The 288,358-nt window shown below is 47.9% G+C and overlaps 4 protein-coding genes across 6 annotated transcripts in view; 1 reads left to right on the plus strand and 3 right to left on the minus strand.

The window, feature by feature from the left end:
* Nucleotides 1–3,202, minus strand: part of C8H1orf52 (chromosome 8 C1orf52 homolog) — a 6,103-nt gene extending 2,901 nt beyond the window's left edge. The window contains exon 1 of the mRNA XM_075321192.1: nt 2,866–3,202. Coding sequence (XP_075177307.1) covers nt 2,866–3,114 — 249 coding nt within the window. The 5' untranslated portion in view covers nt 3,115–3,202. The remainder of the gene's footprint in view (nt 1–2,865) is intronic.
* A 13,488-nt stretch (nt 3,203–16,690) lies between these two features.
* BCL10 (BCL10 immune signaling adaptor) lies at nt 16,691–34,438 on the minus strand. Its single transcript, XM_075321193.1, has 3 exons — nt 34,178–34,438; nt 24,267–24,555; nt 16,691–20,058 (listed from the first exon to the last, which is right to left on the minus strand). The coding sequence occupies exons 1-3, from the start codon at nt 34,223–34,225 to the stop codon at nt 19,709–19,711; spliced, it is 687 nt and encodes a 228-aa protein (XP_075177308.1). The 5' UTR covers nt 34,226–34,438; the 3' UTR covers nt 16,691–19,708.
* A 13,515-nt stretch (nt 34,439–47,953) lies between these two features.
* On the minus strand, nt 47,954–242,355 carry DDAH1 (dimethylarginine dimethylaminohydrolase 1). 3 transcript variants are annotated; one of them, XM_075320521.1, is made up of 9 exons: nt 242,161–242,355; nt 240,928–241,103; nt 167,502–167,608; nt 163,220–163,544; nt 73,835–73,934; nt 72,138–72,211; nt 71,467–71,586; nt 61,542–61,685; nt 47,954–54,886 (listed from the first exon to the last, which is right to left on the minus strand). In XM_075320521.1, the coding sequence occupies exons 4-9, from the start codon at nt 163,517–163,519 to the stop codon at nt 54,770–54,772; spliced, it is 855 nt and encodes a 284-aa protein (XP_075176636.1). In that variant the 5' UTR covers nt 163,520–163,544; nt 167,502–167,608; nt 240,928–241,103; nt 242,161–242,355; the 3' UTR covers nt 47,954–54,769. The 3 variants fall into 3 exon arrangements, with proteins under 3 accessions (XP_075176636.1, XP_075176635.1, XP_075176637.1); XM_075320520.1 differs by lacking the exons at nt 167,502–167,608; nt 240,928–241,103; nt 242,161–242,355 and having other exon boundaries at nt 163,220–163,652; XM_075320522.1 differs by lacking the exons at nt 163,220–163,544; nt 167,502–167,608; nt 240,928–241,103; nt 242,161–242,355 and adding an exon at nt 156,896–157,457.
* A 4,546-nt stretch (nt 242,356–246,901) lies between these two features.
* On the plus strand, nt 246,902–249,535 carry CCN1 (cellular communication network factor 1). The gene is made up of 5 exons (XM_075320519.1): nt 246,902–247,168; nt 247,275–247,488; nt 247,796–248,131; nt 248,246–248,448; nt 248,558–249,535. Exons 1-5 carry the CDS (start codon nt 247,106–247,108, stop codon nt 248,855–248,857), a joined length of 1,116 nt encoding a protein of 371 aa, XP_075176634.1. The 5' UTR covers nt 246,902–247,105; the 3' UTR covers nt 248,858–249,535.
* The last annotated feature ends 38,823 nt before the right edge of the window (nt 249,536–288,358 follow it).

Consider the following 288,358-nt stretch of genomic DNA (forward strand, 5'->3'; position numbering starts at 1 on the left):
CCCCTCCGCTCCCAGCAGCGCCCCCCGCCGTCCCCTCCGCTCCCAGCAGCGCCCCCCGCCGTCCCCTCCGCTCCCAGCAGCGCCCCCCGCCGTCCCCTCCGCTCCCAGCAGCGCCCCCCGCCGTCCCCTCCGCTCCCAGCAGCGCCCCCCGCCGTCCCCTCCGCTCCCAGCAGCGCCCCCCGCCGTCCCCTCCGCTCCCAGCAGCGCCCCCGCCGTCCCCTCCGCTCCCAGCAGCGCCCCCCGCCGTCCCCTCCGCTCCCAGCAGCGCCCCCCCGCCGTCCCCTCCGCTCCCAGCAGCGCCCCCCGCCGTCCCCTCCGCTCCCAGCAGCGCCCCCCGCCGTCCCCTCCGCTCCAGCAGCGCCCCCGCCGTCCCCTCCGCTCCCAACAGCGCCCCCGCCGTCCCCTCCGCTCTCCACAGCGCCCCCCGCCGTCCCCTCCGCTCTCCACAGCGCCCCCCGCCGTCCCCTCCGCTCTCCACAGCGCCCCCCGCCGTCCCCTCCGCTCTCCACAGCGCCCCCCGCCGTCCCCTCCGCTCTCCACAGCGCCCCCCGCCGTCCCCTCCGCTCTCCACAGCGCCCCCCGCCGTCCCCTCCGCTCTCCACAGCGCCCCCCGCCGTCCCCTCCGCTCTCCACAGCGCCCCCCGCCGTCCCCTCCGCTCTCCACAGCGCCCCCCGCCGTCCCCTCCGCTCTCCACAGCGCCCCCCGCCGTCCCCTCCGCTCTCCACAGCGCCCCCCGCCGTCCCCTCCGCTCTCCACAGCGCCCCCCGCCGTCCCCTCCGCTCTCCACAGCGCCCCCCGCCGTCCCCTCCGCTCTCCACAGCGCCCCCCGCCGTCCCCTCCGCTCTCCACAGCGCCCCCCGCCGTCCCCTCCGCTCTCCACAGCGCCCCCCGCCGTCCCCTCCGCTCTCCACAGCGCCCCCCGCCGTCCCCTCCGCTCTCCACAGCGCCCCCCGCCGTCCCCTCCGCTCTCCACAGCGCCCCCCGCCGTCCCCTCCGCTCTCCACAGCGTCCTCTGCCGTCCCCTCCGCTCTCCACAGCGCCCCCTGCCGTCCCCTCCGCTCTCCACAGCGCCCCCTGCCGTCCCCTCCGCTCTCCACAGCGCCCCCTGCCGTCCCCTCCGCTCGCCACAGCGCCCCTGCCGTCCCCTCCGCTCGCCACAGCGCCCCCTGCCGTCCCCTCCGCTCGCCACAGCGCCCCCTGCCGTCCCCTCCGCTCGCCACAGCGCCCCCTGCCGTCCCCTCCGCTCGCCACAGCGCCCCCTGCCGTCCCCTCCGCTCGCCACAGCGCCCCCTGCCGTCCCCTCCGCTCGCCACAGCGCCCCCTGCCGTCCCCTCCGCTCGCCACAGCGCCCCCTGCCGTCCCCTCCGCTCGCCACAGCGCCCCCTGCCGTCCCCTCCGCTCGCCACAGCGCCCCCTGCCGTCCCCTCCGCTCTCCACAGCGCCCCCTGCCGTCCCTCCGCTCTCCACAGCGCCCCCTGCCGTCCCCTCCGCTCGCCACAGCGCCCCCTGCCGTCCCCTCCGCTCGCCACAGCGCCCCCTGCCGGCCCCTCCGCTCGCCACAGCGCCCCCTGCCGGCCCCTCCGCTCGCCACAGCGCCCCCTGCCGTCCCCTCCGCTCGCCACAGCGCCCCCTGCCGTCCCCTCCGCTCGCCACAGCGCCCCCTGCCGTCCCCTCCGCTCGCCACAGCGCCCCCTGCCGTCCCCTCCGCTCGCCACAGCGCCCCCTGCCGTCCCCTCCGCTCGCCACAGCGCCCCCTGCCGTCCCCTCCGCTCGCCACAGCGCCCCCTGCCGTCCCCTCCGCTCGCCACAGCGCCCCCTGCCGTCCCCTCCGCTCGCCACAGCGCCCCCTGCCGTCCCCTCCGCTCGCCACAGCGCCCCCTGCCGTCCCCTCCGCTCGCCACAGCGCCCCCTGCCGTCCCCTCCGCTCGCCACAGCGCCCCCTGCCGTCCCCTCCGCTCTCCACAGCGCCCCCTGCCGTCCCCTCCGCTCTCCACAGCGCCCCCTGCCGTCCCCCTCCGCTCGCCACAGCGCCCCCTGCCGTCCCCTCCGCTCGCCACAGCGCCCCCTGCCGTCCCCTCCGCTCGCCACAGCGCCCCCTGCCGTCCCCTCCGCTCGCCACAGCGCCCCCTGCCGTCCCCTCCGCTCGCCACAGCGCCCCCTGCCGTCCCCTCCGCTCTCCACAGCGCCCCCTGCCGTCCCCTCCGCTCGCCACAGCGCCCCCTGCCGTCCCCTCCGCTCGCCACAGCGCCCCCTGCCGTCCCCTCCGCTCGCCACAGCGCCCCCTGCCGTCCCCTCCGCTCTCCACAGCGCCCCCTGCCGTCCCCTCCGCTCGCCACAGCGCCCCCTGCCGTCCCCTCCGCTCTCCACAGCGCCCCCTGCCGTCCCCTCCGCTCGCCACAGCGCCCCCTGCCGTCCCCTCCGCTCTCCACAGCGCCCCCTGCCGTCCCCTCCGCTCGCCACAGCGCCCCCTGCCGTCCCCTCCGCTCGCCACAGCGCCCCCTGCCGTCCCCTCCGCTCGCCACAGCGCCCCCTGCCGTCCCCTCCGCTCGCCACAGCGCCCCTGCCGTCCCCTCCGCTCGCCACAGCGCCCCCTGCCGTCCCCTCCGCTCTCCACAGTGCCCCCTGCCGTCCCCTCCGCTCGCCACAGCGCCCCCTGCCGGCCCCTCCGCTCGCCACAGCGCCCCCTGCCGTCCCCTCCGCTCTCCACAGCGCCCCCTGCCGTCCCCTCCGCTCCCAGCAGCGCCCCCTGCCGTCCCCTCCGCTCCCCACAGCGCCCCCTGCCGTCCCCTCCGCTCTCCACAGCGCCCACCTGCCGTCCCCTCCGCTCTCCACAGCGCCCCCCTGCCGTCCCCTCCGCTCATTACCTCCTCCGGGGGCCGCACCAGGCGCTTCTCCCAGTTGATGGCGGCGGTGCTGGGGGCGCTGAGGAAGGACGGGCGGGACACGGTCTGGAACAGCTCGTCCGGGCCCGGCAGCTTCTTGGAGGTGAGCGGCCTCTTCTGCGCCGTCCGCGCCTTCTCCTCCTCGGCGTCGTCCTCGCTGCTGTCAGAGCTCGAGCTGCCATAAGCGGCGAAATAACTGAGAGGATCCTTCTCCTCCTCCGGAGCCGCCATGGTGCAGCCTCCAACCCCGTCACTTCCGGGGAGGACGGAGAAGAACTGTGAGGTGACAGATGGAGGGGAGGGGAAGAGATGAGAGGAGGGGAAGAGATGAGAGGAAGAGAGGAGAGGAGGGGAAGAGAGGAGAGGAGGGGAAGAGATGAGAGGAGGGGAAGAGAGGAGAGGAGGGGAAGAGAGGAGAGGAGGGGAAGAGAGGAGAGAGGAGGGGAAGAGAGGAGAGGAAGAGAGGAGAGGAGGGGAAGAGAGGAGAGGAGGGGAAGAGATGAGAGGAGGGGAAGAGAGGAGAGGAGGGGAAGAGAGGAGAGGAGGGGAAGAGAGGAGAGGAGGGGAAGAGAGGAGAGGAGGGAAGAGATGAGAGGAGGGGAAGGGAGGAGAGGAGGGGAAGGGAGGAGAGGAGGGGAAGAGAGGAGAAGAGAAGGAGAGAGGAGAGGAGAAGGAGAGAGGAGGGAAGAGAGGAGAGGAGGGGAAGAGAGGAGAGGAGGGGAAGAGAGGAGGGGAGGGGAAGAGAGGAGAAGAGGGGAAGAGAGGAGAGGAGGGGAAGAGAGGAGAAGAGAAGGAGAGAGGAGAGGAGAAGGAGAGAGGAGGGGAAGAGAGGAGAGGAGGGGAAGAGAGGAGAGGAGGGGAAGAGAGGAGAGGAGGGGAAGAGAGGAGAGGAAGAGAGGAGAGGAGAAGGAGAGAGGAGGGGAAGAGAGGAGAGGAGGGGAAGAGAGGAGAGGAGGGGAAGAGAGGAGAGGAAGAGAGGAGGGGAAGAGAGGAGAGGAGGGGAAGAGAGGAGAGGAGGGGAAGGGAGGAGAAGAGGACAGGAGAGGAGAAGGAGAGAGGAGAAGAGGACAGGAGAGGAGAAGGAGAGAGGAGAAGAGGACAGGAGAGGAGGGGAAGAGAGGAGAATAGGAGGACACAAGTCTGCACAGTGCTCACTGCCAGCCAGAGTGCACCCCTATAATGGTTGCAGCCAGAGAGCACCCCCATAATGGTGCCAGCCATAGTGCTCCCCCATAATGGTGCCAGCCAGAGTGCACCCCCATAATGGTGCCAGCCAGAGTGCTCCCCATAATGGTGCCAGCCAGAGTGCTCCCCCATAATGGTGCCAGCCAGAGTGCTCCCCCATAATGGTGCCAGCCAGAGTGCTCCCCCATAATGGTGCCAGCCAAAGTGCTCCCCCATAATGGTGCCAGCCAGAGAGCACCCCCATAATGGTTGCAGCCAGAGAGCACCCCCATAATGGTGCCAGCCATAGTGCTCCCCCATAATGGTGCCAGCCAGAGTGCACCCCCATAATGGTGCCAGCCAGAGTGCACCCCCATAATGGTGCCAGCCAGAGTGCTCCCCCATAATGGTGCCAGCCAGAGTGCTCCCCCATAATGGTGCCAGCCAGAGTGCTCCCCCATAATGGTGCCAGCCAGAGTGCTCCCCCATAATGGTGCCAGCCAGAGTGCTCCCCCATAATGGTGCCAGCCAGAGTGCTCCCCCATAATGGTGCCAGCCAGAGTGCACCATGATGGTGCTAGAAGAGAGTGCTGTACAAACTGTCAGTTTCCCCAGAATAGTGTCAGAGAACCTTTAAACACTGCCATACAGAATTCACTGCTTCTACAGCCAGGGCCATATAGAACGTGCCCCCAAACCGTGTCAGGGTCTGCCCCTATAAGCAGCCTGAGCCATAGGTCTGCTATAAACAGCGCTAGCCAGGGAGCGGCCCATAAACAACGCAAGAGTTAGAGTGCGCCAATCTGTGCCAAAGGGAATGGGTAAAGAATGTCCCTATAATCAGTTTTATGGTGCCTCATCATCAGTGTCAGGGTACACCAACTATTGGTGACAGAGGCCCCCACCGAGCTGTCAGAGTAACCACATAAATATCGTCAGATAGTGACCCCATAACAAGCACCAGACTAATATTTTGAACAGTGCCAGGCAGTGCCCAGTGCAGAGTGCCAGGCAGCGTCCAGTGCAGAGTGCCAGGCAGCGTCCAGTGCAGAGTGCCAGGCAGCGCCCGGTGCAGAGTGCCAGGCAGCGTCCAGTGCAGAGTGCCAGGCAGCGCCCGGTGCAGAGTGCCAGGCAGCGTCCAGTGCAGAGTGCCAGGCAGCGCCCGGTGCAGAGTGCCAGGCAGCATCCAGTGCAGAGTGCCAGGCAGCGTCCGGTGCAGAGTGCCAGGCAGCGCCCGCTGCAGAGTGCCAGGCAGCATCCGGTGCAGAGTGCAAGGCAGCGCCCGATGCAGAGTGCCAGGCAGCGCCCGCTGCAGAGTGCCAGGCAGCATCCGGTGCAGAGTGCCAGGCAGCGTCCGGTGCAGAGTGCCAGGCAGCATCCAGTGCAGAGTGCCAGGCAGCGTACGGTGCAGAGTGCCAGGCAGCGTCCAGTGCAGAGTGTCAGGCAGCGTCCAGTGCAGAGTGCCAGGCAGCGTCCAGTGCAGAGTGCCAGGCAGCATCCAGTGCAGAGTGCCAGGCAGCGTCCAGTGCAGAGTGCCAGGCAGCGTCCGGTGCAGAGTGCCAGGCAGCATCCAGTGCAGAGTGCCAGGCAGCGTCCAGTGCAGAGTGCCAGGCAGCGTCCAGTGCAGAGTGCCAGGCAGCGTCCAGTGCAGAGTGCCAGGCAGCATCCAGTGCAGAGTGCCAGGCAGCGTCCAGTGCAGAGTGCCAGGCAGCGTCCAGTGCAGAGTGCCAGGCAGCGTCCAGTGCAGAGTGCCAGGCAGCATCCAGTGCAGAGTGCCAGGCAGCGTCCAGTGCAGAGTGCCAGGCAGCGCCCGGTGCAGAGTGCCAGGCATCGCGGATCCATGTACAGGGCATAGTGCTTGCTGTGGAGATCGGCAGCATTTCTGCATCTTGTATGAACTGTAGAATTCTGTGTTACAGCAGAATATAATAATGATATATATACAGTATAATAATGCTATTTATTATAAACTAGAAGGTGGCCGGATTCTACGCATCGGGTATTCTAGAATTTACGTATTGTGTAGTTCATGTATGATTTTTGTTATATATATAGATGTTGTTGTGTGTAGTTGCCAAGTGTTTGTGTAGGGCGCTGTACATGTTCTGGGTGTTGTCTGGGTGTTGCGGGGGGTGAGAGCGGTGTTGTATGTGTGTTGCGTGTGTTGCGTTGTTTGTGGAGCGCTGTGTGTCTGTAGCTGTGAGGCAAATCCCGGGATATGAAGATGAATTGTGACTCCAGTCATAATCCCTCATCACTCCCTGGCAGTGCCCCCTCCCTTCTTGTTCTCAGTGTTCCACTTACACCTCCATGGCCATGTCCTGTGATATGGAGATGAGGTGGTGTGGGAACAATGGACACAGGATGACTCCCTGCCGTCACCCTGTAACAAGAGTTGTATCTCATTAGCAATGCTATGGAGCTAGCTAGACAGAACGACTCCAGTAAAAAATGGTTCATATCTCGCAAGCCATATTTCCGATAAATATGGCAACCATAAAAATGGTGTCTCCGCATGCGGACGATGCCGGCACACCCTTTTTATGGGAGCAGGACATTGGGAAATGCCCCAGGCGTGATATCAGCCAATGGGGAACTGGCAGACAGGTCATGAGTCCCCTCGTTCTGTAGCTAAATTCATAGCTGTCACAATGAGAGCATTGGCGTCCGCCTACGACGCTCCCAGGCAAAGTTATGGCCCATATTCCATGTTGGGATATTGCCCATAACTCAAGCCAGGGGTGGAGCAGTGCTCCCTGTGAGGTCACGAAGGTAGGAGGGGACCTGGATTTGGCCAGGTTGATAACCCTACTTCGGCCATTTTCCAGTGTTCTTTTCGCTGGGGGCACGTGTAGGAAACATCTGTGGGAAGGATCCTAGAAACCTGGGTACAGCGCCCCCCTGTGGCCAGACGCAACAAGGTAACTGCTGGAACTGTGTATGCCTGTTTGTAACCCATGCTTTGATTGTAACTGTACTCTGACATATGTATATTCTGTAGATTCCCTATTGTATATATTGTAGTTTCTAGTGTGCTTTAGGCTGATTAAATTATATAATTAATCTTGGGCTGTTCTGTTATCTCGATCTTGAATCCCACGTCTGTGTGTTCGGCTAATAGTTACCGTAAATCGGTTGGTGGCAGCGAATTGTGCCAAGGATTATTGTGGGGAGGCCAGTGAGATTCGGGGAGATTTTATATATTCCGCCCGCGGAGGTCGGGGGAATATATACCTTACTCTCACCGGGGACCCTTCAATAATCGGCATAAGTAGTATAGCGGCCTCCTTGCTTATTGTCGGGCAATTCCATAATTGGCCTGACTATAAGAGGGGCGCTAGAGAGCGCGTCACGTGCTCTGTCTGTCGGTCGGGAGGTATAAAGGAGGGGTGACCCCCACTTGTTACCCCCCGATTGTGACGTACTGGTAGCCAGCGCGGGGGATTTCTGAGTGACCCCCCCGGTGGTTTGTGACATATTGGTGGCATAGCGGTGGGATCGAGATAATAGTGTGTGTGAGTGTGAGACCCATACTCCCAGACACTAAAGACTGCCTGCAGCAGCTGTGGCTGCTGGGGTCTTCAGACCAGCTCAACACTAGAGTGTCAGAGTGCAGATACTGTAAGGTGTGTGGAGGCATCAGGTGTCAGTTCTGTGTCAGTGACCAAAAGTCTGCAAGAATGGCTGATGGCACCAGGAGCAGAGCTATGCAACTGGCCAATGCTAAGGCAGGAGCCGAAGAGAGGGAGGACGGTGCTGTGGACAGTAATGAGGAGGTTGCCCACGAGTCCTCCAGGAGCTCGACGCCAGAAAACAGCTCTGCAGAGGACATTGCACAACCTAGCAATTATGGACAAGATGAGGAGCAGCTCACCCAAGGGTCCTCAACGAGCCAGATGCCAGCCCTCCGCTCTGCAATGGACAGTGAAGCACCAGGCTCCGCAGCGGGCCGCAGATCACCACGTGCCATTCCACCGAGCCTGGGAGGCTCGGATAGCCTTCTTCAAATGGCTATGGCCCTTCTCCAGGCTGGAGACCAGAAGGGCTACAAGGAACTCCTGGCAGAGCGCAGGGCAGAGCGGCAGGCAGCGCGTGATGCTGAGGCTGCGGAGCGGCAAGCAGCGCGTGAAGAGCGCCAGGCAGAGCGTGAGGCTGCGGAGCGACAGGCAGACCGTGACTACCAGCTGCATCTAGCCAAGCTCCAGCCCTCATCAGCCACACGTGACCTTCAAGACACCAAACTTCCAAAGGTCCGTGTTGAGGACTTCCCAGTGCTGGAGAAGGATGGAGACTTGGACTCTTTCCTGACTGCTTTTGAACGGACTTGCTTGCAGCACCATCTGGACAAGGACCAGTGGGCCAAATACCTGACCCCCCGTTTAAGGGGTAAGGCCCTAGATGTCCTTGGGGACTTGCCTGCTGAGGCAGATCAGGGCTACGACACCATCAAGCGGGCCCTGATCCAACAGTACAACCTCACTCCAGAGTCCTACCGCAAGAAGTTCCGGAGCCTACAGAAGGGACCAAAGGACTCCTGGGCTGACCACCGGCGGGCACTTGCCCGAGCTGCCGACCACTGGACCCAAGGCCTGCAGCTTTCCACCGGACCGGAGATCCTGGACTTGTTCATCACGGAGCAACTCTTGTGGAACTGCCCTGAGGATCTCCGCCAGTTCATCCGAGACCAGAAGCCAAAGGGGTCCACGGCTACAGCTGCCCTTGCCGATGACTACACCAACAACCGGGCCCCTGAGGCCAGGAGAGCGGCCACCAGCAGCACCTGGAGAGGGGGTAAGATGAATTCTGCGACTGCCCCACCTGCCCCTAGACTGCAGGGGGTGTCCCCCTCAACTCCCCTCTCCAGGCCCGTGGCGGAACCAAGACGGTGCCACCAGTGCAACCTACCTGGACACTTCAAGGCCATGTGCCCTCAGCGTCCCAAGGCCCCGGCTCCGTCCCCGTCCCAAGGGCCGCCCAGGGTGTATTGTGTGGGTGGGGGTGGTGGTGGGTCCCTGGACAGCTTCCAACCTGTCACCGTCGGCCGGTCTGTGACCATAGGACTGCGAGACAGCGCCTCGGAGGTGACTCTGGTGCGGCCTGAGATGGTGTCCCCCCAAGACTTGATCCCTGGAAAAACCCTCGCTGTCTCCGGGATTGGAGGCATTGACCCGGCGCTGCCTGTTGCTGACATTTATGTGGACTGGGGCGCAGGGCGAGGGGTGAGGGAGGTGGGGGTAACTGATCGGATCCCCGCAAACGTGCTACTTGGGACAGATTTGGGGCAGATAACCTCCCAGTTTGGGCCCCCCCCAAGGGCTGAACCTTCAGCCCGTACTGACATGACTCCTAACAATGTTAATGTGTTATCTATGAATGATGTAAGGGAGGAGGGAGTGAACTCTGATATTTCTGCTTGCATAGACACCATAGACACACACTCAGCTGCAGCTGTGACAGGGGAGGGGGTCAGAGAAAGGTGTGACAATGCCTCTACAAGTAATCAGCCTGTGAGCTGGGATCTGTTGCCCTCTGCAGGGATAAGCAGAGAGCAGGGTGCTGCAGGGGGAGGACCAGTGTGTGGGGTGGGGGCTACCACAGCAAATGTGGGGTCCCCAGAGATTTCACAGCGGGGTTCTGTTGCTGCAGGAGGGGAACAGGCAGGTGAGATTGGGGCCGGTCCAGGAGCGGAAGTGCTCCCAGGTAAGATCTCGGTGCATGGTTCCCCCACAACCGGGGTGTCAGGAAGCCAGGTAGGTCTGCCTGAACCGGCGACTTGGTCAGGAACGGAGGAGGAGCAGGCACGACCCACGGTCGCAGCGGCTGTGGCCGCTGTCACCCGCAGTGGGAGTGCTGGAAGCCAAGGGGCCTCCCGGAGGTCCGATAGCTCTTCCCCTTCTGACCAAGTGGCAGCCGAGTCAGGTGGAGGCCAGGACACAGGTCCCGGGGTACTGACTGAAGATGTGACAGTCTCGTCGATTCTGGCCACATCTAGTCAGGGGTTTCAGGCAGCGTTAGAAGCTGACGACAGCCTGAAAGCTCTTAAGGAGCAGGCGGCACAGCCTCCCTCGGACCCGGAGCGAGTGGTCTGGGACCAAGGACGGCTGTACCGGGCCACGGTCCAGCAGGGTTCACCGGAGGCGTGGCCCAGGGACCAACAGTTGGTGGTACCCTATCCGTTCCGGACGGAGTTGTTGCGGATCGCACATGAGATTCCGATGGCCGGACACCTAGGGATCGCTAAGACCAAGGCCAGGTTAAACCAGCATTTCTACTGGCCAAAAATGGGGGCCGATGTGGCTGCCTACTGCCGTTCGTGTGAAACCTGTCAGAGAGTGGGGAAGGCGGGGCCACGCCCCAAAGCCCCACTGGTATCTCTGCCCATCATCGATGAGCCTTTCAGGAGGGTGGCTGTGGATCTGGTCGGCCCGCTGGCCATCCCCAGCAGCTCCGGGAAACGCTTCATACTGACGGTAGTGGACTATGCCACCCGGTACCCAGAAGCAGTGGCCTTGTCGTCCATTCGGGCTGACAAGGTGGCCACCGCATTGCTGGAGATTTTCTCCCGAGTGGGTTTTCCCCAGGAAATGCTCACTGACCGGGGGACCCAATTCATGTCCCAGCTGATGGAGGCCCTCTGTAAGCAAGTCCAGGTGCGACATCTGGTGGCCAGCCCGTACCATCCACAGACTAATGGCCTGTGCGAGCGGTTCAATGGCACCTTAAAGCAGATGCTTAAGATGTTGGTCGACTCCCATGGGCGTGACTGGGAGCGGTATCTCCCACACCTGTTATTTGCTTACCGGGAGGTTCCACAGGCCTCAACAGGATTCTCACCGTTTGAGCTCCTGTACGGGCGACGTGTGCGGGGCCCCCTGGCTCTGGTGAAAGAGGCTTGGGAAGGGGATTTGGCCACCCCTGGAGTGTCGGTTATCGAGTATGTCATGCGCTTCCGGGACAAAATGCAGGCCTTGACGCAACTGGTACACGACAATATGGCTCAAGCCCAGGCCGATCAGAAGCGTTGGTACGACCAGGGCGCTTGTGAGAGGACCTACCAAGTGGGTCAAAAGGTGTGGGTGCTGGTCCCCGTGCCACAGGACAAGCTTCAGGCAGCCTGGGAAGGCCCATGCCTCGTGTGCCAGCAGCTCAACCCTGTAACGTACCTGGTCACCCTGGACCCTGCCCGTGGAAGGCGGAGGCCCTTCCATGTGAACATGATGGGGGCACATCATGAGCGGGAGGCATGTGCGCTCCCCGTGTGCAGCCTGCCCGAGGAGGGAGAAGCGGAAACCCTCTTGGATATGCTAGCCCAGGTTAGGGCAGGCGGATCCATTGAGGATGTGGAGGTTGGCCACCAGCTCTTGGAAGACCAACGGTCCCAGCTGTGGGCCACCCTCCTCCCCTTCCGGGGGTTGTTTACCAACCAGCCCGGAAGGACTGACTTGGCTGTCCATCACGTGGACACTGGGGATCATCCCCCGATCCGGCGTTCAGCATATCGGGTCTCCCTGGAGGTGCAGCAACACATGCGCCAGGAGATTGACGAGATGCTGAAGCTGGGGGTGATCCAGGCATCCAACAGCGCTTGGGCCTCGCCTGTAGTCCTCGTCCCTAAGAAGGACCGAACCACTCGGTTCTGCGTGGACTACAGGGGGCTCAATGCGGTCACGGTCGCCGATGCGTACCCAATGCCACGCATCGATGACCTGCTCGATCAGTTGGCCGGGGCTCAGTACCTGACCATCATGGATCTGAGCCGGGGATATTGGCAGATCCCCCTGACTCGCACGGCCAGGGAACGCTCTGCCTTTATTACCCCATTTGGACTGTGCGAGTCCACGGTGATGCCATTCGGGATGAGGAATGCCCCTGCCACTTTCCAGCGGATGGTCAACGCCCTGCTCAAGGGACTTGAAGGGTACGCGGCCGCGTACCTAGATGACATTGCCGTCTTCAGTCCCACCTGGGAGGACCACCTAGAGCATCTAGCACAGGTGCTCAGGCGGATCCACCGGGCAGGTTTGACCATCAAGCCGGGAAAGTGTCAGCTGGCCATGAGCGAGGTCCAGTACCTCGGTCACCGGGTAGGCGGGAGAACACTGAAGCCCGAGCCTGAGAAAGTGGAGGCCCTCGCATCCTGGCCCACCCCCAGGACCAAGAAGCAGGTGATGTCCTTCTTGGGGACCGCTGGGTACTATAGGAGGTTTGTTCCATGCTATAGTAGCCTGGCAAAGCCCTTGACGGACCTCACCAAGAAGAAGCTGCCCTCTGCAGTCGATTGGACAATGGACTGCGAGACAGCCTTCCGGGCCCTAAAGGACGCCCTGTCCAGCCCGCCCGTGCTACAGGCAGCCGACTTCACGCGGCCGTTTGTAGTACAGACCGACGCCAGTGACTTCGGCCTCGGTGCGGTGCTCAGCCAGGTGGACTCTGCGAGCCAAGAGCACCCAGTCTTGTACCTGAGCAGGAAGCTGTTACCAAGGGAAGTTGCCTATTCCACGATGGAGAAGGAGTGCCTGGCCATAGTGTGGGCCCTGCAGCGTCTGCAACCCTATCTATACGGGCGCCACTTCATCGTGGAGACGGACCACAATCCCCTCAGCTGGTTGCACACCGTCTCTGGGACGAATGGGCGATTGTTGCGATGGAGCCTTGCGCTCCAGCAATACAACTTCACCATTCGCCACAAAAGGGGCCGTGACCACGGTAACGCAGACGGGCTGTCCCGACAAGGAGAGGTCGCGGACGGGCGCACGGGGGAACACCGGAGTGTGCTGCCCCCTAGCGCCCTCAAAAGGGGGGAGGTGTGAGGCAAATCCCGGGATATGAAGATGAATTGTGACTCCAGTCATAATCCCTCATCACTCCCTGGCAGTGCCCCCTCCCTTCTTGTTCTCAGTGTTCCACTTACACCTCCATGGCCATGTCCTGTGATATGGAAATGAGGTGGTGTGGGAACAATGGACACAGGATGACTCCCTGCCGTCACCCTGTAACAAGAGTTGTATCTCATTAGCAATGCTATGGAGCTAGCTAGACAGAACGACTCCAGTAAAAAATGGTTCATATCTCGCAAGCCATATTTCCGATAAATATGGCAACCATAAAAATGGTGTCTCCGCATGCGGACGATGCCGGCACACCCTTTTTATGGGAGCAGGACATTGGGAAATGCCCCAGGCGTGATATCAGCCAATGGGGAACTGGCAGACAGGTCATGAGTCCCCTCGTTCTGTAGCTAAATTCATAGCTGTCACAATGAGAGCATTGGCGTCCGCCTACGACGCTCCCAGGCAAAGTTATGGCCCATATTCCATGTTGGGATATTGCCCATAACTCCAGCCAGGGGTGGAGCAGTGCTCCCTGTGAGGTCACGAAGGTAGGAGGGGACCTGGATTTGGCCAGGTTGATAACCCTACTTCGGCCATTTTCCAGTGTTCTTTTCGCTGGGGGCACGTGTAGGAAACATCTGTGGGAAGGATCCTAGAAACCTGGGTACAGCGCCCCCCTGTGGCCAGACGCAACAAGGTAACTGCTGGAACTGTGTATGCCTGTTTGTAACCCATGCTTTGATTGTAACTGTACTCTGACATATGTATATTCTGTAGATTCCCTATTGTATATATTGTAGTTCTAGTGTGCTTTAGGCTGATTAAATTATATAATTAATCTTGGGCTGTTCTGTTATCTCGATCTTGAATCCCACGTCTGTGTGTTCGGCTAATAGTTACCGTAAATCGGTTGGTGGCAGCGAATTGTGCCAAGGATTATTGTGGGGAGGCCAGTGAGATTCGGGGAGATTTTATATATTCCGCCCGCGGAGGTCGGGGGAATATATACCTTACTCTCACCGGGGACCCTTCAATAATCGGCATAAGTAGTATAGCGGCCTCCTTGCTTATTGTCGGGCAATTCCATAATTGGCCTGACTATAAGAGGGGCGCTAGAGAGCGCGTCACGTGCTCTGTCTGTCGGTCGGGAGGTATAAAGGAGGGGTGACCCCCACTTGTTACCCCCCGATTGTGACGTACTGGTAGCCAGCGCGGGGGATTTCTGAGTGACCCCCCCGGTGGTTTGTGACAGTAGCGTTGTGTGTGTGTTGCGCGGTTTGTGTGTGTGTGTGTGTGGTGTGTTTTGGGGGGAGGTATGTTTTGTTCAATGTGTGTGTTGTGCGGTATGTGCGTATATTTGTGTGTGCCGCGGTGTTTGTGTGTTGGGTGTTGTGTGTGTGCAGCGTTGTCTGTGTGTGTGGGTGTCTGTGTAGGGCAGTTGTTTGTGGTTCCCAGTGTGTGTGTGTGTGTGTGTGGTGTGTTGTGCAGTGCGTGCGCGTGTGTGTGTGTGTGTGTTGGGGGGAGGTGTGCACTTCCCATCGTGCTCCATCCCCCATGCAGCGCACTCCCCATCGTGCTCCATCCCCCACGCAAATGGCAAAAACAATTGACATGTCAATTGTTTTTGCCATTTGAGTTTTGCACTGCAAAGCTGAGTTTTTGCCCAAATTTCTGCCAGAAAAAGGCTGCAGTTTGAACTGCATAGTGCGGACAAGAAACCCAAATTCCCATAGACTTTGCTTGAAAAGCAGAACACATCCATTTCGGCATTAAACGCTGCACTTGAAAAAGCAGCAAAAAAGCAAGTAAAAAGCAGGTAAAAAGCAACGTGCGGACACATAGCCTAACAGTTTATTTTGTTCCTATAGCAACCACTGACAGTTGCTATTAATAACCTATAGCTCCCACCTCCATTCAGTTTAATGGAGGCAGGATTTTAGAGACTAACTGTAAAGCACGGGGTTACATTTTTCTGTGAAAACATAGTCTACGACGCTCCCTGGGTCACATGGAGTGTCTGTGCAAAATTTCGAGATTGTAAATGCGACGGTGCGGATTCCTTTAGCGGACATACACACATACATACACACACACATACACACATACATACACACATACATACATACACTCAGCTTTATATATTAGATGTAGACACTTTACCCCACATCACAAATCCTCCGGCATCGGGCAGAAAAGTGTAAGAAATGTAATCAAGGAAACTACAGCAACGAGGTGTGTCCGCAGGATCAGCTGAAATGACATTTCACTAATTAGGTTTATTCTCTCTGAATAATTTGTTGTGCTCACTGTCGCCCCCTGCTGGGCAATGCCTGTCTGCAAGGGTGGAGAGGTGATGGGGCATATTTTTGAATCTGAGAAGTGGTTGTCAGGTGTTAAAGGGAACCTGTCACCTCATTTTTTGATATTAAACTATATAGAAAGTGTTTTTAGTGATGCTATGTGCAAAGGGTTAAAAACACAACAACCATGTAGTTATCTAAAAAAAAAAAGCCTTTGTATATGGTTAGGTGAATGTATCTCACAGCTTGGATTTCAGTTATAGGGTTGTGCTATTGATGTCTTCAGTCATTGTCACTCAGCATCACTCATGCTATTTTTTATAATTAAATCACACCCCCCTTTCATTAACAATGCTTCGGTGGCTGCCCCCCACATCACGGCAATCTCCCCTGTAATCCTGCGCTTGCTCACTAAATGTCTTCTGCCTGAGCATGCGCTCTGAATCTGGGTGTACGTCCCCAGATTCATTATGTGATGTGCGCATGCTCCGGGCTGCTGACGTCACTTCGGAAGCGCACACGCTTAGTGCGTCCCTATTACCAACGTCCCTAGCTTCTGTCTCCTCTCTGCGTCGGTAATATGGACGCGCTTAGCATGCGCGCTCCCGAAGTGTCTCAAATCTTTTTCAGCCTCTAACAGGTTTTCCTCCAGAGTTGCCCTGTATTCAGCTCCATCCATCTTCCCATCACTTCTCAGCAGCTTTCTGGCCCCTGCTGAAGAAAAGGCTTCCCACAGCAAGATGTTGCCTCCACCATGTGTCACGGTGGGGATGGTGTTTTCAGGGTGATGTGCAGTGTTAGTTTTCCACCACATATAATGTTGTGCATTTAACCCCAAAAGTTCTACTTTGGTCCCATCTGACCAGAGCACCTTCTCCCACATTCTCGCTGTGTCCCCATATGGATTTTAGCAAATTGCACACAGAACCTCTTCTGACTTACTTTAAAAATTGTCTATTTTCTTCCCATTTTTCCCCTAAGGCCAGATTTGTGGAGTGTATGACTAATAGTTGTTCTGTGGACAGCTTCTCTCCCCTGATCTCTGCGGCTCCTCTAGTGACCATGAGCCTCTTGGTTGCTTCTCTAATTAGTGCTCTCCTTGCTTGGGATGTATGCTTAGGTGGACCGCCATGTCCTCGTAGGTTGACTCCTATTTTTGGATGATGGATTGAACAGTGCTCCATGAGATGCTCGGACCTTGGGCTATATTTTTTATAACCTCACCCTGCTTTACTCTTCTCCACCACCTGATCCCTGACCTGTCTGGTGTGCTCCTTGGTTTTCATGACGCTGTTTGATCCATAATTTCTCTAACAAACCTCTGAGGCTTCACGGAACAGCTGTAGTTATACGGAGAATAAATTACTCACAGGTGGACTCAATTTACTAATTATGTGACTTCTGGAGGCGAGTGGTCACTCGTGATTTTTTTAGGGGTATCAGACACCAGGAGGCTGAATAACAAATGCTCGTCACAATTTTCAGATTTATGTTTATAACATATAGAAAAACGTTTCCTTCACAAATTTTTACTACTTTGTGTTGGATTATCACATAAAATACATTTACGTTTGTAGCTGTATCGTAAAAAATGTGGAAAAGTTCAGAGGGTATGAATACATTTTAAAGGCACCGTATGTCACCCTGTGCTGCCTTTTTGTCCTGGGTCAGACAGTTTTTGTTCTAGAACCTCCTTAAGGCTACTTTCACACATCCGGTTTGAGCAGTGCGGCTCAATCCGGCTGTGAAACCTATGCAACGGTTGCGGCGAAAACACCGCATTCTTTGCATAAGTTTTTACATGCGGCCCGTCCATTTTTTTCCGGTTGCGGCACGCTACTGAGCATGCGCAGTGGAAGAAACCGCATGCGGCGGCCGGATGCGTTTTTCCGCATCGTGCCGCATCCGGCGTCCATAGGCATGCATTGAAAAATGCGCCGCAGCGGCGCGATGCGGTTTTTTTTGCCGGAGCAAAAAACGTTCCAGGCAACGTTCCATCCGGCCGCAGCATCGGCTAAATCTGCCGCATGCGGCAAAAACCGGACCGAACGCAAGCCCCTGCGGCACAATACAGCACTAATGTAAGTCTATGCAAAAAAAACCGCAACCGGCGGCAAAAAAAAACGGTTGCGTTTTTTCTGCAGAGCGCCGTATTGTGCCGCAGAGCAAAAACCGGAGGTGTGAAAGTAGCCTTAGGTTGACCATAGGCAAAAAATAATTACCACCTGGAGGAGACATGTAATTTCTAGGTAGTGATGGAGATAAGCAGCTGCACCGATATCGAGAGATGAGTAGAGTTCTTACCAGATGGATTCTCCCTGCTCGCGGTAATCGCTCCTCATTTACTGTTTGCATTGATTTATTTTATTGCTGAATTAAAAAATGTTGCAGAAGTTTTACCAAAGTGCTGGATTGTGGGGATTAATTGCTATGAAACTCTAGTGAGTGATGGAGAATATCAGACGGGTGAATCCAATCCCTGTTTCTTGTTATGAATACACTAGAAATTGGAGAAATTGTTTTTGGATTTGGCAAAAATTATCAGGATCCCTCCGAAAAATGTAATCTTAGGCTGCTTTCACACATCCGTTTTTAGCAGTGCGGCTCAGTCCGGCTCAAAAACCTATGCAACGGATGCGGCGGAAAAAACGGATCCGTTGCATACGTTTTTCCATGCGGCCCGTCCGTTTTTTGACGGATGCGGCTTGATACTGAGCATGCGCAGTGCAAAAAACCGCATCCCGTGGCCGGATGCGTTTTTTGCCGCAGGACGCCGTATCCGGCGTCCATAGGCTTGTATTGTAATTCGCGCACATTCGCACAATTTGCCGCACAAAACAAAACGTGCCAGGCAACGTTCCATCCGGCCGCCGCATGGGCTAAATATGCCGCATCCGGCAAAAAAACGGACGCAACGCAAGGCCATGCGGCACAATACGGCGCTAATTCAAGTCTATGCAGAAAAAAACGCAACCGGTGGCAAAAAAAAGGTTGCGTTTTTTCTGCAAAGTGCCGTATTGTGCCACTCAGCAAAAACCGGATGTGTGAAAGCAGCCTTAGGCTGCGTGCTCACGATCAGTGTTCATGGCATTTTGGATGTAGCATGCTTCATCTGCGTCCAAAACACTGCGATGTACAGTACAAGCACAGTGGATGGATTTCTAGAAATCCCGTGCCCACTCTGCTTGTTTTTCTCGCTGCAAACACTGACCTGCGGTGCAACGTTCCCAGTCGCTGCATGTCAATTGTTTGCTGTGGATTTGCAAGTATCCGCTATAGGCAGAACAGAAGCGAGAGACCGCAGTGCACTGAACCCTGATCGTGGGTAGGAGCAGCTGCGGTCTCCTGCGGAGGAGTCTCGCGGCCTCGCAGGTCAGGACCCACCATGTCCAGGACACAGCGGGTCCTGATCGTGTGCACGTACCCATAGGCCCTGTGCCCACGGGAGAAAATATCTGCGGAATTTTCTGCAGGTATTTCCGCAGGTTCATGCAGCAGCTCCCCGGAATCCGCAGCCAACCATCGCTGTGGATTTCATGTGGAATATTTGCAGAAAACCTGCGAAATTCGAGCGTTATTCCTGCGGATTTCCCCCCATATTAGGAAGGCAGGAGATCCGCAGGAATAATTGACATGCAGTTATTTGTGGCTGCAGGAAATCCGCAGCATATTCCGCAGGTGCAAAATCCGCATCATTGAAACAGCACTCCCCAAATCCCATAGGATAACATTAGGAGTGTCTGCGCAAACCTGCGGATTTATCTGGAAAATCTAGAAAATCCGCAGGTTTCCCATATCAAAATCCACAGGTATTTTCTCCCGTGGGCACAGGGCCTTACAGATATCACAGCATATTGTCTGGGTGCTCTGCCTATAGGGGTGCGGTGCTAGTAGCTATACCGCTAAGGTCTCATTCACACATCCAAATTTTGCATATGTTCTCTGTCCATTGAACAAGCGTTCACATTATAATCCATGTTCTTTTTCACCAGCCCATTATTTATTTTTTATTTTTTCAGACTTGCCTGATTTTGATCCAATTTGCAAATCAAAAATAAAAATTTGCCTTTTTGGTGTGAACGGATCTGCAAAAGAAACTAAGAATGCGCGCGGATGACATCGATGGTGTGAACAGGTGCTTTCTGTTTTTCATTTTCCAGAAGTTTAGGGAACCTCAATCCACTTTAATCCTCATAAGAGAAGAATGAATGATGGTAAAAACGGACAAAAGGATCAAAAACGGATAAAACGTGATCCAGGACACTGATGAAATTCGGTCCGTTTTTTCACATATGGCTCATGTAGTAAATGAGTATCCACCCCTACAACACCCCTTTGGCAAACCGATCATATTTAATCCTACACTATATATTCGGGAAAAGAGTGCTATCTCGTGTATTAGGAAAAAGGAGGATATGTCCTTCATGTATTTTTCCTGCAAATTCCAAAAATTGAGCATTTAGTGGCCAGATTCTACAAAACACCAATCCAATACATGATAACACAGAGGCAGGGTATTTATTTGTGGACTCATGAATGAAAAGGAGAACTGGACCTCAAAGACTGAAACTGGTTATCCATGGCGGAGCATGCGCACGATTCCTCAGACTCCGCCGGAGGCACGGTCGGAAGCGGTGGAGCCCCCAGTTCTCCTGGTTTGGGGAACTTGTTGGAGAAGTTAGAACTCTGTCTGCTGCTCTTGGATTTCATCTCCAGAGTTGATGGACTTCTCAGCGTTAGAGAAGAGCTAAAATAATTCGGGAGACTGGGCTCTCCTTCCGGGTGAAAAAGAACCGTGGATTCCATTTGGGGGGACACCAGTTTTTCATCGGTGGAACTGAACCCATTGCACGTTGTCAGCGACGAGTCCGAGGAGCAACCTGGAGAACAGAAGAAATTGATGCATCTGTAGTGCTGAGGGATTAAAATTCCATTTTATAAATCACTTTATGCATAAAACTACCAGAAGTTTAACCCTGATGTGGAGTTAAAAAATGCTGCAGCCAAATGTTAACACAGAGTAAAATACTGGAATTTCCACCTTGTTTTGGTGCTCAGGGCTTTTGGGGTTTATGACAAATACTTAAAGGCGTGGTTCCGGGACTTTATTTTTCTATGTGCTTAAAAATTAACAGGTATTGTATTTTTTGTATTATAAAACACACTTTTCCTCCCAAAAATTTGGGAGGAAAATGAGGGGTGCGTCTTAAAATCTGAGTATAGCATACCGGGGGGCTGTCTGTGCGGCAACCGGGTGCGTTCAGGGGGCTGGGTGCCTGTGGCTGCGTGCCGGCAGCCGGGTGCCTGTGGCTGTGTGCCGGGTGCCTGTGGCTGCGTGCGGGCAGCCGAGTGCCTGTGGCTGCGTGCGGGCAGCCGAGTGCCCGTGGTTGCGTACCGGCAGCCGGGTGCCTGTGGCTGTGTGCCGGGTGCCTGTGGCTGTGTGCCGGGTGCCTGTGGCTGTGTGCCGGGTGCCTGTGGCTGCGTGCGGGCAGCCGAGTGCCTGTGGCTGCGTGCGAGCAGCCGAGTGCCTGTGGCTGCGTGTGGGCAGCCGAGTGTCTGTGGCTGCGTGCCGGCAGCCAAGTGCCCGTGGCTGCGTGCCGGGTGCCTGTGGCTGTGTGCCGGGTGCCTGTGGCTGTGTGCCGGCAGCCGGGTGCTTGCCGGTGCCGGCTGCCTCTCTGTCCTGGAGGCCGACTGTCTCTCTGTACGGCAGGTGTCCCAGTGTGTCCGCGGTCCCAGTTTGAAATGATGGCGCCGGGAGTCAGTGCGTGCACATATGGAGCTCTTGGATGAGGGCTCCATCTGTGCATGCGCCACTCCAGTCGCCATCATTGGGACCGTGGACACACTGGGACACTCACTGCACCGGCCTGCTCCACCACTCACCCGCTGCCATGGACCCACCGAGGCTGCCGCCACGAACTCGCTGCGGCTGCCAATACTGACTGCCGCTGCAATCACGGACCCGCTGCGGCTGACGCCACTGACCGCTACTGCCACCACAGATCTGCCGCGGCTGCCAGCACAACCTCTGCCTCCTGTGACCCTGCTTCACCACCACTGCTGCCCCCCGCCGTAAGACAACACCGGATTATAAGACTGCCCCCATTTTTTTTTTTACCTTTTTTATCTCTAAATTTGGAGTGCGTCTTATAAAACGAAAAATACGGTAGTTCTTAACAGAGGTAACTACCTGCCTGTTGTACCCTGTCCGGCACAGTTCCGTCATTGGCCGCTCCTTCCAGCGGTTCAGCTGCTCAACGCTAACAGAGCAGCTCTTCCTCTTCCGCTCTGCTCTGTTGACAAGTAGAAATGAGCGAAACCTTGAAAATTCGGTTCGGCGGGATCAGCCAGACTTTAGATAAAGTTTGGTTTGGGACCCGGACTTGACCTGAACCCCAATGGAAGTCACTGATTGGGCAGTTTGGGTTTCCAGCGATAAACAGATCACGTCCGTAGGTGGGTGTGCAGAGTTTGTCCAGTTTTTGTTTGGCGCACACTACATCCGATCACGCTGTTGTTACCCCCAGTGCGAGCCGATCAAACACTGCACTGGGCTGACCACCAAGCGTACCCGAGCACAGCGATGCTCACATGAGTGGTTTGCAGACGCAAAGCACCCGAACGCTGTTTTTTTTTGTAAAGTCTGTGTTTGGTCTGAACACCAAGCCTCGAGTTCACTCATCTGTATTGACAGGGTGTCACTGCCGACATCATTCTTATTGACAGCCGGCTTCCCCCAGGTAGGCAACTGGGAGACGGCTGTCAATCAGGATGACATTGGCATTCACGGCCTGTCAGCAGAGTGGAAAAGAAGCCGTCACTTTGACCGTGAGCTGTCTGTGACCGCTGTGTGCCAGCAGAGATCTGTGCCGGCAGAATAGGCAAGCGGTTAGCAACTACCTGCCTGTTCTTACACACGGTGTGAAAATAAAAAAGTACCGAATCACCTCTTTAAAGGAATATTCCAGTTTACATAAATTGATAGGTAATAGTCTAGATCAGTCAGTGCAGGTCCCATCCCCACCATTTGCCAGAACGTGGGACTAAAGGCCGCTTTACACGCTGCGATATCGTGACCGATATCGCTAGCGTGGGTACCCGCCCCCATCGGTTGTGCGACATGGGCAAATCGCTGCCCGTGTCGCACAACATCGCCCGGACCCGTCACACATACTTACCTGCCCTGCGACGTCACTGTGACCGGCGAACCACCTCCTTTCTAAGGGGGCGGTCCGTGCGGCGTCACAGCGGCGTCACAGCTGCGTCACCGAACCGCCGCCCAATAGAAGCGGAGGGGCGGAGATGAGCGGGACGAACATCCCGCCCACCTACTTCCTTCTGCATTGCGGGTGGGAGGCAGGTAAGGAGAGGTTCCTCGTTCCTGTGGTGTCACACGGAGCGATGTGTGCTGCCGCAGGAACGAGGAACAACTTCGTTACTGCTGCAGCAGCGATATTTGAGAATGGACCCCCATGTCACCGATGAGCGATTTTGCACGTTTTTGCAACAATGCAAAATCGCTCAAAGGTGTCACACGCAACGGCATCGCTAATGCGGCCGGATGTGCGTCACAAAATCCGTGACCCCAATGAGATCGCTTGAGCGATGTCGTAGCGTGTAAAGCGGCCTTTAGACGATCCCTCATTGTCTGATCACTAATGCCAAATCCTATCTATGGCACTGGCTGCACTTGGCACTATCGTCACTCATACAGTGACTGGAGCAGCAAGCCGCCTACGCAGCAGTGGAACGCACAACAATACAAAAATGATCACGTCATGAGGTGCTTTTTTTGTAGACTGGAATACCCGGCCCTGTGCGCATGCTGCAGATTTACCATGGATTTGCTGCAGAAAATGTGTCTAAGGGTATGTGCGCACGTTGCTTTTTACCTGCTTTTTACCTGCTTTTTTGCTGCTTTTTCTTCTGCGCTGTTTAATGCCAAAATGGATGTGTTCTTCTATTCAAGCAAAGTCTATGGGAATTTGGGTTTCTTGTTCACACTATGTTGTTCAAAATGCTGCCTTTTTGAGGCAGAACTTTGGTCAAAAACTCAGCTTTTCAAAGAAGCAACATGTCAATTGTTTTTGCCATTTGGGTTTTGCATTGCAAAGCTGAGTTTTTGACCAAAGTTCTGCCACAAAAAGGCAGCATTTTGAACAACAATAGTGTGAACAAGAAACCCAAATTCCCATAGACTTTGCTTGAATAGAAGAACACATCCATTTTGGCATTAAACAGCGCAGAAGAAAAAGCAGCAAAAAAGCAGGTAAAAAGCAGTTAAAAAGCAACGTGCGCACATACCCTTACATTGCACTGCAGTCATTCCCCAGCAAAACCTATGGGTATAAAAAAATGCTCTGCGCACACTGCATTTTTTTTATACCTGCTGATTTACCCACGGATTTTCCGCTACGGAATTAATGTGCAGGTCACTTCTTTTCTGCAGGTTCCTGCAGTTTGTGCCATAGATAATGGTAAAAAAAACCGCAGGGATCAACCTGTGGAAAATCTGTGGCAAATCCGCACCAAACCGCGGTAAATCCGCATGCTGATTTCGTTGCAGTATTGGTGCGTTTTTTTACCGCAGGTGCGGGATTCTTTCACAGGGTTCGGAATTTTCTAAAGAAAATTCCATTTTCTAGTGCGTACATGGCCTAAATCGGATGTGTTCATTGCAGAATTTTAACCATTAGCTGCATCATCACAGCATGGAGGAACTACAAACACATAAACATGGCACCATCCGCTGTCTACACAAGATAGTCCCTGCACAGTATAAGCCTGCAGTTGTTGTACACTTCATATGTCTCATATAGAATGGGGTCCTATATTTGGGAACCGAGCTGCAGCTACTGGTTGTGCACTTGCCATTGGGTCTGCAATTAGAAAAGGGATTTTCCTGGCTAATATTCTAATCAATGAAACATAATATCTGCCATAAGGATGCAGTAAATGGACCCGGCACTAATCCGATTCTTCTGGGTTCAGCCGGCAGCAGACGCGGACACTTGGCAGCGGCTCAATCATCTTCTCCATGTTTTCCGCTATAGAGATGCTTATTATTATTGATCTGGGACAGAATTACCTTTGTAGGAATCGATCCAGGAGTTTTTCACCCGCAGAACCTCATCCGTTATCTTTTCTATAAGAAAGTCCTGTGTTCTCTGTTGTCTGATGGATTCGATCAGCTCGTCGAGTCCCTTTGGGTTTTTGGCCAGGCGATCCAGCATTTCTCCGGCTTTTTTCCGGCTCGTTGTTTGGCACATAATTTCTTCGGTATCGTCTTTGTTCAGGATCGTTTTTGAGCGCAGGTAATCGAAGTGTCTTTCCGCAATCAGCTTTTCACATAAATACGGTCGTAAATGTTCAATTGCCTGCAAGAGACGAACGATAAAATTACAGGAACATTGTTATGGTAGAACTGGTATCCTCTCCACGGGCGGCCATAAATCTTACACAGTTGTTGGATGAACTCAGTTATTTTTTCCAACAAATACATGGTTTGGCCAAAAGTGTTGTCAGTAGGGAGAGCAGAATAAGCCAGTGCCAAGGACCTCTGGCGTCAACTTTTCTCCCTTAGTGTCAAGCGAGCGGCAAAAGGTAAGGGAAGAGGCTGCATCTAGGGAAGGGGAAGATGGTGACCCCTGACCGAACCTGCTGCTGATCCCTGTGGTCCCTCTCCACCCTAGGTAGATTCCGCACCTATGCGCCGTGCTGGATACCTGACCCTAGGTATCCCTAGTGCTGGGCCCTAAATATGGAACGGATGGGATGAGTTCTTCATCAATCCCACCATATGCTAAAGGAAGAGACAAGCGTGATGCACTAGAAGCATGAATTACTCATCCACAGATGACTCAGCAACGATACTACAGATGAGTACAAGCCACCTGCTTGCAACCAGAGCTAGAATGACCTGAATAATATCACCAGCACCAATCCTGGGAAGAAGGGAGTATTTAAGCACCAAGAGAATATTGATGATCAGCAGCTGGGTGGAAGGCGAGCTCCTGCTGGGTCCACAAGGGGGAGAGATGAATCCAACAGTAAAGCTATCTGTAAGGGCTCGTGCGTACGTTGCGTACTCACATGCATTTACGCTGCGTATTGCACTGCAGTGTAAACGCATGCGTCCTGCGTCCTCAGCACAATCTATGTAGATTGTGCATGACACATGCGCACGTTGCTTTTATGAACGCAGCGATTTGGGTGCTTAAATTTTTACCCAAATCCGTGCGTTCATAAAAGCAGCATGTCAATTATTCCGTGCGCTATGGATGCAGCTCCTGCTCTGTCTATGGTGGGTGCAGCAGCCAGAGCGCATGAAATTGTTTCTTTTTAAACAAAAAAACTGCATTCATTATGCAGTCTTTCTGCAGCGATTTGACACGCACATGTGCTGTCAAATCGCTGCAGAATATTCTGCAGCTGCGTGCGCATGAGCCCTTACAATGAATACTGACAGCAGGAACAATATAAAGTCAGGGAGCGTTTTGCACAGCCAAATACTGCGACCTTCTATAGCCAGAAACCACATGACTGTGACCCGTGTCACTTAGGAGCAAAGGATCGGGCATAAAGAAACCTAATGTCATGATTCATGCATGGCTCTGTGTTCCCTGAGCCGGTGCATGTATCCTGCCTTTGGGGTTTAGGTCTCTGCGGAGGGGCCTGTTCGTTCTGGCCTCGTTCCGGGGATCACACCACCATATCTTGGTGCTGATATCTCCGGGACTCCATCGGTAATATTTCTGTCTCTGCTGCGTGTACTGTTCCTGAGAGAAGTTCTCTGTCTCTTGTCCTGCTACCCGGTACTGTTCGTATTGACCTCCATCCCTTCTGCCCGTCCTGACCTGACCTCCGTCCCTCCTGACCTGACCTCCGTCCCTCCTGACCTGACCTCCGTCCCTCCTGCCCATGCTGACCTGAACTCCGTCCCTCCTGACCTGACCTCCGTCCCTCCTGACCTGACCTCCGTCCCTCCTGACCTGACCTCCGTCCCTCCTGCCCATCCTGACCTGACCTCCGTCCCTCCTGCCCGTCCTTACCTCTGTTCTCCCTGTCCTCCAGATTCCGGTCCTGTTCCGTGTCCTCCACTCCCTCCCCTGTGCTGACTTGCTCTCCCGGTATCCAACCTCGGCTCTGTCCTTTGACTTTGGCTTGTTTTCTCCTCAGTACAGACGTGACACCCCATCATAGACCCTGACTGATCGACTATCCCCGCGCTTGTGTTAGCCACCTCTTGTGGGCTTCTGTCTCACTGCACTCAGGAATTCTCTTTCTACCTGAGTCCTAGCGCCCCTTAGCGGTAGCTTGACACATAACAGCCTGATCCTTGTTTTCTCCAAATGAAAATGCTCTGCATATGCAGTAACAGCGCATGAGCAAGGTTTCAGCTTCCCGCAGGGATGACATAACGGAGGCCAGAGCTGTCAATCAGGGGGATGGGGGTGGCACCAAGTGTGGCGTAATGAAGAGGGAAGAACCTTTCTGAGTGCACTGACACGCCCCAATGCACTTCCAGCTTGATTTGCATATGGCTTCTAGATATCTCATGAGTGGCACATCAAATTTCTACAAAAAAAGTCATTTTTGAAGGGGTACAATCCCCTCTACAGCAATATCAATACTTATATATGTGAAAAATAATTGATGTGTCCCCTTTAGGGCTCATGCGCACATTGCAGGGTTTTTTTGCGTTTCTGCAGCGTTTTAAGCTGCAGCGTCACATTGTTAAAATGCATGTGTTCTGATTCCCCAGCAAAGTCTATGAGAATCATGGAAAATCCGTGCACACAATGCTTTTTTAAACGCAGCGTTTTGATTGTCAAAAATTAGACAAAATCTCTGCGTTTAGAAAAGCAGCATGTCAATTCTTTTGTCCGTTTTGGCAGCGTTCTGCACCCATTGAAATCAATGAGTTGTAGAAAAACGCTACCAAAATGTTAAGCAGTGCGCTTGCATTGCATTTTTGTTGCGATCCGCATGTTTTTTTGACATAACAAACGCAGGTCTTTTGGTCTCTCTCTCTGTCGGTCGGTCTGTCGGTCGGTCTCTCTCTCTCTGTCGGTGTCTTCCTCTCAGTCTCTATTCTCTCTCTGTCAGTCGGTCTCTCTCTATGTCTCTGTCCCTCACTCTCTGTCCATGTCGGTCTCTTCCTCCCACCCCCTCCCTCACACTCACCGATCCCCGATCTCCAGCGCGGCGCTGCACGGCGTTCACACTGTGGCGGCTTCTCTTTTGAAAAAGCCGGCCGCTCATTAATCCATCTCGTATTCCCTGCTTTCCCCGCCCACCGGCGCCTATGATTGGTTGCAGTCAGACACGCCCCCCACGCTGAGTGACAGCTGTCTTACTGCAACCAATCACAGCCGCAGGTGGGCGTGTCTATATCGAGCAGTAAAAAAACTAAATAAATAATTAAAAAAAAAACAACGTGCGGTCCCCTGCAATTTTGATACCAGCCAAGGTAAAGCCACACGGCTGAAGGCTGGTATTCTCAGGATGGGGAGCTCCACGTTATGGGGAGCCCCCCAGCCTAATAATATCAGCCAGCAGCCGCCCGGAATTGCCGCATCCATTAGATGTGACAGTCCCGGGACTCTACCCGGCTCATCCTGAATTGCCCTGATGCGGTGGCAAACGGGGTAATAAGGAGTTATTGGCAGCTGCCACTAAAGGCCGCTTTACACACGAGATGTCGTTGGGATCACGGAATGCCATGTGACGTCGCTGTGACGCCGTACGAACCGCCCCCTTAGAACGGAGGCGGTTCGCCAGCCACAGCGACGTCGCAGAGAAGGTAAGTCGTGTGACGGGTGTTAACGATGTTGTGCGCCACGGGCAGCGATTTGCCCATGATGCACAACCGACGGGGGCGGGTGCATTCACCAGTGACATCGCTATCGATGTCGCTGTGTGTAAAGTGCCCTGAAGTCCTAGGTTAATCATGGCAGGCGACTCCCCGAGATACCTTCCATGATTAACCTGTAAGTTAAAAAAAATAAACAAACACATCCAACAAATCCTTTATTTGTAATGAAAGTCAAAAAAACACCCTCTTTCACCACTTTATTAACCCCTCAAAAACACCTCCAGGTCTGACGTAATCCACGCAAGGACACACGACGCATCCAGCTCTGCTACATTGGAAGCTGACAGGAGCGGCAGTAGAACACCGCGGCTCCTGTGAGCTCCATGCAGCAACTGAAGTGAGTTGCGCGATCAGCTGTGCTGTCAATGTGGTTACTCGCGGCCACCGCTCTCAGGTGGAGGACTGCTGCTGTGGCCGCGAGTAACCTGAGTGAAAGCACAGCTGATTGCGCGGCTCACTGCAGTCACTCAGGGGATTTGCGACCACAGGTGAGTCCTTCACGTGTGACCGCAAATCAAGCCACGGCACACGCACACAGCCGCGCGATCAAATGAACTCCGGTGAAGTTCATCCGAGTTCATTCTGATCGCGCGGCTCTGTCTCGCAGCTAGCCATGCTCTTTTTGACAGTGCGGTCCCACTCGGCTCTGCTGCAAGTCTATGGGGATGCTGCAGAGCTAAGTGGGACCGCACTGTCAAAAATATGCGTTCTGGAAGCATCCAGAACGTATGAATTCAGCAGGAATTCTCCAGTAACAATGTGTCTCAGAACGCAGCTTTTCGGCTGCGTTCTGAGACGGACATGCAGTGCGGAATAGAACGCAACGTGCGCACATAGCCTTAAAGGGGTTCTCTCATTTACGCAACTGTTTTCAATATGTTCAGTGGGAACCAGAGCCCCTTATCAGTAGAATTTAACTTACAACATAAACTTCCCATGGGAAAATCAAGTATATTGAGCGCACTGGGAGCCGGAACCGTCTGCCCTTATATAATGAAGATATAAGACATTGTTCAACACATGGAGATATTGAGATAATCCTGTATCTATCGCTTATGATTTTTGGTAAAAAGATGAATATCACCCCAAAATATGGGCTCCCATCCCATAAGAATGAACTATAGATTGTGAAGATAAAAGTCCACCATAGAGAGGACCTGTCATAAATATGGACTTGTTTATCTGGTGTAAATGCCGCTGTTCTCCTGAATCCGGCGATGTTTCTCTTTTGTTCCTGCGCCTCTCCATTCCTGAGATATGGCCCCTTCTTTTCCGTATATAAATCTAGTCTTGTTAGACAAGTGGGCGGGGTCTGCAACTCTTCTTTGAGGACCATGCCCAATTGGCTAAAAATACTAGATTTACATTCAGGGAAAAATAGGGCCATACAGTTAGGTCCAGAAATATTTGGACAGTGACCCAATTTTGGCGAGTTGGGCTCTGCATGCCACCACATTGGATTTGAAATGAAACCTCTACAACAGAATTCAAGTGCAGATTGTAACGTTTAATTTGAAGGTTTGAACAAAAATATCTGATAGAAATTGTAGGAATTGTCACATTTCTTTACAAACACTCCACATTTTAGGAGGTCAAAAGTAATTGGACAAATAAACCAAACCCAAACAAAATATTTTTATTTTCAATATTTTGTTGCGAATCCTTTGGAGGCAATCACTGCCTTAAGTCTGGAACCCATGGACATCACCAAACGCTGGGTTTCCTCCTTCTTAATGCTTTGCCAGGCCTTTACAGCCGCAGCCTTCAGGTCTTGCTTGTTTGTGGGTCTTTCCGTCTTAAGTCTGGATTTGAGCAAGTGAAATGCATGCTCAATTGGGTTAAGATCTGGTGATTGACTTGGCCATTGCAGAATGTTCCACTTTTTTGCACTCATGAACTTCTGGGTAGCTTTGGCTGTATGCTTGGGGTCATTGTCCATCTGTACTATGAAGCGCCGTCCGATCAACTTTGCGGCATTTGGCTGAATCTGGGCTGAAAGTATATCCCGGTACACTTCAGAATTCATCCGGCTACTCTTGTCTGCTGTTATGTCATCAATAAACACAAGTGACCCAGTGCCATTGAAAGCCATGCATGCCCATGCCATCACGTTGCCTCCACCATGTTTTACAGAGGATGTGGTGTGCGTTGGATCATGTGCCGTTCCCTTTCTTCTCCAAACTTTTTTCTTCCCATCATTCTGGTACAGGTTGATCTTTGTCTCATCTGTCCATAGAATACTTTTCCAGAACTGAGCTGGCTTCATGAGGTGTTTTTCAGCAAATGTAACTCTGGCCTGTCTATTTTTGGAATTGATGAATGGTTTGCATCTAGATGTGAACCCTTTGTATTTACTTTCATGGAGTCTTCTCTTTACTGTTGACTTAGAGACAGATACACCTACTTCACTGAGAGTGTTCTGGACTTCAGTTGATGTTGTGAACGGGTTCTTCTTCACCAAAGAAAGTATGCGGCGATCATCCACCACTGTTGTCATCCGTGGACGCCCAGGCCTTTTTGAGTTCCCAAGCTCACCAGTCAATTCCTTTTTTCTCAGAATGTACCCGACTGTTGATTTTGCTACTCCAAGCATGTCTGCTATCTCTCTGATGGATTTTTTCTTTTTTTTTCAGCCTCAGGATGTTCTGCTTCACCTCAATTGAGAGTTCCTTAGACCGCATGTTGTCTGGTCACAGCAACAGCTTCCAAATGCAAAACCACACACCTGTAATCAACCCCAGACCTTTTCACTACTTCATTAATTACAGGTTAACGAGGGAGACGCCTTCAGAGTTAATTGCAGCCCTTAGAGTCCCTTGTCCAATTACTTTTGGTCCCTTGAAAAAGAGGAGGCTATGCATTACAGAGCTATGATTCCTAAACCCTTTCTCCGATTTGGATGTGAAAACTCTCATATTGCAGCTGGGAGTGTGCACTTTCAGCCCATATTATATATAGAATTGTATTTCTGAACATGATTTTGTAAACAGCTAAAATAACAAAACTTGTGTCACTGTCCAAATATTTCTGGACCTAACTATCTCAGGAATGGAGAGGCACAGGAATAAAAGAAAAACAGCGCCGGATTCAGGAGAACAGCGGCATTTACACAAGGTAATTAAATTGTATATTTATCGCACGTGACAGGTCCTCTGGGAGTTTTCCCAGTGATAAAATGATTGTATATTGCTATTATGTTCTATCGCTTTATAATTGGAGGGTACAGGACATACGGACCTGATCCCACTAATCCGGAGAATGAAAGTGATGCATCACTACTTTACTACTGCACCCCTTTAGGCCCTGTGCATATGCTGCGGTTTTTGCTGCGGTTATTGCCGCGGTTTTGCTGCATGAATTGCTGCAGAAAATGTTCAGAACCTTTCTGCAGTCATTCCCCAGCAAAATCTATGGTAAAAAAAATGCTGTGCGCACACCGCGGTTTCTTCCCCTACAGGTTTTGCTGCAGAATTTCTGCAGCAAAAGAATGTGCATGTCACTTCTTTTCCGCAGGCACCTGCGGTTTTTGCCATAGATAATGGTAAAAAAAACTGCAGGGAACAACCTGCGGAAAATTTGCAGCAAAACCGCCATAAACCGCGGTAAAACCTCACGTGGTTTTCGGGTGGGTTTGCTGCGTTTTTTTACCGCAGGTGCTGTAGTCTTTCAGAAAGTGCGGAATTTTCTTAATAAAATTCAATTTTCTAGTGTGCACAGGGCCTTAATTTTATTTGCATTTTAGGCTATGTGCACACAGTGGTATTTTTTGATGCATTTTAGGCCATGTGCACACAGTGCGGGTTTTTTTATGCATTTTAGGCCATGTGCACACAGTGCGGTTTTTTATACATTTTAGGCCATGTGCACACAGTGTGTTTTTTTATGCATTTTAGGCCATGTGCACACAGTGTGGTTTTTTTTATGCATTTTAGGCCATGTGCACACAGTGCGGTTTTTGATGCATTTTAGGCCATGTGCACACAGTGCGGTTTTTGATGCATTTTAGGCCATGTGCACACAGTGCGGTTTTTGATGCATTTTAGGCCATGTGCACACAGTGTGTTTTTTGATACATTTTAGGCCATGTGCACACAGTGCGTTTTTGGATACATTTTAGGCCATGTGCACACAGTGCGGTTTTTGATGCATTTTGGGCCATGTGCACACAGTGCGGTTTTTGATGCATTTTAGGCTATGTGCACACAGTGCGGTTTTTGATGCATTTTAGGCCATGTGCACACAGTGCGGTTTTTGATGCATTTTAGGCTATGTGCACACAGTGCGGTTTCTGATGCAGTTTAGGCCATGTGCACACAGTGCAGTTTTTGATGCATTTTAGGCCATGTGCACACAGTGCGGTTTTTGATGCATTTTAGGCTATGTGCACACACTGCGGTTTCTGATGCAGTTTAGGCCATGTGCACACTGCGGTTTCTGATGCAGTTTAGGCCATGTGCACACAGTGCGGTTTCTGATGCAGTTTAGGCCATGTGCACACAGTGCGGTTTTTGATGCATTTTAGGCTATGTGCACACACTGCGGTTTCTGATGCAGTTTAGGCCATGTGCACACAGTGCGGTTTTTGATGCAGTTTAGGCCATGTGCACACAGTGCGGTTTCTGATGCAGTTTAGGCCATGTGCACACAGTGTGGTTTTTGGTGCATTTTAGGCCTTGTGCACACAGTGCGGTTTTTGGTGCATTTTAGGCCTTGTGCACACAGTGTGGTTTTTGATGCAGTTTAGGCCATGTGCACACAGTGCGGTTTCTGATGCAGTTTAGGCCATGTGCACACTGCGGTCTCTGATGCAGTTTAGGCTATGTGCACACAGTGCGGTTTTTGATGCATATGTTTTTAGTGTAGTTTTGTCACAAAACTGCAAGCAAATCCTGACACCAGCAATGTCAATGAGAATCCTGACGTTTTGTGCACACGCTGAGTATTTTCTCCTTGCAGATTTTAGTGCAGAAAATAATCTGCAGCGTTATTTTCCTGTATTTTTCACCCATTGAATTCAATTGAAGAACACTGCAAAACCCGCATATTTTTACGCTGTTTTTTCCTGCTAAGAGATGCAGAAATGGTGCAGAAATTTCTGCAGCCAAATACTCAGTGTGCACAGACCCTTACCGTTTTTCCCTTCCACTGTATACCGTGTACCAGCTGTGCAGGGAACTTTCTCTATGCAATGAATGGGGTTGTGCTGCGGTTCCCTGCACAGTGGCTCTGCTGCGCAGGGAACAAAGCAGCTCTAAAGGCCGCTTTACACGCTGCGATATCGCTAGCGTGGGTACCCGCCTCCGTCGTTTGTGCGTCACGGGCAAATCGCTGCCTGTGGCGCACAGCAGCACAATATCGCTCGGACCCGTCACACGGACTTACCTGCCTAGCGACGTCGCTGTGATCGGCGATCCGCCTCTTTTCTAAGGGGTGGTTCGTTCGGCGTCACAGCGGCGTCACTAAGCGGCCGCCCAATAGAAGCGGAGGGGCGGAGATGAGTGGGACATAACATCCCGCCCATTTCCTTCCTTCCGCATTGCCGGTGGAGGCAGGTAGGGGATGTTCCTCGTTCCTGCGGTGTCACACAGAGCGATGTGCACTGCCTCGGGAACGGCGAACAACCTGCGTCCTGCAACAGCAACGATATTTGGATATGGACGACGTGTCAGCGAGCTACGATTTGGTAAGTATTTGGCATCGTTAGCGGTCGCTCGTACATTTCACACGCAACGACGTCGCTAACGAGGCCGGATGTGCGTCACGAATTCCGTGACCCCAACGACATCGCGTTAGCAATGTCGTTGCGTGTAAAGCGGCCTTAAAACTGAAGCCCCTTCCTCTGGATCACCGATATTTAATCCTTTCCTGCCAGTATACCATTACTGTATAAGATGCTGCTGTGTTCGGGGCATATTCACACCTGGACTAGGTCCGTGTAGAGCAGGGACATATAAGATCATATTGAGAGGTGACTGATTTCTACAGTTTCCTGCTCCTCCTGCGCTGCCCCAAACCCTCCGCCTTAGATCAGCCAAGACGAATCCACCCATCGCTGATCAGATCCCCTCTCGTCAGTGATCCATTCATCCCCATCATTGCCCATCCAGCCTCCTGCTACTTACGTCTTTCTTTATATCTGCCATTATGTCTTCATTCAGTTGGGGAGTCATCTTGGGTGCACCTCGAGGCCACCACCCCCAGCTTGTGACGTGGTAACGTGATATCCCACGCGCCGGGCAATTATTTTTTTTTTTGTCGCTTGCACAGACTCGCCCGGTTTCGTTTGCAAACTTCTATCTAGAAAGTTGCGTTCTTCCTGTTACGGGGGCACGGGTTTCTGCGACACGTCTTCCTGCCAGTAGATTGTACACAGCGACTTCTCCAGTCCTTCCTCATTGCTCTGTTGTGACTTGCTTCACTTTCATTTCCTGAATTCCTCGGGCACTTTTCTGACTGGCTGCTGCGTTTTACCTAAGCCGAGGCCTGAACAACAGGTGTCATCGATCCCTGCGAGAAGCCCAAGAGCCGTGTAAAGTCCGACACTTAGGGCACGCTCACACGAGCGTGAAAAACGGACGAGTGCAATGTGAGAAAATCTGGCATTGCACTCGGACCTATGTTAGTCAATGAGGGCGAGCAGTTGGGCAGCTTTTATCGCATCCAGATTCTGGATAAGGCTACTTTCACACTTGCGTTGAACGCTATCCGTTGCATTGCGTTGTGTGACGGATGCAACGGATGTGTTGCATATAGTGGCACAACGGATGCAACGGATGCTGCAAAACAACGCATTCCGTTTTGTTTTTTTTTTTTACAGTTTTACCGTCAGCAGACTATTGTGAACGATCAGCTGATCACTCACAGTAGCCGGCCGCCGGGTGATCAGCCGATCACTCACAGTAGCCGGCCGCCGGATGATCAGCTGATCATTCACAGTAGCCGGCCGCCAAGTGATCAGCTGATCGTTCGGTCGCCGACAATGTGTGCGGGGGGCGGGAGCGGGGGGCGGAGTGTGAAGTGGGTGGAGCTGAGCGGGGCCATGACTGAGGACGTCAGTGCCGCGGGGACTCCATCGCTGGGGGACAGGTGAGTGTGCGTGTGTGCGCGCGATTGTGTGTGTGTATACATACAGAGTGTGGGAGGGGGCGGAGCCGAGCGGGGAAGTGTCGGGCTCCCGGCACACGTAACCAGGGTTCCTTGGTTACCCGATGTGTACCCTGGTTACGGGTGGAGGGAGCCAGAGAGAGCATGCGCAGTGAAATCCAAAGGATTCCGCTGCTCAAAAAAAGTTACATGCTGCGTTCCTTCCGCCCGACGCAGCGTCAAAATAACGATGCTGCATCATCCGGCGGATGCAACGCTGACACTTGCGTTACAGTGCGTCGTCCATACAAGTCTATGGAGAATAGCGCAGTGCGTTAACGGACTGCGCTATTCTCCATAGTGACGGACTGCGCTGAACGCAAGTGTGAAAGTTTCCTAAGAGAAAAGTCACAACATGCTGTGATTTTCTGCGAGAGCCGTACCCTCGCACCCATTCAAGAGCATGGGTGCAAAATAAACATCGGACTGCACTCGGATGTTATCCCAGTGCAGTGCGATATACGCACAGGCTGACAATGGAGGAGATGGGGGGGATTAACCCCTCCCTCTCCTCCGCAGTGCCCGTCCTCGCTTCACAGCTGTGACCCGATCGCAGAGCCTGAGCCGGGGGGGTCATTGGCATATCGCATCCGATGCCATACGCTAGTGTGACTCCAGCCTTATGAAAAGATCGACACTGTAAGGCTATGTGCGCACGCTGCATCTTTCTGGTGAACACAAAGATGCACATTTTTGGTCCCAAAAAAACCGCACCCTCGGCATGTATTTTTTGCCACGTTTTACTGCGTTTTTTTTAAGTCAAATCTATTGACTGGAAGAGCTCAAAAACGCTGGCAAAGCCGTAGAAAGAATTGACATGCTGCAGTGGTCACCGCAAAGACGCAGCCAAACAAAAAAGCTGCAACGTGCGCACAGAAACTGTGCGGGGGAAGGAAAAGCATGCAGTTTGAGACCAAAACTGCACCCAAAAAAAATGCACAAAAACGCAGCGTGCGCTCAATGCCTTAAAGGGAACCTGTCACCAGGAGGGGGGACAGGAGCAGAAAATAAGCCTGCCCATCTGGCCAACACAGGTAATTAGCATACCTAACGGTCAGGTTTTATAAAGTTATTTTTGGGGTCTAGAAGGGGAGTCAGGGCCAAGGTGCTCCTTCATAGTAACCAGCCCAGGAGCTGCAGGAGGTGATACTTTTAGTTTAAGGCCAGAATCACACTTGCTAGTGCCTTGCGTGTAACTCGCGCGAGTCTCTCATGGTAGAACCCGGCATGGCCGCACACTCCCCTGACAGGAGCGGGTCGGTTGCATGTATGTCTATGCAGCTCAGACGCTCCTGTATGCATAGTGTGTGGCCATGCCGGGTGATTCAATGAGAGACTCGCACGAGAAACACGCAAGGCACTAGCAAGTGTGATTCTGGCCTTAGGCTATGTGCGCACGTCAATGCTGACATTTCTGCAGCAATTTGGCAGCTCATGTGCGCTGCAAATCGCTGCAGAAACACTGCGTAATGGATGGATGCAGTGTTTCAGCAAATTAAATGCCGATTTCCTGCGCTCGGGATGCTGCCCCCACCATAGACAGAGCGGGAGCAGCATCCAAAGCACACAAATTAATTGACATGCTGCTTTATTGAATGCACGGATTTGGGTCAAAATTTTGTCATCCAAATCGCAGCGTTCAAAAAAGCAACGTGCGCACGTCTCATTCACAATATACATAGATTGTGCAGGGGACGCAGGACGCATGCATTTACGCTGCAGTGCAATACGCACACGTGTGCACGAGCCCTAATAGGGAAAAATCTGGTGACAGGTTCCTTTTTAGGCTATGTGCGCACGTTGCGTCGGAGTACCGGCAGTTTATTCTGCACGTTTTCCTTCCCTTGGTTTTTGACCAAAAGGCTTTTGGCCATTTTTTAGCACTAAAAACGCATGCGTATTTACCGCGTTTTTAGTGCGTTTTCAGCGCTTTTTACCTGCGTTTTTAGTGCGTTTTCAGCGCTTTTTACCTGCGTTTTCACCTGCGTTTCCGCAGATGCGTTTTGTAGATCAAGACACTGAGAAATAAAGTTGAAATAGTCAAAAAGAATGAAAAAAGAGAAAAAAAGTATAAAATTAACTTTTAATAAAACTATATGGAAAATTATCAATTTTAATGTAATAATAGTGGTTATGCACATTTTAACTGAAAAATAGGTAAAGTTTATTATTTTATAGCATTTAAATTTTCGGTTATTGTGTGTGTGTAAAGGAACATTAGAACCCTTTAATTTTTTGGCCAGAAAAGCATGCGTTTTTGGAGCCAAAAACGCAGTGGAAAAGCAGGTAAAAAGCATGGAAAACGCAGGAATTGTGCTTTTGGTTGCATTTTGCCATTTCTCATTGACTCCAATGTTAAGGAAACGCTGCAGAAATGGCAAAAACAACTGACACGCTGCTTCTTTTTCAGCATGGTTTTTGACCCAAAATATGCAAATTAAACGCTGCAGAAAAAAAAGCAAAGTGCGGACAGGATTTCTGCTTTTCCCATAGACTTTGCTGGAAAACAAAAACGCATGCGTTTTAGCGCAAAAACGCTGCCGCTAAAAACGCGGCCGAAACGCGGTAAAAAACGCAACGTGCGAAAATAGCCTTAGGATTTTTTTGATTTTGGAAAATTCCTGTCCTCCGGCTAAACAAACGGTTCTTTTTTCACCCTTCTCGGATCTAGCGCTGAGTCTCCGCCGCTGCTCCCAGGGTCTGTTAGTCTCTGTGCACAGAGTGTATTTTTTATGCAGATTTGGTGCAGATTTTCTGCGTATTGGTTGCATATTGTGGCACAAATCTGCATGTCTCTCCTTATGCCATCAAAGTCTATGACAATTCTGACAGATTCTTAGAATCTGGAAGCTTTTTTCTTTCATGACAATGTATTGGAAACACCACTACCAAAAAGGAAGAAAAAAAGCACCTAAAACGCAAAGAAAACTTACTCAAAGCGCATGCGTTTTTCAAGCGTTTTTGTGGTCAAAACCAAATTTGACATTGTCAAATTCTGCCAGAGGATGCGATTATTTCTGCAACGTACAGAACGCAACGTGCGCACAATGCCCTTAAAGCCAAACGGTGACATTTTTTTTTTTTTAATAAAACCCAATTACAAAAATTATGTTAGCCCCAAATTCATGAATTTAAGTAAAAAAAATATATAAATTGCAAAACAAAACAGGTTTTCTCTATTAAATAAAGGATGTGTACTGGGGCAATGGTTTGCTCTTCTGTAGAATTTTCCCAGAATTTGGTTTTCCATTGTAAAAATGATGCCCCTTTAGGCCCGCAACACACATCCGTGCCTCCGTGTTTGGTATGTTTTTGCACGTACCGGAGACACGGAGACCAATGTTACTCTATGGTAGATGGCACACACACGTAAAATCACACGGAACGTGTGTCCGTGTCTTAAGTACGTGTGTGCAGTTTTCTACATGGACGACATGTCCGTTTTTGGCCGGCAGCACGCAGGCACGGACCCGCTATAGTCTATGGGTCCGTGCCTGCACGTACCGCACACGGAGTATGTCCGTGTTCAGCACGTTTCATCCGTGTGCGTTTTTAAACGAGCAATCTATTTATTTTTTTTTTATTAAATTCAGTATACTTACCTTTTTTTCTGCTGTTCTCAGTCATACTTACATTGGCGCTCGGTCTTTTTTTTCCCCCAGCTCATACCGCTCCCCGATCACCAGCGCCGCGAGGAACAGCTGTGCAGAGAATACGCGGCAACAATTACTATGAATATGCCGGAAGCTCATTAATCAATCTACTATTCTCTGCTTCCCCCGCCCACAGGCGCCTATGATTGGTTGCAGTGAGACACGCCCACACGCTGAGTAACAGCTGTCTCACTGCAACCAATCACAGCAGCCGGTGGGCGTGTCTATACTGTGCAGTAAAATAAATAAATTATTAAAAAAAACGGTGTTCGGTTCCCCCCCTATTTTAATACCAGCCAGATAAAGCCATACGGCTGCACCTCCGTGGATTACGCCGGAAATGGAGGGGTTTTTCGGGCTTAATAAAGTGGTGAACGAGGGTATTTGTTAGTGGATTTTATTGCAAATATAGGATTTTTTCAGGTGTGTGTGTTTATTTACTGTCACTTACAGATTAATCATGGAAGGTATCTCGGGGAGACGCCTGACATGATTAATCTAGGATTTAGTGGCAGCTATGGGCTGCCATTAACTCCTTATTACCCCAATTGCCAACGCACCAGGGCAAATCGGGAAGAGCTGGGTACAGTCCCAGAACTGTCGCATATAATGTATGCGGCAATTCTGGGCGGCTGATGACTGATATTGTTAGGCTGGGGGGCTCCCCATAACGTGGGGCTCCCCATCCTGAGAATACCAGCCTTCAGCTGTATGGCTTTATCTGGCTGGTATTAAAATGGGGGGGAACCGCACGCCGGTTTTTTAAATTATTTATTTATTTATTTCACTGCACAGTATAGACACGCCCACCGGCTGCTGTGATTGGGTGCAGTGAGACAGCTGTCACTCAGCGTGGGGGGCGTGTCTGACTGCAACCAATCATAGGTGTCGGTGGGCGGGGAAAGCAGGGAATACAAGATTGTTTAATGAGCGGCCGGCTTTTTCAAAATAGTAAAAGCCGCCGGAGTTTTTATAACAGCTGTGCAGCACCGCGCTGGAGATCGGGGAACGGTAAGTATAAGAGAGGGCTGCTCAATTCAGTCACTCAGGGGATTAGCGGTCACCGGTGAGTCCTTCACGGGTGACCGCTAATCAGTACGCGACACAGACAGAGCCGCAACATGACAATGAAGTCGGGTGAAGTTCACCCGAGTTCATTCTCATCGCGCAATTCTGTCTGCTGTCAGCCGACATGTATAAACGACATTGTGCATCACACATGGACATTCCACGTACACATACACGGGCATTCCACACGCACACACGGCTCGCATACGCCATCACACGGATGCCATACGTACCAGAGAAACGCCCAAAAAAAACGGAACACGGACCCGAAAAACGGACCGTGTCACACTTACGTTTTTTATGCGGAAGTGTGTTTTCGGCCTTAGGCTGTGTGCAAACAGTGTGTGTTGGTTTTTTTTTATACAGTTTTTTAGAAATCTGCATCAAAATCTGCATGTGTCTCCTTATCCCAGATTTGATGCAGTTTATCATGCAAATTGTTGCCCAAATCTGCATATCTCTCCTTATCCCAGCAGTTTATGAGATTTCTGAAGTGCTGTGCGCATGTTGTTTTTTTTCCTTGCAGATTTGGTGCAGAAAATAATCTGCACCATGTCAATTTTTGGTGCATTTTTGCTTGAGTTTTTTTTAGCCCTTCCCGCCATTAACTTCACTAAAAAAAAACATATGGCATAAAAACGCACCAAAAAGATGCTTTTTTGGTGTGTTTTTCTGCCATAAGCTGCATATTTATGCAGAAATTTTCTACACAAAATCTGAGGCTGCACATATAGCCTTAGGACTTGTGCACACGCTGCAATTTTTGATACATTTTTTTCAAAATCGGCATGTCTCTCCTGGAGCCAGCAAAGTCTATGAGATTTCTGAACCGCTTGGACGACGTTGCGGGGTTTTTTTCTTGCAGATTTGGGGCAGATTTTGATGCAGAAAACATCTGCAGCTTGTCGATTATTGGTCTGGATTTGCAGTGTTTTTTCACCCATTGACTTCAATGCTGTGATGAAAAAAAATGCATCAAATCTGCTGTTCACACAGTGAGTTTTTGGTGGGGTTTTGCCGCATTTTTGCAGCTTTTTTTTTTTTAACACAAAACACACCAGGCTTAAACAGGATGTGACGTCATCAGGAGCAGGAAGAATGGTTGTAAATTGCATCAAGAAAAACTTTTGTTTTACTTTTTTATTAACTTAGCTTACTGTAGGCAGGACACACTCGTCATTGCACTGCTTCCTTGTTGCCACCACAGACGCTGACACCATCTGAACCAAATAAGTTTACCTTGGTCTCATCGGACCACAGGACGGTTCCAGTAATCCATGTACGTAGTCTGCTTGTCTTCAGAAAACTGTGTGTGGCTTTCTCGTGCATCATCAAAAGGCTTCCTTCTGGGACAACAGCCATACAGATCAGCGATGCAGCGCGTTGTATGGTCTGAGCACTGACAGGCGGACTGAAAATTTGCACACAAGCGTTACCTATGTAAATAGGCCTGTGTATACCCAAGTGTTCCCAAAATAGGGAAATCAGACTGCGGGCTACAGGCAATAGGAAGAGAGCGCATGCTGTGTACTGTTCGGAAAATTGGTTAATGCCATATTAATTCTGGTGCAATGAAGATTTTCCTACTAAATTCAATACCAGTATTCTCATGTGTGTCCACCAGAGGGCGCACTGGTCCACCTTTTCATCTGCTGACATTGAGAATTGTGTCTGATCGCTGATTCAGATTGTTGTAACAGAGCAGACACATAAACTAAACTTTGGTTACATATTTTACTCAGTATGTAACTCCATCTGCCTGCCTGGGAGGTACTGGTGCATTTACCATGTATTCTAGTGCACCAACAGAAGGTGTACGGGGAATTGTCCTTTGTGTATTTTATCAAATTGCAAACGTGTGTCCAATTGTTATTTCAGCAAAGATTCCTGTAAGTGTATATATGTATATTATATTTTTTATATATATATATATATATATATATATATATATATATACACACACATACATATATACAGTGTGTCCACCGCCATTAACTTGAGAGCGGCAGCAGCTATAGGCATAGAAGTGGTGTCTAGGTATAGTAAAGTAGCCATGCGCTACGCAATGAAACCACCTATAGCGCCACCTGGTGGAAAACAACGGAGTTAGCATTTTTATCTCGAAAACGGAACGAGATAGAGAAAAAAAGTGAATTACAAAGTTGTAGGGCATCATCAATTCAATACGGATCGACACCTTGCACAGAAATGCTATGATAAGAACGTGTAAAACTCACAAGGCTGCGGACGTGAAGCGATACCTCATGGAGACCTTCCTACAAGTCATTGGGTCTGGTGGCTGTGTGGAGTGGCCTCCGCTCACCTGACCTGACCCCATTGGACTTCTTTCTGTGAGGTCACATCAAACAGCCGGTGTATGCGACCCCTCCACCAACATTGCAGGACCTACGACGACGTATCACAGATGCTTGTGCAAATGTGTCACCTACCATATTGCATAACGTGCAGCAAGATACAGTATGCTGTGCAGAGGCCAGATGTGCATTGCAGCAAGATACAGTATGCTGTGCAGAGCCCAGATGTGCATTGCAGCTGACGGGGGACACTTTGAGCATCAAAGTTAAATGAGTGCCATATGTGTGACCAGCATTCAATGTTTTGGGGGGTCATCATAGATTTCTGTATGCAAGGTGTTGATTCGTATTGAATTGATGATGCCCTACAATTTTTTTATTCACTTTCTTTCTCTATCTCGTTCCGTTTTCGAGATAAAAATGCTAACTCCGTTGTTTTCCACCAGGTGGCGCTATAGGTGGTTTCATTGTGTAGCGCATGGCTACTTTACTATACCTAGACACCACTTCTATGCCTATAGCTGCCGCCGTTCTCAAGTTAATGGCGGTGGACAGCATATGGGTGGACACACTGTATATCGTCATTCATAAGTCTCCAGATCTTAATCCAATCCAGCGTTAGTGAGAATTCTAGAACAACAAGCCCGATCCATGAGAGGCCGTGCCAAGTAATTTTGGACCTTTTAGGGGTTTTCCAATCTTATATAGTAATGTCCCCAGAATATGCCCTGTTCCCTGAGCAGAGGATGGGCTGGGGGCTCAGTCCTGCGTCCCTTTCTTTCTTATGATTAGAGCGGTTCTGATCTCAGATTTGCCATCAGTTTATAAGATGAGAAATCTCCTCTAAGTGCTGCTGACATCTTGTACCCGATCCTTTAGGACACTTTCAGAAGTCCCATCCATACCTTGTTGGGTCGGTGCTGGTTTGGTTGCACAAGGAAAGGGAGGAAGAGAGGGATACAATATTCGTTAGGGGTAGAGTTGAGCGGACTGGGAATAATCCGGGTCCGGCAGATCCGCGGCGGGTTGATATAGAAGTCCGGATCCGATCCGGAATCCGGCACCATATAGGTCAATGGGGAGTGGGAGTGGGAGAGAGAAAAAAAAACAGATCCAGATCGTGCACCCGGAATCCCGCGACCGGATCGGTCTCGGATCTGCCGCTCAAAACGTGCGGATCCGGATTTTGCCGATCCGGGTCCGCTCAACACTAGTTAGGGGCTTTGAGTGTTTTATGAGTGTATATTGTTCATAGGGCGACATCTACTGCCTGATTCATTGCACATGGGCTCCAGTCTAGATCTATACATAATGTAATGTGGCAACACAGACAATGGACTATGATGGACAAGTGAAGGCTGCAGCAGAGGCCACTGATCGCCTGCAGCGCCACATAACGTCAGCAATGGGGGGAGACAGCACCTGGTGAGGAGGAGCACTGCCCGTCCGGAAGGTAAAGGATATATTTTTATTATTTTATTCAGCCCATTGGGGGATATTCAAAAGGGACCATCATGGGACAAACCCTTTAATAACGTGTGCAGTTTCTATTGTCTGTCCGTAGCCTCACCCCTGCTAAGCCATCTATATGGAATTGACTAAAATGATACCTTGATATCTGCGCTTCAATCTTTTATTCCAAAGAAATCCACGTTTATCTTAATACATCAATGAGCTGTTAATATGTATGGGCCGGACATAGATCTCCCATGCACATATAGACGGTTTAGCAGGGATGATCCTACTGACACATTCCCTATAAATCTGATGCCTGATCCGCTTTATTGGCTTTGCACCAAGTTTTGAAGTGATCAGCGATCCATAGGATTGGTGATATGTGACTGATTGCTACCACTGGGATCCACTCCGATTCTGCGACTGGTCCAGCATGCGCAGCTCTGCTCCAGCTATTGTCTATGGGAGTGCCAGAGATGGTGTAGTGCAGTCTCTGCTTTATTGGGGGTCCTGACGATCAGTAAGTTATCACTAATCCTATAGATAAGGTGGTACTGGTAAGAATAAACGTGGCACAATTCCTTTAAGGTGCAGGGTGACACATGAAATCCCTTCATGCGCTGTATATAGGTAGTGGATTGACACATGAGGGTATATTACAGCACTTTACACATATAAGCTAGGTTAGGACTGTATACAGGCTGTGCTGTGCAGCAGACGGTCCAGGTGTAGCACAGCCGACACATCACAAGTCACAGGGCGGCACGGTGGCTCAGTGGTTAGCACTGCAGTCTTGTGGTGGCTCACTGGTTAGCACTACTGTCTTGTGGCTCAGTGGTTAGCACTGCAGTCTTGTGGTGGCTCAGTGGTTAGCACTGCAGTCTTGTGGTGGCTCAGTGGTTAGCACTGTAGTCTTGTGGTGGCTCAGTGTTTAGCACTGCAGTCTTGTGTTGGCTCAGTGGTTAGCACTGCAGTCTTGTGGTGGCTCAGTGGTTAGCACTGCAGTCTTGTGGTGGCTCAGTGGTTAGCACTGCAGTCTTGTGGTGGCTCAGTGGTTAGCACTGCTGTCTTGCAGTGCTGGGATCCTGGCTTCAAATCCCACCAAGGACACCATCTGCAAGGAGTTTGTATGTTTCCCCGTGTCTGCGTGGGTTTCCTCCGGGTTCTCCGGTTTCCTCCCACAATACAAAAACATACAAATAGGGACCTTAGATTGTGAGCCCCAATGGGGACAGTGTTCCTGATGTATGTAAAGTGCTGTGGAATTAACAACACTATATAAATGAGTAAATATATTATTATTTGAAGAATGAGTCAGGATCACGGGATCTGCTCACAGGTCTGTTCTGGCATTCTGGTTGTGAGCTACATTAGTTATGCAATATAGAAGCAAGCGGATCCCATTGATTCTAATGGGATCTGTCCGAGATACATCTTTTACGGTAGAAGAAAAAAAGTTCTGCATTGAAAACCTTTCTTCTATTCCAAAAATATAAAAAAAAAATAGAAACCAAATTGACTCTATAATGATTAAAGGGCCCCTCTGCTTGTGTTTGCAAAACTGATGAAATAAAAGACTTCTTCCCATTGTCTGTTCCTAAAATGGAAGAGAAATGGAAAGTCTGAGTGGACGTGTGATCAGAGGCTAAGTGGGCCCTGTGCAGGGTCTGAGGGTCATACCTCGGATCTCATATAGCCATGTTGTTACGTGAGGACCGGCAATGACTGAACCGACCAGGACTGGGATGTGGATCCACTGGAGTACAGATCACCGGCTCACCCTGGAGGGGCATGAATAAGTGTCTGCCGGGTATTCATCAGAGTCTCTGATGGCGAGGTTGGCATTGGCTGCCGACAGACACTAGGTACCACTACAAGGCAGACCCCGGATCCACAGAAGCTGACACTGAACGGAAATATTCAAAACAAGAAAGCCGCGGAGACACCATCACAAGTTTCTCAACGCTGGCAGGAAACTAGCCAGGTCTTTCACCGGGAAGGAACAACCACGGGAAGGGCGGTCTCCAGTCAAGGAGACCACCTATACCAAACATGGTATCCATCCACAGACAGCCGTTTCGGGGTATTTGCCCCTCATCAGTGTGGAGTAGGATGTTGATCTCCCTAAGGTCAACCATCCTTGCTTATGTACTCTTCTACTAGGCATTGCTCCCACTAGCCAGATTCCTACTCCACACTGATGAGGGGCAAATACCCCGAAACAGCTGTCTGTGGATGGATACCATGTTTTGGCATAGGTGGTCTCCTTGACTGGAGACTGCCCTTCCCGTGGTTGTTCCTTCCCGGTGAAAGACCTGGCTAGTTTCCTGCCAGCGTTGAGAAACATGTGATGGTGTCTCCGCGGGCTTTCTTGTTTTGAATATTTCCCAGGGGGCATTGCTCTAGAATCACTGCGTTGAGAAACACGTGATGGTGACTCCGGGGTGTTGGATGTTGATCTCCCTAAGGTCAACCATCCTTACTGAACGGAAATAGGCTGGACGGAGTAGACCCTCTCCCAGAACAGGATCAGGATAACCGGCAGGGTGGTATTTGGTACAGATGGGTCCCGCAGTTCAGGATCACTGGCAGGGAATACAGGGATGGATACAGGAATGTAGGAGGATGCCGGGAGACACAGTCACAAATTCAGGACACAGGAATACAGGCTGGCACCAGGACACGGGCATGGGTTCAGGAACACAATTCTGGCACCAAGACATGGACACGGATTCAGGATCACAGACTTCGAACCGAAACCAGGAATGGAATCAGAACTCAGGAGTCAGGCTGGACCCAGGAGAGAACGGATCAGGAACTCAGGCTGGACCCAGGAGAGAACGGATCAGGAACTCAGGCTGGAACCAGGAGAGAATGGATCAGAAACTCAGGCTGGAACCAGGAGAGAACGGATCACGAACTCAGGCTGGACCCAGGAGACAACGGATCAGGAACTCAGGCTGGACCCAGGAGAGAACAGATCAGGAACTCAGGCTGGAACCAGGAGAGAACGGATCAGGAACTCAGGCTGGAACCAGGAGAGAACGGATCAGGAACTCAGGCTGGAACCAGGAGAGAACGGATCAGGAACTCAGGCTGGAACCAGGAGAGAACGGATCAGAAACTCAGGCTGGAACCAGGAGAGAACGGATCACGAACTCAGGCTGGACCCAGGAGAGAATGGATCAGGAACTCAGGCTGGACCCAGGAGAGAACGGATCAGAAACTCAGGCTGGAACCAGGAGAGAACAGATCAGAAACTCAGGCTGGAACCAGGAGAGAACGGATCAGGAACTCAGGCTGGAACCAGGAGAGAACGGATCAGGAACTCAGGCTGGAACCAGGAGAGAATGGATCAGGAACTCAGGCTGGAACCAGGAGAGAATGGATCAGGAACTCAGGCTGGAACCAGGAGAGAACGGATCAGGAACTGAGGCTGGAACCAGGAGAGAACGGATCAGGAACTGAGGCTGGAACCAGGAGAGAACGGATCAGGATCTCAGGCTGGAACCAGGAGAGAACGGATCAGGAACTCAGGCTGGAACCAGGAGAGAACGGATCAGGAACTCAGGCTGGAACCAGGAGAGAACGGATCAGGAACTCAGGCTGGAACCAAAAACAGAATTGGGAACCGACTCGGAACTCAGGCATTGGGCTGGAACCAGGAACGGGGACTCAGGAAGGGACCGGGATACTGGAGCAGATACAAGCACTTAGAATAGGCTCAGGTGTGGTATTAGGAACGGATCGGGCAAGCAGCAAACCTGGAACAGGATCCAGGGAGAAGTTGGCGACACCGGGGAGGAGAGCGGTGCGGTGAGAACGTCCCTGCCGATTAGTGCGTGGAACGCTGGTGTTACACATTACAGGATAATGAAAGACGCATTTTAGCACTGTACATGTACTGTATATGAATATATATGATGGAATTAGTGTGAAGAACATTGGTTATTCCCGGTTACCCACAGCCATATATGCTGAGGTCATTTTGATGCTTCTAAGGCTGTGTTTTGGTTAAGAAGCTTGACAATGTTTGGATACAGTCCTAGGAGACCTCGGAGTGTTACACGTGTTTTTGAGACAATTCGGCCCTGCTGAACTTGTGATATCTGGATAATCAATTTGCAATCATTTTAATTTTCTGGGAAAATTCAGCAAATCTTTCGGATCCAAAATCTGTGAAGTTCCGCTGATCTCTACCAGCGCAGCACGGACAATAATGAGGTGACATCTGCAGCCCACAGAGAATAGCACAGCACACACATTACAAGAAATTCAGGGAGACTTTTATTAATCAACAGGAAAATCCAAACATAAAACAGAAGACAATTCAGAATAAATCCAGAACATCACAGTAATCCGGGTCATACGTGATCCTGACAACGACACACCGGACAGAAACACGTCACTGGTGCCAAGACGGTGACCGCAGGGCTCTCAGACGGGAATAGTACTGGTATACTGGGAGTCTGTGCACACGGACCAGACACACGGACATATCCAGGGTCACTTACATTAGTGAGAGCAGCAGAGACACGGGAACATTACATGTGACCGGAGACCAACGTACAGAGAGCAAGTGGCAGACAAGAGGCCGGATACATTACAACAGCATCACGTCAGCAACAGCAATGGGCCCTCTTCTTTGGACCTCCATTTTTTACTTTTATTTCTGGCAGCAATCAGTTCACAGCAATAAACAAGTGTTTAAAAGGGGGTTGTCCACTACTTTCACATTGATGGCCTATACTTTTGCAATCTGTCAGCAGCAGATGACTGTTCAAACCCAAGTCAGGTGCTCATTGTGCTTTTGTCGTGGCCAAACAGTCCAGCGCACCTTCCCAACCACTTGCTTTGCATCCATCTCTGCCCCCAGTTCCTTGATTGATAGTTTTTACCTTATTGGCTTGAGAGGAGGAAAGGTCCACTGAGCAGTTCGGCCGCACCAAGGGTGCACCCAGCGCCTGTGCTTGGTTTGAGCAGTCATTGTCTGCTGACAGTCCCTTTAAATTCTTCTAGCATCACAGATTAATCAATGCAATACTCATGTAATGCGCAGATATGCCGTATCCTCCAGAGAAAAGGGTGTGGTCTATACCTGGTACTGGTGGTGCAACAAGCAGGAGTAGTCAGTGCCGTTACGGGTTTTATATACAGCTTACACGTCACATTAATTGTGCATCTCAATATATTATAGGACACGTCTTACAGATCTTTCTGCGTCTTCCGTGATGGCACGGACGGCCTGCTCACTAGCCACACTGCGTCATCCACCTTTACCACAATGGTTTAATACTTCTACTTGATGTGTATTAAATTCCTGAGATTACGTAATTCACAGCATAAAACGTTCCAGCAGTTCACACATGAGACAATACAGAAGGAAGGTAGAGGAGAAGTCATACATTATTAAAGGGGTTTTCGACCTCAAAAAACGCCCCTCTAAAGTGGCAGATCCGGGTGATGATGTATTCTGCACGGGAAACAATTTTCTGCATCAATCTGCACCAAAACACATACGCTTTTGGTGCATTATTTTTCCAAGCGTTTTGTTAGTGAAGTCAATGGCTGGAAGGGCTAAAAAAAAAAAAAACCACTGGGAAAAACGCACCAACAATTGACATGCTGCAGATTATTTACTGCACCAAATCTGCAAGGAAAAAAGAAGCAACGTGCGCCCAGCACTGCAGACATCTCAGACTTTCCTGGCCTCAGGAGAGGCATGCTGCAGATTTCTCAAAAAAACGCTCCATGTGCACATAGAAAAATGATGCCCCTTTAGGCTAACAGAAAACCAAATTAATTAATTCTACAGAAGAGCAATTATTACCCCCGTACACATCCTTTAATTAGTGGCGAAAACCTATATTAATTTTTTTAAACATAAATTCATGAATTTGGGGCTAAAATAATTTTTGCAATTGGGTTGCATTAAAAAAATGGCACCATTTGGCTTTAACAGTCTCTTTATTCCCTAGCTCGTTGCTGGCTGGACAACTGAATGATCTGTCAGTGAGTTCATCCTGATAGAGACTAACTTCTTTTTACTTTCTGTGTTTTTCAGCTGATTTATGAGCACATCAAAGCTCAACTCAACTTTGATGTGGTCTGTGATTCAGTAAGAGACAGGTAAAAAAAAGAATCCCAGTCAGAGGGAGCTCACTGTGGGCTCCTCCGTTAACTCACTGTGGGCTCCTCCGTTAACTCACTGTGGGATCCTCCGTTAACTCACTGTGGGATCCTCAGTTAAATCACTGTGTGCTCCTCAGTTAAATCACTGTGGGATCCTCAGTTAAATCACTGTGGGATCCTCAGTTAATGTACCGTGGGATCCTCAGTTAACGCACCGTGGGATCCTCAGTTAACGCAGCGTGGGATCCTCAGTTAAATCACCGTGGGATCCTCAGTTAACGCACCGTGGGATCCTCAGTCAAATCACCGTGGGATCCTCCATTTACTCACCGTGGGATCCTCAGTTAACGCACCGTGGGATCCTCAGTTAAATCACCGTGGGATCCTCAGTTAACGCACCGTGGGATCCTCAGTTAACGCACCGTGGGATCCTCAGTTAAATCACCGTGGGATCCTCAGTTAAATCACCGTGGGATCCTCAGTTAAATCACCGTGGGATCCTCAGTTAACGCACCGTGGGATCCTCAGTTAACGCACCGTGGGATCCTCCGTTTACTCACCGTGGGATCCTCCGTTAACGCACCGTGGGATCCTCAGTTAACGCACCGCGGGATCCTCAGTTAACGCACCGTGGGATCCTCAGTTCACTCACTGTCTGCTAGATTTGGAGGTTATATTAACACTAGTTAGTGGAGCAGAGAAGAATCATGTGATCCTCACTTTTAACCCACAACTCCCTTTTTGATCATATAAAGGGGCGCTGCACGTCTTTGGGGTGCAATCAATGGCTGCATTTGTGCCTAAACCTTTTGATGAATTATGGAAATGTTTTTGCGGCCTCGTTAGGTTTTGTGCGCACAGTTTTTAGGAGCAGGTCCAAATTCTCCAAATCTCACAACTCCTCAAAAACGTTGAGACTCTGCTCAGTTTCTGCTCTGTGCGCACAAGCCCCTAAACAGAACTGCGGTTTTCTTCCAGAAATCGCACCAGTGACTGTGTCTGACATTGCAGCTTTGCCCAATTCCTGCAGTCTGAAGGAAACCGCCACGGTTCCAATGGAACACAACCCGTTTCAGTTTAAAATACACTTTACAATGGTAACAGTTGTCGCCTCCGATCCACCACTGCCCCCAATCAGTTCCCGGTTTCCCCGCCAGTCTCTGTATTACCTGCCTGGGTCTGGATAGACATGAAACTGCTGCTGCCAATCACTGGCTGCAGAGGTCAATTGTCATTCAGAACCGAGCAGAAAGTGGAAAGACTGACGAGGGAACCAAAACAGGATAGGAGCGGTGGTGGATCGGAGAGGCGGTGGATCGGAGAGGCGATTATTTTAAATTTTATTTTAGAGGGGCTTTCCTAAATATTCGGATCCCTATGAAATCATTATGGCGCACCTTTTCCTATAACACTGCACCGGGATAATCCGCTCTTATTTCTACTGCAAAAGGATTAAACAGTAACAATTCCTCTTGTCACTTAGGGTACGTCCCTGCACAGTGTGACACTGGATCACTGATTGCACAAAAGACACACCCTGTTGACAAACAGACTGGTGATGCCCAGCAGGTGTCAATGTGTTCATACATTTCCAGGAGGAATAACAGAGGAACGGCATAGTTCAGAGTTTTAAAAGATTCTCCTGAATGGTTATGTGATGAGTGATACAAGCACGTACTAAACCAGACCTTACAGGAGGCACAACATGAGGGTGCGAAAAGACAAGCAGGTGTCAATTTGTACATACTTTTCCAGGAGGAATAAAAGAGGAATGGCATCGTTCAGAGTTTTAGAAGAATGATGCAAGTATGTACTAAAACTGACGTAACAGGAGGCACAATACTAGGGTGCGAAAAGACAAACACAATGGTGATACCCAGCAGGTGTCATTTTGTTCATACATTTCCAGGAGGAATAACATAGGAATGCCACAGTTCAGAGTTTTAGAAGAGTGGTGCAAGTATGTACTAAAACAGACCAAATAGGAGGCACAACGTGAGGGTACAAAAACACAAGCGGAATGGGGATGCCCAGCAGGTGTCAATGTGTTCATACATTTCCAGGAGGAATAACAGAGGAACAGCATAATTCAGAGTTTTATATGATTCTCCTGAATGGTTATGTTATGGGTGATACAAGTGTGTACTAACACAGACCTAAAAGGAGGCACAACACGAGGGTGCGAAAAGACAAGTGGAATGGTGATGCCCAGCAGGTGTCAATTTTTTCACACATTTCCAGGAGAAATAACAGAGTAACGGCACAGTTCAGAGTTTTAGAAGAGTGATACAAATATGCACTTAAATAGATCTAACAGGGGGCACAACGCGAGGGTGTGAAAAGAAAGTGGAATGGTTATGCCCAGTAGGGGGCATTGTGTTTACACATTTCCAGGAGGAATAACAGAGGAACTGCACAGTTCTGAGTTTTAGAAGAGTGATGCAAGTATGTACTAAAAGAGACCTAAGAGGAGGCACAACGCGAGGTTGTGAAAAGACAAGAGGAATGGTGATGCCCAGCAGCTGTCAATGTGTTCATACATTTTCAGGAGGAATAACAGAGGAACGGCATAATTCAGAGTTTTAAAAGATTCTCCTGAATGGTTATGTTATGAGTGATACAAGTGTGTACTAACAGACCTAAAAGGAGGCACAAAGCGAGGTTGCAAAAAGACAAGAGGAATGGTGATGCCCAGCAGGTGTCAATTTGTTCATACATTTCCAGGAGGAATAACCGAGGAACAGCATAATTCAGAGTATTAAAAGATTCTCCTGAATAGTTATGTTATGAGTGATACAAGTGTATAGTAACAGACCTAAAAGTAGGCACAACGCGAGGTTGCAAAAAGACAAGAGGAATGGCGATGCCCAGCAGGTGTCAATTTGTTCATACATTTTCAGGAAGAATAACAGAGGAACGGCACAGTTTAGCGTTTTAGTAGAGCAATGCAAGTATGCACTAACACAGACCTATAACAGGAGAGGAGACGCATGCACCATAAAGGGGTAGTCGCCACGTCATACACTTATGCAATATGCCCACACTGGAGACCTCCTCCACTCCCCTGTATGGGAGTGCCAACGTTCCGTGGCTATGGTGGGTTTAACCCTTTAAGCGCATACTGGAGCCCAAGTGCCCAATGAATGAGTGAATAAGTCCAAAAATTATCACTACTGTTAAAAACTAAAAACATCACGATATTGGACTGCCAACCTTTCTTCAATCATAGAAAGAAGAAAAAAATAACGGCACCCTTTAACTGTCACTCCACCCCCAAAAAAAAGTGCAGTTTGAGAAACTCCTTCCCAGGCCCCTTCTGATAAGATTTTTATTTCCGATCACACGGTGTCAGATTTTCACATGTGCACAATTATTGAACAGTAATCTACCATTTTCTACAGTCCTAGTTGGCGGAGAACACATTTGATAACATTTGATAACGTCACATGTATTCAATAAGACTAAAAAAAAAAACAAAAAAAAAACAAACCCCTTTTACCTATATATGATACACTATAAAGTCACCAAGCACTCAGGCACAGGGGCGGTGGCCATTTCTGAGCTAATGTAAGCTATGAGTTATTTGGCATCCCTGCTATACCGGTATATTGATTTCTCCAGGATAGTTGTGTTGGGGTGAATCCTTGTCCCCTCATGGTCCTTATATAGTAGAACTGTCCCTTCTTCCCATCAGGATTGCTTTCCCCACCCCCCCTGAGTAACAGCGCCACTCTTGTCCATGGGCTAAATCTGGTACTGCAGCTCTGTCCTAATAATTCAAATGTGTAGGTGTAATACCAGACACAACCTGTGGACCAGAGTGGCGCTGTCTCACAAAACAGCAGACCCTTTTTTCTATTTCTTTAAGTGCACTAAAAACCATGAAAACTGAGCTTGCTACAGTTAACAAAAAGTTTTTTTTTAAGGGTTTTTTTTTTATACACAAGATCCGTGGGGGGGGGGGAATTAAAGGTGTATTGTGACTTTTTCTACATCACACACATCTGCTGCCTCTCGTGTGTGTCGCCAGCCCCACTCATCTACCAATAACTCCTTTAACACTAGAAGTCCCAGGAATTTCGAGCTCCATAGGGTTCCATTGGTAGAAATGTCAAATGACCCCTCTCTGGGACTTCTAGTGTTAAACGAGTTGTCCACTTTTGGGGACAGTTGTTTTTACTTAAATCCATATATTTGGGGCAAAAAATCATTTTTACAATTGGATCTCATCAAAAATTTGGAACACTTTGCCTTTTATAGCCTCTGTGTTGCGTTTTCTATTTCTGGCTGCAGAATGAGTTAACTGAGAATCAGTCAGTGAGTTCATTCAGATTAAATGACGGGAGAGTTTTTAACTCTTATCTCTCTTTTTTTCTAAGCTCCATTCACCAGATATATGACCAAAGTTGAAAATGACAAGGCAATTTTTAATCAAACGCAATTGTAAAAAATACATTTTTAGCCCCAAAATATATGCAAAAGGTAGACCACCCCAACCAGCACCCCTCCCCCCTCACATCTTCATGACTATTGGTAAATATGGAGGATGCATTGTTCATAATAACTTTTAAAGTGTCAGACTTTCATCAATTGTGATGGGTGTTGGTGAAAGGGGCTGAAATTGCACCCAAAAAAACCCAAAACCATTTAATGTGAAAATTGAACCCCTCCCCTCTGCAAATTGTGCATAAATCTTAGCAAATTCACACTGATTGTTAAAATATTCATAAATGATGTCATCCCGGAGATGGATCAGGCTCTGTGTGAGAATTTAAGGCGTTTCTCGGATGAATATTGTGATTGAATGCGATTATTTCACTATCTGTGAGTTAAGGTTTAGCCCTCGGTGCTAGGACCGGATCTCTGGTGGTATTAGCTCAGTGCCGGATTGTCAGAAGTGGCCGCGGTGTGCACTTATTGCCGGGTACACAGGGCTGAGTCCGCACTCTCAGACCTCGGGAGACTTGTTGATCAGCAGCGAGCAGCAGGTCAGGCATCCATCCACTTTGGACAGCTCGGAATTGGCCACAGGAATCAGCATGTGCTCCTTCAGCTTCTCAAACACCTAGAAAAAAAAAAAAGGCGAAAATCCCCAAATTTAGCCAAAAAATGAAGTAGTCACCCTGGGATTATGTAAGGTGCAGACTCGCCTACACTCCCACCATGTACGTCTAACCCAGGGGTCTCAAACACGCGGCCCGCGGGCCGCATGCGGCCCTTCAGGTGGCTTCTTGCGGCCCGCAGGCCCGTGGACCTGGTAAAGATGGCGACCGGTGCAGGGGCCGCAGCTGTCAGTTATTTATTTCAGCCTACAGTTTTGTGTTTGCCGCGCACAGTGAAGTTCTCGCTGCAGAACGCAGACAGCCGCCTGCCAATCAGAGGCAAGCACCTGCTGCATATGACCTCAGATGCTTGCCTGTGATTGGCCAGTGGCTGTTGTGCAGTGAGAACTGCTCTGCACGCGCCGGCCGAACGTTCAGCGATGACAGCAGCTGTGATCATTACCTGGTCCACGTGCCTGCGTGCCGCTGACAGCAGGTGAGAAGAATGTTTTCGTGTGTGTTAGCTGAGGCTGCACAGGGTGGGGGGGATGTGTATTGGCTGAGGCTGCACAGGGTGGGGGGGATGTGTATTGGCTGAGGCTGCACAGGGTGGGGGGGATGTGTATTGGCTGAGGCTGCACAGGGTGGGGGGGATGTGTATTGGCTGAGGCTGCACAGGGTGGGGGGGATGTGTATTGGCTGAGGCTGCACAGGGTGGGGGGGATGTGTATTGGCTGAGGCTGCACAGGGTGGGGGGGATGTGTATTGGCTGAGGCTGCACAGGGTGGGGGGAGGGGATGTGTATTGGCTGAGGCTGCACAGGGTGGGGGGAGGGGATGTGTATTGGCTGAGGCTGCACAGGGTGGGGGGAGGGGATGTGTATTGGCTGAGGCTGCACAGGGTGGGGGGAGGGGATGTGTATTGGCTGAGGCTGCACAGGGTGGGGGGAGGGGATGTGTATTGGCTGAGGCTGCACAGGGTGGGGGGAGGGGATGTGTATTGGCTGAGGCTGCACAGGGTGGGGGGGAGGGGATGTGTATTGGCTGAGGCTGCACAGGGTGGGGGGGAGGGGATGTGTATTGGCTGAGGCTGCACAGGGTGGGGGGAGGGGATGTGTATTGGCTGAGGCTGCACAGGGTGGGGGGAGGGGATGTGTATTGGCTGAGGCTGCACAGGGTGGGGGGAGGGGATGTGTATTGGCTGAGGCTGCACAGGGTGGGGGGAGGGGATGTGTATTGGCTGAGGCTGCACAGGGTGGGGGGAGGGGATGTGTATTGGCTGAGGCTGCACAGGGTGGGGGGAGGGGATGTGTATTGGCTGAGGCTGCACAGGGTGGGGGGAGGGGATGTGTATTGGCTGAGGCTGCACAGGGTGGGGGGAGGGGATGTGTATTGGCTGAGGCTGCACAGGGTGGGGGGAGGGGATGTGTATTGGCTGAGGCTGCACAGGGTGGGGGGAGGGGATGTGTATTGGCTGAGGCTGCACAGGGTGGGGGGAGGGGATGTGTATTGGCTGAGGCTGCACAGGGTGGGGGGAGGGGATGTGTATTGGCTGAGGCTGCACAGGGTGGGGGGAGGGGATGTGTATTGGCTGAGGCTGCACAGGGTGGGGGGAGGGGATGTGTATTGGCTGAGGCTGCACAGGGTGGGGGGAGGGGATGTGTATTGGCTGAGGCTGCACAGGGTGGGGGGAGGGGATGTGTATTGGCTGAGGCTGCACAGGGTGGGGGGAGGGGATGTGTATTGGCTGAGGCTGCACAGGGTGGGGGGAGGGGATGTGTATTGGCTGAGGCTGCACAGGGTGGGGGGAGGGGATGTGTATTGGCTGAGGCTGCACAGGGTGGGGGGAGGGGATGTGTATTGGCTGAGGCTGCACAGGGTGGGGGGAGGGGATGTGTATTGGCTGAGGCTGCACAGGGTGGGGGGAGGGGATGTGTATTGGCTGAGGCTGCACAGGGTGGGGGGGAGGGGATGTGTATTGGCTGAGGCTGCACAGGGTGGGGGGAGGGGATGTGTATTGGCTGAGGCTGCACAGGGTGGGGGGAGGGGATGTGTATTGGCTGAGGCTGCACAGGGTGGGGGGAGGGGATGTGTATTGGCTGAGGCTGCACAGGGTGGGGGGAGGGGATGTGTATTGGCTGAGGCTGCACAGGGTGGGGGGAGGGGATGTGTATTGGCTGAGGCTGCACAGGGTGGGGGGAGGGGATGTGTATTGGCTGAGGCTGCACAGGGTGGGGGGAGGGGATGTGTATTGGCTGAGGCTGCACAGGGTGGGGGGAGGGGATGTGTATTGGCTGAGGCTGCACAGGGTGGGGGGAGGGGATGTGTATTGGCTGAGGCTGCACAGGGTGGGGGGAGGGGATGTGTATTGGCTGAGGCTGCACAGGGTGGGGGGGATGTGTATTGGCTGAGGCTGCACAGGGTGGGGGGGATGTGTATTGGCTGAGGCTGCACAGGGTGGGGGGGGATGTGTATTGGCTGAGGCTGCACAGGGTGGGGGGGATGTGTATTGGCTGAGGCTGCACAGGGTGGGGGGGATGTGTATTGGCTGAGGCTGCACAGGGTGGGGGGGATGTGTATTGGCTGAGGCTGCACAGGGTGGGGGGGATGTGTATTGGCTGAGGCTGCACAGGGTGGGGGGGATGTGTATTGGCTGAGGCTGCACAGGGTGGGGGGGATGTGTATTGGCTGAGGCTGCACAGGGTGGGGGGGATGTGTATTGGCTGAGGCTGCACAGGGTGGGGGGGATGTGTATTGGCTGAGGCTGCACAGGGTGGGGGGGATGTGTATTGGCTGAGGCTGCACAGGGTGGGGGGGATGTGTATTGGCTGAGGCTGCACAGGGTGGGGGGATGTGTATTGGCTGAGGCTGCACAGGGTGGGGGGGATGTGTATTGGCTGAGGCTGCACAGGGTGGGGGGGATGTGTATTGGCTGAGGCTGCACAGGGTGGGGGGGATGTGTATTGGCTGAGGCTGCACAGGGTGGGGGGGGATGTGTATTGGCTGAGGCTGCACAGGGTGGGGGGGATGTGTATTGGCTGAGGCTGCACAGGGTGGGGGGGATGTGTATTGGCTGAGGCTGCACAGGGTGGGGGGGATGTGTATTGGCTGAGGCTGCACAGGGTGGGGGGGATGTGTATTGGCTGAGGCTGCACAGGGTGGGGGGGATGTGTATTGGCTGAGGCTGCACAGGGTGGGGGGGATGTGTATTGGCTGAGGCTGCACAGGGTGGGGGGGATGTGTATTGGCTGAGGCTGCACAGGGTGGGGGGGATGTGTATTGGCTGAGGCTGCACAGGGTGGAGGGGATGTGTATTGGCTGAGGCTGCACAGGGTGGGGGGAGGGGATGTGTATTGGCTGAGGCTGCACAGGGTGGGGGGAGGGGATGTGTATTGGCTGAGGCTGCACAGGGTGGGGGGAGGGGATGTGTATTGGCTGAGGCTGCACAGGGTGGGGGGAGGGGATGTGTATTGGCTGAGGCTGCACAGGGTGGGGGGAGGGGATGTGTATTGGCTGAGGCTGCACAGGGTGGGGGGAGGGGATGTGTATTGGCTGAGGCTGCACAGGGTGGGGGGAGGGGATGTGTATTGGCTGAGGCTGCACAGGGTGGGGGGAGGGGATGTGTATTGGCTGAGGCTGCACAGGGTGGGGGGAGGGGATGTGTATTGGCTGAGGCTGCACAGGGTGGGGGGAGGGGATGTGTATTGGCTGAGGCTGCACAGGGTGGGGGGAGGGGATGTGTATTGGCTGAGGCTGCACAGGGTGGGGGGAGGGGATGTGTATTGGCTGAGGCTGCACAGGGTGGGGGGAGGGGATGTGTATTGGCTGAGGCTGCACAGGGTGGGGGGAGGGGATGTGTATTGGCTGAGGCTGCACAGGGTGGGGGGAGGGGATGTGTATTGGCTGAGGCTGCACAGGGTGGGGGGAGGGGATGTGTATTGGCTGAGGCTGCACAGGGTGGGGGGAGGGGATGTGTATTGGCTGAGGCTGCACAGGGTGGGGGGAGGGGATGTGTATTGGCTGAGGCTGCACAGGGTGGGGGGAGGGGATGTGTATTGGCTGAGGCTGCACAGGGTGGGGGGAGGGGATGTGTATTGGCTGAGGCTGCACAGGGTGGGGGGAGGGGATGTGTATTGGCTGAGGCTGCACAGGGTGGGGGGAGGGGATGTGTATTGGCTGAGGCTGCACAGGGTGGGGGGAGGGGATGTGTATTGGCTGAGGCTGCACAGGGTGGGGGGAGGGGATGTGTATTGGCTGAGGCTGCACAGGGTGGGGGGAGGGGATGTGTATTGGCTGAGGCTGCACAGGGTGGGGGGAGGGGATGTGTATTGGCTGAGGCTGCACAGGGTGGGGGGAGGGGATGTGTATTGGCTGAGGCTGCACAGGGTGGGGGGGGGGGATGTGTATTGGCTGAGGCTGCACAGGGTGGGGGGGGGGGATGTGTATTGGCTGAGGCTGCACAGGGTGGGGGGAGGGGATGTGTATTGGCTGAGGCTGCACAGGGTGGGGGGAGGGGATGTGTATTGGCTGAGGCTGCACAGGGTGGGGGGGGGGGGATGTGTATTGGCTGAGGCTGCACAGGGTGGGGGGGGGGGATGTGTATTGGCTGAGGCTGCACAGGGTGGGGGGGGGTGATGTGTGTGTGTGTGTGTGTGTGTGTGTTAGCTGAGGCACATTGCTACAAGGGGACAAGGATGCACACATTTTTACAGAATGGGAAACAAGATGGGGCACATTACTACAAGATGTTGGCCAAAATTACTATGCGGTGGTTATTGTAAAACTGTATTACTTACAAAAAGGGGAAAAAATGTAAAAAAAAGTGTGTGTGTATGTATGTATGTATGTATGTATATATATACATACATATTCACACACTACACCTTTGTTATAATGGACAAATGAAAAATGTTCAAAAACAGTGATTCAAGGTTGTATAGAAAGAAAAAATGGTACCACTACCAATGTCACTTTGTCCTGAAAGGAATGCGGCCCCTCAAATTATTTTTTTCCTGTGTGCGGCCCATACACCCAGCCGAGTTTGAGACCCCTGGTCTAACCCTTCCTGATATTAAAAAACGATCATTTTAGGATTCCATCTAAAACTTTCATAAAGTGCTATGCAACCATTTTAATATGGGTTTTCACAATAAGTCCACCAGCCTCATCAGGGCAATGTTACTAATTTATGCAGTTTGCATTTTGAAATTTAGTGACCAATCAGAGGAAACCGTTGCTGTCAAAATGTATCACAGTGGCTCATGCAGTCTTATACATAGGTGCATTTTTAAAGAGATTTTGGCCTTTTTTCTAGAGTTGAATGGACCAGAGGATGTTCAGGTTCTCCAGATTAGGCTGGACTTTAGTTAAAAGTTCGGTTCGGTAGCCGGACGCGACCCCAGATCCCATATAAGTGAATGGGGAGCTGAACTTTGGTGCTGTAAAATGGTCGTAGTAAGGGCTAGGGGGCTGCTAAAAGAAGCAAAATGAGGGTAAAAGCAGGACAATTGCCCGGCAAACAAATTTGGATAGGGAATAATAGAACAGGAAAAAAAAAAAGTGACGGGAGTCGTGAGAAATTAAGGGCTGCTGCTGACCGGCACTGACCTACGGAGCCTCGTTCTGAGAACGAGGCTCCATAGGAATCGATGGACGTCTTGGGACATTACACCATTGCATTACGTCGGAACGTCTAGGATAAGTTTTTAATTGAATAAATTGGTGAATGACGCAATATGGGGAGAGTCTTTATTCAAATAAACAATTTTATTGCCTGTGAGGTTTTTTTTCTTTTAAGTGTACACTTACCGGGTTAGTAATGGGGGGTGTCTAATAGACACCTCTCCATTACTAACCCCTGTCAATTCACAGCTGACATCAGCCCCAAACGTATTACCCCAATTGCCACCGCACCAGGGCAATCAGGACGAGCCAGGCAAAGCACCAGAATTGGAGCATCTAATGGATTCTCCACTTCTGAGGTGGCTGCAGGCTGATATTTTTAGGCTGGGAAGGGCCAAGTAACCATGGACCTTCCCAGCTTGATAATACCAGCCCCCAGCTGTCTGTTTTATCTTGTCTAGTAATCAAAAATAAGGGGGGGGGGGGACCCCACGCCGTTTTTTAAAATGATTTAAATAAATATAAAAAAATGGTGTGGGATCCCCATGATTTTTGATAAACAGTGCAAATAAAACAGACAGCTGAGGGTTGCAGCCTGCAGCTGTCTGCTTTACCTGCACTGGTAATGAAAAATAGGGGGGACCCCACGTAATTTAGAAAAAAGAAATAAAATTGTTCCCAGCAGCGTACAGGCATCACCCCCATGCCGAAAAGCTTTATTCAGCATCTGAATAGCATCCGAACTCAGACACAGATTGCAGAGTTTGAGCCCCGGATACTATGTATGCAAACTGAACCCTGAACTTTACACTTTGAACTCGCTCATCCCCACTTTTCTCCTCTTTAAATTACTTCTTGGTTGTTTCACTTTCAGAGTCCCTGTCGCTTAATGCAGGACTGCCTGGGATGGATACATTTGTAGCAGTACTGACTGTTTTGGAAAGGATTTGGCCTCTGTCCATAAATAAAGGGGTTACGTTCAGGCCTTGTGCACACCGCCATATCATGTACCTGTAGTATGGCGCTTGTATGGTCAGTCCAGATTCAGCACACTTACTTTTACACTCTCCGGGAACTCCTCGGGTGCTCGGTGAAGCAGGACGTGACCTTTTCCCGGGATGTTTAGATACACGCAGTTGGCAGCCGCATCATCGGGGACTGTCAGCTTGTCGTAGCGGTGGTCACTCATCTGCTGCATGGTCTTCAGAAGAAAAAAAAACAAAACGAAACTTTCGTCAGGGTCCTCTACATCAGTATCTGGTGCAAGTCATTAGGCAGTGGATATATATGGCTCTAAATCAACTACACTGGCTCCAAAACTACCACTCCCAACAGGCCAGGAGTTGTAGTTTTGCAGCCGTTGGGGAAGAGAATGGAGAACCCAAAGTTTAGCGGAGCTCGTACTCCTCATTATTTCTTCCCTTTGACCTTCTTCGTGATGCACATGGTTTCACTCTGGAGATAAATCTTCCTGGATAATGTCCTCCACGTCTGTAACGAGACTTGTCTGGCGGATCGTACTCCCTCTGGTGGAGGAAAGTGCAGACTGCGAAGCTCCATCACCTGTCCAATGTCAGCGTCATACAGGACACTGTGCAGACCTGCAACCACGGACGGCTGACAGACAGGCATGATCTATGGGTCATCAACAGGTCCAGACGTGAGAGACGGAGTTCAATTAGGTCTCCTACAAAAGGGTTTTACCATCTTAAAAGATATTCCATCACTAATACATCATGTGGATCTGATTTTCTAAAATAAAGGGGTCGCGGAGCTGTTCGGACCCCCATAATTATAAAAAAAAGTCCCTTTAAAAAACCATATGCCCTCACTTAGTATGTAATATAGATTAAAAATAGTTTTCGCAATTGGGTTTCATTAAAAATGTTGCAAAGGGGGCGTGGCCTGGCAATGGAGGAGTGAGGACGCTAAAAAACCTTGCTCCCGCGCCTGAACTGCCCCTGAGCCCTATTAATCATACCCACCCAGCATTATAGACGTAAATGCCGGCTAAAAAGAAGGGGACCGGCGGGGGGACGCTGACAGACTCTCCTGTGCCTCCCTCAGAAAGCATTGCAAGGTTCCTAAGGAGCTCAGCGGGACAGGGCCTGACGCAGACTGACCCCTTCATGGCGGCCGCTGAAGTGTCTGGGGGTTCTTCCATGCCCCATCACTGTCAGATGGAACGTGCCCAGGGAACCTCCTGGAGAGATGGGAGCCCCCACAAGCCGAACGGAACACAGCGAGCAGAGGAAGGAGCAGACGGGGGACTGCTGCATCAGGGTGCCCCCTCCTTACCTGGCATGGCGGCGGTCGCTCGTGGAAAGCATGCTCCCCACAGCAGCAGAGAGACGGAGGACATCGCAGACACGGCAGCTACTGAACCAGGAATGCAGGCAGAGGGTAAGAAGTGTCAGACATCCCCACAGCCGCAGCAGAGATTATCGGTAACAGCAGCGCCTGTAGCCCTCTCAGAAAATAGGCGGGAATTTCAACACCTCAGCCCCACTGATAACACACTCTCATATGCTGCTGTGTGTGCGCTCCCTAACAACCTGAACGCTGCTGGTCAACATGAGGCTGCAGACACTGTGACTCTTATGCCTGCTCCTGATAACTCCTCATTGTCCCTGAATAATCAGCTCCTCGGGCAGTCAGAGATAAGATCCCCCTCAGTACATATGTCAGTGTCAACATCAAAAAGCAGTGCACTGACAGTGGAGACTCCTTCCTCCCCAGAAAAAGGCTTGACCCCTGCTGTATTTAGATCTTCACCATCTGTCTCAGGGGATGGGGATATACAGGAGGGAACGCAAGAGGACTGTGTGTGGGATGACCTTAAAGCCAGAATAAGGACCATCCCCACTAGAGAGGAAATGGAAAACTACATCTCCAGACTAGAAGCCTCTTACAGAGCAGAATCGGCTTCAATCAGGGGGGAGGTGCAACAACTGTCAGAACGGGTGACGGCGTCTGAATCCTGCACTACATCTATCTCAATGCAACTGAAGGCACAGGCAACAGCATTATTTACACAAGCCCAACAGATAGAACATTTAACAGATCTGCTTGATGAGTTGGAAAACAGAGGAAGGCGAAATAACATTAGGGTAAGGGGCATCCCAGAAACCCTCGCCCCCCAAGATATAGATGAGTCACTGCGGCATCTTTTTAATTCTATATTGGGCCTTCCACGGGACTCCCGTTTGGAATTAGACAGGGCACACAGATCTCTGGGCCCTAAACCAGTTGAAGGTTCTAGTCCACGGGACATAATATGCAAAGTTCATAAATACAAGATAAAAGATGAAATCCTGAGAAAGGCACGGCAGAAAGATCCCATTTTATTCAAGAACACGCCGATTCATTTGCTGCAGGACCTATCTCGGCACACATTACAAAAGCGCAGGGTTCTAAGGCCTTTATTAGATGCCCTGAGACAGAGAAACATCCTCTACTCATGGGGTTTCCCCTTTAAATTGCAAGTCCGACATGGCGGTTCCTCACATGCGATACAGTCTCCAAGGGATATCCCGGATTTCTGTGTGGCCCTTGGGATACCCGTGGTGCATATCAATGCTTCAGAATGGCCATACGTCCACGGAGTTCCAGGAGTGGAGGCACAGGCTCCTCGGTCGCAGCGGGTCCGTAAGAGAGATCGGGGCCCGCGGCGGCGGAGTGGAGTAAAGACTGGAGCACCATCACCAAGTGGAGACTGAGAGTCCCTGGACTGCCTCAAATGGGATCCACTGAAATGTGGGGAGAGAATGATGGTTTTGCCATTTAGGGCACTTTGGTCTGTGCAGGCGTTGTCACCATTATTTCTAATGATGGGATTGATAATTTTGACTCCATATCTATATAGAGTTTATGGTGTTTTAGGATTGATGGGTTGGGTACATTAAAGTTCACATATATAATTGAGTTGGGCCGGGGGCCGGTCCGGCGGGGAGCATGCCTCCCTTGAAAGTTCACGTTCCCTTGGGGCTCTACACGCTGCAGGCAGGTGTAGAACACATTGGCCCCCAATTGTTCATGGTTAACCTTTGCTCACTCTAAGAGTAAAATTTCATAGACAAGTTATTTGTATAACTAGTCCTTTGTTTGGTATTGTGATTCCTCGAATCTTCTACATCTTCCCTTTTTCTCTTGTATTCCTGAAGTAACCCTTCCCCCTCTCTCACCCCCCCTTTTTTTTTTTTTTTTTTTTTTTTTTTTTTCTCTCTCTTCTTTCTCTCTTCTTTTTCTTTTTCTTTTCCTCTCCTTCTTCTCTCTCCCCGTTCTCTCCTTCCCCTTTTTTATCTTTGCCCACTTCTCTCTGTCTCCCTTCCCCTATCTTTCCCGGATCCCGTCACGCTCTCTAAAGCCCCTGGACCAACATGACCACCCTCAACTTTAGCTCTATTAACATAAGGGGGTTTAATACCCCTCAAAAGCGTTCACAGGTCCTGTATTCTATGCACAAAAAAAAGGTTCAGATTCTTCTATTACAGGAGACGCATTTCAAGAAGGATCATGTACCCATACTACGAGATAGATTTTATCCAGTATGGTTTCACAGCGTTAACCCAGAGGCCAGATCTAAAGGAGTATCGATTGCACTTCATAAACACTTAGTGCACACCATAGTCGACTCCTGTATAGACGAGCAGGGTCGCTATATATTTCTTAAACTGAAGGTCGCAAATTCGATGTTTACAATCGCAAACTGGTACCTACCTAACACTAATCAGATTTCTACCTGTAGGGCCCTTCTGACGCAGCTATCTGATTTTGCAGAGGGGACATTGGTGGTTGGCGGTGACTTCAATTTTACTCTAGACCCAGCCATGGACTCCTCCTCTGGACGCAGCAGTGTCCGCACTAAGGAACTTAGTGCCCTAAAGCGGACTTTTCACGCCCTCCGACTGATTGATGTATGGAGAATCCTAAATCCCCAAGGTAAGGACTACACATATTATTCCCCACCACACAACTCATACAGCAGGATAGACCTTTTTCTGGTAAGCCACGGAGCGTTGGCTTGGCATCCCATTACAGAGATAGGGGAAATTTTTTGGTCCGACCATGCCCCAGTCTACCTCTCCCTTCAGGTACCCTCCCTCCCCCAGCGCTCATGGACCTGGAAGTTAAACAACAATTTACTTAAAGACAATCTCTGCCTAACGGAGTTGAGAGATTCAATTGACTCCTTCACGCAAGTCCATAGTTCTGACCCAACTTCTCAGCCTACCCAATGGGAGACCTTGAAGTGTGTCTTACGTGGAATACTGATTAAGCACGGCTCTAGGATCAAGAGGGAAAGAGCTGAAGAGATTGATAACTTGTTAACACAGATCCATGAGCTGGAAAATACACATAAACTGACACGTACCCCCACAGTTCTGGCTGACCTCGTCCTTAAACGAACTAACCTAAAAACCCTATTGGACCAGAAATTTCTCTATCATAGAGAGAGAGTCAAAAATTTTTATTATAATTCATCTGACAAATGTGGTCGTCCTTTGGCACGACTGCTGCACCCCCGGGCCAACACCTCATACATTCCATGTATCAACACCAAAGGAGACAAAACATATGATCCAACAGAGATCCTGGAGGTCTTTCGGTCCTACTACAAAGACCTATATAATATTAAAGGGCAATATGCGGAGCTCCCACCTGCTGACCTGGCAGATAGAATCGGGAGATATATACAAGAGACAGCCTTGCCTTCCCTAGATAGCAATGTTATAGAGATCCTGGAGGAGGATATATCAGAATCCGAAATCTGTAACGCAATTCAAATTACTCCCTCAGGTAAATCCCCTGGCCCCGATGGGTTCACCCCGGCTTTTTACAAATTGCTTAAGGATCAATTAGCCCCGATAATGGCCAAAACATTTAATTCTATTGATGAAGACACAAGGCTAACCCCTCAGTCTCTGGAAGCACACATTAGCGTGATCCCCAAACCGGGGAAAGACCCATTATTAGCTGCAAGCTATCGCCCTATCTCATTATTAAACGTGGACCTAAAACTCTACTCTAAGATTTTGGCTGATAGATTGTCCCCTTTCCTGCCCTCCGTTATTAACACAGACCAGGTGGGGTTTGTCAAAGGCCGTGAAGCAAGAGACAATACAATTAAAACCTTGTCTCTTATTGCTAAAGCTAAAAACAACTCGATCCCGCTGGGTCTCCTAGCCATCGATGCTGAGAAAGCCTTTGACAGAGTCCATTGGGGATTTCTGAGGGCAGCATTGGGTCAGTTGGGACTGGGACCCCGATTTATACAGAAAATTGGCGCTTTATATGACAACCCAACCGCTAAGGTCAGGGTTAACGGGGCTTTATCCTCCTCCTTTGCTGTACGAAACGGGACCAGACAAGGCTGCCCCTTATCTCCGCTTTTGTATGTAGTCATCATGGAACACTTAGCTAACGCTCTCAGGGGGAATAGTAATATCAAAGGACTCAAGATCGGGGATGCCCATCATAAAATTGCATTATATGCAGATGATCTCCTGTTATACATCTCTCAACCTCATATATCGATCCCGTCTATAATGAAGGAATTCGAACGATTTGGCCTCCTTAGTAACTTTAAAGTTAATCTATCAAAATCAGAAGCATTAAATATCTCTTTGACCCAAACTGAAGTTTCCCGGGCAATGTCTAACTTCCCATTCAAATGGAGACCTTCGGCCATTAAATATTTGGGTATTTCAATCCCAGCGGACCTCTCCAAACTATATACACTTAATCACTTACCACTACTAGAAGGTACAATAAAGAACTTAAAGTCTTACGGGGGACTGAAATTGTCTTGGATGGGCAGGATGAATGTAATTAAAATGGATATCCTGCCACGCTTTTTGTACTACTTTCAAACCATCCCCATTTCTCCTCCCAGTAGTTTTTTTCGTACCCTTCAATCTGCTATTATCCGATTCATATGGGGTAAAATTAAACCAAGAATCAACTTACGCACTCTTACCCTTCCAAGGGAGTGTGGAGGAGCAGGCCTTCCTAACTTCAGAGTCTACATGCAGGCTGCAGCCTTGACCCGTATATTAGACTGGCATTTCAACAGTGACTCTAAGCAATGGATACGGGTAGAGCAAGAAGGACTGGAGATCCCTCTTAAACACCTCCCTTGGATACCTCCTTCAGATCTTTCTAACGTGGGGATACTTTCAAATTTTATCAAAGAAACGCTCAAAGTTAGTCACATAGTATCCAAAAAAATGTCGCCTCCACAGTCAGTTAGTCCCCTCGCTCCCTTATTCTACACTCCATCATTTCACCCTGGATATAAACAGAGAAGCTACTTCGGCTGGAGGGCGGAGGAAGACATCCGCTTGGGACACATACTGATTGATGGTAAATTACCCTCATTCCAAACCTTTCGGACACAGCTTCCGTCTAGAGGTTCACAATGGTTAGAGTTTCTCCAACTACGGGCATTTGTCTCTCCGGGGAGAACAGTGGATCGAGTCCGAGGCACTTGTAGTGCCTTTGAGGAACTGTTTACTAAAAACATCCCGCCTGAACACACAATCTCCCTTCTGTACGGTATTCTTATCAGAGTTGGGGTCTCAGGCAAACGAGGCTACCAATTAGCTTGGGAAAAGGAGCTGAAGCAACACTTCTCTCCCGATGAGTGGAAGAAATGTTTCTTATTTACTCATAAATTGTCAGTCACGTGCTCTGCAGGGGAGAAAAATTTTAAGATTTTGACACGTTGGTACCAGTTTCCGTCAAAACTACATATTATATTCCCTTCAGTATCTGCGATGTGCTGGAGATGTGGGCAAGATGTCGGTACCATGACACATATCTGGTGGGAGTGTGATGGATTGAAACAGTTTTGGGGAAAGGTTCTTGCTAATTATCAGCTTATAACTGGGAAAGCAGTGAATAACTGCCCCAAGATAGTCCTCCTCTCTATGTTACCACACTCAATCGCTTATCATAAGAGAGACATACTCCGCTTCTGCCTGGCGGCGGCGCGCTCCGTCATACCTAGGTACTGGAAGTCCTCCACGATACCTCCCATCTCAGAGTGGTACTCTGAAATGGCAAACATATGTAGGATGGAGGAGCTCTCTGCCGACATTGCGGGCACTAGGGACAAATTTTGCAGGACCTGGGGAGAATGGATCTTATTTAAGGACTCTCCAGATTTTGTTAAACTGTTTTGACGGAGCCATAACATCTTATTAGATCGGTGGAGTACAGCATGGTCAGGGATGAACCGGACAAGAATGTAGGACCACCTGATTCTCAGATGACAGTGAGCGCCTCTCCCCCACCCTGATCTAATCAAATCAAACTACCCACCATTTCCCTTTTGTGTCTGCCTTCGTCTTCCCAGCCTACTCACGCTGCTACCTACCTCTCCCCCACTTCCCCTTCTAATTCCCTCCCTTCTCCCCCCTTTCTTTCCTTTTTTTCTTCTCTCTCTCTCTTCTCTTCTCCTTCCCTTTTCCTGAGATCTCGTTGGAATCCAATTTGAAGAGGTCTATTGAGGACTATAGATGTAAAGTGTTCATTATCCGGTCAAATTGAGATCGAGACAGATTGAGAAAACATGATTTCTTTACTATGCAATTTATAAAAAGTTTGACATGTCAGTCATTCAGTTTTTCATGATGTATATGTATAATATGATATGTTTACAATAAAAATAGATTGAACATAAAAATGTTGCAAAATTCGGCTTACAAAGGCACATTTTAGGCTCCTAAATGAGTGAACTGAAAGCCCATCAGTGAACTTGTTTTCTGATGCCACATTCGTAACTTGTTTTTCTGGGGGGAGGGGGGGGTTCGGAACGTTCATGTGCTGATTTATGACCACTGAGAAAATGGAATTTAAGCTGAACTTTGATGTGGTCATAAATCCGAAAATAAAACAAACACACACACAAAAACCTCTGATCAGAAGAAGTTCACTAACAGGTTCTCAGTTAACTCATTCTGCAGCCAGCAAGATGAGGAGAATCCAAACACAAAGAAAAGTCAACAGTGCAAAAAATATTACTGAAACAGAATTGCAAAAATAATTTTTAGTCCTGTCTTACCATGTCAAAATGACAGGGCGGATACGCCCCAACAATCACACACTCATATTTGTCTCATTTGTATCACAAGTCCTAAGATAATGCATTTAGGAAATAACCATGTCTGTAAGGGCTTGGTACTGTCACTATTTGGCGCTATTTTTTGGGGGAAGGGGGATGGAAGGACACCCCCAATTAAATGCATGTGAGACGTTTGCTGGGAGCCACAGTAAGGCTATATTTAGACATCGGAGTATATTTTTTTTGGGGGGGGGGGATATACCGTACTGTATATATGTCCACAAAAATGGGACACTTACTACTAAAAGTGGAAAACTGAAAGCCGACACTGACTCGTGCATAAAGCCAAAGCGTGCCACATCAGCTAAGAGCTGGATTCTCAAGTGTTAATGGACATCAGGAGACCAAAAACCATCCAAATCATCTGGCCGGCACACAATACACAGGCAGTGTCTCTGAGGACAATGAGTCAACTGATAATCTGTCAGTGAGCTAGCTCTTAAGAAGAGTTTGTAACACGTATCTCTTTGGTTTATTTTTCCTGAGCTTCTCCCAGGTTCTATATGACCACATCAAATGTCAGTTAAACTTTGATGTGGTCATAAATCAGCAGAGATAAGTTTAGAAAAAAATAGATTAATGGTCAGCATTTCTATGGAGGATCTGCTACATACAAGACTATGAGCATTGTGCAATATGTCATCATCACCGCACTCTGGAGCGGGAGGGGGGGGACGGATGGTGGGGGCTGAAAAACAAAAATATAAAATTGGACTCAGTTTCAGCCATTTTTTTTTGTACTTGTTCAATGGGTTCTGATCTATTCTGCATCTCACCCACAGTAAGGTGAAAGTCTCGGAAACCGGACTCTCAGCGAATACTTACTTTGGCTTTGTAGGACTATAATGACGCCATATGGTTTTATTTCGTGGTTTGGGCTCTGCACCATTGTGGGATCCCACAGACAATTACAGCAGAGGATGCTGGGGGGGCGCTGAGAAGCCGAGCGACGTCACTCACATACAGAACATTGAATACTTTCTGTACGGATCTGTATTACCGCGGGTTTGTTCTTCTCCGGTGATGTAAACGTGTACTGAGAACCCCCCGAATACAATGCATTGGGGTGCAAGACGTGTGCACCGATTGGCTCTAACATACTTTAGGAATAGAACCCTTCATTTTTCCTTTATGACAATTACATTGGAAAATAAAGCGAGTGGGGGGGCTCTGTTGGCACAAAAAGTAAAGTCTGTCAGTAATCTCAACCCCACCAAACCACATATATGGATATGCAGATCTTTAAAATGTAAATTGAGTGAAACTTTTATATCTTTTATCTGTTGCTGCATTCCTGAAAAATCAGCATCTTAATTCATAGGCAAATTAGGCATTAAGTGCTCTGGGCTTTACAGAGCACTTCCCAAGCCTCCACCTCCATAGGTAGTTTCCCCGCTCAGCACCAGCCTCTTTAGCTTGATTGACATCACATAGTCCGATTTCCTTGCCTGATTCTTGACCCCAGACAGACAAAGAAATGTCAATGAAGCTAAAGAGGCTGGTGATGGGCAGCAAAACCAGGAGGCAGAGGCCACCCTGAGCACTTAACATCTAATTTACATACAAATTAAAACGTTGATTTATCAAAAATGCAGCAACAGATAGAGGACATAAAAGATGTCCATGGATTTACATTTCAAAGGCTTGCATTTTTTGAGAGGGGGGATTGATCTTACTGACAGATTCTACAGTTTAGGGAATAAGCACATTGTGTTCCCGGGATAAATGAATTTATAAGAAGATATCTGCTTGTCCCCCATATACGCCGCGGATCTGGAATAAGGTAAAGGATAGAAAAATCCGCTCCATTGTGACCTCCGAGACTTTTGCGCTTTTTAATAAACTCGCTCAATACCTTCAGAGCTTTCTGTGCCGCCTCGCTGGAGCCGATGACGATCAGGTTTGGTCCGGCCATGCTGCAGAAACTCTTCAGATGCAAACTCTCACACACAGGGACCGTGGAGACCGCGTAGTCCTGCAGGACAGAAGACGACTCGGATATTAACGTTATACTTTTATGCTATAATTTGTGCAAAAATACCGCAAAAAGGCTACTTTTATGTAAAAGGTGCTAAAAATGTCAGCGATTGCCTTCTATAGCTTTCATCTGCTTAATGAGTTAACTGAGAATCCATCAGTGAGCTGGTTCTAATGAGAGAATTTGTAATTCTTTTGTTAGTTTTTTTTTTTTTTTTTTTTTTTTTAGCTCCACTTAGCCGATTTATGAGCACAGACCATATCAAAGAGAATATCCTCGGAAACAAAGTCTGTAAAAGCCAAAATTGTGCAACATTTTTAGTTAAATCAAATTGTAAAATTTATTTCTAGCCCCAAATACGTCCATTTAGGTAAAAACAAAATTATACGTATTGTCCAAAAGAGGACAACCCCTACAGTTTACATCATGGGACCTGCTGAATGGTCAGAGGGGTCTTGCTATTGATTATTTTTTCAGTAGTACAGTTCTTACTGAAACCTTATTGTAGATCATATATTATAAAAGTGTGAACATGGCCTTATTTTTACCTTAAATGTGTCGGCCAGAATTTCGGCTCCCCTCTGATTGGTTCTTTTGGATAGACCCACAAAGAATTCTCGTCCTGAGGAAAAAAAAAAAAAATTGCTACTCAGCACCGCCACCTAGTGTACACACAGGGGTTTGCACCGCCACCTAGTGTACACACAGGGGTTTGCACCGCCACCTAGTGTACACACAGGGGTTTGCACCGCCACCTAGTGTACACACAGGGGTTTGCACCGCCACCTAGTGTACACACAGGGGTTTGCACCGCCACCTAGTGTACACACAGGGGTTTGCTGCTCGTCACTTTTAGTTTTCTATTAATAAAGTTTTGGTGTCAGATAATAAATATTAAGCTGCACAGCATCAACCTAAAGAGGGAAGCTGAGCAAATCCAGAGACTGGGGTCAAGAGAGACTCTCCTGGGCTGGAGGCGAGAAAAGGAAAAATGAAAAAAAATTCAAAAAGCTTTCATTTTATTGGACAACTCAAAAGATACGAGCTGCCAAAGCTTCTTTGAATTTATAAATTGCCTCTGGGCCCTCCATGATCACTAAAAATGGATTATAGGCTATGTGCGCACGTTGCGGTTTTTTTATGTGTTTACACTGTGTTTTTAAACTGTAGCATAAACGCATGCGTTCTGCGTCCCCAGCAAAGTCTATGAGAATTAAGCAAATTCCATGCGCACGTTGCGTTTTGGATGCCAAATTTTTGACAAACTTGATGCGTTCTAACAAGCAACATGTCACTTCTTTTGTGCGTTTTGGATGTTTTTCCCTGTATGTCTATGGTAGAGCAAAGCGTCCAGAACGCATAAATTCTGCATCCATTCCGCATTCAAAATACATCCGAAACGCAGCGTTTTCAAACGCACATGGAGTGACAAAACGCTGCAGAATATTTAACACGGCAGAACACAACGTGCGCACAGAGCCTTAGTTGGAGCAGTCAGTTGTGTTTCTGTCTACGTAATCCACAATAGAGCGCTGCGCCGGTGACCGGCTGCTCTACAACTGAGCGCTGCACTGGTGACCGGCTGCTCCACAACTGAGCGCTGCGTCGGTGACCGGCTGCTCCACAACTAAGCGCTGCACCGGTGACCGGCTGCTCCACAACTGAGCGCTGCACCGGTGACCGGCTGCTCCACAACTGAGCGCTGCACTGGTGACCGGCTGCTCCACCACTGAGTGCTGCACTGGTGACCGGCTGCTCTACAACTGAGTGCTGCACCAGTGACCGGCTGCTCCACAACTGAGCGCTGCACCGGTGACCGGCTGCTCCACAACTGAGCGCTGCACCAGTGACCGGCTGCTCCACAACTGAGCGCTGCACCAGTGACCGGCTGCTCCACAACTGAGCGCTGCACCAGTGACCGGCTGCTCCACTCACAACTCCTCCTGACTGGTGTCTTGTGGTCAGGACTGAACAGTGGAATAATAAATCCCTCTTTGTTTATCAATTAGTGGGGTCCCACGCGGGTCTAAAAATTATCAGCTATCCAGTGGTAGGTAATCATTTTTGGAAACTGGAAGAGTAGCACTGCTATAGAGGGTGCAGGGGCAGCAGTTGCACCCGTCTACTCGGGCTCAGAAGACACCAATATTATAAATGGTGACGGTTACTCAGGGGCCGGCATACAGTTACTCAGGGGCCGGGTTACAGATTTTGCATCCAGCCCAGGAGCTTCCATGTATTTTACCTGTAAACAGCACATCGCCGCCATCTAAAGTGGCACTTTCATCCGTCATCTCGACCACATTCATCTGCAGATCCTGCAGCGCTTTCCTCACAGCGTCCACCTGCAAAAACAACCGCACCCGTCATTAGCACGGACAATGCCAAAAACTATTCAGGCAGTTTTATCATCTGTCTCATGTTATTTCACTTCTTCCAACAAATCGAGAGAGAAACTGGAGAAGTGGCTACACTACAAATCCAGTTTGGCCCATAACCCTAGTCAAATATCAAAGTTTCTTAAAGAGGACTTGTCAGCAGGTCACAGGTGTCCACTTTTTGCTCTTATTTTATTCTTGTTCCCAGGAGTATGCATTTTCTTATTTTTATTTTTTTTTAAATCCACCATCAGCTCCAGGGATACAGGCTTTGGAAATTAGTTTTATGGTCTCTATCAAAGGGGTGTGGCTCACAGTATAATTATGCAGAGCAGCCTAAGGGCACACCCCCGAGGAGCATTTGAGTCATGTTCCTTAGCGAAGACCATAAAAATTAAGACCTAAATTTAAAAAAAAATAAATAAAAATAAATAAAAAGGCTCATATCTCTGGAAGCATATGGTAGATTTAAAAAAACAAAACAAACAAAACACACCCAGGGGAGCAGCAGGATAAAAGAAGTGTAAAGACTGTCCACTTTTGACCTGGTGATCTGTCCTCTTTAAAAAGGTTAGTTTCCGCTAGTAGGGACATCAGAAAGACCTTCTTTTGCCTGATGGAGAGTTCATGTACCCAGAGAGCGTTACTTGGCCTGTAAGAGGCAATGCACACTGCGTTCCGATCTACGTTCAGTGGTCCCATCGATGCTTTTGACTGAAACGCCTGCACAAACGGGTTTCGGCCGTATTGGCCAACGGGGCCATTGACTATAATGGTGCAGACACAGTCACCATGTGCTGTTGTGCAGCATTTTCGGGAGTATACGCTTATTGGAGGTGGATATCTAGATGTAGTAGACTGCGCCTGGGTGTCCGCCTCCAGTAAGCGAATACTCCCAAATATTGTGCACAACAGCACATGGTGACTGCGTCTGCACCATTATAGTCAATGGCCCCATCGGCGCATATTCCCATTTTGCAGGGGGTTCGGACGGAAGCCCCGACGGGACCACTGAACGGAGATTGGAACGCAGTGTGAAAGCGACCTAAGCCTCAATACCGGAGCCCGCAATCTTCTCCAAAAGCCGGACATTGGAACGTTCTGCAGATCACATTAAATTTAAAGAATTTTTATGCATTTTCCTGATGCCGTATTTTTAGTCCGGAGATGATGGAATATTTAGAGATTATTAGCACAATATTTGAGGACTTTTTAATGATCCTGACACAATGACCTCTGGACCCCGGAGGCGGCGGCCGCCGGTTCCTCATACCTGTACCATTAATACCGGTAAGAAGCCAGGGGATGACGTCAGTTCTTGCTTATTCATACTGACAGTGACTGCAGCGGCGGCTTCTGGAGACGCGTGCATTTCTCCGTATGGTCTGCGCCGCGCTCCCCGGGGCTGTAGGTGGCTGATGTCAGGCAGCACAATGAAGTATGCAGCGCGGTAAACACCGCCATATATCTCACACACTTGACAGAAATACGAGGATGACATTTGACAAAAAAACAAAACAAACCGTAAGACTTCTTGGGACTTCTGAGAAAATTTGCAAAAGAATCTCTGCTAAACCGAACTCAACAATGGCGCGTTACATCACCAAAATAATCTGCGGATTTCACAGAAACGCAAAACACGCATCAAATATGGAGGCGGCTCGAGTGCGAAAATAGCATCTGTGACAGGTCACCTACCTGGGAACGGTCACCACTCACGGCTTTATAGGGTTCACCTGCACCTTGCATGTCGAGCATTTTTGGCATACCTCCGAAATGAAGGCGCCAGACACCGAGCCTCAGCTATGCCCGATCCTTCTGCCTGCATAAGTCTGTACTAAGGAGTTTCCTAATATACCTTTCCATTTTCAGAGCTGCAGCTTCCTGATACAGAGATGCAAATCCCCTGTATCGCTGTAGTGTTAACGGGGGTTTCTGGTTTCTGAAAACCTTTGTCTTCCAGTTGCATTTTGTTTAAAAACAAATTTAACTTTACTCCCCCTCCCCGGGTCCAAAGTCTGTGCCTATAGTGCAGCAGCAAATCACACTGTGCTTTACTCCCCCTCCCCGGGTCCAAAGTATGTGCCTATAGTGCAGCAGCCAATCACACTGCGCTTTACTCCTCCTTCCCAGGTCCAAAGTTTGCACCTGTAGTGCAACAGCCAAAATCACACTGTGCTTCACTCCCCCTCCCTGGGTCCAAAGTCTGTGCCTGTAGTGCACCAGCCAATCACACTGTGCTTTACTCCCCCTCCCTGGGTCCAAAGTCTGTACCTGTAGTGCACTAGCCAATCACACTATGCTTTACTCCCACTCCCTGGGTCCAACGTCTGTGCCTATAGTGCTGCTGCCAATCACACTTTGCTTCACACCCCCACCCTGGGTCCAAAGTCTGTACCTCTAGTGCACCAGCCAATCACACTGTGCTTTACTCCCCCTCCCCAGGTCCAAAGTCTGTGCCTGTAGTGCAGCAGCCAATCACACAATGCTTTACTCCCCCTCCCTGGGTCCAAAGTCTGTGTCTGTAGTGCAGAAGCCAAATCACACTATGCTTCACTCCCCCTCCCTGGGTCCAAAATCTGTGCCTGTAGTGCAGCAGCCAAATCACACGGTGCCTCACTCCCCCTCCCTGGGTCCAAAGTCTGTGCCTGTAGTGCAGCATCCAAATCACACCGTGCTTCACACCCCCTCTCTGGGTCCAAAGTCTGTGCCTGTAGTGCAGCAGCCAATCACACTATCCTTTACTCCCCCTCCCTGGGTCCAAAGTCTGTGCCTGTAGTGCAGAAGCCAAATCACACTATTCTTCACTCCCCCTCCCTGGGTCCAAAGTCTGTGCCTGTAGTGCAGCAGCCAATCACACTAGCTTTACTCCCCCTCCCTGGGTCCAAAGTCTGTGTCTGTAGTGCCAAATCACACTATGCTTCACTCCCCCTCCCTGGGTCCAAAATCTGTGCCTGTAGTGCAGCAGCCAAATCACATGGTGCTTCACTCCCCCTCCCTGGGTCCAAAGTCTGTGCCTGTAGTGCAGCAGCCAATTTACTCCCCCTCGCCGGGTCCAAAGTGTGCACCTGTAGTGCAGCAGCCAATCAAACTAAGCTATACTCCCCCTCTCTGGGTCCAAAGTCTGTGATTGTAGTGCAGCAGCCAATCACACTGAGCTATACTCCCCCCTCTCTGGGCCAAATCGCTGCCCGTGGCGCACAATATCGTTAGTCCCCGTCACACATACCTGCCTAGCGACGTCGCTGTGACCGGCGAACCGCCTCCTTTCTAAGGGGGCGGTTCGTGCGGCGTCACTAAGCGGGCGCCCAATAGCAGCGGAGGGGCGGAGATGAGCGGGACGTAACATCCCGCCCACCTCCTTCCTTCCTCATTGCTGGCGGTCGCAGGTAAGGAGATGTTCGTTGTTCCCGGGGTGTCACACGTAGCGATGTATGCTGCCGCAGGAACGACGAACAACATCATACCTGCATCCTCTACAATCAACGATTTTATGAAAATGAACGACGTGTCAACGATGGACGATAAGGTGAGTATTTTCCATCGTTATTGGTCGTTCGTGCGTGTCACATGCAACGACGTCGCTAATGATGCCGGATGTGCGTCACGAATTCCGTTACCCCGACGATATATCGTTAGATCCGTCGGCTTTTGAGAGCGATCAGCTGATCTCCTGGCGGCCGGCTAAGGAGAGCGATCAGCTGATCTCCTGGCGGCCGGCTAAGGAGAGCGATCAGCTGATCTCCCGGTGGCCGGCTAAGGAGAGCGATCAGCTGATCTCCTGGCGGCCGGCTAAGGAGAGCGATCAGCTGATCTCCCGGCGGCCGGCTAAGGAGAGCGATCAGCTGATCTCCCGGCGGCCGGCTAAGGAGAGCGATCAGCTGATCTCCTGGCGGCCGGCTAAGGAGAGCGATCAGCTGATCTCCCGGCAGCCGGCTAAGGAGAGCGATCATCTGATCTCCCGGCGGCCGGCTAAGGAGAGCGATCAGCTGATCTCCCGGCGGCCGGCTAAGGAGAGCGATCAGCTGATCTCCCGGTGGCCGGCTAAGGAGAGCGATCAGCTGATCTCCCGGCCGCCGATGAGCATGCGCAGTGAAAACATACGGATTGCGCTGCTCAAAAAACGTTACAGGCTGCGTTCCTGCCGGCCGATGGTCACTCGTTCCACGACTGATCAGTCGGGCAGAGGATGCAACGCAAGGGCATCAGTCGCAATCCGCTGCTCATGCAAGTCTATGGGAAACAATGGAATCCGCCAAACGGATTCAGAGATTGTGACTGATACAAATTGACGGAAGTATGAACCTAGCCTTACTCTTTGATGATGAACTTGCTACTCCCTTAGTCCTCGGAGGCCAGGCTCCATTCTCCAGATTATTAGTCCAGCCGATATTCTTACATATTGGACAAGCTGCAACTTTATTCTGATTAATCTGGACTGGTATGAAGCTTATTTCACTTTGTGGCGCCGAAAAATAATATGAGTAATATAGAAACATCCTGAAGTTTTGAAGCAGACACATTCCTGAGTTATAAAATGTCTATGAAGGTAGATGAGCGGCGCAGAGTATCTGCCAGAGCTCCGCTATTTCTGGGAAAGAAGCAATAAATGTGTGTTAATGACATTTCTAAGAATTTCCTGTTGTCCAAGTCCGCAGTAAAATCCAGTCTGTGGCACATGAAGTCTGTTACACGTGTATCCAGCGGGTCAGGCCACCGGACCGGAAGACTCCGCTTCACGTGAAGCCTGGAAATAAACCCGGCAGCCTGGAAGGGAAGTTATACCGTAAAACAGCACGAGGCAACGCAAACCGAGCAAGGGGAGCAAGGGGGCAAAAACGAGACCGAGCAAGGGGGCGAAAACGAGACCGAGCAAGGGGGCAAAAACGAGACCGAGCAAGGGGGCAAAAACAAGACCGAGCAAGGGGGCAAAAACAAGACCGAGCAAGGGGGCAAAAACAAGACCGAGCAAGGGGGCAAAAAGGAGACCGAGCAAGGGGGCAAAAAGGAGACCGAGCAAGGGGGCAAAAAGGAGACCGAGCAAGGGGGCAAAAAGGAGACCGAGCAAGGGGGCGAAAAGGAGACCGAGCAAGGGGGCGAAAAGGAGACCGAGCAAGGGGGCGAAAAGGAGACCGAGCAAGGGGGCGAAAAGGAGACCGAGCAAGGGGGCGAAAAGGAGACCGAGCAAGGGGGCGAAAAGGAGACCGAGCAAGGGGGCGAAAAGGAGACCGAGCAAGGGGGCGAAAAGGAGACCGAGCAAGGGGGCGAAAAGGAGACCGAGCAAGGGGGCGAAAAGGAGACCGAGCAAGGGGGCGAAAAGGAGACCGAGCAAGGGGGCGAAAAGGAGACCGAGCAAGGGGGCAAAAACAAGACCGAGCAAGGGGGCAAAAACAAGACCGAGCAAGGGGGCAAAAACAAGACCGAGCAAGGGGGCAAAAACGAGACCGAGCAAGGGGGCAAAAACAAGACCGAGCAAGGGGGCAAAAACGAGAACGAGCAAGGGGGCAAAAACGAGACCGAGCAAGGGGGCAAAAACGAGACCGAGCAAGGGGGCAAAAAGGAGACCGAGCAAGGGGGCAAAAACGAGACCGAGCAAGGGGGCAAAAAGGAGACCGAGCAAGGGGGCAAAAACAAGACCGAGCAAGGGGGCAAAAAGGAGACCGAGCAAGGGGGCGAAAAGGAGACCGAGCAAGGGGGCGAAAAGGAGACCGAGCAAGGGGGCGAAAAGGAGACCGAGCAAGGGGGCGAAAAGGAGACCGAGCAAGGGGGCGAAAAGGAGACCGAGCAAGGGGGCGAAAAGGAGACCGAGCAAGGGGGCGAAAAGGAGACCGAGCAAGGGGGCGAAAAGGAGACCGAGCAAGGGGGCAAAAACAAGACCGAGCAAGGGGGCAAAAACAAGACCGAGCAAGGGGGCAAAAACGAGACCGAGCAAGGGGGCAAAAACAAGACCGAGCAAGGGGGCAAAAACGAGAACGAGCAAGGGGGCAAAAACGAGACCGAGCAAGGGGGCAAAAACGAGACCGAGCAAGGGGGCAAAAAGGAGACCGAGCAAGGGGGCAAAAACGAGACCGAGCAAGGGGGCAAAAAGGAGACCGAGCAAGGGGGCAAAAAACGAGACCGAGCAAGGGGGCAAAAAACGAGACCGAGCAAGGGGGCAAAAAGGAGACCGAGCAAGGGGGCAAAAACGAGACCGAGCAAGGGGGCGAAAAGCAGACAACCGTCCGCTTTCTACCATTGCATGTAAATGCATTAAACATTCGGGTTCGTGAAGTGCCCATTGGGGTTTGCTTCTAAAAACCTAAAGCAAAAAAAATAAAAAGAGGTCTCAAAATGCACAGACCCTAGGTTCATGCCGGTTTTTGGGTGACCCAGTCCCATTGGGTCCCTCTTTGCTTTCCAAGAGTTATAACTTTTGCATTTTCCAATCCTAAATTATTTTTTTTTGCAGTATGAGCTGTAGTCTTTTAGGGCCCACAAAACTTTCTGGCCTCTTTTTATTAGGGATTTGGGACAAAACAATTATCCCACTAAAACTGAACTTTTTGAAGGACCCCCCCTGACCTTGAGGATGGGTATCTCATGAGTGATTGTCGCAGATTTGGTAGATTTGCACCATTCACTGTCATTGGAACTGATGGAGCCAAGTTCAATGCATGCGTCTTCTCTGCTTTGTTCAAAGTGCTCTGTACTCATAACTAGTGTTGAGCGGGCACTACCATGCTCAGGTGCTCAGTACTCGTAACTAGTGATGAGCGGGCACTACCATGCTCAGGTGCTCAGTACTGGTAACTAGTGATGAGCAGGCACTACCATGCTCAGGTGCTCAGTACTCGTAACTAGTGTTGAGCGGGCACTACCATGCTCGGGTGCTCAGTACTCGTAACTAGTGTTGAGCGGGCACTACCATGCTCAGGTGCTCAGTACTCGTAACTAGTGATGAGCGGGCACTACCATGCTCGGGTGCTCAGTACTCGTAACTAGTGATGAGCGGGCACTACCATGCTCAGGTGCTCTGTACTGGTAACTAGTGATGAGCAGGCACTACCATTCTCAGGTGCTCAGTACTGGTAACTAGTGATGAGCGGGCACTACCATGCTCAGGTGCTCGGTACTCGTAACTAGTGATGAGCAGGCACTACCATGCTCATGTGCTCGGTACTCGTAACTAGTGATGAGCAGGCACTACCATGCTCTGGTGCTCGGTACTCGTAACTAGTGATGAGCGGGCACTACCATGCTCAGGTGCTCGGTACTCGTAACTAGTGATGAGCGGGCACTACCACGCTCAGGTGCTCGGTACTCGTAACTAGTGATGAGCGGGCACTACCATGCTCAGGTGCTCGGTACTCGTAACTAGTGATGAGCGGGCACTACCATGCTCAGGTGCTCGGTACTCGTAACTAGTGATGAGCGGGCACTACCATGCTCAGGTGCTCGGTACTCGTAACTAGTGATGAGCGGGCACTACCATGCTCGGGTGCTCGGTACTCGTAACTAGTGATGAGCGGGCACTACCATGCTCGGGTGCTCGGTACTCGTAACTAGTGATGAGCGGGCACTACCATGCTCGGGTGCTCGGTACTCGTAACTAGTGATGAGCGGGCACTACCATGCTCGGGTGCTCGGTACTCGTAACTAGTGATGAGCGGGCACTACCATGCTCGGGTGCTCGGTACTCGTAACTAGTGATGAGCGGGCACTACCATGCTCGGGTGCTCGGTACTCGTAACTAGTGATGAGCGGGCACTACCATGCTCGGGTGCTCGGTACTCGTAACTAGTGATGAGCGGGCACTACCATGCTCGGGTGCTCGGTACTCGTAACTAGTGATGAGCGGGCACTACCATGCTCGGGTGCTCGGTACTCGTAACTAGTGATGAGCGGGCACTACCATGCTCGGGTGCTCGGTACTCGTAACTAGTGATGAGCGGGCACTACCATACTCGGGTGCTCAGTACTGGTAACTAGTGGTGAGAAGGCACTACCATGCTCGGGTGCTCGGTACTCGTAACTAGTGATGAGCGGGCACTACCATGCTCGGGTGCTCGGTACTCGTAACTAGTGATGAGTGGGCACTACCATGCTCGGGTGCTCAGTACTGGTAACTAGTGATGAGCGGACACTACCATGCTCAGGTGTTCAGTACTGGTAACTAGTGATGAGTGGGCACTACCATGCTCGGGTGCTCAGTACTGGTAACTAGTGATGAGCGGGCACTACCATGCTCAGGTGCTCAGTACTGGTAACTAGTGATGAGCGGGCACTACCATTCTCAGGTGCTCAGTACTGGTAACTAGTGATGAGCGGGCACTACCATGCTTGGGTGCTCGGTACTCGTAACTAGTGATGAGCGGGCACTACCATGCTCGAGTGCTCAGTACTCGTAACTAGTGATGAGCGGGCACTACCATGCTCGGGTGCTCAGTACTGGTAACTAGTGATGAGCGGGCACTACCATGCTCAGGTGCTCAGTACTGGTAACTAGTGATGAGCGGGCACTACCATTCTCAGGTGCTCAGTACTGGTAACTAGTGATGAGCGGGCACTACCATGCTTGGGTGCTCGGTACTCGTAACTAGTGATGAGCGGGCACTACCATGCTTGGGTGCTCGGTACTCGTAACTAGTGATGAGCGGGCACTACCATGCTCGGGTGCTCAGTACTGGTAACTAGTGATGAGCGGGCTCTACCATGCTTGGGTGCTCGGTACTGGTAACTAGTGATGAGCGGGCACTACCATGCTCGGGTGCTCAGTACTCGTAACTAGTGATGAGCGGGCACTACCATGCTCGTGTGCTCAGTACTGGTAACTAGTGATGAGCGGGCACTACCATGCTCGGGTGCTCAGTACTCATAACTAGTGATGAGCGGGCACTACCATGCTCGGGTGCTCAGTACTGGTAACTAGTGATGAGCGGGCACTACCATGCTCGGGTGCTCAGTACTGGTAACTAGTGATGAGCGGGCACTACCATGCTCAGGTGCTCTGTACTGGTAACTAGTGATGAGCGGGCACTACCATGCTCGGGTGCTCAGTACTGGTAACTAGTGATGAGCGGGCACTATCATGCTCAGGTGCTCAGTACTGGTAACTAGTGATGAGCGGGCACTACCATGCTCGGGTGCTCAGTACTGGTAACTAGTGATGAGTGGACACTACCATGCTCGGGTGCTCAGTACTGGTAACTAGTGATGAGCAGGCACTACCATGCTCAGGTGCTCAGTACTGGTAACTAGTGATGAGCGGGCACTATCATGCTCAGGTGCTCAGTACTGGTAACTAGTGATGAGCGGGCACTACCATGCTCGGGTGCTCAGTACTGGTAACTAGTGATGAGCGAGCACTACCATGCTCGAGTGCTCAGTACTGGTAACTAGTGATGAGCGGGCACTACCATGCTCGGGTGCTCAGTACTGGTAACTAGTGATGAGTGGGCACTACCATGCTCGGGTGCTCAGTACTGGTAACTAGTGATGAGTGGACACTATCATGCTCAGGTGCTCAGTACTGGTAACTAGTGATGAGCGGGCACTACCATGCTTGGGTGCTCAGTACTGGTAACTAGTGATGAGCGGGCACTACCATGCTCGGGTGCTCAGTACTGGTAACTAGTGATGAGCGGGCACTACCATGCTCGGGTGCTCAGTACTGGTAACTAGTGATGAGTGGGCACTACCATGCTCGGGTGCTCAGTACTGGTAACTAGTGATGAGTGGACACTATCATGCTCAGGTGCTCAGTACTAGTAACTAGTGATGAGCGGGCACTACCATGCTTGGGTGCTCAGTACTGGTAACTAGTGATGAGCGGGCACTACCATGCTCAGGTGCTCAGTACTGGTAACTAGTGATGAGCGGGCACTACCATGCTCAGGTGCTCAGTACTGGTAACTAGTGATGAGCGGGCACTACCATGCTCAGGTGCTCAGTACTGGTAACTAGTGATGAGCGGGCACTACCATGCTTGGGTGCTCAGTACTGGTAACTAGTGATGAGCGGGCACTACCATGCTTGGGTGCTCAGTACTGGTAACTAGTGATGAGCGGGCACTACCATGCTCGGGTGCTCAGTACTGGTAACTAGTGATGAGCGGGCACTACCATGCTCGGGTGCTCAGTACTGGTAACTAGTGATGAGCGGGCACTACCATGCTCGGGTGCTCAGTACTGGTAACTAGTGATGAGCGGGCACTACCATGCTTGGGTGCTCAGTACTGGCAACTAGTGATGAGCGGGCACTACCATGCTCGGGTGCTCAGTACTCGTAACTAGTGATGAGCGGGCACTACCATGCTCAGGTGCTCAGTACTGGTAACTAGTGATGAGCGGGCACTACCATGCTCAGGTGCTCAGTACTGGTAACTAGTGATGAGCGGGCACTACCATGCTCAGGTGCTCAGTACTGGTAACTAGTGATGAGCGGGCACTACCATGCTTGGGTGCTCAGTACTGGTAACTAGTGATGAGCGGGCACTACCATGCTCGGGTGCTCAGTACTGGTAACTAGTGATGAGCGGGCACTACCATGCTTGGGTGCTCAGTACTGGCAACTAGTGATGAGCGGGCACTACCATGCTCGGGTGCTCAGTACTGGTAACTAGTGATGAGTGGGCACTACCATGCTCGGGTGCTCAGTACTTGAAACTATGGTAGTGTTCGCTCATGACTACTATTTTGGTTAAAAAAATTGAAGAAACCGAGAAAGGCGTTAAATTGAGCATTCAAAAAAAAATAATTGGGCAACCTTTGCCCTCACTATGTCAAAAATGTCCTATTTTGGTGCTATGTTGTAAAGAGTCTACAAGCCGTATTTCCTCCGCAGGAAGACACAGTCATGACCCAACAAAGCCCCGCCCCCGAGTAAGTTTCAAAAATACCGGTTGGAAGTGATGCATCATGGGACCCAACTAAATTGGATAAAACTATACTTTGTTAACTTATAATTTCCAAGTCCTATCATCATTGGGATCCTAAAAGGACGATGGCATCAATGTAAAAATGAGGGGACAACTGGAATTGTACTTTTAGTAACAAAATACTGGAATAAAGAATTAGATTATATTTCACTGTAAAATCCACAGTTTATAAAAAAATAAAAATAAAAAAAAAAAATAATATTCTGCAGAAATATTTAATAATAATAAATACTTCCTAAACCATGCGATGAGCGTCACCCGAGCCGGGCCGGGGCTGGAGGGATTGACGTTGGGAATTTATGGTTGCCACATATCTGTCATTCATTCGTCTCATGGTGGATGATTATGCACAGAACGCACGACCCGATGACAGCTCGGGCTGGAGCCGCTATCCCACATTGGCATTAGCCTGTCATTAGGCGAGAGCATTGCACGCACGGTCTGCCGCTTGTCTAAACGCGAGGGGTGAGCGGAGGACATCGCACACACGAATAAACTGCACCCGCACAACTGCTACAATTACCAAGCATCAGTCAGCGCGGCTTTAGGTTATTACATCAGCAGCTCTAACCCCGGGCACATACTTTCCATACAGTAGACATAACCTTGGTTGAAATGATAACATGGCCTGTCATTCAGCGCGGGACTCGGCTTCGCCGCTGTGTAACTCAAACACCCCATTGTTTAGTGCAACACATAGATCACAATGGGCCATTCCCAAAAGCCTGTGCCCAGATTGTTAAATCCTAAATCACTGACCCCTAAGACTAGAAATAAACTGGTTATGACAACCCTTGTGCATTGCACGAAAAGGAAAAAGCATCCCGGGGTCATCCCTTATCATGCACAAAGCCAAATGTACACATATAGGCAGTATACAAAAAGTTGAGCTGTTTTGAAAAAGTTTACAAACTTTGAGAGTGGTTTATGATTCAGAGTGGCAAATGTCCATGAAGTAGGAAACCACGGCATACACCATCTAAGATCCAAAAAGTGCTTTTATTCCATATAAATTATATATATATATTTTTATATATATATATATATATATATATATATAATATACACACACACACACATATATACTAGCTGTACTACCCGGCTTCGCCTGGGTTAATAACTGCTGTTACCAAAATAGAATGTATTAACAAAAATGTATTCTGCACACAAAAACCACAAAACAAATAGATAGAAATGTAATTATGTCTGTCTCCCCCTCTGTATATATCTCTCTGTCTCTCTCTATCACTTTGTCTGTCTGTCTCTTTCCCTGTCTGTCTATCTCTGTCACTTTCCCTGTGTCTCTTTCCCTCTCTCTCTTTCCCTGTGTCTGTCTCTTTGTCTGTCGCTTTCCCTGTCTTTGTCTGTCTCTTACCTTGTCTGTCTCTTTCCCTATCTTTCCCTGTCTGTTTCCCTGTGCCTGTCTCTGTCTCTTTGTCTGTGTCTGTCTCTTTACCTGTCTGTGTATGTTTCTTAACCTGTCTCTCTCTTTTTCTCTCTTTCCTTGTCTGTCTCTTTCCCTGTCAGTCTGTCTCTTTGTCTGTGTCTGTCTCTTACCCTGTCTGTGTCTGCCTCTTTCCCTGGCTGTGTCTGTCTCTTTCCCTGGCTGCATTGTGACACGCCAACATTCCATATAAGGGCGTGGCTGCGCATTCTTCTGAAGTTCTGGCTGCACTGTGGCTCCCAGCTCCATTCACTTTAATGGAGGCAGGTTTTTTTGGTGAATAACTGTAAAGCGCGGGGTTAAAATTTCCCCTCAAAACATAGCATATGACGCTCTCTGGGTCCAGACGTATGTGTGTGCAAAATGTTGTGGCTGTAGCTGCGACAGTGCAGATGCCAATCCCGGACATACACACACACATACATACACACATTCAGCTTTATATATTAGATATCAGAGTGGCACTCACTGTTTTTGGAAATAAACTTGTCAACAGGTACATCTCTAACATAATAGGAGGACTAGTGCAAAACACTACACAAAATGAAGCATCGGAGCGGGCTCAAGCTCTGAAACTTATGGCGTTGCTAGAAGATTTCAGCTCTGAAGCTCACAGTATTGTGAATGCAGCTCTGGTCTGTAATACAGGCTGTAATGCAAATAATTTACAAAGTTTATCAACGTTTAAACTTTTCATATTTTTGAAAGTTTTCAAAAAGGAAATTTGTCGATCAGATCAACTATCCTAAGCCATCTATATCGGCATGTAGGTCATAGGAACCTGAATAAAATGATATCTTGATATCGGCGATCTGACAACTTATTCCAGAGAAATCCATGTTTTCGTTAATATGTAAATGAGCTGTTAAGATCTATGGGTCGGACATAGCTCTCCCAAGAATTTGCCTCTAGAGCTTGTAAATCAGAAATGCAGAGTGTCAGTCATTACATGCCTCACAATGGTACTGCCACCGTTCATATAAAATAATCTACTGAGGCAAATTCCCGGGGAGATCTATGGGCTGGAGACTGATCTCACTGAGAATCTGCCTCCAGAGCTTGTAAAATCAGGAAAGCAGACTGTCAGTCATTACATGTCTCACACTGGTAATGTCCCCTTTCATATAAAATAACCTCTAGAGGCACATTTCCAGGGAGATCTATGTCCGTTGCAAAGCTCTTAACACCTCAGCGTTTGGATACACATTTGAAGAATGACAGGTTTAGTAGCCTGTTTACATGGAGGAAAGGAGATGGTCAGTCATTACATGTCTTACACTGGTAGCACCCCCTTTCATATAAAATAATCTCTATACACAGATTCCACGGGAGATCTATGGGCCAGACACAGATCTCCCTTAGATTCTGTCTCCAGAGCTTGTAGATCAGAAAAGCAGACAGTCAGTCATTACATGTCTCACAATAGAAGCACCCCTTTCATATATAAAAGGCTCTGAAGGCAGAACTATGGGCTAGACACTGATCTCCTTGAGATTTTGCCTCCAGAGATTGTAGATCAGGAAATCAGGCTATCAGTCATTATATGTCTCACACTGATCGTGCCCCCTTTCATATACAATAAGGTCTGAAGGAAGATTCCTGGGGAGATCCATGTCTGGCCTATAGATCTTAACAGCTCAGCAATCAGATACATATTTGCAGATCCGCTGGGGTTTAATAGCCTGTTTACATGAAGGGACCACTCTTACGAAGCACACAAAGCAATAGGTAATATACCATGCATAGGCTGCCATTGTTCTCGGCAGCACGTTTTGTTCAGAAAGGATGATTCGCTGCCAGGAACAATTATCTTTTGTGCAAACCAAAATATTTCACCTAAGCAAATTGCTTGCTCATCGGGTAATTGGTGGCCTGTTTATCTGGCATTTGCACGATTATCAGAAAAATGAGCATTCCTTGCATAATTTGTACAGTGTAATTGGACCCCAAGTATCTCAAAGGAGAAGGTGACTACACTTGGGATGAGGACATAACTATAGTGGGTGCAGTTGTTAAAGTTGCACCCAGAAGCTGGAGACTTAAGGGGTCCCATAAGGTCTCTTTGGTCAATATCAGAAGAAAAATGCTATAAAGACATACGGTAATTGTGGTCCAGTTGGAGATTTTGCATTGGAGCCCAGGAGCCTAAAGTTGCACCACTGCTTGGGCTGATGGAAGCCATGATGACCAAGAAATATTTAAGTCTTGATAACCATAAAAATTGCTGGAGACTTAAGGGGTCTCATAAGGTCCCTTTGGCTACTATCAGAAGACAAATGCTATTAAACACATAATATGGGGTCCAGTTGGAGACTTTGCATTGGAGCCCAGGAGCTTAAGGTTACACCACTGCTTGGGCTGACGGAAGCCATGATGACCCAGAAATATCTATACGTCTTGATAACCGTGAAGATTTCCGGCACCAGAAAAAATATCCTTCTGATGAAGCCTTTTCTCTCTTCCGGGACACGTCTCTTCTACGGCACGTTGGCTTCTTGGCTTACATTTTGCACACTTCCAATTGACGGTACAATTCCTGCCATGCAAGGTCATGGGTTTCTCGGCCTTCCCCTGGATCTGGCCTTGGTCATCACCCTATTTTTCCCCAGTCAGTAAAATTCTGGTATCGTCCCTCATACGTTGCTATGGCTTTTCGGCATTGTACCAAGTAGACCAAGGGTCTCCGCCATTGTGCAAGAACAATGCACATCTCCCGTTCTGCCTTGGGTTGTTTTGTTAAATTCTTTCACTTTATTTTTTTTTTCCCCCAACTTATAAATGGTGGCGTCTAGTTTAATTTTACCTCTTTCACAGGCTTTTTTTTTTTTCCTTAAATACAAACAACGCAGCTGGAAAGGAGCCCCGATGGTGAAACCTAGCCGCGGAATTCCAAGTGATTGATACCGACTTTATCTCCAAGTGGCTTTATTTGCAATTTAATGACATATCTCGTATTCAGGAGTAATAATGGCCGAGGTTGAGGCTTCTGTTTTCCCCCCACTTTCCCATACACTGTGGAATGACGAGAATGTGACAGCCGAGCTTTCAACGAGGCTCATGAATTTTAAATACTTTTCAACTAGAAAATAGGACACATGGCGTGTGGTCAGGGGCGGACGGGGAGCTGGCAGGCGCTCGGGGTAATTTGGAATATACTTGGTGCCTAAAAAGATAATGAATTCTTGGCTTGGCCAGGTGCATACTTTGCCCAGCGAGCATGTCCAGACGGAGCGGGGAAGGCTTCTTTTGCCCAATATTTAACAATTGATCATTTTGTAAAAAGTAGAGGAAAAGTATTCAGCGATGCACTTTCCCAGCGTGCTCGTACAGATCCCCATTTCATGTCATCGTCCTTATCAGACAGAATCTGCGCTGGTATTTCTAAGCCGAGTCTCGGTGCCAGTGAAACGGTTACATAACTTTTTCCCTTTTTTTTTTTTTTTTGACCGACCTGAATAAATCCTTGTGTTTTTATAACAATTCTCGGCTCCACCACATTGGATTGATTCATTGCCACTCTTGAAGGTAATGAAATCCATACATTTTTTTATCCTGTACTTTTTTTTTTTTAATGAATCTAAGTTACAAGAAAAAAAGAAAAAAAACCAAAAAAAAACAACCCTTTTTTTGAATTGAACTTTGATTGAGGTTTCAGACCCAATGCAAAATTTAGAACTTTGTCCCCCCCACCCCACTATTTGTAATGCAGTCATGTGGTTTCTGGCAATAGAAGGTCACAGCATTTGGCTGCACAAAATGCTCCCCGACTTTCTATTGTACTTGCTGTCAGTATTTCTTGCTGGGTTTTCATCTCTTCCCTTTTGTGGAAGGGGGAGGATGTACCCTCGTAACGCGTAGTGGCATATTAATCCTTAATAAATCTTCATCAATAATCTTATCACTACCTTCTTTTGAGCAGCGCGGCCGATAGCGTGTTATTTTCCCCTTTTTTTGCGCTAAACCTTTTGGACCCAGCAGAGTTCGCCTTCCACCCAGCTGCTGATCATCAGTACTCTCTTGGTGCTTAAATACTCCCATCTTCCCTGAACTGGTGCTGGTGATATTATTCAATTCATTCAAGCTCTGGCTGCAAGCAGGTGGCTTGCTATCATCTGTGGCATCATTGCTAAAGCTTTGCTGAACAACTCCCTGTGTCATCTGTGGATACATAGTTCATGCTTTTTCCCCCTTGTGGTTTTTTTTTTTTTAAGCGTTTAGTGGGGTTAATGAAGAGCTCATCCCATCCATTCCCCATTTAGGGTCCAGCATTAGGGATACCTAGGGTCATTTATCCGGTTCGGTGCATAGGTGTGGGACCAATTTAGGCTGGTGAGGGACCCCAGGGACCAACTGTAGGTATTTCCCCTTCCCTAAAATATTTCAATAAGCAGGCATTTGCAAACTTGCTCGCATTTACAAGCATTATCCAACAATTGCCATTTATGAAGATGAAAATACCCTTTAAAAAGGAAACGTGTCAGCAATTTTTTTTTCTTTCCTGATAAAAATTTTAACTTTTTTTGTAGAGCTGTGATGTGCCAGTTATTAAAAATCTAACATAGGAGGAGATAACCAATCTGGCTCACAGTGCACTGGGGCGTGTCCATGCACCTGACCGCATCCCCAAGTGCACTGACCACCCCCGTGCACGCTCAGCCTGATTTGTACATTGCATCTATTCCTTATTTCTCTTAACGGGCACATCAGATCTCTACAAATAAGGTATCATTTTTATCCAGAAATGTCTGCCTATACGGCCATGTCATTGCAAAAAAATAAATGTACTGACAGGTTTCTTTTAAACGTAAGTATGCACATCATGGCACCGTCCAAGACTGTTACGACCATGGGCAACATGATGGCATACCGGTTGGCAGAGTGGTAATTTTGAGCATAGAAGTTGCACTGGCCCCGCAGGCTCATGTCACACTGTCATCAGCCGGCCCAAATTATTATGGATTATTACTTTCGGAGAGACCCTTATATTGGAGTGTTGCATTTTCTATGCAATCAGTGCACTCAGATAATGATCACTATGGTCAATGTGATCAGAACAAAGAAATTCCTCTGCGTATACGTTCACCCAATGATCCATATATTGCATGATTTTATCCTATTTCTCTGATTCTACCGTGTTATATGGCAGCACTTGAGTGAGCGATGTATCCGATCGCCGCTTGTTTGCTCTGGAGCGAGCGATGTATCCGATCACTGCTTGTTTGCTCTGGAGCGAGCGATGTATCCGATCACTGCTTGTTTGCTCTGGAGCGAGCGATGTATCCGATCACTGCTTGTTTGCTCTGGAGCGAGCGATGTATCCGATCACTGCTTGTTTGCTCTGGAGCGAGCGATGTATCCGATCGCCACTTGTTTGCACTGGAGTGAGCGATGTATCCGATCACTGCTTGTTTGCTCTGGAGCGAGCGATATATCCGATCACCGCTTGTTTGCTCTGGAGCGAGCGATATATCCGATCACCGCTTGTTTGCTCTGGAGCGAGCGATATATCCGATCACTGCTTGTTTGCTCTGGAGCGAGCGATGTATCCGATCACTGCTTGTTTGCTCTGGAGCGAGCGATGTATCCGATCACTGCTTGTTTGCTCTGGAGCGAGCGATGTATCCGATCACTGCTTGTTTGCTCTGGAGTGAGCGATGTATCCGATTGCCGCTTGTTTGCACTGGAGTGAGCGATGTATCCGACCACCACTTGTTTGCTCTGGAGTGAGCGATGTATCCGATCGCCGCTTGTTTGCTCTGGAGCGAGTGATGTATCCGATCACTGCTTGTTTCCTCTGGAGCAAGCGATGTATCCGATCACTGCTTGTTTGCTCTGGAGCGAGCGATGTATCCGATCACTGCTTGTTTGCTCTGGAGTGAGTGATGTATCCGATCACTGCTTGTTTGCTCTGGAGTGAGCGATGTATCAGACCACCGCTTGTTTGCTCTGGAGTGAGCGATGTATCCGATCACTGCTTGTTTGCTCTGGAGCGAGCGATATATCCGATCACCGCTTGTTTGCTCTGGAGCGAGCGATGTATCCGATCACTGCTTGTTTGCACTGGAGTGAGCGATGTATCCAATCGCCGCTTGTTTGCTCTGGAGTGAGCGATGTATCCGATCGCCACTTGTTTGCTCTGGAGTGAGTGATGCATCCGATCACTGCTTGTTTGCTCTGGAGCGAGCGATGTATCCGATCACTGCTTGTTTGCTCTGGAGCGAGCGATGTATCCGACCACCGCTTGTTTGCTCTGGAGTGAGCGATGTATCCGACCACCGCTTGTTTGCTCTGGAGCGAGCGATGTATCCGATCACCGCTTGTTTGCTCTGGCGCGAGCGATGTATGCGATCGCCGCTTGTTTGCTCTGGAGCGAGCGATGTATCCGATCGCCGCTTGTTTGCTCTGGAGCGAGCGATGTATCCGATCGCCGCTTATTTGCTCTGGAGCGAGCGATGTATCCGATCGCCGCTTATTTGCTCTGGAGCGAGCGATGTATCCGATCGCCGCTTATTTGCTCTGGAGCGAGCGATGTATCCGATCGCCGCTTGTTTGCTCAGGAGCGAGCGATGTATCCGATCGCCGCTTGTTTGCTCTGGAGCTAGCGATGTATCCGATCGCCGCTTGTTTGCTCTGGAGCGAGCGATGTATCCGATCGCTGCTTGTTTGCTCTGGAGCGAGCGATGTATCCGATCGCCGCTTGTTTCCTCTGGAGCGAGCGATGTATCCGACCACCGCTTGTTGAATGCTGCAGATCACTCGGTGTAAATCCGCCTTTAGCGTGGACATGGTCTCTGCTACATGGAATTCAGATAATAGTAAGGGCAAGGTGCACGGTTTGGTTGTGTATTATGCAAGCGAAAAAAATGCATTTAGTGTAAATTCCTTGTCAAAAACCAGGGCAGACCCCTCCTGAGGCAGGGAACAGGCTGACCACTTGGGTAAAGTTTAAGCATCTATCGCTGGCAGCGGTGACTAATGAGCTCGTTTGTCCGGCCGCTTCACATTCTTTACATTATGTCACGGCTTCGGTGAATGATGTCACCAGTTTGGGCCACGGTTGGACAAACGCTAAGGAATGTGCTTCGAGAGGCCAGGAATGCCCCATTACAGAGACATTCCCCCCCAGGATGGCGAAATCAGGGACATTAGTATGTCCAGCTCTATGTGAGGGTATGTACATACATAGTGTACATATTTTGGTAACTTGGGCGGCACGGTGGCTCAGTGCTTAGCACTGCAGTCTTGTGGTGGCTCAGTGGTTAGCACTGCAGTCTTGCAGCGCTGGGGTCCTGGGTTCAAATCCCACCAAGGACAACATCAGCAAGGAGTTTGTATGTTCTCCCAGTGTTTGCGTGGGTTTCCTCCGGGTTCTCCGGTTTCCTCCCGCACTCCAAAGACTTACAGATATGGACTCTAAATTGTAAGCCCCAATGGGGACAGTGTGTCCAATGTATGTAAAGCGCTGTGGAATTAATAGCGCTATATAAATTAATAAATATTATTATTATATTAACTTTGAGTTGCCCATATGGTTGATCGGTGCTCCTTTGGACAGGTCTCTCCTGTGTGTTTTGAGTGGAGTGTGTATGAGTCTCCATTCTCCCTTGTCCGTATCATGTTGTGGGTTTTTGTCTTGGTGTTTTTTGTCCCGCTCCGAGGGTGAGGGAGAAGAGGAGTAAGATCAGGGTTTGGACAGGAGTCAGGGTCACGCTGGGGGCTCGGACCTGGCTACCATCAAGCCTACCTCCGAGGGAGAGCACATGGTCTCAAGTCTGAGGGCCAGCCTAGGGGCCCCTGTCCTGTCATCACATACCCAGTGACAGTACCATGACCAAGATCGTCCAGGGGCCCATGTCATTCCTAACCTTTGCCCAAGCAAAATACTAATGTTTTTGGAAAGCACCAGATGGACCTTACCAAAACCATAAATACTGCTTAGTGAATGTGCTCTTAGTCTGCAAATTCAAGATGCTTTCTTTAGCTCGAAATGGAAAGAATTTGCATGTCATAACGGCCATCTATTCTCTCGCACACATGTTTTTTGTAACATTAAAAAGTCACTGACTCATAAAACACGCATGATCTCAGCAGACCCTCATTTGATCTTACTCCCCAGGCCCCTTTCGTGCAGAACAAGATGACTTACGCAAATTTTCTTTAGATGCCTTTACATGGCAACAAGAAAAGGGGGGGGGAAACGGAGCAACAGGATATAAGGCCCAAACATGGACAAGGCCTTAATTTCCTGGATGACCAAATCCTAGAATAATGTATTGGAGAAGAATGGTTTGTGCACAAGAGTGATGAGGTCTGATCCGAGGACCCTGCGAAGGAAGAAAAGCCCAGGACGCTCTGAATGAAGTTTAACATTTCTCCTGCGGAGTGGAAATCTTGGCAGGATCGTGTCCTTGCAAACAAAACATTCAGTGTTCCTCCAGCTGTTTTGCAAAGAATTGGCAAAGTGACAACTGCGCAAAAGAGAGAGCGGAAAAAAAAAAAAGATGCACGAGTTTTCCATAAACTACAGCAGACTGTGTAAGCGACAACTCCTCGCGGGATAATGCTCGTTCTGTGCAATAAAAGGATAACGGCTGGTTTATCCGCCAGGTTAATTATTTGGACGGAGCCATTCCTGCGCGCCTTCTAGGTAGGCGCGATTATTTATCAATTAGGAGATTCCTTCGACAAGCCGACCTTTTCTCAAAGACTGACAAGGTGTTTATGTTGGGCGGTAAAATATTATACTAAGGCAAAAGGAGGATTACCAAGAACGGTTGAGGCATAAACAAAATCTGGAGACGATCTCATCATTCGTTTCAATGGGCAAATACAGTATTTTTCTTCTTTTCCCAGAGTGACACTCTTGATGTTTGACCATGCCGGATATTGTGGCTCATTCCCTTGACAATGAAAAGCTGCGATGCCGGATGCGGCACATCGGTAAGAGTGATGCAAGTAGACGATCCAGATCCACACCTTTAAATATGACAAACTCAAGACAGTAAAGATATCAAATACAAGGGAATGTGCATGAACGTACGGCGCGGCGGAGCGCTGACGACTTCTCAATAGGCAGAGGGGAGAAAGCTGACGCCAGTCAGCTTGAGGTCCAGTCACACATAGCGAGATCGTTACTACGTCACAGTTTCCGGATCGTTGTTGAATCGTTGGTGAGATGTCAGTCATTTTCCCAACGACTTCAGTAGCGATGCAGCGACCTGTATAACGATCTCGTTGGTCATTGGGACCCTGTCACACAGCTACTATGTAACGATTCCGACCTCGAATAGGGGCGTAGTGTTTGACGCTGTGAGCCACGTAGGCGTGCATATGCGTCGCCTTTTCCACACCCCTCCGATTGGTGGCCAATACTGCGTTCTGATTAGGCGGCCGGCCTAGAAGGCAACTTTGTATCGCTTCATCCTTTGTCCCTTTTTGAGCCTTGCTTTGAGGATAGAACCTGCGACTCCACCCGGATTCTTTCGTACTTTGTTCCCGGTTGCTTGCTTGCTTTTCGGATCGAAGCTGCATCTGCACCCGGATTCATCCCTCGTTCCTTCTATCCTCAAAGCAAGGCTCAAAAAGGAAGAAAGCATGAAGCGATACCCAATCAGAACGCAGTACTGTTCTCAGCGCCAATCAATCGGTGCAGAGGGGGCGCGGAAAAGGTGACGCAACTACACGCCTACGTGTCACACTTTAAGTTTTCATCTAGGTCGTTAAGATCGTTGGTAGGTGTCAAACATACAGCTCCATCCTACCCAGCAGGACTCCAACGAGCCAAAAATGGCCCAGGACATTCAGCAACGACCAACGATCCCACAGCAGGGGGCGGATCACTGGTACATGTCAAACATAACGAGATCGCTGGTGAAGTCGTTGTTTCGTCACAGAAAATGTGACATAGCAACGATGTCGTTAGCGATCTCGTTATGTGTGACGTGGCCTTTAGACAGCGGCTAATCTCATCCAAACAATGGAGGAAGGGGTATTCCACTGCTCACCTTCTTGGAGAAAGATATTTTGGTTCATGTGGCATTATGATAAGTGGACGATTCAGAGAAATCAATCCCAGCCAGATGATTGGCGCTGCATAGTGGTTCCATAACAAGACACAAATTAAATGCCAGCTCTCGTCCTCCAGGTTAAAAAAAATTCTGATTCTTTATTAGATTGTAGTAAAATCCAACATGATATAAAAACTGCAAACAATCCAAGTGCCAAAAAATTATAGCCACAAAAGCCTACGCGTTTCAAACCCATGAAATTGGAGGGTTCTTACCTTTGGCAAAAAGCCGGCTTCTGTCTCCGGAGTGCAGAAGGATCGGGCATGTTGAAATCTAATAGCCCTATCCTCCTTTACCTGACATCTGCTGTTTCAGGAGAGTTGGCACACCCTCATACACAAGTTTACTGGCTCGTCCTGCTGATTTAGCTGGTTTGTACAATATTAAAGGGGTTGTTCGTTACTTGGAAAACCACTTCTCCATTCCTAATGACTGCCCCAGTAATATAATACTTAGGCCGGAGTTGCACTTGCGAGTGACTCGCGCGAGTCTCACATCGGCATTACCCGGTGCGGCCTCCCGCTCTCCCGACAGGAGCACCTTAGCTGCATAGAAATACATGCAGCCGATTCGCTCCTGTCAGGAGAGTGTGCGCCGAGCCGGGTGAGGCCGATGTGAGACTCGCGCGAGTCACTCGCAAGTGTGACTCCGGCCTTATACTCAGCTTCAGCGTTGTTCCAGTCGCACCGGTAATGGTTCTCCTGGGGATCATGTCACATTAAGTCCCGTGATCCCTCCAGCCAATCAGCACTGGATTCCCATGGATAGCTGATAAGTTGTTTTCACTGGACAACCCCTTTAATCTAATGTATAAGGCTGCCTCAAGGCTTTGTTGACTGCAAGATGACGACTTCTATTGGAGATGAGCCGCAATAGATATGGAGGATGAATGTGTCACTAATGTGGCTATCAAAAGGCAATGGAAACGGGTCATAAAAGAACTCCAATCTTGTAATGTGCCATATTACGACCCAGTATATATTACAAGTTTAAATTAACGTTACTGCTCAGTTGGTGTTACGCAACCACCGGCGTCCGCTCCAGCGACTTTTGCTCCGATCGCCAGGCGATGCAGTGTTCCTGTCGTGGATGGTGCTGGTGATGGGAGAGGAGTCGATGCCAGCGGCAGCGGTGGGCGCAGGCTCCGATCATCCACTGGGCTGGGTTATCTTGGGATCTGCAGTACCGCTGGCTGACTGGGGGTGGCGTGTGTCTTCCAGCTTAGGTTGCCAGCGTTCAGCTACAGCCAATGAGAAGACACCACACCCTTCTTAGCTCCCCTCCTGTCTGATGACCTCTGGCTCCTGATCCACCCTATTCTGTTTAGTGATTCCTGTGTGCTGACTTCTGCGTGTTTCCCGACTGCCCTCCTGCCTGCTGTTTTTGTACCTCGCTGCCCGATCCGGATTTGACCTCTGCTCCGTTTTCTGATTACGTCCTTGTCTGACGATTCTGTCCCTGTTCTGCTATTCCTGGTTTGGCCCTGCCTGACGACTACTCTCATCGGACTGCAGCCTTCCACAGGTAGTGATCTCCAGGGCCCTGTGTAATTCCAAATCCCTGTATAGGGGTTAAAGGGTTTCAGGGTTCTGGGGGTCCTGCTTGGTGAGTGGCTTCCCTCTAGCCTCTCCATTACGGCCCATCTGAGTCTGTTGATCCAGGCAGGCGTTACAGTTGGCATGTGAGGCATGTACATCGGATGAAAGTCATCCAAACACCCAGATATTGACAGGATGGGCTGACCACTGGATTTGTATAGGGGACTCCCGAGAGATGATGTTGGGAGAGAGGAGAATCATGTAGTTAGAATTTCAATGGCCGATCCTTTTTATTTTTTAGGTGAGATAAGCCTCTTGTTCTCTCCAGTGTAAAACTGACCCAAGCACTCACATGTATGATGGAGATGAGAAAGATAGCCGCCTGCCGAGCAAACATTTGTCCGACAGCTCTCTAATGGGGTAATTCTAGTTTAGATGCACTTTTAGGTCATGTCAACTAATAGATGGTGGTGGTAGTCCAATTGCCACAGTCATGAGCCACATACTATATTTCAATTGGTGGCAATGTAAATCTGTACTAAAGTCTCATGTCTTCCCAAACATTTCAGTCTGCAAGTCCTTAAAGGGATGTCTCCATTAGGCTAGTTTCACACATCCGGCTTTTCACCGGTTTGTCGGATTCGGAGCACTGCAGTACAGTGTATACAGTACAATGGCAGCTCAAAAAGCTCCGGTCATATGCTATCATGTGACCGGAGCATGTGACCCGGAAGTTGCCGCGCTGCCATTGTACTGTATCACACTGTACTGGAGTCCACCGAATCCGGCAAACCGGCAAAAAGCCGGATGTGTGAAACTTGCCTTAGACATGTTGCCCAGAAAACAGAACCACTAAGGCTCCTGCTCTTGAAGGCCCAGCCTAACCATACACTTGGATGCCATGTAACGCTGTAATTTCCTCTGTCTAAGGCCTTTTTCGAACGCCCGTCAAAAACACACACGTTTTTCACGGACGTGTTGAAGGTGCGTATGGTCCTCCATGTGCCGTGATTTTAACACACGTGTATTTATCGTGTTTTATCGGTGATAGAACATGGAGATCAGGAACTTTTTAAACATCTGTCCCCGGCGCTGCTGTTCATGGTGCTGCTGTCCATGGTCCTGCTGCTTCTGGGTCCCTGGTGCAGTGAATATGCATGAGCATAATGAGCGGGCATAGAAGCAAATGACAGCACCGCCAAAGACAGCATCGCTGGAGACAGGAGAGTATAAAAAAATAATTTTATTTCAATGACATACCGTATGTTTTCTCCGGTAAGTGTCACACGGATCACACCACTGTGTATTCCGTGTGACATCAGTGCTGTCGGAGAAAAATGGACTTGTCTCCGTGCGGAATACATGGATACATAGTCCTTGTGAAAACACGGATGTGTGCGCAGACCCATTCATTTTTTTTTTTTTAACTGAATGTTTTATTAAGTTTTTAGAACAGATACAAAAAAAATACATGGATGCATGGATATGTCTCACAAGCTTGTTAATAACTGTAAACCAGAAATCCGTATCCATATTATCCACTAATACACTGAAAACAGGGAATATGACAAGACGAACAATACAATACTAGACAGGGAAACCTAAGGGAGGGGGGATGGATTGGGGAGGGTGAGCATATCAGGCTTCCATCAAGGCCGTACTTCACTGTTATTCTTTGTTGGCCCAATAAGTATCCCAAAGTGACCAAACACTCTCAAAAAGATCTACTGTGTTATTTGACAGGGCAGATAAATACTCCATCCTTCTCACATCTTGGATCCGAGATTGGAGATCGGTAAGTGAGGGTGGATGGGCCAACCTCCAGTTACGGGCAATTAGACATCTAGCTGCTGTGGTCATGTGTAATAGTAACCGCTTCACTCTTTTCCCTAGCTGAGCAAGTGGTATATTTAATAAATAGAATTTAGGGTCCAGGGGAATCTGAAGGTTAGTTACTTTATAAATAAGAGATTGCACCAACCTCCAGAAACGCTGGATATTGGGGCATACCCAGAATATGTGTGGTATGTCTCCTCCTGTGGCTCCACACCTCCAACAGTTGTCAGGTATAGCTGGGTTTAGTTTATGTAGTAGTGATGGGGTGTGATACCAATACATAAGTAATTTATACTGATTTTCCTTATAGACATAGCACGAAGATGTCTTAGAGGCCGTATCCCAGATCCGCTTCCACATACACAAGGGAATGGACTCACCAAGGAAATCTTCCCATTTCCTCATATATGTATGATTTGGCTTGTCTTCCGGGCACGGAGCCATTAAAATACGATATATATTGGAGATGAGGCCTTTAGTAGAGGCCCCAGCTCTGCACAATCTCTCAAAAAGTGTAGGGATAGAGACTTCTAATGAGGTAAAAAGGGAGTGCATCAGGTGTCTAACTTGTAAATACCGATATTGGGAATTGCCTGGGAGATTAAATTTATCAGCTATGGTGGCGTATGGGAGAAGGACTCTGGAGTGTGCGTCTACTATGTCAGCAAAGCAAAAGAGTTTCCTGTCAAACCACGTTTTAGTCGCTGTACCCTGCATACCGTCCGGCATTCTGGGATTAAAAAGAAAAGAAGTCAATGGAGAGTGTTCAGATTTAAGTGGAAACTTCTTGACACAACAGTCCCATATCCTCTTCGTAAAGGCTATAGGGCCCAGAATATGTGGGTCAGGCTTATTAGATGAGGTGCCCCAAAGGTAAGAGTTAGGGTGTATTGGGGCAAGCCATAACTTCTCTATTTCCATCCATCTAGAGAAGGCACTGCGATTAGACCATGCAGGGATGTGGCGTAAGTGTGCTGCCCAATAGTACTTAGTAATATCAGGGACCCCCAGGCCTCCTCTCAGTTTACTGTCAAATAATGTTGTTTTCTTGATTCTATGTCTCTTATGGGCCCAAACAAATTGAAGTATACTAGACTGAATGTTGCGCAATTCTTTGTATGGTACACACACCGGAAGGGTCTCAAACAGGTAAAGGAGCTTTGGCAGAACAGACATTTTGACTGCAGAGATTCTTCCAAACAGAGACAATGGGAGCTTATTCCAATTGAGCAGGAGCCTTTTTATCTCAGTAAATAAACTAGGATAGTTCTGCTGGTACAAAAGCTTATACTTAGATGTTAGTTGTATCCCCAGGTATGTCAAGGATATATTTTTCCATTTATAGTTGTAGTTTTCCTGTAAGGAGGAGACCCCCACCTGTGGAATATTAAGAGGCAGAGCTTCCGTTTTGTTCTGATTGACCTTATACCCTGACAACCTTCCAAATTGTAGCAACAAGGAATGCAAATTCGGGAGGGTGATATGTGGTTGGGACAAGATCAATAGGACATCATCCGCATATAGAGATAGCTTAAACTCCTTATCTCGTACCATTACTCCATGTATATTAGGGTCATTGCGAATAGCAGCAGCCAATGGTTCAATACACATGACAAAGAGAAGGGGGGACAAAGGGCATCCCTGACTAATGCCGTTGTGTATTTGAAAGGGTTGGGATGTGGCATAAGGAAGCTTGACCGAAGCTGAGGGGCGTGAATATAGACTTTTCAGGGCAGTAATAAATGGACCTGAAATTCCAAATTGATGCAATGTTTCGAACATGAATGGCCACCCCAGACGGTCAAACGCCTTCTCCGCATCCAAACTAAGAAGGAGTGCTTCACTCTCTGTCTTATTAACAACCTCTACTAAGTCAATGATCTTCCTAGTATTGTCCCCTCCCTGTCTACAAGGGACAAAACCCACCTGGTCTTTGTGTATTAGGTGAGGAAGTAGAACTGAAAGGCGTAGAGCTAGTAGTTTAGTGAAGATTTTCAAATCAGCATTAAGGAGTGCTATGGGCCTATAATTGGCACATTCCATAGCATCCTTCCCAGGTTAGACCCATTCATTTTAATGGGTCTGTGTATGTCCGTGTTTCTGGTACATATGAAAAAGGATGTCATGTACCGGAATCACTGACGTGTGAAGAGGGCCTAAGGCAAAGTTTCTCCAACCCAAAAGTTAATTAAATGGGACAAAGCAGGACCTCCTTATTCCCTCCATGATACATACTCACACATGGGTGTCTATATGTGGATAATTGTCCCCTATGATTAGTAAGACACGTGTTCTGCGTCACGCCTCTGCCATCGGAGTGACGGCTTTGGCGCAGACGTACGGCTGAACCCGTCCTTGCCTAGAGATTTATGAAAACACTTTGCTAGAAAACAGACTTGGCAGCCTGATTAGCCCTTAGTCATTGTGGATTACTTCCCATATTACTGTGACACATAGCAGGAATGGTGGAGATTAATCACAGCCCATCGTCCTCATCACCGCTACGACTCCGCACATTCTCCTGTCTGGACCTGTCTCGCTTCACCTGCCAAAATAACGAAACTTCCTAACAATCTCCTCTCATTACGGCATGATGCAAGACTCCAGGTTCTCCCTCAGTAACATCTGATGACGATCACTTACGTCTGAAATCAAAGGTCCAGCGGCAGAAGACTAATCCGGAGAGCTCAGACGTGCCTTCTCAGGACAACGCAATATTATACATAAATGCATGTGTCTGAACTGGGTGGACGCGCAGACTTCGCCGCCCCATCTATTGTAACACAGGGTTATGGTGGAAAATTGTAAACTATTAGTCCAGATGTTCTCATGCAATATCATCACATAATGGAACGCAGCTTTACGAACGATCAAGGAAAAAAAATGTACATTTCTGAGCACATTCCCATATTAACTAGTTCTACTACATTGGTCACAATAGAAAATCAGTGGCAACAATACGAGGGAATCACAAATTAATCTAAAATTTATTTTTGTATTTTGGGGATTCTATGGACCCCAATTCATTATTTGCAATTTACTGGAATCACTTTTCTTTTTCTGTCTTGTGGAATTTGTTGACTTTTTTTGTGATATTTAGCATACAAAAATGGCCATTTCTATATCTGCCCAGTAGCCACGTCAAGGCAATCTCATATTACTGGGAAACCCCCCCCAAAAAAACCACACAACACAGAACAGATGCCTCTCTCTGGGTTAAAAATCTCCATGTGAGAATAAAGTCACCTGGAGATAATGGGGAGGGGTGCACAGTCAGAAGGCATGACCCCATAATCTAGACTGATGGCACTCCCAAATTGAAGTGTGAACAGGTGCATAACTGAATATGGCATTTAATTCCCAGAATATGAGATTGCCTTGACATGGCTACTGGGCAGATATAGAAATGGCCATATCTCAATTTTTCTTAGATTTACTTTAGCAGTAATGCATGTCTTACATTCATGGTTTGCATGCTTTAGCATTTCAGAGTGCAGCTGTCTTTTTTTTTTTTTGTCATTATATGTCATGTTCAGTTATACACCTGTTCACACTGCAAATTTGGAAGTGCCGTCAGTCTTTTTGTCTAGATTATGGGGTCATGACTTTTTTTGTGCCAAATTCTTCAATATGGCAGATGTGGTCCATGAATTTTGGCGCAAAAATCAAAAACATTCTATTTTTGTCTTTAACTGGTTTTTGACACTTCAGCATTAAAGTTTGCAAAGCCTTTAAAAAGTCGCATAAAAATGCGCCAAATGGAAAAATCCTCCAGAAACCTTACTCCAAGGGGACATTTAGAGTCAGATGTGGCCCCAAAAAATGCAGCATTTGGTTAAACACACATCGAGAAATATCTGGATGTGCAAAATTGTGGAGGAGAAATAAAAAAAAACAGACAGATAAGTCAAACTGTATAGAGAATAAGGGGCAAATACTAAAGCAACTAAAGAAAAGATAAAAAAAAAGAGAAAATTACTCTGGAAAAATTGAGACAACCATGATAAATTGGGGGCCTATGAAATGCAATGTAAAACATTCTTGACGCCAGGTTCTGGGTACACAAAGTCAATGGCATGAGTTTAGTGAAAGTGGAGAAAAAGAAATGATAAATGTATAACAAGGAGAACGGCTACAAAACGTTTCATGTCGATTTGTTCAAAAGTCAAAAAACATCAATTAAGTTCTCATAGATGGAAGAGGTCAAAAAGAAAAATCGTTGGGAAGAAGTATCTGCTTCTGGGACCACAGCTGCCGGATGGTGCTTTTGGCTGCCACTCATCGTCCTGATAGGTCAAGTCTATGGATGGCATATATTGATTCTGTCAGCTGTTGGGCTCCTAGTAGATGTCACGATGTGACTGTAGGATAGCGAGGGATAGGGGGTTCTATGTTGTCCCTCACACTAGGGGTCCCTAGGTTATCACTAACCTCACAGTTACCCCTAATGGTGGCGATGCCCGAGTTTTGTGCCTGGCTATGCTCCTGACCAGAACTAATCCAATTCCCCTCTACCATCAGGGAAGGAATGGGGAGGAGTGAGATGGAAACACAGATAAAGACATACAGGGGAAAACCAAAACTCTGACACTCTTATCGGATGCATCTTCCACCCACAGTAATCAAGGCTAGAAAACGGCGATTCTGCTGACAGAGGAGGCACAAACTAGAGATGCCCATCAAATTGATTATTATACTCATGGGAGACTTATTAAAAAGGGGAACGTACAGGACGAGTTAGTGGCTTAAATACATATTGATGGACTGCGCTACTAGAGTAGTAAAAGATTCGGGCTTTTGTTTAAAATTGGGAAAACCTGGGAGACAGGTTTCCTTTAAGGTTGGCAATGCACGAATGCATGGGATGTTGGACAATTGTGATGATTTTGTTGGCAGCGGTTGATTATTTTTTGTGTATAAAGACCATCCAACTCTTCCCGGACAAGGACGGATTGGGTGTGTTGACTTTTAACACTTGAGGTGAAGCCACCACCATAGATGTCTGCTACCTGCCCCGAGCAGTGGTGATGAGCAGCGGTTAAGCCAAAAGCTACTCAAGGTGTATGGGCACACTAAGAAGGCTTGTGCCACATGATACCAAACTGAGAAGAATCGCATGTATGCAGTCCTATGAAGCCACTTGACTACATACAGTTCAGGTCTTCTTCCTTGCTCTTCACCATGATTCTTCGTGAACACTCTCGAAGATAAAGGTTATAAAATCACTATGATCTTCTAGAGAGTATTGACCAAGAATAATGTTGAAGACCACAGTGATCTGGCCTCACTGGTATGGCACAATTAACGCTTAGTTGTGGGTTATATCACCATTTTGGTATCTTCTAAAGTCTTTCCATAAGAACAAAAGTTAATGAAGATGATCTTTCCACGTGTGTTGGTCTCCCCAGAGGTCATCGTTGGTACACACAGAAAAAACATTTCCTCTTCATTCCTTTCTAGTGAGTTTTCAGGGAAAAAAAAAGAAAAAAAAAAAAAAGGTCCACCTGTCGGACAGTCGAATCGGCCTCAAAACATATTTCTTTGCAATGGTTCAAATATTACGAGGTTGATAGGAAAAGCAGACAGAACGTATGAGAACATTACCAGACTCACCGGGGAATACAGAATACACGATGCTATCACCATCTTCCATGTTGAGTCTTCCCCCTACTTTCTAATCGCTTTTCCATTCTGTAATGCCTAAACCATGTCCTTTGCTTGCTATGCAGTAAAGATGTCTAGTCTTTTGAGAGAAACTAGCGAGAGGGGTACATACCTCATCCTGCAACATAAATAGCTCTTCGCTAAAAAGGCCTCACATGGACTGGGACCACTGAGGCCACAGGACTGAGAGAATGGAAACATTTGGAAGAAGAGGAATGTAGTAATGCAAGGTCCAAACCAGATGGCCGGTCTGAATTGTAATAGCAGACATAGCAATAATCAACAAAAACATCAAGAATCAAAGGGGAATTTAACTTCTGGGGGAAAAAAAAATAAAGTGATCCAAGACGTCCAAGATTGTGGTCAACACAGAGGAGGTCAAACTAGATGGTGCCCCAAGATTTAGTTCTAACGTTTTACACGACAGGTTGGTTCAGACGACCACACACCAGAAGGCTGCAGTCAGCATCGGTCCAATCTTCCCAATAGCAATATAACCGAAGGCTTTTACGAAGACCAGAAGGCCACACATAGCATAAACATCCCCTTACAGAGTAACGCAAATTCTTCATTTTTTTCCCAAACCTGGATGACCTGTACAACTCATCTTTGGTTATTTCAAGCCTAGAAGAAAGGAAGGACACATCCTTAAGTCTAAACCTGGCCATATGCATACAATACATGTCGGATTAATGTTTGCTTGGCAGACGGCTAGCTTTCTGGCTCCCTTATACACAGGAGCAGTCAGCAAGACCAAGCATTCATGTATTTTCAATGGGAACAGAGCGAAAAAAAAAAAAAAGGGTCAGATGTTGAAAATCCAACTTCCCGACTTTCCTGACATCATCTGTCGAACGCAGTCAAGAGGTCTCTAAACACAGTATCATCTATAACTTGCTCCAGAATGGACTAATATCAATCAAATCTTGTGCCTAGGGCTCAGTAATGGCACATATTCTAAGTCATCTTTATCAGCAGCTTCTTTCTATTACAGAGCTTCTCAAACTCTTTCTACTTGTGCCTCACCAGACAGACCAAGGTGATGCCTGAGCCTCATCAGATAGACCAATAGACCAAGATGACGCCTGGGCCTCACCAAACCCACCATGACCACGCCTGGGCCTCACTAGAAAGACCAACGTGAAGCCTGAGCCTCACCAGAAAGACCAAAATGACGCCTGGGCCTCACCAGACAGACCAAGATGACGCCTGGGCCTCACCAGAGAGACCAACACGAAGCCTGAGCCTCACCAGACAGACCAAGATGACGCTTGGTCCTCACCAGACAGACCAAGATGACGCCTGGGCCTCACCAGACAGACCAAGATGACGCCTGGGCCTCACCAGACAGACCACGATGATGCCTGGGCCTCACCAGACAGACCACGATGACGCCTGGGCCTCACCAGACAGACCACGATGACGCCTGGGCCTCACAAGACAGACCAAGATGACGCCTGGGCCTCACCAGACAGACCAAGATGATGCCTGGGCCTCACCAGACAGACCAAGATGACACCTGGGCCTCACCAGAGAGACCAACACGAAGCCTGAGCCTCACCAGACAGACCAAGATGACGCCTGGGCCTCACCAGAGAGACCAACACAAAGCCTGAGCCTCACCACAAAGACCAAAATGACGCCTGGTCCTCACCAGACAGACCAAGATGACGCCTGGTCCTCACCAGACAGACCAAGATGACGCCTGGGCCTCACTAGACAGACCAAGATGACGCCTGGGCCTCACCAGACAGACCAAGATGATGCCTGGGCCTCACCAGACAGACCAAGATGATGCCTGGGCCTCACCAGACAAACCAAGATAACGCCTGGGCCTCACCAGACAAACCAAGATAACGCCTGGGCCTCACCAGAGAAACCAAGATAACGCCTGGGCCTCACCAGACAAACCAAGATAACGCCTGGGCCTCACCAGAGAAACCAAGATGACGCCTGGGCCTCACCAGACAGACCAAGATGATGCCTGGACCTCACTAGACAGACCAAGATGAAGCTTGTGCCACACCAAAAAGACCAAGAATGTGTCTGGGCTTCACCATCTGGAGTAGATGTCCATCCTCAAATTTAAGATATTTCTCAATTTTAGTGTTTTTTGCCTTCTGAAATCAACATTAAAATAAGTCCTAATTTTGTTGTTCAACTAGAGCTTTCTGCAGACATAGAAAGGATTGTACAGATCATAATCACGTCGAATGAAAACTGCACCCCACAGCTGAGCCTCACCAACCACCAGAGGGCACCTCACTTTCCAGGCCAGCTTTACAATTTGACAAGCGCTGGTCTATTAGAAGAGCGAAGAACTATTGGGAATCAATGACTTATGCGTGGTTCCACCACGTCAGCCAATTTTTTTTTTTATTTTCAAATAAACTACAGGGAAACTTGTGGCTGGACGCAACGTCCCCTCTTGATAACAGCTGGTGGTTTCAGAAGCCTGACCGAACTATGAGCTGGCTTCATTTTCAGAAGCGGCTGTCATGATAAGATAATCCCTTTAAGTCTGGTCTGTATTGTCTTCAGGAAAGTTTCCTAGAAATTGAGATTAATCATAAACCACGAAAAAGGAGAAATTCTTCTTAATATAACACGTCTATGACTTTAATCATTCCTCCATGATGTGTTTCTGTATCGGGCACCTAGAAGAATTATGTAATCTTCCCACCACAAATGGTTTAAAGATTCCTTGTGGTTTTAAGCACAAATGCAACACCCAACAGTCCTGATGGGTGGGTGGAGGGAGGATGCACTTAGTATACTTTCCCTTTGGAAATCTGCCGGAACGTCCTGGGGAACCCTAAAGCAACCCACAACGCAATATCTTGTAGAGCCACCAACATTACAGCGGCCTTATTACGTGTGAGTCTAGATGGCGCGAGTGTCCCAATGACACGGGGACGAGAAGAATGCACTCACTATTTTACCTTATAAGGGCCGACGCTGCTCATCGGAAAAGGTTTCTCTGCACAGATTTCGTGCAGCTGTTACAATGATCCGCCGCCAGAAAGTGGCTTTGAAACTTCAGATTCCTGTGTGTTGTGATAATCAGCTGGGTTTGGAAAATCCTTCAGTAATCTACTCTGTTGGCAGTCTAACGAGGCTTCCGAAAAAACAACAGTTCAACATCTGGAAATAAAATATGCGCTGGCCATAGACAGACTGGGGAGAACACGGATCCTTATTCTCTTATAAAGTCAAACACAAAATTTGTCTTTTCCTTACAACCAATCAAGTCAACAACGTGGGTGGAAAGAGTGAAAAACTGGAGGCCATGATCATCATCATTGAGGAATTCTCTAAAATAGAAGTTACGGGAATATTTTCGGTACATTCCTAGACATCACTCCCCACTTCCCCATCACGGGTCTTTTCAATAGAACAAAAAGTAAAATCCTTCCTAAAAAAAAAACCAACCTTGCACTATGAAGATGACAACCAATCAACCAACCATTCTTGAGGCCACAAAATGACACCCAAATAAGTTGTCATTTTTGTCATGGTTCTGCTGTGCCGAGTATTTTGCATTTGAAAATGCTCTATATGTTTTGGCACTTACTGACAGGTTGTCTTTCAGCACTAGGGTCCACGCTGGTTTTAGAAGGTGCCTTCACAGATTTGCCTCGTTCCTGGTGATTGCTCTGTTTCTTTACTGGGCATGCTCTGTCTGAACTTCGCCATTCGTACTTTGTTTGCTCAGTGTGCTCTTGGCTCCTGTCTGGTGTAAGTGTTCTGAATTTGGCTTCTGACCTCGGATCTCTTCTTGACCACGTCTATCTGCTCCCTGAAGCTTATACGTTATCTCCTGGCTTCTGACCTCAGACCTCTTCTTGACCACGTCTATCTGCTCCCTGAAGCTTATACGTTATCTCCTGGCTTCTGACCTCAGACCTCTTCCTGACCATGTCTGTCTGCTCCCTGAAGCTTATACGTTACCTCCTGGCTTATGATTCCGTCTTGGAGTACCCTTCTATTCATACTGCTCGTAGTGTCTAACATCACATTTTGTATTTCTTCTACACAGTAGGGAATAGAGGGGCTTATTTTCGTGTTCTTGGTCTGGTCTTGTAAGGTCTTATTTATACATGAAAGTAGAAGATTGACATGAAGTGAATCTGTAACTTGACATAAAATATATCCCTTCTCTTACCTGATGTTCTCCCCAATCCGGCGCCATTTTTTTTTTTGTTTCGTGACTGTTCCTAAAATATGGCCCCTTCTTCCCTGTTCATAAATCTAGTCTTTTTAGCCAAATTGGTGTATTCCTCAAGAAGATGCCCAACGAGAAGTGTTGTGCAGCATGCCCACTTGGCTAAAGTGCAACATCTTCATACAGGGAAGGTGGGCAATATCTCAGGAATGGAGAGGTGCAAGATCAAGACAAAAAACACCAGATTCAGAAAATCATGAGTGTTAATTAAGAGGTTAGACACTTCAGTTAGCGGTTCACTGCCAAAGGGAACAAAGAGTTGAAATCCAATATACCCAATTTTGCTTTCCCCCAACAATTGCTGTCGAAGAGTCGGGTCACACATTGTATAGTTAGCCAGTCCCATAGTTATCGGCATCTTTACTGGAGCCATACTTGAAGTACATTATCTTCTCCTTTGAACTAATGAATCGAGTAGACGTCTTCGAGAAGAGATTTTGGAAGGTCCATTGTGTAACGGACACCTCTATGGATGGAAAAAGTTAAAAATGACCTTCTGGTAGATCACAGATTCGTGTGAGGAGGTTACACCAGTCTGGGATCTTCAGGTCCCACTGAATTTCCATAGGACAAGGCTCCATCGCTGATTGATTCAGGCCTTTTCCTTGTTACGTCAGATTTTTCAGGAATAAAATGCACAAGAACAACCAAGAGATCGGAGTGTTATAAAAACGTCCTTCTGTTCTAAAATGAGTGATGTCCAAAATCACAGACATCAATAATGAAACCTTCTCACGTGACTGACTTATCAGAAGAGCATTTTGCCTCGAATCTCCTTTATGATAGTAGTTATGAAACGATTATTTTTAATATAGTCCCAACTACAACTTTCTTCCAAGAAGTTCACCTAAGTCTACCTCTTCCATAAACACTTTGCCCAAAATGTCCACGTAAGAGGTCATCATCATTATTGGTTTCGGAATGATTACAGTAGGTTTATTCCAACTTGTGGATCTTGAGTAAAACTTGTGAAGACTCCAGATCCTTTGGGGGGTATACGGTATGCCTACGTCTTGTCTTTATAGTCTATTTACACTATTTTAATAGGCAGTATAGTTGTCACACAGAGATTTTCAAACTTCGCCAACTGTCATGGCGGCGTCTCGTTCTGTTCAGACTATGGACTCTGACTTTCCGCCTGATAACCTCTTTGAGGTCTTCTTTTAATCAGCGCAGGCAGACTAACAGATTGGTAGTTTATAAGCAGGTTAGCAAGAGTTAGGGTACAGTCACACTTTAGCGACGCTCCAGCGATCCCACCAGCGATCTGACCTGGTCAGGATCGCTGGTGCGTCGTTACATGGTCGCTGGTGAGCTGTCAATCAGGCAGATCTCACCAGTGACCAGCCCCCAGCGACGCGTGGAAGTGATGCTGCGCTTGGTACCTAAGGTAAATATCGGGTAACCAAGCGCTTGGTTACCCGATATTTACCTTGGTTACCAGCGCACACCACTTAGCGCTGGCTCCCTGCACTCGTAGCCAGAGTACACATCGGGTTAATAAGCAAACCGCTTTGCTTATTTACACGATGTGTACTCCGGCTACGTGTGCACGGAGCAGGGAGCCGGCACTGGCAGCCTGAGAGAGGCGGACGCTAGTAACCAAGGTAAATATCGGGTAACCAAGCAAAGCACTTCGCTTAATTACCCGATATTTACCTTGCCAGACGCCGGCTCCCTGCACATTCAGATCGTTGCTCTCTCGCTGTCACACACAGCGATGTGTGCTTCACAGCGGGAGAGCAACGTCAAAAAAATGAACCAGCACTGTGTGTAACGAGCAGCGATTTCACAGCAGGGGCCAGATCGCTGCCCAGTGTCACACACAGCGAGATCGCTAATGAGGTCACTGGTGCGTCACAAAAAACGTGACTCAGCGAGATCGCTGCTATGTGAGAAGTACCCCTTAATCTCTGCTGGTCTGCTTGTAAGTCATCTTTGATCACATTAGTGCCAGCTATAGTTTATCTTAGAGGTGTAGTGATCCAGACTATCTGGTGTGATACCTTTTCCTGTGTGTGGTTGTGGAGTTTATCCTTCTTGCTACCTTCCTGCTCTTGCTTTTCTCCCTAGTCTTTCTTTGTCTATTCCTGTGTGTGCGCAGTGTGTCAGAGTTTTGGTTTTCCCTTGTCTTGTCCATATCAGTTTATCATCTCACTGCCTTCCCATCCCTCACTGTGTGGGGGGAGGAGGTATTAGAGTAATATTTCACAAGAGTATAGAAAGCCACGGGACTCCGGCGTCTCCACCATTAGGAGTAATTCAGAGGTGAGGGCTAGCCTAGGTACCCCTAGCATAAGGGACAACATACGAGTCCCCTGTCCCTCACTTTCCCATAGTAACATTGTGACAACAATGGCAGTTTGGTCATTGGCACAGTGATATAATTTGTTTTAGAGGGTTCTTGGCATAGCAACATTGGGAAACCACTGCTGTAAATTAGGGTACCAGTGTTTTAGGACTTATTGATGCCACAATGAGCATAAAAAAACAAAAAACAAACAAAACATCGTCCCACCACTGTATCCTACCTAAACTGATGATCTGGTGTAAAAATAATTTGGTGAAAAATTGAAAAAAAAAAAGAGAAGTTTTAGAGTCAAATACAGCAGTGTAGCTTGAAAAAAAATGTTTAGTTGTTTTTTTTTTTCTCTTAATTCAGATCATTTTTGAAAACTGTAGAATTGGCAATGAAAAGTCCTAACATTGCCAAGTTATCAGTCAGGAGGGGCTTAGCAAGAACACGTTGTTCTATGACCGCGAAATACCGAGTGACTTATCAGCGGGGACACAATTCACCGGCTTCTCGGTAGAGAAATATTCGTTTATGGCTGCAAAATTAAATAAATTTTATCTATCTCTGCAAATACATGGAAGAGCCTTACATAACACCACTTCCAGAAACCCCGTCCAAGACCAAACTGAAATGCGTTTCCTATCATACCCCCGACCTACTTAATGAAGATTTTATGACCTAAAAAGAAAAAAAATCTTTCCTTTGGCGGAAACTCCATATGTTTTGCATTAATTTCTTGCAGAAACAAAGATTGAAATTGTTAGAGAATTTTTTTTCTAAATCCTGGAAAAATAACGGTAACCCAGCGATCATCTGAGACCTGACCGCAAGTGTTGAAATCCCCTGCAGTGCCCCTACAGGGGGAATTAAGTATTACGCCGTTCCAATTAAAATCCAATTCATGGCCAAGTTGGGTCCTCCAGAGTGAAATAAGACGTTCGGATTTTATTTTTTCTCTGGCTAAAAAAAATCTAAGTTTTCCTGAGCTGCAATATCCCTTGACCAACTGTTTCTGGCAGACATTTTTTTTTCTAATTCATGCTTTTGTCACGCTACATAAGGGGAAATACCAAGCGAACGGTGAAAAGGGAAAGGAAAGCCTGTGTCTATGGGAGGGGGAAGATGGTGACCTCTGATCAAATACTCAACTGGGCTCTGAGGTCCCTCACCATCCTTGATAGCTTCCGCACCTACGTGATCAAACCTTCCACTGGCCCCTGGATCTCCTGACCACCCTAGATAGGTTCCTCACCTATGCACCAAGCAGGATACCTGGACCTGGCTGATCCCGAATTAATACCGCGCCGGAGGTGTAGACGGATCTGGGCGGCTGCAGAATGGAAGCGTTCTGTTGGGAGGAATGCAAAAAAACTCTGACACCGCGGCCATCTGCATCATGGCTCTCGGGACAGGATTGTAGAAGGTAGTTTGCTCTAAGCCACGATGGAGATGTTATCATTCCAGTGCAAAATGAGTTAACGACTAATATGTCATCATCATAAAGGCTAACTGGGCACAAGAAAAAAGGCACAACAGTGACGGGGCTGCAAGGTTGTAATTGTAACACTTCTACACCATGAGATATAGTGTGTCATGCTAGGTATGGGGAAGTACCACACGTATGGCGACAAGGAAGGGAAAAGAAACCCTGTGTCTAGGGAAGGGGGAGATGGTGACCCCTGATCAAACCTTCCACTGGCCTCTGGTTCTCCTGACAACCATAGATAGGTTCCTCACCTATGCGCCGAGTAGGATACCAGGCCCTAGCTGACTTTGAACACGGCTTTAGGTAGGAAACGGATGGGATGAGCGCTTAGTCAACCCCACTAAGGTCTAGAGAACACAAAGGGAACACACACAGGGGAAAGTAAAAAGAACAACATCTCTCCAAGACGACTTGGAGAACGACAGCAACATACAACAAAGTTTATCCAGATGACTACACACAGACTGCTCAAGAAGTCTAGAAAGTGAACTCTATCAACAGCAAACACCAAGGGGCATTGCAGGTATTGAAGGACACAAGGGGTATTGATGAGGATTAACAGTTTGGAGATGAGGATATCCGCAGGGTCCTAAAAGTAAACGGATTAGAAGGACACGGAGCAGTTTGTGTAGCCAAACGCACAGACCTTCTACAGCCGGACACCACAGGGCTGTGTCAACCGTGAGAGCTTGTTCTTAGAAAAAAAAAAACCTCTTAAATCTCAATGCTATATAAAATATTTCCTTCTGGGAGTAAAGATTATTGTATTTAAAAGGAAAAAAAAAAAAAGGATGTAAAATGGATGCGCCCACTTCAACCACCGACGCATTTCACTGCACGATAAGAGAAGGTCACAATGGCAGGAGAGAAAACTCTTCAAACAGCTTTAAAATCCTATAAAATCTACAAAAAACCCTCGTCCTATATACATGTTATCTCTGTATATGTTCACTAGACAGACACAAATGGAAAAAGGGTGGGTGGCTTTAATAAACTCTTCTGCTGCTATCACTAAAGTGTCTCATTTCTTGGTTAAAAAGCCAGACGTTATCTCGGAATCGTGCAAATGTTTGGTTTATATAGATAATCTCCTCCGGGGGTCGAGATAGTTCTGTTTAGATTAATCATACGAGAAGAATGCTGTGGGCTAGATCTGTATTTGATTTTATAGAATGGCTGCAGAGGAAGGGAAAGAAGTCCTCTTCTCTGTGTTATCGGGCAGTGCGGTACATTCCTGGGGCTCAAATACTGCGGCTGTGGTACTGGTAAAATCAGTAAATGGATAAGATAGAAACTCTCGGAACAGAATGTTCAAGATATTCTGCAAATGAGAAATAACCCAACGGAATAGAAAAGAGCGGGCAGGAAGAGTCGAACGTAACGGCAGGAGAAGTAGTTGTGGCTTATGCCATGTTTATGGGTGGCACACTTCTGGTAGGAACAACTAATAATAAATATATTCCTGAAAATTGGCACTTAGGGGGGGCATCACCTCGATAAACAAGATAAATTCAAGAGTAGGGGACCACAGCTCCTAGACTGGCCCTAGCTATCCCTTATATCTCAGCATTACCTCTGATGGTGAGGATGTCTGAGCTGCATACCTGATCCTGCTCCTGACCAACCCTGATACTATACCCCCCCAACCCAGGGAAAGCCCAGGACAGGAGTATGATAAAACCAAAAGAGATACACAAACAGGGGAAACCAAAACTCTGTCACAGCACACTCACACAGAGGTATAAGACCATTAGAGGTAAGGAGGAAAATAAAAGCAGGGAGGGAACAACAAGACGACAAGAGAATTCCACAATAACTCAAAGCACCACACAATATAATCACCAGCAGGACTGGGACACAACAGCACACAGTCCAACACAGCAATAAACTATAGTCTGCATGGGAAGACAGATTCCACCATTTTAAAAAGGCAGGGAGTAAATGTGATCTCAGGGGTAACCAGCAGGCTAGCAGGGGTTAACTCTTGCTAGCCTGTCCATTAAGGAGCACACAGCTGGTTGACGCCCGAGCCAGTCTGTGTTACTGAGAAACATCAGAGAGGGCAGTGTCAGAATCTGTAGTATGAACAGCGTCTGATGCCGCCATGACGTTTGTTGAGTTTTCAGCAAAACTTTGTGTGACAGATTTACATGTCTCACTAATGCAAACAGCCGTATCAGAACGCTGTATTCATAATTCCACCATTTAGTCCATCTTCTGCTATAAGACCTTAGGTAGAATAGGTAATCACGTTCATATACAAGATTTTCATATTATGCAAATTTCGAAAGAGAAAAAACATATAATACATTGGGAACACTGGTTCAATGCAGTATGTGATGAATATTTTTTCATAAGAATTTGGGAAAGTTATGAAATGTCCTATAAATGTCTGTTCTATTCCTGATCTGAGGATCTTGTCTTTTAGTTGAGATGAATCTGTGCTGCACTTCAGCTACATTGTATAAGTAGTGATGTCACCATTTTACTACAGTAAATTTATCACAAATATGAGTCATGTACAATTTCCAGATACCTGAACGTGCCTTGTTCATCTGTACAGACAATTAAACGCAAGTACAAACAAGATGGGAAATTCCAGCCATCATACCGCTCAGGAAGGAGACGGGTTCTGTGTACCAGAGATGAACGCACTTTGGCCAGACATGTGCATATCAATCAAAGAACAAAAGCAAAATACATTGTGAAGATGCTGGCGGAAGCTGGTAATCTTGTGTCATTATGCAGAGTGAAACAAGTACTGTATCAACATGTGCTGAAAGGCCACTCTGCCAGGAAGAAGCCAATACTCCAAAAGAAAATAAAAAAGCCAGATTAAGGCTTACAAATGCACACAGAAACAAAGACCTTAAAATTTTGGATACATGTCCTGTGGTCTGACGAAACTAAAATTTAACTGTTTGGCCATAATGACCATCATTACATTTGGAGGAAAAAGGGAGAAGCTTTGAAGCCTAAGAACACCACCGCAACTGTGAAACACGGGCGGCAGCATCATGTTGTATGGTTGTTTTGCTGCAGGAGGGACTGGTGCACTTTATAAAATAGATGGTGTCATGAGAAAAGAAGATTATGTGCCAATACTGAAGAAACATCTCAAGACATCAGCCAGGAACTTAAAGCTTGGGTGGAAATGGATCTTCCAAATGGACAATGACCCGAAGCATCTGCCAAACTGGTTACAAAGTGACTTAAGGATATCAAAGTCATTGTTTTGGAGTGGCCATCGCAAAGCCCTGATCTCAATCCTATTGAAAATTTATGGCAAAGCTGAAAAGGCCGGTGCGAGCGGCGACCTCCAAACATGGCTCAGTTAAGGCCCCGTCACACTAAGCAACATCGCTAGCAACATCGCTGCTAACGAACAACTTTTGTGATGTTGCTAGCGATGTTGCTGTGTGTGACATCCAGCAACAACCTGGCCCCTGCTGTGAGGTCGCTGGTTGTTGCTGAATGTCCTGGGCCATTTTTTAGTTGTTGCTGTCCCGCTGTGAAGCACAGATCGCTGTGTGTGACAGCGAGACAGCAACAACTAAATGTGCAGGCAGCAGGAGCCGGCTTCTGCGGAGGCTGGTAACCAATGTAAACATCGGGTAACCAAGAAGCCCTGTCCTTGGTTACCCGATATTTACCTTTGTTATCAGCCTCCTCCGCTCTCACTGTCAGTGCCGGCTCCTGCTCTGTGCACATGTAGCTGCAGCACACATCGGGTTAATTAACCCGATGTGTGCTGTAACTAGGAGAGCAAGGAGCCAGCACTCAGTGTGCGCTGCTCCCTGCTCTCTGCACGTGTAGCTCCGTGCGGTGGTAACCAAGGTAAATATTGGGTTGGTTACCCGATATTTACCTTAGTTACCAAGCGCAGCATCTTCCACGCGGCGCTGGGGGCTGGTCACTGGTTGCTGGTGAGCTCACCAGCAACTTGTGTAGCCACGCTCCAGCGATCCTTGCCAGGTCAGGTTGCTGGTGGGATCGCTGGAGCGCCGCAGTGTGACATCTCACCAGCAACCTCCTAGCAACTTACCAGCGATCCCTATCGTTGTTGGGATCGCTGGTAAGTTGCTTAGTGTGACGGTACCTTTACACCAGCTCTGTCAGGAGGAATCAGCCCAATTCCCCCAACTATTGTGAGAACCTTGAGGAAGGATCCAAAACATTTCCTACAAGTCATGCAGTGTAAGGGCAATGCCACCAAATAGTAATGACATGGAGGGAAACGTTTCACTTTGCACCAAGTAATAAAAACGCCTGAAAACATTCTCTGTCTCTCATTATCCTGGCAATTAGAAATAGTTTTGGTTCCTAATTGACCTAAAATGGGAAAGGTTTATTCTGATTTTATGTCAGATAGTGAGAAAAACCTGCAGATGTGTCTGTATAGAGAGCGGAGGGAAAAACCTGCAGATGTGTCTGTATAGAGAGCGGAGGGAAAAACCTGCAGATGTGTCTTTATAGAGAACGGAGGGAAAAACCTGCAGATGTGTCTTTATAGAGAACGGAGGGAAAAACCTGCAGATGTGTGTGTATAGAGAACGGAGGGAAAAACCTGCAGATGTGTGTGTATAGAGAACGGAGGGAAAAACCTGCAGATGTGTGCGTATAGAGAACGGAGGGAAAAACCTGCAGATGTGTCTTTATAGAGAACGGATGGACACTTCTGGTTTGAACTGTATGAGGGTGTCGGAGTCATAGAGTTGGAGGTTTGGTTTACCGACTTCACAGCCCTGGTTGAACACAGCCTACAAAGACTACAGCGTGGTAAGTAAACTTTGCAATGAGTTTTACAGAATTGTAAATCCCTCCGCTCTTGAGAACGAGGACTTTTAATAAGAAGTGAATCCTTGTTTTTATGAGCACTTTGCACTTTTACACATTAGCGAAGATGCAACAGCTACTTTAAGTCCAATACTAAACCCAACCTCCAGTTTTGGACAGGACTCTGCACCCCATAACCTACCCCCTGAATGCGGATTTGGATGCCGTGGATGCTTTTCAGACGGCATCTTGACATCTCAACTCAAGAAACCTTCTGGAAGTTGATGCACAGAAGCTATGGATGTGCAGACTCTTGCAGGAGTCCAGGAGGACTCTCCATTTTTTTCTGGGAACTTCGTGGACATTTGGCAACAGTTGACTAGTATGAATACAACTCGTGAACGGGTGAGAGGCCATTTTTTTAAAAAAGGCAGCCAAGTTTTCCTATATCTGTACAGGATCAATAAACCCGGACAGGAGGTCCCTTTGCACAATAGGTCTTGGGACATAAGTTCAGGCTCCTAAGGGGGTAATGGAAGGGAATGTATTCGGGGTCAGGGATCTTGAAGGTCCAGCGTTTAATAGACTTATATTAAGCAAAATAGGTCTACTAGATATCTCCACACTTAAACAAAAGCGCCACTTTAAGTATCGCGGCATGGATGAAATCTAATGTTACCTGAACAAATGAGCTATGTGTTACTATGAAAAGAATTCACCCATACAAAAGGGCACATTGTAAATTGAGTCCCCCCTGAAACACCATCCCGATCCCACCTGTAACGATTGCTATCTCCAGCCCACACGTTGTGCTCAATCATCCGTCAGTGATTCACAAACATGAGGCCATGAAAGGGCTTTAGACGAAACCTCGAAGACAACCGGAAAATATACATATCAGAGCGGCGGTCTACCCGGGAGCAGCGTGGAGGCCTAATCCTAGACTAAAACAGTGCATGGTCCTCATCTCCGGCCAAGGAATTCAGCTTATAAAACACGGCCCTGACTACCGGTGAGGAGCAGAACACAACCCTCACACTCAGTTCCAGTAATAGAGGTGATTTTGGCTCCTGAAGAAGGGGAGTGGATGAAAAGAAGGGGTGGTGGGGGGGAATGAATGGTAATTTGTCCTCCCTGTATTTATTTTGGACTCGGCCGGGGTGACTGAGCCTTGAAAAGTGAAGGACGGGAAAAGACCGTTGCTTGTCCTCCATAGCTAATTAGTTCACAAGTGCAGGTTATGCTGCAGGAATCTGTTTCCAGTAAGCAAGAAGAAGCCAAAAATACCTCGTGTGGCCGATCTTGAACTATTTTCAAGAGAAATTTGGTTTAAGCCGGAATTCAGTAAAAAAATAAATAAATTCTCAAAACATATAAGATAGTCAGGGCTGGAGGGACCTGTGGTATGTCAAGCATCCCCACCAAGAGACTGGGACTTGTAGTGCCGACAAAGCTATGTAGACGTGACCTGTATGTCACCGTAATTACAGCATGTTCAGTACGCCTAATTGTAATCCATTAGTATTTTCCCATTGAGACCAGTTAGTAACCAGTTAAGGTTGGGACTACATGGCGACTGTACGGTATGCGGCTGCTATATTGCATCACACTGCAAGTGAATGGTACAAGGCAGCGCAGTCAAGATGCAAGAAGATGGATTTTTGTGACTTTCTTGCGGTACCTTGCACATTGCAACGTCGTGGGCAAAGTCGAAGGAGCCACAAACTAAAGAACACCCTTCCAAAATAGCGACTGCATTCTGTCCAATTTAGAGGAAGCTGAGTGACAACCAATGTGACCACATTATAGATGCCACCATGGTGGTCACCGACCTTCTCCATAGGCCACAATAGGAAACCTGCCTTAGTAGTGCATGCAACATTTCCACATTGTTGCATAACCAGACAGGTTTCTTGGTCCGGTCCCTCTCCTCCTTGATACTTTTATTCTCAGGAGCACACCGCTCCCCTGCGTCCTAGATTCCTACTTGCTGGGGGGATGGCAATGCTCTTGAAGACTAACAGTGCGGACCAACCGAACGGTCGAGCCACTGGCCCAAACTATACACTGTCTGTCACAAACCACCGGGGGGGTCACTCAGAAATCCCCCGCGCTGGCTACCAGTACGTCACAATCGGGGGGTAACAAGTGGGGGTCACCCCTCCTTTATACCTCCCGACCGACAGACAGAGCACGTGACGCGCTCTCTAGCGCCCCTCTTATAGTCAGGCCAATTATGGAATTGCCCGACCATAAGCCAGGAGGCCGCTATACTACTTATGCCGATTATTGAAGGGTCCCCGGTGAGAGTAAGGTATATATTCCCCCGACCTCCGCGGGCGGAATATATAAAATCTCCCCGAATCTCACTGGCCTCCCCACAATAATCCTTGGCACAATTCGCTGCCACCAACCGATTTACGGTAACTATTAGCCGAACACACAGACGTGGGATTCAAGATCGAGATAACAGAACAGCCCAAGATTAATTATATAATTTAATCAGCCTAAAGCACACTAGAAACTACAATATATACAATAGGGAATCTACAGAATATACATATGTCAGAGTACAGTTACAATCAAAGCATGGGTTACAAACAGGCATACACAGTTCCAGCAGTTACCTTGTTGCGTCTGGCCACAGGGGGGCGCTGTAGACCAGGTTTCCAGGAACTCCCTCACAGGTCTTTCCCAACCAGGCCCCCGAGCAGAAGAACACTGGAAAATGGCCGAAGTAGGGTTATCAACCTGGGCAATCCAGGTCCCCTCCTACCTTAGTGACCTCACAGGGAAGCACTGCCACTCCCCCTGCATGGATCAGAATTATCCAGCAAAGGGGATATTGGCCATAACTTTGCCTGGGAGCGTCGTAGGCGGACGCCAATGCTCTCATTGTGACAGTTATGAATTTAGCTACAGAACGAGGGGACTCATGACCTGTCTGCCAGTTCCCCATTGGCTGATATCACGCCTGGGGCATTTCCCAATGTCCTGCTCCCATAAAAAGGGTGTGCCGGCATCGTCCGCATGCGGAGACACCATTTTTATGGTTGCCATATTTATCGGAAATATGGCTTGCGAGATATGAACCATTTTTTACTGGAGTCGTTCTGTCTGGCTATTTCCATAGCCTTGCTAATGAGATACAACTCTTGTTACAGGGTGACGGCAGGGAGTCATCCTGTGTCCATTGTTCCCACACCACCTCATTTCCATATCACAGGACATGGCCATGGGATTTGTTGCTAAACCAGTTGTGTGAAGGAAAGGGGGGGTGACACCAGGAGAGGGCTTCCTGACATACTTGAATATCATGATTTATCGTCATATCTCCGGATTTACCTCACACCTCCCCCCTTTTGAGGGCGCTAGGGGGCAGCACACTCCGGTGTTCCCCCGTGCGCCCGTCCGCGACCTCTCCTTGTCGGGACAGCCCGTCTGCGTTACCGTGGTCACGGCCCCTTTTGTGGCGAATGGTGAAGTTGTATTGCTGGAGCGCAAGGCTCCATCGCAGCAATCGCCCATTCGTCCCAGAGACGGTGTGCAACCAGCTGAGGGGATTGTGGTCCGTCTCCACGATGAAGTGGCGCCCGTATAGATAGGGTTGCAGACGCTGCAGGGCCCACACTATGGCCAGGCACTCCTTCTCCATCGTGGAATAGGCAACTTCCCTTGGTAACAGCTTCCTGCTCAGGTACAAGACTGGGTGCTCTTGGCTCGCAGAGTCCACCTGGCTGAGCACCGCACCGAGGCCGAAGTCACTGGCGTCGGTCTGTACTACAAACGGCCGCGTGAAGTCGGCTGCCTGTAGCACGGGCGGGCTGGACAGGGCGTCCTTTAGGGCCCGGAAGGCTGTCTCGCAGTCCATTGTCCAATCGACTGCAGAGGGCAGCTTCTTCTTGGTGAGGTCCGTCAAGGGCTTTGCCAGGCTACTATAGCATGGAACAAACCTCCTATAGTACCCAGCGGTCCCCAAGAAGGACATCACCTGCTTCTTGGTCCTGGGGGTGGGCCAGGATGCGATGGCCTCCACTTTCTCAGGCTCGGGCTTCAGTGTTCTCCCGCCTACCCGGTGACCGAGGTACTGGACCTCGCTCATGGCCAGCTGACACTTTCCCGGCTTGATGGTCAAACCTGCCCGGTGGATCCGCCTGAGCACCTGTGCTAGATGCTCTAGGTGGTCCTCCCAGGTGGGACTGAAGACGGCAATGTCATCTAGGTACGCGGCCGCGTACCCTTCAAGTCCCTTGAGCAGGGTGTTGACCATCCGCTGGAAAGTGGCAGGGGCATTCCTCATCCCGAATGGCATCACCGTGGACTCGTACAGTCCAAATGGGGTAATAAAGGCAGAGCGTTCCCTGGCCTTGCGAGTCAGGGGGATCTGCCAATATCCCCGGCTCAGATCCATGATGGTCAGGTACTGAGCCCCGGCCAACTGATCGAGCAGGTCATCGATGCGTGGCATTGGGTACGCATCGGCGACCGTGACCGCATTGAGCCCCCTGTAGTCCACGCAGAACCGAGTGGTTCGGTCCTTCTTAGGGACGAGGACTACAGGCGAGGCCCAAGCGCTGTTGGATGCCTGGATCACCCCCAGCTTCAGCATCTCGTCAATCTCCTGGCGCATGTGTTGCTGCACCTCCAGGGAGACCCGATATGCTGAACGCCGGATCGGGGGATGATCCCCAGTGTCCACGTGATGGACAGCCAAGTCAGTCCTTCCGGGCTGGTTGGTAAACAACCCCCGGAAGGGGAGGAGGGTGGCCCACAGCTGGGACCGTTGGTCTTCCAAGAGCTGGTGGCCAACCTCCACATCCTCAATGGATCCGCCTGCCCTAACCTGGGCTAGCATATCCAAGAGGGTTTCCGCTTCTCCCTCCTCGGGCAGGTTGCACACGGGGAGCGCACATGCCTCCCGCTCATGATGTGCCTTCATCATGTTCACATGGAAGGGCTTCCGCCTTCCACGGGCAGGGTCCAGGGTGACCAGGTACGTTACAGGGTTGACCTGCTGGTACACGAGGTATGGGCCTTCCCAGGCTGCCTGAAGCTTGTCCTGTGGTACGGGGACCAGTACCCACACCTTTTGACCCACTTGGTAGGTCCTCTCACAAGCGTTCTGGTCGTACCAACGCTTCTGATCGGCCTGGGCTTGAGCCATATTGTCGTGTACCAGTTGCGTCAAGGCCTGCATTTTGTCCCGGAAGCGCATGACATACTCGATAACCGACACTCCAGGGGTGGCCAAATCCCCTTCCCAAGCCTCTTTCACCAGAGCCAGGGGGCCCCGCACACGTCGCCCGTACAGGAGCTCAAACGGTGAGAATCCTGTTGAGGCCTGTGGAACCTCCCGGTAAGCAAATAACAGGTGTGGGAGATACCGCTCCCAGTCACGCCCATGGGAGTCGACCAACATCTTAAGCATCTGCTTTAAGGTGCCATTGAACCGCTCGCACAGGCCATTAGTCTGTGGATGGTACGGGCTGGCCACCAGATGTCGCACCTGGACTTGCTTACAGAGGGCCTCCATCAGCTGGGACATGAATTGGGTCCCCCGGTCAGTGAGCATTTCCTGGGGAAAACCCACTCGGGAGAAAATCTCCAGCAATGCGGTGGCCACCTTGTCAGCCCGAATGGACGACAAGGCCACTGCTTCTGGGTACCGGGTGGCATAGTCCACTACCGTCAGTATGAAGCGTTTCCCGGAGCTGCTGGGGATGGCCAGCGGGCCGACCAGATCCACAGCCACCCTCCTGAAAGGCTCATCGATGATTGGCAGAGATACTAGTGGGGCTTTGGGGCGTGGCCCCGCCTTCCCCACTCTCTGACAGGTTTCACACGAACGGCAGTAGGCAGCCACATCGGCCCCCATTTTTGGCCAGTAGAAATGCTGGTTTAACCTGGCCTTGGTCTTAGCGATCCCTAGGTGTCCGGCCATCGGAATCTCATGTGCGATCCGCAACAACTCCGTCCGGAACGGATAGGGTACCACCAACTGTCGGTCCCTGGGCCACGCCTCCGGTGAACCCTGCTGGACCGTGGCCCGGTACAGCCGTCCTTGGTCCCAGACCACTCGCTCCGGGTCCGAGTCCGAGGGAGGCTGTGCCGCCTGCTCCTTAAGAGCTTTCAGGCTGTCGTCAGCTTCTAACGCTGCCTGAAACCCCTGACTAGATGTGGCCAGAATCGACGAGACTGTCACATCTTCAGTCAGTACCCCGGGACCTGTGTCCTGGCCTCCACCTGACTCGGCTGCCACTTGGTCAGAAGGGGAAGAGCTATCGGACCTCCGGGAGGCCCCTTGGCTTCCAGCACTCCCACTGCGGGTGACAGCGGCCACAGCCGCTGCGACCGTGGGTCGTGCCTGCTCCTCCTCCGTTCCTGACCAAGTCGCCGGTTCAGGCAGACCTACCTGGCTTCCTGACACCCCGGTTGTGGGGGAACCATGCACCGAGATCTTACCTGGGAGCACTTCCGCTCCTGGACCGGCCCCAATCTCACCTGCCTGTTCCCCTCCTGCAGCAACAGAACCCCGCTGTGAAATCTCTGGGGACCCCACATTTGCTGTGGTAGCCCCCACCCCACACACTGGTCCTCCCCCTGCAGCACCCTGCTCTCTGCTTATCCCTGCAGAGGGCAACAGATCCCAGCTCACAGGCTGATTACTTGTAGAGGCATTGTCACACCTTTCTCTGACCCCCTCCCCTGTCACAGCTGCAGCTGAGTGTGTGTCTATGGTGTCTATGCAAGCAGAAATATCAGAGTTCACTCCCTCCTCCCTTACATCATTCATAGATAACACATTAACATTGTCCGGAGGCATGTCAGTACGGGCTGAAGGTTCAGCCCTTGGTTGGGGCCCAAACTGGGAGGTTATCTGCCCCAAATCTGTCCCAAGTAGCACGTTTGCAGGGATCCGATCAGTTACCCCCACCTCCCTCACCCCTCGCCCTGCGCCCCAGTCCACATAAATGTCAGCAACAGGCAGCGCCGGGTCAATGCCTCCAATCCCGGAGACAGCGAGGGTTTTTCCAGGGATCAAGTCTTGGGGGGACACCATCTCAGGCCGCACCAGAGTCACCTCCGAGGCGCTGTCTCGCAGTCCTATGGTCACAGACCGGCCGACGGTGACAGGTTGGAAGCTGTCCAGGGACCTACCACCACCCCCACCCACACAATACACCTTGGGCGGCCCTTGGGACGGGGACGGAGCCGGGGCCTTGGGACGCTGAGGGCACATGGCCTTGAAGTGTCCAGGTAGGTTGCACTGGTGGCACCGTCTTGGTTCCGCCACGGGCCTGGAGAGGGGAGTTGAGGGGGACACCCCCTGCAGTCTAGGGGCAGGTGGGGCAGTCGCAGAATTCATCTTACCCCCTCTCCAGGTGCTGCTGGTGGCCGCTCTCCTGGCCTCAGGGGCCCGGTTGTTGGTGTAGTCATCGGCAAGGGCAGCTGTAGCCGTGGACCCCTTTGGCTTCTGGTCTCGGATGAACTGGCGGAGATCCTCAGGGCAGTTCCACAAGAGTTGCTCCGTGATGAACAAGTCCAGGATCTCCGGTCCGGTGGAAAGCTGCAGGCCTTGGGTCCAGTGGTCGGCAGCTCGGGCAAGTGCCCGCCGGTGGTCAGCCCAGGAGTCCTTTGGTCCCTTCTGTAGGCTCCGGAACTTCTTGCGGTAGGACTCTGGAGTGAGGTTGTACTGTTGGATCAGGGCCCGCTTGATGGTGTCGTAGCCCTGATCTGCCTCAGCAGGCAAGTCCCCAAGGATATCCAGGGCCTTACCCCTTAAACGGGGGGTCAGGTATTTGGCCCACTGGTCCTTGTCCAGATGGTGCTGCAAGCAAGTCCGTTCAAAAGCAGTCAAGAAAGAGTCCAAGTCTCCATCCTTCTCCAGCACTGGGAAGTCCTCAACACGGACCTTTGGAAGTTTGGTGTCTTGAAGGTCACGTGTGGCTGATGAGGGCTGGAGCTTGGCTAGATGCAGCTGGTAGTCACGGTCTGCCTGTCGCTCCGCAGCCTCACGCTCTGCCTGGCGCTCTTCACGCGCTGCTTGCCGCTCCGCAGCCTCAGCATCACGCGCTGCCTGCCGCTCTGCCCTGCGCTCTGCCAGGAGTTCCTTGTAGCCCTTCTGGTCTCCAGCCTGGAGAAGGGCCATAGCCATTTGAAGAAGGCTATCCGAGCCTCCCAGGCTCGGTGGAATGGCACGTGGTGATCTGCGGCACGCTGCAGAGCTAGGCGATTCACTGTCCCTTTCAGAGCGGAGGGCTGGCATCTGGCTCGTTGAGGAACCTTGGGTGAGCTCCTCCTCATCTTGTCCAGCAGTGCCAGGTTGCGCAATGTCCTCGGCAGAACGGTTTTCTGGCGTCGAGCTCCTGGAGGACTCGTGGGCAACCTCCTCATTGCTGTCCACAGCACCGTCCTCCCTCTCTTCGGCTCCTGCCTTAGCATTGGCCAGTTGCATAGCTCTGCTCCTGGTGCCATCAGCCATTCTTACAGACTTTTGGTCACTGACACAGAACTGACACCTGATGCCTCCACACACCTTACAGTATCTGCACTCTGACACTCTAGTGTTGAGCTAGTCTGAAGACCCCAGCAGCCACAGCTGCTGCAGGCAGTCTTTAGTGTCTGGGAGTATGGGTCTCACACTCACACACACTATTATCTCGATCCCACCGCTTGCCACCAATATGTCACAAACCACCGGGGGGGTCACTCAGAAATCCCCCGCGCTGGCTACCAGTACGTCACAATCGGGGGGTAACAAGTGGGGGTCACCCCTCCTTTATACCTCCCGACCGACAGACAGAGCACGTGACGCGCTCTCTAGCGCCCCTCTTATAGTCAGGCCAATTATGGAATTGCCCGACCATAAGCCAGGAGGCCGCTATACTACTTATGCCGATTATTGAAGGGTCCCCGGTGAGAGTAAGGTATATATTCCCCCGACCTCCGCGGGCGGAATATATAAAATCTCCCCGAATCTCACTGGCCTCCCCACAATAATCCTTGGCACAATTCGCTGCCACCAACCGATTTACGGTAACTATTAGCCGAACACACAGACGTGGGATTCAAGATCGAGATAACAGAACAGCCCAAGATTAATTATATAATTTAATCAGCCTAAAGCACACTAGAAACTACAATATATACAATAGGGAATCTACAGAATATACATATGTCAGAGTACAGTTACAATCAAAGCATGGGTTACAAACAGGCATACACAGTTCCAGCAGTTACCTTGTTGCGTCTGGCCACAGGGGGGCGCTGTAGACCAGGTTTCCAGGAACTCCCTCACAGGTCTTTCCCAACCAGGCCCCCGAGCAGAAGAACACTGGAAAATGGCCGAAGTAGGGTTATCAACCTGGGCAATCCAGGTCCCCTCCTACCTTAGTGACCTCACAGGGAAGCACTGCCACTCCCCCTGCATGGATCAGAATTATCCAGCAAAGGGGATATTGGCCATAACTTTGCCTGGGAGCGTCGTAGGCGGACGCCAATGCTCTCATTGTGACAGTTATGAATTTAGCTACAGAACGAGGGGACTCATGACCTGTCTGCCAGTTCCCCATTGGCTGATATCACGCCTGGGGCATTTCCCAATGTCCTGCTCCCATAAAAAGGGTGTGCCGGCATCGTCCGCATGCGGAGACACCATTTTTATGGTTGCCATATTTATCGGAAATATGGCTTGCGAGATATGAACCATTTTTTACTGGAGTCGTTCTGTCTGGCTATTTCCATAGCCTTGCTAATGAGATACAACTCTTGTTACAGGGTGACGGCAGGGAGTCATCCTGTGTCCATTGTTCCCACACCACCTCATTTCCATATCACAGGACATGGCCATGGGATTTGTTGCTAAACCAGTTGTGTGAAGGAAAGGGGGGGTGACACCAGGAGAGGGCTTCCTGACATACTTGAATATCATGATTTATCGTCATATCTCCGGATTTACCTCACACTGTCCTATGCTGCAAGCAGAGGCAGGTTTCTTGGTCAGGTTCCTCTTCTCCTTGGTACTCCAATAAGGGAAATCAGAGTCAAGGAATTTGCTTCTGCCCTTTTTTCTTCTTCTTGAGTCTCGCTGCGTTGTCGACTCAACTTTTATCCTCAGGAGCACGCAGCTCTTGTGCGTTAGTGCATGCAACGTTTCCACATTGTTGCATAACCAGACAGGTTTCTTGGTCAGATCTTTCTCCTCCTTGATACTCCATTAATGAAAATAAGACACTTTGGCTTCTTCTTGAGACTCGCTGTTTTAGCAGCTCAACTTTTATCCTCAGGAGCACGCCGCTCCCCTGCGTCCCAGATTCCTGCTTGCTGGGGGGATGGCATGCTCTTCAAGACTAACAGTGCAGACCAACCGAGCGGCCGAGCCACTGGCCCAAATGCTGCCTATGCTGCAAAGGCAGATTTCTTGCTCAGGTCCCTCTCTTATTTGGCATTACATTAAGGAAAATTAGACTCAAGGAATTTGCTTCTTCTTGAGTCTTGCTGTGTTGTCGTCTTGACTTTTATCCTCAGGAGTGCGTCCCTCTCCTGCGTTCCAGATTTCTGCTTGCTGGGGGTCGGTATGCTCCTGAAGACAAACAGTGCGGACCAACAGAACGGTCGAGCCACTGGCCCAAACTATTCACTGTCCTATGCAGAGGCAGGTGTCTTGGTCAGGTCCCTCTCCTCCTTGGTACTCCATTAAGGGAAATTAGACTCAAGGAATTTGCTTCTGCCTTTTTTCCTTCTTCTTGAGTCTCGGAGCGTTGTCATCTCGTCCTTTATCTTCAGGAGCGCGCTGCTCTCCTGCGTCCCAGATTACTGCTTGATGGGGGGCAGCATGCTCCTGAAGACTGACAGTGCGGACCAGCAGAACGGTCGAGCCACTGGCCTAAACTATACACGGTCTTATTCTGCAATGAGAGGCAAATCTGTGTCTGCAGCATCGGAGGAGCACAGGGGCACTGAAGCTGAATGGATCCAACCATGTGGCCAGCTTCAGAGCAGCACTCATAAGCTCTATGGCAAAGAGCTGTAAGTGCTGCACTCCTTTCCTTCCCTACTGATAGATGACTACGAGACGCAAACTAAAAAATTAAAAACAATTCCTCCATTACTGAGAGCAGGGAAAATATTTAATAAGAAGTGCAAAGTTGCTTCTTTTTACAAGTATAGTGTAATTTTACCTATTTAGGCAGATGAGACATCCCCTATTAAACTTCTACCCATGAATTTAGAGGCGATTGCACAGGTCCCATGTAAAAGCACCCTCATTGGTGCCCTCCGTCCTGCCACCGCTGGCTCCCTCTATCAGATCAGTGGCCCATATACCTGCCAGTGGATGAACAAAGCCCGGCCGCCATCTGCCCTGGTCCATCCACACCAATCAAAATGGGGGGGGGGGCGCATGGTTCAGATTTGACCCAAAGCTCCCATTTTGGATAAGAGGCAAACAGGCCATCAAGCAGACAGATAGCGGCAGGGGCTGCAGGATGGACGACATCCCGTATGGGGCAAGTACAATGAAAATGCATGGTCACATTAAGATTTCGTCAAATAGTCAGGATCAGTTTCTTAAAGAGGTTTTACAAAGTTAAAAAACTGTCCGCTATATCTCAAAATAGCGCCAACCCCTGCTCACAGGTTGTATGTGGTATTGCAGCGCAGATCCATTCACTGCAATAGGGATGAGCTGCAGTACCAGACTTAGCCCATGGACAGATGTGGCGCTATTTCTGCAGGAACGCAGCATAGTTTTTTCTTCCATCCTCTATAACTGCATTAAAGTATATTTTTGGCTGATCGGAATATAACAAGTAAATCTTTAAAACTTATACAATTTCGCCCTACCACTGGTTGATGTCTACAGGACGACTCAGCGGAACCTGAAATCCCACATTCCGAGCCACAAATCACATGAATGCAGAATGGCGGCCGCCGCCGGTCAACAGCTCAGAAAAAGCAAATTATGTTGCTAATTATACAGAGCTTAGCATGACAACAATGGCCAATTACCTGACCACCGCCTATAAGAATGTTTTTCTCTGATCCAGCATGGACACATTGTGACCTGTCACCTACGAGCAGGACCTGGAACACACAGAAAAGCCAAAAATGTAAAGCGCAGCATTCTCAGCGCAGTTTGTGGAGCTTCCACCGGGTGGCAGCAGTGAACGGCTTCTACAGATTCAGGGAAAATTAAGGTTTACTTGAAACTGCAAAATCACGAGTCCGAGCTCCAGATCCTTACAAGATGCTTAATACAGGAGAAGACCTCCATTCTTCAGCCACAGGATCTGATTGGCTGCAGCGGTCAGATTACTAATAAAAGAGCACCATCGGATTTTTCTCTACTGGCGCAATGCAGCTGACCGCTGCAGCCAATCATAAGCCTCAACAATCGGTGACAATAGGTGAATATTAAATCAATATTTTAACCCTATGCCCTGCGCTCGTACAGTTTTTAGCATGGTCAGACAATCCCTTTTAAGCATGCAGTCACATGGGCTACACAAATTCTGCCCAAAAGCAGGCGATCAAGGGCGGAGACGAAACTAAACATCCCCAGAAATATGGAAATATTGCCAACTATTCATATAAAGCCGAGAGATCACTATGTGTGCAAAAAGCCTAGTAAATGTATGTATGTATGTATGTATACATGCATGTATATTTATTATAAATATATATATTTATTATAAATATATACAAACATTATAACTAAATATTTATTATAAATATATTATATATATAAAAATGTGTGTGTGATTATATATAATATATCACACACACATTTTTATGTATTACGTGCGCACACACATATATATATAAATATATATATATATATATATAAAAATAAATGTGTGTGTGTGTGTTTATATATAATATATCACACACTTTTATATATATATATAAATATTATTTATAATAAATATGTTTGTATCTATTTATAATAAATATACATACATACGTACATACATACATAATCTCAAAAGAATAGGACAACCATTGGTTTCGTCGTTTATCGCCACTGTCTGGAATTGCAGTACCTTTTTAAAAAAAATTAACTTATATGCATGTATTCGGGGCTAAAAATATTTTTTTTTTTCAATTGGGTTTCATTAAAATTTTTGCACCATTTGGCTTTTACGGGGTCTTTGTTATCTGCAAATTTAACTTTCAGATGAAAGGAATTCAGAAAAAGTTAGATAAAAACGGTAGATGAATGATAGTGGGCTCACTGACAGATTCTCAGATACCTCATTCCGCAGCCACCGACTATAAATGGTGCAAAACCAAATTGCAAAAATAACATATAGCCTGAATTAGATGCGTATAATAAGAAAAAAAAAGTTACCAAAAGTGGCTAACCCTTAAAGGGAATCTGTCACCAAGTTTTTGCTGCCCCATCTAAAAGCAGCATAATGTAGAGACAGAGACCCTGATTCCAGCGATGTGTCACTTACTGAGCTGTTTGCTGTAATTTTGATAAAAACAATGTTTCTCTGCTGCAGATCTAGCAGTTGCACAGAGCTCATGAGCACACCAAGTAGTCCTGTAATGATAATCTCCTGCTGATCAAACAGCGATTTTATCAAAACTGCACTAAGCAGCCCAGAAAGTGACATATCATTGGAATCATGGTCTCTGCACCTATGTTATGCTGCTATCAAATTAGATGGCAAAAACCTGGTGACAGATTCCCTTTTGAGCTGTCCAGTAAGAAATTAAATGAATGTTGGCTGAACCTTCAGATTTTGTTGAGCTCTCTCAATAGATGGAGGATTTAGGGTATGTGCGCACACTGCAGAAATTTTCTGCACCAAAAAATTGCACCTTATGGCAAACAAAACAACAAAAAAACCCAACAAAAACGCATGCATTTTTGGTGCGTTTCTTTTTCCTTGTGGTTTTTTTTTTTATAAAAAAATCAATAGCTGGAAGGGCTAAAAAAACACAGGAAAAAATGCACAATTGACATGCTGCTGATATTCTTCACCCAAGGCTGCAAGGAGAAAAGAAGCAACGTGCGCACAGCACTTCACAATTCTGATATACTTTGCTGGGAGAAGGCAGATTTGGGCAACAAACTGCACCACATCTGCAACAAAAAAAATTCAGCATTCGCACACAGCCTTAAAGGGAACCTGTCACCAGATTCGTCCCCTATAGTCTGTGGCCACCACCAGTGAGTTCTTATATACAGCATTCCAGAATACTGTATATAAGAGCCCAGGCCGCTGTATAGAACATAAAAATCACTTTATAATACTCACCTAGAAGGTCACTCCGTTGCAGACTGGTCGAATCTGCATCTCCGCTCTCCGGGACCGGCGCCTCCTCTTTCGGCCATCTTGGTCCTTCTTCTGAAGCCAGCGTGCATGATGCGTCTGTCGCGGGCGGAGGAGGGGACGCCGCGCTCTCCCACTGCTCGGGTCCGGCTGCTGCTGCTCGGTGGTGGCTCGAGCGGTGGGCCGGATCCCGGGGACTCGAGCGGCGCTCCTCGCCCGTGAGTGAAAAGGGGGAATGGTTTTGGGGGTTGATTGTCCGTGACGCCACCCACGGTTGTGGTGAGATTGGTGACACCACCGCTGCTCTGGACGGGGATCCCGGGAGCGATGACAGGGAGCAGCTTGGATGTTGTTTTCTCCCCTCCGTGGGTAGGGGGGTTGGTTGTCCTGGGGCCCGGTGAGGGGTAGGGATGGATGGCAGGCGGGTTACGGGGCCTGGCGAGGTGCAGGTTCGCGGGGGCAGCGCTGTGCCGCACGGCACGGTGGTACTCACTCAGCCAATGATGTACACAGAGTCTCCGGTAAAACAAACGGCTGGATGGACGGGTCCCACAGACGGCTGCGGTGTTGTTCCTCCCGGCAGGTTGATGGTGACTGCCTTTCCCTGCACCTGTGTAGTGTAAACGGTTCCAATGGGTTCCCACCGGTAACCCGCTCCCCAGCTTTGAAGGTTGCTGAAGGAGCCCCTTTTGCCCGCAGGCTCTGGCCTTGGGAACTGTAGCCTTGGCGGCGACTGTGTTTCCCTCTCTCGGTTGGACTGTTGCCTTCTGCCTGTCCACGGTCCTTACGGTTGGCTCCGATAGGCCTCTCCTGCAGACGGTCACCACCGTCTGCCAACCTTGCTGTATCGTCCGGGCCACACACCCGGACCAACTTCAGATTCCTCAACTGCCACTTTACTTCCTCTCTCCACTCCTCTCCAAACAAATCTGAAAACTCTACTCCACTGTTTTTCCCGCCTCCAGGACTGTGAACTCCTCGGTGGGTGGGACCAACCGCCTGGCCCACCCCCTGGTGTGAACATCAGCCCCTGGAGGAAGGCAACAAGGGTTTTTGTTTGACTTAGGTGTGCCTGACCGGGGGTGTGGGGTGTGTTGGTGTAGTGCTTGTGACGTCCTGGCTTGTCCAGGGCGCCACACGTCCTACGTCATGCACACGTGCCAGCATTGTGGTCCAGCGCAGGCGCACTACAATACTTTGATCTGCCTTGCGCAGGGCAGATCAAAGTGCGCCTGTGCAGAACCTCAATGCCAGCGATGGTGTATGACGTAGGACGTGTCCTGCACACAGGCCTCAGAAGAAGGAGAACAAAGAAGGCCGAAAGAGGAGGCGCCGGTCCTGGAGAACGGAGATGCACATTTGACCAGTCTGCAACGGAGTGACCTTCTAGGTGAGTATTATGAAGTGTTTTTTATGTTCTACACAGTGGTCTGGGCTCTTGTATACCGTATTCTGGAATGCTGTATATAAGAGCCCGGTGGTGGTGGCCACAGATTATAGGGGACAAATCTGGTGACAGGTTCCCTTTAAAGTAAATATCACTCCCCAATTCTTTTGTTTCCCATGAATCAGATGCCACTTGAGCTGTCTCTGCCTTGATATAACTTTCACCTTTAGGGACTAATAGACCAAAACCACCTACAGCACCAGGTATGGGATGACTTGACCAGCAATATCTGCTTCCTACCCAACGACCTTCTCTGAGGGCATCACAAAACCCACATAGTATGTCACACCGACAATATCCTTCAAGACGCCCAAAGGAAAGCATCTCCTTGAAATTCTAGAACCCATAGTCCGATCTTTCAGATCTCTCTGCTGATCCAAGCTGACGTTCTCCTCAGCTGTGCAGAAATTTAATTTTTCAACCCTGACCCTTATTGGCTTAGAACAGTTACATAACAGCGATCCAGCTAAAGCGCTGATAGCCGTTTTATCAGTAGAATCAGTAGACGTTCTGTCTGTACCGGACGTGGCGGGAACTGAGAACTCGGAGTAAACCTTCAATTTTCCAACATCTGCATTTCGTATCAAGCAATGTGACCTTCTGTATAAATCTACGGTCTCCCTACCTGAGCTCATCTACGAGGTTTGCATTTTTGCCTTTGGGATTTTCTAGTGCTTCATATTTTGCCTAACATCAAGGGTGAACAGTAAAAGGAGCTGAACCAATCAATAGGTTAACGTAGCAGAAGAAAAAAAAACAAAAAAACCTCAGGTGTTATACAGTAGTGTTGGCTTTGCCAAAACGCACCATTTCCAACCTGACCCAAACTCCGGAGGTCAATAAGTAGTAGCCAAAAGGATATAAGTCGGTGACATCATCCTTCTTCCAGTGGCCTGCCCATCTCCAAGTTCCAAGCCAACAAAAAGTCAAGGTGTTCATATGCTTCTCACGCTATGTTGTCTATATACTGGTTGTCTATCAAAAGGAGATGCCAAGAATCCCATAAAGAGGGAAGATGGTGTTCAACAAGGTAGGGGTGTCTTCACATGGAAAGTCTCGATCAACTATGGAAGTCCATGAGCTCTCAGTCCATCTTTGATCTGCCCATCTCCAAGTTCCAAAGCTTAAAAAGTCATGGTGTTCATATAATCCTCACACTATGTTGTCCATATACTGGTTGTCTATCTGAATAAAATGCCAAAAATCCCATAAAGAGGGAAGACGGTGTCCAATAAGGTAGGGGTGTCTTCACATGGAAGGTCCCCATCAACCATGGAAGATCATGAGGTCTCAGTCAATTTATGGTTGAAGAAAACATTCTAAATAGTAAAGCACAAAGCTGAAGAAAAGTGCAGAACATGGGAATATATGGCCAAAAGACTGAGTATGTGCACACAGACATGTCCACTTAGTGGTTATGAACACAGGGGTTTTTTGGACAGGAAACGCTTTAAATCCTCCTCAAAAGGACAAAACTACTTAAAAAAAACTTGAAGGTTCTTCTCAGTTTACTTTCCAAAGTGCTACGAAATTCTCCAAAGGAGCGTTTCTTGAAGAGTTTTCCATTAAGAAAAAAACTCATTTTTGACCACCTCCAAAAAAGTGTTCGCACATAGCTTAAGGTCACAGAGTGGTCGGATGGGTACTATTGAGAAATACGGTGCATATCGGTGTCTAGAAATGTTGAGGGCATCCAACTATAAAGAATCACTAAGAACTGTAAAGTTATGGGGTCAAAGCAGATGGTAAACGTTTCAGTATTTGGTTGGACTTTGTTGATTGCTTATTACATTGGTTGGACAGATTCAGCCATGAATATGGGGCATACCCTGTACTGGAGGCACGGAAGGAAAATAGGTCAACCAGTAGAATTTGGCACGGAGATGCGTTGAGTTCAATGACGTAGAGTGCGATATGTGCCCAGGGCAGAGGCTGCAGGAGGACAAAACAAACTAACTCCACTTTTGTGGCACGTGCCCAACGTAGACATTTTTGTTGGCCGCCGGACAGAAAGTGATGAATTGTTCTTAACTTTTAGTATCGCAGAACCAACCGTTTGTTATAGGACCGACAATGGAATGCTAAAACCGAATGACAGAACAATGCCCCCAATGTCCCACTCACAAGACGGCTTTGTTTTCAGATATGTTGTGTGCACCTCTGACCACCTGCTGCTCCCCATATTACATGTCAACTCCGCTGACATTTAACCCCTAACGATGGGCAATGGCTTGTAAAATATCAGGAATCACTGTTAAATTATATGTAGCTCCAGTTACTGGCAACGCACACCCCGTAGAGATTAAACCGGCCGCACGCGAGCCAACGAGCCTATAGATGTGCTGATATTACTCGAGGCGGCTTATCTCCATCTCTCCAGCCTGTCAAATCCTGATATGTGTACCCCCCAAAAACCACCATATGTGGCACAATGGAGATGAGGAATGAAAAGTCACTTATTAAGAATGTTACCATTCACTGACTCTCGTCTTAAGACATTCTTAAAGTTCTGAGATGAATGGGAATATTCAGTTACAATCTAATAAAGGCCAGTTTACAAGTCCGACTAGTCACAATTATGTATCTAGGGTCGACCTTTGGGATGTGTGATCTGTGTGGTTGAATTGCTTGCATCAAGGCCACTTTACACACTGTGATATCGGTCCCGATATCGCTAATGTGGGTACCCGCCCCCATCGGTTGTGCGACATGGGCAAATCGCTGCCCGTGGCGCACAACATCGCCCGAACCCATCACACTACTTACCTGCCCGGCGACGTCGCTGTGACCGGCGATCCGCCTCCTTTCTAAGGGGGGCGGTCTGTGCGGCGTCACAGCGACGGCACTAAGCGGCCGCCCAATCAAAGCGGAGGGGCGGAGATGAGCAGGACGTAACATCCCGCCCACCTTCTTCCTTCCACATTGCGAGCGGTGGCAGGTAAGGTGAGGTTCCTCGTTCCTGCGGCATCACACGGAGCGATGCGTGCTGCCGTAGGAGCGACAAGCTACATCGTACACGCTGCAGCAGCGATATTTGAGAAGGGACCCCCATGTCACCGATGAGCGTTTTTGAACGTTTTTTGCGACTATTCAAAATCGCTCATAGGTGTCACACGCAACGGCATCGCTAAAGCGGCCGGATGTGCGTCACAAATTCCGTGACCCTAATGAGATCGCTTTAGCGATGTCGTAGCTTGTAAAGCGGCCTTTAGGCGACCCAGCTGAGTACCGGAGGCGCGAGACCCCCATAAAACGACTTATTTACATATTTTGCGGCACTGTATTTTTGAACTATGCTTGAAATATAAGTCCTACTCCAAAAATAAATCCTAGTTACAGTGAGGGCTGGCATTTTAGGGAGGCAAACTGAACAATTTCTCAGGGACCCCAACGTTTGTATTCCGAGGTTAAGATTGTTTAAGGACCTTTGGTGACTTCTGTCATGTGACCAAAGGTCTCTTAATTGCAGGAATTTAAGGCTATGTTCACATTTCCGTTTTTTTTGCATCAGTCACCTGCGTTGCTTAACGCTTGTAACTGATGTGTTGTACAACAGGTGACAAGAAATGGAATTTCTTGTCATAAGAAAGCGGATTCCGTTGAGAGAGAGACCGATGAGCTGATCGCTCTGAAAAGCTGGCCGCCGGGAGATCAGCTGATCGCTCTGAAAAGCCGGCCGCTGGGTGATCAGCTGATTGCTCTGAAAAGCCGGCCGCCAGGAGATCAGCTGATCGCTCTGAAAAGCCGGCCGCTGGGAGATCAGCTGATTGCTCTGAAAAGCCGGCCGCTGGGAGATCAGCTGATTGCTCTGAAAAGCCGGCCGCTGGGAGATCAGCTGATCGCTCTGAAAAGCCGGCCGCTGGGTGACTATTTCAGTTTAAAACCTGGGGGTGGGGGGGGGAAGAGAGAGAGGAACTGATTGATTTCGGACGTTCTGCTGGGCATGCTCAGTAAAACGTGACTGATTCCTGCAATGGATTCCGTTGCGTGACGCAGGATAACAGAATCCTGCACCATAGACTTAGGGGTACTTTGCACGCTGCGCCATCGCTAGCCGATGCTAGCGATGCCGAGCGCGATAGTCCCCGCCCCCGTCGCACATGCGATATCTTGTGATAGCTGCCGTAGCGAACATTATCGCTACAGCAGCTTCACATGCACTTACCTGCCCTGCGACGTCGCTCTGGCCGACGACCCGCCTCCTTCCTAAGGGGATGGGTCGTGCGGCATCACAGCGACATCACACGGCAGGCGGCCAATAGAAGCGGAGGGGCGGAGATGAGCGGGACGTAAACATCCCGCCCACCTCCTTCCTTCCTCATTGTCGGTGGAGGCAGGTAAGGAGATGTTCCTCGCTCCTGCGGCTTCATACACAGCGATGTGCGCTGCCACAGGAACGAGGAACAACATCGTATCTCCTATTGGTGCGACATTATGAAAATGACCGACGCTACACAGATCACCGATTTACGACGCTTTTGCGATCGTTTATCGGTGCATCTAGGCTTTACACGTTGCGACGTAGTTACCGGTGCCGGATGTGCGTCACTTTCGATTTGACCCCGACGACATTGCAGTAGCGATGTCGCAACGTGCAAAGTACCCCTTACATTATGCCTCCTGACGGATTCCAACTGAATCCTGAGGGGTGCGTTTTTTTGCCGCAACAAAAAAACGTTGCATGCTGCGTCCCTTCCGTCCGACGGTCAGTCAGTAAACGACTGATGCGCCGCATGGCGGATGCAACGCAGGATCATCAGTCGCAATCCGCCGCTCATATAAGTCTATGGGAAATAACGGAATCCACCACACGACTTGCGTTGTTTATCAGAGCGGCGGATTGTGACTGATCATAAACAACGGAAATGTGAACATAGCCTAAAGCTGAAGAGGAGTCAGACTGGTATCAGTGTGTGTAGATAGACAGACGTGTTACACGCAGGGTTTGGAGAGTTATGTTGAGGTTTCATAATGCGATATGACTATATATGAATAAATGTTGATTTTTCGGTTTAATAATAAATGTGGATTGCCGTTCATAGGGGAAAAAAAAAATAAAACATCCTTTGAAAAAAGAAAAGACGCCAAAGGAAAAAAAAATATGAGTAAACTAGTGTCATGCTAGGTACGGGAACGTACCAGACGAATGGCGAAGGGGACCCCTGTATCTACGGAAGGGGGAAATAGTGATCCCTGACCAAACATACCGCTGGTCCCTGTGGTCTCTCACCACCCTAGATAGGTTCCACACCTATGCGCCGAGCCGGATACCTGACCCTAGGTATCCGTAGTGCTGGACCCTAAATCAGAAATGGATGGGATGAGATCTTCGTCAACCACAAGGAGGACACACAGGGGGAAAATGCATGAACTACTTATCCAAAGATAGAAGGTAGAAGTTCAGCAAAGTTTCAGCAACGATACCACAGAGGAGTACAAGCCACCTGCTTATAACCAGAGCTGAATGAACTGAAAAATATCACCAGCACCAGTCTAGGGAAGAAAGGGAGTATATAAGCACCAAGAGAATACTGATGATCAGCAGCCAGGTGTAAGGCAAGCTCCTGCTGGGTCCTAAAGGGGATAGATGAATCCAGCAAGAAAAGCTACCTAATACAATGAATACTAACAGCATGAACAATAGAAAGTCAGGGAGCATTCTGCACAGCCAAACGCTGTGACCTTCTATGGCCAGAAACCACAGGACTGTCTGTCACCTGTGACAACTAGACTTTTGTGTCAAAGTCATTGTAGTCTTTGCGCCATTTTAGGTTTAAACTTTTTTTTTTAGTCCACGTTATTTTGCCCGACAATGCAGCCATGGTTTTTACTATTCAGATATTTTTGATTAATTTATTGAGATTTGTTGTATAAATCAGCACCGTAGTGGAGGACAATATCAAGAATAATTTTTTGCGCAGTTACATGCAACATTAAATTGTAAGGTCATTTGACAAGTTGCTCAAAAAAAGAGCAAAATAAGCAAAAAAAACTAAATCACCATGCCATTTCGCAAAAAATCAGCCAACATAAAAGAAAAGACAAAAAACCCTCAAAATAATAAATTGGGACATTTGTATTTAAGGGGATCTACGGCCAAGTTTCACAGTACACACTGCATATAGAAAGATCTCACGGAGGAGTTAAATATTAGGTTCATTTTTATCCTTAAAAATGACAAATCTTTGATAAATTCCTTTAACCACATGTATAATTAAAATATGAATGTTTGGAACAGCAGAAGGTAATTATTACCCGAGTAGAAGACCCCCGGGCTCGCTAATTATTTTGGTCCTGTTATATAAGATCATTAATTAGCACGGCCGACATGTCAGGGTGAACGTGAGCGAGAATGGCGATAACCGTGATCACAATGGTCTCATGTCCTAAACTAACGTGACACTCAATATGACATATGGGTGCATTATTCAATCCCTTCAGTCATTAGTAGAGCCCCATGTCCCCAAGTCTCTAGTGTACAGAGCTATAGGTACCACCTCTATGAATGACTGGTGATTGGCTGCAGCGGTCACATAAGAAAAAAAGGATCAAATCTAATACATCTGTGACGACATAGACTGTCACTGCCTAGCACGGGTTAAGTTTCTTAAAATTCAACAAGACATGATGATAGTTTGTTTAAAAACGGGGGATAGGCCCCTCATTGTTTCTACACGACTCTTAGTAGTCTAGTGTTAAAGTTCTTGACTCATGTAATTGCCTTGGCCAGTGAAGGTCAGACACCCAGACCAATCAATTATGCGAACCCCCATTGTATTACTATGTGTATTGCTAGATATGATGTAACTTAGCTGTCTCTCTCGTCTCTGCCAGAAACCATTACTACTAGGGATATCTTATATACGGCTTGAAATCTAGCCAGAGCCCAGTCTTATCCACCAATCGTGAAGACCCCAATGGTCTGAATGGAGAGCTCAGGGGTATAAGAAGAAGGACTGTCCATTGCCCGGGTAGACTCTTCTTACATGATACCAATCTAGGATCTGCGGATCCGATTGGCAAGCCATTACCGAACCTAGATTATAATATTACATGGCCTTCAGCATTGAATGTAAGGAATGTAAGGATCTACCTAAGGAAGGAATCCAGCTTGGTACAATCCAGTCACCTGACTACAGGTTTTGCGGACCTCAGCCAGCTTCCTAACTCCGGCGTTATTCCATTCTCGGTGGGTGCCCGCCGAAAGCGGGGTGCTGCTGGATTGGAGTAAGAATCCCTGGAAGCTCTAAGGCACGGACATTCTAATCCCTGGTGAGCTAGCGGAAGGGTGAGGAACTGTTGCCGGTTACTTTCTGTGGTTTTGCTGGTTATGTGACATATTCTGTTAATTGTTTGGGGATCCAATAAAGTCTTAATATTGTGATTCCCTCACCCTGTGTTGTCTGAGTAGTGTTCCGCCCATGGTTAAGGAGGTCAGGTGTTCAGTTGGGATGATCCCTGGGCCATACTGTCTTTCTAAAGGCAGTCGGGACAGTGGACGAGAGCACCCACTGACCCCCGTGTCTCCACAGGAGAGCACCCACTGACCCCCGTGTCTCCACAGGAGAGCACCCACTGACCCCCGTGTCTCCACAGGAGAGCACCCACTGACCCCAGTGCCTCCACAGGAGAGCACCCACTGACCCCCGTGTCTCCACAGGAGAGCACCCACTGACCCCCATGTCTCCACAGGAGAGCACCCACTGACCCCCGTGTCTCCACAGGAGAGCACCCACTGACCCCCGTGTCTCCACAGGAGAGCACCCACTGACCCCCGTGTCTCCACAGGAGAGCACCCACTGACCCCCATGTCTCCACAGGAGAGCACCCACTGACCCCCGTGTCTCCACAGGAGAGCACCCACTGACCCCCGTGTCTCCACAGGAGAGCACCCACTGACCCCCGTGTCTCCACAGGAGAGCACCCACTGACCCCCATGTCTCCACAATGTCCAATCCTGATGTCCCCCGATATCTGCCATCAGGGAGAATCATGACACCTCCGTACATATTGGAATGGTTGACCAGTCCCACTAAAATTTTTCAGGTGTGGATACTGTTCATCTGGTGTGTACGGGTACTGAAATCTGAGAGCTCAAACCAGCGTCAATTCCAGATCCATATAAACGTGCACACTACGTTGTAAGTAATTAAAGAGCATTTGTGGGTTTGCACAATGATGACTGATTGAATATTGCCCTCCCCCCCCAAAAAAAAATCCCTGCCCGCTGCTCAGAAACTCCCTTCACAAATGTGAAGTTTAATTGCTTCCTCTTCCATTTCACAATATTCTGTTATTTTCACAGTTTGCCGCCAGGTCACCAAAATGTCTCGTTTTTTTCGGCACCTTCCTGGCAAAAGAATATATAGAATCTCTCTGGTCGAGGGATCATCCAGGTGGGAGAACCGAATGCTACAGCTGGAAGGCTAATACATACACATCATCTCGCTTCCGAAAATCAAAAGGAGAAGTCTACAATTATCTATAGAAGGGACACGGAGCGATCCGCTGAGCTGGAAATCCGTATAATTTCTCATGATTATACATGAGTCTCAAGTGACCAATATGGAAATCCTTGGGCTCGAAGACATTTATCCACCCACGTTGCAGAAATTCCGTAAAGTCCTACTAGGATATCGGGACGCAATGCTGGCTCACCAACCAGTCTTTATGCTGCGTAGACGCGTCCAAACTATACTTTGCAGCTGAAGCCGCTAAAATCATCCTCATAGACAATGTACGGTCTAATGAACTGGGCACCTGAACATCACATCTACATGCATTGTTCTAACAAGACTCACCATGAAAATTTCGGGACACATCAGTAAAGGTTTCCCAATTAATGAAGGTCATATTCCTTTTCTGGCTGAGTGTTGGGTTGGTGGCCTTACATATTCGAATAAGATTGGCTAAACCTGACAATATTGGGGGGTGCAGTTGACCACCTGATGTTGGGCCTACTTTTATTTGACCTATATTAGGGGAAAAAAAAAAAAGGGTTGGAAATATTGAATTCCGGAAGACAATCTTCAGCCAGAGTTGTCCACTACTGACGTACTGTTGTCCACCATCCAGAACATATGCACACTTGACCGAACCAAGTTCACGTGTACACCAACCTGCAAAAGGGTAACAATGTTTTGAGCTTTTGACTTTCAGGCTCCATAGCTCTCCATCCACTACAGCTTTGAGCGTGAGACGACCTTCATTTGATAGACAATCATCTTGGCTCTTTCATACAGAAATTTGACTTGCAGCTATGTAGCATATGATTAATTATGCAGATTCTTCTCATGTCACTGCATTGTTACGGTTTTCTCCTAGAGGTGGAAAAATCTTTTTTGTCCTGAATACTACATGTTACACACTGTTCTCACATTCCCTAATACGAGTAGCTCAGTGTATTATTAGGGTAATTACAAAGAAGAAGATCACTGGTTTGAATCAAGGAGCAGCCATGAAGAAGCGTTCCCAAGAAAAGAGAAACAGCATCATCCAGTTCATCTTGGCTAAGGATATTGCCAATGCATCAGGTCAGGCCACGACAGGTGGAAGAATACAAAATGAAGTCCATCTATATATATAAGAGTACTTTCACACATGCGTTGTTTTCCTTCCGTTACAATGCGCCCTTTTGGGAAACAGCGGAATCCGTTAACGGATTCTGCTGTTTCCCATAGACTTGTATGGATGACGGATTGTACCAAAAGGACCTGCGTTGCTTCCGCTGGGCGACGCTCCGTTGCTTCCGCCCAGCGGGAGGAACGCAGAATGTAACGTTGTTTTGAGCAGTGGAAGCCTCTGGATTTCACTGCGCATGTTCTTTTTTTTTTGTTTTAAAATCACAAACTTTAACTTGGCTCGTGGTGGCCGAACATCCAGCTGAGCGCCCGGCCGTAGGCAAGTGACAGCGCTCAGCTGAGCGACCGGCCGCTGGCATGCCCGGCCGCCGGCAAGTGTCAGCTGATCACCCGGCGGTCGGCTGCAGGGAGTGATCAGCTGATCACCCGGCGGTCGGCAAGTGACAGCGCTCAGCTGATCACCCGGCGGCCGGCTACTGTGAATGATCGGCTGATCGGCCGGCTACTGTGAGTGATCAGCTGATCACCCGGCGGCCGGCTACTGTGAGTGATCGGCTGATCACCCGGCGGCCGACTAACTGTTAGCGATCAGCTGATCGTTCACAGTAGTCTGCCGACGGTAAAACTGTAAAAGAACAAAACAAAACGAATTGCGTTGTTTTGCAGCATCCGTTGCATCCGTTGTGCCACTATATGCAACACATCCGTTGCATCCGTCACACAACGCAATGCAACGGATGCCATTCAACGCAAGTGTGAAACTAGCCTAAGCCAACAGGTGGTCGTCCAGGCAAAATATCAGCGTCAACAAGTCGGCCCATCGCAAGGTCTATCAGTTCTGGAGTGACAAAAACTGCAGTGCAGGCAGCTCAAATGCTTCATAATAGTGAGATCACAGATGTCCATGCAAGCACCATGCGACGCGCGTTACACAAGTCTGGAATGGTGGCCCAAAACAAGGTGAAGAAGCCTCAACTTCAATATCGTCAAAAGAAGCATTGGCTTGAGTTTGCAAAAACAGTACAAAAAATGAAAAGAAAATTAGAAACGGGCGATTTGGAGCGATGAGAAGAAAGTGAATAGACTAGGATCTGATGGGTGCAAATAGGTCTGGAAGAAATGAGGGGAAAAAATGGCTCTAACGGATCGAGAAATTGAAGAACTGTCAAGATCGGTGAAGGAAGCCTGATGATATTGGGTTGTTTTAAAGCCAAAAGAAGTTGGATACTTGACCAGGATGGATGGTGGTCTCAATGCTGAGCTATATGTGAGGATCCTACAAGACTAGTTACTTCATACACTCGAGTACTATGGGTGTGAGAAGGACAACATAGTGTTCCAGCAGGACAATGACCTGAAGCATACGGCAAAATTGGTGAATATATGGTTCAGTGACAATGAAGTAGAAGAGCTGGATTGTCCCCACAGTCCCCAGACCTCAACCTAATCCAACACTTGTGGGTAGAGGTGAAGAAAAAGCTCTATATATACCCAAGTGAGCCGACCAGTATACACCAACATTGGGGACGTGTAGAAGAGATCCGAGATCAGATTTCGGTGGAGACATGCTTGAATCTGATCGAGAGCATGAACAGAAGGATTAGGCAGTGCTGAAAGTGAAAAGGTGGATTTACAAAATAATAAAAATTCACATATAGATTCTTAAAAGCAGAAACAAGAATCTGAATAACTAATCATATGCTAAATAGCTGCAAATTTATGTATGAAATAGCAATGAAGATGGTCTATAAAATGAAGGTCATCTCACGCTCAAAGCTGTAGTGGATGGTGAGATCTGGCACCTGAAAGTGTAAAGTTCAAAACATTGTTACCCTTTTGCTCGTCAGTGTATACGGGAAAGTATTTTTCTGACAGCTATTTCTTTGTATTGCTACCTTACCTTCTGGGACTCATATGATTGCAAGATAGACTACAGTGCTTAGTTTGCCAAATTGGAAGGTTGTGGCAATCAGTGGCGCTCCTAGTGGTCGGACGGTGTGCTTTTTTTTCCCCAGCAGAGGTATAATGGAGGCACTGAATTAGTTCTCCAGATGAGAGCAAAGCTGTCCAGAAAAAAAACAAAAACACAAGAATGGCCACCTTCGTTCTCATTACAGCTGACCACTGGGGATATGCCTAAACGTGATCAGGTGGAAGAACCTCTTTAAGTGAGGTAGGACATTGTTGTTGGGTGACCGATCCTGCCTTTAATCACACTCATAGGTGTCTCGGAAAACAAGATATAGGAGCCGTTTGGTGGATCCTCATATCGGGATATGGAAAGAACATGGCAGTCACCAAACTTTTTATTTCCATGGCCAACAAAATAGTCGAAAGGCAAGGATGGAAATCTCCGTTCCACAATGTGAGGACCTCACCGGACTCTCCCTCCCAGGCTCTGATATGAGACTTGGATATTGAATTGTGCATAGTACGGTAATCTCTATCAAAAATATACATTTTTCTCTAGTCTGAGGCTCCACCAATATACAGTGTGTCCACCCATATCCTGTCCACCGCCATTAACGTGAGAACGGCTGCAGCTATAGGCATAGAAGTGGTGTCTAGGTATAGTAAAGTAGCCATGCGCTACACAATGAAACCACCTATAGCGCCACCTGGTGGAAAACAACGGAGTTAGCATTTTTATCTCGAAAACGGAACAAGATAGAGAAAATAAAATGAATTACAAAGTTGTAGGGAATCATCAATTCAATACGAATTGACACCTTGCATACAGAAATGCTATATGAAACCCATGACCCTCCAAAACATTGAATGCTGGTCACGCATATGGCGCTCATTAGTGTCCCCCGTCAGCTGCAATGCACATCTGCACTCTGCACAGCATACTGTATCTTGCTGCAATGCACATCTGCACTCTGCACAGCATACTGTATCTTGCTGCAATGCACATCTGGACTCTGCACAGCATACTGTATCTTGCTGCACGTTGTGCAATATGGTAGGTGACACGTTTGCACAAGCATCTGTGATACGTGGTCGTAGGTCCTGCAATGTTGGTGGAGGGGTCGCATACACCTGCTGTTTGATGTGACCTCACAGAAAGAAGTCCAATGGGGTCAGGTCAGGTGAGCGGAGGCCACTGCACACAGCCACCATACACAATGACTTGTATGAAGGTCTCCATGAGGTATCGCTTCACGTCCGCAGCCTTGTGAGTTTTACACGTTCTAATCATAGCATTTCTGTATGCAAGGTGTCGATTCGTATTGAATTGATGATGCCCTACAACTTTGTAATTCACTTTTTTTTCTCTATCTCGTTCCGTTTTTGAGATAAAAATGCTAACTCCGTTGTTTTCCACCAGGTGGCGCTATAGGTGGTTTCATTGCGTAGCGCATGGCTACTTTACTATACCTAGACACCACTTCTATGCCTATAGCTGCCGCCGTTCTCAAGTTAATGGCGGTGGACAGGATATGGGTGGACACACTGTCTATAGGTGCGGTGTATACAGGATATGGGTGGACACACTGTATATAGGTGCGGTGTATACAGGATATGGGGGGACACACTGTATACAGGATATGGGTGGACACACTGTATATAGGTGCTGTGTATACAGGATATGGGTGGACACACTGTATATTGACTAGAAATTTACTATATATTACACTTACATGTCCAGTGTAGCAATCTTTACTGAGCAGTAAAAAAAGAAAAGTTAGAAAATGTGCGGCTAAAGATTACACTACAATGAACGTCTGCTGCCTAATAATAATTAACCCCAGACTGGAATGTCAGTAATGTATGGCCCATAATGTACAGTAAATGGTCCATGATACAGCTCCATATAGGTTTACGGTAATAGAAGATTATGGAAAACAACTGCAGATGTCAAGAATTAAAGCATTTATCCTTCCTGATGCCTTCCAAGTGACCGGCCTCTTAAAGGGGGTATCCGGGAAAAAACAAACAACGAAAAAAGGAAATGTCCCCATATATAAATTCCTTACCAACATTATAGCGGTTGTCCACATCAATATAGATCAATAAAGAAGAATTGGAAGAGAAATGGCACTCACCAGGTTGTTGCTGTGCATAAGGTGATTTTTATTCAAACGTGGAGGTTCCATGTGTGGGGGCCGGGGGGGAGGGAGCATTGGCCAAGCACATCAGGCGTGGTGGACTATAAAGGAGGTGAATTAATAGTGTCTAGCAGTGCCCTGGATTCCCTTCTAACCCTGAAAGATCAATAAAAAAATTGTCTTTTCAAATACCTTCGTTTTTCAATATTGGCACAGATCGGCGCTATCTCTGCTCGCTCAGTGCCGATCAAGTGACCCCCGGCTGCCGTGGTGGCTGATATCCGGTGAGGTCACGTCAACTTCGGGGCTCTGGAAGTTGATATTACATCACCACATCGTGCACACTCACCCTGATTGAGTGGACGCACTGAATCGAGCGTGCACTGAATAGACTTTCGTAAAGAGTTCGGCTGACAGAGGAGTCCCTGCGATCCCAGCAGGGGAATACGCGGCTTCAGTGCAGTGGGCGTCACAGCTCTGCTACATCTGGGCGTCACAGCTCTGCAACATCTCGGCGTCACTGCTCTGCTACATCTCGGCGTCACTGCTCTGCTACATCTCGGCGTCTCTGTTCTGCTACATCTCCGCGTCTCTGCTCTGCTACATCTCCGCGTCTCTGCTCTGCTACATCTCCGCGTCTCTGCTCTGCTACATCTCCGCGTCTCTGCTCTGCTACATCTCCGCGTCTCTGCTCTGCTACATCTCCGCGTCTCTGCTCTGCTACATCTCGGCGTCTCTGCTCTGCTACATCTCGGCGTCTCTGCTCTGCTACATCTCGGCATCTCTGCTCTGCTACATCTCGGCGTCTCTGCTCTGCTACATCTCGGCGTCTCTGCTCTGCTACATCTCGGCGTCTCTGCTCTGCTACATCTCGGCGTCTCTGCTCTGCTACATCTCGGCATCTCTGCTCTGCTACATCTCGGCATCTCTGCTACATCTCGGCATCTCTGCTCTGCTACATCTGGGCATCTCTGCTCTGCTACATCTGGGCATCTCTGCTCTGCTACATCTGGGCATCTCTACTCCATCTGAGTGAGACAGTCAGATTTAGCAGAGCAGAGACATATGTAGCAGAAGCGAGACAGATGTAGCCGAGCAGAGACACATGTAGTAGAGCTGAGACAGATGTAGCAAAGCTGTGATGCTCAGAAGTAGTAGACTGAGATACTGTTGTGATCTCGCTCTCCTCATCAGAAGTCAGCGCTTGCACTGCGTCACAATAAGATGCAGCAGGTTGAAGATACAGAATGGAAGGGTGGGAGATGTTTGAGTGGAATTTTGAGTGGGTGTGATAGGTGCCGGCTTACAGGCCACTGCAATGCATGATGGAACTTGTAGTAATAGAACACAGGAAGTCAGGAGAGAGGAAGTTGTTGATTAACCCCATCAGAGCTGTATCCAGCAATGAGGATGTGTTGCTAGAGGATGATGAAAGGTAATATTGCTAAAATAACAATAGATGTTTTGAGAACCACGTAATAAGATTTCGGGGAAAAAAAAAAGAAAAAATTAGTTATGGTTCTGGACAACCAACAGCAATATTTTTTTCTAGGGATGTAAAAACTGCAGTACATTTAAAAGAGGTGACTGCCTTATTACACTGAATGTTAATAAGACAGGATTCTGTGATTCGGAAGCCCTCATCAAACATGTTCAGGAAGCTGTGCTCCCTGGAGATATTCTTCATTAATATTTGAGATACCAGGACAGCATAGGTAAGCAGAGGCTGCTCACACTGCTGACCACCTTGTCTATATGATCTAGTACTGGAGATATCAGAGGTGCTGAGGGAAGGAGAGGCTTCTCACACTGTTGTCCACCATGTCTACCTTATCTAATAATTGAGATACTAAGGGTACTGAGGTAAGATGAGGCTGCTTACACTGCTGTCCTTCCTGGGTATCTGATCCAATACTGAAGATACCAGGGGTGCAGAGTTAAGAAAGAGGCTGCTCACACTGCTGTCCACCTGATCTATATGATTTAATACTGGAAATACCAGGGGGTGCTGAGGTAAGAAGAAGCTTCTCACACTGTTGTCCACCCAGTCTAGCTTATCTAATAATTGAGATATCAAGATGAGGCTACTTGCACTGTTGTCCCTCCTGTCAATTTAATTTAACACTGGAGATCCAGGGGTGCTGAGGTAAGAAAAGGCTGCTCACACTGCTGTCCACCATGTCCATCCTATCTAATACAGGTGATACCAGGGGTACTGAGGTAAGAAGAGGCTGCCCACACTGCTGTCCACCAAGTCCATCTAATCTAATACAGGTGATACCAGGGGTACTAAGGTAAGAAGAGGCGTAGGAGGATGTTATCCACATCAGCGTCCGAGGGGGTCCCCATAGAGCCGCTTGATGCTCCATACCTTACCACATTTGCCAGGACGCTTATGTCCCACAACTTCTTTGGAATATAATGGCCCACCCTGGACTGTCTCCTTCTAGCCCAGGGGTCCTGGTAAATCCTGGGACAGCTAACCCTTATGTTGCGGTGCAAGGTATGTGCACTATAGTTTGTTTGTAAGGAAGTCCATTTGAAAATCGGCACAATCTACAAAACTGAAATGCTTTTTGTTTTTTTTTTTTGTATTTTTAACACATATACACACACATCATATATCAAACACATACATACATATATATATATATATATATATATATATATATATATATATATATATATATATATACACACATATACACACACACATTATATAAATATAAATATATATATATGTATATATATATATATATATACACACATATATGTACATACATATATACGCACATTACCGTAATATATATACATACATATATACACACACACACACACACAGATTATATATAATATTTTGGAGACGCTGGAATAATTAAAGATTACATTTCCTTAACATGAAGATTACCATATCTATGGGGTCAATGTGCTAAGACCCCACCAGGTGATCTATCCCCAAACCACTGATCCATCAGAATATGGATCTTCATGGAGGAAGTATTTGGATATTTTCCGCGGTGTCCGGCATTGTGGGTGGAGTGTATTATTGTTTTCTGATATTTACTACATCACGTGGTTTCTATTCTTGTATTATGAGAAAATGAAATATTTTTATTTAGCAGCAAAACTTTCCATCATTTACCAAAGAAAAAAAAAAATCTATTAAAGTTCTGGGCAAGTTCTAAACGAAAAACACATCATTAAATACCAGATTTCGTAATAGAGATCCGCACTGCTTTGAAATAGGCGGCATCTCCTGCAATCTCCCTGCTATTTATTATAATGACATTTTTTTCCCAGGAAGGCTTCCAACTCCATTTCCCTCCCTGCCACTTAGAGACTCATTTTCCGGCTGGCTGCCCCTTTCCCCGGCCATTATGTAGCGACAGACAGTCCTTCCAAGCTTTTGTGCATCTTATGAACACAGCAACAAAGATGGCCCGGGGTGTGGTGCAGACAGAAGACTGCCCAGTCCCAGCGCCGCTACATGTCAGCTCCTGGGCACAGTGCAATACAACACCTCTGATATTAATCAGTATGGACAAAAGATACATATCTAACTAGATAGTGGTAGTAACTAAAAGTAATAGAGGCAGCACTTCCAAAAACATGCAAGTAAGTGAGGACTTTTAATAGCCCAATGGCAACGTTTCGATTCTGCTTACCCTTTTTCAGCAAAACCGAAACGTTTCCACTGGGCTATTAAAAGTTCCCATTTATTTGCATATTTTGGGAAGCGCTGCCTCTATTTTTTGCTTTTTATCTATTGCAATATTTGAATAGATGCTTTAAGGCGCCTTGCACCCATTTTTCAGTCTTAATCACGGTGCTGATAGTAGCCAAATATCAGCTCACCTGATCCCAGTGCACGGTCACAAACTACAAAAAAAATCCAAGAAAACAACGTAATGCGACCAGCACAAAGTTTCCATGAAAAATTGTAAAATCCAATATATTTGAATGATTAAAAGGTATCCACAATGGTACAGAGCATTAAATGAGAAGAGAGAAACCGGCAACACGTTTCTGATCGACATTGGTCCTTAATCACTGCCTAACTCCACCGGGGACAGTGCAACTATTATTTTCTATAATCTTGGTGCTGATCCATTATTTTCTGGATAGATGTAGGGATAGGTAAAGGGAGGGATAGGTACATGGGGTTTATTATCAATAAAAAAAAAAATAAAAAAATAAAAATAAAAATAAAAAAATATAATAATAAATATATATATATATATATATATATATATATATTTAAGTCTAATATATTTTTATGGGTGGACATACTAATTAATGGTCTATTAACTAAGTGCATCCGTTTATATCTAAGTTTGGTCTTCCGATGGGTAGATGGATTGATGGGGGTAGATGGATTGATGGGGGTAGATGGATGGATGGGGGTAGATGGATGGATGGGGGTAGATGGATGGATGGGGGTAGATGGATGGATGGGGGTAGATGGATGGATGGGGGTAGATGGAGGGATGGGGGTAGATGGAGGGATGGGGGTAGATGGAGGGATGGGGGTAGATGGAGGGATGGGGGTAGATGGAGGGATGGGGGTAGATGGAGGGATGGGGGTAGATGGAGGGATGGGGGTAGATGGAGGGATGGGGGTAGATGGAGGGATGGGTAGATGGAGGGATGGGTAGACGGAGGGATGGGTAGATGGAGGGATGGGTAGATGGAGGGATGGGTAGATGGAGGGATGGGTAGATGGAGGGATGGGTAGATGGAGGGATGGGTAGATGGAGGGATGGGTAGATGGAGGGATGGGTAGATGGAGGGATGGGTAGATGGAGGGATGGGTAGATGGAGGGATGGGTAGATAGGCATTACTTAATAAATTAAGTGCAAAAACACAGGCTTCACTAGTCGATGAAAAAGCAACGTTTCTACTAGGGGCGGACATATCATTGGTTCAACCTGGGGCCCTAGAGGTAAAGGGGCCGCTTAAAGATATTTATCCTGGAGTGTTGCCTCATTTTGAAATTGCTGGTTTGGGGTTAGACCTTGGAGGTCTGCACCTGCAGTTTTTTCCTTGGGATGGACAGACAAGAGGGACGGACAGACAGACAGACAAGAGGGACGGACAGACAGACAAGAGGGACAGACAGACAGACAAGAGGGACAGACAGACAGACAAGAGGGACAGACAGACAGACAAGAGGGACAGACAGACAGACAAGAGGGACAGACAGACAGACAAGAGGGACAGACAGACAGACAAGAGGGACAGACAGACAGACAAGAGGGACAGACAGACAGACAAGAGGGACAGACAGACAGACAAGAGGGACAGACAGACAGACAAGAGGGACAGACAGACAGACAAGAGGGACAGACAGACAGACAAGAGGGACAGACAGACAGACAAGAGGGACAGACAGACAGACAAGAGGGACAGACAGACAGACAAGAGGGACAGACAGACAGACAAGAGGGACAGACAGACAGACAAGAGGGACAGACAGACAGACAAGAGGGACAGACAGACAGACAAGAGGGACAGACAGACAAGAGGGACAGACAGACAGACAAGAGGGACAGACAGACAGACAAGAGGGACAGACAGACAGACAAGAGGGACAGACAGACAGACAAGAGGGACAGACAGACAGACAAGAGGGACAGACAGACAGACAAGAGGGACAGACAGACAGACAAGAGGGACAGACAGACAGACAGGCAAGAGGGACAGACAGGCAAGAGGGACAGACAGGCAAGAGGGACAGACAGGCAAGAGGGACAGACAGGCAAGAGGGACAGACAGGCAAGAGGGACAGACAGACAGACAAGAGGGACAGACAGACAGACAAGAGGGACAGACAGACAGACAAGAGGGACAGACAGACAGACAAGAGGGACAGACAGACAAGAGGGACAGACAGACAAGAGGGACAGACAGACAAGAGGGACAGACAGACAGACAAGAGGGACAGACAGACAGACAAGAGGGACAGACAGACAAGAGGGACAGACAGACAAGAGGGACAGACAGACAAGAGGGACAGACAGACAAGAGGGACAGACAGGCAAGAGGGACAGACAGGCAAGAGGGACAGACAGGCAAGAGGGACAGACAGGCAAGAGGGACAGACAGGCAAGAGGGACAGACAGGCAAGAGGGACAGACAGGCAAGAGGGACAGACAGACAGACAAGAGGGACAGACAGACAGACAAGAGGGACAGACAAGAGGGACAGACAGACAAGAGGGACAGACAGACAAGAGGGACAGACAGACAAGAGGGACAGACAGACAAGAGGGACAGACAGACAAGAGGGACAGACAGACAAGAGGGACAGACAGACAAGAGGGACAGACAGACAAGAGGGACAGACAGACAAGAGGGACAGACAGACAAGAGGGACAGACAGACAAGAGGGACAGACAGACAGACAAGAGGGACAGACAGACAGACAAGAGGGACGGACAGACAGACAAGAGGGACAGACAGACAAGAGGGACAGACAGACAAGAGGGACAGACAGACAAGAGGGACAGACAGACAGACAGGCAAGAGGGACAGACAGGCAAGAGGGACAGACAGACAAGAGGGACAGACAGACAGACAGGCAAGAGGGACAGACAGGCAAGAGGGACAGACAGGCAAGAGGGACAGACAGACAGACAGACAAGAGGGACAGACAGACAGACAGGCAAGAGGGACAGACAGGCAAGAGGGACAGACAGACAAGAGGGACAGACAGACAGACAAGAGGGACAGACAGACAGACAAGAGGGACGGACAGACAGACAAGAGGGACAGACAGACAAGAGGGACAGACAGACAAGAGGGACAGACAGACAAGAGGGACAGACAGACAGACAGGCAAGAGGGACAGACAGGCAAGAGGGACAGACAGACAAGAGGGACAGACAGACAGACAGGCAAGAGGGACAGACAGGCAAGAGGGACAGACAGACAGACAGACAAGAGGGACAGACAGACAGACAGGCAAGAGGGACAGACAGGCAAGAGGGACAGACAGGCAAGAGGGACAGACAGGCAAGAGGGACAGACAGACAGACAAGAGGGACAGACAGACAGACAAGAGGGACAGACAGACAGACAAGAGGGACAGACAGACAAGAGGGACAGACAGACAAGAGGGACAGACAGACAAGAGGGACAGACAGACAAGAGGGACAGACAGACAGACAAGAGGGACAGACAGACAGACAAGAGGGACAGACAGACAGACAAGAGGGACAGACAGACAGACAAGAGGGACAGACAGACAGACAAGAGGGACAGACAGACAAGAGGGACAGACAGACAAGAGGGACAGACAGACAGACAAGAGGGACAGACAGACAGGCAAGAGGGACAGACAGACAGACAAGAGGGACAGACAGACAGACAAGAGGGACAGACAGACAGGCAAGAGGGACAGACAGACAGACAGGCAAGAGGGACAGACAGACAAGAGGGACAGACAGACAGACAAGAGGGACAGACAGACAGACAAGAGGGACAGACAGACAGACAAGAGGGACAGACAGACAAGAGGGACAGACAGACAAGAGGGACAGACAGACAGACAAGAGGGACAGACAGACAGACAAGAGGGACAGACAGACAAGAGGGACAGACAGACAGGCAAGAGGGACAGACAGACAGACAAGAGGGACAGACAGACAGACAAGAGGGACAGACAGACAGACAAGAGGGACAGACAGACAGACAAGAGGGACAGACAGACAGACAAGAGGGACAGACAGACAGACAAGAGGGACAGACAGACAGACAAGAGGGACAGACAGACAGACAAGAGGGACAGACAGACAGACAAGAGGGACAGACAGACAAGAGGGACAGACAGACAAGAGGGACAGACAGACAAGAGGGACAGACAGACAAGAGGGACAGACAGACAGACAAGAGGGACAGACAGACAGACAAGAGGGACAGACAGACAGACAAGAGGGACAGACAGACAGGCAAGAGGGACAGACAGACAGGTAAGAGGGACAGACAGACAGACAAGAGGGACAGACAGACAGGCAAGAGGGACAGACAGACAGACAGGCAAGAGGGACAGACAGACAGACAGGCAAGAGGGACAGACAGACAGACAGGCAAGAGGGACAGACAGGCAAGAGGGACAGACAGGCAGACAGGCAAGAGGGACAGACAGGCAAGAGGGACAGACAGGCAAGAGGGACAGACAGGCAAGAGGGACAGACAGGCAAGAGGGACAGACAGGCAAGAGGGACGGACAGACAGGCAAGAGGGACGGACAGACAGGCAAGAGGGACGGACGGACAGACAGGCAAGAGGGACGGACAGACAGGCAAGAGGGACGGACAGACAGGCAAGAGGGACGGACAGACAGGCAAGAGGGACGGACAGACAAGAGGGACGGACAGACAAGAGGGACGGACAGACAAGAGGGACGGACAGACAAGAGGGACGGACAGAGAGAGACAGATTTTATTATAGTTGTGGGGTTTTTTTGGTAATGTTTATAAATTTATATTCATTTATAAGAATAATATTGAATACAAATATTGAAAATATTTTGATTATTCTAGATTATTGATTAATTCATTCTTACACTATTGTACAAAGACTACACCCAAATCAGTCTCCACTACATGCCCGGACACACCCTTGCTGGCTGTAGCACTTATGTGGCGGTGGAGCCTCCGTCTAGGAAGAGACTTTGATCCTTGCACCTGCTGCCGCCTTTCTTCCGTCTTATTTATTATCATATTCCATATGGATTTCTGCTCCAGTCTGTGTGTATATATCTCATTACAGATCACAAGGCTGGCGTCTGGCTGCAGCTCATGCATCCATTTACTATTGTACTAAGAATTACATTTAAGCATCCCTGGATCCCAAGCCACAGATTATACAGAATCATTATTGTATCATGTATATACCCCCCTCCTCCAGCAGCACTGGTATTTGTGCCCCCCGTTATCTGGCTCTGGCATGGCACAGCTCAGATTACTGTATTTTGCACAATTGCAGAATTCGTGGAAATAATACATAAAAAAAAATAATTAAATCACCGTTTTTAAGCCTTTGTTGTCAGTCGGGTAAATTGCATTTGCTAAATCTGCCGATAAGAGCCTCAAATTCCTAATCAGCAGCTTGTAGCGAGCAGATGGTCCTGGTGGTGGGCACAGCCAGGCCCTGGAAGACGGGCACACAGGAGCCACACCTTGTGCAGAAAATGCAATCTTATATAGGTACATATATAATGTTATATATTTGTATATCAGAGAGTGTACCAATGCAATGCGGTTCACTGTGCAGGAGATAAAGGGTTAAGAGCAACAGGTCGTAGGTCATTTACCTCTTTCCTCCTGCTGGGGGCCCCGGGTCTGGTCACCAGGGCGGTTTCATTCAGCACGACAGCGATGTCTTCCACAAAGGGGGCATCCGGCATGGTGGTCTCTGCATCTAGCTCGATGACCTGCAGCCCCAGCTTGTCCTTTAAGACCCTGGTGTAGAGCTCCAGCTCCCGCCTCGCCCGGGCCGTATCCACCTCTCCGCTGTCCGTCGTCCGGAGAGCCTGCTCGCTGAAGGAGTCTGGGATGCCTCGCACTATGGCATGTGTGCATCTGCCCAAGCTTGACAAAGCGTGCACAGACATGGCGGTAATACTGAATGAACCGTGCCCGGGGGTCCAGTGCCCGACAGTCTAAATAGAGCCCTAGTGAGAGGCAAAGCCCAAATGTAAAGTGGAGCCTAGAACAAAGATGTAATGCAGTTTGCAATTGGTCACTTATCGTTGCCAGCTGATTGGGCGCTGCACAATCCCGGGTGACAGCTGCATCCTCGCCTGGTGCTGAGCCGAGTGCGCGCGTCATTCATAGCGATGAGAGGATGTCCCCGGGCAGCAGGTTGTAGCATCTTCCAGGAAATCCCACACCGGAGACCCTGCCCCGAATTGCAAATTACACAACGCTTCCCACCAATCCTTGCTATTATACTTAACCCTTTGAGGACCAGGACACAGTTTCCTATTTTTCCTGGTTTCCATTCAACGTTGTCTCTGATTTGTCTCGTCTCTGGACAAACTGTGCTTTACGCTGATGCCAAATCTGATACATTTACAGTAGCCTTTACTTAATATCAATCTCTACTTTAGCAACAATGCAAAAAAAGAAGAAAAAAAAAAAAAGAAGCAATTTTGTTGCAGTTTCTCTTTACAAGATTTTATAATATATATATATATATATATATATATATATTATAAAAAAAAGAAAAGCAAAACAAAGTTGCATTCTTTACTCCTTTGGTTTAGTTTCCCAAAAATTCCAATGTTTTGTAAATATTCAAATATTTGGTATAATCATCACCGTGATAATGTGCACAAAAAAAAAAATAACATTTTTTATAATATATATATTATATAATAATATAATATAATATAGATATTATAATTATAATATATATTATAAAAATATATATATATATATATATATATATATATATATATATATATATATATATATATACATATATATATATATATACACAATAAAATATAGCTTAGATTTTTGTGCACATTATCACGGTAAAGAATGCAAGTTTGTTTTGCTTTTCTTTTTCTTCCAATTGTTATATTGTAACATTTTTGTTTCCGGCTGATTATCATGATTAAACAGATACATTTCTTGTACACGTCGTTACGGTTGCGATTATATTAAATACGTGCGTCTTATCTCATGTTTTGTCACCTATTGGTATGAATTATTTTATTGTTTTGTAATAAAACGCGTGTTTCTGTAGGTTTCTCTTTTTTATCAATTTTTGTGGCTACAATATGCTGGCATATATTTATACTATTAATTACTAATACATACATACAGTTAGGTCCAGAAATATTTGGACAGTGACACAAGTTTTGTTATTTTAGCTGTTTACAAAATCATGTTCAGAAATACAATTCTATATATAATATGGGCTGAAAGTGCACACTCCCAGCTGCAATATGAGAGTTTTCACATCCAAATCGGAGAAAGGGTTTAGGAATCATAGCTCTGTAATGCATAGCCTCCTCTTTTTCAAGGGACCAAAAGTAATTGGACAAGGGACTCTAAGGGCTGCAATTAACTCTGAAGGCGTCTCCCTCATTAATCTGTAATCAATGAAGTAGTTAAAAGGTCTGGGGTTGATTACAGGTGTGTGGTTTTGCATTTGGAAGCTGTTGCTGTGACCAGACAACATGCGGTCTAAGGGACTCTCAATTGAGGTGAAGCAGAACATCCTGAGGCTGAAAAAAAAAGAAAAAATCCATCAGAGAGATAGCAGACATATGCTTGGAGTAGCAAAATCAACAGTCGGGTACATTCTGAGAAAAAAGGAATTGACTGGTGAGCTTGGGAACTCAAAAAGGCCTGGGCGTCCACGGATGACAACAGTGGTGGATGATCGCCGCATACTTTCTTTGGTGAAGAAGAACCCGTTCACAACATCAACTGAAGTCCAGAACACTCTCAGTGAAGTAGGTGTATCTGTCTCTAAGTCACCAGTAAAGAGAAGACTCCATGAAAGTAAATACAAAGGGTTCACATCTAGATGCAAACCATTCATCAATTCCAAAAATAGACAGGCCAGAGTTACATTTGCTGAAAAACACCTCATGAAGCCAGCTCAGTTCTGGAAAAGTATTCTATGGACAGATGAGACCAAGATCAACCTGTACCAGAATGATGGGAAGAAAAAAGTTTGGAGAAGAAAGGGAACGGCACATGATCCAAGGCACACCACATCCTCTGTAAAACATGGTGGAGGCAACGTGATGGCATGGGCATGCATGGCTTTCAATGGCACTGGGTCACTTGTGTTTATTGATGACATAACAGCAGACAAGAGTAGCCGGATGAATTCTGAAGTGTACCGGGATATACTTTCAGCCCAGATTCAGCCAAATGCCGCAAAGTTGATCGGACGGCGCTTCATAGTACAGATGGACAATGACCCCAAGCATACAGCCAAAGCTACCCAGGAGTTCATGAGTGCAAAAAAGTGGAACATTCTGCAATGGCCAAGTCAATCACCAGATCTTAACCCAATTGAGCATGCATTTCACTTGCTCAAATCCAGACTTAAGACGGAAAGACCTACAAACAAGCAAGACCTGAAGGCTGCGGCTGTAAAGGCCTGGCAAAGCATTAAGAAGGAGGAAACCCAGCGTTTGGTGATGTCCATGGGTTCCAGACTTAAGGCAGTGATTGCCTCCAAAGGATTCGCAACAAAATATTGAAAATAAAATTTTTTTTTTGGGTTTGGTTTATTTATCCAATTACTTTTGACCTCCTAAAATGTGGAGGGTTTGTAAAGAAATGTGACAATTCCTACAATTTCTATCAGATATTTTTGTTCAAACCTTCAAATTAAACGTTACAATCTGCACTTGAATTCTGTTGTAGAGGCTTCATTTCAAATCCAATGTGGTGGCATGCAGAGCCCAACTCGCGAAAATTGTGTCACTGTCCAAATATTTCTGGACCTAACTGTACATACATACATACACACTTTATATGTGTTATTTGGGCCTGCTTCACACATCCATGTATCCAGTACGTGTGAAGTCAGTTTCCACACGTACCAGATACACGGACACACGTAGACCCATTACATTCGATGGGTTTGCGCACACGTCCATTTTTCACATGGACTGTGTGTCCGTGCTCCACATGGCGACATCTCCGTTTTCTAGCGGCAGCACGGGTGTCACACGGACCGCACACTGATGTGATCCATGTGACACATACTGGAGAAAACACAGGTCACATAAAAATAAATAATTTTATACTTACCTGTGTCCAGTGCTGCTGTCTCTGCCTCTGCAGTTACTTCCGGGCCGCTCATTATGCCTCATGAATATTCTCTGCACTCAGCATGGACCTGGAAGTAACAGCAGCGCCGCAGACAGGTAAGTATACCACTCATGCTGTCCGCGTGCTATCCAGATGTCACACGGATAGCACATGGAAAAACATACACACGCTCGCACATACTGACCTGCCCCACGGACCATCACACATGTACGTTAAATGTACGGACATGTGAAAAAGGCCTCAATGGGGCTGTCCATTACTGGTCCATGCATCCTTCAAGTCGTATAGTTTTTGGAATATGGCTCCCATACACATCTATAGGCAGCTTTTGGGCTCTAAAGCCAATTACTGGACAAACCCCTGATTAATTGGTGTAACAAGGTGAAAAGATTAGAAAAAGTGATAGTGCACTGAGTATAGAGGAGCAGGAGGGGAGTATCATTTTTCAAAAATAGTTTTTCCGCCACTTTACGCCCATTAATAAGGGGGTTTATCATGTGCTCCTTCCATGTACGCCTGCCCATACTAGGCATTCCCTATAGGAGGGGGGGGTCATGATATGGAGTGATCAGTGCCGAATGCTGAAATTTAGAGGGTTAAATGCCAAAGCTCAGCGGCCATATTGTGGGACTATGCTCATCCTCAACAAGTTAACAGGGAAACATTTTAACATCCTTGGGCTATTACATTCAGTTTTCAAGATCACTGCTTGATGTCAGTGGATAAAAGCATCTTTTTCTCCATTACAATGATGGTAACCTGTAAAGAAAATAACAAACAAAACAACCAATACTTCTCACAGCTGAGGATTTGCTACAATGGTCTAAAAAAATAAAAATAATCACTGACAGCAAGCAGAGGTCTCGAAAATGGTGAGGAATTGACAATTTATCACATGTGTAATGTTCCATCTTATAAATGATTAGGCTTTATTGGCTTAGGATAAGAGACCCCTCATCAGGAGCGGAGAGGGCGGAATAGAGTGGGGGGCTGTGCTTAGTACCTGGAGACAAGACCTTTTCAACCAATGTAGGAAGGGGCATCCGCTCTGCCTCTCTCAAGAATGAAATGGCTGATAACAGAAAACAATAGTGAGTTCTTTAGAGCAGGAGCTTATATAATAACTTCACAATTCTTTTGTTTTTAGGATTTTCTTCATCATCTGATTCCGATATCACAACCTGTGGCTACAATGGAAGTCTGATGCTTCGCAGCGACTACGGGAGTCTTATATTTACAGGCCGACATATTGCACTAAAATAACTTAAGTGGTTTCAGCCATTTTAAAAAAAAAAAAAAAAAAAAAAGTACATGGCCTCATGTACACAAGTTGCATGTAGTGTCGTACCATGGCTCCTATACACTTCTATAGGCAATGATGTAATTCGAAGATGTGGACCTCAATGCAAAATCTCCAACCAGACCCCCCAAATTATTGCAAGCCTTTAATAGTATTATTCTTCTTATTGAGCCAAAGGGACATTTGGGCACCTCACATTGTGCCGCCATATCCCTCCAATGGCATATAGTAACAAGGCACATTGTGCCGCCATATCCCTCCAATGGCATATAGTAACAAGGCACATTGTGCCGCCATATCCCTCCAATGTTATATAGTAACAAGGCACATTGTGCCGCCATATCCCTCCAATGTCATATAGTAACAAGGCACATTGTGCCGCCATATCCCTCCAATGGCATATAGTAACAAGGCACATTGTGCCGCCATATCCCTCCAATGTTATATAGTAACAAGGCACATTGTGCCGCCATATCCCTCCAATGTCATATAGTAACAAGGCACATTGTGCCGCCATATCCCTCCAATGTCATATAGTAACAAGGCACATTGTGCCGCCATATCCCTCCAATGTCATATAGTAACAAGGCACATTGTACCCCCATATCCCTCCAATGTCATATAGTAACAAGGCACATTGTGCCGCCATATCCCTCCAATGTCATATAGTAACAAGGCACATTGTGCCGCCATATCCCTCCAATGTCATATAGTAACAAGGCACATTGTGCCGCCATATCCCTCCAATGTCATATAGTAACAAGGCACATTGTGCCGCCATATCCCTCCAGTGTCATATTGTAACAAGGCACATTGTGCCGCCATATCCCTCCAATGTTATATAGTAACAAGGCACATTGTACCGCCATATCCCTCCAATGTCATATAGTAACAAGGCACATTGTACCGCCATATCCCTCCAATGTCATATAGTAACAAGGCACATTGTACCGCCATATCCCTCCAATGTCACACAGAAGCAAATATTAGTTGTATTTGGTCAGATTTGGTATGAATGGGAGGACATGTTGGATGCGCTGTAGTCTGGATCTGCCGGTGTCCGGTGCCTGCTCGGTGTTTCCTACCATGCCCTATGGTGCCCTCAGATCACCTCTAGTGTGGAATTGATGTTGCTGTACCTTTCCCTCCCTTGCTATTTTACCGTCAGATACGTAGGGACATTATAGGTCAGGGAGAGTCACGTGGACACTATATGACTTTTTGTGGCCTCAATAAACCTTGCTATGTCCTGTACTTAGTATAGAGCGCCTCTGCCGCCACTTTCCATTGAAGTGAATGGGAGCCAGAGGAACCTCATATTTGGAAGAACACTCCCTTCTAGGAAAGAGTCCAGCTATTGTCTATAATGACGTCGGCCTTTATACTTACTAATGACGATGGGCATGTACGGCTATGCATATAGCACCAACAGACTCCGTAGCGCTGTACAGAGTATACACATATATTACGTTACTAATATCGCTGGATGACATGATGGCGTTACGGATACTTTTTTGGGGTACGGTACCTCCTTCCTTCTGCTCGGCGCTCCAGGTCTGGTGATCAGGGCTGTTCCTTCGCAGATGATCGCCGTGTCCTCCACAAATGGGGCGTCGGGAAGACCTTCATCCGCGGGAAGCTCCACCACGTCCAGACCTAATCGGTTCCTCAGGACCCCGATATACAGCTCGTGGTGGTGCCGAGCCTTGGTCAGGTCCACCGTGCTGTCGCCGTCCATCCTCAGAGCTTCATGGCACAAGGAGTCAGGGATGGCCCGCGTGATGACGTGTGTGCATCTCCCGAAGCTGGAGGCGTCCAGTGCAGCCATCCTGGCCGGTTGGGTAGATCGGAGCCTAGAGATAGACCTCAGAGTGTTATGGACAGCGGATTGTAGGGCTGGAGGCAGCATGTGAGCCAAGCAAAGCAGCAAACAAGCCGCATCCCAGTGTGAGGATGTAAGGAGGACCCTGATTGGACTCTTGGCCTCCCTTTTGATTGACAGGTCTCGGAGCCTCCTGATTGGTGGGCTTTACCCTCTCTATACGTTGGTGTTGAATTCCCACCGTTCAGGAGTCAGTGTTTAGCGCTGGTGACTCCGGCCGGAGGCAAAGGTCGTGAGTGTGGGGCGTGGATCAGCTGTTTACATTCACTTGTGTCTGAGCCGGGGAATACAGCTTTAAAGGGACGACGGAAGCGACAGACGCTGCAGAAATACCCGAAACGCGTCCGGATATTACAAGAAAACGTCTCAATCAGTCAACATTTAGGACAATTTCTCACTTCAGGGTTTTTTTCATACGAGAATCAGCAGCTGCTTTTCCCCGTGTGCTGGACGGTTTTGCTCAATGTGTCAGTTTTTACAATTCTTTCTGCATCTGTTTTTCTTATATGAAAAAAAAATATATATACTTTCTCCATAATGCCGGAGACCGAAAAGGTATGAAAAAAAATCATCACATTTTCATCCATTCCTATCTGTATGACTTCTGTTTTCATACAGAAGATTGGTGGCTCAGTGATTAGCACTGTAGAAAGAATGGCTCAGTGAGTAGCAGTGTAGGAAGGGTGGCTCAGTGGTTAGCACTATAGGAAAGATGGCTCAGTAGTTAGCACTGTAGGAAGGATAGCTCAGTTGTTAGCAGTGTAGGAAAGGTGGATCAGTGAGTAGCACCGTAGGAAGGATGGCTCAGTGGTTAGCAGTGTAGGAAAGGTGGCTAAGTGGTTAGCAGTGCAGGAAGGGTGGCTGAGTAGTCAACAGTGTAGGAAGGGTGGTTCAGTGGTCAGCAGTGTAGGAAGGGTGGCTCAGTGGTCAGCAGTGTAGGAAGGGTGGCTCAGTGGTCAGCAGTGTAGGAAGGGTGGCTCAGTGGTCAGCAGTGTAGGAAGGGTGGCTCAGTGGTTAGCAGTGCAGGAAGGGTGGCACAGTGGTCAGCAGTGTAGGAAGGGTGGCTCAGTGGTTAGCAGTGCATGAAGGGCGGCTCAGTGGTTAGCAGTGCATGAAGGGTGGCTCAGTGGTTAGCAGTGCATGAAGGGTGTCTCACTGGTTAGCAGCGTAGGAAGGGTGGCTCAGTGGTCAGCAGTGTAGGAAGGGTGGTTCAGTGGTCAGCAGTGTAGGAAGGGTGGCTCAGTGGTTAGCAGTGCATGAAGGGCGGTTCAGTGGTTAGCAGTGTAGGAAGGGTGGCTCAGTGGTCAGCAGTGTAGGAAGGGTGGCTCAGTGGTCAGCAGTGTAGGAAGGGTGGCTCAGTGGTCAGCAGTGCATGAAAGGTGGCTCAGTGGTTAGCAGTGTAGGAAGGGTGGCTCAGTGGTTAGCAGTGTAGGAAGGGTGGCTCAGTGGTCAGCAGTGTAGGAAGGGTGGCTCAGTGGTCAGCAGTGTAGGAAGGGTGGCTCAGTGGTCAGCAGTGCATGAAAGGTGGCTCAGTGATTAGCAGTGTAGGAAGGGTGGCTCAGTGGTTAGCAGCGTAGGAAGGGTGGCTCAGTGGTTAGCAGTGTAGGAAGGGTGGCTCAGTGAGTAGCACTGTAGGAAGGGTGTCTCAGTGACTAGCACTGTAGGAAGGGTGGCTCAGTAAGTAGCAGTGAAATAAGGGTGGTTCAGTGGTTAGCAGTATAAAAAACTGCTTAGTGGTTAACAGAGCAAGAAGGGTGGGTCAGTGGTTAACATTGTAAATAGGGTCTCTCAGTTATTAGCAGTGTAGGGAGGGTGGCTTAGTGGTTAACAGAGTAGAAAGGGTGACTTAGCAGAGCAGTGTAGGAAGGTTGGATCAGTGGGTATTAGTGTAAGAAGGGTGGTTAATTGGGTAACACTGTAGGAAGGATGGCTCAGTGGGTATCACTGTAGGAAGGATGGCTTAGTGGTTAATACTGTATAAAGGGTGGCTCAATGGTTAATAATGTATAAGGTTGGCTCAGTGGTTAGCACTGTAGGAAGGGTGGCTCAGTGGTTAGCATTGTAGGAAGGATGGCTCAGTGGTTAGCACTGTAGGAAGGGTGGTTCAGTGGTCAGCACTGTAGGAAGGGTGGCTCAGTGGTTAGCACTGTAGGAAGGGTGGCTCAATGGTTAGCACTATTGGAAGGGTGGCTCACTGAGTAGCACTGTAGGAAGGGTGGTTCAGTGAGTAGCAGTGTAGAAAGGGTCACCCAGTGGTTACCAGTGTAGAAAGGATGGCTCAGTGATTAGCAGTAAAAGAAGGGTGGTTCAGTGGGTAGCAGTATAAAAAAGTTGCTTAGTGGTTAGCAGTGCAGCAAGGGTTCAGTGATTAGCAAAGTAAAACGGGTGGCCCAGTGGTTGATATTGTAAAAAGGGTCACTCAATTATTAGCAGTGTAGGGAGGGTGGCTCAGTGGTTAGTAGTGTAAGAAGGTTGGCTCAGTGATTAGCAGTGTAGGAAGGGTGTCTCAGTGGTTAGCACTATAGAAAAAGTGGCTCAGTAGTTATCACTGTTGCTTTGCAGGGCTGGAGTCCCATGTTCACATTCAACCAAGGACAATATCTCCAAGGAGTTTGTGTGTTCTCCCCGTGTTAGTGAGTTTCTTTCCTCATTCCAAAGACATAAGGATAAGGACCTTAGATTGTGAGCCCCAATGGGGACAGTGATGATAATCTCTATAAAGTGCTGCGGGATTAATGACACCATATGAGGGAGTAAAATAAATAAATACATCGATAGTTTCTTGTGTTAATAATTGCAATCTGTCTGAAAAAATAGGTTTCAATTTATTTTTTGCACACCCATAAATCTGACTAGTCGAGTGTCTGAAATAGCGATCAGACTGTCGCGCTTCGATTGTTTTTCACACGGACGCTGCATCATCAGAGCAATCCTAGTCAATAACATTGGTCCGTGCGCTATCCGATTACAACAGACTGCACGCATATACTCCTGTCTGAACGAGCCCTAAAACAATACAATGCATCTGACCTGCGTTAGTCGCTTTGCTCCGCAACATTGAATATTGCAGTAATAATTCAGCCAAGGGGAGCTGGGAAAAAAGTTACGAACTCCCTATCAAAAAGAGCTCACTGAAGGGTTCACAGTTAACTCATCCTGCAGTCTTCACAAGCCAAATTTGTAATAGAATTTGGTGACATCGTCTTAATGCCAGTGGCCACTTTGGGAAATATTCAGAGTTCATGCATCAAGTCGCCATGACTCGAGATTTAGCTGTAGGCCGTTAAAAGAAGAAAAGAAAATCACCAGTGATCCAAGTAGAAAAAAAATGTAAAATATATATATATATATATATATATATATATATTATATATATATATATAAATATATATATATTTTTTTTAATTTTATTTATTTATTTTTTTTGAGGGGGGGTGAATGGAATTTATTTTTGGGAAAGCTGAGTGACAATCAAAAACAGGCAGTACAAAGTTTGTCATCCAGCTTTCCTACAGTTCAGAACGGCAAAATATGAAATGGAACGTCTTCTACTTCTGTATTATTGCAGTGTGTGACACGGGCAGCCATATTTGAGGTCCCCCTGAACTTTCCAAGACACCCATTCACTTTCATGCAGTAGAGTTGCAGTATACACTATGGACTGGTTTGGCACCGCTATGGTAGAAAGCAGAGATACCAAACTGATGGGATGGCCTTCCACTGCTGGAAAGGGTTCTGTATTTTTTATTTGCCGCTGTGATTAGTATTACAGATCAAGTGAATGGGACTGAGCTGCAATACCAAATACAGCCACTATGAACAGTATGGCGCTGTTTGCTAATAAGGGCGACAGCTGTCAATCATCTGATAGGGGGGCAATAAGGCCCAGACTATTAATTCTGGATTAAAGGAATTGTTCATTTCTAACCTGTGTCATTGGCTCGTCAGTCGCAGCTATCTCCATGTGGCGTTGGAGGTCTTTAAGCTTCATGGTGGTCTCCAGGAATTCCTATCATCCATAATCCATCCAGAAGCCTGTGTGGGAAGAGGAAAAATGAAGTGAGCAACAATAATGATAAAATCAAAGGCAGGCGGCTCAGAGGACGAAAGGCTTCCGGCTCCTGCTAAAAGGGAAAATGCAAGGAATTTTCTGGTTTGCTTTATCTCCTATAGAGCTGATTGTAGAGCTGGGGGCTGGGGCAATTCAAGGGTGAGGCAGGTAAGGCAGCGGCCTAAGGCCATGAGCTGGGGGGGCCACCGTCAAAGGAAACGAGCAAGGCATGTGTGTACCATCCAGATCCCCACACACAGGGGGGCTGTGCTCACACACGGAGGCTGTGCTCACACACACACGGAGGCTGTGCTCACACACACACGGAGGCTGTGCTCACACACACACGGAGGCTGTGCTCACACACAGGGGGGCTGTGCTCACACACACACAGAGGCTGTGCTCACACACAGGGGGCTGTGCTCACACACGGAGGCTGTGCTCACACACAGGGGGGCTGTGCTCACACACGGAGGCTGTGCTCACACACAGAGGCTGTGCTCACACACAGAGGCTGTGCTCACACACACAGGGGGGCTGTGCTCACACACACAGGGGGGCTGTGCTCACACACAGAGGCTGTGCTCACACACACAGGGGGGCTGTGCTCACACACACAGGGGGGCTGTGCTCACACACACAGGGGGGCTGTGCTCACACACAGAGGCTGTGCTCACACACAGGGGGGCTGTGCTCACACAGGGGGGCTGTGCTCACACACAGAGGCTGTGCTCACACACACAGGGGGGCTGTGCTCACACACACAGGGGGGCTGTGCTCACACACAGAGGCTGTGCTCACACACAGGGGGGCTGTGCTCACACACAGAGGCTGTGCTCACACACAGGGGGGCTGTGCTCACACACAGAGGCTGTGCTCACACACACAGGGGGGCTGTGCTCACACACGGAGGCTGTGCTCACACACAGGGGGGCTGTGCTCACACACGGAGGCTGTGCTCACACACAGGGGGGCTGTGCTCACACACAGAGGCTGTGCTCACACACAGGGGGGCTGTGCTCACACACACAGGGGGGCTGTGCTCACACACAGGGGGGCTGTGCTCACACACGGAGGCTGTGCTCACACACGGAGGCTGTGCTCACACACACAGGGGGGCTGTGCTCACACACGGAGGCTGTGCCCACACACAGGGGGGCTGTGCTCACACACAGGGGGGCTGTGCTCACACACGGAGGCTGTGCTCACACACACGGAGGCTGTGCTCACACACAGGGGGGCTGTGCTCACACACGGAGGCTGTGCTCACACACAGAGGCTGTGCTCACACACAGAGGCTGTGCTCACACACACAGGGGGGCTGTGCTCACACACGGAGGCTGTGCTCACACACGGAGGCTGTGCTCACACACAGAGGCTGTGCTCACACACAGGGGGGCTGTGCTCACACAGGGGGGCTGTGCTCACACAGGGGGGCTGTGCTCACACACGGAGGCTGTGCTCACACACGGAGGCTATGCTCACACACAGAGGCTGTGCTCACACACACAGGGGGGCTGTGCTCACACACGGAGGCTGTGCTCACACACAGGGGGGCTGTGCTCACACACGGAGGCTGTGCTCACACACACACGGAGGCTGTGCTCACACACAGGGGGGCTGTGCTCACACACGGAGGCTGTGCTCACACACACACACGGAGGCTGTGCTCACACACAGGGGGGCTGTGCTCACACACGGAGGCTGTGCTCACACACACACGGAGGCTGTGCTCACACACAGGGGAGCTGTGCTCACACACGGAGGCTGTGCTCACACACACACGGAGGCTGTGCTCACACACAGGGGGGCTGTGCTCACACACGGAGGCTGTGCTCACACACACACGGAGGCTGTGCTCACACACAGGGGGGCTGTGCTCACACACGGAGGCTGTGCTCACACACGGAGGCTGTGTTCACACACGGAGGCTGTGCTCACACACGGAGGCTGTGCTCACACACACACGGAGGCTGTGCTCACACACACACGGAGGCTGTGCTCACACACAGGGAGGCTGTGCTCACACACGGAGGCTGTGCTCACACACAGGGGGGCTGTGCTCACACAGGGAGGCTGTGCTCACACACGGAGGCTGTGCTCACACACACACGGAGGCTGTGCTCACACACACACGGAGGCTGTGCTCACACACAGGGGGGCTGTGCTCACACACGGAGGCTGTGCTCACACACAGGGGGGCTGTGCTCACACAGGGGGGCTGTGCTCACACACGGAGGCTGTGCTCACACACGGAGGCTGTGCTCACACACAGAGGCTGTGCTCACACACACAGGTGGGCTGTGCTCACACACGGAGGCTGTGCTCACACACGGAGGCTGTGCTCACACACAGAGGCTGTGCTCACACACAGGGGGGCTGTGCTCACACAGGGGGGCTGTGCTCACACAGGGGGGCTGTGCTCACACACGGAGGCTGTGCTCACACAGGGGGGCTGTGCTCACACAGGGGGGCTGTGCTCACACGCGGAGGCTGTGCTCACACGCAGAGGCTGTGCTCACACACAGAGGCTGTGCTCACACACGGAGGCTGTGCTCACACACAGGGGGGCTGTGCTCACACACAGGGGGGCTGTGCTCACACACAGGGGGGCTGTGCTCACACACGGAGGCTGTGCTCACACACACACGGGGGGCTGTGCTCACACACAGGGGGGCTGTGCTCACACACGGAGGCTGTGCTCACACACACACGGAGGCTGTGCTCACACACAGGGGGGCTGTGCTCACACACGGAGGCTGTGCTCACACACACACGGAGGCTGTGCTCACACACAGGGGGGCTGTGCTCACACACGGAGGCTGTGCTCACACACACACGGAGGCTGTGCTCACACACAGGGGGGCTGTGCTCACACACGGAGGCTGTGCTCACACACACACGGAGGCTGTGCTCACACACAGGGGGGCTGTGCTCACACACGGAGGCTGTGCTCACACACGGAGGCTGTGTTCACACACGGAGGCTGTGCTCACACACAGGGGGGCTGTGCTCACACACGGAGGCTGTGCTCACACACGGAGGCTGTGCTCACACACGGAGGCTGTGCTCACACACGGAGGCTGTGCTCACACACGGCTTTCTCATGTATTTCTACAACAGATATTTACAAGACAAAAAAACGGAAAAAACACTGTGGTATATACATATAGAAAACAGAAAAGTACACATGTACTATATATATATATATATATATATATATATATATATATATATATATATATATAGATATAGATAGTAGGACCGTGAAGAAGGCGCATTGCGCTGAAATGCGTAGTCCATTGCTGGATTACACTTTTGTTCTTGTATGGAGTCCCTCACGTGGATGTAACAATATTTGAAATGGATTAATAAAAAAGAAGAATTTTATTACATGATGAAAATTCACCCTTTCACTGGATCCCATCATATATATATATACACACACACACAGTACAGACCAAAAGTTTGGACACACCACCTCATCTCTAGAACAGCTATTAGGCCGGAGTCACACTTGCTAGTGCCTCGCGTGTAACTCGTGCGAGTCTCTCATTGAATCACCCGGCATGGCCGCACACTATGCATACAGGAGCGTCTGAGCTGCATAGACATACATGCAACCGACCCGCTCCTGTCAGGGGAGTGTGCGGCCATGCCGGGTTCTACCATGAGAGACTCGCGCGAGTTACACACGAGGCACTAGCAAGTGTGATTCTGGCCTTAAGAGGAGACTTTGTGCAGCAGCCTTCATGGTAAAATAGCTGCTAGGAAACCACTGCTAAGGACAGGCAACAAGCAGAAGAGAACACAAGGAATGGACATTAGACCAGTGGAAAACTGTGCTTTGGTCTGATGAGTCCAAATTTGAGATCTTTGGATCCAACCACCGTGTCTTTGTAGAAAAGGTGAACGGATGGACTCTACATGGCTGGTTCCCACCGTGAAGCATGGAGGAGGAGGTGTGATGGTGTGGGGGGGCTTTGCTGGTGACACTGTTGGGGATTTATTCAAAATTGAAGGCATACTGAACCAGCATGGCTACCACAGCATCATGCAGCGGCGTGCTATTCCATCCGGTTTGCGTTTAGTTGGACCATCATTTAGTTTTCAACAGGACAATGAACCCAAACACACCTCCAGGCTGTGTAAGGGCTATTTGACTAAGAAGGAGAGTGATGGGGTGCTACGCCAGATGACCTGGCCTCCACAGTCACCAGACCTGAACCCAATCGAGATGGTTTGGGGTGAGCTGGACCGCAGAGTGAAGGAAAAAGGGCCAACAAGTGCTAAGCATCTCTGGGAACTCCTTCAAGACTGTTGGAAAACCATTTCCGGTGACTACCTCTTGAAGCTCATCGAGAGAATGCCAAGAGTGTGCAAAGCAGTAATCAAAGCAAAAGGTGGCTACTGTGAAGAACCTAGAATATAAGACATATTTTCAGTTGTTTCACACTTTTTTGTTAGGTATTTCATTCCACATGTGTTAATTCATAGTTTTGATGCTTTCAATGTGAATCTACAATTATCAGAGTCATGAAAATAAAGAAAACTCTTTGAATGAGGTGTGTCCAAACTTTTGGTCTGTACTATATTTTTAGATAGATAGATAGATATACATACACATACAAAAACAGGTGTAGACACAATAATGGATAGGGGCCATAATTCAAAATGGGAGACAGGGATGGGGTGAATAGGAACACTAGTGACAAAGGTCAGACCCCGCAGACTTCTGCCGCTGTTCAGCTAGATTGGGAGAGACCTTGTAGTGCATCTGACCAGTGGGGAGAAGCCTGCGGGGAACTTCCTCTTGGACTTGTCCCAGGTAGACCTTTCAATGCCTGAATTATATATATATATATATATAGGTGTAAACGCAATCATGGATCGGGGTGTAGTTCAAAACGGGGGCCTGGGATGCAGTGAGAAGGAACACTAGACATAAAGGTTGGACCCCGCAGACTTCTCCCTGCTTTTCAGGGAGTGACCTGGCAGTGCATCTAATAAATAGGGGGGAGACGTCTGCAGGGAACGTCCTCTTGGACTAGTCACCTCGTCCCAGGTGAAGCTTTCAATGTCTGACTTTGTTATTTTTAAGGCCAGGGTAAAAACAATTAAGGCCGGAGTGCCATTTAATCCTGATCTTGCTGTGACCTATCTAATGAGTACAATGCCTCCCAACTCTTCCCTGATGGCAGATGTTAGGGGAGGGAAGGATTGGGCAGATGGCTTTCAACATGCCCGATCTTTTTGTTCTAAGAGGATATGTTGCCCATAGAGGTGTCTGGCATCTGAGCTGTAAGTTACGCCTCCGCTTGAAGCTACTTTGTGAGGTGTACTGTTCTTTTAAGACATGCCAGTATACAGAACATTCCTGTCCCATCTCTCTGTCTTGTCCTTTTTTTTTTCCTTCCACTCTTTTTTTTTTTGCCTCGACAAGTAAAGGACAGAGCACATTCCTCTAAGATACACAACACGTCTTAAGACTAGAAAGGAAAAAATGTCCAGGTGGGAAAATGAATAAGAGATGAATTCACCTTTTCTTATATAACGCGCTCCCGGGCGGTGGGCGAGTTCTGCGCCCGTTCCCGCCGTCTAATAACAGCCACATTTACTTCGGAAATTTGGAATAGTCTCTGGGTAATCTTTATTTTTTCTTCCATTCGGTTCCAAATGGTTTTCCTTAGACATTCCATTCTGCAGCGGCGGAAAGTCATTAATCTCGCATCTGACACAAATGAACATGGAGCGGCAGACATAGTTTCCACTGTTTGGGAACGGCAGAGGTTGTTTTAATAACTCGATGGGGTGAACGGTGCAAAAAAAAAAAAAAAACTTCAACAGATCCTCAGTGCAAGTCTGACCCGAGAAAATACCGCAGAGGTGTAGACGGATCTGCAGAATGGAAGCGTTCTGATGGGAGGGATGCAAAAAACTCCGCCATCTGCATCATCGCTCACGGGACAGGATTGTCTGCTCTAAGCCATGACGGAGATGTTATCATTCCAGTGCACAAAGAGTTAACGGATCAGTTATTGAATGACTGACCGTCGGGCGGAAACAACGCACAATGTAACGTTTATCCGAGCGTCAAAAAAATGCACTGCGCAGGATTCCGTCGCAATCCGTCAAGAGGTATAATGGCTGTCTATGGTGCAGGATTCCGTCGTAATCCGTCACACGACGGAATCCTTTGCTGGATTCCGTCATGCTCTACTGAGCATGCCCAGCATGTCTGGCACTCCCATTGGGCTGTCCCAAAAACAAACAGATCCCGACGGATCCACCATAAAACAGACGCACAGCGGATGTAACGGACGCGACGGATCAGTTATTTCACAGGATTCCGGTGAGCGGAATCCTGTGAAATAACTCATTAGTAGCGTCCGTTGACAGCTAAGGCTAGTTTCACACTTGCGCTATTTTGACGCAAACGGAATCTGTCAGTAATGTAGTACAGTTCATTTATTTACAGTGGAAGCGCGACATCGTGTGGACACAGGCAGGTACTGCATGACACACACACGCGCCATAGTAACGCGCTTCCACTGTAAATAAATGAACTGTACTACATTAGTGACGGATTCCGTTTGCGTCAAAATAGCGCAAGTGTGAAACTAGCCTAAAAAAAGATGGATCCGTCATTCTGTCGCAACGACGGACCTGGCGGATTTGAAACGACTGAAGTGTGAAAGTAGCCTAAGGCTAGGTTCACACTTCCGTTGTTTTGCATCAGTCACAATCCGTTGCCTTGAGGAATTATGGTATCCTGCAAAATATTTTGCAGAATCCAGTTTTTCCCCAAAGACTTCTATTAGTGACGGATTGCAACTGAGGATGCTGCGTTGCATCCGCTGCGTCACGGTCAGTCGTTTTTTAACTGACCGCTGGGTGGGAGCAACGCAGCCTGTAACGTCTTTTAAGCAGCGCAATCTGTAGGATTTTGCTGCGCATGCTCTCTCTGGCTCCCTGCACCCGTAACCAGGATACACATCGGGTAACCAAGCAATGCGCTTTGGTTAATTACCCGATATTTACACTGGTTACCTGTGCAGGGAGCCAGAGAGAGCATGCGCACCATGAAAAGAAAAAAGGCACAAGAAAAAAAAAAAGCACAACAGTGATGGGGCTGCAAGGTTGTAATTGTAACACTTCTACACCATGTGATATAGTGTGTCATGCTAGGTATGGGGAAGGGAAACCCTGTGTCTAGGGAAAAGGCAGATGGTGACCCCTCACCAATCCTTCCACTGGCCCCGGGCTTCTCTGACCACCCTGGATAGTTTCCGCACCTATGCTCTGAGCAGGATACCTCGCCCTGGATGACCCTGAATTGGACGCTAGGTAGGGAACGGATGGGATGAGCGCTTAGTCAACCCCACTAAAGTCTAAAGAACACACAGGGAACACACACAGGGTAAAGTATGCAAACAACTTATCTCCAGGATGACTCTAGGAGAGGTACAGCAACAAACAACAATGTTTCTTCAGATGAATACAAGCAGACAGCTTGCATCCAAGGTCTGTGCCTAGAGGAGGGGGAAGATGGTGACCCCTGATCAAACCTTGCACTGACCCCTGGCAACCCTGACCACCCTAGATAGGTTCCTCACTTATGCGCTGAGCAGAATACCAGGTTCCTTACCTATGCACCGAGCAGGATACCAGGTTCCTTACCTATGCACCGAGCAGGATACCAGGTTCCTTACCTATGCACCGAGCAGGATACCAGGTTCCTTACCTATGCACCGAGCAGGATACCAGGTTCCTTACCTATGCACCGAGCAGGATACCAGGTTCCTTACCTATGCACCAAGCAGGATACCAGGTTCCTTACCTATGCACCGAGCAGGATACCAGGTTCCTTACCTATGCACCGAGCAGGATACCAGGTTCCTTACCTATGCACCAAGCAGGATACCAGGTTCCTTACCTATGCAACAAGCAGGATACCAGGTTCCTTACCTATGCACCGAGCAGGATACCAGGTTCCTTACCTATGCGCCGAGCAGGATACCAGGTTCCTTACTTATGCACCAAGCAGGATACCAGGTTCCTTACCTATGCACCAAGCAGGATACCAGGTTCCTTACCTATGCAACAAGCAGGATACCAGGTTCCTTACCTATGCACCAAGCAGGATACCAGGTTCCTTACCTATGCACCGAGCAGGATACCAGGTTCCTTACCTATGCACCGAGCAGGATACCAGGTTCCTTACCTATGCACCGAGCAGGATACCAGGTTCCTTACCTATGCACCGAGCAGGATACCAGGTTCCTTACCTATGCACCAAGCAGGATACCAGGTTCCTTACCTATGCACCGAGCAGGATACCAGGTTCCTTACCTATGCACCGAGCAGGATACCAGGTTCCTTACCTATGCACCGAGCAGGATACCAGGTTCCTTACCTATGCACCAAGCAGGATACCAGGTTCCTTACCTATGCAACAAGCAGGATACCAGGTTCCTTACCTATGCACCGAGCAGGATACCAGGTTCCTTACCTATGCGCCGAGCAGGATACCAGGTTCCTTACTTATGCACCAAGCAGGATACCAGGTTCCTTACCTATGCACCAAGCAGGATACCAGGTTCCTTACCTATGCAACAAGCAGGATACCAGGTTCCTTACCTATGCACCAAGCAGGATACCAGGTTCCTTACCTATGCACCGAGCAGGATACCAGGTTCCTTACCTATGCAACAAGCAGGATACCAGGTTCCTTACCTATGCACCGAGCAGGATACCAGGTTCCTTACCTATGCACCGAGCAGGATACCAGGTTCCTTACCTATGCACCAAGCAGGATACCAGGTTCCTTACCTATGCACCAAGCAGGATACCAGGTTCCTTACCTATGCACCAAGCAGGATACCAGGTTCCTTACCTATGCACCAAGCAGGATACCAGGTTCCTTACCTATGCACCAAGCAGGATACGAGGTTCCTTACCTATGCACCAAGCAGGATACCAGGTTCCTTACCTATGCACCGAGCAGGATACCAGGTTCCTTACCTATGCACCGAGCAGGATACCAGGTTCCTTACCTATGCACCAAGCAGGATACCAGGTTCCTTACCTATGCACCAAGCAGGATACCAGGTTCCTTACCTATGCACCAAGCAGGATACGAGGTTCCTTACCTATGCACCAAGCAGGATACCAGGTTCCTTACCTATGCACCGAGCAGGATACCAGGTTCCTTACCTATGCACCGAGCAGGATACCAGGTTCCTTACCTATGCACCGAGCAGGATACCAGGTTCCTTACCTATGCACCGAGCAGGATACCAGGTTCCTTACCTATGCACCGAGCAGGATACCAGGTTCCTTACCTATGCAACAAGCAGGATACGAGGTTCCTTACCTATGCACCGAGCAGGACACCAGGTTCCTTACCTATGCACCGAGCAGGATACCAGGTTCCTTACCTATGCACCGAGCAGGATACCAGGTTCCTTACCTATGCACCGAGCAGGATACCAGGTTCCTTACCTATGCAACAAGCAGGATACCAGGTTCCTTACCTATGCACCGATCAGGATACCAGGTTCCTTACCTATGCACCGAGCAGGATACCAGGTTCCTTACCTATGCAACAAGCAGGATACCAGGTTCCTTACCTATGCACCGAGCAGGATACCAGGTTCCTTACCTATGCAACAAGCAGGATACCAGGTTCCTTACCTATGCAACAAGCAGGATACCAGGTTCCTTACCTATGCAACAAGCAGGATACCAGGTTCCTTACCTATGCACCGAGCAGGATACCAGGTTTCTTACCTATGCACCGAGCAGGATACCAGGTTCCTTACCTATGCACCGAGCAGGATACCAGGTTCCTTACCTATGCAACAAGCAGGATACCAGGTTCCTTACCTATGCACCGAGCAGGATACCAGGTTCCTTACCTATGCACCGAGCAGGATACCAGGTTCCTTACCTATGCAACAAGCAGGATACCAGGTTCCTTACCTATGCAACAAGCAGGATACCAGGTTCCTTACCTATGCACCGAGCAGGATACCAGGTTCCTTACCTATGCACCGAGCAGGATACCAGGTTCCTTACCTATGCACCAAGCAGGATACCAGGTTCCTTACCTATGCAACAAGCAGGATACCAGGTTCCTTACCTATGCACCGAGCAGGATACCAGGTTCCTTACCTATGCACCGAGCAGGATACCAGGTTCCTTACCTATGCAACAAGCAGGATACCAGGTTCCTTACCTATGCACCGAGCAGGATACCAGGTTCCTTACCTATGCACCGAGCAGGATACCAGGTTCCTTACCTATGCACCGAGCAGGATACCAGGTTCCTTACCTTTGCAACAAGCAGGATACCAGGTTCCTTACCTATGCATCGAGCAGGATACCAGGTTCCTTACCTATGCACCGAGCAGGATACCAGGTTCCTTACCTATGCACCGAGCAGGATACCAGGTTCCTTACCTATGCACCAAGCAGGATACCAGGTTCCTTACCTATGCACCGAGCAGGATACCAGGTTCCTTACCTATGCACCAAGCAGGATACCAGGTTCCTTACCTATGCACCGAGCAGGATACCAGGTTCCTTACCTATGCACCGAGCAGGACACCAGGTTCCTTACCTATGCACCGAGCAGGATACCAGGTTCCTTACCTATGCACCGAGCAGGACACCAGGTTCCTTACCTATGCACCAAGCAGGATACCAGGTTCCTTACCTATGCACCGAGCAGGATACCAGGTTCCTTACCTATGCAACAAGCAGGATACCAGGTTCCTTACCTATGCACCGAGCAGGATACCAGGTTCCTTACCTATGCAACAAGCAGGATACCAGGTTCCTTACCTATGCACCGAGCAGGATACCAGGTTCCTTACCTATGCACCGAGCAGGATACCAGGTTCCTTACCTATGCACCAAGCAGGATACCAGGTTCCTTACCTATGCACCAAGCAGGATACCAGGTTCCTTACCTATGCACCGAGCAGGATACCAGGTTCCTTACCTATGCAACAAGCAGGATACCAGGTTCCTTACCTATGCACCGAGCAGGATACCAGGTTCCTTACCTATGCACCGAGCAGGATACCAGGTTCCTTACCTATGCACCGAGCAGGATACCAGGTTCCTTACCTATGCACCAAGCAGGATACCAGGTTCCTTACCTATGCACCGAGCAGGACACCAGGTTCCTTACCTATGCACCGAGCAGGATACCAGGTTCCTTACCTATGCACCAAGCAGGATACCAGGTTCCTTACCTATGCACCGAGCAGGATACCAGGTTCCTTACCTATGCACCAAGCAGGATACCAGGTTCCTTACCTATGCACCGAGCAGGATACCAGGTTCCTTACCTATGCACCGAGCAGGATACCAGGTTCCTTACCTATGCACCAAGCAGGATACCAGGTTCCTTACCTATGCACCAAGCAGGATACCAGGTTCCTTACCTATGCACTGAGCAGGATACCAGGTTCCTTACCTATGCAACAAGCAGGATACCAGGTTCCTTACCTATGCACCGAGCAGGATACCAGGTTCCTTACCTATGCACCGAGCAGGATACCAGGTTCCTTACCTATGCACCGAGCAGGATACCAGGTTCCTTACCTATGCACCGAGCAGGATACCAGGTTCCTTACCTATGCACCGAGCAGGATACCAGGTTCCTTACCTATGCACCGAGCAGGATACCAGGTTCCTTACCTATGCAACAAGCAGGATACCAGGTTCCTTACCTATGCACCGAGCAGGATACCAGGTTCCTTACCTATGCAACAAGCAGGATACCAGGTTCCTTACCTATGCACCGAGCAGGATACGAGGTTCCTTACCTATGCACCGAGCAGGATACCAGGTTCCTTACCTATGCACCGAGCAGGATACCAGGTTCCTTACCTATGCACCAAGCAGGATACCAGGTTCCTTACCTATGCACCAAGCAGGATACCAGGTTCCTTACCTATGCACCAAGCAGGATACCAGGTTCCTTACCTATGCACCAAGCAGGATACCAGGTTCCTTACCTATGCACCGAGCAGGATACCAGGTTCCTTACCTATGCACCGAGCAGGATACCAGGTTCCTTACCTATGCAACAAGCAGGATACCAGGTTGCTTACCTATGCACCGAGCAGGATACCAGGTTCCTTACCTATGCAACAAGCAGGATACCAGGTTCCTTACCTATGCACCGAGCAGGATACCAGGTTCCTTACCTATGCACCGAGCAGGACACCAGGTTCCTTACCTATGCACCGAGCAGGACACCAGGTTCCTTACCTATGCACCGAGCAGGACACCAGGTTCCTTACCTATGCACTGAGCAGGATACCAGGTTCCTTACCTATGCACCGAGCAGGATACCAGGTTCCTTACCTATGCACCGAGCAGGATACCAGGTTCCTTACCCATGCACCAAGCAGGATACCAGGTTCCTTACCTATGCACCGAGCAGGATACCAGGTTCCTTACCTATGCACCAAGCAGGATACCAGGTTCCTTACCTATGCACCAAGCAGGATACCAAGTTCCTCACCTATGGGCAGACAAGGATACCAGGTTCCTTACCTATGCACCGAGCAGGATACCAGGTTCCTTACCTATGCACCAAGCAGGATACCAGGTTCCTTACCTATGCACCAAGCAGGATACCAAGTTCCTCACCTATGGGCAGACAAGGATACCAGGTTCCTTACCTATGCACCGAGCAGGATACCAGGTTCCTTACCTATGCACCGAGCAGGATACCAGGTTCCCTATCTATGCACCGAGCAGGATACCAGGTTCCTTACCTATGCAACAAGCAGGATACCAGGTTCCTTACCTATGCACCGAGCAGGATACCAGGTTCCTTACCTATGCAACAAGCAGGATACCAGGTTCCTTACCTATGCACCGAGCAGGATACCAGGTTCCTTACCTATGCACCGAGCAGGATACCAAGTTCCTTACCTATGCACCGAGCAGGATACCAGGTTCCTTACCTATGCACCAAACAGGACACCAGGTTCCTTACCTATGCACCAAGCAGGATACCAGGTTCCTTACCTATGCACCGAGCAGGATACCAGGTTCCTTACCTATGCACCAAGCAGGATACCAGGTTCCTTACCTATGCACCAAGCAGGATACCAAGTTCCTTACCTATGCACCGAGCAGGATACCAGGTTCCTTACCTATGCACCAAGCAGGATACCAGGTTCCTTACCTATGCACCAAGCAGGATACCAGGTTCCTTACCTATGCACCAAGCAGGATACCAAGTTACTCACCTATGCGCAGACCAGGATACCAGGTTCCCTACCTATGCACCGAGCAGGATACCAGGTTCCCTACCTATGCACCAAGCAGGATACCAGGTTCCCTACCTATGCACCGAGCAGGATACCAAGTTCCTCACCTATGCGCAGACCAGGATACCAGGTTCCCTACCTATGCACCGAGCAGGATACCAGGTTCCCTACCTATGCACCGAGCAGGATACCAAGTTCCTCACCTATGCGCAGACCAGGATACCTGACGCTGGCTGACCTTGAACTGGCCCCTAGGTAGTGAACGGATGGGATGAGCACTTAGTCATCATCACTAAGTTCTAAAGAACACACAAGGAACACACACAGGGGAAAGTAAAAGAACAACTTATCTCTAAGACGACTTAGGGGTGCTTCACACACAGCGAGATCGCTGCTTAGTCACGGTTTTTGTGACGCAGCAGTGACCTCATCAGCGATCTCGCTGCGTGTGACACTGAGCAGCGATCTGGCCCCTGCTGCGAGATCGCTGCTCGTTACACACAGCCCTGGTTCGTTTTTTTTATTGTCGCTCTCCCCGCTGTGACACACAGATCGCTGTGTGTGACAGCGAGAGAGCGATGAAATGAAGCGAGCAGAGAGCAGGAGCCGGCATCTGGCAGCTGCGGTAAGCTGGAACCAGGGTAAACATCGGGTAACCAAGGTAGTTACCCGATATTTACCTTCGTTACCAGCCTCCGCCGCTCTCACGCTGCCAGTGCCGGCTCCTGCTCCCTGCACATGTAGCTGCAGTACACATCGTGTAATTAACCCGATGTGTACTGTAGCTAGGAGAGCAAGGAGCCAGAGCTAAGCGTTGTTCGCGGCTCCCTGCTCTCTGCACATGTAGCACAGCGACGCATGTCGTCAGGGCTGTATTTTGCCTTTGTGCTGCCATAGGCACTTTAAGTGGTCGTGCCCCTTAGTGACAACGTAAAACTGAGTTTTCGCACACGACATCTGTTTAAGGCAGATCTACTCTGTAGCACACTTTAAAAAGTATCAATAAGAAACTACCCCCCCCCCCCCAATGGGAATCACCACAGGCACATCAAAACATAGCATGAGTATAAAATATTCCCACCACACCGTCCCCACTTATATACTGTGACTGTGACACTGCCCCTAATAAACGAAAACACCACTCTGCCCTCCCTTATAAACTACTGTATATCCACCACACCTTCCTCGATTATGAAATATGATCTGTACATTGTGAGGAGGGCGCAGCATGATGTGAGGACAATGTCCCATGCATGCTGCCCCCTCCTCACAATGTCCCATGCATGCTGTCCCCTCCTCACAATGTCCCATGCATGCTGCCCCCTCCTCACAATGTCCCATGCATGCTGCCCCCTCCTCACAATGTCCCATGCATGCTGCTCCCTCCTCACAATGTTCCATGCATGCTGCCCCCTCTTCACAATGTCCCATGCATGCTGCTCCCTCCTCACAATGTCCCATGCATGCTGCTCCCTCGTCACAATGTCCCATGCATGCTGCTCTCTCCTCACAATGTCTCATGCATGCTGCTCCCGCCTCACAATGTCCCATGCATGCTGCCCCCTCCTCACAATGTCCCTTGCATGCTGCCCCCTCCTCACAATGTCCCATGCATGCTGCTCTCTCCTCACAATGTCTCATGCATGCTGCCCCCTCCTCACAATGTCCCATGCATGCTGCCCCCTCCTCACAATGTCCCTTGCATGCTGCCCCCTCCTCACAATGTCCCATGCATGCTGCTCTCTCCTCACAATGTCCCATGCATGCTTCCCCCTCTTCACAATGTCCCATGCATGCTGCTCCCTCCTCACAATGTCCCATGCATGCTGCCCCCTCCTCACAATGTCCCATGCATGCTGCTCCCTCCTCACAATGTCCCATGCATGCTGCTCCCTCCTCACAATGTCTCATGCATGCTGCTCCCTCCTCACAATGTCTCATGTATGCTGCTCCCGCCTCACAATGTCCCATGCATGCTGCCCCCTCTTCACAATGTCCCATGCATGCTGCTCCCTCCTCACAATGTCCCATGCATGCTGCCCCCTCCTCACAATGTCCCATGCATGCTGCTCCCTCCTCACAATGTCCCATGCATGCTGCTCCCTCGTCACAATGTCCCATGCATGCTGCTCTCTCCTCACAATGTCTCATGCATGCTGCTCCCGCCTCACAATGTCCCATGCATGCTGCCCCCTCCTCACAATGTCCCTTGCATGCTGCCCCCTCCTCACAATGTACCATGCATGCTGCTCTCTCCTCACAATGTCCCATGCATGCTGCCCCCTCTTCACAATGTCCCATGCATGCTGCTCCCTCCTCACAATGTCCCATGCATGCTGCCCCCTCCTCACAATGTCCCATGCATGCTGCCCCCTCCTCACAATGTCCCATGCATGCTGCTCTCTCCTCACAATGTCCCATGCATGCTGCCCCCTCTTCACAATGTCCCATGCATGCTGCTCCCTCCTCACAATGTCCCATGCATGCTGCCCCCTCTTCACAATGTCCCATGCATGCTGCTCCCTCCTCACAATGTCCCATGCATGCTGCTCCCTCCTCACAATGTCCCATGCATGCTGCTCCCTCCTCACAATGTCTCATGCTTGATGCTCCCTCCTCACAATGTCCCATGCATTCTGCTCCCTCCTCACAATGTCTCATGCATGCTGCTCCCTCCTCACAATGTCTCATGCATGCTGCTCCCTCCTCACAATGTCCCATGCATGCTGCTCCCTCCTCACAATGTCCCATGCATGCTGCTCCCTCGTCACAATGTCCCATGCATGCTGCTCCCTCGTCACAATGTCCCATGCATGCTGCTCCCTCCTCACAATGTCTCATGCATGCTGCCCCCTCTTCACAATGTCCCATGCATGCTGCTCCCTCCTCACAATGTCCCATGCATGCTGCCCCCTCTTCACAATGTCCCATGCATGCTGCTCCCTCCTCACAATGTCCCATGCATGCTGCCCCCTCCTCACAATGTCCCATGCATGCTGCTCCCTCGTCACAATGTCCCATGCATGCTGCTCCCTCCTCACAATGTCTCATGCATGCTGCTCCCGCCTCACAATGTCCCATGCATGCTGCCCCCTCCTCACAATGTCCCTTGCATGCTGCCCCCTCCTCACAATGTCCCATGCATGCTGCTCTCTCCTCACAATGTCCCATGCATGCTGCCCCCTCTTCACAATGTCCCATGCATGCTGCTCCCTCCTCACAATGTCCCATGCATGCTGCCCCCTCTTCACAATGTCCCATGCATGCTGCTCCCTCCTCACAATGTCCCATGCATGCTGCCCCCTCCTCACAATGTCCCATGCATGCTGCTCCCTCGTCACAATGTCCCATGCATGCTGCTCCCTCGTCACAATGTCCCATGCATGCTGCTCCCTCCTCACAATGTCTCATGCATGCTGCTCCCGCCTCACAATGTCCCATGCATGCTGCCCCCTCCTCACAATGTCCCTTGCATGCTGCCCCCTCCTCACAATGTCCCATGCATGCTGCTCTCTCCTCACAATGTCCCATGCATGCTGCCCCCTCTTCACAATGTCCCATGCATGCTGCTCCCTCCTCACAATGTCCCATGCATGCTGCCCCCTCTTCACAATGTCCCATGCATGCTGCTCCCTCCTCACAATGTCCCATGCATGCTGCCCCCTCCTCACAATGTCCCATGCATGCTGCTCCCTCGTCACAATGTCCCATGCATGCTGCTCCCTCGTCACAATGTCCCATGCATGCTGCTCCCTCCTCACAATGTCTCATGCATGCTGCTCCCGCCTCACAATGTCCCATGCATGCTGCCCCCTCCTCACAATGTCCCTTGCATGGTGCCCCCTCCTCACAATGTCCCATGCATGCTGCTCTCTCCTCACAATGTCCCATGCATGCTGCCCCCTCTTCACAATGTCCCATGCATGCTGCTCCCTCCTCACAATGTACCATGCATGCTGCCCCCTCCTCACAATGTCCCATGCATGCTGTCCCTCTCCATGAGCTCCTAATGCTGCCTTCCTCTTTTCCATAATGAGACCTTCATGTTGCCCCACTCATGCTAAGACCACCACACTAACGCTTATGCTGAGACCCCCCCCACACACACTACCCCACTCTTGATATTGACTCCCCTACATTGCTCCACTCCATACTGATCCCACACATGCTGCTCCTTCTTCACAATGAGCTCCCAATGCTGCCCCCTCTTATTCTGTGTCCTTACACTCCCCCCACCCAATCGATTTTGTCATTGCACTATCCCTCATCCCTTGTCCTCTGTCTCTAGCATTAGCCCCTCTCTCCCACTCCCCCAGCATCAGCCTCTCTCCCCCAGCATCAGCCTCTATCTTCCCTCAGCATCAGCCTCTCTCCCCCAGTCTCAGCCTTTGCCTCCCCCCAGCCTCAGCCTCCCTCCAGCCTCCCTCCAGTCTCAGCCTCAGCCTCCCTCCAGTCTCAGCCTCAGCCTCTCTACAGCCTCCCCCCAGTCTCGGCCTCAGTCTCCCTCCAGCCTCCCCCCAGTCTCAGCCTCCCTCCAGTCTCAGCTTCTGCCTCCCTCCAGCCTCCCCCCAGTCTCAGCCTCCCTCCAGCCTCCCCCAAGTCTCAGCCTCTGCCTCCCTCCAGACTCCCCCCAGTCTCTGCCTCCCTCCAGCCTCCCCCCAGTCTCTGCCTCCCTCCAGCCTCCCCCCAGTCTCTGCCTCTGCCTCCCTCCAGCCTCCCCCTAGTCTCTGCCTCTGCCTCCCTCCAGCCTCCCCCCAGTCTCTGCCTCTGCCTCCCTTCAGCCTCCCCCTAGTCTCTGCCTCCCTCCAGCCTCCCCCCAGTCTCTGCCTCCCTCCAGCCTCCCCCCAGTCTCTGCCTCTGCCTCCCTCCAGCTTCCCCCCAGTCTCAGCCTCTGCCTCCCTCCAGCCTCCCCCCAGTCTCTGCCTCTGCCTCCCTCAGCCTCCCCCCAGTCTCTGCCTCCCTCCAGCCTCCCCACAGTCTCTGCCTCCCTCCAGCCTCCCCACAGTCTCTGCCTCTGCCTCCCTCCAGCCTCCCCCCAGTCTCAGCCTCTGCCTCCCTCCAGCCTCCCCCCAGTCTCAGCCTCTGCCTCCCTCCAGCCTCCCCCCAGTCTCAGCCTCTGCCTCTCTCCAGTCTCAGCCTCTGCCTCCCTCCAGCCTCCCCCCAGTCTCAGCCTCTGCCTCCCTCCAGTCTCAGCCTCTGCCTCCCTCCAGCCTCCCCCCAGTCTCAGCCTCTGCCTCCCTCCAGCCTCCCCCCAGTCTCAGCCTCCCTCCAGTCTCAGCTTCTGCCTCCCTCCAGCCTCCCCCCAGTCTCAGCCTCCTTCCAGCCTCCCCCCAGTCTCAGCCTCCCTCCAGCCTCCCCTCAGTCCCAGCCTCTGCCTCCCTCCAGCCTCCCCCAAGTCTCAGCCTCTGCCTCCCCCCAGACTCCCCCCAGTCTCTGTCTCTGCCTCCCTCCAGCCTCCCCCCAGTCTCTGCCTCTGCCTCCCTCCAGCCTCCCCCCAGTCTCTGCCTCTGCCTCCCTCCAGCCTCTCCCCAGTCTCTGCCTCCCTCCAGCCTCCCCCCAGTCTCAGCCTCTGCCTCTCTCCAGCCTCCCCCCAGTCTCTGCCTCTGCCTCCCTCCAGCCTCCCCCCAGTCTCTGCCTCTGCCTCCCTCCAGCCTCCCCCCAGTCTCTGCCTCTGCCTCCCTCCAGCCTCCCCCCAGTCTCTGCCTCTGCCTCCCTCCAGCCTCCCCCCAGTCTCTGCCTCTGCCTCCCTCCAGCCTCCCCCCAGTCTCTGCCTCTGCCTCCCTCCAGTCTCTGCCTCTGCCTCCCTCCAGCCTTCCCCCAGTCTCTGCCTCTGCCTTCCTCCAGCCTCCCCCAGTCTCTGCCTCTGCCTCCCTCCAGCGTCCCCCCAGTCTCAGCCTCTGCCTCCCTCCAGCCTCCCCCCAGTCTCAGCCTCTGCCTCCCTCCAGCCTCCCCCCAGTCTCAGCCTCTGCCTCCCTCCAGCCTTCCCCCAGTCTCTGCCTCTGCCTCCCTCCAGCCTCCCCCCAGTCTCTGCCTCCCTCCAGCCTCCCCCCAGTCTCAGCCTCTGCCTCCCTCCAGCCTCCCCCTAGTCTCTGCCTCCCTCCAGCCTCCCCCCAGTCTCTGCCTCTGCCTCCCTCCAGGCTCCCCCCAGTCTCAGCCTCTGCCTCTCTCCAGTCTCAGCCTCTGCCTCCCTCCAGCCTCCCCCCAGTCTCAGCCTCTGCCTCCCTCCAGTCTCAGCCTCTGCCTCCCTCCAGCCTCCCCCCAGTCTCAGCCTCTGCCTCCCTCCAGCCTCCCCCCAGTCTCAGCCTCTGCCTCCCTCCAGCCTCCCCCCAGTCTCAGCCTCTGCCTCCCTCCAGCCTCCCCCCAGTCTCAGCCTCTGCCTCCCTCCAGCCTCCCCCCAGTCTCAGCCTCTGCCTCCCTCCAGCCTCCCCCCAGTCTCAGCCTCTGCCTCCCTCCAGTATCAGCCTTTGCCGCCTCCCCCCCCGCATGCGCAGATCTCCGGTCTGCATTAGAGACACTCCCACGCTCCTTATGAATCCACTTACCTGCTCCAGTGCCCGCCGCCATCTTCCTGGCTCACGTGAGTATCCTCTTCTGACACCAGCTTCCATCACGGCGTCATCCGCGGCATCCTGCTGTGAGCTCTGCATGTGACGTCCACACAGCAGTGGACGCAGCACAGAGGAAGGAGCTGATTGGCGCGCGCCTGTGACCCCGGAAGTGCAGGCGCCGGCAGTTCCTGGGTCAATCAGCTCCCTGTGCTCGGCAGCCACAAAAAAAAAAATGTAAAAAAAAAAAAAAAAAAATTTTTTTTTTTTGCTGCCAGAAGGTGCCGCCCCTCACAATCTGCCGCCCTAGGCACCGGACCACGGGTGCCTAATGGTAAATACGGCCCTGCGTGTCGTTATGATCGCTGCTGCGTCGCTGTGTTTGACAGCTTAGCAGCGATCATAACAGCGACTTACAAGGTCGTTGTTGCGTCACAGAAAATGGTGACGTAACAGCGTCGTCGTTGTCGCTGTCGCAATGTGTGAACTCAGCTTTAGAGAGAACGACAGCAACATATAAATTGTTTCTCTAGATGATTACAAGCCGGCTGCTTGCACTCAAGACCGTAAAGAAATTTAACTCTATCACCAGCAAACAAAAAGGGGAAATGTGGGTATTTAAGGACACAAGGGGAAGTGATGATAATTAACAGCTGAAAGGTGAGGATATCCGCAGGGTCCAAAAAGTGATGAACCCCAAGCAGAGAAGATACATAGGATAACATTTACACCACAGATATTAGGTCAGGGAGCAGTTTGTGCAGCCAAACGCTGTGACCTTCTACAGCCGGACACCACAGGACTGTCTGTCAACCGTGACACACCCGTGACATAGTGTCATTAGACACAGTAGACAGTTACAGTCACTGTAGGGCACAGGATGCTTCCAAAATTTTGTACCAGTATTAATGATTAATGATCATATTCATTGTATGAACCATAAAAATAAACAATATTTGCCATTTACATACTATTAACAAAACAAATCAGTGAAGAGTTATGAATTTACTTTGAAAGTACAGCGCCACCTGGTGTTCGCAATGTATAGCAATGTGCACGTCCACCTGAGGAGGTGGTCACACATGCACAGTCAATCTCCCCTCTGTTTCCTTCTGAAAATCCTATTGAAATAGCTTTATTTCTTGCTTGTCAGGTAAGCAGCAGCACCTCTGCATTATCATAGCAGTATGTCATGCAATGACTAGCAAGGTTCCACCAGGTATAAGGGACTTCCCGGTGAGCCCAGCAACACACAAGGTACACTGGGAACATTATACAATGGTGGGCCCTGGTAATTGGGAGAGGGGAGAGTTGTTACCCCTTGACACTCACTTGAGGCTGATCCCTGCACTCCCTAATGTCCCAGGTCCTCCCCCCCGTCGCTGATCACGTGCCTAGGCCCTTGCTTGCCTTGAACTCACCCTGGCTAGTGAGAAGGCCAGCAATAACCTTAGTCTCACCTCTGCAATAATCCAACACAAGAAAAGGGAGACAGACAGGGGGAAAATAGACATGAAATGTAAACACTCCAAGCTCCTCCAGTGCAGCTAAACACCACAGCTGCAATTGTCACAACTCCTCAGCTTCTTCTAGAGACTGGCTCTTTCCAAAGTCTTCAGCATAGGAATGAAGATTCTATAACCGGCATCAGATGGTAAGACACTTTTTATAGTGATGGGGAGTGATCACAAACAGCGGCACCTGAGATCAAGGTTACAAAGGATAGCCAGATAGGAACGAGTCCTTAACCTTTAACGTGCCAAAAGAAAGTAGATAAGGAGTTGTGATCTTCTGATCCCAGACTCGCAAGAGCTATCCCCAGAGCGGGACACACCCATGACACAGTATAGCTGACCCTATATGTCACTTTTTACTTCTCCATAGAAATAAAAAGAGACATGTAGTGTCAGCTGCCAGAGGGAGAAGGAGACTGATTCTTCTCAGTCGCCAAACCCCAGTGTCACAGATTAAGCAGAAGAGTAAAAGGAACACATAAGAGAACAATGATGCAAAATGCCATTTTTAAAGGCATTGTCCACTACTTTGATTGATTGATTGATTGATTGATTGATGGACCTACTGATCAGTTGAGCGGTACGGGTGGCTCAGTGGTTAGCACTGCAGTCTTGCAGTGCTGGGGTCCTGGGGTCAAATCCCACCAAGGACACATCTGCAAGGAGTTTGTATGTTCTCTCCGTGTTTGTGTGGGTTTCCTCCCACACTCCAAAGACATAGAGATAGGGACCTTAGATCGTGAGCCCCAATGGGGACAGTGTTGCCAATTTATATCAAGTGCTGTGGAATTAATAGCGCTATATAAATGAATAAATATTATTATTATCAGTTATTATCAGTGCTGGTGACTGTATACCGTATACTGTGTACAGAGCAGCACAGCTTTATATACTGTTTTAATGGCTGCAGTTCCTGGCAGCAGCCACTGCACATTTTATGGAGCTGTGCTGTTCTGCTCCATACACTGCTTAAAGGAGACCCCCGACGGGGCTGATCACAGTTGGGGTGCCACCTGTGAGACCCCATACAAGTTGGTGACCGATCCTGTCAGTAGATGATGGATTGATTTTGGGACAACGCTTAAAGAAGAAGAGCACCGAGCTCCATCACCAAAACCACTGCATGAACCGGTCACATACTAAGAGCCCTCCCCCCAAAGTAAAAATACATCATCAATATTAATTTTTTGGAAAATCCCTTGAATGGTTTCTGCGGTGTGTAGGCCTGCCCGGCTGCATTCTCAGGGACGTCTGTAGGTGTAGTCCACCATAAGCCGATCTGATTTCTCATCTCGCCCCAATTGACAATTCACGTAAACACAATGACTATTCTCCCTTGCCCTTTGTGGCGTTCTGTGTGTCACGGCTGTAAACATTTCTTTTCTGACTCCGGGCATGTGAGGAATGTGTTCACGTCATTGTTTTTCTATCAATCTTTCTGAAATATTAAAGTGAAGAGGAGGTTTATCCGTGTCGGCAAAACGTCAAGACATCAGCGGTGTCAGAGTACCATTCGCAAACCATTCGGCGCCTACTATTTACAGCTCCCGAAGGGTATACGCTCTGTCTCTGAATTCCGACACCTGTGCCGAGCCGAGAGGGGATGTCCACCAATTTTTTGTTAAAAGAGCGTCCCACTGATTGAGTGACCTAGTGATTGCCTGTAACCTGAGTGTTCAATATCCCTACAGCACTCCCGCAGGTGAAGAGAGGCATTACACTGGGTCCTCCAGCATGGGACTAAGGGGTACTTTGCACGTTGCGACATCGCTACTTCGATATCGTCGGGGTCAAATCGAAAGTGACGCACATCCGGCACCGGTAACGACGGCGCAACGTGTAAAGCCTAGATGCGCACATAAACGATCGCAAAAGTGCCATAAATCAGTGATCTGTGTAGCGTCGGACATTTTCATAATGTCGCACCAATAGGAGATACGATGTTGTTCCTCGTTCCTGCGGCAGCGCACATCGCTGTGTATGAAGCCGCAGGAGCGAGGAACATCTCCTTACCTGCCTCCACCGCCAATGCGGAAGGAAGGAGGTGGGCGGGATGTTTACGTCCCGCTCATCTCCGCCCCTCCGCTTCTATTGGCCGGCTGCTGTGTGACGTCGCTGTGACGCCGCACGACCCGCCCCCTTAGGAAGCAGGCGTGTCGCCGGCCAGAGCGACGTCGCAGGGCAGGTAAGTGCGTGTGAAGCTGCCGTAGCAATAATGTTCACTACGGCAGCTATCACAAGATATCGCATGTGCGACGGGGGCGGGGACTATCGCGCTCGGCATCGCTATCATCGGCTAGCAATATCGCAGCGTGCAAAGTACCCTTAAGTATGTAGATGCTCTGATTTGGCTAATTAAGGAGTGTATTGCTCCAGGAACCCCCTTTATTAACTAAAAAAACTGGTCTTTCGAACAGCCCATAGATATGAATGGAATACGTGTCATACCTAAAGTCTCCTGCGGAGGCGCTGCAGAGAAAATAATCATTTGCTGCCCCGTTTTCCAACAGTTTGTGATCACGGATTGTGCCCAAAGGCAGGGGGTGCACTTTATGACCAGCCTAACCAGTAGGAATTGCCTAAAAGTTGAGTTAAAAGAGTTGTCTACCTTTTTGGGACACTGTTTATTACTTAAATGCATGTGTTTGGGGCTAAAAATAAGATTTAAAATTAGGTTTAATTAATAAATTTGCCCCGTTTGGCTTTTACAGGCTCTTTGGTTCACTAAACTGTCAATTTTGATGTGATTTGTGGTGATAAGTTATCAGAGATGAGCTGAGAAAAAACAGATATCGAGCTCACTGACTGATTCTCAGATAGCTCATTTTTAATAAAACCCATTTGCAAAAATGATTTTTACCTGCAAATACATTCAAATAAAGGAAAATATACCCAAAAGGTGGACATTGATCTTTGGCCATTAATACCCCGCACCGGCACCATTCTGGGGTAAAATAGACTGTAGGGTTTTTTTCCGGACTGGATTAAGAACATTTGACTACATAAAAGAATAGGTCCTAATGCAATTATCTGTCAAGATCGCAGGTGTCCTACAAAACAATGACTTCCATCCAAAATAAACTACATATCGCCAACGGCACATACCTTCATATGAAGTGAGCTCATCTAATAACAGAGTGCACAATAGGCACACGGTGCCATGAAATAGCTGCAGCCTCACAGCTGCCATCACCGGATGCTATTACACAGCACTGACAACATTTCATTCATTCGCTCCCTCATTGGCATCGGGACAATGGAGAATATTGAAGACCAATAAAATGTGACAACGAGACGTATCCCTGTTACCCAATCATAGTGCGATCTAAAATTAATTTTCCCCTTTGCAGGCTTAGGCTGTGTTCACATGTACAGAAGTCATTTCTGTATTTGGTTCCATTTTGGGATAACAAAAAACATATAAAATGATCCATTCATTTCAATGTGGTTATGACGACTTTGGGATAGTGGAGAACCAGGGCTCCTAAGCTGTCCTTCAAGCTAGGGTTCCTATTCTATCCCTATTCTTAGGGATACTCTTAATGGTGGAGAGGTCTGAGTCTCCTTCCTGGCCCTACTCCTGATCTGATTCCCCCTCCCCCCAGGGAGGGACAGGACAGGAGTGCGTTGAAACCACAGATAAAGACAGACAAGGGAAAACCAATACTCTGTCACACAGCACATACACACACAAAGGTAAAGACAATAAGAGGTTCAGGAGGAAAATAAGAGCAGGAAGGAAGTACACAATAACAGAGGAAAACGCCTCAATCACTCCAAGCAATAGGCACAACTTTCACCAGATAATCCGAGACACCATGCCTCATAGACCAATATAGAATAAACTATAGCTGGCGTGGGTAAAAGGATTCTACCAGCATAAATAGGAGGGGAGCAGATGTGATAGGTCTCCGCACAACATGTAATTAAAAGAGCAAGCAGATTAGCAGAGATTAATCAGCACACAGCAGGTCGATACCCAAATCTGTCTGTGTTGATGCCAGACATTGGGCAATGTCAATCTGAACAGAGTCCAATGCCGCCATGACAGTTGGTAAAATTTGGGCAAAACTCCATGTGACAAAATGTCTTGCCTCATTTTCAGCTGGATCAAGAAATTTAGTTGGCAAAACATTTTTTGTCCGTACAAAAAAACGGATAGGAAGTGGATGGGATTTTTCTAAATCGAAGCCTATGGGAAAAGGATCATAATGGATTAGATATGTGAGGGTGCAACACCCAGTACCCCAACTTATCAGCTGGTATCAGCTCCGGATGTAAAAATTGAATGGAATTGAACAGCGCTCAATCACTGTGTAGTGGCCATTATCAGGTACTGCAGTTTGGCTCCTATTGAAGGGAATAGGAGCTGAGCTGCAGGACCCAGGTACGGCCACTATAGAGTATGAAGCTGTGCTGTTTGGCTCCATTCACTGATATAGAAAGCAGATGATCCTGGGGGTGTTGGACCCCACACTTTTTTCAGTTCTGATTTTCTGTAAAATATTTCCAGATTTCCTTCCATAGACATCGGGTTAAATGATTTCATATGGTGACCTGGCGCTGCCACTAGAGGGAGCTGTTTGGACTTTAGCACATCTCGCTTTGGGACGTGTTGGAAAACCTACATACAGAAATGCACCATCTCATCCATCACCCGTCCAGTACAGCTTCTGACTTTATGAAATACTTGCCCTTTGCGTTATCGGGGGTCACACAATTTTACTAAGGGTATGCTAAATGCATGTGTAAAAAGCAATAGATCCTGCATATATAGAAGATGTCAGTGCTGAAGACACCTGCAGAACCAGCCCGGAGAGATCACTTCTACGGCACATGATGCCCAGAGTTACCAAAACAGCAGAGATTGCAAAATGTGATAGAAATCGGAGTCAGCGGATTAATAGGATTAATAAGTCATTTCCAGAAAATCCCTAAATAAATAAAAAGGCTGCAGCGGTTGGGTCTGTATCAGCTCCGATCTGGGCCAGCAAAGGAGCGGAAAAGCAAATACGCCGCAGCCAAGTATCCTGCATTATTAACCAGATGCTTCTAAAAATACAGCGAGAACCTCTAGATCTCAGATCCGTGTATATTCCCATGCAAATGAAAAAAAATCGAGACTGACCAGACACGAGAATGGGCTTGTCTCCACATGGGTGAAAACAACTATGGAAGTGTTGGCCGGAACGCTCTTTTGTCTGACAGCTGTTTCTCCTGGCTCCCCCATATTCAACTTCATGGGGAAAGGGGAGTCAAGTTGTTGGCTGAACGACTCAATCTCTCCAGGAACGACTGGACAAGGTCTCTCCATGACAGAGCCACTACCAGAGTTATTCACCAAAAAGCATTGCGTGGCTCATAAGTCTCCTCACCCAGCCATACTAGACATCTCACTCTCGATAAGAAGAAACATTAGCCTTTTGATCCCACCACAAAGCATTGCGTGGCTCATAAGCCTCCTCACCCAGCCATACTAGACATCTCACTCTCGATAAGAAGAAACGTTAGCCTTTTGATCCCACCACAAAGCATTGCGTGGCTCATAAGCCTCCTCACCCAGCCATACTAAACATCCCACTCTCGATAAGGAGAAATGTTAGCCTTTGGATCCCACCAAAAAGCATTGCGTGGCTCATAAGCCTCCTCACCCAGGCATGCTAGACATCCCACTCCCCACATGGAGAAACATTAGCCTTTGGATCCCACCAAAAAGCATTGCATGGCTCATAAGCCTCCTCACCCAGGCATGTTAAGGCCGCTTTACACGCTACAACATCGCTAAAGCGAGCTCGTTGGGGTCACGGAATTGGTGACGCACATCCGGTCGCTTTAGCGATGTCTTTGCGTGTGACACCTATGAGCGATTTTGAATCGTCGCAAAAACGGTCAAAATTGCTCATTGGTGACATGGGGGTCCATTCTCGAATATCGTTGCTGCTGCAGTAACGATGTAGTTCATCGTTCCTGCGGCAGCACACATCGCTACATGTGACACCGCAGGAACGAGGAACCTCACCTTACCTGCATCCCGCCCGCAATGAGGAAGGAAGGAGGTGGGCGGGATGTTACGTCCCGCTCATCTCCGCCCCTCCGCTTCTATTGGGCGGCCGCTTAGTTACGTCGCTGTGACGCCGCACGGACCGCCCCCTTAGAAAGGAGGCGGATCGCCGGTCACAGCGACGTCGCTAGGCAGGTTAGTGTGTGTGACGGGTCTGGGCGAAGTTGTGCGCCACGGGCAGCGATTTGCCCCTGTCGCACAACCGATGGGGGCGGGTACCCACGCTAGCGATATCGGTACCGATATCGCACCGTGTAAAGTGGCCTTTAGACATCTCATGTTCCACAAGGAGAAACGTTTGCCTTTGGATCCCACCAAAAAGAAGGAAAATCCAAAACCTGACTCCTTCTAACCTCACTGTTGAGAATCAAGTGGACCCTACATGGATTAGATGATGGAAATATTCAGCCCAAATCAGTGAGTTTGGCCAACTCTTATCTACTGTGTGGCCACAAGAAGACATTTCTGATGGTGGCTTATCTTCTGAGAGCAGATGGTTGGGTGTTGAAATGTATTTTATTTTTCTTGCTTATATAGTCATTAATTACTCAGCACTTTACAGACATCATCATCACTGTCCCCATTGGGGCTCACAATCTAAATTCCCTATTAGTATGTCCTTGGAGTATGGGAGGAAACCGAAGAACCCGGAAGAAGCCCACGAGAAGACGAGGTCTCCTTGCAGATGTCCTTGGTGGGATTTGAACCCAGGATCTCATCCTTCATTACGCCGACTCTTGAGAGAACTTGAATCCCCATTATTCAGCCAGTTAAGCCAAAAACTTGTCCCTAGTATCTATGGGGATCTTAATCCATCGACAGGTCTGGAAGCCCAACAAGAGACCAAGACATTGAGTAGACGAAGCAGGAAACCTGGAACTAGCTTAGTCCCACCCCGTGGTGGCTCCTTCTGGTTTTCCTTCTATATTTTGTTTTTTAGCTCCTTTCTCAGCACTTCTAAGGCCATCATGGGTTGAAATTGACTTGACAGCACTTCGCAATGGTCGGGGCAGCCAAGAGGCAGGCATAAATTATACCTCTCATATCCATTACTTTATACTCCACAAACATCAGCCAATCATTGTGTCCTTTGATCTGGATCCATCAGTCGGAGTAGGCTGTGCCATATGTTGTGACCTAAGGACATGACCTGCAATCAAGATTGTGGTCTTTTGCATTATATATACAGAATATTGAGTCGGAGGGGGACACGGATGCATCTGCAGCGCCTCGGAGGGCATTTGCTCCTCGCTTGTTTTCACAGTGGATCTTTCTGTTTTGCCACATCTGAAAAGCTCCACGGGAAAGACTGAAAATATACAGATGTATTTTGTTTTCCGAGTCTTTAAAGATTTGCCTTAGACAAGAGGATGTGGAAATTTTCCACATGAATATGTGCTGAGCTTATGTTTAACTAGCGACGCTGTCACAGGCACGCTCGCCAGGAACTCATCAGGAATCAGACTAAATATTTATAAGGTCCGGAGGCATTACGTAACATCACACATCCCAATCCCCTGTATACCTCACCCCCAGCTAATGCTACACACACATCTACATATAGAGAGAATGACTATAGATAGATGTGTAAGTATATATATATATATATATATATATATATATATATATATAGACACACTGTATATATACACCGTGTGCAGAATTATTAGGCAAGTTGTATTTTAGAGGATTTTTTTTTATTATTGATCAACAACTATGTTCTCAATCACCCAAAAGACTCATAAATATCAAAGCTTAATATTTTTGGCAGTTGGAGGGTTTTTTAGATTTGGCTTCTTAGGAGGATCTGTTTGTGCAGGTGACTATCACTGTGCAGAATTATTAGGCAACTTAATAATAATCAAATCTATTCCCATCTCACTTGTTTATTGTCACCAGGTAACCAATATAACTGCACAAAATATAGAAATAAACATTTCTGACATGCAAAAACAAAACCCAAAAAATGAGTGCCCAATATCGCCCCCTTTCTTTCTGATGACACTCAGCAGCGACCATCCATAGATTCTGTCATTGCTTGATCTGTTTACGATCAACATTGCAATGTGCAGCAGCCACCACAGCCTCCAGACACCACAGCCTCAAGACACCACAGCCTCAAGACACCACAGCCTCCAGACACCACAGCCTCAAGACACCACAGCCTCAAGACACCACAGCCTCAAGACACCACAGCCTCAAGACACCACAGCCTCAAGACACCACAGCCTCCAGACACTGCTCCCAGAGGTGGACTGTTTTCCCTCCCTGTAGATCTCACATTTTATGAGGGACCACAGGTTCTCTATGAGGTTCAGATCAGGTGAACAAGGGGGCCATGTCATTATTTTTTCATCTTTTAGCCCTTTACTGGCCAGCCACGCTGTGGAGTAGTTGGATGCATGTGATGGAGCATTGTCCTGCAGGAAAATCATGTTTTTCTTGAACGATAGCGACTTCTTCCTGTACCACTGCTTGAAGAAGTTGTCTTCCAGAAACTTGCAGTAGGTCTGGGAGTTGAGCTTCACTCCATCCTCAACCTGAAAAGGTCCCACAAGTTTATCTTTGATGATACCAGCCCATACCAGTGCCCACCTCCACCTTGCTGGCGTCTGAGTCGGAGTGGAGCTCTCTGCCCTTTACTGATCCAGCCTCTGGCCCATCCATCTGCCCATCAAGAGTCACTCTCATTTCATCAGTCCACAAAACCTGTGAAATATCAGTCTTCAGATATTTCTTGGCCCAGTCTTGAGGTTTTATCTTGTGTTTCTTGGTCAGAGGGGGTGGTTTTCAGCCTTCCTTACCTTGGCCATGTCCCTGAGTATGGCACACCTTGTGCTTTCTGATACTCCAGTGACGTTGCAGCTCTGAAATATGGCCAAACTGGTGGCAAATGGCATTTTGGCAGCTTCACGCTTGATTTTCCTCAATTCATGAGCAGTTATTTTGTGCCTTTTTTGCCCAGCACGCTTCTTGCGACCCTGTTGGCTATTTGCCGCCATGAAACGCTTGCTTGTTCGGTGATCACGCTTCAAAAGTTTGGTAATTTCAAGACTGCTGCATCCCTCTGCAAGACATCTCACAATATGGACTTTTCAGAGCCCGTCACATCTCTCTTCTGACCCATTTTGCCAAAGGAAGGGAAGCTGCCTAATAATTAAGCACCCCTTATATAGGGTGTTGATGCCATTACACCGCACCCCTCCTCATTACAGAGACGCACATCACCGGATTTACTTCATTGGTAGTTGGCTCTCAGCCTATACAGCGTGGAGTAGGACGACATGTATAACAAGTATCATGTGATCAAAATACTCATTTGCCTAATAATTCTGCACACAGTGTATATATATATATATATATATATATATATATATATATATATATATATATATATAGTTAGTCATGCACAAAAGTGTTGGCACTCTGGATATTGTTTCCGAAAATGAGGTATATCTCCCAGAAAATTACTGCAATTACATGTTTATTTCCTTTTTGTGTACTGGAACAACACAAAGTAAAAAAAAAACAGAAAAAAAGCAAAACTTGGACATAATTTCACACAAAACCTCCTAATGTTGACAATTGAGGGTAAACAACTTTGTTTCAAGCATCTGATGCTCATTCAAACTCCCCTGAAACCAGATAAAAAGGGGAGAAGTTGACTCAATTTTTGCGTTGTGTGTCTGTGTGCCGCACTAAGCATGGAGAACAGAAAGTAGAGAAGAGAACTGTCTGAGGACTGGAGAACCAAAATTGTTGAAAAATAACACACATATATCCACATCTATATTTGTGTCTAGAATTAGCTAAGTTGAGAGTGAGACAAAAAGTAGAATTGTGATGTGTATAGTAGTATATAGTAGTGTAGCTGTAGAGACATATGCTATAAAATATATATTTTTATACATAATACTCCAGTGTTATATAACCTATGGCATTTTTCCTCCCAAAATGTTTACAGTGTACATTTAGCCAAAAAAAATGAACTCGTCTGTGGACCTAAATCCTAAGTGCAATTCTTTCCGTCTCCAGGATTCTCTCTCTCCGTTTCTAATGATAGTTAAAAAAATAAGATTTATTTAAAGGGAAGCTGTAATCGGAAAATGTCGTGTTGTGTAAATCATATTTCTACCTTTAAGCAGCTCTCTAGCGGGTGTTTTTTCAGCACTGGAGTGGTGCTTTTAATCTAAGTCCCCTGCCCCCGGTCTTATACTCATCCTCCAGCGTCTTCTTCTGTTATCAGCTTCGCTCCGGCTGGTCTCGGTGATTTGTGACCTGCCGGCAGCTCCAGTGTTTCATGGAGGCACCAGAGGTCACAACTCAATACAAGTCTATAAGAGCCTCATTCTGGATTCATTCCGGCTCTAATAGAGTTCAATCAAGAGCTTGTAACGTAACTCACATTAGCTAATTGGACTTATGCTGGACTCACACTTCCATTCTGGGAATCATCTTTCAGCAGTCTCATTATTAGCACAGACAGCATTACAATATTACTATGACTGATATCACCTCTATATACAGTAGCTAATAAAGAATCCACTATTCAAAATAGGTGATGTCACAGCTCACCTCCTCCTCCTGTAAAATGACTGATAACACCTCTATATACAGGAGATAATAGGATCCACCATTCACAATAGGTGATATCACAGCTCAACTCCTCCCCCTCCTGTACAATGACTGATAACACCTCTATATACAATAGATAACACAGGATCCACCATTCACAATAGGTGATGTCACAGCTCACCTCCTCCACCTCCTGTATAATAAACAGACAACACCTTTTATTTAGAGTAGATAACACAAGAGCCACCATTCACAATAGGTGATGTCACAGCTAACTTTCTCCTTCTCCTCCTCCTGTATGACCACTGATAACACCTCTATATACAATAGATAACACGGGATCCACCATTCACAATAGGTGATGTCACAGTCACAGCTCACCTCCTCCAGCACCTGTATAATAACATATAACACATTTATATACAGTAACACAGGATCCACTATTCACCATAGGTGATATCACAGCTCACCTCCTACACCTCCTATATAATAATAACATATATCACATTTATATACAGTAGATAATACAAGAGCCTCCATTCACAATAGATATCACAGCTCACCTTCTCCTCCTGTACAATGACTCATAACACCTCTATATACAGTAGATAACACAGGATCCACTATTCACCATAGGTGATATCACAGCTCACCTCCTACACCTCCTGTATAATAATAACATATATCACATTTATATACAGTAGATAATACAAGAGCCTCCATTCACAATAGATGATATCACAGCTCACCTTCTCCTCCTGTACAATGACTGATAACACCTCTATATACAGTAGATAATACAAGAGCCTCCATTCACAATAGATGATGTCACAGCTCACCTTCTCCTCCTGTACAATGACTCATAACACCTCTATATACAGTAGATAACACAGGATCCACTATTCACCATAGGTGATATCACAGCTCACCTCTTACACCTCCTGTATAATAATAACATATATCACATTTATATACAGTAGATAATACAAGAGCCTCCATTCACAATAGATGATATCACAGCTCACCTTCTCCTCCTGTACAATGACTGATAACACCTCTATATACAGTAGATAACACAGGATCCACGATTCACAATAGGTGATATCACAGCTCACCTCCTCCATCTCCTGTATAATAACATATAACACACATATAAAATAGCTGATGTCACAGCCCACCTCTTCCGCCTGTACAATGATAACAGCTCTAATGTATATACAGTATATAACTGAGGATCCACCATTCACAATAGGTGATATCAAAGCTCACCTCCTCTTCCTCCTCCTGTGCAATGACTGATAACACCTCTATATAGAGTAGATGACACAAGAACATTCATTCATAATAGGTGATATCACAGCTCACCTCCTCTGCTTTCCTTGACAATAATCTTTGCCAAGGAACTTATATTTGCTCATGTTAACCCCTTTAAGGACCTTATGTTTACCCATGTTAACCCCTTTAAGGACCTTGCGTTTTCCCATGTTAACCCCTTTAAGGACCTTGCGTTTTCCCATGTTAACCCCTTTAAGGGCCTTGCGTTTTCCCATGTTAACCCCTTTAAGGGCCTTGCGTTTTCCCATGTTAACCCCTTTAAGGACCTTGCGTTTTCCCATGTTAACCCCTTTAAGTACCTTATGTTAGCCCTGTTATTCCTTTAAGGACCTTGGGTTTGCCCATGTTAACCCCTTTAAGGACCTTGTGTTTGAAAATATTAACCAGAATTTGTCGCCAGATATCACAAATACAAACTGCATACATTGTATGGATCTCTTAGACCTGGTGAAACTGATGTACTTACTATGAAAACCCATGTCAGAATGGCTGTATAATCCTTTATTGAACGTTTTCCAACCTAAAATCATAAGAATTTCATAGAGACCAACTTTACAAACGAAATACATTATATTTAGAATTGCTGAAAATCAATTTGCACCATCCGGTCAATCGGTCACGTCAATAACGTCTGGTCACAATCGACTTGCGCCGACTCTAATTATCCTAGCTGGACTCTTAAAAATTGCTTAATATCAATGAGCATTATACAGTAGGTCTTATGCAGATGTTCAACGTAAGTACACCAGTCTCATCAGGTCTCGCAATTTATTTGATGTATTTAGCTGTTTGTACAGGGTCATCAGAGGTAAGCCATCGTCTTAATGAATAAGTAGCCCGGCTGTAGAATTAGACGTCTATCACTCGCTTTTTAAGGATTTTTAGAGTTTACCAGTTTATATTATAGTAGAACCTCGAGGCCTGCGGTGAACTGACAATCTCTCCATGCAGAAATGATGCTCAAAAAAAAAATATGTCCAGCCAGGAGCTATGTATGTCCTGCAGGGAATAGGTGCATCACAAGGTACAAGATGCAGGAACGAGCACAGATCCATGTCAGGATCAGATTCTCCGGAGCACGGAAAATTCAAAAACATTCATACACATATTTCTTCTGAGACATTCAATTATACTGGCCTCCGGGTACACATATGCAAATACATGGAGATGAAATCTGTGCTGCGAGGCCAAGTGTAAATGTATACAGGTATAAAATATATATATATATACTCAGAGCTAAAAACCAGAGAAAGCCAAATATGTCAGAATACGAGGATTAATTATACATAATGTCCAAAGCATGATGTTCCGCATCTGGGAAAGGATACTGTGAGCGTGACACATTGATCGGAATAGCGATGAGTTGCTAAATCTTTGGCCGCAGCCATTAGGAATATTTTATTTAAATGCATTAGTCATTAGGGGATAGCACAAAACCTACAGAATAATAGGACAAAAACGATATATATCAAGCTCAAGTTTTGAACAACTAAAATAAAAAGATCACATTATCCCCTATCCACTGAAAAATGCACCAAAAAACCCCACTGGAGAACGCATGCATTTTTGGAGAGTTTTTTGGTGCATTTTTTTCTATGCGTTTTTAAAAAAAAAAAAAAAGGGGAAAAAAAGGGAAAAATCGCCCCAACAATTGACATTTTGGAGATTTTTTTTCAGCACCAAAATCTGCAAGGAAAAAAAAGCAACTGCTGTATAATGTCCTCCATGCTGCTTCTGAGGGAGTGCTACATAAACACAAGAGAGCAGGAATCACTTATGTCTGTGTGCGCAGCGTACAGGAGACATCAGAGCAACTAGTCACCATCCACTAGTGTTTATCTCCACCCAGAGTAGGATTCACAGTTACACTGCTCAGTACTGCTGTGTAACATCCTCCATGCTGCTTCTGAGGGTGTGCTACATAAACACAAGAGAGAAGGAATCACTTATGACTGTGTGTGCAGCGTACAGAAGACATCAGAGCAGCTAGTCACCATCCACTAGTGTTTACCTCCGCCCAGAGCAGGATTTACAGTTACACTGCTCAGTACTGCTGTATAATGTCCTCCATGCTGCTTCTGAGGGTGTGCTACATAAACACAAGAGAGAAGGAATCACATGACTGTGTGTGCAGCGTACAGGAGACATCAGAGCAGCTAGTCTCCATCCACTAGTGTTTATCTTACCCCAGAGAAGGATGCACAGTTACACTGCTCAGTACTGCTGTGTAATATCCTCCATGCTGCTTCTGAGGGTGTGCTCCATAAACACAAGAGAGAAGGAATCACTTATGACTGTGTGTGCAGCGTACAGGAGACATCAGATCAGCTAGTCTCCATCCACTAGTGTATATCTCCACCCAGAGCAGGATTCACAGTTACACTGCTCAGTACTGCTGTATAATGTCCTCCATGCTGCTTCTGAGGGTGTGCTACATAAACACAAGAGAGCAGGAATCACTTATGTCTGTGTGGGCAGCGTACAGGAGACATCAGAGCAGCTAGTCTCCATCCACTAGTGTTTAGCTTACCCCAGAGTAGGATTCACAGTTACACTGCTCAGTACTGATGTATAATGTCCTCCATGCTGCTTCTGAGGGTGTGCTCCATAAACACAAGAGACCTTGAATCACTTATGACTGACCTCAGAGCAGCTAGTCTCCATTCACTAGTGTTTATCTTACCCCAGAGTAGGATTCACAGTTACACTGCTCAGTACTGCTGTGTAATATCCTCCATGCTGCTTCTGAGGGTGTGCTCCATAAACACAAGAGAGCTTGAATCACTTATGACTGACCTCAGAGCAGCTAGTCTCCATCCACTAGTATTTATCTTACCCCAGAGTAGGATTCACAGTTACACTGCTCAGTACTGATGTATAATGTCCTCCATGCTGCTTCTGAGGGTGTGCTCCATAAACACAAGAGAGCTTGAATCACTTATGACTGACCTCAGAGCAGCTAGTCTCCATCCACTAGTATTTATCTTACCCCAGAGTAGGATTCACAGTTACACTGCTCAGTACTGCTGTGTAATATCCTCCATGCTGCTTCTGAGGGTGTGCTCAATAAACACAAGAGACCTTGAATCACTTATGACTGACCTCAGAGCAGCTAGTCTCCATCCACTAGTATTTATCTTACCCCAGAGTAGGATTCACAGTTACACTGCTCAGTACTGATGTATAATGTCCTCCATGCTGCTTCTGAGGGTGTGCTCCATAAACACAAGAGAGCTTGAATCACTTATGACTGACCTCAGAGCAGCTAGTCTCCATCCACTAGTATTTATCCTACCCCAGAGTAGGATTCACAGTTACACTGCTCAGTACTGCTGTGTAATATCCTCCATGCTGCTTCTGAGGGTGTGCTCCATAAACACAAGAGACCTTGAATCACTTATGACTGACCTCAGAGCAGCTAGTCTCCATCCACTAGCTCAGAGACAAGTGTAAATTAAAGATCGATCCTGCAGAGGGGGAAAACTGGTGAAAATGGAGGATAGAACAGTCACCTAAAAGTACACGAAAAACTGTTTAAACATGGCAAGTGAGGTCCTAACTTTGCTTCCTTCTAGGGCCCCATTTAAACATATAAATCCTGTAACAATGTACTTATAATCCCATAAGCAGTAAAATAAATGAAAACGGTAATATTATTTACACACAGGGCTGAAGTATGTGGTGAGAGAGTTACTTGGCAGACGTTTACGCTGAGGCCTGCCTGAAGAATGGGGAAAACGTGAAACATACACGTGAAAAGGAAGTTTACTTTTCTCATTCAAGAACTTTCCAACCTCAAAACAAAGAGGAAAAGAGAAGCCGAATTCCACCGCGAGATCGATCTTCAGAGAAATAGCGCGCGGCGGCTTTATGTAATGGAATATTGGTCTCCCGATGGTCAGTGAGATGTGGCCTTCTGAACGGTCACCTCCTTGCATATTACTTCTCCTGTCTGCGGCTATGTCTGGTTCTTATTAGCCAGGAAACTGTACAAAGAATCCTTCTCTGCTCGGCCTGTGGCATTCCTAGGGGCTGACGCATGTCCCAGCCAGAAGCTGTTACTTCCTAGGCCAGGAGACATTCCCACGGAAATACTGGCCACCTACAGGCCTCGGATGAAAAGACTGTATTCATTCTCCACTGCAAGCCATGTGCCACCAAAACAAAGTAGAAAAAAATAACCTTACCTCTATCTGGAGACTGGTAGAAGAGAAAACGAAAACCAGCGCAGGGCAGAACGATTTATACATTGGGTGACCATATTACTATTAGGACTTAAGAGTGTTTCTTCCAAAATGGTATCGGTAGATAGTCATCCGATCACTGCGACTCCAGCGATTCCAAGGACACGACTGTGGTACCCCAAGAAGCCCCATCTTGAATGAAGCACGGGTACACCTTTTCGGTCCCGGATCCACTCATTATTTAACCAAGAATCAGCAAAAACATTAGTGCATGGCCTCATCATCTCCCGCCTCGACTACTGCAACCTCCTGCTCTCTGGCCTCCCTTCCAACACTCTAGAACCTCTCCAATCTATCCTAAACTCTGCGGCCCCCTTAATCCACGTCTCCCCTCGCTATTCCCCAGCCTCTCCTCTCTGCCAATCCCTTCAATGGCTTCCCATAGCCCAAATACTCCAGTTCAAAACACTAACCATGACCTACAAAGCCATCCACAACCTGTCTCCTCCTTACATCTGTGACCTAGTCTCCCGGTACCTACCTGCACGCAACCTCAGATCCTCACAAGATCTCCTTCTCTACTCCCCTCTTATCTTCTCTTCCCACAATCGCATCCAAGATTTCTCCCGTGCCTCCGCCATACTCTGGAACACTCTACCTCAGCATATCAGACTCTCCCCTTCAAGAGGAACCTGAAGACCCATCTCTTTCAACAAGCCCACAACCTACAATAACCCTCAGTCCAGTAGACCATTGCGCAACCAGCTCTGTCCTCACCTACTGTATCCTCACCCATCCCCTGTAGACTGTGAGCCCTCGCAGGCAGGGTCCTCTCTCCTCCTGTAGACTGTGAGCCCTCGCGGGCAGGGTCCTCTCTCCTCCTGTAGACTGTGAGCCCTCGCAGGCAGGGTCCTCTCCTCCTGTAGACTGTGAGCCCTCGCGGGAAGGGTCCTCTCTCCTCCTGTAGACTGTGAGCCTTCGCAGGCAGGGTCCTCTCTCCTCCTGTAGACTGTGAGCCCTCGTGGGCAGGGTCCTCTCTCCTCCTGTAGACTGTGAGCCCTCGCAGGCAGGGTCCTCTCTCCTCCTGTAGACTGTGAGCCCTCGCGGGCAGGGTCCTCTCTCCTCCTGTAGACTGTGAGCCCTGGCAGGCAGGGTCTTCTTTCCTCCTGTAGACTGTGAGTCCTCGCAGGCAGGGTCCTCTCTCCTCCTGTAGACTGTGAGCCCTCGCGGGCAGGGTCCTCTCTCCTCCTGTAGACTGTGAGCCCTCGCGGGCAGGGTCCTCTCTCCTCCTGTAGACTGTGAGCCCTCGTGGGCAGGATCCTCTCTCCTCCTGTAGACTGTGAGTCCTCGCAGGCAGGGTCCTCTCTCCTCCTGTAGACTGTGAGCCCTCGCAGGCAGGGTCCTCTCCTCCTGTAGACTGTGAGCCCTCGCGGGCAGGGTCCTCTCTCTTCCTGTAGACTGTGAGCCCTCGCAGGCAGGGTCCTCTCTCCTCCTGTAGACTGTGAGCCCTCGCGGGCAGGGTTCTCTCTCCTCCTGTAGACTGTGAGCCCTCGCAGGCAGGGTCCTCTCCTCCTGTAGACTGAGCCCTCTTGGACAGGGTCCTCTCTCCTCCTGTAGACTGTGAGCCCTCGCAGGCAGGGTCCTCTCTCCTCCTGTAGACTGTGAGCCCTCGCGGGCAGGGTCCTCTCTCCTCCTGTAGACTGTGAGCCCTCGCAGGCAGGGTCTTCTTTCCTCCTGTAGACTGTGAGCCCTCGCAGGCAGGGTCCTCTCTCCTCCTGTAGACTGTGAGCCCTCGCGGGCAGGGTCCTCTCTCCTCCTGTAGACTGTGAGCCCTCGCGGGCAGGGTCCTCTCTCCTCCTGTAGACTGTGAGCCCTCGCAGGCAGGGTCTTCTTTCCTCCTGTAGACTGTGAGCCCTCGCAGGCAGGGTCCTCTCTCCTCCTGTAGACTGTGAGCCCTCGCGGGCAGGGTCCTCTCTCCTCCTGTAGACTGTGAGCCCTCGCAGGCAGGGTCTTCTTTCCTCCTGTAGACTGTGAGCCCTCGCAGGCAGGGTCCTCTCTCCTCCTGTAGACTGTGAGCCCTCGTGGGCAGGGTCCTCTCTCCTCCTGTAGACTGTGAGCCCTCGTGGGCAGGATCCTCTCTCCTCCTGTAGACTGTGAGCCCTCGTGGGCAGGATCCTCTGTCCTCCTGTAGACTGTGAGCCCTCGCAGGCAGGGTCCTCTCTCTTCCTGTAGACTGTGAGCCCTCGCGGGCAGGGTCCTCTCTTCTCCTGTACCTGTCAGTTTTGTATCGTCAATGATTGTTGTAGTATACCCTCTTTCACTTTGAAAGCGCCATGGAATAAATGGTGCTTTAATAATAAATAATAATAATAAAAAAGACAAGTACAATGGTCAGCTATTTCTGACAGTCCCATAGGCAATAATAGAATGGAGGCCTAGCATGCACACTTCCAGTCCATTCAAGACAAGGGCATGCATAGCCACGTTCTTAGCCCATTTCCATGTTTGTAATAGTCGAACGCCAGGCCATCAACAAGAATAGTGTCCCGGTTCCGATGTGCGGAGCATCTTGTGCTCTGTTATGTTCTGCCATGCTCTCCTGCAGAGCCGTTACTTGCTTGTTCCGTTGTACAGAGTGTTTTCCAGGTTTAGGCGCTCTGCTGTTTGTCCTGAGCTCCTGTGGACAGGTTGTTTCTCAGCACTGGCTCCTTCGCTGGTGCTGGAAGAGGCTTTCACAGATGCTCCTCGTTCTGGGTGATCGCTCTACTTCATTAGGGAGCATGCTTGCATGCAACGTCGCCAGTCGTATTTCCTGGTTCTGCAGTAAGTGCTCTTAGCTCCCGTTGTGTACAGTTATCTGATCTTGCTGGACTGTAGTTGACTCTGCTCTGCCCGTCCCCCTGACTTTGTCATTACCTCCTGGCTTCTGACCTCGGACCTTCTCCTGATCACTTCTCTTCATGCTCCCTGTATCCTATACGTACTCTCCTGGAATCTTGACCCTGAACCTGTATCTTGATCTCATTTCTGTCTGCTCCCTGTGTCCGGTCGTGTCCTCCTGCTTCCTGAGCTCGTCTTGTTTGACTACCTCTCCGTTCACACTACACGTGTCAGGGCCAGGTGGACGGGCAGACCCAGGAGGTGGATCCACTGGGCCGAACTCCTAGATGGTAGTAAAGAGTCCGGTAGCTGGAGCACTATAAACAGCAGAACAGTCCGTGCACACGAGTATAGCGGAGAAGTCCCTGGGACCACGGAGTCACGGGTGGTAGTCCGGGTGACGCAGCTCTGGTTCGGAAGCCGAGATGATGTCAGGCGGGGTCCGGAACCTTTGGAGCGAGGTGATGAGTCACCGCAGGGATCCGGGATGGTGCGGACTGTCAGGATGGCAGATGGACAGCGTTCGGGGTTCGGGATACGGCAGGACTGGATGGCGAGGCAGGCACGGCTCTACGAGAGAGATAGGTAAGTACATGCACAGAAACACCAGGAGACCTGACTCCTAGCTTAGGAAACACGAAGATCAGGCCCCGCCCCCTTGGACAATAACCCCCTATATACCCTGTACCTGTTTAGCCTCATTTCCTGTTAATGGACGCTGGCCCTTTAAGAAAGGGTCAGTGACCGCGCGCGCGCCCTAATGCGCATGCGCGCCGCCCGGGTGCCAGAAGCCAGGGAAGGAGGCTGCGAGGAGGACGCAGGGGAGCCGGCCAGGGCCTGGGAAGCCGTCGGGCGCCGGGATCGGAGACCAGGGGACCTGGGAAGGACGGGCACCGGAGGCTGGAGAGCGGGGAGCGTGGCAGGTGAGCCGGGGAGCGGGGGTGAGGACCCGGGGAGCGTGACAGTACCCCCCCCCCCCCACGCCCCCCTCCCCGCAACCGGGACATGAAGGCACGGATCAGAGGAGTGCCCACGTTCTCCCTGGGCTCCCAGGACCTATCCTCAGGACCATACCCTTCCCAGTCCACCAGGAAGAACTGTCGACCTCGTACGGTCTTCATGGCCACGATATCCCTTACCGCATAGATGTCGTCATCGGCAATAGGTGGAGGAGCCGGACTGGCAGCAGCGGAGAAGGGACCAAGGACAACCGGCTTGAGCAGGGAGACGTGGAATGAGTTGGGTATCCTCATCGTGGCCGGGAGCTGTAGCTTGTAGGAGACCTCATTGATCTTGTTGAGGACTTTAAACGGCCCGATGTAGCGAGGGCCCAGCTTGTATGATTGTATCTTCAGGCGGACGTAGTGGGAAGCAAGCCAGACGAGATCTCCAGGAGAGAAACACGGAGGGTCCAGACGTTTCTTGTCAGCGTGTCTTTTCATCCGCAGGGAAGCACGTCCAAGGGACGCTTTGACAGAGTCCCAAATGGTTGCAAAGTCACGGGCTACTGTATCTGCAGCAGGGACATCCGAAGAAGGAGATACAGGCAATGGGATGGAAGGCTGAAGTCCGTAAACGACATGGAAGGGAGAGCTGGAGGAGGACTCACTGACGTGGTGGTTGTGGGAGAATTCAGCCCAAGGAAGAAGAGCGGACCAGTCGTCGTGATGGGCGTTAACATAGTGACGTAGGAAAGTGGTCAAGATTTGATTGACCCTCTCTACCTGGCCATTAGACTGAGGATGGTATGCAGATGAAAAGTCCAGAGTCACTCCCAGATGTTTACAGAGAGCCCTCCAGAAGCGGGAGGTGAACTGAGTTCCTCTGTCGGATACGATGTGTAATGGGAAGCCATGCAAGCGGAAGATGTGTTGTATAAAGGCGTCCGCGAGTTCCTGAGCAGAGGGCAGCCCAGCCATAGGGACGAAATGGGCCATTTTAGAGAACCGGTCCACCACGACCCATATGACTGTGTGTCCGGAGGACAATGGCAAGTCCGTAATAAAGTCCATTGCTATGTGTTGCCACGGAACTGACGGTATCGGCAGAGGCAGAAGACGGCCATATGGGAGGTGTTTGGGCGTCTTGTTCCTGGCACAAGAGGAACAGGCGGATACAAAAGCAGCGACGTCCGTGCGAAGGGATGGCCACCAGTAATGACGTACAATCGCACCCCATGTCTTTTTCTGACCAGCATGACCGGCTGTTTTCGAGGCATGACCCCAGTGTAACACTTTTTCCCTGTCTACCTCGGAGACATAGGTCTTCCCAGGCGGTATCTGGGCCAGGGTGACAGGGGCCACCGGAATGATTTTGCTAGGACAGATGATGGGTTGGGTAGTCTCTTCCTCCTGCTCCATGGGCATGAAAGACCTGGACAAGGCATCAGCACGTACATTCTTGTCCGCGGGTCGGAAGTGGAGCTGGAAATCAAACCTGGCAAAGAATAGGGACCACCTGGCTTGCCGTGGGTTCAGTCGCTGAGCAGACCGCAGGTATTCCAGGTTTTTGTGGTCCGTGTAAATAATCACGGGGTACACTGCCCCTTCCAGGAGGTAGCGCCATTCCTCCAAAGCCAGTTTGACTGCCAAGAGCTCTCGGTCACCGATGGTGTAGTTGCGTTCAGGCGCTGAGAAGCCCTTGGAGAAGAATCCGCAAGTCACCATCTTCCCGGAGGAGGACTTTTGCATGAGCACTGCTCCGGCTCCTGAGGAGGAGGCATCCACCTCCAAGGTGAACTGGCGGTTTAACTCCGGACGGTGAAGTACAGGAGAGGAGGCAAATGCCCGCTTCAGAGAGCCAAACGCGGCGTCAGCCGCAGGTGACCAGTCCTTAGGATTAGCCTCCTTCTTAGTCAGGGCGGAGAGAGGAGCAGTCAAGGCAGAGAAGTGAGGGATGAACTGGCGGTAGTAGTTGGCGAATCCCAGGAAGCGTTGGATTGCCTTCAGTCCAGAAGGAGGAGGCCAGTTGAGAATGGCGGAGACCTTCTTGGGATCCATCTGCAGTCCGGTATCAGAGATGATGTACCCCAGGAAGGGGAGAGAAGACTGCTCAAAGACACACTTCTCATACTTTGCGTACAGACGATTCTCTCTCAGTCTTTGTAGAACCAGCTGTACGTTTTCTCTGTGGGTTTGGAGGTCCGGAGAGAAGACAAGGATGTCATCTAGATACACTACCACACAGATGTAGAGAAGGTCCCGGAACACGTCGTTCACCAGTTCTTGAAAGACGGCAGGAGCGTTACACAGGCCGAAGGGCATCACGCAGTATTCATAATGTCCATCGCGCGTATTGAACGCGGTTTTCCATTCGTCACCAGAGCGGATGCGTACCAGATTGTAAGCACCCCGAAGATCCAGCTTGGTGAACACACGAGCTCCTCTAAGCCGGTCAAACAATTCGGGAATGAGCGGCAGTGGGTACTTGTTTTTTACGGTGATTTGATTCAAACCCCGGTAGTCTATGCATGGGCGTAAGTCGCCCTCTTTCTTCTTGACAAAGAAGAAGCCTGCTCCAGCAGGAGAGGAGGATCTCCGAATGAACCCCCTTGCCAGGCTCTCTGAGATGTAAGCAGACATGGCCCTTGTTTCGGCTGGAGATAAAGGATATATCCGTCCTCGTGGTGGTGTTGTTCCTGGGAGCAGGTCGATGGCACAAGCGTATGGGCGATGTGGCGGCAGTACCTCGGATTCCTTTTTATCAAAAACATCTGCAAAGGACCAATAGGCCGAGGGCAGCCCCGGTAGGTTCTCTGGAACCGGAGGTCGTCGGATGGGTTGTATGGACTTTAGGCACCTCTCATGACACGAAGAGCCCCATCGGGTGATTTCGCCAGTGCCCCAACTGACTGATGGTTCGTGTGTCCGCAACCATGGAAGTCCCAGCAGGATCTGGTGGGACATGTGTGGGAGGACGTAGAAAGCGATGTTCTCGGTGTGAAGGGCACCGATACGCAGTTCGACCGGCCTGGTGATCCAGGAGATGGTGTCAGAGAGGGGTCTCCCATCCACCGAGGCAATCACTAGGGGCTTGTCGAGTGGAATAACAGGCACCCGGTACTTGTCCACCGTGGTCTGCTGGATGAAATTGCCTGCTGCCCCGGAATCGAGGTAGGCATCAGCCGTGAACCGCGTCTCTCCCGTTGTCACTTGCACTGTCCATGTAACCGGGTCAGAGAGAGTCCCAGCACCTAGGGTGGCCTCTCCTACCAACCCTAGGCTTTGGAGTTTCCCGGCCTCTCTGGACAGGAGCGTAGCAGGTGTGTGCCCTCACCGCAGTAAAAGCAGAGACCCTTGGCGAGCCGCTCTGCTCGACGTTGTTCAGACTGACGCACTCGGTCGATCTGCATGGGCTCGTGGACGGGAGCCCCAGCTGTCGATGACTGAAGTACGGAGGGTTTCTGCGGAGGAGGGGAATGCCGTACCGGACGTCTCTCACGGGACGCTTCCTTGGATCGCTCCTGAAAGCGAATGTCCACTCGAGTCGCTAGGGCAATCAGGGCATCTAGGGTGGTCGGTACGTCACGACCCGCCAGCTCGTCTTTAATTCGCCCTGAGAGTCCTTCCCAGAAGGCGGCGGTTAGGGCCTCGTTGTTCCACCCTAGTTCTGAGGCCAGGGTGCGAAACCGGATCGCGTATTGACCCACCGTCAGAGTCCCCTGACGTAAGCGGAGAAGAGACGAAGCAGACGCGGAGGCGCGTCCGGGCTCATCGAAGGTACCACGGAATGCCTGCAGGAAGTCCTGGATGTTCGTGGTCACAGGATCCCCCTTCTCCCACAAGGGGTTCATCCACGCCAGTGCCTCACCCTCTAGATGGGACATGATGAAGGCGACCTTTGCTTGGTCGGAGGCAAACAAATGCGGCAGCTGCGTGAAATGGAGGGAGCATTGGTTTAAGAATCCCCTGCAGGTCTTGGGGTCTCCGGCGTACCGGGGTGGTGAAGCCAACCGAAGTCTGGTGGTATCTGAAGAAGTCGCCACAGGAGCGGGAGCCGTGGCTTGACTAGTGGAAGCCCGGGATGTCGAAGTCGTAACTGCCGCTTGTAGCGTGTTCAGGCGGGCGTCCACAGAAGACATGAATTGCAGCATGCGGGTCTGAGTCTCACGCTGGCGTTGGAGTTCCTCCTGTACGGCTGCTAGTGCTGCAGCGGGATCCATGGCCTGATCTTACTGTCAGGGCCAGGTGGACGGGCAGACCCAGGAGGTGGATCCACTGGGCCGAACTCCTAGATGGTAGTAAAGAGTCCGGTAGCTGGAGCACTATAAACAGCAGAACAGTCCGTGCACACGAGTATAGCGGAGAAGTCCCTGGGACCACGGAGTCACGGGTGGTAGTCCGGGTGACGCAGCTCTGGTTCGGAAGCCGAGATGATGTCAGGCGGGGTCCGGAACCTTTGGAGCGAGGTGATGAGTCACCGCAGGGATCCGGGATGGTGCGGACTGTCAGGATGGCAGATGGACAGCGTTCGGGGTTCGGGATACGGCAGGACTGGATGGCGAGGCAGGCACGGCTCTACGAGAGAGATAGGTAAGTACATGCACAGAAACACCAGGAGACCTGACTCCTAGCTTAGGAAACACGAAGATCAGGCCCCGCCCCCTTGGACAATAACCCCCTATATACCCTGTACCTGTTTAGCCTCATTTCCTGTTAATGGACGCTGGCCCTTTAAGAAAGGGTCAGTGACCGCGCGCGCGCCCTAATGCGCATGCGCGCCGCCCGGGTGCCAGAAGCCAGGGAAGGAGGCTGCGAGGAGGACGCAGGGGAGCCGGCCAGGGCCTGGGAAGCCGTCGGGCGCCGGGATCGGAGACCAGGGGACCTGGGAAGGACGGGCACCGGAGGCTGGAGAGCGGGGAGCGTGGCAGGTGAGCCGGGGAGCGGGGGTGAGGACCCGGGGAGCGTGACAACACGCAAGTAGTATCTAGCGCCACCTAGGGACTTACATCACACTACGCCACATAGCGTCGAGTATCACAAATAGCTTCTTTCATTGTCTATGTGACCATTTCCCAAGATCCCTATGGCTTTGTTGTGGAGGGAATCTCATCATATTGATTTTGCACTGATGGTTGCTGTGATGTAGTTTCAGCTCATCTCCTCTGGCTCCTGCTTGTAAGAAGTTTCTCCCTTGTCGCCTCTTACAAGCAGGAGGCAGAGAGGAAAGGATGAAGCTGACTTTAATACGAATATACTTAGAGAATACGCACACATCACTCAACATATAGATTGTGAGTCTGTTGTAGCTAATGATAGTATGGCCTCACATACTATATCACTGTTCTTTTATATAAAGCGGAACTTACATCTTCATCCGTGTGGGGGACATAGAGAAACAAATATGGTAGAGGAGCAGAGGTGTCCGAGAGCCAACAGGAGAATTAGCTGTGTCGTGATGTAATCTTGTAATTCACAGTAAATCAGAGCATGTACTGGACTGGCCGTCAGACTAGAGATCACATGACACAGCTGCCCATAATGAAACATGTATGGAATAAATTACACACCAAAAATACGGAATGTGAATTGCATATGAGCAAAAAATTGGCACTATGTTAAGTGTTACTCTAAAAACCTATGAATTTGCATCTAAATGATAACAACCTACTGTATGATAGTAAATAAGCTGGAAAATAAAAGACATTTCAACGTGATTGGAACTATATGACCCAATATACACTGAAGAGCAAAAGGGTAACAATGTTTTGAGCTTTTGACTTTCAGGCTCCACATCTCACCATCCACTACAGCTTTGAGCGTGAGACGACCTACACTCTATAGACAATCATGTTGGTATCTCATACATAAATTTGACTTGTCCCCTTGCTACTTTCCTTTTGTCTCTGGTTCTCGTTAAATCTTCAAATTTTTTCCTGTTCTTTTTTGTTTTCGGCAGTAGCCTCACTTTGTTTGAGGTGTAGTTCTCATTTGGTAGGAGATTGTCTGTATTATAAAAGGCGGTTACATGTCATATTCGTGCCTTATGATAGTTAGTAAGAGAAGAGGTGTTAGTTAGGATGTGGCTTATACTCTTCTCTGTAAGTTGACATGAAGTAATCACGTATTTGAATCTTCTTTTTTTTTCTTCCTGTAAATTCTCTTGTTTACTTTAATAAAGAAAGATTAAACATAAATTTGACTTGTAACTATTTAGCATATGATTAATTATGTAGATTCTTGTCAGGTCACTGCATTGTTACTGTTTTGGTTCTAAAAATATAAATGTAAAATTTGTTAGTATTTTGTAATTCCACCTTTGGCTTTCAGCACTGCTTGAATCCTACTGGGCTCTCGATCAGATTCAAGCATGTCTTGACTGAAATCTGATCAAAACTTTCTTCTACACGTCCCCAATGTTGGTGTATACTGGTCGGCTCACTTGGGTATGTATAGAGATTTTTCTTCAACTCTGCCCCCAAGTGTTTAATTGTATTGAGGTCTGGGGACTGTGGGGACAAGACAGCGCCTCTACTTCATTGTCATTGAACCATTTCTCTGCCAATCTCGATATATGCTTTGGGTCATTGTCCTGCTGGAACACTACAGTATGTGATCCTTTTCATACCCATAGTACAGTAGAGATAGTATGTATAGTAGAGTGTATGAAGTAACTAGACTTGTACGATACTCTCATATACCTCATCGTTGAGACCACCATCCATCCTGGTCAAGTATCCACCACCTTTGGCTGTAAAACACCCCCATATCATCCAGTTTCCTCCACCAATCTTGACAGTGTGTTCAATTTCTGGATCCGTTCGCACCTTTTTCCCTTGTTTCTTCCAGACCCATTTTCCCCATCTGAGCCGTCTATTGACTTTAGTCTTATCGCTCCAAATCACCCGTTTCCTATCTTCTACTGTCCATTTTTCGTACTTTTTTACAAACCTGACCTGACACATATTATGATGATATTGAAGTTGAGGCTTCTTCACCTTTTTTTTCCGGCCACCATTCCAGATTTGTGTAATATGATTCGCGTGGTTCTTGCCATGTTTGTCACTCAAGAACTCCTAGACCTTGAGATGAGCCAACTTGATATTTTGTCTGGATGTCCACCTCTTGGCTTTTGAAATTTCGTTGTCTTCCAACTGTCAGGGCATTCACAATTTTATTGGCCGAGAGACCGCTATGAATGAGCTGGATGAGGCTGTGTCACTTTTCTTGGAGAACCTTCTTCATGACTGCTCCTCGATTCAAACCAGTACTGGTTTAGGGATCCATCTCTCATTTTCGTCTACAGTTTTCAGGGCATACTGAATGGGTGAATCAAAATCTGAAGAGACATATCTGAGGTGTTTTGTTTCTGAAAATCAGGAGGATTGGGGGTTCTTATTTTAGCGAAGTTTGCAGTAAACAACCAACATCATGAATCTATAGGCAAATCCCCATTTGTCGGGGCATATGGTTTTCATCCACAATTCTGTGTCTTGAATGGAAATTGTTCTTCAGGAGTTCCCGGGGGAGAGCGTTTTTCCTCATCTATAAACTCTGTGTGGCAGGTGTTCTGAAAAATTTGATGGTGATGGGTTCAAAATATAAAATTATGGCTGCTCGGAAGATCGTGGTTGTCCGGACTGGAGTGTTGATGACTTGGTGTGGTGGTCAACTAAGAACATTAAATTAAAGGTTCCTTCATGGAAACTAGGACCCAGGTTCATCGGCTCCTGTAAGATAGTTGCCATGATCAATCCAGTAGCATTTTGCATTGACTTGCCACCTACTTTGAAAATCCATAATGTGTTTCACCAATCATTTCTCAAAACATATTGCTTCTTCGGAACCAGTACCATTGCCTCCTCTTCCGGTTGTTGTCGATGGGAATCTTGAGTTTCAGGTAGCCAGGATTATTAATTTCCGCTTTTATGGAAATTACTTCAGTACTTGGTGCGTTGGAAGAGTTACAATCCAGAGAAGAGTATGTCGGATCCAGCATCTGATGTTCATGCAATTAGTCTGGTCCGGTCTTTTCATGTTTTACACCCAGATAAACCAGGTCCTGAGGGTTTAGAGTTCGCTCCTTGGAGGGGGGTATTGTTCTGAGGCTAGCACAACAGAAAGTGGTCTTTTAGTATTCTGGGATCAGACGTTTGCAGCTCGTGGCTACACGCACGGCTGCGCTGGTTGGAGCCACTTTGCTTTCCTCTTAGCCGTGTAAATTTTCCTTGTGCTAGAGCTGCAAGGGTTAAAGCTGTTCTTTTATCTCTTAAGGCTTTCTGTCTTGGCCTATCTCAGCTGTTCTGTTTTATCCACTTCCCTCTGCTATAGATACTCACCTCTAAGTTTGGGTAATTGCCAGTGATAGCCTGCTATACCTTGGTTTCGGTGTGGAGGTGTGAGCTGTAGAAGGAAAGGTCGTTTTGGACTTGTTTCTGGAGATTGCTGCCTGCAAGTTTCTTTTACTCCTATCTGTCTATTCCCTTTGTGTTTTTATCGTAGAACAGGACTAGTGTTCCTGCTGCCCTGTGCACTAGTCAGGGCCGACCCTGGGTAAGATGGCGTAGGAATGTGTTTGCTGTATGGGGTGAAATAACCTATATAGGGACATCAGGGAGTCCAAGGTGGTGTAGGGTAAGTGTCAGGGTTTACCCTTCTTTGTCCTTAGTGGCAGTATACCCCTTTCCACCTGCCTCGTCATGTGCTGTTTGGCTCCTTCGTGGAGTGTGACAAATGTGGAGCAGTTTGGGCTCCATAATGATCCTACACACAGTTTTGCATATTATCTCTTTATAAACCAGGATTTTTTTTAAATTCTGAATATAACTACGATAAACCTTAAATAGAAAAGTTACAAAACTTATGAGACGCCCAGGACTTGTTCCCGTAGGTTCTCAGAATTGGTGATATCCGAGATAAAGAAGTGATCATTCAGAAGGACATTTTTTGAACTTCAATGATTCCATTAAAGAACAGTACAGCTTGTCCGTTCTCCATGTGAAATGTCTGATACCAGGGAACAATTGGTCACAACCAACATAAAATATAAAACAAGTGAACCGCGGCTGAGATGTCCGACCAACTGATGAGATATCCGCCAGCTCTTAGACCACATGTGGTGGCACCACTGCGTAAAGTAGGTACTACATTTAATTATTGGATTAAAATGGCTATGTTGATTAATTTTGGATGATGATACATCAGATTTCTTCATTGCTCTTGCAAAATGTTTGCAAATATTGGAGCAAGGTGGAATCTCCTTATTTAATACAAGCACTTGGGATGGAAAAAGGGCTTAGGCAAGGTACGAATAGGAAATATGCCGAAGGGGCCAATAAATAATGGAAGTCAGATGATATGATACAGGAAAGTGAATGGGTCTGGGCCGACAGCGTGCCTAGGTCAGGGCAGACAGTGTGCACCGATGTGCAGAAGTAAATGTAGACGTCAGGGCAGATGCTACATAAGGACACGGGGCATGTGAAGGAAAGCAAAAATTCCAACCAAAAGGGACCCTCACACAGTAGTTGTCTCTCGGCCAAACAATGGTTCAGTTGACTGTTAGACCGGCAGCTCTCTGGTCTCTTCCATACACGAGCACTTGCTCTTCCGAATGCTCCTATGTTCTATATGAGAGAGCCGCTGTCAGACTTCTTTGGTGGCGGCTTATCTCACCGAGAACAAAAAGGATCCGCAGTCCGAAATTGGCTCCCAACCTCATCTGTGTGGGGGACCTAACGGGTCAAAAATGAATTAACTTTTATACTCATGGACGTTAACGCCTGCCAGTGGCTTTGACTTATGTGTCCCGTTGACCACCCTAAAGCCTTATCTCTGTGGACCTAGCTTGATTAAGTACATGGTACATTGTCACCAATAAATATACTAGAGGGGTAGCAAATGGAGATATGGACAATGCAAAATTGCCAGTTGCAAGTAAACTATAAGTCATGGAAGACTCACAAAACTTCAAAGAAGTTGCCCCGGACTTAAAAAAAAATGGCTGCTTTTGTAGCGCCCCTCAAGCCATCAAGGAGCTACAAAGTTCTGCATCCCTACAAGGATGCAGGGCCTACCCCCTAGGGCCCCAGAAGACCAGTGCCGGTAAAGTAATTCGAGTTTGCCCAACAATCCCCCATACAATGGTGCAAGGCTAGGGTCGTACCAATGGATGGCCGCCTAGAGGTGGAACCAGTGCAGGCCACTAGTTGACCAGGTGGGAGAGGCAGACTGTGGAGAGTAGTGAGAACTGAGTAGGGTGTCGAGGAGTGAAGGTGGATGTGAGCAGATGGATTGACATAGGGTTAACAGTAACCTGGTACCCAGGAGAGTAGTTGTTGGTGGAGTACTCCCGGAACTACGCACCGACGGGGTACAGGACCCTAGGACAGGCAAGAGCTCCAAGCTGGCCTGTTAACACCTGCATAGCGAGAGGACCATCAAGGACCTCGCTGACCCTAAGAATCCGAGACTCAGTAACAAAGGAAGAGCCGGGGACAGGACCAGAGACTCCATCCCCACAGGATTCACGTTACCGCCATACGGACAGAAGTGGAAGGAAACACCACCTGACGGGGACCCCCAGTTGCTCTACGCCACAGGGACCTACTAACCAGAGACAGGTGCAGGGGAAGAAGGCAGTAGATTACTACACAGGCACTGGGAAGAAGGGAACCTGAAGGCGAAACCAGCCGGCCTCGGGTAACCTGTTACCACCAGAAAGTGAGTAAAGAACCAGTTGCACTGAACTTTTGTGTGGACTACCTTCTTCCGACACCCGTCATTACACCTACCCTCTGGGGCACGGCCATGCTTGCGGAGGGCCTACCATCCAGGCTGCAATTACCACCAGCCCCAGTAGTGACATTCTGCAGTGGCGGCTCCATATATCTATAGCCTCAACACCGCAAGTGGCGTCAAGTATGAACACTAACCTAATCCCTTGTAAATACACCCCAATACAAAAAAGGGCCCAGGGCACGGAATCGGGCAACAGCCACCACTGTGACATTCCGAAGAGAGACTCTGGGTGGGACACTTTCTTCAAGATTCAGCACCAAAACTGTCCATTTGATGCATCGTGTTGCAGCTCAGGTTTATTGAAGTTCATTGGGCTGAACTGTAATACCACACACAACCTGGAGACAAGTGTGGCGCTGCGTCAGGAGGAAAGCAGCCATATTTCTTTGCATCGTAGAAAACTCCTTTCAAGCAACATGACCCGGGATTCTCAACACTCTCTTCGGGTATGTGGACACAGCCCACGGCGTCTTTAAAGGGCCTCTGCCGGCACACAATAACTACTCACGTGATGCATCATGACGGGGTCAAACATTTCCCTTTACCTTGCCACCTCCTTATAGAAACTAACTGACAGATGTTTTATTCACATGGGAGCTTTTCAGCTAGAAAAATCCACGTTAAAAAAACTGCTTCTAAACAACATAGATTTTGGCACAGTTTTGTTAAAAAGCTCAAGAAGCATATTTTTAAGGCTGTTTATAGATTTTTAATTACGAGTTATATGAAATGCAGTGCTTTTTGGTATGTCTCCATTGAAAAAACCTGGTAAAACAAACCTGTGATAAGATTTACACAATTGGCATGACACTCTTTGTACCACCCATTAAAAAATGCAGAAAAAAAAGTCACTATTGGCGTGTTTTCCCCTTCAAATGAATAGAAGTCTTCATGCAAACAGGTTTTGTGCATTTTTTTTACATGGATTTTGGCACGGAATCTGAACCAAAAACTCAGTGTGAACATACCCTTAAAGAGGTTGTCCAGAACCATATCCTATTTTTTTTTTTTTTTTCATAAATCTTGCTATTATGTGCCTCTCAAAACATCCATTATCTTATTTTAGCAATATTACCTTTTGTCATGCTCAAGTAGTAGATTCTCATTCTGACTCCAGCTCTGATGGGGTTAATTGACAACTTCCTGTCTCCTGACTTCCTGTGTTCTATTACTACAAGTTCCATCATGCATTGCAGAAGCCTATAAGCTGGCACCACCCACACCCCTCCCCCCCTTCCTTCCTGTAGATAAAAGGTCCAAGACCTCACGTAATGTTAGAAAACTCCCCAAAACATTGTTTTGATGAGGTTTAAGATGTAGAAAAAAACACTAAATAAAAAGGCATAAAATGGTCACAGATTTTTTTTGTATCAAAATCAGCTTCAAAATGCTTTTTTAATAAGCTTACTATTGATTTCAATGGGAACAAAAACAGATGTTGTGCACATGGTCCTTGTTTTATTTCAAGTTGAAAAAGCAGGTACATATCAATTCTAGAGATATTTGTAAAAATGCTCTAAATGTAACTGCTAAATAAACTGAAGCAGAAAAATGCTCCATACACAAAAAAGCAGCAGTTTTTGGACATGGATTTTTCATCCTTTTTTGTGTGCTGGGGGTAGGCTATTCAAAAAGTTTGTGTCCTTAAAAACCAATTTTGACATGCAGCGATGGATGCAGCATCACTCTATCCCAAGCACAATAAATGGATTTTTAAGACCCATATTTCCAAACCTTAGTATAATTTTATTGGTATTATTTATGGTTTATTTTTAGGGTGTTTTTTTTTTAGGAAAAACTCTGTACTTAATTCAGTGTCAAATCCAATAGTATGAGAGCAGAGGCTATGCGTTTTATGGAGCCTGGGGGACTTTGTGACTAGATAGCTAAAATGGGTTTTGGAACTTGGTTACTAAATTGTATTAAAACAATTAGAGTGTAGGAAGTGTAAATAATTTTTTAATAAACAAATTAAGAAATCGATTCGATGCAAATCAAATTCGAGTCAAATTTTCGGAAATGTGTTGGACACAAGGAATTTGAACAATTTACGTAAGCAAATCTCAAAAACGTGACCGCTGCAAGTTTACACAAAGCCATAGATTGTATATGCCATATGGACTTCCCATGAAGGCTTGCAGCTATCCCTTCACATGGTATAGCACAGACAATCAGGAGAGACAATGATAGACTGTATAAATGCTGAGGCAGGGAATGCAGCAGCCACCAAGGAGGGTTTATGAAAGCCTGAATTCAAGAAATAGCATGGGAATACAGCAACCAATCAATAGGGACTATGCTAGACTATATAAAAGGTGAGGTAGGGAATGCAGCAGCCACTCAGTGTTACGTCCCCAACGGAGTCCGCTCCATCGACTTCTGCTTCGATCACCAGGCGACGCTGTGTTCCTGCCGTGGATAGTGCTGGTGATGGAAGAGGAGTCGATGCCAGTGGTGCTGGTGGGCGCAGGCTCCGCTCATCCATTGGGCTGGGTTTTCATAGGGTCTGCAATACCACTGGCTGACTGTAGGTGGCATGTCTTCCAGCTGAAGTTACCATCATTCAGCTACAACCAATGGGAAGACACCACACCCTTCTTATTCCCCCTCCTGTCTGATGACCACTGCCAGAGATAGTTCTGTATTCTTGGTTCCTGTTCTTTTTGCATAGTACTTCCCATGCGCTGACCTCTGCTTGTTTTCTGACTACCCTCTTGTCTGTCGTTTTTGTATCTCACTGCCCGATCCGGATTTGACCTTTGCTTTGTTTCCTTATTACGCCCTTGCCTGCCGATTCTGTTCCTGTATTGCATCTTCTGTTTTTTGACCCTGCCTGACTACCATGGATTACAGCCTACCACAGGTAGTGATCTCTGGGGCCCTGTGTAATTCCAAATCCCTGTATAGGGGTTAAAGGGTTGCAGAGTTCTCGGGGTCCTACTTTGTGAGCGGCTTTCCTCTAGCCTCCCTTTACAGCCAGTCTGAATCTGTGGCTCCAGGCAGGCATTACATTCAGGAGGGATTATCAAAGCCTGAATTCAAAGACTAGCAGGGGATATAGCAACCAATCAATAGGGACTATGATAGACTGTATAAAAGCTGAGGCAGGGAATGCAGCAGCCACTCAGGAAGGATTATCAAAATCTGTATACAAACAATAACAGGGGAATAAAGCAACCAATCAAGAGGGACTATGATAGACTGTATAAAAGCTGAGGTAGGGAATGCAGCAGCCACCCAGGGGGGGTTATAAAAGTCTGTCTACAAACAATAGCAGGGGAATACAGCAACCAATCAAGAGGGACTATGCTAGACTGTATAAAAGCTGAGGTAGGGAATGCAGCAGCCAGTTTGAGGTGAATCTGGATAGTGGGAGAACGTCACAGCTCACAGCTTAGCCATTGAGATAGGGAAAGAAAGCCTTACAACACTGAACAAACTGAATGTGACAAAACAGCGGTGAAGAACTATTTACCCATAGAGGTCACTTTGACAGGTTGTGCTTAACATTGAAGAGCTGGAAACGTTTCAATACCGTCCCGTGTGACCTCAGGTTGATACAACACGTGTTTTCAGGGTAATTGGAGGCTGTGAATTACATTTTGGGGAAAAATTTGAATTTCCAAAGATCATCTTTAATTATTTGATCGTTTAGAAAGTTTATTAAATTACACAAGAGCCTTATTGTTTGTCAGAGAAGAGACTATTCAGCGAGAATTCCTCGTAATCGTCAGGATAGGAGGACTCGTTCACTGCAATTGGTCAACATAGGAAAAATAAGGTCATTTCCAGAGACAAACATATTTTCGGTGGCAAAACCTGGGCCGGCCCCTGGAAAGAAGTGATAATTGCTAAAAAAAAAGCACAAGTGATCCTTTACACAGGATGACTGCTCACCGGGGCGGCTCTTATGATGTAAATGTCATTTATATTTAACATGTTCTTGACGCACAGAGGCAGCCATTTTTTAAGCCAAGCCTAATATTCATAAGACTGCTCCCTATGAAATCACTGGGCGACAGTGAAAAAATATAGTCTAGAATTATATTTTTAAGATTTGGGCATGCCAAATGAAAATCCTGTCTTCGGGATTTGTGGGAAATGATTCAGTATCACTTTTTTTTAATTATTATTATTTATTTTTTTATAAGTATCACTTTATAAAAATTAAATTTATATATATATATATATATATTTATATTTATATATATATATATGTATATATATATATATATATATATATAATATTAGGTGGGGTTCAAATTGCTGAGGTGGGATGGAGACCCCATAAAATATGTGCTTTTTCCAAGGATCTCCACTCGAGTCAGTGTGAACTGATTTGTATGACCTTGTCCATCGGCCATGTCAGTAATCGGTGGCCATTGGACGGGAGTCCACTTCCTTGCCTGCTTCTCCGGCTCTTCTTTTGATTAGTCAGCCTCTTTTTGGCGTGATGCACATGTAACGTTATGCCAGGCCGGCTAATCAGAAGAAGAGCCGTGGATGTCGTCATGTAAGAGACGGTTTTCAGGGTTCCCGATCCTGGACCACAGAACATCGATGGTGCCAATGGACCAGGTCCTACAAATCGATTCACCAGGGCTTTCCCCCAGTACTAATTTTGCGCTACTCACTGCCTCACCGCTTGTTTCATCTGAGGAAGGTCTAAGGCTATGTGCCCACGGGGACATTGTCCTGCGGATATATCCGCAAGACATTCTGCAGGAGCTCCCAGAAATCCGCAACAGAACTTTCTCTGTTTCAAAGCTGCGGATATACAGCGGAATGTCGTGCGGATATGGTGCGGGAATTCTGCATTGAGGATACAGTGCCATGGTTTCGGCACTGCATCCTCAATGCAGAACAAGTGCTGCAGTGATCAGGGGAGTTCATACTTACCTCCATCATGCAGCACCTCGCTTTCCGGCGGCCGGGTCACTGTCAGGCAGCGTCTGGTTCACTGTGCTGGAGGTGGGCGGGCCTGAACTAGCTCCGGCTGTCACATGACCGGAGCTCGTGCAGGCCCTGCCCACCTCTTCCTTCCTGTACCTGGCTGGATCCACCACGCTGCTGCCGCTGCTGCTACACCGGACGGAGAAAGTGACTCGGGTCTCTATCAAGGCAGGTCCGCAATAATTGACATGCTGCAGATTTTTTCCGCACGAAAATCCGCACGATTTCCGCTGCGGAAAAATACGCAGCGTGGCCACAGCATTTCCCAAATGCCATAGAAATGGCTGGGGAGTAGCTGTACTGCAAATTTCTGGAAAATCCGCGGCTTTTCCGCGAGAAATCCGCGTCAAAATCCGCGCATTTTCCGCAGTGTGGGCACATAGCCTAACTGTTTCACCAAAACGTTGCATTTGCTTAGATTGCGGTTCTAATAAAACCCTATTTTCTGCATTGCATATTTTGGAGTGCTGGATTCCATTTTTAGGGTTTACCTATGGAGTGGTGTCCTATCCGAGCACCCATTAATATGACAGGGTGACATTTATCCTTTTCCTAAGAGCCAGAACTGAGAGCTGCTTTATATGAGAGACTCCTGTTTTGGCACACAGAATATGGCAGCGGCAGCACACTTGTCAAAAAAATGGACGCAATGACAACGAACCAAGTAAACCCACTTGGAACGGCCATAAAATAAAATAAAAATATAGATGCCTCGATTTTGGTTGTAAAAAAAATGAAAAATGTTTACTGTCACGATCACTACGATCCAAATCTGACCTTCCAGCTAGGGGGCCGTTTGCCTTCACTAATCTCAAGGATACTCCTATTAGTGGAGAGGTCTGAGTCTTCTTCCTGGCCCTGCTCCTGACCCGTCCTGATCTGATTCCCTCTCCCCACCACGGAGGGACGGGACAGGAGTGTGATGAAAACCACAGGAATAGACAGACAAGGGAAACCAAAACTCTGTTACTTAGCACACACACACACACACACACACACACACACAGAGGTATAAGACAATAAAAAAATTAGGAGGAAAACAAGAGCAGGAAGAAAGCAACAGGGAAATCGATCCAAGCAAAAGCAACACCTTCACCAGGGAGTCTGGGACGCTAAAGCTCACAGGCCAACACAGGATAACCTATAACAGGCATGGGTAGAAGATTTCATCCAGCATAAATAGGCGGTGAGCAGATATGATTGGCTTTCCCATCACATGTGATCACAGGAGCCTAACAAGCAGACTAGAAGAGAAAAACTCTTGCTAGCCTGCCTATGAATCAGCACACAGCAGGTCAATGCCCATGTCTGCCTGTATTGATCCCAAACACCAGAGAAACCATTGGGCAGAGTGTCAGAATTTGCAATGTGAACACAGCCTGATGCTGCCAAGACAGTCGGCAAAGTTTGTGCAAAACTCAGTGTGACATGTACATTGCTGCAATGTTTTGACCTAGTGTAGATCTTTGTCACCTGGATAGAAGCATTGTACTAATACAAATGGCTGCTTGGTTGGACACGGACTAGCCCAGCTAAGTCAGCTGTTTGCCAGGGGTTCTTGGAGTGAGACCCATGACAATCAACTGATCACCCCATGGACCACATTCTAAAAGAGGTTGTTTCTAATCACTTTCATCTGGCCCAATCAACAGGAAACGTGTATTATATTGAAATGTTTCAACCCCTTTAAGGGGAAGCTTTTGCTTTAATCATGTTTTTGTGTTTTACTTTTTTAAATGAAGCAATATTTTTTTTTTTCATCATATCACCATTTTTCTAAAAAAAAAAAGTTTTTTTTAAAATGTTCTAATCTTGCAGTTTTCTCACTGACCACCAGGGCTTTTTTTTAGACTGTAACTTCCAGCACTGTCAGAAAAAAAGTTTTCATCGGGCTCCGTATCATTAGTGACAGGTTTTCAATAAAAGATATCACCTCTTTATACACAGCTGATAACACAGAATCCACCAGTCACCATTGCAGATATCACAGTTCACCTGCATCACCTCCCTTCACAATGACCTTTGCACACGCTCATTAGATGCTTCAATACAAAATATAGAATCAAAACCTGTCATTGTGGCAAATGCACTTGTACACATACTGGCTGATGACTGGTTCATGCAGCAATATTTGAATTCCCTATTTATAATATTTATGGGCGAACCATACAAAACTAACACTTTTTACCATTTACCTTTTGTGCCCCTCCCCCCTATTTCTTCAGAGCCCTCACTTCTTTTGGTTTCTGTTGAATAATGTTATTTTATGATATGATATATGGTATTGTCTGTATATGCCCCCTTTAAATTGTAAAGCGCTGCGGAATGTCGGCACTACATAAATAAAAATTATTAAATTATTAATATACATGTGTTGTTTCCTGCAACAGGAAGTTGGAGTTTAAAAAAGCTCCAGTAGCCAGTGTAAAAACTTATTTTTTAATTTTAATACAGATTTTGATGTCTGATATTGTTTGTATACATCCCCTTTGAATTGTAAAGTGCTGCGGAATATGTTGGGGCTACATAAATAAAAATGATTAAATTTAACATACATGTGTTGTTTCCTGCAACAGGATGTTGGAGTTTAAAAAAGCCCCAGTTATCAGTGTAAAAATTGTAAAAGTTTTATTTTTTAATACAGATTTTGATGTTTGATATTGTCTGTATACGTCCCCTTTGAATTGTAAAGTGCTGCGGAATATGTCGGCGCTACGTAGATAAAAATGATTAAATTATTAACGTACATGTGTTGTTTCCTGCAACAGGAAGTTGGAGTTTAAAAAAAGCCCCAGTGGCCAGTGTAAAAACTGTAAGGGGTACTTTGCACGTTGCGACATCGCTAGCATCGGCTAGCGATGCCGAGCGCGATAGTCCCCGCCCCCGTCGCACATGCGATATCTTGTAATAGCTGCCATAGCGAACATTATCGCTATGACAGCTTCACACGCAGTTACCTGCCCTGCGACGACGCTCTGGCCGGTGACCCGCCGCCTTCCTAAGGGGGCGGGTCATGCGGCGTCACAGCGACGTCACACGGCAGGCGGCCAATAGAAGCGGAGGGGCGGAGATGAGCAGGACGTAAACATCCCGCCCACCTCCTTCCTTCCGCATAGCCGGTGGAGGCAGGTAAGGAGATGTTCCTCGCTCCTGCGGCTTCACACACAGCGATGTGTGCTGCCGCAGGAACGAGGAACAACATCGTACCTCCTATTGGTGCGACATTATGAAAATGACCGACGCTACACAGATCACAGATTTTCGACGCTTTTGCGATCGTTTATCGGCGCATCTAGGCTTTACACATTGCGACGTCGTTATCGACGCCGGATGTGCGTCACTTTCGATTTGACCCCGACGATATCGCAGTAGCGATGTCGCAGCGTGCAAAATACCCCTAAGACTTTTCTTTTTTAATTTTAATACATATTTTGATGTTTGATATTGTCTGTATACGTCCCCTTTGAATTGTAAAGTGCTGCGGAATATGTTGGCACTACATAAATAAAAATGACAATTATTAATGTACATGTGTTGTTTCCTGCAACAGGAAGTTGGAGTTTAAAAAAGCACCAGTGGCCAGTGTAAAAACTGTAAGACTTTTATTTTTTAATTTTAATACAGATTTTGATGTGTGATATTGTCTGTATACGTCCCCTTTGAATTGTAAAGTGCTGTGGAATATGTCAGCGCTACACAGATAAAAATGATTAAATTATTAACGTACAGTTAGGTCCAGAAATATTTGGACAGTGACACAAGTTTTGTTATTTTAGCTGTTTACAAAAACATGTTCAGAAATACAATTCTATATATAATATGGGCTGAAAGTGCACACTCCCAGCTGCAATATGAGAGTTTTCACATCCAAATCGGAGAAAGGGTTTAGGAATCATAGCTCTGTAATGCATAGCCTCCTCTTTTTCAAGGGACCAAAAGTAATTGGACAAGGGACTCTAAGGGCTGCAATTAACTCTGAAGGCGTCTCCCTCGTTAACCTGTAATCAATGAAGTAGTTAAAAGGTCTGGGGTTGATTACAGGTGTGTGGTTTTGCATTTGGAAGCTGTTGCTGTGACCAGACAACATGCGGTCTAAGGAACTCTCAATTGAGGTGAAGCAGAACATCCTGAGGCTGAAAAAAAAGAAAAAATCCATCAGAGAGATAGCAGACATGCTTGGAGTAGCAAAATCAACAGTCGGGTACATTCTGAGAAAAAAGGAATTGACTGGTGAGCTTGGGAACTCAAAAAGGCCTGGGCGTCCACGGATGACAACAGTGGTGGATGATCGCCGCATACTTTCTTTGGTGAAGAAGAACCCGTTCACAACATCAACTGAAGTCCAGAACACTCTCAGTGAAGTAGGTGTATCTGTCTCTAAGTCAACAGTAAAGAGAAGACTCCATGAAAGTAAATACAAAGGGTTCACATCTAGATGCAAACCATTCATCAATTCCAAAAATAGACAGGCCAGAGTTACATTTGCTGAAAAACACCTCATGAAGCCAGCTCAGTTCTGGAAAAGTATTCTATGGACAGATGAGACAAAGATCAACCTGTACCAGAATGATGGGAAGAAAAGTTTGGAGAAGAAAGGGAACGGCACATGATCCAAGGCACACCACATCCTCTGTAAAACATGGTGGAGGCAACGTGATGGCATGGGCATGCATGGCTTTCAATGGCACTGGGTCACTTGTGTTTATTGATGGCATAACAGCAGACAAGAGTAGCCGGATGAATTCTGAAGTGTACCGGGATATACTTTCAGCCCAGATTCAGCCAAATGCCGCAAAGTTGATCGGACGGCGCTTCATAGTACAGATGGACAATGACCCCAAGCATACAGCCAAAGCTACCCAGGAGTTCATGAGTGCAAAAAAGTGGAACATTCTGCAATGGCCAAGTCAATCACCAGATCTTAACCCAATTGAGCATGCATTTCACTTGCTCAAATCCAGACTTAAGACGGAAAGACCCACAAACAAGCAAGACCTGAAGGCTGCGGCTGTAAAGGCCTGGCAAAGCATTAAGAAGGAGGAAACCCAGCGTTTGGTGATGTCCATGGGTTCCAGACTTAAGGCAGTGATTGCCTCCAAAGGATTCGCAACAAAATATTGAAAATAAAAATATTTTGTTTGGGTTTGGTTTATTTGTCCAATTACTTTTGACCTCCTAAAATGTGGAGTGTTTGTAAAGAAATGTGTACAATTCCTACAATTTCTATCAGATATTTTTGTTCAAACCTTCAAATTAAACGTTACAATCTGCACTTGAATTCTGTTGTAGAGATTTCATTTCAAATCCAATGTGGTGGCATGCAGAGCCCAACTCGCCAAAATTGTGTCACTGTTCAAATATTTCTGGACCTAACTGTACATGTGTTGTTTCCTGCAACAGGAAGTTGGAGTTTAAAAAAGCACCAGTGGCCAGTGTAAAAGTTGCAAGACTTGTACTCTAATACAGATGGTGATATATATATATATATATATATATATATATATATATTTATTTTTATATATATATATATATATATATATATATATATATATATATATATATATACTTATTTCACATAAAACCCTGATTTAAACAAAAGGTCATTTTCTGGTGATAGTTTCCCTTTAAGTATGGTTACGCAAGAGGAAAGTACAATTGGGAGACAAAAAAAAACAACATATGGAAAGAAAATGAGGAGATAAAAATAAAAAGAACATAAAGTACATGGAAAAAGTGAGGGAAGCGATCCTTTACAATGAATTACAACAACATATGGGCTGTCATGACCTCAAACGTGAATATCTTCAAGAACACCCAGGGCTCTATATGATCTCCATGACATAATCTGATTAAACAAAAGCAAAGCTGACAACGGCAGGGTCCGCAGAGCAGGCGTCCAGAGCCCGCTTCCGGCTCCGGGGGGCGTCACCGCAGCGATGTTTACACGGTAGAAGTCGTTGACCCCTGCTCAGAATCTGGACCCGATGTTTTATTCCTAGGGCACCGTTTTGATTAAACACATTCCTTTCCGTATAGCAAACCATGAAATGTATAGAGGCGTTTATTTATATACACGGCTGGCTCGATGAAGGGGGTTGATTGTATACGCAGGCACGCAGAATGCTAAATATGATAAATCATTTTACGTCCTCTGGAACATGCTGAAACCATCCGAAATGATTTTTTTTTTTTTTTTTACTTGAAATGGAAAAATGAATGATGTCATTATTTCCACCTCATTACAATTCTGAAATGAGGTAAACACAAGAAAAGAAAGCACAAGTCGTCCGCCCCCCACCCCCTCATCCCCCTCGCCTCGGCCTTGGAGGGATTCCACTACATAAGACATGAGGTATGCCACGAGCGATAGCGGCCTCCCTCTGGAGAACCAGCAATGACGCACACCAGGGTCCTACCAAATATGGACCATTGCTGGACTGGTGGGAGGTGATGTCACGGATGGAATGTCCCTCTCATGGTCTGACCAGTACACAACAGGAACCGTTAACCCCGTAGTGATCGGCCGGAATTCCGGAAACGGAATGTTCGTTTGAATACTTTTAGAATTCCGTCCAACAACAGAGCAAAAGCGAATCAAAAATACATCCCAAAAAGGAGCAAAATCTCGGATTCTGACCTGAGAAGAAAAAAAAGTGCATGTCCTCTATTGACAAATGATAATAAATTCTATTGAACCTGTTTATTTTTTTATAGAATCATAACAGTATAAAAAAAAAATAAAAATTGTTAAACCAATTGTGAGTAATATGTCATTTGATGGGGGGGATAGATTTTGTGATGACCATGGGGACAGCCATCAGTGCAAACATCGAAAAGTCCATGGCTGTTTTTGAAGATGGGTCTTTAAGGTGTATGAGCACTGTGAAGGTGCCCATACATTTTAGCACTGGCGGACACAGACGGAAAAGGTCCCCTGTGCAGAAACAGTAAATGGGCCCTTTGCAGTCCAATAACTCATCGACATGCACAATTTTACCGACTTTGGAGGTAGAAATGGGCCCCGATACCTCTTGGACTCTTGTGCGGTCCATCCCTACATTTTAGGGGTACTTTGCACGTTGCGACATCGCTACTGCGATATCATCGGGGTCAAATCGAAAGTGACGCACATCCTGCGCCGGTAACAACGTCGCAACGTGTAAAGCCTAGATGCGCTGATAAACGATCGCAAAAGCGTCGTAAATCGGTGATCTGTGTAGTGTCGGTCATTTTCATAATGTCGCACCAATAGGAGATACGATGTTGTTCCTCGTTCCTGCGGCAGCGCACATCTCTGTGTATGAAGCCGCAGGAGCGACGAACATCTCCTTACCTGCCTCCACCGGCTATGCGGAAGGAAGGAGGTGGGCGGGATGTTTACATCCCGCTCATCTCTGCCCCTCCGCTTCTATTGGCCGCCTGCCGTGTGATGTCGCTGTGACGCCGCACGACCCGTCCCCTTAGGAAGAAGGCGGGTCACCGGCCAGAGCGACGTCGCAGGGCAGGTAAGTGCATGTGAAGCTGCCGTAGCGATAATGTTCGCTACGGCAGCTATCACAAGATATCGCATGTCCGACGGGGGCGGGTGCTATCGCGCTCGGCATCGCAGCATCGGCTAGCGATGTCGCAGCGTGTAAAGTACCCCTTAGACTAATGTCTACTACACCAGGTGACTTTTGCTGGACAGCTAAACGTCTACTAAGGTGTCATGACGCCGAAAAGCAGATGATGATAATAGGTTTCCAAAGCGCCAATGTTTTCATGGAAGATAAGAGGATTCTGGCACCAGCTTATTCCCCTCTTGCATTGAGAACAAATGTACACTCATCTGAACTGAGCATGCATGTGTATGGAGAGGTCAGGAGGAATAGCTCACTTGTATGACCAGTAGATGGATGACCAGTAGAGCTGGTGTGAGTCAATTCTGTGGCCACCGGACAGGAGGACTAAGAGCCACTCATTTCCTGATGGCATCCTTGGTTCTTCTTTTGATTAGTCAGCCTGATGTGACATCCACGCACATGTGATGTCACACCAGGTCAGCTAATCACAAAAAGAGCCATGGATGCCATCAGGTAAGAGGTAGTTCACAGGCCTCCCTTCCGATGGCCTTAGATTACGGATGAGGCTGATGGATCAGGTCTTGCAAATCAATTCACACCAACTTTAGAGGCAGGGCCGGCTCCAGGTTTTTGTGGGCCCCGGGCGGAAGAGTCTCACTGGGCCCCATCCACACGCAGACACACACACACACATACAGGCATACGCACATATACATATTTGAAGACAAACTCACAAAAATACTTATAAACAGACAAATCTATAGTCATACACACTGACATACATACAGTTAGGTCCAGAAATATTTGGACAGTGACACAATTTTGGCGAGTTGGGCTCTGCATGCCACCACATTGGATTTGAAATGAAACCTCTACAACAGAATTCAAGTGCAGATTGTAACGTTTAATTTGAAGGTTTGAACAAAAATATCTGATAGAAATTGTAGGAATTGTACACATTTCTTTACAAACACTCCACATTTTAGGAGGTCAAAAGTAATTGGACAAATAAACCAAACCCAAACAAAATATTTTTATTTTCAATATTTTGTTGTGAATCCTTTGGAGGCAATCACTGCCTTAAGTCTGGAACCCATGGACATCACCAAACGCTGGGTTTCCTCCTTCTTAATGCTTTGCCAGGCCTTTACAGCCGCAGCCTTCAGGTCTTGCTTGTTTGTGGGTCTTTCCGTCTTAAGTCTGGATTTGAGCAAGTGAAATGCATGCTCAATTGGGTTAAGATATGGTGATTGACTTGGCCATTGCAGAATGTTCCACTTTTTTGCACTCATGAACTCCTGGGTAGCTTTGGCTGTATGCTTGGGGTCATTGTCCATCTGTACTATGAAGCGCCGTCCGATCAACTTTGCGGCATTTCGCTGAATCTGGGCTGAAATGATATCCCGGTACACTTCAGAATTCATCCGGCTACTCTTGTCTGCTGTTATGTCATCAATAAACACAAGTGACCCAGTGCCATTGAAAGCCATGCATGCCCATGCCATCACGTTGCCTCCACCATGTTTTACAGAGGATGTGGTGTGCCTTGGATCATGTGCCGTTCCCTTTCTTCTCCAAACTTTTTTCTTCCCATCATTCTGGTACAGGTTGATCTTTGTCTCATCTGTCCATAGAATACTTTTCCAGAACTGAGCTGGCTTCATGAGGTGTTTTTCAGCAAATTTAACTCTGGCCTGTCTATTTTTGGAATTGATGAATGGTTTCCATCTAGATGTGAACCCTTTGTATTTACTTTCATGGAGTCTTCTCTTTACTGTTGACTTAGAGACAGATACACCTACTTCACTGAGAGTGTTCTGGACTTCAGTTGATGTTGTGAACGGGTTCTTCTTCACCAAAGAAAGTATGCAGCAATCATCCACCACTGTTGTCATCCATGGACGCCCAGGCCTTTTTGAGTTCCTAAGCTCACCAGTCAATTCCATTTTTCTCAGAATGTACCCGACTGTTGATTTTGCTACTCCAAGCATGTCTGCTATCTCTCTGATGGATTTCTTTTCTTTTTTTTCAGCCTCAGGATGTTCTGCTTCACCTCAATTGAGAGTTCCTTAGACCGCATGTTGTCTGGTCACAGCAACAGCTTCCAAATGCAAAACCACACACCTGTAATCAACCCCAGACCTTTTAACTACTTCATTGATTACAGGTTAACAAGGGAGACGCCTTCAGAGTTAATTGCAGCCCTTAGAGTCCCTTGTCCAATTACTTTTGGTCCCTTTAAAAAGAGGAGGCTATGCATTACAAAGCTATGATTCCTAAACCCTTTCTCCGATTTGGATGTGAAAACTCTCATATTGCAGCTGGGAGTGTGCACTTTCAGCCCATATTATATATAGAATTGTATTTCTGAACATGTTTTTGTAAACAGCTAAAATAACAAAACTTGTGTCACTGTCCAAATATTTCTGGACCTAACTGTAGATACACATCATTGCATACAGACACATACCCGCTTGTCTCCATCCAGCTCCTCCTAGACATGTGGCTGTGCTGCATGATGGTCGTAACAGACATGGTCGTGCACAGTGCACACTGACACTGCTGTATATACATCACAGGTGGGGCAGGGGTATAGACATTACTGGGGGGCATAGATGTTACTGGAGTAGCAAACAGCTCTGGGGGTATACACATTACTGGGGTGGGTTGCACATACGGCTCTGGGGGGCTGCACACATGGCTATGGGGGGGACGCACGCACAGCTCTAATCCATACATACACACTCACACAGCTCTGCTACACACACCCCTTGATAGCACTGTTGCACACATCTCTGCTGCATATGTACAGACACAAACACACACACAGCTCTGCTGCATATATACACATCACTGCTGACCGAAGATTATATACACACAGCTTTGCTGCACACATCTCTGCTATGCTGCCCAAACAGCACATAGTCATAAAGCTCTGCTGCCCAGAGTAAATACACACTCTGCTGCCCAAAGAGTATATATACACACAGCTCTGCTGCAGACACATACTCGGCTCTGCTTCACCCGGACACACACTCGGCTCTGCTTCACCCAGACACACACTCGGCTCTGCTTCACCCAGACACACACTCGGCTCTGCTTCACCCAGACACACACTCGGCTCTGCTTCACCCAGACACACACTCGGCTCTGCTTCACCCAGACACACACTCGGCTCTGCTTCACCCAGACACACACTCGGCTCTGCTTCACCCACACACACACTCGGCTCTGCTGCACCCACACACACACTCGGCTCTCCTGCACCCACACACACACTCGGCTCTCCTGCACCCACACACACACTCGGCTCTCCTGCACCCACACACACACTCGGCTCTCCTGCACCCACACACACACTCGGCTCTCCTGCACCCACACACACACTCGGCTCTCCTGCACCCACACACACACTCGGCTCTGCTTCACCCAGACACACACTCGGCTCTGCTTCACCCAGACACACACTCGGCTCTGCTTCACCCAGACACACACTCGGCTCTGCTTCACCCAGACACACACTCGGCTCTGCTTCACCCAGACACACACTCGGCTCTGCTTCACCCAGACACACACTCGGCTCTGCTCCACCCAGACACACACTCGGCTCTGCTTCACCCAGACACACACTCGGCTCTGCTTCACCCAGACATACACTCGGCTCTGCTTCACCCAGACACACACTCGGCTCTCCTGCACCCACACACACACACTCGGCTCTCCTGCACCCAGACACACACTTGGCTCTGCTTCACCCAGACACACACTCGGCTCTGCTTCACCCAGACACACACTCGGCTCTGCTTCACCCAGACACACACTCGGCTCTGCTTCACCCAGACACACACTCGGCTCTGCTTCACCCAGACACACACTCGGCTCTGCTTCACCCAGACACACACTCGGCTCTGCTTCACCCAGACACACACTCGGCTCTGCTTCACCCACACACACACTCGGCTCTGCTGCACCCACACACACACTCGGCTCTCCTGCACCCACACACACACTCGGCTCTCCTGCACCCACACACACACTCGGCTCTCCTGCACCCACACACACACTCGGCTCTCCTGCACCCACACACACACTCGGCTCTCCTGCACCCACACACACACTCGGCTCTGCTTCACCCAGACACACACTCGGCTCTGCTTCACCCAGACACACACTCGGCTCTGCTTCACCCAGACACACACTCGGCTCTGCTTCACCCAGACACACACTCGGCTCTGCTTCACCCAGACACACACTCGGCTCTGCTTCACCCAGACACACACTCGGCTCTGCTCCACCCAGACACACACTCGGCTCTGCTTCACCCAGACACACACTCGGCTCTGCTTCACCCAGACATACACTCGGCTCTGCTTCACCCAGACACACACTCGGCTCTCCTGCACCCACACACACACACTCGGCTCTCCTGCACCCAGACACACACTTGGCTCTGCTTCACCCAGACACACACTCGGCTCTGCTTCACCCAGACACACACTCGGCTCTGCTTCACCCAGACACACACTCGGCTCTGCTTCACCCAGACACACACTCGGCTCTGCTTCACCCAGACACACACTCGGCTCTGCTTCACCCAGACACACACTTACTTTTGTAGTTATCTCCTTTTAATGCAAGGGGTTTTAGATTATGATGGGACATGATCTGAGACATGTGCAAACGCGGCTCTGGGGGCCCCACACACTCGGCTCTGGGGGCCCCACACACGTGGCTCTGGGGGACAGCACATAGTTGGGGGCCAGGACATACATCTCAGGGGGAAAAAAGCCCATGCAGCTCACTGGGGCCCATAAATCGGGGGGCGGGGAGGGTTGTAGAACATACCACTCAAATCACTGTGGAGAGGGGGCCCACACAGCGCTGGAGGGCAGCGTTGTGCTGGGGGTCGCTGGCTGGCACTGTTCCTTGTCTTCATCTGTGGGACAGTGACTGGAGCAGGACGCTGTGTGATAGCTCCGCCCACAGATGAAGTTCAGAAAAGGAGTTTACAGGGAACACTGTGGACAGCGTGCCTTAAAGGGACAGCACCTGCAGTTTCCTGCAGAGGAGTGTGGTTCCCAGAACTCGCGAATGGGCCCCCCCGGCTGTCCAGGGCCCCGGCATTTGCCCGGGTATGCCGGGTGGTGACGCCGGCCCTGTTTAGAGGAACTGTCAAGTCCAACTTCAATAATCCCTGGTGATCACCTCTACTTCTAGAGAAGCTCCAGTTGGCCATACATTGTCCCTGCATAATTGGCTAATAAAGCGGAGACTCCCATTAGTAGGGGGTCTTCGATATGATATTCATATGCTCGAATAAGCTTCATTGCCAATAATTCGTTTCTTCACAAGAGATGAAATGCTGGAATCATCTCATGTTTACCAAGTCCTGACAACCGTGGAGATCTGATGACAACCACACCCCATGCTGGATCTTAGGTTGAGAGTTTAGGCTAGGTTCACATTTCCGTTGTTTTGCATCAGTCACATGCGTTGCTTAATGCTTGTGACTGATGCGTTGTACAACGGATGACAAGTATTGGAAGAGAAAGCGGATTCCGTTATAAAACAAGAGACAGAGAGAGCGATCAGATGATCGTTCACAATAGCCGGCCGCCGGGTGATCAGCTGATCACTCTCATTAGCCGGCCGCCGGGTGATCAGCTGATCGCTCTCATTAGCCGGCCGCCGGGTGATCAGCTGATCACTCTCATTAGCCGGCCGCCGGGTGATCAGCTGATCGCTCTCATTACCTGGCCACCGGGTGATCAGCTGATCGCTCTCATTAGCCGGCCGCCGGGTGATCAGCTGATCGCTCTCATTAGCCGGCCGCCGGGTGATCAGCTGATCGCTCTCATTAGCCGGCTGCCGGGTGATCAGCTGATCGCTCACAGAAGGCGGTTGCCGGGCGATCAGCTGATCACTTGGCCGCTGAGAGCATGCGCAGCAAAATCAAAAGGATTCCGCTGCTCAAAAAACGCTACATGCTGCATTCCTGCTGCCCAACAGTCAGTCGTTCCACGACTGATCAGTCGGGTGGAGGATGCAACGCAGCGTCATCTTTCACAATCCGCTGCTCATACAAGTATATGGGAACAACAGAATCCGCCAAACAGATTCCGTTGTTTACCAGAGCCGCGGATTGTGACTGATACAAATTGACGGAAATGTGAACCTAGCCTTAGTTGTGAGGTCACTTTGTTTTCTTTTAAAGCTAGGTTCTCCAAAGTTGAGGTTCATACAGTTGGGTTAGAGCAGAGATCACCAACCTATCAAGCCTTGAGAGCCACATTCCGCTCTGAGAGAGGGTTGCGAGCCAAATCTCCCTTCTGCCTCTCATAGTAGTGACAGCCCTCATTTACCAATAAAATGACCCCCAGAGCTTTTCCACAGAAATCACAATGAGGCGGTATATAGAGATCCAGGGATTCCTGCCTTTCCCCATCCAGATCTGCTCTTTTGTGCGGGGCTACCCCATTTGAAGACCTGCTCTTAAAAGTTATTTGTTAGATGTGGTGTTAAGGCGCCAAGCTGGCAGGCAGCCACAAGCCACCCATCATGGGCATGCAAGCCACATGTGGCTCCCAAGCTTCAGGTTGGGGACACCTTGGGTTAGAGATTCAGTCAGGAGGCAAAGACACCAGTGCCATAATTTTTGCTAGAAAAAAAAGTGGGCTTTTTTTACGATGGAAACCAAATGGACACAATTCTAGTTTAACAAAACTTTAACAAAACCTAAAAACTATAGTCACCTCAAATATGGATATTGTTTGTATTTGATGTAAATCTCACTGTTTTCCTGAATTCGGCGTTGTTTTTCTTTTGTTCCTGCGCCTCTCCGTTCCTGAGATACGGCCCCTTTTCCGCAGTATATCAATCTAGACTAAATTACCAAGTGGGCGTGGTCCTCATCTCTTATCTGAGGGCGTGTTCTTAAGGTCCACGCCCAAATGGCTAAAAAGACTAGTTTATATAGATGAAAGAGGAGGCCATATCTCAGGAATGGAAAGGCGTAGGAACAAAAGAGAAACAACGCCGGAATCAGGGGAAGACAGACAGTTACAGCAGTTATTTTTTATGGCAAATGACGGGACCTCTTTAATACCGATAAATAAGTATTGATCATGATTAAATAGAAGATCCTGATGTCCCACTATAACCAGTGATAACAAACGCACTAAAACAATTTATCACTATCGATAATACAATGACGATTCATCACTAATATTGATAATTAGCACATAAAATAATCACCAATCAGTTCAAGAACAATTGATATTAAAAGCAAAAAAGTAACAAAAGCGTTACAAAGAAGTAATATAGTTTCATCAAATATTCTTTACATGATAAAAACGTGTACAAATTTCCAATATATTTTCCGCATTCCTTCCGCTTTGTTTTCAAGGTATCTGCTTGCTGTCAATTAATAAGTACTTTATTTATTTTTTTTTTTCTCTCCGTGGATTAAAATCTGTCCTGGACACGTGAGTGATCACAGAGGTGCGCGGCTCGTTACAAGACACAGATCTGAATTCTGTAAAAAGCTATGTACCTATGGGTCCATCACGACTGGGACAGATATGAATCCATTGGGATTAAATAAATAAATAAATAATTAAAATAAGGTTTCTATTAAACGACAGCAAGAAACTGCAAACAAAAGTGGAAAATTGGTAGGAAAAGTTTATTCAAATTTTTTTTGTATCATTTTTAATTGGACAAATAATAGCATTTTTTTGTTAGAATATGGAATACCCCTTTAATATGATTTGTGTTATGGTCATCTCGGTATTGACACGTTTAGCAGATCCATCATATCCTTATATCAAAGGTATACAAAATATACCTCCAATAGGAATAAAAAAAAATATAAAAAAATATGGACAGAGCCTTAGGATACACACAGATTTTTTTTTGAGGTTTTTTTTTAGGCGGATCTGCTCCCAAATCCGCATGAAAAAAAAACAACAAAAAACAACCCTTTAAATAATCTTTGAATGTTTTTCCCATTAATGTCAATGCAAAATCCACTTTGCTGTTTACATGGCAAATTTTTTAGCGTTTTTTTTTTTTACCAAGGTGAGGTCTAGGAAATTATGCCAGGTATAAAGGAAAAAGTGACTTCTCCTTAAAGAATCCGCTCCAAATTTAACACAGTCAAGTAAAAAAATTGCAACAAAAAAAAGTGGTAAAAAAATCTTAAGAAACCACTTCATGGAAAACCTCCAAAAACAACAATAAAAAAAATAAATCCTAAAATTGTTTTTTGTTGAAAAACAAAAACTTTTTCTGGCTCCAAAAAGCCCAGTGTGAACATAACCTTAGTTTGGAAACTCCAAGGACACTGCGTAGAGGAACGCTCTAGCCGTGCTATGGTTTACTGGCAGATAAGGAGTTAAATACTTGCCGAGGGAACCCCTTTATGTAATTAACATAGAAGAGGAAGTGTGAAAGGTGGGGGCGGAATCCCCTCTTAACCCTGGTTTCCAGCAGAGGACCTTTTTACACAGTCCCCTAGTGTATGATAAAATGTACATCCGCTCAACCCACATGCGCTGTATGTAAACAGTATACATCCCTATACACATATACAAAGCCCCTCGGTATAAACGCGAAGCAGATGTGTCTGGGAGAAGACCCCCACCGTGCACTTACCTGCTGGATCCAGGGCCACCTTCGGGGCATCCAATGACTCCCACATTCTTTCACACCTAGATGTCTGATATTTCTCTAAATTCCTTGCACAATAAGAAAGGTCAAGTTCTCTTTCCATTCCAGAAGCTACACGTTGCCTTGAGCAGATTCTACACAGATCCTCAGCGTTAGTTTACCTGTCAGTAAAACAGAACTTCATTATAATGGATGGGTCTACTAGAGCGTCAGAACAATAGAAACAAAAGCTCGAGAGAACCAAGGAGAAGTCTTGATAGAAAATATAGGGAGTATGGTGGGAACAGGTTGGGAAACATCTACCAGCATCAGGTCCCAGGGTAGAAGACTACGTGCCCAGAGATGTCAGGTTGGGAGAAAACTACTACATCAGATCCAAGAGTATAAGACTACGTGCCCAGAGGTGTCAGGTTGGGAGAAAACTACCAGCATCAGGTCCAACGGTAGAAGACCATGTGCCCAGAGGTGTCAGGTTGGGAGACATCTACTACATCAGGTCCAAGGGTAGAAGACAACGTGCCCAGAGGTATCAGGTTGGGAGACATCTACTAGCATCAGGTCCAAGGGTAGAAGACTACTTGCCCAGAGGTGTCAGGTTAGGAGACATCTACTAGCATCAGATCCAAGAGTAGAAGACTACTTTCCCAGAGATGTCAGGTTGGGAGACATCTACTACCATCAAGTCCAAGGGTAGAAGACTACGTACCCAGAGGTGTCAGGTTGGGAGACATCTACTAACATCAGGTCCAAGGGTAGAAGACTACTTCCCCAGAAGGTCTACACGACTGGAAGCTATGGTGCAAGAGGCTTCTCCGATAAGATATAAACTTATGAAACGTTTACCATAAGATTTAAGAAACTTAAGGAGCAAAAGGCTTCTTCTAGAAAAAGGAAAGGAGTTAAGGAGTTAAAGGTATAAGGATAGGAGACCTCTATCTTAACATGTAAGGTGTTCAAGGCTTCTTCCACCAAAAAGCGTGGGGTATGGGATTTCTAGCATAAGGTTTGGAGACGTCTTCCTTAGTTGTGAGTCTTCCTCTAGCCTAAAGTGTAGGGTTAGGAGACTGGCATGAGGTGTGGGGTACAAAGTCAATCTTAGGTACAAACATAGGAGAGAACCCTCACGATAAAGGGTTAAGAGATTGCCAGCAAGTCCACATAAGGTGTATGGGGAACATCTGTGAGAATAGTGGAAAGAGGAAGCGAGGGAAGACTTACCCTTCTTCCAAATGCCACGGTCCAGAAGTAGACTGGTAGCCCATACAGGTCTCTAGACCCCTATCAGACATGATGTGCCTCGTGTGCCTTACACTCATATCCTTCCCCAACTACAGGTTAATAAAGGGAGTGGAGTCCTGTGTGAGTGGGTTCTGGGTGGAGGTTTTGGTTAATGTGTAGCTGGCTAGGAAACAATCCTGTCTACTACGCTGACTCGGTGATGAAACCCAAAATTGCAAGCAATCTGATGGTAGTAGATATCTCTGGTATGTGACTTATTTCATGCTGTGGGGAAAGAGTCTGGATCCTTATGCCTTTTTTTTCAGATCTGCAGCCCATGAGGACAGTTGGATCGTTGTAAAAATCTATTTTCAAGCCTATCATGATAGACACATTGCGTGAAGAAGGAGGAATTCCAGTGAATTTCCTGCGCCTGGAACACCAGGCGAGTCTATATTTAACAGCATCTAAAACTGTCAAGAATGTTTTGTGGTTGGATAACAGGGGCAGAAAAATGCGAAAAACGCAGAACTCCAGCTCTTCCAAATATGGAAATATTGTTACGTCTGGATGTGATTCCACATCTGGAAATACTTAGTACTGAATCTCTCCAGCCTGCTGCACAAATACCTCTTCCCCTCCAAGACTGAGAAACCCATTGTACCCCCTAAATGCTGAGAACGAAGCAGGGAAACACTGGCATCTTAGCAAGCCCCATCGTCTGGTGGACGGAGACTGCCTCCAATGCCCCTCGGTCATACACAAGCCTATAAGATACGCTATAAACTTGTGGCATCTCAATGATTGAGATCTATGTAATTAACTCATTGAGTGGTTACGAGAGACGCTCTAATGAATTGTCTTTGGAGACCACAAGTCCGGCGTGCACCACATAGTTCAGTAATTTCCTATGTCTCCTTCCTCTGATAGTCACTGTCTAGAGCTGGGGGCAATTTACGATAATGGGATACGCTGTGCCCCTAGCTCATCCAGCGTGGTACCCAGAGCTGTAAACGGCCAGATAGTATTTGTGGTTTTTCGGGTAAAAGCTGTAACTTGGACTGGTCACTTTCCATAAATGTGTAATTTTTGTTACCTGGTGTAATAGCCGCCATTCTCCTGAGTCCGGCGTTGCTTTTCTTTTGTTCCTACGCCTCTCCGTTCCTGAGAAACGCTCCCATCTTTCCAGTGTATAAATAAAGCCTTTTTAGACAAGTGGGCGTAGTCCTCATCTCTTTTTTTGAGTATCATGCCCACTTGGCTAACAAGACAGGATTTTTCATATAGGGAAGAAAGAGCTATATCTCAGGAATGGAGAGGCGTAGGAACAAAAGAAAAACAACGCCGGATTCAGGAGAACAGCGGCATTTACACCAGGTAAAAGAAATACATATTAATGGCAAGTGTCAGCTTTTTGTAAAGGTGCTCATGTAAATTCAGCATGCCTAAGCCTTCTTTATCCTATCATCATCTTACAGGCCCTCATGTCTTACATTAGATTGCCAGAAAACGTAAGTGTAGATGACAATAATCTATTATTTATGGGGATAAGAAAACAAAGAGAAGCTGAAGACTAAAACGACTGAGTTTTTGTTGTGGCCAAAAATTACTTGTCTCTCTTCCCTTAACTTTTAGGGAATCCCAAGTTAATTTAGGGGACTCACCTACTTGTCTGCAGCTACAAAGAGTTTGTCTCATCGTGCAAGACCCAACATTTACCAAACAGATCAATGATTTAATTAAGATCTGAGTAATACTTCCTTTCTCCTGCGGGGGCGCTGCAGGGAAATTGAACCGCTGATGCTGGTTTTCACTAGATCCGTGCATCTGCATCAAAAAGGATATATAATACAATATTCTTAGAAGTCTGGCCTAGATGTGATGCCAGAGCCAGAAGTTGGAACAGGTTTTTTTGGAGGTCAAGGAGTAAATCTTATTATACTTAAAGAGGATGGTGAAATTAAAGGGCAGCTTTCTTTTAGCAATAGCGCCATCCCTGACCATTGGTTGTGTCTGGTATTGCATCTAATTGAATAGAACTAAATTGCAATATCGCACCCAACCTATGATCAGAGGTGGCTGTGCTCTGAAAAAAAAGTAGCTATGCTTTCCTAATACTGGACAACCCCTTTAATTATAAGATATTGATCTTCAGGTCAAGGAGTAACACCTTAGTCCCCTGCTCTGAACCATGGTCCCCGGTAGTAGCAATAAAAGTGAGGCGCTCCAGTATATGGCTTGATACTGTCCTATGTCATTGCTCCGTGTTACCTAATCCTCATGCACCCCTAAAATCTTATACGTCATTGCTCCATGTTACCAAATCCTCATGCACCCCTAAAATCTTATACGTCATTGCTCCATGTTACCTAATCCTCATGCACCCCTAAAATCTCATACATCATTACTCTGTTATATAATCCTCATGCACCCCTAAAACCTTATACGTCATTGCTCCGTGTTACCTAATCCTCATGCACCCCTAAAATCTTATACGTCATTGCTCCATGTTACCAAATCCTCATGCACCCCTAAAATCTTATACGTCATTGCTCCATGTTACCTAATCCTCATGCACCCCTAAAATCTTATACGTCATTGCTCCATGTTACCTAATCCTGATGCACCCCTAAAATCTCATACATCATTACTCTGTTATATAATCCTCATGCACCCCTAAAATCTTATACGTCATTGCTCCGTGTTACCTAATCCTCATGCACCCCTAAAATCTTATATGTCATTGCTCTATGTTACCTAATCCTCATGCACCCCTAAAATCTTATACGTAATTGCTCTATGTAACCTAACCTAATGCACCCCTAAAATCTTATGTCATTGCTCCGTGTTACCTAATCCTGATGCACCCCTAAAATCTCATACATCATTACTCTATGTTATATAATCCTCATGCACCCCTAAAATCTTATACGTCATTGCTCCGTGTTACCTAATCCTCATGCACCCCTAATATCTTATACGTCATTGCTCTATGTTACCTAATCCTCATGCACCCCTAAAATATTATAAGTAATTGCTCTATGCTACCTAACCTGATGCACCCCTAAAATCTGTCATTGCTCCGTGTTACCTAATCCTGATGCACCTCTAAAATCTTATACGTCATTGCTCTGTTACCTAATCCTGATACACCCCTAAAATCTTATACGTCATTGCTCCGTGTTACTTAATCCTCATGCACCCCTAAAATCTTATAAGTCATTACTCCGTGTTACCTAATCCTCAAGCACCCCTAAAATCTTATACGTCATTACTCCGTGTTACCTAATCCTCATGCACCCCTAAAATCTTATACGTCATTGCTCCGTGTTACCTAATCCTCATGCACCCCTAAAATTTTATACGTCATTGCTCCATGTTACCTAATCCTGATGCACCCCTAAAATCTCATACGTCATTACTCTATGTTATATAATCCTCATGCACCCCTAATATCTTATACGTCATTGCTCTATGTTACCTAATCCTCATGCACCCCTAAAATATTATACGTAATTGCTCTATGCTACCTAATCCTGATGCACCCCTAAAATCTCATACGTCATTACTCTGTTACCTAATCCTGATGCACCTCTAAAATCTTATACGTCATTGCTCTGTTACCTAATCCTGATACACCCCTAAAATCTTATACGTCATTGCTCCGTGTTACTTAATCCTCATGCACCCCTAAAATCTTATAAGTCATTGCTCCGTGTTACCTAATCCTCAAGCACCCCTAAAATCTTATACGTCATTGCTCCGTGTTACCTAATCCTCAAGCACCCCTAAAATCTTATACGTCATTGCTCCGTGTTACCTAATCCTCATGCACCCCTAAAATCTTATACGTCAATGCTCCATGTTACCAAATCCTCATGCACCCCTAAAATCTCATACGTCATTACTCTGTTATATAATCCTCATGCACCCCTAAAATCTTATACGTAATTGCTCTATGTTACCTAACCTGATGCACCCCTAAAATCTTATGTCATTGCTCCTTGTTAACTAATCCTGATGCACCCCTAAAATCTTATACGTCATTACTCTGTTACCAAATCCTCATGCACCCCTAAAATCTCATACATCATTACTCTGTTATATAATCCTCATGCACCCCTAAAATCTTATACGTCATTGCTCCGTGTTACCTAATCCTCATGCACCCCTAAACTCTTATATATGGCTGGAGAAAACGTTCTTCATGTGCTAACACAGTGGCGTTAAAATCTGTGCAGACATTATGGAACAATATGACATAAAACACAAGTAAAACATTCCAACGCACTAAACACATAAAAATATACAAGGTGAACCGACTAATAAATTTAGAAGCCAAATGGAGTTGGAAGCCAGGGAAGGATATTGTGCATACAATAATATGTCTGCATGGAAAGACAAGGAGTGAGAAGAGACAGGGGCGGATTTGGGGGGTTTAAAAGGCGCAGTATATGATATTGATCCCTCATTTCCTCCTGTGTATGTGAAGAGTATGATTAGGTCCCATTCCTGCCTCCCTCCTCCCGATGCCAGACTGGGAGCCTTTCCTGTGTCTCCGGCTGCTCTCCCCCTTCTCTCCCTTTCTCTCCCTCCTTGGGAGACTCAGCCAGGCTCCATTAGACGGGGAGGGTCTTGGCCAGAGTTTGAGCCCAGCCGCATTCCTGGGATGTTTTTTTGAATGTGAAGCTCTGGAAGCGGTGGTGACGTCACGCTGTCTCCTATATAAGAGACACAGAGCCTGGAGCAGCTCAGAAAGCAGAGGCAACAAGCAAAGCACAGTACTGAGCACTCAGACCAGTACCGACAGCACCGCACTGGGACCAGTATAGCACAGACCAGTTAGCCAGACCAGAATAGCACAGGCACTGGAACCGGTGGAGCACCGAGAGACACACAGACCAATTAAGAAGCTTCGCTCCAATACCTAAATTTTTGGGGAACTATGCCTTACCTACAAATGACCCATCTCGTGGTTGTGGCCATCCTTGCCGGATTTGCAGACCTGGTAAGTATCATTTTATTGCATTCTACCTGTCAACTGATGCAAAGCATTCTTGCTCTGTCCATGTGCTTTATAGGACAGTAATAATATACCATTTTGTTATTTCCAGGCATTTTCATCATGCCCAGCAGTATGCCAGTGTCCCCTGGAGGTGCCAAAATGTGCACCAGGAGTTGGTTTGGTTCTTGACAGTTGTGGATGCTGCAAAGTGTGCGCCAAGCAACTCAATGAAGACTGTAGCAAAAGCCAACCTTGCGACCACACCAAAGGACTGGAGTGCAACTTCGGTGCCAGTCCCAGAGCCACCAAGGGCATCTGCCGAGGTAAGATGGCTTTTTTTCTTCACTTTTTTGCCTTGTCCCCGGTGAGGCTGCAGGGGGAGCAGGTTCTTACTGGTTGCTTTTAGTTAAGGAGTTCTGGGAATCTCAGCCCTTGTATGGATATGCTTTATTGATGCTAGTTTGGCAGAAAGGCTCGTGATTTCAGCAGTCTGGAATGCAATTCAGTGTCTGGCTTTAGGAAAATGAGCAGGAAAAGTAATTGTGACTTCTGATTCCCTCATTTAAGAACTTGCGTTGGCTGCAATGAAGTCCTAACGTCTTTTTTTTTCTTTTTCATTTCCTTCTGCAGCCAAGTCTGAAGGAAGACCTTGCGAATACAACTCCAGAATTTACCAGAATGGAGAAAGTTTCCAGCCAAACTGCAAGCACCAGTGCACGTGTATAGACGGGGCTGTTGGCTGCCTTCCATTATGCCCTCAAGAACTTTCCCTTCCTAACCTTGGTTGCCCAAATCCAAGACTCGTGAAGGTGCCTGGGCAGTGTTGTGAGGAATGGGTGTGCGATGACACCAAAGATGATCTGGAAGACTTCTTAAGCAAAGATTTCGGGATGGATAATGAAGGAGACCTAACGAGCAAAAACGAATTTGTGCCAATTGTTAAGGGAGGACACAAAATGCTTCCCGGTAAGTTCTCTTCAACTTTTCCATTCTTGCCGAATTAGAATCCTGTAACATATATGTTACATATATTATCATCCTTGGGTATTCTCTTACCTTTTGCCTTACCTTTCCTTCTAGCCTTTGGCTCAAATCACCAAGCCCATGTGTTTGAGGCTCAGAAGTGCATCGTCCAAACGACGTCTTGGTCTCAATGCTCGAAGACATGCGGGACGGGCATCTCCACAAGAGTCACCAATGACAATAAAGACTGCCGATTAGTGCGAGAAACTAGAATCTGCGAGGTCCGGCCATGTGGACAGACAAACTACTCACAGTTGAAGGTAAGCGCTCTTACGTTACGCACGTTGACTGCTTTTCACCTTTCTTCTGCCGATATCGTATGGTTGCATTTCAATTTTTGCTAATATTATTTTACCATTTCATTTCCAGAAGGGAAAGAAATGCACAAAAACAAAAAAGTCTCCGTCTCCAGTCCGATACAGCTACGCCGGCTGCTCCAGCGTAAAGAAATACAAGCCTAAATATTGCGGATCTTGCGTTGACGGAAGATGCTGCACCCCCCAACAGACACGGACTGTCAAAATCCGCTTCAGGTGCGAAGACGGAGAAACCTTTACGAAAAATGTGATGATGATCCAGTCCTGTAGGTGCAACTACAACTGTCCACATACCAACGAAGCCTACCCTTATTACAGACTATTCAACGACATCCACAAATTCAGAGATTAAAAGGAAAAAAACAAATTAAGAGACAATTGAGAATAACGGGAATATTCTGTTGTGGAGATGTTGCAATTCCATCTTTGGACACGATGTGGCACTAGGAACTTATACAAGTGAATTTCCACCTGGTCTTCATTACAACAGACTGACATTTTTACAGCTTCATAGTACTGGAGCAAACACGTCGCTTCTTTTTTTGGAGCAATTGATAATAATAATATTATAATATATATATTTTTTTTTTCTTGTTAGTAAATTATCTTTAAAGTATTCTTCTGGTCCTTAAAAATAAAAAATAAGAATTGTTCCTGCAAAAAAAAAAAAAAGTTATCAAATGACCAAACTTGGGAGAACAAAAAAAAAAAGTTTTAAAGCAATTACGAGTTTTTACATTCCTTCCTAATGGCGCTTAGTGAAGCGTTTCTCTGTGGCAGCTATCACAACCTGACAATTCTTAAGAAAAGCAGAAGTTAAAAATTCCTTTTTTTTATTTTTATTTTTAATTTTTATTATTTTTTTTTTTTTTTTATTTATCGAAAAACAAAATGTAGCTTTTTACGTTTCGGTGACAAAAAATGTAATACTGGAATAAATTGTAAATTGTTTTAATTTTTATATTCAATGAATTAAAGAATTTATTTATGGAAATAATCAATTAATAAAAAATTATTTACCTATTTTTTATATGAGGTTCCACCTTTGTCTTTGTTCTTTTATGCAATGTATAGTTCATAGTTCGTAGTTTTACATTTATATATTGCAATATTTGGTTAAAACAAGTATGAGTTTTCCATATGTTGTTTTTTTTGCCTATGGACATATTTAAAGGGCCAGTGACCCAATTAATAACCTATAAAAGGGCTGCTTATAAAATGAACTATGAGAATCACACATATGTATATGACTGATTTTAGAGGTATTAGCACTGCAAATACATAGGATACAATAATAATGATGGGGGTTGACACTTCCTGTTAGTTTTCCCTTTAATGTCTGTTATAGGGTGATAACAGAGAACAATAGTTTGTTGTTGCTATAGATCTGTTAACATAGATCTATTTTCACTTTAAATATGTAACCTGAATGCCAAGCGTTCAGGCAAAGGAGGCCTTGGCATGGGGTCACCACATCCCTGGGACTTCCCCATGTGCAATAAAGGTCCATTTCCGGCAAAGGAGAACTTGGTATAAGGTCAGTGCTCTCCTTTAACTCTATACATAAATGGTCTAGTTTTTAGGCAAAGGAGGTCTTGGTGTAGGGTCACCACATTCCTGGGACTCTTCAAGTAGCTACATACATCAGAGGTCAAGGTTTGGTAAAAGTGGCCTTAGTGTAGGGTCACCACATTCCTGGGACTCTCCTATAAACTATGTACGATAAAGGTCCATTTTCAGGCAAAGGAGAACTTGGTATAAGGTCAATTCTCTCCTGGAAATTGACCTTTAACTATATATAGAAAAGGTCTAGTTTTCAGGCAAAGGAGGTCTTGACATAGGGTCACCACATTCCTGGGGCTCTTCAATTAGCTACATACATTATTAGAGGTCAAGATTGGGCAAAAGTGGCCTTTGTGTAGGGTCCCCTCATTCCTGGGAGTCTTCAATTAGCTACATACATTATTAGAGGTCAAGATTGGGCAAAAAGTGGCCTTTGTGTAGGGTCCCCTCATTCCTGGGAGTCTTCAATTAGCTACATATATTAGAGGTCAAGATTTGGTAACAGTGGCCTCAGTGTGGGATCACCCCATTCCTGGGACTCTCCTAGGAACAATGTACGATAAAGGTCCATTCTCAGGCAAAGGAGAAGTCAATGCTCTCCTGGGAATCTACCTTTAACTATGTACACAAAAAGTCTAGTTTTCAGGCAAAGGAGGTCTTGACGTAGGGTCACTACATTCTTGGGACTCTTCAAATACCTCCATACATTAAAGGTCAAGCGTTGGTAAAAGTGGCCTTCGTGAAGGGTCACCTCATTCCAGGGACTCTATGATTAACTATGTACATTAAAGGTCCAGTTTTCAGGCCATGGAATTGGGTCACCACTTTACTGGGACTTTATCTATACCCTAAAGTTTAAGTTTCCAGGCATATGAGGTCTTGGTGTAGGGTCACCACATTTTGTTGGGCTCTATGATTAACCACATAAACCAAAGGTCCAGTTTTCAGACATATGAGGTCTTCTCTACTTGTTTCCAATTACTTTCTAAACTCATATTTTGGCAATGACTGCTATAAAACGTATATACTATATACTGTGATGACATCATCTCAAGTATCACAGGCGTGACATAAAGCGCCAGCACACTGACTTTCTATGAGACAAAGGGTTGGAGGAGGTCACACGCGCGTGCATAGCATGACTTGACATATTCGCCATTCTTCGCACGGTTGAGAGGTCCTAATCTGCCTCCGGTTGGCGAATGTTGTAGTGAATACATTAACCTGTCGGCGGGAGGTTTCTCGCTTTCAATAAATGAGTCTGAAGCGATGAGGCCAGTAGTTAATCCGTATAACTACATCATTAAAGGCAAACATGCTGGTAACTACATCGGAATGTCTGGAATCTCAAGAACTTTCCAATAAGGTGTCCAGTCTGCAGAAAATATGCCTTTATCGTGAGATTTCTTATACCAAGGCTTTATGAAGCGGTGCACAGCTACGCAGGGGGTGACATTCTTGACAGATGGCCTCTCGGAAAGGGGTGAGGGACGGTTAGGAAGTCTAAGGCTTAGTGTATTATATTTGGGGTAATACGGTTTAGTATCAAATACTAGTATAATTCCACTTGAGAGGATGATAAAGGTATACTAATGATATTATACTGTAAAAACACTAGATAAACCTGTGATTCAGTGCCTTATAAGGTAGCTGCCTATAGGGGGCACTAACGAGACAGTGTGCTTCCTTCTGGAGGAGACCTATTTTACATACATTTTCCCATTGAGACTCCATATACAAGCAAGATCTCCACATTGACAGTTCCCCCCAAAAAATATTTATTTTTTAAAAGTGTCACACTCTGCATATAAATAATTCTGCAGAAGTGGAGCAAAGGTATTATTATGCGCACAATAGTCCACAAAAAGAAGAAAGTTAAGGTCTAAGGCGGGCTTTACACGCTGCGACATCGCTAGCATTTGCTGGAGATGTTGAGCGCGATAGCGCCCGCCCCCATCGTACATGCGATATATGGTGTTTGCTGCCGTAGCGAACATTATCGCTACGGCAGCTTCACACGCACATACCTGGTCGGCGACGTCGCTGTGACCGCCAAACAATCCCTCCTTCAAGGGGGAGGTGCGTTCGGCGTCACCGCGACGTCACCAAACGGCCGGCCAATAGCAGCGGAGGGGCGGAGATGAGCGGGACGTAACATCCCGCCCACCTCCTTCCTTCCGCATTGCCGGTGGACGCAGGTAAGGAGATGTTTGTCGTTCCTGTGGCTTCACACACAGCGAGGTGCGGTGCTGCAGGAACGACAAACAACATCGTACCTGCAGCAGGAGCGATATTAAGGAAATGAACGACGTGACACATATCAGCGATTTTTGTCACTTTTGCGCTCGTTCATCGTCGCACCTAGGATTTACACATTGAGATGTCGCTACCGGCGCCAGATGTGCGTCACTAACGTCGTGACCCTGACGATATATCGGTAGCGATGTCGCAACGTGTAAAGCCCGCCTAAGTCAAAACTACTACACCTGACCAGCCCAGTTCTTGTACAGACTAGGAGGACCCAGCTGCACAGTCCCTAAAAGCCCCTGCGCAGACTGAAAGAACCCTAACTAGATGTCTAAGATGACCACTAGGACCTTTGCTTTCTAAGCAGCCATTGAGGGTATCACGTACCTCCTTAAGAATTCGGGGAAGGTGCAGAGTAATAATAAAGTAAACCACAAGTAACAGTCTGCCAGGAAAGCACTTGGCAGACAGGCTCTATACCAAGCAGGGTCCACTTCAGAAATATCACCAGTGGGAAATGCAAGCCCGGGGAAGCTTTAAATAGTCCCCCCCCCCAGCCTGGTGATAGGGCAGACTGAATTACAGCGTTGGAAACACTTGTTAGCAGAAAGGCACTGAACACAAACAAAGTATTCAGAACCAGGACAACAACCAAACCTGACTGTGGCTCCATAGAGAGGGAAATAGACCACAGCACAGGAGGCTTCTAGATCAAATCCAAGGCATGACAAATATATTTTGTTCTAATGCAGTAAATCCAGAGGGGGGAGGCTCCTGCTGCAGTCAGTTGTCATAGAGACATTCATTGTACAGATTTTTCCTTGCACACAATTAGTCAATCCTCTCTTCACCTGATCAAAGGCAGAGGGGTTATTTACAGGGGAAAATAGAGTTTGTATTCGTGACGCCACCTGTGGTTTGCGGCTAACATAGGAGCCACCGCTGTGGGAGGTGTCCACTGGGGCAGCTGGTAGCACAGCTGGGTTGGTGCAGCTCAACACAGGCAGAGCTCAGGCTCCAGGGATGTTGGGAGTAGAAGTCTTCTGCTGCCATGCAGCTAAGGCGTGGGTAGGGAGCGGGAATGATTGGACGACACAGGGGTTGCAGTCAAAGTTCTTTACTCACTGAAGTATCACCGCCTCTGTGGTGCCGGGTCCCGCTGTCATTGGCTCCACCCGATCCCGGATAGTTTGGAGGTCAGAGCCGGTGCTTTTCTCTGTAAGTCCTTCCTCCCTGCGCTGCGATGTGTGGGTCCCCGCGGCCTGAAGCTACGCTGGCACTCTCGTCCTTGTATTGGCTTCGGTCCTGTCCCGTATGTCAGGCAGCGTGAGTCCTTTTCTGGTGCCGCTGTCTTTTGACCCAGCTCCTGGCTCTAGTATGCTGCTGTGCATTGGGTACTTTGTGTGGGCCAGAAGACTTGAAATCCTCTGCCCGGCGGATTCTGCTGGTGGTACGTGCAGTACCCACCAGCCAAAGGCACCACACCCTGTTCTATGCGCTCGGTCCTGATGGAGCTATGGCGCAGCTCTCTCCTCAGCAACAGTCTTCTCTCCAATCCTCATTTGTTTCCTGTTGCTAGCTAACTGTCTGTGCCTGTCGCCTTTATCCCTATTGTCTAGCTCCACCCCCCGGGTTGCTGAATTAGTCGGCAGGAGGTCCACTACTTTAGTGATGGCCACCCCCAAGACCCTACCCTAGTCCAGTCCCAGTGGGAGGGCAACTGAACTGTGTGTTGTGTGGATTGTGGTGTTTACCGGCAATGACCTCTTCCGTACCCGGTACTAGTGTGTTAGCCTGGGCAGGTGTCTCACTGACCTAACAAATCGCAAGTTGTGGCAGCAAGACCCCTGTGGTGTGGATGTGTGAACTGGCAGTGGGATGTGTGTTGCTCAGAGTCAGCCTATTGTGATAGGTGAGTGGATGAGTGAGTGTGAGAGGCAGAGAACCCCTTTATAGTCACATCCGAGTTGAGCGTGCAGTGTTCAAGATATTATTGCACACACAGAATATATTATTAGTAAGATCACAGACAAAAGATGGCCCCTGTGCAAGAACAGTATATGGGTCCTTTACAGCCCAATAGCTCATAATAATGCACAATTCCACCTGCTTTGGAGGTAGACGTGGACCCCATTACGGTTCCACCAATGATATGTCTGCCCCTGGATATTTATGAATCATCCAATAAGAAATACATCAGAGTGGTCGGTGATAGCTCCAAAGTGGGGTTGTCTTCTGCTGGAGTTAAGCCCATTAATGGATCTCAGGTAACCTCGTGGGACAGTCAGAACCTAGTAGGACTCAAAAGCCAAGCAATGGCTGTCAGTATAAGATAATCTCTTTAATACATAAATCATTTCAAGTCATTCATCAATGCAAGGCTGGCTTGTTAGATGCAGGTGGGGGTTAGACTAGGATTTGCCTTTCCATGAAACAGACAAGATATCCAATTTCTGTGCCATTGACTTGATGACCCATGTACAAGGAATCTCTGGCAAAGTTCACAAGTTTTGGGGAAATGTTATTATTACTATTATTATTCATATTAGACAGATACAACAAAATATTGAGAATTAAAGAGGAAAGCAAATTGTTCCATATTCGGCATAGCTCAGTGTTCCCAAAATTAAGACAGGGCTTCTTCTTGCAACTCCTTATTTTAGCCTAACAAGACAGGAAGTGCAACCTTTATTTCAAGTTTTAAGTTTGGCCATCATCACAACAGAAATAAGTAATATATTCCTCCCTTTCTAAGTTGCATTTTCTCTTAAATTTAAAGATACCTCCTATTCTCCACACAGTGAGGAGGGGGATGCAGCTGCAGCTTCTCTCTCTGTCTCTCTCTGTGTGGTTCGGTGACACTTCATGTTGTGAGATGGGAGGAAGAGCAGCTTTCGGACACCATTTTTCTGCACAGCACAATGGGATGTGTGGGGAGCAGGAACGGACAACATGGGGTGATCACACAGAGACTTTTACAAAATTCACCGACTGTCATGGCGGCGGCGGGTTCTGGTCAGATTACATATTCTGACACTCCACATGAGAACTTATCTGGTGCCTGTGATCAGCACAGGCAAACTCGGGCAGGTTGGCAAGAGTTAATCTGTGCTAGACTGCTTGTTAGTCTCCTTTGATCACATGTTGTGAGGAAGCCAATCACATCTGCTCCCCTCCTATATATGTTGGCTCGATCCTTCCACCTATGCCAGCTATAGTTTATCTTAGCTGGTCTGGTGATGTGTAGTGATTCAGACTATCTAATTATACTTGTTGCTGTGTGCGGTTGTGAAGTTAACCCTCGCTGCCTTTTTGTTGCTACCTTCCTCCTCTTGCTTTACTTCTGATCTCTCATTGTCTATTCCTGTGTGTGTGTGTGTGTGCAGTGTAGTGTGTTAAGAGTTTTGGTTTTCCCTTGTCTGTCTTTGTATATTTTCCATTACACTTCTGCCCCATCATTCCCTGGGGGGAGGGAAGTATCACAATAGTACTGGTCAGCAGCATAGCCAGGAGAGAGACTCAGGCATCTCCACCATCAGGAGTAACCCTGAGTTTAGAGATAGCCTAGTGTCACCTAGTGTGAGGTCCAGCACAGGAGCACCTGTCCCCCGCTATCCTAACAGTGACCCCGTGATACAGGCCCACTGAACACCAGGAGAGCTTGCGAGGAATAGTTAGCAATATATAGAAGCCACAAAAATGTATAAAAATCTACGGCTCACATTGTGAGTTGTAAGACTAAGTACATTTTACGGTGAAGCTAATGATGTTGCCTATGTAATGAGATTTGTTATCACGATCTACAAAAGATGTTATGTAACCCAACAATAATAAATATAAAGTATGTGACCCCCGCAGCCGTTCATCGACCAGTAAAAAAAAACGATATTTCACGGTCACCCAAACTCCAGCAGTTATTGCGGTTTTACTAGCATGTCACGGTTGCCTAAGTTTTCAGAACATCGGTCTGTCCTGTAAATTTACAACCAAATTTAGCTTTGAATTAGTGATAGAATAAACTCTGAGCCAATTACCTGCTCCCGAGCGCATTCAAAGAAAGAGGCAGTAAATTTACCCGCTATGACGTGCAATTAATTCTGCTATTGTTATGATGTCACCCAGCGTTTTGCTTGGAGGGATCCATAAACTATTCAATCGGTCTTTTGGCCAACAACAGCCATTCTTCCCATCTCCTTTTCTTAGTGTGCATGAGTTCTTAATGGGAAAACGTGAATAAGCCACTGCCACAAAGCTCTGGAGGTGCAAGGAACAAAGGATCAGTCGTGGTGAAATCCAAAATGCCCAATACTTGCTTCATCATTAGAGCAGAGTGGTCTCGTCCCTCCTAAATCGGCAGGTTTGGCTAACTTTTCCAATTATGTTCATGATAAGTTTAAATAAGAAAGGGAAAGGCTAATGTGAAAGCTCCATAAAGTCTCCTAAATGCTATTTTACGCAGAACTTAAAATCATACTCTTGGAATAAAAGTTGGCCAAACTCTACAAATCCAATGGGGTTGACCATCAGACTGAGCTGTATGGTGGACTTTCGACTGTCCAATCACGGCACACGTTGGGAGGAAGAAAAATTGGCCATTTTTTATTTCAAGATTGCAATTCTTGCATGCATATTTATAGTGGCAAAATCGTTGGCCAAATTTAGACTTTAGTGAGTGTAATTGCATCTCCGAACTTTGGAAGGTCTATGTCATGGACAGGCATTTAGACAGAGAGAGGACCCACTGAATCACTGGAGGACCCTGCGTAGGGGATGAGTCTACGAGACAGGTTGTTTCATTTTCACCATAGCCCGTCGTAGGGATATGTACTTTGTAAACTTAAGGATATCCACAGCTTGCGTCTCCGAAGTGCTCTCTGATGGCTTACTGTCGCATGGAGTTTTACACAAAGCTCTTCAGCCCTCATGGCGACATCAGACGCTGTTCACATTGCAAAATCTGACACTATGCCCGTTGGTTTCTCTGGTGTTCCTGATCTACACTGGCATACTCGGGCGTCCACTAGCTGTGTGCTCATTCATAGACAGGCTAGCAAGAGTTAAAACTCTGCTAGCTTGCTTGTTAAGCTTCTGGGATCACATGTTGGAAGGAAACCTATCACATCTGTTTCTCTCAAACTTAGGTTGGAGGAAATCTTCTACCCATGTTGACTATATTTTCTGCTGTGTTGGTCTATGTGCTGTGGTGTTCTAGATTTGGTGTTGTTCTGGAGTTAAAGTATTGACTTGTTGTTTCCACCCTGCTCTTATTTTCCTCCTAATCTCTTGTTGTCTTATACCTCTGTGTGTGCATACTGTGTTTTCCGTTTGTCTATTTCTGTGGGTTAAAAAACACACTCCTGTCCTGCCCCCTGCATCTTTCCGTGGGAGGGGGTATTGGATCAGGGCTGGTCAGGAGCAGAGCCAGGAAGGTGACTCAGACGTCCCCACCATTAGGGGTATCTCTGAGACAATGGATAGCTATGGCTCCCCAGCCTGAGGGTCAGCCTAGGAACCCCGATTTCCTACGCTCCTGATAGTCCCGGGACACACATGGCATTTCCAAAGTGTCGACAAACAAATTTGTGATTAGAGCTGGTATTATTTATATAATGGAGGAACAGCTATGGGTCAAACAAGATACAATTGGCAAAGGCAGCTATAATTCCTTCTGGAATATCCCCAGGAGGTTCCAAGATAAAGGGAAGAGATCTCCAGAACAACCAGAAGAGATGGAATCTACCGGTGATGCCAACAGCCTCTTGTAAAGCAGCAATTGAGGAAGATTTCTTGTGCCTGATGCCAGGATGCTTTGTCATCCGATGGAGCCCCGCCAACCAAATAGACAGGTAAGAAGGTGTAAAGGGGGGCACAAACGTAATTGCATTAATGCGTATAGGTTTAAACAACATGGAATGCTTGATTTTGCCCCTATTTGAAAGACCATGCCGCCAGGGGGAGATAAGCAGTGGTGGGGCACCAAGGGGGAGATCAGCTGCAGTGGTCGGGTACGTGTCCGATGTCCAATTACATCCTAATTCTACAGGGTTGTGTACAGCGATAGCCTTCCTTTAACAGCCCCGAATATTAATAATAATAAATAATAATAAATCTTTATTTTTATATAGCGCTAACACATTCTGCAGCGCTTCACATACATCAGTAACACTGTCCCCATTGGGGCTCACAATCTAGAGTCCCTTTCTGTATGTCTTTGGAGTGTGGGAGGAAACCGGAGAACCCGGAGGATACCCACGCGAACACGGGGAGAACATACAAACTCCTTGTAGATGTTGTCCTTGGTGGGATTCGAACCCAGGACCCCAGCGCTGCAAGACTGCAGTGCTAACCACTGAGCCACCACAAGAATGCAGTGCTAACCACTGAGCCACCACAAGACTGCAGTGCTAACCACTGAGCCACCCTGCCGCCCACATATTCTTACAATAATCCATTATCCAGTATGCAAAACTCCGCAGTGTTAAAAAGTCAAGCAGTATTTTCTCGTTGCCTTTTTGACACTCCTTGAAACAAATTTACAACCCTATACTGTATCTTCTAATAGGATTTTTTTTTCTTCTTTTTGTTCCTTGCCAAAGGCAATTTAAGCTGTTTTGGAATTTAAATACCACATGGCATTTGTTCTAGAAAATGGTGAACTTGTCAGAGCAAAAAATTGCAAGGAAAAAAAAAAGAAGTCAAGGTGTAGAGACGTAGATGCATATTTTCAGACACGGCTGAATGTAAACCTCCCATGTACTCAAATCAATCAACATTTTAAAGAGAAAGGAGATATTTTGCCTCTTGCATTTCAAGGTCGTTCAGAGGTTATGTAAATTAAAAAAAAAAAGCATGGAGGGACGGCGAATGTGAAGAATGAACCGACACTGACGGCGGGCTTTTTCTATCCAAATATCTGAACGTCTCTTCTTAGAAAAAAAAGTCCACCTTTAAGTATTTTTGGGCAGGCAGCTATCAGAAGCGTAAACCAAAAGATGTTGGTCTCTGTCTAAATTTTAGTCACGCACAAATATTGCTTGCGCAGTAGTGAACGATAAAAGCGTGCATTGCTTAAAGAGGACCTGTTGCAAGCTCAATAGAATTAAGTTACACACCTTATAAAAATGTCACACTAGGTCAGCAACGATACTACGATACTACAGATGAGAGCAAGCCACCTGCTTGCAACCAGAGATAGAATGAACTGAATAATATCATCAGCACCAGTACAGGGAAGAAGGAAGTATTAAGTACCAAGAGAATACTGATAATCAGCAGCTGGGTGGAAGACGAGCTCCTGTTGAGTCCAAAAGGAGAAGAGATGAAAATTCAGCAAGGGAAGCAGCAAGTGAGCAGCGAAAGGTAAGGGAAGGGGATCCCTGCGTCTAGGGAAGGGGGAGATGGTGACCCCTGACCAAACCTACTGCTGGTCCCTGGGGTCCCTCACCAGTCTAGATAGGTTCCACTTTTATGCGCCGAGCTGGATACCTGACCCTAGGTATCTCTAGTGCTGAATCCTAAATAGGGAACGGGTGGGATGAGCTCTTTATGAACCCCACTAAACACAAGAGAAGACACAAGGAGGACAAGCATGAACCACTTATTCACAGATGACTCAGGCAGGAGTTCAGTAAAGCTTCAGCAACGATACTAAAGAAGAGAACAAGCCACCTGCTTTCAACCAGAGCTAGAATGAACTGAATAATATCATCAGCACCAGTCCAGGGAGAAGGGAGTATTTAAGGACCAAGATAACGCTGATGATCAGCAGCTGGGTGGAAAGAGGGCTGCACTGGGTCCAAAAGGGGGAGAGATGAATCCAGCAGGAAAACTTCCAATACCAATGAATACTAATAGCAGGAACAATAGAAAGTCAGGGAGCATTTTGTACAGCCAAACGCTGTGACTTTCTATATCCAGAAACCACATGACTGACTGTCACCCTTGACAAAAAATCTCTGCGCTCCCCGGATTCTGAATATCTTTTCCACTTTGCGCTGTGTTGCTCCATTGCAGTGATATTCACATTTGTTGCTTTTGAAGAGCAATAGGTGAAATCTCTGCTTGCAGGCCAACTGGGCATTTCTGCAGAGTCTTCTATGGGGGGAATGTGTTTTCACCCCTATCTCATAGACAAAACTCGGCAGACTGTTAGACTGCTAGCTCAGCTGCCGAGTTGTGACTGGTAAGGGTCTAGCAGGGAGGGGAGAAGACTGAGTTCAGAACAGAGATTTCACCTGATGCTCTTTAAAAGCACTAATTGTGAATATCTCTGCAATGGAGCGACGCAGTGCAAAAACCAAACAACCCGCAGAATCAGCGGAGCTCAGGGATTCGGAAAAGGTATAACTTAATTTTTGGGATTAAGTGACAGATCTTCTATAAAGAGGAACTTTGACAACATAAAATAACCCGTTTTTGCTCTTATTTTATTCCCACTGCTCCCCTAAGTATTAATATGGGCTTTTTACGCTTTTTTTTTTTGTTCATTTTTATTGTTTTGTTGCTCAGACGGTAATTATGCAGAGCAGTCTAACGACTCACCCCATCATAACGACCATAACGATGAGCACTGAATAAAAAGACCCATATCTCTGGAACCAAATGAAGGATTAAAAAACAAACAAAACTTGGATTGTTCAGGGGAGCAGTGGGAGTAAAATAGGAGATAAAATGTGACACCTTTGACCTGGTGACAGGTCCACTTTAATCTTTGGCGCTTGCTTGGCCTTGTTGTGGTTTTGTCCTGAGCTGAAGGCCTAAGTAATCTATAACAGAGCAGTTGCTAGGCAACTCCAGAGACCCTAGTAACCAGGCTGTCTTGCATGATCTATGTCTTAGGCCGGATCACACTTGTGAGTGACTCGCGTGATTCTCACATCGCATCACCCTGCACGGCCGCGCACTCTCCGGACAGGAGCATCTCCGCTGCATAGAAATACATGCAGCCGGCCCGCTCCTGTCAGGAGAGTGTGCAGCCGTGTCGGGGAATGCGATGCGAGACTCATGCGAGTCACTCAAAAGTGTGACACCAGCCTTAAGCTTGAACCTGGATTGACATAGTGCTGACAACCAACAGGGAATACAGACCTTGACTGTTTCCATCCGCCCCACAGACAATAATTTGAGGGACATCTTCCATGTTTGACCAGTGCTCCATTCATACTTGGTGTAAATGCAGCTGTTCTCTTGAATCCAGCGTTGGTTTTCTTTTGTTCCTGCGCCTCTCCATTCCTGAGATAAAGCTTCATCTTCCCGCTATCTAAACCTAATTTTGTTATCCAAATGGGTGTGGTCCTCAAGATGACGCCCACTTGGTAACAAAACTAGATTTATGAACAGGAAAGAGAGGGTCATATCTCAGGAATGGCGAGGCGTAGAAACAAAAAGGAAAACAACACTGGATTCAGGAAAACATCAGTTGTCATACGATGTCTGGCTCAAAACTCTTAAGGGTGCTTTACACGCTGCGATATCGGTAACGATATATCGTCGGGGTCACGTTGTTAGTGACGCACATCCGGCACCGTTACCGACATCACAGCGTGAGACACCAAGGAGCGACGATCAACGAGCACAAAATCGTCCAAAAACGGTGATCGTTGACACGTCGCTCCTTACCTTAATATCGTTGCTGCTGCAGGTACAATATTGTTTGTCGTTCCTGCGGCAGCACACATCGCTACGTGTGACACCGCAGGAACGACAAACATCTCCTTACCTGCCTCCACCAGCAATGCAGAAGGAAGGAGATGGGCGGGATGTTACGTCCCACTCATCTCCGCCCCTCCGCTTCTATTGGGCGGCCACTTGGTGACGTCGCAGTGACGCCGAACGCACCTCTCCCTTGAAAGAGGGATTGTTCGGCGGTCACAGCAACGTCGCTGCACAGGTATGCAGCGATCACCAAATGTCATACATATGACGGAAGCGGGTGCTATCGCGCTCGACATCGCTAGCAATCGCTAGTGATGTCGCAGCGTGTAAAGTACCCTTTGGTGTCAGGACTACATCTGCCACTGTTCACACAGCAGAGTCAGACACTCCACAGGATGCTGCTTTTGAGTTGCACAGAAAGGGTCGGGCGTCGACCAGCTGTGCTCTTGTTAGTAATCGGGCTTGCAGGAGTTAATTTCTGCTATCCTGTTGATTACTGCTTGAGTCACATGTTGCAAGAGACCAATCACAGTCGCCTTTGTCCTTTTTAAGATGGTGGAGCCTGGTCTCTCATGCCGATGATAGCTTTATGTGACCCCGGTCCTAGTGCTTTGATATCTACTTGCTGGTGAACCTTTGTGTGCTGTTTGGTGTGTTGTGGAATAGTCTTGTCTGATTATTAACTCCCTTCCTTTCGTTTCCTCCTGGTCACATATTGTCTATAGCTCTGTGAGTGATTGCTGTGAGTTTGCGAATCGGTTTTCCCCCGTCTATTTGTGTGGATTAATCACTCCTGTCCTAATCCTCTCCCCGGTGGAGGGAAGGGAGCCAATAGACCAGGGTTGTTCAGCAGCTAGGGCTAGGAAGGTGGCCTAAACATTGTCACCTTCAAGCGTATCTTTGGGATATGGGTCAGTGAAGGTCCCCCTAGCCTGAGGGCCAGTTTAGGCTCCCCTGTCCCTTGTGATCCCATCATACACTGTGACAATCAGCATTTATACCAGGTAAAAATTACACATTTATGGCAAGTGTCCTCTATAAAAGGGAATTTCTGATAGACAACCACTTCAATATAAGAGTCAGGTAATTTTCTTAAAGGAACTCTGGGACAACCAGACATTTCTCATACAGTCACTCAATAAAGCTATGTACAAAAAAATCAGTCAACAAGCAATATCTGGATTTCAGCAGAATTATGAATGCAGCTCTGGGGGCAATCAGAGCGACACCACCTTATTATGTAGAATAATTCTGAATGCAAAGTGTAAAATAAGTTCCAGAGTTAAAAATGAATTCTTAATTTAGTACCTCAATATACCCTGACATCTGGTTGACACAGTTTCCACGATATGCTTTACCCCGACCATCTGATATGATCAAATGAAGATGAAACCTCGCAGGCATGTACCATGAACAATATGGAGGCCGGAGAGATCAAAGCGTGACAGCGGCACAGTTTCCATTTAATAAGAGCCTTTGTGCATTTTTTCCCCTCTGATATTTTCTCCAAATAAGTTTTACTCTTCAAAAGAATTAAAACTCTTTTAATCTGCTCCATATGTTTCCATGTGACAGGAGGAATTATGGACGAAAAATAAAATACGCTTCCTTCAGGGTTTTTTTTCCCTCCTTTTTCTCGCTGCGCAGTTTTTACAGGTACGTGGGTGTGTATTATAGTATCCCCGGCCATTGCACCAAGCGGCTTCTTGGGCTTAGTGGAATAAAAGCTTTTGATCCGAGCACTAGACCCCAGTAAACACAATAAAACAGACATTAGGAATGCTCGTAAAAGCCCCAAAACTGGAATGACGGGTCGGCACGATGATTGGGAGCAGATGTGGCGTGGATTTCTCTAATGAAAAGCCAGTAGGACCAGCAGGGCAGAATTTGATGCCGGCTATCGTGCCAGTACCAGGATTGTGATGAAAGCATACCTGTTCCCTGCACACATTGGAGACACACATTTTTGGGATAAATTACCATTCATTAGACTCAAGTATTGATGATGTCACTCAACCTCAAGTGGTTGCATTCTCTTCGGAATGTCAAAATCTTCACTTTTCCTATATATATAGGTAATGGCAAGACAAAAAGTCAAACCATTCTCCAAACACAGCTACTCCAGTAGTTAATTGTCATGCGGTTGAGTAATGTTATAAAAAGTAAAGTATCCTAAATTAATTTCCATTCAGCTCCTATAGCAAGCACTTAAAGGGTTATTCCAATTTTTCATAGATGGATATTGTTGCATAGAGCTTGTAGAAGCGAGCACTTTTGCAATTTACTGCTTGTTAATATTTGCAGCCGTTTTTGAGATATTAACATGTTTTGTTTGTTTATAGCTCATTGCCTAGGAGTCCGACCACCAATATTGTCTGTTTGTAAGCAGTGCACTGAAGCCAGGATTATTCAAATTCAACATAGCTTTGTTGACAGGACCAAGTAGAAGTATGCATTGCCAAAGCAAGTGGTAAAAATGGGGATAAGGGCTCCTCCAGGGTGGGGTTTAGAGGCACATCCAGGGTGGGGGATGGAGGCTCCTCTAGGGTCGGGGATGGAGGATACTCCAGGGTCAAGGATGGAGGATACTCCAGGGTCAAGGATGGAGGCTCATCCAGGGTGGAGTTTGGAAGTCCATCCAGGGTGGGGATTAGACGCCCATCCAGGGTGCGGTATAAAAGCTCATCCAGGGTGTGGTATAAAAGCTCATCCAGGGTGGGGGTTGGAGGCTCATCCAGGGTGGGGGAGGGAGGATACTCCAGGGAGGGTGATAGAGCCTCCTCCAGGGTCAAAGATGGAGGCTCATCCAGGGTGGGGTTTGGAAGCCCATCAAGGGTGGGGATTAGACACCCATCCATGGTGGGGTATAAAGGTTCATCCAGGGTGGGGATTAGAGGCCCATCTAGAGTGAAGTATAGAGGCTCATCCAGGGTAGGGGATGGAGGCTCCTCCAAGGTGGGTGATAGAGCCTCCTCCAGGGTCGGGGATGGAGGATCGTCCAGGGTGGGGATTAGAAGCCCATCCAAGGTGGGGATTAGATGCCCATCCAGGGTGGGGATTAGACGCCCATCCAGGGTGGGGAATAGGGGCTCATCCAGGGTGGGGGATGGAGGCTCCTCCAGGTGGAGGAATGGAGAAACCTCCAGGGTGGGGTATAGATCACGAGGTAACAGTGTGTTCCAGCGATCTTGGCCAGCTTCAACCTAGTGCTTACAGGCTCAATAAAAAATAGCTTGAAAGCACTATGCAGGCTCTCTTGTCTAGCAGAAGTGGCTGGTCTCATAGGCAACGAGCTGTAAACAGAAGAAAAAGTATTAATATCTCAAGAACGACTGAGAATTATTACAAGCAATAAATTACAAAATTGCTTGCATTTACAAGCACTATCCAACAATACCCATTTATGAAGAGTTGAAAACCCCCTTAAAGTAGTGAACAGACCATGAATACTGAAGAAGCAAGGTAAACCATGGTGTAGGAACATGTACAAATGCTATATAAACTTCTAATGACCCAAGGAGGATAAGCAGGACTAAGTATACCCAATGTCATGACCTAAGGTGCACCATCGATCACCATTCTGAGATTGATTGCTTAAGGATAGCCTATCAATATCAAACTCCCGGAATGCCCATTTAATTTGATTTTTTTTCTTACTTCATCTGGAATTGTCTTTGCATAGGATAATGAGAAAAGCATTTTGTAAAATGTCTTACATGAAATCATCCATGTCTACACGCTCTGTACGAGTGCACCACATTCTTGAGGGGTTTGGCTTGTTCTGGAACCTTCTCTACTGTATTTCATAACGTGGCCGGAGACATTCCAGAGCACATGAGGGTGTAACAAGCGCACCTTTATGGCACAAGACAGAAGCATCTCACATGTGCTCTCACTACATCGCCCGTGTAATGTTGTGAAATGTTATCGCTGGCTGCAGTAAAGCTGCAAAGATTTCACCTTCTATTCGCAAACTGTACAATTAGTCCTTTTTATAAGTCCGAAATGTGCAAATAATGACAAATCCCGACATAGAATCCGCAGAAAATGAACCGTTCATCCAAATACACCTGAGAATGTTACATAACAATTAGCGGCGACGTTTTCATGGAAAAGAACATCCAATCAGAGTCTAGAAACTGGGATCCAATGTACAGACAGTCGGAAATTAGTCTGCTCCGTGCACCGACTGGAAAACCGCGGGGAGCTTTCCCGGTCAGTCTTGCAGTCTCCTTTTCTCACCTTTACTATATAGTATTTTCAAAAAGATACTACACTTTGCAGATACCACAATCCGCTGAATCCGACTAATTTTTGGTAAAGTTTTTTTTTGTTTTTTTTTTTTTATAATTTTTAGCCTATAAAATTCAAATTTAGAAAAACAAAAAGCCAGCACTAAATGTGCACTTCAGCACTAAAAATTCCAAACTGTACTTATTATAAAAATTTTGAGATTTTTGGCAAAAAATTGCAATTTCTTGAGCTGCCTCGCCACGTCACGGCAAATCTCATTTGAGGCAGTCCTACACTAAAATATTTTTATAAAATGTGCCATACGGCCTCACATATGAATAGTAGAACTGCTCTTAGCAGCACTCACCTGGTCTATTTCAATCCCGTACCCATGACAGAGTCATGGCTGTGGGCGGGACAGGTCCAAGCAAATGCTGCATGAAGTAAATAGCCTGTGGACAAGGCCTGATGACTGAATGTGAACAGTCACCAACCGCCAAAATCTAGACAGATGGAATACATCCCAAATTGGGGTGCATAGCTTGGTGGGGGTCAGCCACCGACCAATTCAATGAAGAAAAACAAAAAGCCAGCACTAGATGTGCACTTCAGCACTTAAAATTCCAAACTGTACTTATTATAAAAATGCGAGGCAGCTCAAGAAATTGCAATTTTTTGCCAAAAATCTCAAAATTTTTATAATAAGTACAGTTTGGAATTTTAGTGCTGTAGTGCACATTTAGTGCTGGCTTTTTGTTTTTCTTCATTGAATTGGTCGGTGGTTGACCTCCACCTTGCTATGCACCCCAATTTGGGATGTATTCCACCTGTCTAGATTTTGGCGGTTAGTGACTGTTCACATTCAGTCATCAGGCTTTGTCCACAGGCTATTTACTTCATGCAGCATTTGCTTGGACCTGTCCCGCCCACAGCCATGACTCAGTCATGGGTACGGGATTGAAATTGACCAGGTGAGTGCTGCTAAGAGCAGTTCTTCTATTCATATGTGAGGCCGTATGGCACATTTTATAAAAATATTTTAGTGTAGGACTGCCTCAAATGAGATTTGCCGTGACGTGGCGAGGCAGCTCAAGAAATTGCAATTTTTTGCCAAAAATCTCAAAATTTTTTATAATAAGTACAGTTTGGAATTTTTAGTGCTGAAGTGCACATTTAGTGCTGGCTTTTTGTTTTTCTTCATAACATTCAAATTTAATAGAAATTCTGCTTTTTGCACAGACAGGAGCAAAGTGCATCTGCCTCTTGAGCGGACTTTTGAGCGATCGGTGGGGGCCTCTCAACAATCTACGGGCATTTTAAAAGCCTAAAAAAGTATTAAAACTTTCACCAAAGTTTAGTTGCTCTTTAAACTTTTGCTGGATAAAGGGCCCCTGTAAGAAAGTCCGAGGACAGCTACTTAACTATCAGCATTCTTAGGCAAGAAAAATGAAGTGAAGGTGGTAGCCTTTTTGAATAGTCCCATTAAGCCCTGCAGGCCAGGGGTCCACAACTTATTACCATAGATGGTCAGTACTGGTACAGGTGGTCAATACTGGTAGGGGTGTAACTACATATAGTAGGTGCCAGGGTTGCTGCAGACAATGCAGAAAAAGGAGAGAAGACGTGTTCACTCAGCGCTGCTGCTAAAGACTTTCCAAGGGAAGATCCAAGACACGACAGTGGAGAGAAGTGTTTTTTTATGGAACGCATTTCAAAGCTATTACAAGCTTCTTCTTCAGGAAAAAAAAACAAAGTACTGGTGTGTGTGCTGGATCTTCCCTTGTAAAGTCTTCAGCAGCAGCGCGGAGTGAACAGGTCTTCTGTCTTTTTTCTGCCTTGTCTGCAGCAGCTGTTCAGAAGACTCCGCGCTGCTGCTGAAGACTTTCCAAGGGAAGATCCAGGACACACCAGTGGAGATAAGTATTTTTTTTATTCAATGCATTTCAAAGCCATTACAAGATTCTTCTTCAGGATAGGAATCAAAGTACTGGAGTGTCCTGGATCTTCCCTTGGAAAGTCTTCAGCAGCAGCATGGAGTCTTCTGAAGCAGCTGCTGCAGACAAGGCAGAAAAAGGACAGAAGACGTGTTCACTCCGTGCTGCTGCTGAAGACTTTCCAAGGGAAGATCCAGGACACGACAGTGGAGAGAAGTGGTTTATACTTAATGCATTTCAAAGTCATTACAAGATTCTTCTTCAGGAAAAGAATCACAGTACTGGCGTGTCCTGGATTTTCCCTTGGAAAGTTTTCAGCAGCAACACGGAGTCTTCTGCAGCAGCCGCCGCAGAAAAAGGACAGAAGACGTGTTCACTCCGTGCTGCTGCTGCTGAAGACTTTACAAGGGAAGATCCAGGACTCACCAGTGGAGATAAGGATTTTTTATTCAATGCATTTCAAAGCCATTACAAGCTTCTTTGTTCTTCAGGAAAAGGACCACAGTACTGGTGTGTCCTGGATCTTCCCTTGGAAAGTCTTCAGCAGCAGCACGGAGTGAACACGTCTTCTGTCTCTTTTCTGCATTCCAGTTGACATAGATGAGCCTAACATATAAGGCAATATGTAAAAGAACAATCATTCCCTGTAAACTACACAAAAATCAGTTTGAAACCAGAGCTACAAAGTCTACGTCTCCTCTCTAATCACTGCCATATAAAGGATGGGGAGAATATTTATTCATAGTTATCTAGATGCAATCGTGTGAAATATTTGAGGAGTCGACTCAGGGGAAACGTCTCGGGTACTTGATACAATACTGAATACTAAGACATCTCTATTTTCATCTCGTTCATTAGATGCCTGTTGCGTTGACTTACGCTACGTATGAACGTTTCACCAGGCCGCCTGACTATGACCCGTGAGTCAGCGGACAAACACTTCCTATGAAATGACTTTGCACAGATCATGGGACACTTTGGTGAGATGATGCACGGTCCTCGAAGAATGTGATACAGTCACTGCCATATCTCTCATCAGGATTACAAAGTAACCGCAAGCAAATGATTTCTCCAGTATCCGAGACTTCCCCAGAAAGAACAATGTGGAAATAGTTTCACAGAACAATGGAATGACTTTCCAAATAATATGTGGCTGCATATTTACTGTCGCTTTACAGACACTCTATATGGACAAAGTATGCGCCCCCTCCACATTACACCAACTGGAGCTTTTCTGACCTCCCACTCTACATCCATTACTATGGAATCAGCCTCTCTGCTGATGTAACAGCTCCCGCTCTTCTGGGAAGATTTCCTACAAGATTTTGGGGCGTTTTCATCCAGAAGAGCATTTGTGAGATCAGACACTGACGTTGGGGAGAGAAGAGACTTGTAATCTGTTATTGCTCATCCCAAAGATGTTGAATTGGGTTGAGGTCCGGGTTCTGTGTCGTCGGTCATGTTTTTCCACCAAACTCCTCCAACCATGCCTGTATGGATCTTGTGCATTGGGCACAGTCATGGGGAACAGAAAACGGCCTTCCCCAAACTGTTCTCACAAACCTGGATGGTACCACTGTTCATAATGCCTGACCCATTGAGATTTTCTTTCACCGGAAATAAGATCAGGACACACTTCTCCAGAGTCTGGTGGTGGCAGCTTTACACTGCTCCATCTGACGCTCGGCATTGTGCTTGGTGATGTACGGCTTGGCATTGTGCTTGGTGATGTACGGCTCGGCATTGTGCTTGGTGATGTACGGCTCAGCATTGTGCTTGGTGATGTACGGCTCGGCATTGTGCTTGGTGATTTACGGCTCGGCATTGGGCTTAGTGATGTATGGCTCGGCATTGTGCTTGGTGATGTACGGCTCGGCATTGTGCTTGGTGGTGTATGGCTCGGCATTGTGCTTGGTGATGTACGGCTCAGCATTGTGCTTGGTGATGTATGGCTCAGCATTGTGCTTGGTGATGTACGGCTCAGCATTGTGCTTGGTGATGTGCGGCTCGGCATTGTGCTTGGTGATGTACGGCTCAGCATTGTGCTTGGTGATGTACAGCTCGGCATTGTGCTTGGTGATGTACGGCTCAGCATTGTGCTTGGTGATGTACGGCTCGGCATTGTGCTTGGTGATGTATGGCTCAGCATTGTGCTTGGTGATGTACGGCTCAGCATTGTGCTTGGTGATGTACGGCTCAGCATTGTGCTTGGTGATGTACGGCTCGGCATTTTGCTTGGTGATGTACAGCTCGGCATTGGGCTTAGTGATGTATGGCTCGGCATTGTGCTTGGTGATGTACGGCTCAGCATTGTGCTGGTGATGTATGGCTCGGCATTTTGCTTGGTGATGTACGGCTGCAGCTGCGCGGCCATGGAACCCCCGGCGGGTGCAGTGTTTGTGCTGATGTGACCAGTGGAGGTCTGGCCTCTGCAGTTATGGGGTCAACATGGCGTTGGTGACTTTTCTGCCCTCTGCTCCTCAGCACTCGGCCCCCCACTATGTAACATTTTGGGGTCTCCATTTAGTGGCTGAGTTGCTGTGATTCCTTCCACTTCTCAGTAATATCATCAGTCACAGGTGATGGGGAAGATTTAGGAGAAAGAAATCTTATGAACAGACTTGTTACCCCGGTGGCTCCTATTACAGGACCGGGCTGGTATCCATGAGCATTTTATACACCAGGGTAAATGGTGCCGGATGTTATATACTGGCTTGGGGGCAATGGGACTGAACGAGAAACTAGAATTCAAAGATTAAGTCATGTGTCCCAATACTTTTCTTCATATTGTGGACATAGTACGTCAATAAATAAATTGGTGACTCAAACACACACCAGACACATCCAGCAAGAACAGTGACCGTTATGTTTGAGGATGGATTGCAATACCACAATCAGCCTGAGTGCAAGAGTGGCGCTGTCTCCGAGTAACTACTTTAATATTAACACTAAATCCCTTTTATTAATTGGTTGTTGTCAGCAATGCAGGACTACAGGGGTTAATGTTTTCGTTTTTCCCTCCATTTCCAGTAGCTTCTAACCCGATATTTTGGTTGTGTGGTACGAGATAAGTGTAATCTGTACAGACCAGACGGAAAGCTAAAAATTACAGAGGCCGACGGCTGCTCGCTGTTATGTGCGGATCACCACCATCAACAGGAAACCGCAAGATAATAATATTTATTTATTTTACCAAATTTGGCTTTTTTTTGCTGCATTTTTATTTTCCCGGTGACTGTGGATATAAGGAGATTATTATATGTGGATTATGTAATCGGTGGCCAGATGTAACATTGTAATTACGGGATTGTGGCGGGATTAGGAGGCGTCTCGACCTTCGGAGCGCTGCGGATCTCATATTTATTGCATTACTGTTATTATACCAACAATTCCTATGGCTGGAAACCCTCTTTAAAAAGGGATTATCTGGCGCTGTCCAGAGCCGCCGACGTCCGCAGCAGAGGTGAGCGGTGCTGATGACCGAAACGCCTGCACTCTGCCGGCAACATCATCGCAACGCCATCAGGCGGCACCACCCACCAATGCCGAAAAGAGCAGCGCTGGGCGGCGCCTTAAAATTAACCCCTTGAAATTAAACTACTTAAATGTAAAAATTAGTGTTATGCTCGCCTCCGGAGATGGTACTGCAGCGAGCAAGAGGGGACCCATGGGACCACGGGGGAACCCCGGACTTACCCTTTCGTGGGTAAAGACTGGGACTGTGTCAGCTGACCCCCAGGACAGGGGCGGACAGAGAAGCAGACAGCACAGGCAGAATTGACAGGCAGAGTCTATAGGACCAACAGGGCAGGACGGACAGGCAGAGTCTATAGGACCAACAGGGCAGGACAGACAGGCAGAGTCTATAGTACCAACAGGACAGGACGGACAGGCAGAGTCTATAGTACCAACAGGGCAGGACGGACAGGCAGAGTCTATAGCACCAACAGGGCAGGACGGACAGGTTACAGGTACCAACAGGATAGGATGGACTGGTGGCCAGGTACAGGTAAAATGGACTGGCAGAGTCACTAGCAAGGCTGGGACCACCGGAGTGGCTGAGGCAGATGGCATGGTCAGGAAGGACACAGTCACTAGTACCAACATGGTAGTACAGACGGGTAGCCAGGTACAGACAGGACAGGACTGGAACAGGTGTCAACAGGGCAGATACGGGCAGGACAGGACTGGAACCAGGTGCCAACAGAGCAGAACGAGCTGGAACCAGGTACAGGCAAGATAGGACTAGAACTAGGTGGCAACAGGGCAGGACGGGCTGGTAGACAGGTACAAGCAGAAAGGGACAGGACGGGCAGGTGACCAGACATCTAACTAGACTGAACACACTGACTAAACTTAGGGTGTTGAACAGGCACCTCCCCTAGTGGGAGCATGCCTTAAATACCTAGTGCCTCTCAGTGGTAGGCTGAGAGGCACTTCCTAGGAGTAGGGTACTGTCCATTTAAGAGAAGGGCAGCGGTGCATGTGCATGCCCTAGGAGCATTCCCATAGGCCCTGTGCCTTGTGCACACGTCCCAGGAGGCAGGAGGAGGAGACACCCACGTGGAGGAGAGAAGGGACACTGGGTAGCGTGGAAGGAGACGGCCGCGGCGGTGAGTGACAGCATGTCCCTGCAGGAGGGGAGAGCAAGGAATGCAGGAACGCCAGCGTTACAATGAGCGTAGAAGACGCAGTGATGTAACGTAGGTTGCCAGTGCCTGAGGCACAGCAAGTCTTGTGCCCCCCGAGAACCCTTTGCAAACAAAAAATGCTTCCCAAGTGCCCACTTTAGAAAGTATTAATGCCCCAGAGTAACAACTCCAGAAATACACCATGTTCCAAATTATTATGCAAATTATATTTTTCTCCGATTTTCCTAAATGGTCAGTGCAGATGACCGTCAGTCTAATAAAAGTCATCACCCGTTAGAGTATACATCGAATTTTATTGAAGCAACCTCCCAATGATAACAGTATAATCTTCCTGTTCCACATTATTATGCACAGGAGAGTATCTAAACATTTTATATGTTTTAAAGAACTGAAAATGCTGATTTGTGGAATTTGCAGCATTAGGAGGTCACATTCACTGAAATAAAAAGCTATTTAAATCCAAAACCTCCTAACAGGCCAAGTTACATGGAAACATAGGAACCCTTCTTTGATATCACCTTCACAATTCTTGCATCCATTGACCTTGTGAGTTTTTGGAGAGTTTCTTCTTGAATTTCTTTGCATGATGTCAGAATCGCCTCCAGAGCTGCTGTTTTGATGTGAACTGCCTCCCACCCTCATAGATATTTTGCTTGATAATATTCCAAAGGTTCTCTATAGGGTTGAGGTCAGGGGTAGATGGTGGCCACACCATGAGTTTATCTCCTTTTATGCCCATAGCAGCCAATGACACAGAGGTATTCTTTGCAGCATGAGATGGTGCATTGTCATGCATGAAGATGATTTTGCTCCTGAAGGCACGTTTATGCTTTCTCTACCATGGAAGAAAGTTGTCAGTCAGAAACTCTGTATACTTTGCAGAGGTCATTTTCACACCTTCAGGAACCCTAAAGGGGTCTACCAGATGTCTCCCCATGATTCCGGCCCAAAACATGACTCCTTCACCTCCTTGCTGACGTCGCAGCCTTGTTGGGACATGGTGGCCATCCACCAACCATCCACTACTCCATCCATCTGGACCATCCAGGGTTGCTCTACACTCATCAGTAAACAAGACTGTTTGAAAATTAGTCTTCATGTATATCTGGGCCCACTGCAACCGTTTCTGCTTGTGAGCACTAATTAGAGGTGGTCGAATAGTAGGTTTATGCACCACAGCAAGCCTTTGAAGGCTCCTACACCTTGAGGTTCGAGGGACTCCAGAGGCACCAGCAGCTTCAAATATCTGTTTGCTGGTTTGTAATGGCTTTTTAGCAGCTGCTCTCTTAATCCGATGGACTTGTCTGGCAGAAACCTTCCTCATTCTGCTTTTATCAGGACGAACATGTCTGTGCTCAGAATCAGCCACAAATCTCTTCACAGTACGATGATCACGCTTAAGTTTTCATGAAATATCTAATGTTTTCATCCCTTGTCCAAGGCATTGCACTATTTGATGCTTTTCGGCAGCAGAGATCCTTTTTCTTTCCCATGTTACTTGAAAACTGTGGCTGCTTAATATTGTGGAACAGTTTTCCTTTTATTGGGCCTCACCTGGAAAACTAATTATCACAGGTATCTGAGATTTATTTCAGTGACCCAAAGACCCCCGAGACACAAAACCAGCAATGAGATTCATTATTAATCGCTACATCCAATCTGCATAATAATTTGGAACCTGGTACCTTTGTGCCCCTCTACATTAAAAAAGCAGTTTTTCCACTCACTTAATCCAAGCAACCACATCCTCTTCTCCCGTGCGCTCAGATCGGACCGGCACAGGCGGCTCTGCCCTACATTTTTGGCATTGGTAACACCACTGCCTCTTTCTTCTTATTTTTTGCCTAATGGGATGCAGCCCGTGCCCCCCACCCAGCTACGCCACTGATGAGATGATACTAGATCACCTGTCTTGGGAACAAGCGTTTATATAAAAGTGTCAGAATTTGGGCAAAATAATATCATAATATTTACTTGTATATACTCTTGTGATTAGTGCTGGCCAAAGATACCGTTACCACCAATGATCCCTCCGCCTAGTCATAATTCCTAGGGGGGAGGGAGGAGGCGCAGCTGCAGAACTTACTCTTTGTTAAAATGAACAGGACTATTTATTTACTCCCCATTACACATGGATCATTGGTAAATTCTGCCAATAATTTGGGGATGTGCCAATTTTAGAAAAGTCTGGGAGACTATGGATATAAGAGGAGTATATCCATCTGCATTAGGACGGTCCAGAATGGAAACATCTGATGTACAGATTCAGTTCTGGAATACGTCTGCACAGCGTCAGTCTGCTCCTGAAAGCTGTTGCAATAGGGCAGGATTTAATATCCGACCCCAATGATTAAATGCCAATAATAGCTACAGATATTTCTCCTGGGAGCGTCCATCTGATGCATCAGATGCCTGCAAATTATTTGTCCATTTCTCCCCCCCCAAATCAAAGCACATGAGTTTTCATGGAAACACAAACAGTCGTCGTACACAGCGCGGATCCCAATCTGCATCTGCATACAGTTTAATCCGATCGCGTAGCAACAATACAAACAGCGATTGAAATGGTAACACATCTTGAAACGTATTCTTGAGACATCTCAGCTGCAACCAAATAAAAGTTCCTAAAAAAAATAAAAGGGGCCTGGCCGGCGCTCTCCGGCACATCCGAAGCAATTCCCGTCAGTAAGGCTTCGCTGCACACTACAAAGAGCCCCAACGAGAAGTGGCGCATTATGACACTTTTCTTTGGTCATACGATGCAAATTACATTTGCTTTTCTTCTGTTTCTTTCCCTCGTTCTGATCCCCTTGAACATAATCCTCTAGAAATTCACTCACAGAGGGGTCACGGGTTGGGAAAGGGATAAAAAAAAAAAAAAAAAGAAGAGCTTGACTATGTGGGACGGCATAGTTTTCTCTAAGTCATGTTCCGAGCTAATGCTCTTGCGTCATTACCGAGGACAATCCATTTCACAAGAATGTGGACCCTGCAGAAAATCGCCGGCATAGCTGCGCACATTCTCCCGCCGCTGGTACAAACCCTTTCTGGTTTCATTTTATACTCCGGAGCGGTTACCTGCAAGTCGTATTCGGTTACTGTTCTGAACTTAAAGACATCAGGGATTTTTGAACCGCAGGGCGTTCAGTCTCTACAGGAACATGAACGGAAAAAATCTAAAATAATGTGTATTCATCCGGATATAACAAGAAATGAGGATTATTTTGATCAATTTTAAATTCTGCGGTTCCTCTGTTACTCCTCCTGGTATGGTATGGTAGAACGAAACGGACAACAGGGAGGTTCCTTATAGATTTTGACCCTGTCACCCCTGATTAGAGGCACATCCCCATCGGACAATAGGAGTGATAACACAATACCTTCCAAGTCTCCCAGAATAAAGAGGACTCTCAGGGGGGGATGAATAAATATCATTAGCACCAGTGGCGTAATTAGAGTTGCAAAATTTGGACCTGAACCCCCCCCCCCCCCCCCTATGTTGGTTAGATGTATGGGCCCTTGTAACATTCTAAATCCTATAAAGTCATAGGAGTTGTCCCCCATCCTGTTCTAATGTACCCCATCCTTGGCTTATCCTGGTAGATATGTCCCCATCATGATATATATGTTCCCATCCTGGTAAATATAGCCTCTATGCTGGTATATATATTCCCATCCTGGTAACTATGTCCTCCATCCTAGGCCCCATCCTGGTATATATGTCTCCTATCCTCGTATTTATGTACCTATCATGGTAACTATCTAACTAGCTATCCTAGGCCCCATCTTGGTATATACTGTATGTTCCCATCCTGATCCTGGTAAATATGTCCCCCATCTTAGGCCCCATCCAGGTATATATGTCGGCCTCCTGGTATATATGTTTCCCATCCTGGTTTACATGTCCTTTTCCTAGGCCCCTTCCTGGTATATATATTTCCCTTCCTGGTAACTATGTCCTCCATCCTAGGCCCCATCCTGGTATATATGTTCCCCATCCTAGGCCCCATCCAGGTATATATGTCAACTTCCTGGTATATATGTTTCCTATCCTGGTTTACATGTCCTTTTCCTAGGCCCCTTCCTGGTATATATATTTCCCATCCTGGTAACTATGTCCTCCATCCTAGGCCCCATCCTGCTATATATGTCCCCATCCTGTTATATATATTTCTATCCTGATGTTGGTAAATATGTCCCCCACCCTAGGCCCCATCATGGTATATATGTCCATGTCCCCGTCCTGGTATTTATTTCCCATCCTGGTATACATGTATTTATCCTTAGTCCCTTCCTGGTATATATGTTTCCCATCCTGGTAACCATGTCCTCCATCCTAGGCCCTATCATGGTATACAGTGCCTACAAGTAGTATTCAACCCCCTGCAGATTTAGCAGGTTTACACATTCGGAATTAACTTGGCATTGTGACAATTGGACTGTAGGTCAGCCTGGAAGTGTGAAATGCAGCAAAAAAGAATGTTATTTCTTTTTTTATTTTTTTGTTAAATTGTGAAACGTTTATTCAGAGGGTCATTTATTATTCAACCCCTCAAACCACAAGAATTCTGTTTGGTTCCCCTAAAGTATTAAGAAGTATTTCAGGCACAAAGAACAATGAGCTTCACATGTTTGGATTAATTATCTCTTTTTCCAGCCTTTTCTGACTAATTAAGACCCTCCCCAAACTTGTGAACAGCACTCATACTTGGTCAACATGGGAAAGACAAAGGAGCATTCCAAGGCCATCAGAGACAAGATCGTGGAGGGTCACAAGGCTGGCAAGGGGTACAAAACCCTTTCCAAGGAGTTGGGCCTACCTGTCTCCACTGTTGGGAGCATCATCCGGAAGTGGAAGGCTTATGGAACTACTGTTAGCCTTCCACGGCCTGGACAGTCTTTGAAAGTTTCCACCCGTGCCGAGGCCAGGCTTGTCCGAAGAGTCAAGGATAACCCAAGGACAACAAGGAAGGAGCTCCGGGAAGATCTCATGGCAGTGGGGACATTGGTTTCAGTCAATACCATAAGTAACGTACTCCACCGCAATGGTCTCCGTTCCAGACGAGCCCGTAAGGTACCTTTACTTTCAAAGCGTCATGTCAAGGCTCGTCTACAGTTTGCTCATGATCACTTGGAGGACTCTGAGACAGACTGGTTCAAGGTTCTCTGGTCTGATGAGACCAAGATCGAGATCTTTGGTGCCAACCACACACGTGACGTTTGGAGACTGGATGGCACTGCATACGACCCCAAGAATACCATCCCTACAGTCAAGCATGGTGGAGGCAGCATCATGCTGTGGTGCTGTTTCTCAGCCAAGGGGCCTGGCCATCTGGTCCGCATCCATGGGAAGATGGATAGCACGGCCTACCTGGAGATTTTGGCCAAGAACCTCCGTTCCTCCATCAAGGATCTTAAGATGGGTCATCATTTCATCTTCCAACAAGACAACGACCCAAAGCACACAGCCAAGAAAACCAAGGCCTGGTTCAAGAGGGAAAAAAATCAAGGTGTTGCAGTGGCCTAGTCAGTCTCCTGACCTTAACCCAATTGAAAACATGTGGAAGGAGCTCAAGATTAAAGTCCACATGAGACACCCAAAGAACCTAGATAACTTGGAGAAAATCTGCATGGAGGAGTGGGCCAAGATAACTCCAGAGACCTGTGCCGGCCTGATCAGGTCTTATAAAAGACGATTATTAGCTGTAATTGCAAACAAGGGTTATTCCACAAAATATTAAACCTAGGGGTTGAATAATAATTGACCCACACTTTTATGTTGAAAATTTATTAAAATTTAACTGAGCAACATAACTTGTTGGTTTGTAAGATTAAGGGTACCTTCACACTTTAGCGATGCAGCAGCGATCCGACCAGCGATCTGACCTGGTCAGGATCGCTGCTGCATCGCTACATGGTCGCTGGTGAGCTGTGAAACAGGCAGATCTCACCAGCGACCAGTGAACAGCCCCCAAGCCAGCAGCGACGTGCAAGCGCCGCTGCGCTTGCACGGAACCGGCGTCTGGAAGCTGCGGACACTGGTAACTAAGGTAAACATCGGGTATGGTTACCCGATGTTTACATTAGTTACCAGCACACACCGCTTAGCTGTGTGTGCAGGGAGCAGGGAGCCGCGCACACTGAGCGCTGGCTCCTTGCTCTCCTAGCTACAGTACACATCGGGTTAATTAACCCGATGTGTAATGCAGCTACATGTGCAGAGAGCAGGGAGCCGCGCACACTGCTTAGCGCTGGCTCCTTGCTCTCCTAGCTACAGTACACATCGGGTTAATTAACCCGATGTGTACAGCAGCTACATGTGCAGAGAGCCGGAGCCGGCAGCACAGGCAGCGTGAGAGCTGCGGAGGCTGGTAACTAAGGTAAATATCGGGTAACCACCTTGGTTACCCGATGTTTATCTTGGATACAGCTTACCTCAGCTGTCAGACGCCGGCTCCTGCTCGCTTCATTTGTCACTCTCTCGCTGTCACACACAGCGATCTGTGTGTCACAGCGGGAGAGCGTCTTTGAAGAAAACGAACCAGGGCTGTGTGTAACGAGCAGCGATCTCGCAGCAGGGGCCAGATCGCTGCTCAGTGTCACACACAGTGAGATCGCTAATGAGGTCACTGCTGCGTCACAAAAAGCGTGACTCAGCAGCGATCTCGGCAGCGAGCTCGCTGTGTGTGAAGCACCCCTTATGCATCTGTTAATAAATCCTGCTCTTGTTTGACGTTTGCAGGCTCTAACTTATTTGTATCTTATCAAACCTGCTAAATCTGCAGTGGGTTGAATACTACTTGTAGGCACTGTATATCTCCCCCTCCTGGTATATATGTTTTCTATCCTAGTTTACATGTCCTTATCCTAGGCCCTTTCCTGGTAAATATGTCCTTATCATGGGTCCCATCCTGGTATACATGTCCCCATTCTGGTAAATATTTCCTCATCCTAGTATATATGTCCCCATCCTGGTCTCTATGTCCCCATCTTGGTCTACAGTATGTGTCTGTTCTGTCTCTAATGCAAGAAAAAAACATTGAACTCACCCTCCCCGATTCACGCGTCGCATGGCATCCCCCTCTGTTTCCAGCTCGCAGTGACTGACTGCTAACATTGACGTCTGTGCTATAGTGACGCATGATGACGTCACTGTCATGTGCTCTCAATCACGGGGACGCTGACATCATCTGCTGGCCACTGTTTGTCTGGCAGCATATATTGCTGTGCAGGGACCCAATGGATCTCTGAGACGCGATGCATTTCAGCTGGATGTGTGCCCAAGGGCGCTCATCCAGCTGGTGCAGACACTGGAGTCGGCCTCGTTATCCTTGCGACCGTGATTCTTATGCCCCTGATTGGCACCACGAATGCCATAAGATGGAGCGCATTTTAACGTAAAAATAATCCAGTCTTACGTATGATCTTTTTGAAAAGTGGTCAATTTATACATTCATTTCCAGGAGGATTAATAGAGGAATTATACAATTCATTGTTATTGGAAAAGACACAGAAGAATTATTCTTTAATGAAGAATACGAGTATTTACCAAAATAGAGATAAAGAGAACACGACTACTTTAAACAAATTTTCTAATTTTCTCTATGGCCCCGATTCATCAACCTCCATCGATTTTCTAGATCTGGAGCATCTGATGAGTGGCGCCACCGCTTGTCAAGAATTAGACAAACCCCTGCTGCGCTACATCCCCCCGAGCTCTATTCACCCATTTTGGCACAGCTGGGAGAAACTGGTGTGAAAACACCAAAAGTTGCAAACTTTTGCACTCTCTAAGTTAATTTGTCAAAATTTGAAGACGCAGCGCAACGTGCACACGAGCCCTTGGGCAGGAGACCCGGTGGAGGGTCTTTAGATCCGAGCATGGACAATGTTTCATGGATTTGTAAAACCAGCTTTATACTACCGATATAAGGTCAGTGCAAGTTTCATGCGTCCAGTATGTCCTAGACCTACAGCTAATATCACTGATGGGCACAGACGGTAAAGGCCCCTTGTACAAGAACAGTAGATGGGCCCTTTTCAGCCCAAGAGATCATCAAAATGCAAAATTCCATCTGCTTTGGAGGTATATATGGGCCCCCTGACCTCTTGGGCCCCTATGTGGCCGTACAGGCTGCACCAATGATATGTCCGCCTAAGGCTAATATTCTATGTTCTCTATGTAGAGGTCACAAAACAACCTGACATTGTCTGGGTCTTTGATCTTGTTGCCACGTCCTTCGGATAGGTCATCAATGGCAGATCAGTGGGTATCAGACCCTCTTTAACTCCCCCTTTCATCTGATTGAGGGGTTGCCGTAAGAACGGCTATCTCATTTCTTATGGACTCACCTGCTGAGGTCAATTCTCTGATCCTTAGGTGTAGAATAGCAGCAAGGAGTCGAGATGATGGTGTAGCAGAGTGGTTCCTGACAAACAATATGTGTATTAGCAAGGACCAGGACAGAAAGGTATGCAGTAAGGTAGACAAACAGGAAGAGCAGTAAGCACAGATGTAGCAGAACCAGGGGTACAGATAAACACAGGAACAGTGGCAGTATAGAGAAAGGAATGCAGTCTGGTATCTTTTGACAGGGCAATGGTTAGTAGCAGCAATGTAAAAGATAACTAAAATCAGTCTGGCATCTTTCAGCAGGACAGTGGCTAATAGCAGCAATGTAACAGCGAAGTAAATGCAGTATGCTATCTTGCATCAGGGCAGTGGTTAATAGCAGCAATGTAACAGAAGTAAACTCAGTCTGATATTTTGCAGCAGGGCAGTGGTTAACAGCAATGTAACAGAGAAGTAAATATAATCTGGTATCTTTTAGCAGGGCAGTGGTTAATAACAGCAATGTAACAGCAAAGTAAACACAGTCTGGTATCTTACATCAGGGAAGTGGTTAATAGCAGCAAAGTAATAGAGAAGTAAATACAGTTTGGTATTTTGCATCAGGGCAGTTGTTAATAGCAGCAAAGTAATAGAGAAGTAAATGCAGTCTGGTATCTTGCAGCGGGGCAGTGGTTAATAGCAGCAACATAACAGACATAAATATAGTCTGGTATCTTTCAGCAGGGCAGTGGTTAATAATAGTAAGTAATGCAACAGAGAAGTAAATGCAGTCTGGTATCTTCCAGCAGGTCAGTGGTTAATAGAAGTAAGTAATGTAACAGAGAAGTAAATGCAGTCTGGTATCTTCCAGCAGGGCAGTGGTTGATAACAGCAATGTAATAGAGAAGTAAATGCAGTCTGGCACAAGCCAAAGATTAATCACAAGAATGCAATGAAGTATAGGCAACCCAGAAATTAACTTGAAGATATGTTTTACATTGATTTGCAGAGGCTGCGTGTGAACAGTTACGAGAAGTTGGTAACTTATGAAGAGGTTGGTGTGGACAGCACCAACAAAACTGAACTCAGATTGGAAATACTTCTGTTTTTTCAATGGAAGTTAGGAGAAGCTGAGGAGATGACATACCTTGCTGGCGCTACATCTGGTGAAGGAGCAGCAAACTTTTGATAAACCTATGGAAACTGAAACAATGGCCTTTGCCAAAGCCAGCCTTAAAAGGCCAAGAGTGATGATGTCAGATGAGTTCACCAAGTTCTCCCTGAAACCCGGCATGGATTAGTTTAAAGAGAAGAGGGAGCAAGGGTTGATGTTTCCGCCAGGATAGCCGGGTAAGATTATAGGGGGCCATATTGTTGTAGTAATTGGACCTTTACTGGATTCAGTAAGGGGTAGAAATGAGTTTAGGGCATTGTCACTTTCCTTCCTTCTCTCTTCTCTTGGATGGGACCCTCCTTGTAAGAGCTTACAATCTAAGACATCATACACACGGCAATGCCATATGTACAGTATATACATATTTTTATATATTATATATATATATATATATATATATATATATATATATATATATATATATATATATATATATATATATATATATATATATATATATATATATAGCAGCCACAGGGAGCCCATATGGTAAAGTCTCACATTCCGAGACATGGCTTCTACTTTACAGCCCGAACATGTTGTACAGGATGAAGAGCCTGAATACGTTTAGGAGGTTTTCCGTCCAATGTTCTCAGCCTTCTTAGACGCATCCATTCATTTTTCATCTCTGAGTGTAAACTTCATGACAGATTTCTACTTTTTGCTGCATGAAACTCTTAAAACATGTTTTCTCGGCGATCCCACAGCCCGCGGCAGATGAACAGAACGTGAATAGCTGTAGGTAACGCAGCCGGTGTTTGTAAAATTCAATACCCACTACTCATACCTGGGTAGTGTCATACTGGCATGGTGGGGCATCAGACACGTGGCATATTGATAGGTTTGGCTACAGAGACGTTTATGCTTCCACCTGGAATAAGGAGAAGGCTGGAAATAGTATCACACTTTGCTGTCCCCGCTGTCACTTTCTGGCAGCAATGGGTCACATTGGTTGTGCCCTCGAATAATAGCGCAATGGTGGAATAACTCAACGACCTGCTACCAATGAACTCTAAAGTGTAGAAACTTAGTGGCCCTAAGTCAATCTTCTGCTGTACCCCGGAGCACATTACTTAGCTGGGATTCAAAATTGAGCCCCTGCACCTTCTTCCATCGGGGGCTCCCATCTGATGTGGTCTGAACCCAGTCTTCGTAAGCACCTGGACCCACCAATGGACTCTCTGATACCATGACTAGGCCTCACCCGATGTCATCATGTTGTGAGGTCTAGTTAGTGACGGAGGCGCACAAAACGCTTGAATACAGTCGGACTTAGGACAAGATTGGGCCAGAGCGGGATAGAGAAGAACCAGGATGAGATGAGTATAATTTTTAACCCTTTTAGGGGTACTTTGCCCATTGCGACATTGCTACTGCGATATCGTCGGGATCAAATCGAAAGTGACGCACATCCAGCGCCGGTAACGACGTTGCAACGTGTAAAGCCTAGATGCGCCGATAAACGATCGCAAAAGCATCGTAAATCGGTGATCTGTGTAGCGTCGGTCATTTTCATAATGTCGCACCTATAGGAGATACGATGTTGTTCCTCGTTCCTGCAGCAGCACACATCGCTGTGTATGAAGCCTCAGGAGCGAGGAACCTCTCCTTAGCTGCGTCCACCAGCTATGCGGAAGGAAGGAGGTGGGCGGGATGTTTATGTCCCGCTCATCTCCGCCCCTCCGCTTCTATTGGCCGCCTGCCGTGTGACGTCGCTGTGACGCCGCATGACCCACCCCCTTAGGAAGGAGGCGGGTCGCCAGCCAGAGCGATGTCGCAGGGCAGGTAAGTGCATGTGAAGCTGCCGTAGCGATAATGTTCTCTACGGCAGCTATCAAGATATCGCATGTGCGACGGGGGCGGGGACTATCACGCTCAGCATCGCAAGCATCTAAGTACCCCTTGGAGTCCAGAAAAATGAAAAATCGAATGGTCGCTGTTTTACAGGATTCATGCAAAACAAATGACAAAACACTTGAATCTTGGAGAATTAAAATTTTTTGAAAAATTCAAAGGAAATTCAATTGAACTTGATTCCACTTGTACATCGCTAATGAAAATGTTTCTGTGGATATTTCTCCCCTTTCAGCAGTTTTGCTACTTCAGTATCGCATTTTTGGTATCACTGTCCTTGTGTCCTAACATTATGGTTTGCTCCTCTAACGCGGAGGTCTGTCCTAAATATTAGAAGAAAGGTCACTTCCCGCCAACAAGGTCAACAAACCCCTCACCTGCTATGTTGTGCTATTTTGTGGCTTTGTAGAGAAAGGCAGACTCCCTGGTGGGATTTCAGAACTGCACTTTCTGCACTGAACCAATCCAATATTTTCTTACCCATTTCCCTTCTAGATATTGCAGAAAACAAAAAGAGAAAACCTGCAGCTGCATCCCCCTCCTCCCTGTCTATTTTAATGTTTTACACTTGAAATTTTTGGCACCATCTGTAGATGGAAATATCGGAACTATATGTGGCAGGAAAGGGAGAGAGATGTTATTTTCTCCAAAAATATGGGTCATATTTTTTTTACTGTAGTATGCCTAATCTCCAGTGGTGTAACTAGAGTTTGATGGGTCCTGGTGCAAAATGAACACCAGGCCCCACCCCCCTTATGTTGGTCAGATGTATCTATATGTATGTATACGTTTAGCATTCTAAATCCTATAAAGACATATGAATCCCCCCCCCATTATGTAGTAATGTCCCCCATCCTGTTCTAATATTCTCCATCCTGGTGTATATGACTTCCCTTCCTGATATTTTATGTTCCCATCTTAGTATATATGTTCCCCATTCTAGCCCACATCCTGGTGTATATAACTGTATTCTGGTAAAAATGTCCTACATCCTGGTATATATGTCCCCATCCTGGTATATATGTCCCCATACAGTTCCCCTCCTGGTATCTACTGTCCCCCTCCTGGGGCCATCCTGGTGTATACTATCCCCTATTGGTTAATATTGTCCCCTTCCTGGTTATATACTGTCCCTCTCCTGGTATATATGCCCCAATTCTGGTAAATATGTCTTTGTTGTGTCTAATGCAAAAAAACAACACTGTATTCACCGCCCCTGGCTCCCACGTTGCACAGTGTCCTCCTGCGTAGCCAGCGCATAGTCGCCGGCAGCTTTCATTGGTGTCAGTGCTATTGCAACCCATGACGTCATTGTCATGCGCCATCCTCAGTAACTGTATCACAGATGAAAGCTGCCGACTTCTGTTTAACCGGCAGTGTTTACCGCAGTACAGGGATCCAACAGGTCTCTGCACCGCAATGCATTACAACTGGATATGCAGCCTCAGATGCACATCCAGCTGAAGCAGGGGCTGGGGCCGGCGGGCCCCCTGCACCCCCGGGCCCGGGTTGCGATCCCTGCAACCGTTGTGCCCTTTCTAATCTCAGCCGAATACTGTCTGCTCCTACAGGGTTCCTTTTTAATGCAACTGAAATAGCGTTGTAAGACCCTGGGATGAATTCATATAGAACTTCAGGGTCATGAATTATCGCATGGCATCCAATGTCAGTGGCGGTCCACCAGGGTGAACACTCGGCCTTGAAGCTTCACGCTTGGCTCCGGACGCTCACTAGCTAGGATTTGAGCCCTTGAGTATGTTCTGATATGTCTGTGACATGAGGCCGCCTCTACTGGATGATTTTATCAGGGTGAATCCTGCAGTAATCACTCCCATACATCCGGATGGGGTGGTTTTGGCATCGAGCACCTCGATATCTGCGAGCCCATTTCAGATAAGTTGCTGGACTTTTTTCGAATGTCGCCCACGTGTGTAGTCACCTCGCTACGTTTAGGGCATCGGCTAGAGAAAAGCCCAATCATGCCGTGAGACAGATGCATCTCCAGAGGTCTGCAGAGAAGGCTCAATATGAAAGTAAACACAGCTCTGTAGTATCACGGCTGTGTGTGGAATTACACGCCTGGACCGTAGACATGCAGAGCGTTGGAGGACGGACGGAGCAGAGCTAAAGGGAACCTGTCACATGTAAAAACGCTATCAGCCTGCAGACAGGGGGTTAATCTGAGGGGTAATAGAGTTTAAAACCTGCCCCATGCCTGCACATTGGACCCCGCTGCCAGGAGGAAATGAACTTTAATCCTCCCAGCAGGAATACGGTTTTAGTCCCGGGGGCGGCGCCGACGCGGATTCAGTCACTGCTCTGTGTATGGACAGCGATGGCTGTATCCGCCCAAAGCACTGACTGACAGCCGGGTCTAATGCTGAGCGGCTGTCAGTCACTGCGGGGGGGCGGTTACAGCCCGGTTACTGAATTGGCACCGCCATTGAGACTGAACCGGAGCGCTGCGGGGAGGATTAAAGTTCATTTCCTCCAGGCAGAGGAGAGGGGTTCAATGTGCAGGCGCCGGGCAGGTTTCAAACTCTATTAACCCTCAGATTAACCTCATATCTGCAGGGTAATAGCGTTGTAACTTCTGACCAGTTCCCTTAAATACTAGATTAAAAATTAGCTATATTTGGGCCGAGCCAACATTTCCTAAACTGTGCAGCTGACCTAAGAGGAAACTCCGGGCATGTGCAACGTTTACCAGCAGCACCCAGCACAAGATTCATGTGTGACTCCGAATTATCCAACAATTATTCTAATAAACTATTACCAGATCGGGACTAATGATAAATATGCAATGAGCAAGAGGAGGTGAGCTGTGATATCGCATATTGTGAATGGTGGATCCTGTGTTATCTACTGTATATAGAGATGTTATCAGTCATATAGGAGGAGGAGGTAAGCTTTGACATCCCCTATTGTGAATGGCAGATCCTGTGTTATCTACTGTATATAGAAATGTTATCAGTCATATAGGAGGTGAGCTGTGACATCACCTATTGTGAATGGTGGATCCTGTGTTATCTACTGTATATAGAGGTGTTATCAGTCATTGTACAGCAGGAGGTGACCTGTGACATCACCTATAGTACATGGCGGATCCTGTGTTATCTATTGTATATAAAAGGTATTAGTCTTTATACAGGAGGAGGAGGTGAGCTGTAACATCACATATTGTGAGCAGTAAATCCTGTGGCATCTACTGTATATAGAGGTGTTATCAGTCATTGTACTGGAGGGGAAGGAGAGCTGTGACATCTATTGTGAATTGTGGATCCTGTATTATCTACTATATAGAGGTTATCAGTCATTGTACAGGAGGAGGAGGTGAGCTGTGACATCACCTATTGTGAATGGTGGATCTTTTGGTATCTACTGTTTATAGAGGTGTATCGGTCATTGTACATGAGGGGAAGGAGGTGAGCTTTGATATCTATTTTGAATGGTGGATCCTGTGTTATAAACTGTATATAGAGGTGTTATCAGTCATTTGTACAGAAGGAGGTGAGCTGTGACATCACACTGAAAATGTTGGACCGTGCGGTATCTACTGTATATAGAGGTGTTATCTGTCATTGTACAGACAAAGGAGGTGAGCTGTGATAACACCTATTGTGAGTAGTGGATCCTATATTATCAGTTAGTGTACAAGGGAGGAGGAGTGAGCTCTGACATCTCTTAATGTGATTGGTGGATCCTGTGTTATCTACCATATATAGAGATGTTATCAGTCATTGCACAGGAGGAGGAGGTGAGCTGTGACATTACATTTTGAAAGGTGCATCCTTTTTTATCTACTGTATATAGAGGTGATATCAGTCATAGCACATGAGGAGGAGGTGAGCTGTGACATTACATTTTGAAAGGTGCATGCTGTGTTATGTGCTGTATATAACAGTGTTATTAGTCATTGTAATCTGGTTTGTGATGATGTTTAAAAGTATCTTACACAGAATAGGAAGTGAGTCTGCTATTAGACCTAGTGATCTGTATCAAAATTGCACAAATTTCAGATTATATAATATATATATATATATATATATATATATATATATATATATATAAATTGTAATAAGAATTGGAAGCAACATTGTCTAACATTTTAAAAGAATATATTTATCAAAAAAACTGATTTAAATAATGTCATTTTGTGATGATGCTTTTGATGAAATTGATGTAGAACTACAATGCCCATCATGCCGGG

The sequence above is a fragment of the Anomaloglossus baeobatrachus genome, chromosome 8 (genome assembly GCF_048569485.1).
Source record: "Anomaloglossus baeobatrachus isolate aAnoBae1 chromosome 8, aAnoBae1.hap1, whole genome shotgun sequence".
NCBI classification, from domain to species: domain Eukaryota; kingdom Metazoa; phylum Chordata; class Amphibia; order Anura; family Aromobatidae; genus Anomaloglossus; species Anomaloglossus baeobatrachus.

What these genes read in the sequence shown, in the direction of transcription:
- BCL10 (XM_075321193.1), bottom strand. Translation starts at nt 34,225, where the DNA reads ATGACTCCCCAACTGAATGAAGACATAATGGCAGATATAAAGAAAGAC. An exon ending in TGGCAGATATAAAGAAAGAC is followed by an intron (nt 24,556 to 34,177) that starts GTAAGTAGCAGG and finishes CGTCTCTTGCAG; the next exon opens with GCAATTGAACATTTACGACC. An exon ending in CTGGATCGATTCCTACAAAG is followed by an intron (nt 20,059 to 24,266) that starts GTAATTCTGTCC and finishes TCTGTTCTCCAG; the next exon opens with GTTGCTCCTCGGACTCGTCG.
- DDAH1 (XM_075320520.1), bottom strand. Translation starts at nt 163,600, where the DNA reads ATGCTGCCTCCAGCCCTACAATCCGCTGTCCATAACACTCTGAGGTCT. An exon ending in TTCTGGCCGACACATTTAAG is followed by an intron (nt 71,587 to 72,137) that starts GTAAAAATAAGG and finishes TCTGTCCTGCAG; the next exon opens with GACTACGCGGTCTCCACGGT. An exon ending in AGTTCCCGGAGAGTGTAAAA is followed by an intron (nt 54,887 to 61,541) that starts GTAAGTGTGCTG and finishes TTTTTTTTCTAG; the next exon opens with GTGTTTGAGAAGCTGAAGGA.
- CCN1 (XM_075320519.1), top strand. Translation starts at nt 247,106, where the DNA reads ATGCCTTACCTACAAATGACCCATCTCGTGGTTGTGGCCATCCTTGCC. An exon ending in AGGACACAAAATGCTTCCCG is followed by an intron (nt 248,132 to 248,245) that starts GTAAGTTCTCTT and finishes CTTTCCTTCTAG; the next exon opens with CCTTTGGCTCAAATCACCAA. An exon ending in CAAACTACTCACAGTTGAAG is followed by an intron (nt 248,449 to 248,557) that starts GTAAGCGCTCTT and finishes TTTCATTTCCAG; the next exon opens with AAGGGAAAGAAATGCACAAA.